Source organism: Pseudophryne corroboree, unplaced genomic scaffold (genome assembly GCF_028390025.1).
Source record: "Pseudophryne corroboree isolate aPseCor3 unplaced genomic scaffold, aPseCor3.hap2 scaffold_567, whole genome shotgun sequence".
Classification (NCBI taxonomy): Eukaryota; Metazoa; Chordata; class Amphibia; order Anura; family Myobatrachidae; genus Pseudophryne; species Pseudophryne corroboree.
In genome coordinates, this window is record NW_026970166.1 from 33520 (window position 1) to 286174 (window position 252655).

General features: G+C 44.0%; 157 non-coding genes and 22 pseudogenes across 157 annotated transcripts; 93 read left to right on the forward strand and 86 right to left on the reverse strand.

Annotated features, from left to right (window-relative positions):
• Window positions 1–18436: 18436 nt before the first annotated feature.
• On the reverse strand, window positions 18437–18552 carry LOC135033152 (U5 spliceosomal RNA). The gene has a single exon (XR_010228563.1). It is a non-coding gene; the product is annotated as a U5 spliceosomal RNA (small nuclear RNA).
• Window positions 18553–18827: 275 nt separating this feature from the next.
• LOC135033144 (U5 spliceosomal RNA) lies at window positions 18828–18943 on the reverse strand. The gene has a single exon (XR_010228555.1). It is a non-coding gene; the product is annotated as a U5 spliceosomal RNA (small nuclear RNA).
• Window positions 18944–19217: 274 nt separating this feature from the next.
• On the reverse strand, window positions 19218–19333 carry LOC135033149 (U5 spliceosomal RNA). The gene has a single exon (XR_010228560.1). It is a non-coding gene; the product is annotated as a U5 spliceosomal RNA (small nuclear RNA).
• Window positions 19334–19619: 286 nt separating this feature from the next.
• LOC135033139 (U5 spliceosomal RNA) lies at window positions 19620–19735 on the reverse strand. The gene has a single exon (XR_010228550.1). It is a non-coding gene; the product is annotated as a U5 spliceosomal RNA (small nuclear RNA).
• Window positions 19736–20005: 270 nt separating this feature from the next.
• Window positions 20006–20121, reverse strand: LOC135033140 (U5 spliceosomal RNA). The gene has a single exon (XR_010228551.1). It is a non-coding gene; the product is annotated as a U5 spliceosomal RNA (small nuclear RNA).
• Window positions 20122–20265: 144 nt separating this feature from the next.
• Window positions 20266–20428, forward strand: LOC135033074 (U1 spliceosomal RNA). The gene has a single exon (XR_010228513.1). It is a non-coding gene; the product is annotated as a U1 spliceosomal RNA (small nuclear RNA).
• A 671-nt stretch (window positions 20429–21099) lies between these two features.
• Window positions 21100–21263, forward strand: LOC135032982 (U1 spliceosomal RNA). The gene has a single exon (XR_010228428.1). It is a non-coding gene; the product is annotated as a U1 spliceosomal RNA (small nuclear RNA).
• A 152-nt stretch (window positions 21264–21415) lies between these two features.
• On the forward strand, window positions 21416–21578 carry LOC135033127 (U1 spliceosomal RNA). The gene has a single exon (XR_010228548.1). It is a non-coding gene; the product is annotated as a U1 spliceosomal RNA (small nuclear RNA).
• A 671-nt stretch (window positions 21579–22249) lies between these two features.
• LOC135032991 (U1 spliceosomal RNA) lies at window positions 22250–22413 on the forward strand. Its single transcript, XR_010228437.1, has one exon. It is a non-coding gene; the product is annotated as a U1 spliceosomal RNA (small nuclear RNA).
• A 15770-nt stretch (window positions 22414–38183) lies between these two features.
• Window positions 38184–38362, reverse strand: LOC135033136 (U1 spliceosomal RNA; annotated as a pseudogene).
• Window positions 38363–42135: 3773 nt separating this feature from the next.
• On the forward strand, window positions 42136–42299 carry LOC135032979 (U1 spliceosomal RNA). The gene has a single exon (XR_010228425.1). It is a non-coding gene; the product is annotated as a U1 spliceosomal RNA (small nuclear RNA).
• A 152-nt stretch (window positions 42300–42451) lies between these two features.
• On the forward strand, window positions 42452–42614 carry LOC135033078 (U1 spliceosomal RNA). The gene has a single exon (XR_010228517.1). It is a non-coding gene; the product is annotated as a U1 spliceosomal RNA (small nuclear RNA).
• A 671-nt stretch (window positions 42615–43285) lies between these two features.
• LOC135033020 (U1 spliceosomal RNA) lies at window positions 43286–43449 on the forward strand. The gene has a single exon (XR_010228464.1). It is a non-coding gene; the product is annotated as a U1 spliceosomal RNA (small nuclear RNA).
• A 152-nt stretch (window positions 43450–43601) lies between these two features.
• Window positions 43602–43765, forward strand: LOC135033086 (U1 spliceosomal RNA). Its single transcript, XR_010228522.1, has one exon. It is a non-coding gene; the product is annotated as a U1 spliceosomal RNA (small nuclear RNA).
• A 670-nt stretch (window positions 43766–44435) lies between these two features.
• Window positions 44436–44599, forward strand: LOC135032984 (U1 spliceosomal RNA). Its single transcript, XR_010228430.1, has one exon. It is a non-coding gene; the product is annotated as a U1 spliceosomal RNA (small nuclear RNA).
• Window positions 44600–44751: 152 nt separating this feature from the next.
• LOC135033121 (U1 spliceosomal RNA) lies at window positions 44752–44915 on the forward strand. The gene has a single exon (XR_010228541.1). It is a non-coding gene; the product is annotated as a U1 spliceosomal RNA (small nuclear RNA).
• A 2415-nt stretch (window positions 44916–47330) lies between these two features.
• LOC135033064 (U1 spliceosomal RNA) lies at window positions 47331–47494 on the forward strand. Its single transcript, XR_010228506.1, has one exon. It is a non-coding gene; the product is annotated as a U1 spliceosomal RNA (small nuclear RNA).
• A 152-nt stretch (window positions 47495–47646) lies between these two features.
• On the forward strand, window positions 47647–47809 carry LOC135033031 (U1 spliceosomal RNA). The gene has a single exon (XR_010228475.1). It is a non-coding gene; the product is annotated as a U1 spliceosomal RNA (small nuclear RNA).
• A 674-nt stretch (window positions 47810–48483) lies between these two features.
• On the forward strand, window positions 48484–48647 carry LOC135033182 (U1 spliceosomal RNA). The gene has a single exon (XR_010228592.1). It is a non-coding gene; the product is annotated as a U1 spliceosomal RNA (small nuclear RNA).
• A 152-nt stretch (window positions 48648–48799) lies between these two features.
• On the forward strand, window positions 48800–48962 carry LOC135033029 (U1 spliceosomal RNA). Its single transcript, XR_010228473.1, has one exon. It is a non-coding gene; the product is annotated as a U1 spliceosomal RNA (small nuclear RNA).
• A 674-nt stretch (window positions 48963–49636) lies between these two features.
• On the forward strand, window positions 49637–49800 carry LOC135033077 (U1 spliceosomal RNA). The gene has a single exon (XR_010228516.1). It is a non-coding gene; the product is annotated as a U1 spliceosomal RNA (small nuclear RNA).
• Window positions 49801–49952: 152 nt separating this feature from the next.
• LOC135033073 (U1 spliceosomal RNA) lies at window positions 49953–50115 on the forward strand. The gene has a single exon (XR_010228512.1). It is a non-coding gene; the product is annotated as a U1 spliceosomal RNA (small nuclear RNA).
• Window positions 50116–50789: 674 nt separating this feature from the next.
• Window positions 50790–50953, forward strand: LOC135033179 (U1 spliceosomal RNA). Its single transcript, XR_010228589.1, has one exon. It is a non-coding gene; the product is annotated as a U1 spliceosomal RNA (small nuclear RNA).
• A 152-nt stretch (window positions 50954–51105) lies between these two features.
• Window positions 51106–51268, forward strand: LOC135033044 (U1 spliceosomal RNA). The gene has a single exon (XR_010228488.1). It is a non-coding gene; the product is annotated as a U1 spliceosomal RNA (small nuclear RNA).
• A 674-nt stretch (window positions 51269–51942) lies between these two features.
• On the forward strand, window positions 51943–52106 carry LOC135033089 (U1 spliceosomal RNA). Its single transcript, XR_010228525.1, has one exon. It is a non-coding gene; the product is annotated as a U1 spliceosomal RNA (small nuclear RNA).
• Window positions 52107–52258: 152 nt separating this feature from the next.
• On the forward strand, window positions 52259–52394 carry LOC135033094 (U1 spliceosomal RNA; annotated as a pseudogene).
• An 835-nt stretch (window positions 52395–53229) lies between these two features.
• Window positions 53230–53393, forward strand: LOC135033087 (U1 spliceosomal RNA). The gene has a single exon (XR_010228523.1). It is a non-coding gene; the product is annotated as a U1 spliceosomal RNA (small nuclear RNA).
• Window positions 53394–54063: 670 nt separating this feature from the next.
• On the forward strand, window positions 54064–54227 carry LOC135032995 (U1 spliceosomal RNA). Its single transcript, XR_010228441.1, has one exon. It is a non-coding gene; the product is annotated as a U1 spliceosomal RNA (small nuclear RNA).
• A 152-nt stretch (window positions 54228–54379) lies between these two features.
• On the forward strand, window positions 54380–54543 carry LOC135033122 (U1 spliceosomal RNA). Its single transcript, XR_010228543.1, has one exon. It is a non-coding gene; the product is annotated as a U1 spliceosomal RNA (small nuclear RNA).
• Window positions 54544–56966: 2423 nt separating this feature from the next.
• Window positions 56967–57130, forward strand: LOC135033101 (U1 spliceosomal RNA). The gene has a single exon (XR_010228531.1). It is a non-coding gene; the product is annotated as a U1 spliceosomal RNA (small nuclear RNA).
• A 152-nt stretch (window positions 57131–57282) lies between these two features.
• On the forward strand, window positions 57283–57445 carry LOC135033032 (U1 spliceosomal RNA). Its single transcript, XR_010228476.1, has one exon. It is a non-coding gene; the product is annotated as a U1 spliceosomal RNA (small nuclear RNA).
• Window positions 57446–58119: 674 nt separating this feature from the next.
• LOC135033183 (U1 spliceosomal RNA) lies at window positions 58120–58283 on the forward strand. The gene has a single exon (XR_010228593.1). It is a non-coding gene; the product is annotated as a U1 spliceosomal RNA (small nuclear RNA).
• A 152-nt stretch (window positions 58284–58435) lies between these two features.
• On the forward strand, window positions 58436–58598 carry LOC135033045 (U1 spliceosomal RNA). The gene has a single exon (XR_010228489.1). It is a non-coding gene; the product is annotated as a U1 spliceosomal RNA (small nuclear RNA).
• Window positions 58599–59272: 674 nt separating this feature from the next.
• LOC135033112 (U1 spliceosomal RNA) lies at window positions 59273–59436 on the forward strand. The gene has a single exon (XR_010228536.1). It is a non-coding gene; the product is annotated as a U1 spliceosomal RNA (small nuclear RNA).
• Window positions 59437–59588: 152 nt separating this feature from the next.
• Window positions 59589–59724, forward strand: LOC135033096 (U1 spliceosomal RNA; annotated as a pseudogene).
• A 701-nt stretch (window positions 59725–60425) lies between these two features.
• On the forward strand, window positions 60426–60589 carry LOC135033001 (U1 spliceosomal RNA). Its single transcript, XR_010228446.1, has one exon. It is a non-coding gene; the product is annotated as a U1 spliceosomal RNA (small nuclear RNA).
• A 151-nt stretch (window positions 60590–60740) lies between these two features.
• Window positions 60741–60903, forward strand: LOC135033022 (U1 spliceosomal RNA). Its single transcript, XR_010228466.1, has one exon. It is a non-coding gene; the product is annotated as a U1 spliceosomal RNA (small nuclear RNA).
• A 674-nt stretch (window positions 60904–61577) lies between these two features.
• LOC135033184 (U1 spliceosomal RNA) lies at window positions 61578–61741 on the forward strand. Its single transcript, XR_010228594.1, has one exon. It is a non-coding gene; the product is annotated as a U1 spliceosomal RNA (small nuclear RNA).
• A 152-nt stretch (window positions 61742–61893) lies between these two features.
• LOC135033111 (U1 spliceosomal RNA) lies at window positions 61894–62056 on the forward strand. The gene has a single exon (XR_010228535.1). It is a non-coding gene; the product is annotated as a U1 spliceosomal RNA (small nuclear RNA).
• Window positions 62057–62730: 674 nt separating this feature from the next.
• Window positions 62731–62894, forward strand: LOC135033170 (U1 spliceosomal RNA). Its single transcript, XR_010228581.1, has one exon. It is a non-coding gene; the product is annotated as a U1 spliceosomal RNA (small nuclear RNA).
• A 152-nt stretch (window positions 62895–63046) lies between these two features.
• Window positions 63047–63182, forward strand: LOC135033080 (U1 spliceosomal RNA; annotated as a pseudogene).
• Window positions 63183–64037: 855 nt separating this feature from the next.
• On the reverse strand, window positions 64038–64200 carry LOC135033026 (U1 spliceosomal RNA). Its single transcript, XR_010228470.1, has one exon. It is a non-coding gene; the product is annotated as a U1 spliceosomal RNA (small nuclear RNA).
• Window positions 64201–64668: 468 nt separating this feature from the next.
• On the forward strand, window positions 64669–64831 carry LOC135033067 (U1 spliceosomal RNA). The gene has a single exon (XR_010228507.1). It is a non-coding gene; the product is annotated as a U1 spliceosomal RNA (small nuclear RNA).
• Window positions 64832–65652: 821 nt separating this feature from the next.
• Window positions 65653–65815, reverse strand: LOC135033054 (U1 spliceosomal RNA). The gene has a single exon (XR_010228497.1). It is a non-coding gene; the product is annotated as a U1 spliceosomal RNA (small nuclear RNA).
• A 152-nt stretch (window positions 65816–65967) lies between these two features.
• Window positions 65968–66131, reverse strand: LOC135033164 (U1 spliceosomal RNA). The gene has a single exon (XR_010228575.1). It is a non-coding gene; the product is annotated as a U1 spliceosomal RNA (small nuclear RNA).
• A 674-nt stretch (window positions 66132–66805) lies between these two features.
• Window positions 66806–66968, reverse strand: LOC135033033 (U1 spliceosomal RNA). Its single transcript, XR_010228477.1, has one exon. It is a non-coding gene; the product is annotated as a U1 spliceosomal RNA (small nuclear RNA).
• A 142-nt stretch (window positions 66969–67110) lies between these two features.
• Window positions 67111–67274, reverse strand: LOC135032996 (U1 spliceosomal RNA). The gene has a single exon (XR_010228442.1). It is a non-coding gene; the product is annotated as a U1 spliceosomal RNA (small nuclear RNA).
• A 674-nt stretch (window positions 67275–67948) lies between these two features.
• On the reverse strand, window positions 67949–68111 carry LOC135033107 (U1 spliceosomal RNA). The gene has a single exon (XR_010228533.1). It is a non-coding gene; the product is annotated as a U1 spliceosomal RNA (small nuclear RNA).
• Window positions 68112–68263: 152 nt separating this feature from the next.
• LOC135033009 (U1 spliceosomal RNA) lies at window positions 68264–68427 on the reverse strand. The gene has a single exon (XR_010228454.1). It is a non-coding gene; the product is annotated as a U1 spliceosomal RNA (small nuclear RNA).
• Window positions 68428–69101: 674 nt separating this feature from the next.
• LOC135033106 (U1 spliceosomal RNA) lies at window positions 69102–69264 on the reverse strand. Its single transcript, XR_010228532.1, has one exon. It is a non-coding gene; the product is annotated as a U1 spliceosomal RNA (small nuclear RNA).
• Window positions 69265–69416: 152 nt separating this feature from the next.
• Window positions 69417–69580, reverse strand: LOC135033171 (U1 spliceosomal RNA). Its single transcript, XR_010228582.1, has one exon. It is a non-coding gene; the product is annotated as a U1 spliceosomal RNA (small nuclear RNA).
• Window positions 69581–71358: 1778 nt separating this feature from the next.
• On the forward strand, window positions 71359–71522 carry LOC135032988 (U1 spliceosomal RNA). Its single transcript, XR_010228434.1, has one exon. It is a non-coding gene; the product is annotated as a U1 spliceosomal RNA (small nuclear RNA).
• Window positions 71523–71674: 152 nt separating this feature from the next.
• LOC135033097 (U1 spliceosomal RNA) lies at window positions 71675–71810 on the forward strand (annotated as a pseudogene).
• A 698-nt stretch (window positions 71811–72508) lies between these two features.
• Window positions 72509–72672, forward strand: LOC135032983 (U1 spliceosomal RNA). The gene has a single exon (XR_010228429.1). It is a non-coding gene; the product is annotated as a U1 spliceosomal RNA (small nuclear RNA).
• Window positions 72673–72824: 152 nt separating this feature from the next.
• On the forward strand, window positions 72825–72960 carry LOC135033066 (U1 spliceosomal RNA; annotated as a pseudogene).
• Window positions 72961–73661: 701 nt separating this feature from the next.
• LOC135033172 (U1 spliceosomal RNA) lies at window positions 73662–73825 on the forward strand. Its single transcript, XR_010228583.1, has one exon. It is a non-coding gene; the product is annotated as a U1 spliceosomal RNA (small nuclear RNA).
• Window positions 73826–73977: 152 nt separating this feature from the next.
• LOC135033110 (U1 spliceosomal RNA) lies at window positions 73978–74140 on the forward strand. The gene has a single exon (XR_010228534.1). It is a non-coding gene; the product is annotated as a U1 spliceosomal RNA (small nuclear RNA).
• Window positions 74141–74814: 674 nt separating this feature from the next.
• On the forward strand, window positions 74815–74978 carry LOC135033010 (U1 spliceosomal RNA). The gene has a single exon (XR_010228455.1). It is a non-coding gene; the product is annotated as a U1 spliceosomal RNA (small nuclear RNA).
• A 152-nt stretch (window positions 74979–75130) lies between these two features.
• LOC135033119 (U1 spliceosomal RNA) lies at window positions 75131–75266 on the forward strand (annotated as a pseudogene).
• Window positions 75267–75964: 698 nt separating this feature from the next.
• On the forward strand, window positions 75965–76128 carry LOC135033004 (U1 spliceosomal RNA). Its single transcript, XR_010228449.1, has one exon. It is a non-coding gene; the product is annotated as a U1 spliceosomal RNA (small nuclear RNA).
• Window positions 76129–76280: 152 nt separating this feature from the next.
• On the forward strand, window positions 76281–76443 carry LOC135033034 (U1 spliceosomal RNA). Its single transcript, XR_010228478.1, has one exon. It is a non-coding gene; the product is annotated as a U1 spliceosomal RNA (small nuclear RNA).
• A 674-nt stretch (window positions 76444–77117) lies between these two features.
• LOC135033011 (U1 spliceosomal RNA) lies at window positions 77118–77281 on the forward strand. Its single transcript, XR_010228456.1, has one exon. It is a non-coding gene; the product is annotated as a U1 spliceosomal RNA (small nuclear RNA).
• Window positions 77282–77433: 152 nt separating this feature from the next.
• LOC135033081 (U1 spliceosomal RNA) lies at window positions 77434–77569 on the forward strand (annotated as a pseudogene).
• Window positions 77570–78270: 701 nt separating this feature from the next.
• On the forward strand, window positions 78271–78434 carry LOC135032998 (U1 spliceosomal RNA). The gene has a single exon (XR_010228443.1). It is a non-coding gene; the product is annotated as a U1 spliceosomal RNA (small nuclear RNA).
• A 142-nt stretch (window positions 78435–78576) lies between these two features.
• LOC135033035 (U1 spliceosomal RNA) lies at window positions 78577–78739 on the forward strand. The gene has a single exon (XR_010228479.1). It is a non-coding gene; the product is annotated as a U1 spliceosomal RNA (small nuclear RNA).
• Window positions 78740–79413: 674 nt separating this feature from the next.
• Window positions 79414–79577, forward strand: LOC135033176 (U1 spliceosomal RNA). The gene has a single exon (XR_010228586.1). It is a non-coding gene; the product is annotated as a U1 spliceosomal RNA (small nuclear RNA).
• A 152-nt stretch (window positions 79578–79729) lies between these two features.
• LOC135033055 (U1 spliceosomal RNA) lies at window positions 79730–79892 on the forward strand. Its single transcript, XR_010228498.1, has one exon. It is a non-coding gene; the product is annotated as a U1 spliceosomal RNA (small nuclear RNA).
• An 821-nt stretch (window positions 79893–80713) lies between these two features.
• LOC135033068 (U1 spliceosomal RNA) lies at window positions 80714–80876 on the reverse strand. The gene has a single exon (XR_010228508.1). It is a non-coding gene; the product is annotated as a U1 spliceosomal RNA (small nuclear RNA).
• Window positions 80877–81344: 468 nt separating this feature from the next.
• LOC135033027 (U1 spliceosomal RNA) lies at window positions 81345–81507 on the forward strand. Its single transcript, XR_010228471.1, has one exon. It is a non-coding gene; the product is annotated as a U1 spliceosomal RNA (small nuclear RNA).
• An 855-nt stretch (window positions 81508–82362) lies between these two features.
• LOC135033108 (U1 spliceosomal RNA) lies at window positions 82363–82498 on the reverse strand (annotated as a pseudogene).
• Window positions 82499–82650: 152 nt separating this feature from the next.
• On the reverse strand, window positions 82651–82814 carry LOC135033174 (U1 spliceosomal RNA). The gene has a single exon (XR_010228584.1). It is a non-coding gene; the product is annotated as a U1 spliceosomal RNA (small nuclear RNA).
• Window positions 82815–83488: 674 nt separating this feature from the next.
• Window positions 83489–83651, reverse strand: LOC135033113 (U1 spliceosomal RNA). The gene has a single exon (XR_010228537.1). It is a non-coding gene; the product is annotated as a U1 spliceosomal RNA (small nuclear RNA).
• Window positions 83652–83803: 152 nt separating this feature from the next.
• On the reverse strand, window positions 83804–83967 carry LOC135033185 (U1 spliceosomal RNA). Its single transcript, XR_010228595.1, has one exon. It is a non-coding gene; the product is annotated as a U1 spliceosomal RNA (small nuclear RNA).
• Window positions 83968–84641: 674 nt separating this feature from the next.
• Window positions 84642–84804, reverse strand: LOC135033023 (U1 spliceosomal RNA). Its single transcript, XR_010228467.1, has one exon. It is a non-coding gene; the product is annotated as a U1 spliceosomal RNA (small nuclear RNA).
• A 151-nt stretch (window positions 84805–84955) lies between these two features.
• On the reverse strand, window positions 84956–85119 carry LOC135033002 (U1 spliceosomal RNA). Its single transcript, XR_010228447.1, has one exon. It is a non-coding gene; the product is annotated as a U1 spliceosomal RNA (small nuclear RNA).
• Window positions 85120–85793: 674 nt separating this feature from the next.
• On the reverse strand, window positions 85794–85956 carry LOC135033070 (U1 spliceosomal RNA). The gene has a single exon (XR_010228510.1). It is a non-coding gene; the product is annotated as a U1 spliceosomal RNA (small nuclear RNA).
• Window positions 85957–86108: 152 nt separating this feature from the next.
• LOC135033012 (U1 spliceosomal RNA) lies at window positions 86109–86272 on the reverse strand. The gene has a single exon (XR_010228457.1). It is a non-coding gene; the product is annotated as a U1 spliceosomal RNA (small nuclear RNA).
• Window positions 86273–86973: 701 nt separating this feature from the next.
• Window positions 86974–87109, reverse strand: LOC135033098 (U1 spliceosomal RNA; annotated as a pseudogene).
• A 152-nt stretch (window positions 87110–87261) lies between these two features.
• LOC135033123 (U1 spliceosomal RNA) lies at window positions 87262–87425 on the reverse strand. Its single transcript, XR_010228544.1, has one exon. It is a non-coding gene; the product is annotated as a U1 spliceosomal RNA (small nuclear RNA).
• Window positions 87426–88099: 674 nt separating this feature from the next.
• On the reverse strand, window positions 88100–88262 carry LOC135033046 (U1 spliceosomal RNA). Its single transcript, XR_010228490.1, has one exon. It is a non-coding gene; the product is annotated as a U1 spliceosomal RNA (small nuclear RNA).
• A 152-nt stretch (window positions 88263–88414) lies between these two features.
• LOC135033186 (U1 spliceosomal RNA) lies at window positions 88415–88578 on the reverse strand. Its single transcript, XR_010228596.1, has one exon. It is a non-coding gene; the product is annotated as a U1 spliceosomal RNA (small nuclear RNA).
• Window positions 88579–89252: 674 nt separating this feature from the next.
• Window positions 89253–89415, reverse strand: LOC135033047 (U1 spliceosomal RNA). The gene has a single exon (XR_010228491.1). It is a non-coding gene; the product is annotated as a U1 spliceosomal RNA (small nuclear RNA).
• A 152-nt stretch (window positions 89416–89567) lies between these two features.
• Window positions 89568–89731, reverse strand: LOC135033134 (U1 spliceosomal RNA). Its single transcript, XR_010228549.1, has one exon. It is a non-coding gene; the product is annotated as a U1 spliceosomal RNA (small nuclear RNA).
• Window positions 89732–90405: 674 nt separating this feature from the next.
• Window positions 90406–90568, reverse strand: LOC135033036 (U1 spliceosomal RNA). Its single transcript, XR_010228480.1, has one exon. It is a non-coding gene; the product is annotated as a U1 spliceosomal RNA (small nuclear RNA).
• A 152-nt stretch (window positions 90569–90720) lies between these two features.
• LOC135033145 (U1 spliceosomal RNA) lies at window positions 90721–90884 on the reverse strand. The gene has a single exon (XR_010228556.1). It is a non-coding gene; the product is annotated as a U1 spliceosomal RNA (small nuclear RNA).
• Window positions 90885–93308: 2424 nt separating this feature from the next.
• LOC135033124 (U1 spliceosomal RNA) lies at window positions 93309–93472 on the reverse strand. Its single transcript, XR_010228545.1, has one exon. It is a non-coding gene; the product is annotated as a U1 spliceosomal RNA (small nuclear RNA).
• A 152-nt stretch (window positions 93473–93624) lies between these two features.
• LOC135033007 (U1 spliceosomal RNA) lies at window positions 93625–93788 on the reverse strand. The gene has a single exon (XR_010228452.1). It is a non-coding gene; the product is annotated as a U1 spliceosomal RNA (small nuclear RNA).
• Window positions 93789–94458: 670 nt separating this feature from the next.
• LOC135033088 (U1 spliceosomal RNA) lies at window positions 94459–94622 on the reverse strand. The gene has a single exon (XR_010228524.1). It is a non-coding gene; the product is annotated as a U1 spliceosomal RNA (small nuclear RNA).
• Window positions 94623–95457: 835 nt separating this feature from the next.
• LOC135033099 (U1 spliceosomal RNA) lies at window positions 95458–95593 on the reverse strand (annotated as a pseudogene).
• Window positions 95594–95745: 152 nt separating this feature from the next.
• On the reverse strand, window positions 95746–95909 carry LOC135033156 (U1 spliceosomal RNA). Its single transcript, XR_010228567.1, has one exon. It is a non-coding gene; the product is annotated as a U1 spliceosomal RNA (small nuclear RNA).
• Window positions 95910–96583: 674 nt separating this feature from the next.
• On the reverse strand, window positions 96584–96746 carry LOC135033048 (U1 spliceosomal RNA). Its single transcript, XR_010228492.1, has one exon. It is a non-coding gene; the product is annotated as a U1 spliceosomal RNA (small nuclear RNA).
• A 152-nt stretch (window positions 96747–96898) lies between these two features.
• LOC135033188 (U1 spliceosomal RNA) lies at window positions 96899–97062 on the reverse strand. Its single transcript, XR_010228598.1, has one exon. It is a non-coding gene; the product is annotated as a U1 spliceosomal RNA (small nuclear RNA).
• A 674-nt stretch (window positions 97063–97736) lies between these two features.
• Window positions 97737–97899, reverse strand: LOC135033037 (U1 spliceosomal RNA). The gene has a single exon (XR_010228481.1). It is a non-coding gene; the product is annotated as a U1 spliceosomal RNA (small nuclear RNA).
• Window positions 97900–98051: 152 nt separating this feature from the next.
• On the reverse strand, window positions 98052–98215 carry LOC135033160 (U1 spliceosomal RNA). The gene has a single exon (XR_010228571.1). It is a non-coding gene; the product is annotated as a U1 spliceosomal RNA (small nuclear RNA).
• A 2424-nt stretch (window positions 98216–100639) lies between these two features.
• LOC135033125 (U1 spliceosomal RNA) lies at window positions 100640–100803 on the reverse strand. Its single transcript, XR_010228546.1, has one exon. It is a non-coding gene; the product is annotated as a U1 spliceosomal RNA (small nuclear RNA).
• A 152-nt stretch (window positions 100804–100955) lies between these two features.
• LOC135033019 (U1 spliceosomal RNA) lies at window positions 100956–101119 on the reverse strand. The gene has a single exon (XR_010228463.1). It is a non-coding gene; the product is annotated as a U1 spliceosomal RNA (small nuclear RNA).
• A 670-nt stretch (window positions 101120–101789) lies between these two features.
• On the reverse strand, window positions 101790–101953 carry LOC135033090 (U1 spliceosomal RNA). Its single transcript, XR_010228526.1, has one exon. It is a non-coding gene; the product is annotated as a U1 spliceosomal RNA (small nuclear RNA).
• Window positions 101954–102788: 835 nt separating this feature from the next.
• On the reverse strand, window positions 102789–102924 carry LOC135033100 (U1 spliceosomal RNA; annotated as a pseudogene).
• A 152-nt stretch (window positions 102925–103076) lies between these two features.
• LOC135033161 (U1 spliceosomal RNA) lies at window positions 103077–103240 on the reverse strand. Its single transcript, XR_010228572.1, has one exon. It is a non-coding gene; the product is annotated as a U1 spliceosomal RNA (small nuclear RNA).
• Window positions 103241–103914: 674 nt separating this feature from the next.
• On the reverse strand, window positions 103915–104077 carry LOC135033050 (U1 spliceosomal RNA). Its single transcript, XR_010228493.1, has one exon. It is a non-coding gene; the product is annotated as a U1 spliceosomal RNA (small nuclear RNA).
• Window positions 104078–104229: 152 nt separating this feature from the next.
• Window positions 104230–104393, reverse strand: LOC135033190 (U1 spliceosomal RNA). The gene has a single exon (XR_010228599.1). It is a non-coding gene; the product is annotated as a U1 spliceosomal RNA (small nuclear RNA).
• A 674-nt stretch (window positions 104394–105067) lies between these two features.
• Window positions 105068–105230, reverse strand: LOC135033051 (U1 spliceosomal RNA). The gene has a single exon (XR_010228494.1). It is a non-coding gene; the product is annotated as a U1 spliceosomal RNA (small nuclear RNA).
• Window positions 105231–105382: 152 nt separating this feature from the next.
• Window positions 105383–105546, reverse strand: LOC135033191 (U1 spliceosomal RNA). The gene has a single exon (XR_010228600.1). It is a non-coding gene; the product is annotated as a U1 spliceosomal RNA (small nuclear RNA).
• A 695-nt stretch (window positions 105547–106241) lies between these two features.
• On the reverse strand, window positions 106242–106383 carry LOC135033063 (U1 spliceosomal RNA; annotated as a pseudogene).
• A 152-nt stretch (window positions 106384–106535) lies between these two features.
• Window positions 106536–106699, reverse strand: LOC135033162 (U1 spliceosomal RNA). The gene has a single exon (XR_010228573.1). It is a non-coding gene; the product is annotated as a U1 spliceosomal RNA (small nuclear RNA).
• A 2425-nt stretch (window positions 106700–109124) lies between these two features.
• Window positions 109125–109288, reverse strand: LOC135033126 (U1 spliceosomal RNA). The gene has a single exon (XR_010228547.1). It is a non-coding gene; the product is annotated as a U1 spliceosomal RNA (small nuclear RNA).
• Window positions 109289–109440: 152 nt separating this feature from the next.
• Window positions 109441–109604, reverse strand: LOC135033030 (U1 spliceosomal RNA). The gene has a single exon (XR_010228474.1). It is a non-coding gene; the product is annotated as a U1 spliceosomal RNA (small nuclear RNA).
• A 670-nt stretch (window positions 109605–110274) lies between these two features.
• Window positions 110275–110438, reverse strand: LOC135033091 (U1 spliceosomal RNA). The gene has a single exon (XR_010228527.1). It is a non-coding gene; the product is annotated as a U1 spliceosomal RNA (small nuclear RNA).
• A 152-nt stretch (window positions 110439–110590) lies between these two features.
• LOC135033021 (U1 spliceosomal RNA) lies at window positions 110591–110754 on the reverse strand. Its single transcript, XR_010228465.1, has one exon. It is a non-coding gene; the product is annotated as a U1 spliceosomal RNA (small nuclear RNA).
• A 671-nt stretch (window positions 110755–111425) lies between these two features.
• On the reverse strand, window positions 111426–111588 carry LOC135033079 (U1 spliceosomal RNA). Its single transcript, XR_010228518.1, has one exon. It is a non-coding gene; the product is annotated as a U1 spliceosomal RNA (small nuclear RNA).
• A 152-nt stretch (window positions 111589–111740) lies between these two features.
• On the reverse strand, window positions 111741–111904 carry LOC135032980 (U1 spliceosomal RNA). The gene has a single exon (XR_010228426.1). It is a non-coding gene; the product is annotated as a U1 spliceosomal RNA (small nuclear RNA).
• A 3773-nt stretch (window positions 111905–115677) lies between these two features.
• Window positions 115678–115856, forward strand: LOC135033137 (U1 spliceosomal RNA; annotated as a pseudogene).
• Window positions 115857–125768: 9912 nt separating this feature from the next.
• LOC135032992 (U1 spliceosomal RNA) lies at window positions 125769–125932 on the reverse strand. The gene has a single exon (XR_010228438.1). It is a non-coding gene; the product is annotated as a U1 spliceosomal RNA (small nuclear RNA).
• Window positions 125933–126630: 698 nt separating this feature from the next.
• LOC135033128 (U1 spliceosomal RNA) lies at window positions 126631–126766 on the reverse strand (annotated as a pseudogene).
• A 152-nt stretch (window positions 126767–126918) lies between these two features.
• Window positions 126919–127082, reverse strand: LOC135032985 (U1 spliceosomal RNA). The gene has a single exon (XR_010228431.1). It is a non-coding gene; the product is annotated as a U1 spliceosomal RNA (small nuclear RNA).
• Window positions 127083–127226: 144 nt separating this feature from the next.
• On the forward strand, window positions 127227–127342 carry LOC135033141 (U5 spliceosomal RNA). Its single transcript, XR_010228552.1, has one exon. It is a non-coding gene; the product is annotated as a U5 spliceosomal RNA (small nuclear RNA).
• Window positions 127343–127612: 270 nt separating this feature from the next.
• Window positions 127613–127728, forward strand: LOC135033142 (U5 spliceosomal RNA). The gene has a single exon (XR_010228553.1). It is a non-coding gene; the product is annotated as a U5 spliceosomal RNA (small nuclear RNA).
• Window positions 127729–128014: 286 nt separating this feature from the next.
• On the forward strand, window positions 128015–128130 carry LOC135033150 (U5 spliceosomal RNA). The gene has a single exon (XR_010228561.1). It is a non-coding gene; the product is annotated as a U5 spliceosomal RNA (small nuclear RNA).
• Window positions 128131–128404: 274 nt separating this feature from the next.
• On the forward strand, window positions 128405–128520 carry LOC135033146 (U5 spliceosomal RNA). The gene has a single exon (XR_010228557.1). It is a non-coding gene; the product is annotated as a U5 spliceosomal RNA (small nuclear RNA).
• Window positions 128521–128795: 275 nt separating this feature from the next.
• On the forward strand, window positions 128796–128911 carry LOC135033153 (U5 spliceosomal RNA). Its single transcript, XR_010228564.1, has one exon. It is a non-coding gene; the product is annotated as a U5 spliceosomal RNA (small nuclear RNA).
• Window positions 128912–152528: 23617 nt separating this feature from the next.
• LOC135033129 (U1 spliceosomal RNA) lies at window positions 152529–152707 on the forward strand (annotated as a pseudogene).
• A 2084-nt stretch (window positions 152708–154791) lies between these two features.
• On the reverse strand, window positions 154792–154954 carry LOC135033056 (U1 spliceosomal RNA). The gene has a single exon (XR_010228499.1). It is a non-coding gene; the product is annotated as a U1 spliceosomal RNA (small nuclear RNA).
• Window positions 154955–155845: 891 nt separating this feature from the next.
• Window positions 155846–156009, forward strand: LOC135033178 (U1 spliceosomal RNA). The gene has a single exon (XR_010228588.1). It is a non-coding gene; the product is annotated as a U1 spliceosomal RNA (small nuclear RNA).
• Window positions 156010–156162: 153 nt separating this feature from the next.
• Window positions 156163–156325, forward strand: LOC135033118 (U1 spliceosomal RNA). The gene has a single exon (XR_010228539.1). It is a non-coding gene; the product is annotated as a U1 spliceosomal RNA (small nuclear RNA).
• Window positions 156326–156998: 673 nt separating this feature from the next.
• LOC135032978 (U1 spliceosomal RNA) lies at window positions 156999–157162 on the forward strand. Its single transcript, XR_010228424.1, has one exon. It is a non-coding gene; the product is annotated as a U1 spliceosomal RNA (small nuclear RNA).
• Window positions 157163–160402: 3240 nt separating this feature from the next.
• LOC135033163 (U1 spliceosomal RNA) lies at window positions 160403–160566 on the forward strand. Its single transcript, XR_010228574.1, has one exon. It is a non-coding gene; the product is annotated as a U1 spliceosomal RNA (small nuclear RNA).
• A 152-nt stretch (window positions 160567–160718) lies between these two features.
• Window positions 160719–160854, forward strand: LOC135033116 (U1 spliceosomal RNA; annotated as a pseudogene).
• A 698-nt stretch (window positions 160855–161552) lies between these two features.
• Window positions 161553–161716, forward strand: LOC135033006 (U1 spliceosomal RNA). Its single transcript, XR_010228451.1, has one exon. It is a non-coding gene; the product is annotated as a U1 spliceosomal RNA (small nuclear RNA).
• A 152-nt stretch (window positions 161717–161868) lies between these two features.
• On the forward strand, window positions 161869–162031 carry LOC135033061 (U1 spliceosomal RNA). The gene has a single exon (XR_010228504.1). It is a non-coding gene; the product is annotated as a U1 spliceosomal RNA (small nuclear RNA).
• Window positions 162032–162705: 674 nt separating this feature from the next.
• LOC135033180 (U1 spliceosomal RNA) lies at window positions 162706–162869 on the forward strand. Its single transcript, XR_010228590.1, has one exon. It is a non-coding gene; the product is annotated as a U1 spliceosomal RNA (small nuclear RNA).
• Window positions 162870–163021: 152 nt separating this feature from the next.
• LOC135033083 (U1 spliceosomal RNA) lies at window positions 163022–163184 on the forward strand. The gene has a single exon (XR_010228519.1). It is a non-coding gene; the product is annotated as a U1 spliceosomal RNA (small nuclear RNA).
• A 674-nt stretch (window positions 163185–163858) lies between these two features.
• LOC135033014 (U1 spliceosomal RNA) lies at window positions 163859–164022 on the forward strand. The gene has a single exon (XR_010228458.1). It is a non-coding gene; the product is annotated as a U1 spliceosomal RNA (small nuclear RNA).
• A 152-nt stretch (window positions 164023–164174) lies between these two features.
• Window positions 164175–164311, forward strand: LOC135033115 (U1 spliceosomal RNA; annotated as a pseudogene).
• A 698-nt stretch (window positions 164312–165009) lies between these two features.
• LOC135033018 (U1 spliceosomal RNA) lies at window positions 165010–165173 on the forward strand. Its single transcript, XR_010228462.1, has one exon. It is a non-coding gene; the product is annotated as a U1 spliceosomal RNA (small nuclear RNA).
• Window positions 165174–165325: 152 nt separating this feature from the next.
• Window positions 165326–165488, forward strand: LOC135033075 (U1 spliceosomal RNA). Its single transcript, XR_010228514.1, has one exon. It is a non-coding gene; the product is annotated as a U1 spliceosomal RNA (small nuclear RNA).
• Window positions 165489–166162: 674 nt separating this feature from the next.
• Window positions 166163–166326, forward strand: LOC135033015 (U1 spliceosomal RNA). The gene has a single exon (XR_010228459.1). It is a non-coding gene; the product is annotated as a U1 spliceosomal RNA (small nuclear RNA).
• Window positions 166327–166478: 152 nt separating this feature from the next.
• Window positions 166479–166641, forward strand: LOC135033076 (U1 spliceosomal RNA). Its single transcript, XR_010228515.1, has one exon. It is a non-coding gene; the product is annotated as a U1 spliceosomal RNA (small nuclear RNA).
• Window positions 166642–167315: 674 nt separating this feature from the next.
• LOC135032999 (U1 spliceosomal RNA) lies at window positions 167316–167479 on the forward strand. Its single transcript, XR_010228444.1, has one exon. It is a non-coding gene; the product is annotated as a U1 spliceosomal RNA (small nuclear RNA).
• Window positions 167480–167621: 142 nt separating this feature from the next.
• On the forward strand, window positions 167622–167784 carry LOC135033038 (U1 spliceosomal RNA). The gene has a single exon (XR_010228482.1). It is a non-coding gene; the product is annotated as a U1 spliceosomal RNA (small nuclear RNA).
• A 670-nt stretch (window positions 167785–168454) lies between these two features.
• LOC135033095 (U1 spliceosomal RNA) lies at window positions 168455–168618 on the forward strand. Its single transcript, XR_010228530.1, has one exon. It is a non-coding gene; the product is annotated as a U1 spliceosomal RNA (small nuclear RNA).
• A 3240-nt stretch (window positions 168619–171858) lies between these two features.
• Window positions 171859–172022, forward strand: LOC135032981 (U1 spliceosomal RNA). Its single transcript, XR_010228427.1, has one exon. It is a non-coding gene; the product is annotated as a U1 spliceosomal RNA (small nuclear RNA).
• Window positions 172023–172174: 152 nt separating this feature from the next.
• LOC135033102 (U1 spliceosomal RNA) lies at window positions 172175–172310 on the forward strand (annotated as a pseudogene).
• A 698-nt stretch (window positions 172311–173008) lies between these two features.
• Window positions 173009–173172, forward strand: LOC135032986 (U1 spliceosomal RNA). Its single transcript, XR_010228432.1, has one exon. It is a non-coding gene; the product is annotated as a U1 spliceosomal RNA (small nuclear RNA).
• A 152-nt stretch (window positions 173173–173324) lies between these two features.
• On the forward strand, window positions 173325–173487 carry LOC135033062 (U1 spliceosomal RNA). Its single transcript, XR_010228505.1, has one exon. It is a non-coding gene; the product is annotated as a U1 spliceosomal RNA (small nuclear RNA).
• Window positions 173488–174161: 674 nt separating this feature from the next.
• Window positions 174162–174325, forward strand: LOC135033175 (U1 spliceosomal RNA). The gene has a single exon (XR_010228585.1). It is a non-coding gene; the product is annotated as a U1 spliceosomal RNA (small nuclear RNA).
• Window positions 174326–174477: 152 nt separating this feature from the next.
• On the forward strand, window positions 174478–174640 carry LOC135033084 (U1 spliceosomal RNA). The gene has a single exon (XR_010228520.1). It is a non-coding gene; the product is annotated as a U1 spliceosomal RNA (small nuclear RNA).
• A 674-nt stretch (window positions 174641–175314) lies between these two features.
• On the forward strand, window positions 175315–175478 carry LOC135033005 (U1 spliceosomal RNA). The gene has a single exon (XR_010228450.1). It is a non-coding gene; the product is annotated as a U1 spliceosomal RNA (small nuclear RNA).
• Window positions 175479–175630: 152 nt separating this feature from the next.
• Window positions 175631–175793, forward strand: LOC135033039 (U1 spliceosomal RNA). The gene has a single exon (XR_010228483.1). It is a non-coding gene; the product is annotated as a U1 spliceosomal RNA (small nuclear RNA).
• Window positions 175794–176467: 674 nt separating this feature from the next.
• Window positions 176468–176631, forward strand: LOC135033016 (U1 spliceosomal RNA). The gene has a single exon (XR_010228460.1). It is a non-coding gene; the product is annotated as a U1 spliceosomal RNA (small nuclear RNA).
• Window positions 176632–176783: 152 nt separating this feature from the next.
• LOC135033072 (U1 spliceosomal RNA) lies at window positions 176784–176946 on the forward strand. Its single transcript, XR_010228511.1, has one exon. It is a non-coding gene; the product is annotated as a U1 spliceosomal RNA (small nuclear RNA).
• Window positions 176947–177620: 674 nt separating this feature from the next.
• Window positions 177621–177784, forward strand: LOC135033008 (U1 spliceosomal RNA). Its single transcript, XR_010228453.1, has one exon. It is a non-coding gene; the product is annotated as a U1 spliceosomal RNA (small nuclear RNA).
• A 142-nt stretch (window positions 177785–177926) lies between these two features.
• Window positions 177927–178089, forward strand: LOC135033040 (U1 spliceosomal RNA). The gene has a single exon (XR_010228484.1). It is a non-coding gene; the product is annotated as a U1 spliceosomal RNA (small nuclear RNA).
• Window positions 178090–178763: 674 nt separating this feature from the next.
• On the forward strand, window positions 178764–178927 carry LOC135033187 (U1 spliceosomal RNA). The gene has a single exon (XR_010228597.1). It is a non-coding gene; the product is annotated as a U1 spliceosomal RNA (small nuclear RNA).
• A 152-nt stretch (window positions 178928–179079) lies between these two features.
• Window positions 179080–179242, forward strand: LOC135033057 (U1 spliceosomal RNA). The gene has a single exon (XR_010228500.1). It is a non-coding gene; the product is annotated as a U1 spliceosomal RNA (small nuclear RNA).
• Window positions 179243–180070: 828 nt separating this feature from the next.
• Window positions 180071–180233, reverse strand: LOC135033069 (U1 spliceosomal RNA). Its single transcript, XR_010228509.1, has one exon. It is a non-coding gene; the product is annotated as a U1 spliceosomal RNA (small nuclear RNA).
• A 468-nt stretch (window positions 180234–180701) lies between these two features.
• Window positions 180702–180864, forward strand: LOC135033028 (U1 spliceosomal RNA). The gene has a single exon (XR_010228472.1). It is a non-coding gene; the product is annotated as a U1 spliceosomal RNA (small nuclear RNA).
• An 855-nt stretch (window positions 180865–181719) lies between these two features.
• Window positions 181720–181855, reverse strand: LOC135033109 (U1 spliceosomal RNA; annotated as a pseudogene).
• Window positions 181856–182007: 152 nt separating this feature from the next.
• LOC135033177 (U1 spliceosomal RNA) lies at window positions 182008–182171 on the reverse strand. Its single transcript, XR_010228587.1, has one exon. It is a non-coding gene; the product is annotated as a U1 spliceosomal RNA (small nuclear RNA).
• A 674-nt stretch (window positions 182172–182845) lies between these two features.
• Window positions 182846–183008, reverse strand: LOC135033114 (U1 spliceosomal RNA). The gene has a single exon (XR_010228538.1). It is a non-coding gene; the product is annotated as a U1 spliceosomal RNA (small nuclear RNA).
• A 152-nt stretch (window positions 183009–183160) lies between these two features.
• Window positions 183161–183324, reverse strand: LOC135033192 (U1 spliceosomal RNA). The gene has a single exon (XR_010228601.1). It is a non-coding gene; the product is annotated as a U1 spliceosomal RNA (small nuclear RNA).
• A 674-nt stretch (window positions 183325–183998) lies between these two features.
• Window positions 183999–184161, reverse strand: LOC135033024 (U1 spliceosomal RNA). Its single transcript, XR_010228468.1, has one exon. It is a non-coding gene; the product is annotated as a U1 spliceosomal RNA (small nuclear RNA).
• Window positions 184162–184312: 151 nt separating this feature from the next.
• LOC135033003 (U1 spliceosomal RNA) lies at window positions 184313–184476 on the reverse strand. Its single transcript, XR_010228448.1, has one exon. It is a non-coding gene; the product is annotated as a U1 spliceosomal RNA (small nuclear RNA).
• Window positions 184477–185150: 674 nt separating this feature from the next.
• LOC135033085 (U1 spliceosomal RNA) lies at window positions 185151–185313 on the reverse strand. Its single transcript, XR_010228521.1, has one exon. It is a non-coding gene; the product is annotated as a U1 spliceosomal RNA (small nuclear RNA).
• Window positions 185314–185465: 152 nt separating this feature from the next.
• On the reverse strand, window positions 185466–185629 carry LOC135033017 (U1 spliceosomal RNA). The gene has a single exon (XR_010228461.1). It is a non-coding gene; the product is annotated as a U1 spliceosomal RNA (small nuclear RNA).
• Window positions 185630–186330: 701 nt separating this feature from the next.
• Window positions 186331–186466, reverse strand: LOC135033117 (U1 spliceosomal RNA; annotated as a pseudogene).
• Window positions 186467–186618: 152 nt separating this feature from the next.
• LOC135033165 (U1 spliceosomal RNA) lies at window positions 186619–186782 on the reverse strand. Its single transcript, XR_010228576.1, has one exon. It is a non-coding gene; the product is annotated as a U1 spliceosomal RNA (small nuclear RNA).
• Window positions 186783–187456: 674 nt separating this feature from the next.
• On the reverse strand, window positions 187457–187619 carry LOC135033025 (U1 spliceosomal RNA). The gene has a single exon (XR_010228469.1). It is a non-coding gene; the product is annotated as a U1 spliceosomal RNA (small nuclear RNA).
• Window positions 187620–187771: 152 nt separating this feature from the next.
• Window positions 187772–187935, reverse strand: LOC135033193 (U1 spliceosomal RNA). Its single transcript, XR_010228602.1, has one exon. It is a non-coding gene; the product is annotated as a U1 spliceosomal RNA (small nuclear RNA).
• A 674-nt stretch (window positions 187936–188609) lies between these two features.
• On the reverse strand, window positions 188610–188772 carry LOC135033042 (U1 spliceosomal RNA). Its single transcript, XR_010228486.1, has one exon. It is a non-coding gene; the product is annotated as a U1 spliceosomal RNA (small nuclear RNA).
• A 152-nt stretch (window positions 188773–188924) lies between these two features.
• LOC135033166 (U1 spliceosomal RNA) lies at window positions 188925–189088 on the reverse strand. Its single transcript, XR_010228577.1, has one exon. It is a non-coding gene; the product is annotated as a U1 spliceosomal RNA (small nuclear RNA).
• Window positions 189089–191512: 2424 nt separating this feature from the next.
• Window positions 191513–191676, reverse strand: LOC135033120 (U1 spliceosomal RNA). Its single transcript, XR_010228540.1, has one exon. It is a non-coding gene; the product is annotated as a U1 spliceosomal RNA (small nuclear RNA).
• Window positions 191677–191828: 152 nt separating this feature from the next.
• Window positions 191829–191992, reverse strand: LOC135033041 (U1 spliceosomal RNA). The gene has a single exon (XR_010228485.1). It is a non-coding gene; the product is annotated as a U1 spliceosomal RNA (small nuclear RNA).
• Window positions 191993–192662: 670 nt separating this feature from the next.
• On the reverse strand, window positions 192663–192826 carry LOC135033092 (U1 spliceosomal RNA). The gene has a single exon (XR_010228528.1). It is a non-coding gene; the product is annotated as a U1 spliceosomal RNA (small nuclear RNA).
• Window positions 192827–193661: 835 nt separating this feature from the next.
• Window positions 193662–193797, reverse strand: LOC135033103 (U1 spliceosomal RNA; annotated as a pseudogene).
• Window positions 193798–193949: 152 nt separating this feature from the next.
• Window positions 193950–194113, reverse strand: LOC135033167 (U1 spliceosomal RNA). Its single transcript, XR_010228578.1, has one exon. It is a non-coding gene; the product is annotated as a U1 spliceosomal RNA (small nuclear RNA).
• A 674-nt stretch (window positions 194114–194787) lies between these two features.
• Window positions 194788–194950, reverse strand: LOC135033052 (U1 spliceosomal RNA). The gene has a single exon (XR_010228495.1). It is a non-coding gene; the product is annotated as a U1 spliceosomal RNA (small nuclear RNA).
• A 152-nt stretch (window positions 194951–195102) lies between these two features.
• LOC135032987 (U1 spliceosomal RNA) lies at window positions 195103–195266 on the reverse strand. The gene has a single exon (XR_010228433.1). It is a non-coding gene; the product is annotated as a U1 spliceosomal RNA (small nuclear RNA).
• Window positions 195267–195940: 674 nt separating this feature from the next.
• LOC135033043 (U1 spliceosomal RNA) lies at window positions 195941–196103 on the reverse strand. Its single transcript, XR_010228487.1, has one exon. It is a non-coding gene; the product is annotated as a U1 spliceosomal RNA (small nuclear RNA).
• Window positions 196104–196255: 152 nt separating this feature from the next.
• Window positions 196256–196419, reverse strand: LOC135033181 (U1 spliceosomal RNA). The gene has a single exon (XR_010228591.1). It is a non-coding gene; the product is annotated as a U1 spliceosomal RNA (small nuclear RNA).
• Window positions 196420–252655: the final 56236 nt, after the last annotated feature.

Below are 252655 nucleotides of genomic sequence, written 5' to 3' on the forward strand. Positions count from 1 at the left end.
GCTTCATCTACACGTTATAGCCCTGAATTTTCCAATGCCTATCTCTTTGCAAAAGAGAGATATCGGCAAGGAAAAGCTGCATTGTACTTTTGCATTTTTCTCCCAAACGAAAGACACTAGAATGAAAATTTTAAAGCCTCCTGTTAGTGCTTCATCTACACGTTATAGCCCTGAATTTTCCAATGCCTAGCTCTTTGCAAAAGAGAGATATTGGCAAGGAAAAGCTGTATTGTACCTTTGCATTTTTCTCCCAAACGAAAGACACTAGAATGAAAATTTAAAAGCCTCCTGTTAGTGCTTCATGTACGCGGTATAGCCCTGAATTTTCCAATGCCTAGCTCTTTGCAAAAGAGAGATATCGGCAAGGAAAAGCTGTATTGTACCTTTGCATTTTTCTCCCAAACGAAAGACACTAGAATGAAAATTTTAAAGCCTCCTGTTAGTGCTTCATCTACACGTTATAGCCCTGAATTTTCCAATGCCTATCTCTTTGCAAAAGAGAGATATCGGCAAGGAAATGCTGTATTGTACCTTTGCATTTTTCTCCCAAACGAAAGACACTAGAATGAAAATTTTAAAGCCTCCTGTTAGTGCTTCATCTACACGTTATAGCCCTGCATTTTCCAATGCCTATCTCTTTGCAAAAGAGAGATATCGGCAAGGAAAAGCTGCATTGTACTTTTGCATTTTTCTCCCAAACGAAAGACACTAGAATGAAAATTTTAAAGCCTCCTGTTAGTGCTTCATCTACACGTTATTGCCCTGAATTTTCCAATGCCTAGCTCTTTGCAAAAGAGAGATATTGGCAAGGAAAAGCTGTATTGTACCTTTGCATTTTTCTCCCAAACGAAAGACACTAGAATGAAAATTTTAAAGCCTCCTGTTAGTGCTTCATCTACACGTTATAGCCCTGAATTTTCCAATGCCTATCTCTTTGCAAAAGAGAGATATCGGCAAGGAAAAGTGTATTGTACTTTTGCATTTTTCTCCCAAACGAAAGACACTAGAATGAAAATTTTAAAGCCTCCTGTTAGTGCTTCATCTACACGTTATAGCCCTGCATTTTCCAATGCCTATCTCTTTGCAAAAGAGAGATATCGGCAAGGAAAAGCTGCATTGTACTTTTGCATTTTTCTCCCAAACGAAAGACACTAGAATGAAAATTTTAAAGCCTCCTGTTAGTGCTTCATCTACACGTTATAGCCCTGAATTTTCCAATGCCTATCTCTTTGCAAAAGAGAGATATCGGCAAGGAAAAGCTGTATTGTGCCTTTGCATTTTTCTCCCAAACGAAAGACACTAGAATGAAAATGTTAAAGCCTACTGTTAGTGCTTCATCTACACGTTATAGCCCTGAATTTTCCAATGCCTAGCTCTTTGCAAAAGAGAGATATCGGCAAGGAAAAGCTGTATTGTACCTTTGCATTTTTCTCCCAAACGAAAGACACTAGAATGAAAATTTTAAAGCCTCCTGTTAGTGCTTCATCTACACGTTATAGCCCTGAATTTTCCAATGCCTATCTCTTTGCAAAAGAGAGATATCGGCAAGGAAAAGCTGTATTGTACCTTTGCATTTTTCTCCCAAACGAAGGACACTAGAATGAAAATTTTAAAGCCTCCTATTAGTGCTTCATCTACACGTTATAGCCCTGAATTTTCCAATGCCTATCTCTTTGCAAAAGAGAGATATCGGCAAGGAAAAACTGTATTGTACCTTTGCATTTTTCTCCCAAACGAAAGACACTAGAATGAAAATTTTAAAGCCTCCTGTTAGTGCTTCATCTACCCGTTATAGCCCTGAATTTTCCAATGCCTATCTCTTTGCAAAAGAGAGATATCGGCAAGGAAAAGCTGTATTGTACCTTTGCATTTTTCTCCCAAACGAAAGACACTAGAATGAAAATTTTAAATCCTACTGTTAGTGCTTCATCTACACGTTATAGCCCTGAATTTTCCAATGCCTAGCTCTTTGCAAAAGAGAGATATCGACAAGGAAAAGCTGTATTGTACCTTTGCATTTTTCTCCCAAACGAAAGACACTAGAATGAAAATTTTAAAGCCTCCTGTTAGTGCTTCATCTACACGTTATAGCCCTGAATTTTCCAATGCCTATCTCTTTGCAAAAGAGAGATATCGGCAAGGAAAAGCTGTATTGTACCTTTGCATTTTTCTCCCAAACGAAGGACACTAGAATGAAAATTTTAAAGCCTCCTGTTAGTGCTTCATCTACACGTAATAGCCCTGAATTTTCCAATGCCTATCTCTTTGCAAAAGAGAGATATCGGCAAGGAAATGCTGTATTGTACCTTTGCATTTTTCTCCCAAACGAAGGACACTAGAATGAAAATTTTAAAGCCTCCTGTTAGTGCTTCATCTACACGTTATAGCCCTGAATTTTCCAATGCCTATCTCTTTGCAAAAGAGAGATATCGGCAAGGAAAAGCTGTATTGTGCCTTTGCATTTTTCTCCCAAACGAAAGACACTAGAATGAAAATGTTAAAGCCTACTGTTAGTGCTTCATCTACACGTTATAGCCCTGAATTTTCCAATGCCTAGCTCTTTGCAAAAGAGAGATATCGGCAAGGAAAAGCTGTATTGTACCTTTGCATTTTTCTCCCAAACGAAAGACACTAGAATGAAAATTTTAAAGCCTCCTGTTAGTGCTTCATCTACACGTTATAGCCCTGAATTTTCCAATGCCTATCTCTTTGCAAAAGAGAGATATCGGCAAGGAAAAGCTGTATTGTACCTTTGCATTTTTCTCCCAAACGAAGGACACTAGAATGAAAATTTTAAAGCCTCCTATTAGTGCTTCATCTACACGTTATAGCCCTGAATTTTCCAATGCCTATCTCTTTGCAAAAGAGAGATATCGGCAAGGAAAAACTGTATTGTACCTTTGCATTTTTCTCCCAAACGAAAGACACTAGAATGAAAATTTTAAAGCCTCCTGTTAGTGCTTCATCTACCCGTTATAGCCCTGAATTTTCCAATGCCTATCTCTTTGCAAAAGAGAGATATCGGCAAGGAAAAGCTGTATTGTACCTTTGCATTTTTCTCCCAAACGAAAGACACTAGAATGAAAATTTTAAATCCTACTGTTAGTGCTTCATCTACACGTTATAGCCCTGAATTTTCCAATGCCTAGCTCTTTGCAAAAGAGAGATATCGACAAGGAAAAGCTGTATTGTACCTTTGCATTTTTCTCCCAAACGAAAGACACTAGAATGAAAATTTTAAAGCCTCCTGTTAGTGCTTCATCTACACGTTATAGCCCTGAATTTTCCAATGCCTATCTCTTTGCAAAAGAGAGATATCGGCAAGGAAAAGCTGTATTGTACCTTTGCATTTTTCTCCCAAACGAAGGACACTAGAATGAAAATTTTAAAGCCTCCTGTTAGTGCTTCATCTACACGTAATAGCCCTGAATTTTCCAATGCCTATCTCTTTGCAAAAGAGAGATATCGGCAAGGAAATGCTGTATTGTACCTTTGCATTTTTCTCCCAAACGAAAGACACTAGAATGAAAATTTTAAAGCCTCCTGTTAGTGCTTCATCTACACGTTATAGCCCTGCATTTTCCAATGCCTATCTCTTTGCAAAAGAGAGATATCGGCAAGGAAAAGTTGCATTGTACTTTTGCATTTTTCTCCCAAACGAAAGACACTAGAATGAAAATTGTAAAGCCTCCTGTTAGTGCTTCATCTACACGTTATAGCCCTGCATTTTCCAATGCCTATCTCTTTGCAAAAGAGAGATATCGGCAAGGAAAAGCTGTATTGTACCTTTGCATTTTTCTCCCAAACGAAAGACACTAGAATGAAAATGTTAAAGCCTACTGTTAGTGCTTCATCTACACGTTATAGCCCTGAATTTTCCAATGCCTATCTCTTTGCAAAAGAGAGATATCGGCAAGGAAAAGCTGTATTGTACCTTTGCATTTTTCTCCCAAACGAAAGACACTAGAATGAAAATTTTAAAGCCTCCTGTTAGTGCTTCATCTACACGTTATAGCCCTGAATTTTCCAATGCCTAGCTCTTTGCAAAAGAGAGATATCGACAAGGAAAAGCTGTATTGTACCTTTGCATTTTTCTCCCAAACGAAAGACACTAGAATGAAAATTTTAAAGCCTCCTGTTAGTGCTTCATCTACACGTTATAGCCCTGAATTTTCCAATGCCTATCTCTTTGCAAAAGAGAGATATCGGCAAGGAAAAGCTGTATTGTACCTTTGCATTTTTCTCCCAAACGAAGGACACTAGAATGAAAATTTTAAAGCCTCCTGTTAGTGCTTCATCTACACGTAATAGCCCTGAATTTTCCAATGCCTATCTCTTTGCAAAAGAGAGATATCGGCAAGGAAATGCTGTATTGTACCTTTGCATTTTTCTCCCAAACGAAAGACACTAGAATGAAAATTTTAAAGCCTCCTGTTAGTGCTTCATCTACACGTTATAGCCCTGCATTTTCCAATGCCTATCTCTTTGCAAAAGAGAGATATCGGCAAGGAAAAGTTGCATTGTACTTTTGCATTTTTCTCCCAAACGAAAGACACTAGAATGAAAATTGTAAAGCCTCCTGTTAGTGCTTCATCTACACGTTATAGCCCTGCATTTTCCAATGCCTATCTCTTTGCAAAAGAGAGATATCGGCAAGGAAAAGCTGTATTGTACCTTTGCATTTTTCTCCCAAACGAAAGACACTAGAATGAAAATGTTAAAGCCTACTGTTAGTGCTTCATCTACACGTTATAGCCCTGAATTTTCCAATGCCTATCTCTTTGCAAAAGAGAGATATCGGCAAGGAAAAGCTGTATTGTACCTTTGCATTTTTCTCCCAAACGAAAGACACTAGTATGAAAATTTTAAAGCCTCCTGTTAGTGCTTCATCTACACGTTATAGCCCTGAATTTTCCAATGCCTAGCTCTTTGCAAAAGAGAGATATCGGCAAGGAAAAGCTGTATTGTACCTTTGCATTTTTCTCCCAAACGAAAGACACTAGAATGAAAATTTTAAAGCCTCCTGTTAGTGCTTCATCTACACGTTATAGCCCTGAATTTTCCAATGCCTATCTCTTTGCAAAAGAGAGATATCGGCAAGGAAAAGCTGTATTGTACCTTTGCATTTTTCTCCCAAACGAAGGACACTAGAATGAAAATTTTAAAGCCTCCTATTAGTGCTTCATCTACACGTTATAGCCCTGAATTTTCCAATGCCTATCTCTTTGCAAAAGAGAGATATCGGCAAGGAAAAGCTGTATTGTACCTTTGCATTTTTCTCCCAAACGAAGTACACTAGAATGAAAATTTTAAAGCCTCCTGTTAGTGCTTCATCTACACGTTATAGCCCTGAATTTTCCAATGCCTATCTCTTTGCAAAAGAGAGATATCGGCAAGGAAATGCTGTATTGTACCTTTGCATTTTTCTCCCAAACGAAAGACACTAGAATGAAAATTTTAAAGCCTCCTGTTAGTGCTTCATCTACACGTTATAGCCCTGCATTTTCCAATGCCTATCTCTTTGCAAAAGAGAGATATCGGCAAGGAAAAGCTGCATTGTACTTTTGCATTTTTCTCCCAAACGAAAGACACTAGAATGAAAATTTTAAAGCCTCCTGTTAGTGCTTCATCTACACGTTATAGCCCTGAATTTTCCAATGCCTAGCTCTTTGCAAAAGAGAGATATTGGCAAGGAAAAGCTGTATTGTACCTTTGCATTTTTCTCCCAAACGAAAGACACTAGAATGAAAATTTTAAAGCCTCCTGTTAGTGCTTCATCTACACGATATAGCCCTGAATTTTCCAATGCCTATCTCTTTGCAAAAGAGAGATATCGGCAAGGAAAAGCTGTATTGTACCTTTGCATTTTTCTCCCAAACGAAGGACACTAGAATGAAAATTTTAAAGCCTCCTGTTAGTGCTTCATCTACACGTTATAGCCCTGAATTTTCCAATGCCTATTTCTTTGCAAAAGAGAGATATCGGCAAGGAAAAGCTGTATTGTACCTTTGCATTTTTCTCCCAAACGAAAGACACTAGAACGAAAATTTTAAAGCCTACTGTTAGTGCTTCATCTACACGTTATAGCCCTGAATTTTCCAATGCCTAGCTCTTTGCAAAAGAGAGATATCGGCAAGGAAAAGCTGTATTGTACCTTTGCATTTTTCTCCCAAACGAAAGACACTAGAATGAAAATTTTAAAGCCTCCTGTTAGTGCTTCATCTACACGTTATAGCCCTGAATTTTCCAATGCCTATCTCTTTGCAAAAGAGAGATATCGGCAAGGAAAAGCTGTATTGTACCTTTGTTTTTTTCTCCCAAACGAAAGACACTAGAATGAAAATTTTAAAGCCTCCTATTAGTGCTTCATCTACACGTTATAGCCCTGAATTTTCCAATGCCTATCTCTTTGCAAAAGAGAGATATCGGCAAGGAAAAGCTGCATTGTACTTTTGCATTTTTCTCCCAAACGAAAGACACTAGAATGAAAATTTTAAAGCCTCCTGTTAGTGCTTCATCTACAAGTTATAGCCCTGAATTTTCCAATGCCTAGCTCTTTGCAAAAGAGAGATATTGGCAAGGAAAAGCTGTATTGTACCTTTGCATTTTTCTCCCAAACGAAAGACACTAGAATGAAAATTTAAAAGCCTCCTGTTAGTGCTTCATGTACGCGGTATAGCCCTGAATTTTCCAATGCCTAGCTCTTTGCAAAAGAGAGATATCGGCAAGGAAAAGCTGTATTGTACCTTTGCATTTTTCTCCCAAACGAAAGACACTAGAATGAAAATTTTAAAGCCTCCTGTTAGTGCTTCATCTACACGTTATAGCCCTGAATTTTCCAATGCCTATCTCTTTGCAAAAGAGAGATATCGGCAAGGAAATGCTGTATTGTACCTTTGCATTTTTCTCCCAAACGAAAGACACTAGAATGAAAATTTTAAAGCCTCCTGTTAGTGCTTCATCTACACGTTATAGCCCTGCATTTTCCAATGCCTATCTCTTTGCAAAAGAGAGATATCGGCAAGGAAAAGCTGCATTGTACTTTTGCATTTTTCTCCCAAACGAAAGACACTAGAATGAAAATTTTAAAGCCTCCTGTTAGTGCTTCATCTACACGTTATTGCCCTGAATTTTCCAATGCCTAGCTCTTTGCAAAAGAGAGATATTGGCAAGGAAAAGCTGTATTGTACCTTTGCATTTTTCTCCCAAACGAAAGACACTAGAATGAAAATTTTAAAGCCTCCTGTTAGTGCTTCATCTACACGTTATAGCCCTGAATTTTCCAATGCCTATCTCTTTGCAAAAGAGAGATATCGGCAAGGAAAAACTGTATTGTACCTTTGCATTTTTCTCCCAAACGAAAGACACTAGAATGAAAATTTTAAAGCCTCCTGTTAGTGCTTCATCTACACGTTATAGCCCTGAATTTTCCAATGCCTATCTCTTTGCAAAAGAGAGATATCGGCAAGGAAAAGCTGTATTGTACCTTTGCATTTTTCTCCCAAACGAAGGACACTAGAATGAAAATTTTAAAGCCTCCTATTAGTGCTTCATCTACACGTTATAGCCCTGAATTTTCCAATGCCTATCTCTTTGCAAAAGAGAGATATCGGCAAGGAAAAGCTGTATTGTACCTTTGCATTTTTCTCCCAAACGAAGTACACTAGAATGAAAATGTTAAAGCCTCCTGTTAGTGCTTCATCTACACGTTATAGCCCTGAATTTTCCAATGCCTATCTCTTTGCAAAAGAGAGATATCGGCAAGGAAAAGCTGTATTGTACCTTTGCATTTTTCTCCCAAACGAAAGACACTAGAATGAAAATTTTAAAGCCTCCTGTTAGTGCTTCATCTACACGTTATAGCCCTGAATTTTCCAATGCCTATCTCTTTGCAAAAGAGAGATATCGGCAAGGAAATGCTGTATTGTACCTTTGCATTTTTCTCCCAAACGAAAGACACTAGAATGAAAATTTTAAAGCCTCCTGTTAGTGCTTCATCTACACGTTATAGCCCTGCATTTTCCAATGCCTATCTCTTTGCAAAAGAGAGATATCGGCAAGGAAAAGCTGCATTGTACTTTTGCATTTTTCTCCCAAACGAAAGACACTAGAATGAAAATTTTAAAGCCTCCTGTTAGTGCTTCATCTACACGTTATAGCCCTGAATTTTCCAATGCCTAGCTCTTTGCAAAAGAGAGATATTGGCAAGGAAAAGCTGTATTGTACCTTTGCATTTTTCTCCCAAACGAAAGACACTAGAATGAAAATGTTAAAGCCTACTGTTAGTGCTTCATCTACACGTTATAGCCCTGAATTTTCCAATGCCTAGCTCTTTGCAAAAGAGAGATATCGGCAAGGAAAAGCTGTATTGTACCTTTGCATTTTTCTCCCAAACGAAAGACACTAGAATGAAAATTTTAAAGCCTCCTGTTAGTGCTTCATCTACACGTTATAGCCCTGAATTTTCCAATGCCTATCTCTTTGCAAAAGAGAGATATCGGCAAGGAAAAGCTGTATTGTACCTTTGCTTTTTTCTCCCAAACGAAAGACACTAGAATGAAAATTTTAAAGCCTCCTATTAGTGCTTCATCTACACGTTATAGCCCTGAATTTTCCAATGCCTATCTCTTTGCAAAAGAGAGATATCGGCAAGGAAAAGCTGCATTGTACTTTTGCATTTTTCTCCCAAACGAAAGACACTAGAATGAAAATTTTAAAGCCTCCTGTTAGTGCTTCATCTACACGTCATAGCCCTGAATTTTCCAATGCCTAGCTCTTTGCAAAAGAGAGATATCGGCAAGGAAAAGCTGTATTGTACCTTTGCATTTTTCTCCCAAACGAAAGACACTAGAATGAAAATTTTAAAGCCTCCTGTTAGTGCTTCATCTACACGTTATAGCCCTGAATTTTCCAATGCCTATCTCTTTGCAAAAGAGAGATATCGGCAAGGAAAAGCTGTATTGTACCTTTGCATTTTTCTCCCAAACGAAGGACACTAGAATGAAAATTTTAAAGCCTCCTATTAGTGCTTCATCTACACGTTATAGCCCTGAATTTTCCAATGCCTAGCTCTTTGCAAAAGAGAGATATTGGCAAGGAAAAGCTGTATTGTACCTTTGCATTTTTCTCCCAAACGAAAGACACTAGAATGAAAATTTTAAAGCCTCCTGTTAGTGCTTCATCTACACGATATAGCCCTGAATTTTCCAATGCCTATCTCTTTGCAAAAGAGAGATATCGGCAAGGAAAAGCTGTATTGTACCTTTGCATTTTTCTCCCAAACGAAGGACACTAGAATGAAAATTTTAAAGCCTCCTGTTAGTGCTTCATCTACACGTTATAGCCCTGAATTTTCCAATGCCTATTTCTTTGCAAAAGAGAGATATCGGCAAGGAAAAGCTGTATTGTACCTTTGCATTTTTCTCCCAAACGAAAGACACTAGAATGAAAATTTTAAAGCCTACTGTTAGTGCTTCATCTACACGTTATAGCCCTGAATTTTCCAATGCCTAGCTCTTTGCAAAAGAGAGATATCGGCAAGGAAAAGCTGTATTGTACCTTTGCATTTTTCTCCCAAACGAAAGACACTAGAATGAAAATTTTAAAGCCTCCTGTTAGTGCTTCATCTACACGTTATAGCCCTGAATTTTCCAATGCCTATCTCTTTGCAAAAGAGAGATATCGGCAAGGAAAAGCTGTATTGTACCTTTGTTTTTTTCTCCCAAACGAAAGACACTAGAATGAAAATTTTAAAGCCTCCTATTAGTGCTTCATCTACACGTTATAGCCCTGAATTTTCCAATGCCTATCTCTTTGCAAAAGAGAGATATCGGCAAGGAAAAGCTGCATTGTACTTTTGCATTTTTCTCCCAAACGAAAGACACTAGAATGAAAATTTTAAAGCCTCCTGTTAGTGCTTCATCTACACGTTATAGCCCTGAATTTTCCAATGCCTAGCTCTTTGCAAAAGAGAGATATTGGCAAGGAAAAGCTGTATTGTACCTTTGCATTTTTCTCCCAAACGAAAGACACTAGAATGAAAATTTAAAAGCCTCCTGTTAGTGCTTCATGTACGCGGTATAGCCCTGAATTTTCCAATGCCTAGCTCTTTGCAAAAGAGAGATATCGGCAAGGAAAAGCTGTATTGTACCTTTGCATTTTTCTCCCAAACGAAAGACACTAGAATGAAAATTTTAAAGCCTCCTGTTAGTGCTTCATCTACACGTTATAGCCCTGAATTTTCCAATGCCTATCTCTTTGCAAAAGAGGGATATCGGCAAGGAAATGCTGTATTGTACCTTTGCATTTTTCTCCCAAACGAAAGACACTAGAATGAAAATTTTAAAGCCTCCTGTTAGTGCTTCATCTACACGTTATAGCCCTGCATTTTCCAATGCCTATCTCTTTGCAAAAGAGAGATATCGGCAAGGAAAAGCTGCATTGTACTTTTGCATTTTTCTCCCAAACGAAAGACACTAGAATGAAAATTTTAAAGCCTCCTGTTAGTGCTTCATCTACACGTTATTGCCCTGAATTTTCCAATGCCTAGCTCTTTGCAAAAGAGAGATATTGGCAAGGAAAAGCTGTATTGTACCTTTGCATTTTTCTCCCAAACGAAAGACACTAGAATGAAAATTTTAAAGCCTCCTGTTAGTGCTTCATCTACACGTTATAGCCCTGAATTTTCCAATGCCTATCTCTTTGCAAAAGAGAGATATCGGCAAGGAAATGCTGTATTGTACCTTTGCATTTTTCTCCCAAACGAAAGACACTAGAATGAAAATTTTAAAGCCTCCTGTTAGTGCTTCATCTACACGTTATAGCCCTGCATTTTCCAATGCCTATCTCTTTGCAAAAGAGAGATATCGGCAAGGAAAAGCTGCATTGTACTTTTGCATTTTTCTCCCAAACGAAAGACACTAGAATGAAAATTTTAAAGCCTCCTGTTAGTGCTTCATCTACAAGTTATAGCCCTGAATTTTCCAATGCCTAGCTCTTTGCAAAAGAGAGATATTGGCAAGGAAAAGCTGTATTGTACCTTTGCATTTTTCTCCCAAACGAAAGACACTAGAATGAAAATGTTAAAGCCTACTGTTAGTGCTTCATCTACACGTTATAGCCCTGAATTTTCCAATGCCTAGCTCTTTGCAAAAGAGAGATATCGGCAAGGAAAAGCTGTATTGTACCTTTGCATTTTTCTCCCAAACGAAAGACACTAGAATGAAAATTTTAAAGCCTCCTGTTAGTGCTTCATCTACACGTTATAGCCCTGAATTTTCCAATGCCTATCTCTTTGCAAAAGAGAGATATCGGCAAGGAAAAGCTGTATTGTACCTTTGCTTTTTTCTCCCAAACGAAAGACACTAGAATGAAAATTTTAAAGCCTCCTATTAGTGCTTCATCTACACGTTATAGCCCTGAATTTTCCAATGCCTATCTCTTTGCAAAAGAGAGATATCGGCAAGGAAAAGCTGCATTGTACTTTTGCATTTTTCTCCCAAACGAAAGACACTAGAATGAAAATTTTAAAGCCTCCTGTTAGTGCTTCATCTACACGTTATAGCCCTGAATTTTCCAATGCCTAGCTCTTTGCAAAAGAGAGATATTGGCAAGGAAAAGCTGTATTGTACCTTTGCATTTTTCTCCCAAACGAAAGACACTAGAATGAAAATTTAAAAGCCTCCTGTTAGTGCTTCATCTACACGTTATAGCCCTGAATTTTCCAATGCCTATCTCTTTGCAAAAGAGAGATATCGGCAAGGAAATGCTGTATTGTACCTTTGCATTTTTCTCCCAAACGAAAGACACTAGAATGAACATTTTAAAGCCTCCTGTTAGTGCTTCATCTACACGTTATAGCCCTGCATTTTCCAATGCCTATCTCTTTGCAAAAGAGAGATATCGGCAAGGAAAAGCTGCATTGTACTTTTGCATTTTTCTCCCAAACGAAAGACACTAGAATGAAAATTTTAAAGCCTCCTGTTAGTGCTTCATCTACACGTTATTGCCCTGAATTTTCCAATGCCTAGCTCTTTGCAAAAGAGAGATATTGGCAAGGAAAAGCTGTATTGTACCTTTGCATTTTTCTCCCAAACGAAAGACACTAGAATGAAAATTTTAAAGCCTCCTGTTAGTGCTTCATCTACACGTTATAGCCCTGAATTTTCCAATGCCTATCTCTTTGCAAAAGAGAGATATCGGCAAGGAAAAACTGTATTGTACCTTTGCATTTTTCTCCCAAACGAAAGACACTAAAATGAAAATTTTAAAGCCTCCTGTTAGTGCTTCATCTACACGTTATAGCCCTGAATTTTCCAATGCCTATCTCTTTGCAAAAGAGAGATATCGGCAAGGAAAAGCTGTATTGTACCTTTGCATTTTTCTCCCAAACGAAGGACACTAGAATGAAAATTTAAAAGCCTCCTGTTAGTGCTTCATCTACACGGTATAGCCCTGAATTTTCCAATGCCTATCTCTTTGCAAAAGAGAGATATCGGCAAGGAAAAGCTGTATTGTACCTTTGCATTTTTCTCCCAAACGAAAGACACTAGAATGAAAATTTTAAAGCCTCCTGTTAGTGCTTCATCTACACGTTATAGCCCTGAATTTTCCAATGCCTAGCTCTTTGCAAAAGAGAGATATTGTGCTTCCTAGCTGTTTTTTATAAAATCACTTAATTAAATCTAACTCTGATTACGTCAGAGAAGGCCAGGTACCCTACACCATAAGAGGGGGTTTGAAATTTTGACTTGTCTACTTAAAGATCACCAAAATCTGATGACAAGGTCAATTACATCCCTGGGTGGGATTGAACCTCCAACCTTTTGGTTAATAGCCCATGTAAGTGCAAGAAATCCTGAAGCACTCACTCATCATGGGAAAGTACCAATGTGTATCTTGATTATTGACTTTTTAAAGTTTTTCTAGGAAACGTTCTAGATGAATGATTATTAGCCTTTGTCAGTATTGACTTTTGCAAGGTGTCTCTGTGGCGCAATCAGTTAGTGTGTAAGGCTATTAACCAAAAGGTTGGTGGTTCAATCCCACCCAGGGACTTAATTGACCTTGTTATCAGATTTTGGTGATCTTTAAGTAGACAAGTCAAAATTTCAAACCCACTGTTATGGTGTAGGGTACCTGGCCTTCTCTGATGTTTAGATTTGATTCAGTGATTTTATAAAAACAGCTAGGAAGCACAATTTAGCAGTGGGTTGCAGAGAAAAAGAAATATGCTGGCAGAAAAATCCAATTGAGTGATTAAACAGCTCTTCATTTTCTGGCTTTATTTTTATACTAACAAATTTGTTCTCTGAAAAGTGTCCACAAAGCCAAGTCTCTGATTAACACCTTTGTAGGGATGGTTTTTCACCTATTACTAAATTAAACTTGCTTCATTGGAAAGGCAGCAAGATGCATCCTCATTTCAATGTCTACTGAAATAATACAGGTTGACACCAGGAAACATTAACGCCACTGCATCCTTGCTGCTTTCGCATGTGGAAGTCTGTTTAATGTGAAAACAAGGTGATATCTAATTAGCACACAGGTAAGGAATTAAGAAAATCTTTATTTAAGGGTGAAGATGTTTCTCACAAAATCGTTGCCCCAATGCATCATTGAAATTCAAGCTGGAAAGATGATTTTAATATATCACTTGTACATTTTGCATTGCTCTTCTGGTGACAATGTAGTTTGTTTTGTCAATTACCATTTTAATAATCGGGTAAAGAAAATTAATTGGATTTTTGAAAGAAAACAATACTGTCAATATACTATTAAAACAAATTAAAATGGTAAAAGTTATTGTACTTTAAGTAAAAATAAAAGAGCAAAAATATCAATCCCAGTTTTTGATTACTTTAATTAACAAAAAAAAATGCACATAGCAGAGGATAGTTTCGACCAATCAACCTCTGGGTTATGGGCCCAGCATGCTTCCATTGCACTACTCTGCTGCTCATGGAAGTGTAAGAGATCCTGAAGACTAAATTGATTAAAGGCCTAAAAGTACTGGACTATAAGGAAAGACTTACTAGGCTGAATATTTATACACTAGAAAAGAGGTGCCTAAGAGGAGATATTATTAATATCTTCAAATATGTAAAGATACATAACAAAGAGTTATCAGAGGAATTATTTATTAAACGAACACGTGGTCACTCGCTGCGACTGGAGGAAAGTTCAGAACGCAATGGAGGAAAGGTTTCTTCACTGTTAGGGCAATCAGGATGTGGAATTCCCTGCCAGGGAAGGTGGTAATGGCGGACTCTGTAATTGGATTTAAAAAAGGAATGGATACATTTCTGAATGAAAAAGCTATCCAAGGTTATAATACTTAAAATATCAACATGGTTAATTCGGGGGTAACATGAGTTATAGTAGCTAACTAGTCATAAAACATTATTCAGCAAGTATGTAGAATCATCACAACTTAAAACAGGTTGAACACGATGGGCAATTTGCCTCTATTCAACCTCAAAAACTATGTTACTATATTACTATGTTATTGTAGTATACAGAACACCACAATGCAATGAGCAGTGATAGTGAGCACTGATGAGGATACTAGAACTGACACTGAGCAGCAAGATGCAGCACTGGACTATTAGTAATGTACTGTAGTATGCTGAGCACCACAATGCAGCACAAGACAATGAGCAGTGATACTGAGCACTGATGAGGATACTACTGAGAACTGACACTGAGCAGGAGAGACACACTACTAGTATTACTGAGCAGCAATAAGTAACCACTGATACTGAGCACTGATATTGAGATTTCCACTGAGAGAACATAGCCACGTCCTCTCCGCTCTCTCTTCAATGCACGAGTAAAAATGGCAGCAACGCGCAGCTCTTTATATGGAATCCGAATCTCGCGAGAATCCGACAGCGGGATGATGACATTTTCCCTTGTTCAGGTTTTCCGAGTCAGGCGGGAACAACCGAGCCTGCCTCGGACCAGTGTAAACAATGTGGAGTTCGTGGGGAATTCGGTTCTCGGAGAACCGAACCCGCTCCTCTCTACCTTATACCCATCAATTTTTTTATTTTCAATCTAAGCCCCTGCAGTTTTCTGTAAGCATCTGCTTCGCTATGATGATCAACAAGTCACAAGGGCAAACACTCAGGGTTTGAGGCGTAGATCTTAGGACCAGCTGCTACAAGCATGGCAGAGGTGTCACTATCACTGGTGACACCCAGAGAGGTGGCGAGGGAGATTGTAATGCAGTGCGCGCAGATAAGCAGCGCAATGGTAAAAAGGAGGCATGGTTTCATAGGTAGGGGCGTGGCCTGGTGGCCTGAATCTACATTTTGTTGCTCCGGGTGTCCCGGGGGTTGGGGGCTGCACCCGGGGACTAGTGTGTGAGCGGTGCTGGCTCCTGCACAGTGACAGGGCATGGCCACCCAGCATGACGCCTCCCTTCTTGACCATGCTGTAATTGCAGTCGCACTGCAGTTCAGCGTGATCATAAAAAATGGTGTAGGCTCCTGCTGGTGCAGACTGTATGTGCGCGCAGGAAGCCGCCACCATTTTTGTGATCACAGCGGCTGAATGTGATGTCATACAGCCGCTGTGACCACGCCCCCTGTGTCTCCTCCGTTGCAGACCCCATTTTGAAGCCTTGCCCCCGCACCGCTCCATCCCTGACTTGGAAATGGAGTGTTGCTGACCCACCTCTCCCCCCCTTCCCCGCCCCGATTGACAGGCAGAGGCGATCACATTCTCTGCGGGGTGCCGCAGAAAATGCAGGCACATGCGTATGCTCTTAGCAATTTTTGCAGTTGGATCGCTTATTGCGATTGCAATCCAACCTGAATCAGGCCCTATTACCTATCACAATGCGCTGCGGGCAGTACAAAATTGGGTTAATATAGGAGAAAAAACCCCAGACCTGTGCTCCTTAACTGTACCTGGTGGCTAGTGGAGCGGCTGCCCAGTAATCAGTGTCCACCGCAGTGTGCACACGGCCCACCCCCTACGGCCTCGCTCCCCTTCATCAGCGGCCTCGTGATCCGGAAGGGTGGTGTGTGTGTGACTGACCTTAGGATGAAACCGGAGCCTCCGCTGCAGTGACCCAGCAACCAGGGCACGGGAGTATACAGCGCCGCTGGGAGTGATGAAGCTGCAGTAAAGATGTCTATTAGACCTAGCCTGCTGCAGCCCTTGTAGATTCTCATAAAACAAGTTCTTCTTTTCTTGTCAAAATTAATAGCTAAGAATAGGCTGCCTGAGGCAGGCCCCTGTTAATTGGCCTGCTACTGAAGGCACCAACTACAAACTGAGCTCCCTGTTCATGGAAGCGGGGTTATAGAGGAGAATGCACTGAGCTTCTTGGGAACAGTCAAAAGCTTTGAGCCGGTTGGTGCCTCAGATCAAGATCCTACTCTACACCCCAATGTGAATCCTTGTGGAGTCCAGTGTACCCCACAGAAGAAATTAATGTGTCACACCCATTGGCAGCAACCTTAGAATAGCTGCTGACGGGCACAATTGAGAAAGGAAGGGGGGGGGGGGACATTTGAATCCAGCACATAGATGCAATTCAAATATGTAATTTGTACCTTCCTATTTTAAAATATAATGGATGAACCTCACCCTGTGAGAACAATCTTCATGATCAAGAGATCTAATATGTAAAATAAGTATGAGTTGGGATAGGGCTGGGGAGGGTGGCAGCTCGGGCAGCCCCTCCCCCGTCAAGTTAAGGAGATTCAACTGAGGAAGCACAAGGGAACTCTCGTCTGGGGACAACAACTGCAGGGAGACCACATCTTTTCAGATGAACATGGGAGGGCGGAAGGCTGCCTAATACTGAAGCACCATCAAATATCAAACCATATCCAACAACTAGTACAAGCATTCCTGGGGGAAGGTCTGCAGCAGACGGATTTGCATACGGTGATGTCATCCAAGCAGTGGGCCAAAGTTGGCTGGAACCCTCATCTGCATATAAAAAGAGAAAAGGGGCATGCAGGGCATGGCGGCCTTTTGCAGTGCTTGGATGACCCCTAGTTCGCATTAAACACCCCCACCATCCTTTGGTGTGGGGCTCATGTTGGCCATGCCCCATCCCCTGAAGCATTCATGCTGATTTCTTGCAGCAGCTGGGCACTGTAACAGCTCCAGAGCTGCTCTGTAAGGCAAGTAAAAGGGTGTGGGCCCTGCAGCACCACCTGTAGTTCGCATTGTGCGTTGGAAGGCACAAAGTAAGCAGACGGGAGGAGAAGTCAGGATAGTACACAAGGGCATCCTTTTCTCTTAGTCCGTAGAGGATGCTGGGGTCACATTAAGAACCATGGGGTATAGACGGGATCCGCAAGAGACATGGGCACTTTAAGACTTTCAAAGGGTGTGAACTGGCTCCTCCCTCTATGCCCCTCCTCCAGACTCCAGTTATAGGAACTGTGCCCAGGGAGACGGACATTTCGAGGAAAGGATTTATTGTTAAACTAAGGTGAGCATCTTACCAGCTCACACCTTAAGCATGCCGCAGAACGTGGCATTCAACAGAACACAAGCCAACGGCATGAACAATTGCAGCAAAAAGCTGACCAGAACCGTAACACAACATGTGTATAACCACAAGTAATAACTGCAGACACAGTATGGACTGGGACGGGTGCCCAGCATCCTCTACGTACTAAGAGAAAAGGATTTACCGGTAGGTATTAAAATCCTATTTTCTCATACGACCTAGAGGATGCTGGGGTCACATTAAGAACCATGGGGTTATACCAAAGCTCTTGAACGGGTGGGAGAGTGCGTACGACTCTGCAGCACCGAATGACCCAACTTGAGGTTATCATCAGCCAAGGTATCAAACTTGTAAAACTTAGCAAAAGTGTTTACTAAATAGCTGCTCGGCAAAGTTGCAATGCCGAGACTCCCCGACCAGCTGCCCAGGATGAACCCACCTTTCTAGTAGAATGGGTCTTCACCTAATTCAGTAACGGCAATCCTGCCGTGGAATGAGCATGCTGAATCTTACCACAGATCCAGCGCATAATGGTCTGCATGGAAGCAGGACACCCAATCATGTTGGGAGCATACAGGACAAACAGAGCCTCTGTTTTCCTAATCTGAACCGTTCTGGTGACATAAATTTTCAAAGTTCTGACCACAGCCAGAGACTTTGACTCAACGAAGGTGTCAGTGGCCAAAGGCACCATGTGGAAAGATGAACCACCTTCGGCAGAAATTGTTGACGTGTCCTCAATTCTGCTCTATCTTCATGAAAGATCAAATAAAGGCTCTTGTGATACTGCATGGTTTGTACTGTTTTCCATGTGCTCCCAGATCTTTCAAGCAAGTAGCATGGTCAAGAAAGTTCTGTTTGAAAAGAAACAAACATTTACTGTCATTGTTATGCAAATAAACTTACATTAAAGCTAACAAGAAAGCACACTCGTTCTGTCTTTAAACTGATAAAAGAAACCCCAATAATATGGGGCATGCAAAAATTGAGATAAAACTCAGTTTTGCTCCTCTCCACGGAAATCTTTAATAAAAGGCGAAATATTTGTTAGTTCTGAAGAGAAACCAGAGCATGACCAAGATTCCACCTGTCGCCTGAGTGCCATGCCAGCAGTTCTCATTCAGCTCAAAGTGAGCACCCAATTTGAATGAAAGAAAGCAGATTTCTCACCAGGCTTCCCCTTGCTATAAACATGGTTTGTACTCTTTTCCATGTGCTCCCAGATCTTTCAAACAATTAGTGTGGTCAAGAAAGTTCTGTTTGAAAAGAAACAAACATTTACTGTCATTTCTATGCAAATGAGCTTACATTAAAGCACACTCGTTCTATCTTTAAACCAATAAAATAAAACCCCAATAAGATGGGGCATGCAAAAATTGAGATAAAACTCAGTTTTGCTCCTCTCCACGGAAATCTTTAGTAAAAGGCGAAAGATTTGTTCGTTCTGAAGAGAAACCACAGCATGACCAAGATTCTACCTGTCGCCTGAGTGCCATGCCAGCAGTCCTCATTCAGCTCAAAGTGAGCACCCAATTTGAAAGAAAGAAAGCAGATTTCTCACCAGGCTTCCCCTTGCTATAAACATGGTTTGTACTCTTTTCCATGTGCTCCCAGATCTTTCAAGCAATTAGTATAGTCAAGAAAGTTCTGTTTGAAAAGAAACAAACATTTACTGTCATTTCTACGCAAATGAGCTTACATTAAAGCACACTCGTTCTATCTTTAAACTGATAAAAGAAACCCCAATAAGACGGGGCATGCAAAAATTGAGATAAAACTCAGTTTTGCTCCTCTCCATGGAAATCTTTAGTAAAAGGCGAAAGATTTGTTCGTTCTGAAGAGAAACCAGAGCATGACCAAGATTCCACCTGTCGCCTGAGTGCCGTGCCAGCAGTCCTCATTCAGCTCAAAGTGAGCACCCAATTTGAAAGAAAGAAAGCAGATTTCTCACCAGGCTTCCCCTTGCTATAAGCATGGTTTGTACTCTTTTCCATGTGCTCCCAGATCTTTCAAGCAATTAGTATGGTCAAGAAAGTTCTGCTTGAAAAGAAACAGACATTTATTGTCATTGTTATGCAAATAAACTTACATTAAAGCTAACAAGAAAGCACACTCGTTCTGTCTTTAATCCGATAAAAGAAACCCCAATAATATGGGGCATGCAAAAATTGAGATAAAACTCAGTTTTGCTCCTCTCCACGGAAATCTTTAGTAAAAGGCGAAAGATTTGTTCGTTCTGAAGAGAAACCAGAGCATGACCAAGATTCCACCTGTCGCCTGAGTGCCGTGCCAGCAGTCCTTATTCAGATCAAAGTGAGCGCCCAATTTGAAAGAAAGCAGATTTCTCACCTGTCTTCTCCTTGCTATAAGCATGGTTTGTACTGTATTCCATGTGCTCCCAGATCTTTCAAGCAAGTAGCATGGTCAAGAAAGTTCTGTTTGAAAAGAAACAAACATTTACTGTCATTTCTATGCAAATGAGCTTACATTAAAGCACACTCATTCTATCTTTAAACCGATAAAAGAAACCCCAAAAAGATGGGGCATGCAAAAATTGAGATAAAACTCGGTTTTGCTCCTCTCCACGGAAATCTTTAGTAAAAGGCGAAAGATTTGTTCGTTCTGAAGAGAAACCAGAGCATGACCAAGATTTTTATCTGAAAATATGTGTTCTCCCTGCAGTTGTTGTCCCCAGATGAGAGTTCCCTTGTGCTGCCTCAGTTGAATCTCCTTTACTTGACAGGGGGATGCTCGAGCAGCAACCCTCCCCAGCTCTAGCCCAACTCCTACTTACCTGCCAGGTGAGATACTATGATCATGAAGGTGCTTCTCCCAGGGCAAGGCTCACCCATTGCACTCTGGGTGTGCTGCTTCTGCGATTTCCCCAAATGTGGGAAACTTGACTGCATAATTTGTGTTTCCCCTGGTCGGCTCTCGTATAATTCAGATCTCTTTGTCTCAGGTCTCTCTCCAGCCTAGTTTGCTGTCTGTTTCTACTTCTCTTTTCTTGAGCCGCTCCCTTCTATGCCCTTGCGCACTATCCTGACTTCTCCCGTCTGCTTACTTCGTGCCTTCCAACGCACAATGCAAACTACAGGTAGTGCTGCAGGACCCACACCCTTTTACTTGCCTTACAGAGCGTCTCTGGAGCAGTTACAGTGCCCAGCTGCTGCAAGAAATCAGCTTGAATGCTTCAGGGGCTGGGGAATAGCCAACATGAGCCCCACACCGAAGGAGGGTGGAGGTGTGTAATGCGAACTAGGGGTCATCCAAGCGCCGCAAAAGGCCGCCATGCCCTGCACGCCCCTTGTCTCTTTTCATATGCAGACGAGGGTTGAAGCCAACTTTGACCCACTGTTTGGATGACATCACCATATGCAAATCCATCTGCTGCAGGCCTTCCCCCAGGAATGCTTGCACTAGTTGTTGCATTTGGTTTGTTGTTTGGGGGTGCTTCAGTATTAGGCAGCCTTCTGCCCTCCCATGTTCATCTGAAAATATGTGTTCTCCCTGCAGTTGTTGTCCCCAGATGAGAGTTCCCTTGTGCTGCCTCAGTTGAATCTCCTTTACTTGACAGAGATGTGCCTGAGCAGCGGCCCTCCCCAGCCCTATCCCAAATCATACTTATTTTGCATAGGCGATACCATGGTCATGAAGATTGTTCTCCCAGGGTGAGGTTCATTCATTGCATTCTGGGTATGCTGACCCCTGTGATTTCCCCAAATGTGGGAAACTCGACTGCATTATTTGTGGTAGTGGGGGACTGTGTTTGTGCTTTCCTCTGGTCAGCTCTGGTAAAAATCAGATTTCTTTATCTCAGATCTTCCTCTAGCCTTGTTCTTCTTTCGAGAGTTCCCTTGTGCTGCCTCAGTTGGATCTCTTTCACTTGACAGGGGGGTGCCCGAGCAGCGACCCTCCCCAGCTCTAGCCCAACTCCTACTTACCTGCCAGGTGAGATACTATGATCATGAAGGTGCTTCTCCCAGGGCAAGGCTCACCCATTGCACTCTAGTTGTGCTGCCCCTGTGATTTCCCCAAATGTGGGAAACTTGACTGCATAATTTGTGTTTCCCTTGGTCGGCTCTCGTATAATTCAGATCTCTTTGTCTCAGGTCTCTCTCCAGCCTAGTTTGCTGTCTGTTTCCACTTCTCTTTTCTTGAGCCGCTCCCTTCTATGCCCTTGCGCACTATCCTGACTTCTCCCGTCTGCTTACTTCGTGCCTTCCAACGCACAATGCAAACTACAGGTAGTGCTGCAGTGCCCAAACCCTTTTACTTGCCTTACAGAGCAGCTCTGGAGCAGTTACAGTGCCCAGCTGCTGCAAGAAATCAGCTTGAATGCTTCAGGGGCTGGGGCATAGCCAACATGAGCCCCACACCGAAGGAGGGTGGAGGTGTGTAATGCGAACTAGGGGTCATCCAAGCGCCGCAAAAGGCCGCCATGCCCTGCACGCCCCTTTTCTCTTTTCATATGCAGACGAGGGTTGAAGCCAACTTTGACCCACTGCTTGGATGGCATCACCATATGCAAATCCATCTGCTGCAGGCCTTCCCCCAGGAATGCTTGCACTAGTTGTTGCATTTGGTTTGTTGTTTGGGGGTGCTTCAGTATTAGGCAGCCTTCTGCCCTCCCATGTTCATCTGAAAATATGTGTTCTCCCTGCAGTTGTTGTCCCCAGATGAGAGTTCCCTTGTGCTGCCTCAGTTGAATCTCCTTTACTTGACAGAGATGTGCCTGAGCAGCGGCCCTCCCCAGCCCTATCCCAAATCATACTTATTTTGCATAGGAGAGACCATGGTCTTGAAGATTGTTCTCCCAGGGTGAGGTTCATTCATTGCATTCTGGGTATGCTGACCCATGTGATTTCCCCAAATGTGGGAAACTCAACTGCATTATTTGTGGTAGTGGGGGACTGTGTTTGTGCTTTCCTCTGGTCAGCTCTAGTAAAAGTCAGATTTCTTTGTTTCAGTTCTTCCTCTAGCCTTGTTCTTCTTTCGAGAGTTCCCTTGTGCTGCCTCAGTGTGTATGGTTATTAATCAAAAGGTTGGTGGTTCAATCCCACTAAGGGACGTAATTGACCTTGTTATCAGATTTTGGTGATATTTAAGTAGACAAGTCAAAATTTCAAACCCCCTGTTATGGTGTAGGGTACCTGGCCTTCTCTGATGTAATCAGAGTTAGATTTGATTCAGTGATTTTATAAAAACAGCTAGGAAGCACAATTTAGCAGTGGGTTGCAGAGAAAAAGAAATATGCTGGCAAAAAAATCCAATTGAGTGATTAAACAGCTCTTCATTTTCTGGCTTTATTTTTATGCTAACAAATTTGTTCTCTGAAAAGTGTCCACAAAGCCAAGTCTCTGATTAACACCTTTGTAGGGATGGTTTTTCACCTATTACTAAATTAAACTTGCTTCATTGGAAAGGCAGCAAGATGCATCCTCATTTCAATGTCTACTGAAATAATACAGGTTGACACCAGGAAACATTAACGCCACTGCATCCTTGCTGCTTTCGCATGTGGAAGTCTGTTTAATGTGAAAACAAGGTGATATCTAATTAGCACACAGGTAAGGAATTAAGAAAATCTTTATTTAAGGGTGAAGGTGTTTCTCACAAAATCGTTGCCCCAATGCATCATTGAAATTCAAGCTGGAAAGATGATTTTAATATATCACTTGTACATTTTGTATTGCTCTTCTGGTGACAATGTAGTTTGTTTTTGTCAATTACCATTTTAATAATAGGGTAAAGAAAATTAAGTGGATTTTTGAAAGAAAACAATACTGTCAATATACTATTAAAACAAATTAAAATGGTAAAAGTTAGTGTACTTTAAGTAAAAATAAAAGAGCAAAAATATCAATCCCAGTTTTGGATTACTTTAATTAACAAAAAAAATGCATATAGCAGAGGATAGTTTCAATCTGCCTACCTCTGGGTTATGGGCCCAGCATTTTTCCATTGCAGTACTCTGCTGCACATGTAAGTGCAAGAGATCCTGAAGCACTCACTCATCATGGGAAAGTACCAATGTGTTTCTTCGTTGGTTGATGGAAGAAACATCTTACAAAAACTCTCCAGATTATTGACTTTTTAAAGTTTTTCTAGGAAACGTTCTAGATGAATGCTTATTAGCCTTTGTCAGTACGTACGTTTGTAAAGTGTCTCTGTGGCGCAATCTGTTAGTGTGTTTGGTTATTAAGCAAAGGGTTGGTGGTTCAATCCCACCCAGGGATGTAATTGACCTTGTTATCAGATTTTGGTGATCTTTAAGTAGACAAGTCAAAATTTCAAACCCCCTTCTTATGGTGTAGGGTACCTGGCCTACTCTGATGTAATCAGAGTTAGATTTGAATCAGTGATTTTATAAAAAAAAACAGCTAGGAAGCACAATTTAGCAGTGGGTTGCAGAGAAAAAGAAATATGCTGGCAGAAAAATCCAATTGAGTGATTAAACAGCTCTTCATTTTCTGGCTTTATTTTTATGCTAACAAATTTGTTCTCTGAAAAGTGTCCACAAAGCTAAGTCTCTGATTAACACCTTTGTAGGGATGGTTTTTCACCTATTACTAAATTAAACTTGCTTCATTGGAAAGGCAGCAAGATGCATCCTCATTTCAATGTCTACTGAAATAATACAGGTTGACACCAGGAAACATTAACGCCACTGCATCCTTGCTGCTTTCGCATGTGGAAGTCTGTTTAATGTGAAAACAAGGTGATATCTAATTAGCACACAGGTAAGGAATTAAGAAAATCTTTATTTAAGGGTGAAGATGTTTCTCACAAAATCGTTGCCCCAATGCATCATTGAAATTCAAGCTGGAAAGATGATTTTAATATATCACTTGTACATTTTGTATTGCTCTTCTGGTGACAATGTAGTTTGTTTTTGTCAATTACCATTTTAATAATCGGGTAAAGAAAATTAATTGGATTTTTGAAAGAAAACAATACTGTCAATATACTATTAAAACAAATTAAAATGGTAAAAGTTATTGTACTTTAAGTAAAAATAAAAGAGCAAAAATATCAATCCCAGTTTTGGATTACTTTAATTAACAAAAAAAAAATGCATATAGCAGAGGATAGTTTCAATCTGCCTACCTCTGGGTTATGGACCCAGCATGCTTCCATTACAGTACTCTGCTGCACATGTAAGTGCAAGAGGTCCTGAAGCACTCACTTATCATGGGAAAGTACCAATGTGTTTCTTCATTGGTTGATGGAAGAAACATCTTACAAAAACTCTCCACATTATTGACTTTTTAAAATGTTTCTAGGAAACGTTCTAGATGAATGCTTATTAGCCTTTGTCAGTATGTACTTTTGCAAAGTGTCGCTGTGGCGCAATCAGTTAGTGTGTATGGTTATTAACCAAAAGGTTGGTGGTTCAATCCCACCCAGGGACGTAATTGACCTTGTTATCAGATTTTGGTGATCTTTAAGTAGACAAGTCAAAATTTCAAACCCCCTGTTATGGTGTAGGGTACCTGGCCTTCTCTGATGTAATCAGAGTTAGATTTGATTCAGTGATTTTATAAAAACAGCTAGGAAGCACAATTTAGCAGTGGGTTGCAGAGAAAAAGAAATATGCTGGCAAAAAAATCCAATTGAGTGATTAAACAGCTCTTCATTTTCTGGCTTTATTTTTATGCTAACAAATTTGTTCTCTGAAAAGTGTCCACAAAGCCAAGTCTCTGATTAACACCTTTGTAGGGATGGTTTTTCACCTATTACTAAATTAAACTTGCTTCATTGGAAAGGCAGCAAGATGCATCCTCATTTCAATGTCTACTGAAATAATACAGGTTGACACCAGGAAACATTAACGCCACTGCATCCTTGCTGCTTTCGCATGTGGAAGTCTGTTTAATGTGAAAACAAGGTGATATCTAATTAGCACACAGGTAAGGAATTAAGAAAATCTTTATTTAAGGGTGAAGGTGTTTCTCACAAAATCGTTGCCCCAATGCATCATTGAAATTCAAGCTGGAAAGATGATTTTAATATATCACTTGTACATTTTGTATTGCTCTTCTGGTGACAATGTAGTTTGTTTGTGTCAATTACCATTTTAATAATAGGGTAAAGAAAATTAAGTGGATTTTTGAAAGAAAACAATACTGTCAATATACTATTAAAACAAATTAAAATGGTAAAAGTTAGTGTACTTTAAGTAAAAATAAAAGAGCAAAAATATCAATCCCAGTTTTGGATTACTTTAATTAACAAAAAAAATGCATATAGCAGAGGATAGTTTCAATCTGCCTACCTCTGGGTTATGGGCCCAGCATTTTTCCATTGCAGTACTCTGCTGCACATGTAAGTGCAAGAGATCCTGAAGCACTCACTCATCATGGGAAAGTACCAATGTGTTTCTTCGTTGGTTGATGGAAGAAACATCTTACAAAAACTCTCCAGATTATTGACTTTTTAAAGTTTTTCTAGGAAACGTTCTAGATGAATGCTTATTAGCCTTTGTCAGTACGTACGTTTGTAAAGTGTCTCTGTGGCGCAATCTGTTAGTGTGTTTGGTTATTAATCAAAGGGTTGGTGGTTCAATCCCACCCAGGGATGTAATTGACCTTGTTATCAGATTTTGGTGATCTTTAAGTAGACAAGTCAAAATTTCAAACCCCCTTCTTATGGTGTAGGGTACCTGGCCTACTCTGATGTAATCAGAGTTAGATTTGAATCAGTGATTTTATAAAAAAAAACAGCTAGGAAGCACAATTTAGCAGTGGGTTGCAGAGAAAAAGAAATATGCTGGCAGAAAAATCCAATTGAGTGATTAAACAGCTCTTCATTTTCTGGCTTTATTTTTATGCTAACAAATTTGTTCTCTGAAAAGTGTCCACAAAGCTAAGTCTCTGATTAACACCTTTGTAGGGATGGTTTTTCACCTATTACTAAATTAAACTTGCTTCATTGGAAAGGCAGCAAGATGCATCCTCATTTCAATGTCTACTGAAATAATACAGGTTGACACCAGGAAACATTAACGCCACTGCATCCTTGCTGCTTTCGCATGTGGAAGTCTGTTTAATGTGAAAACAAGGTGATATCTAATTAGCACACAGGTAAGGAATTAAGAAAATCTTTATTTAAGGGTGAAGATGTTTCTCACAAAATCGTTGCCCCAATGCATCATTGAAATTCAAGCTGGAAAGATGATTTTAATATATCACTTGTACATTTTGTATTGCTCTTCTGGTGACAATGTAGTTTGTTTTTGTCAATTACCATTTTAATAATCGGGTAAAGAAAATTAATTGGATTTTTGAAAGAAAACAATACTGTCAATATACTATTAAAACAAATTAAAATGGTAAAAGTTATTGTACTTTAAGTAAAAATAAAAGAGCAAAAATATCAATCCCAGTTTTGGATTACTTTAATTAACAAAAAAAAAATGCATATAGCAGAGGATAGTTTCAATCTGCCTACCTCTGGGTTATGGACCCAGCATGCTTCCATTACAGTACTCTGCTGCACATGTAAGTGCAAGAGGTCCTGAAGCACTCACTTATCATGGGAAAGTACCAATGTGTTTCTTCATTGGTTGATGGAAGAAACATCTTACAAAAACTCTCCACATTATTGACTTTTTAAAATGTTTCTAGGAAACGTTCTAGATGAATGCTTATTAGCCTTTGTCAGTATGTACTTTTGCAAAGTGTCGCTGTGGCGCAATCAGTTAGTGTGTATGGTTATTAACCAAAAGGTTGGTGGTTCAATCCCACCCAGGGACGTAATTGACCTTGTTATCAGATTTTGGTGATCTTTAAGTAGACAAGTCAAAATTTCAAACCCCCTGTTATGGTGTAGGGTACCTGGCCTTCTCTGATGTAATCAGAGTTAGATTTGATTCAGTGATTTTATAAAAACAGCTAGGAAGCACAATTTAGCAGTGGGTTGCAGAGAAAAAGAAATATGCTGGCAAAAAAATCCAATTGAGTGATTAAACAGCTCTTCATTTTCTGGCTTTATTTTTATGCTAACAAATTTGTTCTCTGAAAAGTGTCCACAAAGCCAAGTCTCTGATTAACACCTTTGTAGGGATGGTTTTTCACCTATTACTAAATTAAACTTGCTTCATTGGAAAGGCAGCAAGATGCATCCTCATTTCAATGTCTACTGAAATAATACAGGTTGACACCAGGAAACATTAACGCCACTGCATCCTTGCTGCTTTCGCATGTGGAAGTCTGTTTAATGTGAAAACAAGGTGATATCTAATTAGCACACAGGTAAGGAATTAAGAAAATCTTTATTTAAGGGTGAAGGTGTTTCTCACAAAATCGTTGCCCCAATGCATCATTGAAATTCAAGCTGGAAAGATGATTTTAATATATCACTTGTACATTTTGTATTGCTCTTCTGGTGACAATGTAGTTTGTTTGTGTCAATTACCATTTTAATAATAGGGTAAAGAAAATTAAGTGGATTTTTGAAAGAAAACAATACTGTCAATATACTATTAAAACAAATTAAAATGGTAAAAGTTATTGTACTTTAAGTAAAAATAAAAGAGCAAAAATATCAATCCCAGTTTTGGATTACTTTAATTAACAAAAAAAAATGCATATAGCAGAGGATAGTTTCAATCTGCCTACCTCTGGGTTATGGGCCCAGCATTTTTCCATTGCAGTACTCTGCTGCACATGTAAGTGCAAGAGATCCTGAAGCACTCACTCATCATGGGAAAGTACCAATGTGTTTCTTCGTTGGTTGATGGAAGAAACATCTTACAAAAACTCTCCAGATTATTGACTTTTTAAAGTTTTTCTAGGAAACGTTCTAGATGAATGCTTATTAGCCTTTGTCAGTATGTACGTTTGTAAAGTGTCTCTGTGGCGCAATCTGTTAGTGTGTTTGGTTATTAATCAAAGGGTTGGTGGTTCAATCCCACCCAGGGATGTAATTGACCTTGTTATCAGATTTTGGTGATCTTTAAGTAGACAAGTCAAAATTTCAAACCCCCTTCTTATGGTGTAGGGTACCTGGCCTACTCTGATGTAATCAGAGTTAGATTTGAATCAGTGATTTTATAAAAAAAACAGCTAGGAAGCACAATTTAGCAGTGGGTTGCAGAGAAAAAGAAATATGCTGGCAGAAAAATCCAATTGAGTGATTAAACAGCTCTTCATTTTCTGGCTTTATTTTTATGCTAACGAATTTGTTCTCTGAAAAGTGTCCACAAAGCCAAGTATCTGATTAACATATTTGTAGGGATGGTTTTTCACCTATTACTAAATTAAACTTGCTTCATTGGAAAGGCAGCAAGATGCATCCTCATTTCAATATCTACTGAAATAATACAGGTTGACACCCGGAAACATTAACGCCACTGCATCCTTGCTGCTTTCTCATGTGGAAGTCTGTTTAATGTGAAAACAAGGTGATATCTAATTAGCACACAGGTAAGGAATTAAGAAAATCTTTATTTAAGGGTGAAGATGTTTCTCACAAAATCGTTGCCCCAATGCATCATTGAAATTCAAGCTGGAAAGATGATTTTAATATATCACTTGTACATTTTGTATTGCTCTTCTGGTGACACTGTAGTTTGTTTTTGTCAATTACCATTTTAATAATCGGGTAAAGAAAATTAATTGGATTTTTGAAAGAAAACAATACTGTCAATATACTATTAAAACAAATTAAAATGGTAAAAGTTATTGTACTTTAAGTAAAAAAAAAAGCTAAAATATCAATCCCAGTTTTGGATTATTTTAATGAACAAAAAAAAAATGCATATAGCAAAGGATAGTTTCAATCTGCCTACCTCTGGGTTATGGGCCCAGCATGCTTCCATTGCAGTACTCTGCTGCACATGTAAGTGCAAGAGATCCTGAAGCACTCACTCATCATGCGAAAGTAACAATGTGTTTCTTCATTGGTTGCTGGAAGAAACATCTTACAAAAACTCTCCAGATTATTGACTTTTTAAAGTTTTTCTAGGAAACGTTCTAGATAAATGCTTATTAGTCTTTGTCAGTATGTACTTTTCGCAAAGTGTCTCTGTGGCGCGATCGGTTAGTGTGTTCAGCTATTAATCAAAAGGTTGGTGGTTCAATCCCATCCAGGGACGTAATTGACCTTGTGATCAGATTTTGGTAATATTTAAGTAGACAAGTCAAAATTGCAAACCCCCTCTTATGGTGTAGGGTACCTGGCCTTCTCTGATGTAATCAGAGTTAGATTTGATTAAGTGATTTTATAAAAAAAACAGCTAGGAAGCACAATTTAGCAGTGGGTTGCAGAGAAAAAGAAAAATGCTGGCAGAAAAATCCAATTGAGTGATTAAACAGCTCTTCATTTTCTGGCTTTATTTTTATGATAACAAATTTGTTCTCTGAAAAGTGTCCACAAAGCCAAGTATCTGATTAACATCTTTGTAGGGATGGTTTTTCACCTATTACTAAATTAAACTTGCTTCATTGGAAAGGCAGCAAGATGCATCCTCATTTCAATATCTACGGAAATAATACAGGTTGACACCAGGAAACATTAACGCCACTGCATCTTTGCTGTTTTCTCATGTGGAAGTCTGTTTAATGTGAAAACAAGGTGATATCTAATTAGCACACAGGTAAGGAATTAAGAACATCTTTATTTAAGGGTGAAGATGTTTCTCACAAAATCGTTGCCCCAATGCATCATTGAAATTCAAGCTGGAAAGATGATTTTAATATATCACTTGTACATTTTGTATTGCTCTTCTGGTGACAATGTAGTTTGTTTTTGTCAATTACCATTTTAATAATCGGGTAAAGAAAATTAATAGGATTTTTGAAAGAAAACAATACTATTAAAACAAATTAAAATGGTAAAAGTTATTGTACTTTAAGTAAAAATAAAAGAGCAAAAATATCAATCCCAGTTTTGGATTACTTTAATTAACAAAAAAAATGCATATAGCAGAGGATAGTTTCAATCTGCCTACCTCTGGGTTATGGACCCAGCATGCTTCCATTACAGTACTCTGCTGCACATGTAAGTGCAAGAGATCCTGAAGCACTCACTCATCATGGGAAAGTACCAATGTGTTTCTTCATTGGTTGATGGAAGAAACATCTTACAAAAACTCTCCACATTATTGACTTTTTAAAATGTTTCTAGGAATCATTCTAGATGAATGCTTATTAGCCTTTGTCAGTAAGTACTTTTGCAAAGTGTCGCTGTGGCGCAATCAGTTAGTGTGTAAGGCTATTAACCAAAAGGTTGGTGGTTCAATCCCACCCAGGGACTTAATTGACCTTGTTATCAGATTTTGGTGATCTTTAAGTAGACAAGTCAAAATTTCAAACCCACTGTTATGGTGTAGGGTACCTGGCCTTCTCTGATGTTTAGATTTGATTCAGTGATTTTATAAAAACAGCTAGGAAGCACAATTTAGCAGTGGGTTGCAGAGAAAAAGAAATATGCTGGCAGAAAAATCCAATTGAGTGATTAAACAGCTCTTCATTTTCTGGCTTTATTTTTATACTAACAAATTTGTTCTCTGAAAAGTGTCCACAAAGCCAAGTCTCTGATTAACACCTTTGTAGGGATGGTTTTTCACCTATTACTAAATTAAACTTGCTTCATTGGAAAGGCAGCAAGATGCATCCTCATTTCAATGTCTACTGAAATAATACAGGTTGACACCAGGAAACATTAACGCCACTGCATCCTTGCTGCTTTCGCATGTGGAAGTCTGTTTAATGTGAAAACAAGGTGATATCTAATTAGCACACAGGTAAGGAATTAAGAAAATCTTTATTTAAGGGTGAAGATGTTTCTCACAAAATCGTTGCCCCAATGCATCATTGAAATTCAAGCTGGAAAGATGATTTTAATATATCACTTGTACATTTTGTATTGCTCTTCTGGTGACAATGTAGTTTGTTTTTGTCAATTACCATTTTAATAATCGGGTAAAGAAAATTAATTGGATTTTTGAAAGAAAACAATACTGTCAATATACTATTAAAACAAATTAAAATGGTAAAAGTTATTGTACTTTAAGTAAAAATAAAAGAGCAAAAATATCAATCCCAGTTTTGGATTACTTTAATTAACAAAAAAAAATGCATATAGCAGAGGATAGTTTCAATCTGCCTACCTCTGGGTTATGGACCCAGCATGCTTCCATTACAGTACTCTGTTGCACATGTAAGTGCAAGAGGTCCTGAAGCACTCACTTATCATGGGAAAGTACCAATGTGTTTCTTCATTGGTTGATGGAAGAAACATCTTACAAAAACTCTCCACATTATTGACTTTTTAAAATGTTTCTAGGAATCGTTCTAGATGAATGCTTATTAGCCTTTGTCAGTATGTTCTTTTGCAAAGTGTTGTTTTGGCGCAATCAGTTAGTGTGTAAGGCTATTAACCAAAAGGTTGGTGGTTCAATCCCACCCAGGGACTTAATTGACCTTGTTATCAGATTTTGGTGATCTTTAAGTAGACAAGTCAAAATTTCAAACCCCCTGTTATGGTGTAGGGTACCTGGCCTTCTCTAATGTAATCAGAGTTAGATTTGATTCAGTGATTTTATAAAAACAGCTAGGAAGAACAATTTAGCAGTGGGTTGCAGAGAAAAAGAAATATGCTGGCAGAAAAATCCAATTGAGTGATTAAACAGCTCTTCATTTTCTGGCTTTATTTTTATACTAACAAATTTGTTCTCTGAAAAGTGTCCACAAAGACAAGTCTCTGATTAACACCTTTGTAGGGATGGTTTTTCACCTATTACTAAATTAAACTTGCTTCATTGGAAAGGCAGCAAGATGCATCTTCATTTCAATGTCTACTGAAATAATACAGGTTGACACCAGGAAACATTAACGCCACTGCATCCTTGCTGCTTTCGCATGTGGAAGTCTGTTTAATGTGAAAACAAGGTGATATCTAATTAGCACACAGGTAAGGAATTAAGAAAATCTTTATTTAAGGGTGAAGATGTTTCTCACAAAATCGTTGCCCCAATGCATCATTGAAATTCAAGCTGGAAAGATGATTTTAATATATCACTTGTACATTTTGTATTGCTCTTCTGGTGACAATGTAGTTTGTTTTTGTCAATTACCATTTTAATAATCGGGTAAAGAAAATTAAGTGGATTTTTGAAAGAAAACAATACTGTCAATATACTATTAAAACAAATTAAAATGGTAAAAGTTATTGTACTTTAAGTAAAAATAAAAGAGCAAAAATATCAATCCCAGTTTTGGATTACTTTAATTAACAAAAAAAAATGCATATAGCAGAGGATAGTTTCAATTTGCCTACCTCTGGGTTATGGACCCAGCATGCTTCCATTACAGTACTCTGCTGCACATGTAAGTGCAAGAGGTCCTGAAGCACTCACTTATCATGGGAAAGTACCAATGTGTTTCTTCATTGGTTGATGGAAGAAACATCTTACAAAAACTCTCCACATTATTGACTTTTTAAAATGTTTCTAGGAATCGTTCTAGATGAATGCTTATTAGCCTTTGTCAGTATGTACTTTTGCTAAGTGTAGCTGTGGCGCAATCAGTTAGTGTGTAAGGCTATTAACCAAAAGGTTGGTTGTTCAATCCCACCCAGGGATTTAATTGACCTTGTTATCAGATTTTGGTGATCTTTAAGTAGACAAGTCAAAATTTCAAACCCCCTGTTATGGTGTAGGGTACCTGGCCTTCTCTGATGTAATCAGAGTTAGATTTGATTCAGTGATTTTATAAAAACAGCTAGGAAGCACAATTTGGCAGTGGGTTGCAGAGAAAAAGAAATATGCTGGCACAAAAATCCAATTGAGTGTTTAAACAGCTCTTCATTTTCTGGCTTTATTTTTATGCTAACTAATTTGTTCTCTGAAAAGTGTCCACAAAGCCAAGTATCTGATTAACATATTTGTAGGGATGGTTTTTCACCTATTACTAAATTAAACTTGCTTCATTGGAAAGGCAGCAAGATGTATCCTCATTTCAATATCTACTGAAATAATACAGGTTGACGCCAGGAAACATTAACGCCACTGCATCCTTGCTGCTTTCTCATGTGGAAGTCTGTTTAATGTGAAAACAAGGTGATATCTAATTAGCACACAGGTAAGGAATTAAGAAAATCTTTATTTAAGGGTGAAGATGTTTCTCACAAAATCGTTGCCCCAATGCATCATTGAAATTCAAGCTGGAAAGATGATTTTAATATATCACTTGTACATTTTGTATTGCTCTTATGGTGACAATGTAGTTTGTTTTTGTCAATTACCATTTTAATAATAGGGTAAAGAAAATTAAGTGGATTTTTGAAAGAAAACAATACTGTCAATATACTATTAAAACAAATTAAAATGGTAAAAGTTATTGTACTTTAAGTAAAAATAAAAGCGAAAATATCAATCCCAGTTTTGGATTACTTTAATGAACAAAAAAAAAAATTCATATAGCAAAGGATAGTTTCAATCTGCCTACCTCTGGGTTATGGGCCCAGCATGCTTCCATTGCAGTACTCTGCTGCACATGTAAGTGCAAGAGATCCTGAAGCACTCACTCATCATGCGAAAGTACTAATGTGTTTCTTCATTGGTTGCTGGAAGAAACATCTTACAAAAACTCTCCAGATTATTGACTTTTTAAAGTTTTTCTAGGAAACGTTCTAGATGAATGCTTATTAGTCTTTGTCAGTATGTGCTTTTTGCAAAGTGTCGCTGTGGCGCAATCAGTTAGTGTGTATGGTTATTAACCAAAAGGTTGGTGGTTCAATCCCACCCAGGGACGTAATTGACCTTGTTATCAGATTTTGGTGATCTTTAAGTAGACAAGTCAAAATTTCAAACCCCCTGTTATGGTGTAGGGTACCTGGCCTTCTCTGATGTAATCAGAGTTAGATTTGATTCAGTGATTTTATAAAAACAGCTAGGAAGCACAATTTAGCAGTGGGTTGCAGAGAAAAAGAAATATGCTGGCAAAAAAATCCAATTGAGTGATTAAACAGCTCTTCATTTTCTGGCTTTATTTTTATGCTAACAAATTTGTTCTCTGAAAAGTGTCCACAAAGCCAAGTCTCTGATTAACACCTTTGTAGGGATGGTTTTTCACCTATTACTAAATTAAACTTGCTTCATTGGAAAGGCAGCAAGATGCATCCTCATTTCAATGTCTACTGAAATAATACAGGTTGACACCAGGAAACATTAACGCCACTGCATCCTTGCTGCTTTCGCATGTGGAAGTCTGTTTAATGTGAAAACAAGGTGATATCTAATTAGCACACAGGTAAGGAATTAAGAAAATCTTTATTTAAGGGTGAAGGTGTTTCTCACAAAATCGTTGCCCCAATGCATCATTGAAATTCAAGCTGGAAAGATGATTTTAATATATCACTTGTACATTTTGTATTGCTCTTCTGGTGACAATGTAGTTTGTTTTTGTCAATTACCATTTTAATAATAGGGTAAAGAAAATTAAGTGGATTTTTGAAAGAAAACAATACTGTCAATATACTATTAAAACAAATTAAAATGGTAAAAGTTATTGTACTTTAAGTAAAAATAAAAGAGCAAAAATATCAATCCCAGTTTTGGATTACTTTAATTAACAAAAAAAATGCATATAGCAGAGGATAGTTTCAATCTGCCTACCTCTGGGTTATGGGCCCAGCATTTTTCCATTGCAGTACTCTGCTGCACATGTAAGTGCAAGAGATCCTGAAGCACTCACTCATCATGGGAAAGTACCAATGTGTTTCTTCGTTGGTTGATGGAAGAAACATCTTACAAAAACTCTCCAGATTATTGACTTTTTAAAGTTTTTCTAGGAAACGTTCTAGATGAATGCTTATTAGCCTTTGTCAGTATGTACGTTTGTAAAGTGTCTCTGTGGCGCAATCTGTTAGTGTGTTTGGTTATTAATCAAAGGGTTGGTGGTTCAATCCCACCCAGGGATGTAATTGACCTTGTTATCAGATTTTGGTGATCTTTAAGTAGACAAGTCAAAATTTCAAACCCCCTTCTTATGGTGTAGGGTACCTGGCCTACTCTGATGTAATCAGAGTTAGATTTGAATCAGTGATTTTATAAAAAAAACAGCTAGGAAGCACAATTTAGCAGTGGGTTGCAGAGAAAAAGAAATATGCTGGCAGAAAAATCCAATTGAGTGATTAAACAGCTCTTCATTTTCTGGCTTTATTTTTATGCTAACGAATTTGTTCTCTGAAAAGTGTCCACAAAGCCAAGTATCTGATTAACATATTTGTAGGGATGGTTTTTCACCTATTACTAAATTAAACTTGCTTCATTGGAAAGGCAGCAAGATGCATCCTCATTTCAATATCTACTGAAATAATACAGGTTGACACCAGGAAACATTAACGCCACTGCATCCTTGCTGCTTTCTCATGTGGAAGTCTGTTTAATGTGAAAACAAGGTGATATCTAATTAGCACACAGGTAAGGAATTAAGAAAATCTTTATTTAAGGGTGAAGATGTTTCTCACAAAATCGTTGCCCCAATGCATCATTGAAATTCAAGCTGGAAAGATGATTTTAATATATCACTTGTACATTTTGTATTGCTCTTCTGGTGACAATGTAGTTTGTTTTTGTCAATTACCATTTTAATAATCGGATAAAGAAAATTAATTGGATTTTTGAAAGAAAACAATACTGTCAATATACTATTAAAACAAATTAAAATGGTAAAAGTTATTGTACTTTAAGTAAAAATAAAAGCTAAAATATCAATCCCAGTTTTGGATTACTTTAATGAACAAAAAAAAAATGCATATAGCAAAGGATAGTTTCAATCTGCCTACCTCTGGGTTATGGGCCCAGCATGCTTCCATTGCAGTACTCTGCTGCACATGTAAGTGCAAGAGATCCTGAAGCACTCACTCATCATGCGAAAGTACTAATGTGTTTCTTCATTGGTTGCTGGTGAAACATCTTACAAAAACTCTCCAGATTATTGACTTTTTAAAGTTTTTCTAGGAAACGTTCTAGATGAATGCTTATTAGTCTTTGTCAGTATGTGCTTTTTGCAAAGTTTCTCTGTGGCGCAATCGGTTAGTGTGTTCAGCTATTTATCAAAAGGTTGGTGGTTCAATCCCACCCAGGGACGTAATTGACCTTGTGATCACATTTTGGTGATATTTAAGTAGACAAGTCAAAATTGCAAACCCCCTCTTATGGTATAGGGTACCTGGCCTTCTCTGATGTAATCAGAGTTAGATTTGATTAAGTGATTTTATAAAAAAACAGCTAGGAAGCACAATTTAGCAGTGGGTTGCAGAGAAAAAGAAAAATGCTGGCAGAAAAATCCAATTGAGTGATTAAACAGCTCTTCATTTTCTGGCTTTATTTTTATGATTACAAATTTGTTCTCTGAAAAGTGTCCACAAAGCCAAGTATCTGATTAACATCTTTGTAGGGATGGTTTTTCACCTATTACTAAATTAAACTTGCTTCATTGGAAAGGCAGCAAGATGCATCCTCATTTCAATATCTACGGAAATAATACAGGTTGACACCAGGAAACATTAACGCCACTGCATCTTTGCTGTTTTCTCATGTGGAAGTCTGTTTAATGTGAAAACAAGGTGATATCTAATTAGCACACAGGTAAGGAATTAAGAAAATCTTTATTTAAGGGTGAAGATGTTTCTCACAAAATCGTTGCCCCAATGCATCATTGAAATTCAAGCTGGAAAGATGATTTTAATATATCACTTGTACATTTTGTATTGCTCTTCTGGTGACAATGTAGTTTGTTTTTGTCAATTACCATTTTAATAATCGGGTAAAGAAAATTAATTGGATTTTTGAAAGAAAACAATACTGTCAATATACTATTAAAACAAATTAAAATGGTAAAAGTTATTGTACTTTAAGTAAAAATAAAAGAGCAAAAATATCAATCCCAGTTTTGGATTACTTTAATTAACAAAAAAAAATGCATATAGCAGAGGATAGTTTCAATATGCCTACCTCTGGGTTATGGACCCAGCATGCTTCCATTACAGTACTCTGCTGCACATGTAAGTGCAAAAGATCCTGAAGCACTCACTCATCATGGGAAAGTACCAATGTGTTTCTTCATTGGTTGATGGAAGAAACATCTTACAAAAACTCTCCACATTATTGACTTTTTAAAATGTTTCTAGGAATCGTTCTAGATGAATGCTTATTAGCCTTTGTCAGTATGTACTTTTGCAAAGTGTCGCTGTGGTGCAATCAGTTAGTGTGTAAGGCTATTAATCAAAAGGTTGGTGGTTCAATCCCACCCAGGGACTTAATTGACCTTGTTATCAGATTTTGGTGATCTTTAAGTAGACAAGTCAAAATTTCAAACCCCCTGTTATGGTGTAGGGTACCTGGCCTTCTCTGATGTAATCAGAGTTAGATTTGATTCAGTGATTTTATAAAAACAGCTAGGAAGCACAATTTAGCAGTGGGTTGCAGAGAAAAAGAAATATGCTGGCAGAAAAATCCAATTGAGTGATTAAACAGCTCTTCATTTTCTGGCTTTATTTTTATGCTAACAAATTTGTGCTCTGAAAAGTGTCCACAAAGCCAAGTATCTGATTAACACCTTTGTAGGGATGGTTTTTCACCTATTATTAAATTAAACTTGCTTCATTGGAAAGGCAGCAAGTGATGTCATCCAAGCATTGGGTCAAAGTTGGCTTCAAACCTCGTCTGCTTATGAAAAGAGAAAAGGGGTATGCAGGGCATGGCGGCCTTTTGCGGTGCTTGGATGACCCCTAGTTCGCATTAAATAATGCAGTCGAGTTTCCCACATTTGGGGAAATCACAGAGGTCAGCATACCCAGAATGCAATGAATGAACCGCACCCTGGGAGAACAGTCTTCATGACCATGGTATCTCCTATGCAAAATAAGTATGATTTGGGATAGGGCTGGGGAGGGCCGCTGCTCAGGCACATCTCTGTCAAGTAAAGGAGATTCAACTGAGGCAGCACAAGGGAACTCTCATCTGGGGACAACAACTGCAGGGAGAACACATATTTTCAGATGAACATGGGAGGGCAGAAGGCTGCCTAATACTGAAACACCCCCAAACAACAAACCAAATGCAACAACTAGTGCAAGCATTCCTGGGGGAAGGCCTGCAGCAGATGGATTTGCATATGGCGATGTCATCCAAGCAGTGGGTCAAAGTTGGCTTCAACCCTCGTCTGCATATGAAAAGAGAAAAGGGGTGTGCAGGGCATGGCGGCCTTTTGCGGCACTTGGATGACCCCTAGTTCGCATTAAACACCTCCACCCTCCGTCGGTGTGGGGCTCATGTTGGCTATGCCCCAGCCCCTGAAGGATTCAAGCTGATTTCTTGCCGCAGCTGGGCACTGTAACAGCTCCAGAGCTGCTCTGTAAGGCAAGTAAAAGGGTGTGGGCCCTGCAGCAATACCTGTAGTTCGCATTGTGCGAGACCCCTAGTTCGCATTAAACACCCCCACCCTCCTTCGGTGTGGGGCTCATGTTGGCCATGCCCCAGCCCCTGAAGCATTCACGCTGATTTCTTGCAGCAGCTGGGCACTGTAACAGCTCAAGAGCTGCTCTGTAAGGCAAGTAAAAGGGTGTGGGCCCTGCAGCACTACCTGTAGTTTGCATTGTGCATTGGAAGGCACAAAGTAAGCAGACGGGAGGAGAAGTCAGGATAGTGCACAAGGGTATAGACGGGAGGGGCTCAAGAAAAAAGAAGTGGAAACAGACAGCAAACTAGGCTTCCAATGCACAATGCAAACTACAGGTAGTGCTGCAGGGCCCACACCCTTTTACTTGCCTTACAGAGCAGCTCTGGAGCTGTTTAATCACTCAATTGGATTTTTCTGCCAGCATAATTTTTCTCTTACGTCCTAGAGGATGCTGGGGATTCCGTAAGGACCATGGGGGATAGACGGGCTCCGCAGGAGACATGGGCACTTTAAGAAAGACTTTAGATCTGGGTGTGCACTGGCTCCTCCCTCTATGCCCCTCCTCCAGACCTCAGTTTACTACTGTGCCCAGAGGAGACTGGGTGCTTTTCAGGGAGCTCTCCTGAGTTTCCTGACAGAAAGTATATTTGTTAGATTTTTTTATTTTCAGGGAGCCTGCTGGCAACAGACTCCCTGCATCGAGGGGCGGAGGGGAGAGATGCACACCTACTTCTGTGAGTTGATAGGCTCTGCTTCTTAGGCTACTGTACAGCATTAGCTCCAGAGGGATCGGTACGCAGGTCTCACCCTCGCCGTCCGTCCCAGAGCCGCGCCGCCGTCCCCCTCGCAGAGCCGGAAGATAGAAGCCGGGTGAGTATGAGAAGAAAAGAAGACTTCAGAGGCGGCGGAAGACTTCATGATCTTCACTGAGGTAACGCACAGCAGTAAAGCTGTGCTCCATTGCTCCAATACACCTCACACACGGCAGTCAGTGTAAGGGTGAAGGGCGCAGGGGGGACGCCCTGGGCAGCAATATAGACCTCTCTTTGGCAAAATAAATATATATGCAGCTAGGCACTGTATATATATATATAAGAGCCCCCGCCATTTTTTTACTATATTTGAGCGGGACAGAAGCCCGTCGCTGAGGGGGTGGGGCTTCTCCCTCAGCACTCACCAGCGCCATTTTCTCCACAGCACCGCTGAGGGGAAGCTCCACGGACTCTCCCCTGCTTATACCACGGTAGAAAGAGGGTCTTAAAGAAGAGGGGGGCACATAATTAGGCGCATATATATATGGAAATACAGCGCTACTGGGTAAACATAAAATTATTGTGTTTTTTTCCTGGGTCATATAGCGCTGGGGTGTGTGCTGGCATACTCTCTCTCTCTGTCTCTCCAAAGGGCCTTGTTGGGGAACTGTCCTCAGATAAGAGGATTCCCTGAGTGTATGGTGTGTCGGTACACGTGTGTCGACATGTCTGAGGTAGAAGGCTCTCCTAGAGAGGAGCAGGAGCAAATTAATGTGGTGTCTCCATCGACAACGCCGACACCTGACTGGATGGATATGTGGAATGTTTTAAGTGCTAATGTAAACTTATTACACAAGAGATTAGACAAAGCTGAAGCTAGGGAACAGTCAGGGAGTCAACCCATGCCTGTCCCTATGTCGCAGGGACCTTCGGGGTCTCAAAAGCGCCCACTATCCCAAATAGTTGACACAGATACCGACACAGATTCTGACTCCAGTGTCGACTACGATGATGCAAAGTTACAGCCAAAATTGGCTAAATGTATTCGATATATGATTATTGCAATAAAAGATGTTTTGCACATCACAGAGTCCCCTGTCCCTGACACGAGGGTACACATGTATAAGGGAAAGAAACCTGAGATAACCTTTCCCTCCTCACATGAGTTGAACGAATTATGTGAAAAAGCTTGGGAATCTCCAGACAAAAAGCTGCAGATTCCCAAAAGGATTCTTATGGCGTATCCTTTCCCGCCAATGGACAGGATACGGTGGGAATCCTCCCCTAGGGTGGATAAAGCATTGACACGCTTATCCAAAAAGGTAGCGCTGCCATCCCAGGATACGGCTACCATCAGGGACCCTGCTGACCGCAAGCAGGAGGTTACCCTAAAGTCCATTTACACACATTCTGGTACCTTACTCAGACCGGCAATTGCGTCGGCCGGGGTTGTAGCGCGGTGGCAGCATGGACAGATACCTTATCAGCAGAGATTGAGACCCTAGATAAGGATGCTATGTTATTGACCATAGGGCATATAAAAGATGCTGTCCTATATATGAGAGATGCTCAAAGTGACATTAGTCTACTGGGTTCTAGAATAAACGCTATGTCGATTTCTGCTAGACGAGTCCTATGGACCCGGCAATGGACAGGTGATGCCGACTCAAAAAGGCATATGGAGGTTTTACCTTACAGGGGTGAGGAATTGTTTGGGGAAGGTCTCTCGGACCTAGTCTCCACAGCTACAGCTGGTAAATCAAATTTTTTGCCTTATATTCCCTCACAGCCTAAGAAAGCACCACATTATCAAATACAGTCCTTTCGATCACAGAGAAACAAGAAAGTACGAGGTGCGTCCTTTCTTGCCAGAGGTAAGGGCAGAGGGAAGAAGCTGCACAACACAGCTAGTTCCCAGGAACAGAAGTCCTCCCCGGCCTCTACAAAATCCACCGCATGACGCTGGGGCTCCGCTAAAGGAGTCCGCCCAGTTGGGGGCACGTCTTCGAGTTTTCAGCCACATCTGGGTTCATTCGCAGGTGGATCCCTAGGCAATAGAAATTGTTTCTCAGGGTTACAAGCTGAAATTCGAAGAGGTGCCTCCTCGCCGGTTTTTCAAATCGGCCCTACCATCTTCTCCCCAGGAAAGGGAGATAGTGTTAAATGCAATTCACAAATTGTATCTTCAACATATGCAGATGAGGGTTCCAGCCAACTTTGGCCCACTGCTTGGATGACATCACCGTATGCAAATCCGTCTTCTGCAGACCTTCTCCCAGGAATGCTTGTACTAGTTGTTGCATTTGGTTTGTTGTTTGGGCGTGCTTCAGTATTAGGCAGCCTTCTGCCCTCCCATGTTCATCTGAAAATATGTGTTCTCCCGGCAGTTGTTGTCCCCAGATGAGAGTTCCCTTGTGCTGCCTCAGTTGAATCTCCTTTACTTGACAGAGATGTGCATGAGCAGCGGCCCTCCCCAGCCCTATCTCAAATCATACTTATTTTGCATAGGAGATACCATGGTCATAAAGATTGTTCTCCCAGGGTGAGGTTCATTCATTGCATTCTGGGTATGCTGACCCCTGTGATTTCCCCAAATGTGGGAAACTCAACTGCATTATTTGTGGTAGTGGGGGACTGTGTTTGTGTTTTCCTCTGGTCAGCTCTGGTAAAAGTCAGATTTCTTTGTCTCAGATCTTCCTCTAGCCTTGTTCTTCTTTCGAGAGTTCCATTGTGCTGCCTCAGTTTGACCTCCTTCACTTGACAGGGGGGTACCCGAGCAGCGACCCTCCCCAGCTCTAGCCCAACTCCTACATACCTGCCAGGTGAGATACTATGATCATGAAGGTGCTTCTCCCAGGGCAAGGCTCACCCATTGCACTCTGGGTGTGCTGCTCCTGCGATTTCCCCAAATGTGGGAAACTTGACTGCATAATTTGTGTTTCCCCTGGTCGGCTCTCGTATAATTCAGATCTCTTTGTCTCAGGTCTCTCTCCAGCCTAGTTTGCTGTCTGTTTCCACTTCTGTTTTCTTGAGCCGCTCCCTTCTATGCCCTTGCGCACTATCCTGACTTCTCCCGTCTGCTTACTTTGTGCCTTCCAACGCACAATGCGAACTACAGGTAGTGCTGCAGGGCCCACACCCTTTTACTTGCCGTACAGAGCAGCTCTGGAGCTGTTACAGTGCCCAGCTGCTGCAAGAAATCAGCTTGAATGCTTCAGGGGCTGGGGCATAGCCAACATGAGCCCCACACCGAAGGAGGGTGGAGGTATTTAATGCGAACTAGGGGTCATCCAAGCACCGCAAAAGGCCGCCATGCCCTGCATAACCCTTTTCTCTTTTCATATGCAGATGAGGGTTCCAGCCAACTTTGGCCCACTGCTTGGATGACATCACCGTATGCAAATCCGTCTTCTGCAGACCTTCTCCCAGGAATGCTTTTACTAGTTGTTACATTTGGTTTGTTGTTTGGGGGTGCTTCAGTATTAGGCAGCCTTCTGCCCTCCCATGTTCATCTGAAAATATGTGTTCTCCCTGCAGTTGTTGTCCCCAGATGAGAGTTCCCTTGTGCTGCCTCAGTTGAATCTCCTTTACTTGACAGAGATGTGCATGAGCAGCGGACCTCCCCAGCCCTATCCCAAATCATACTTATTTTGCATAGAAGTTTCCATGGTCATGAAGATTGTTCTCCCAGGGTGAGGTTCATTCATTGCATTCTGGGTATGCTGACCCCTGTGATTTCCCCAAATGTGGGAAACTCGACTGCATTAATTGTGGTAGTGGGGGACTGTGTTTGTGCTTTCCTCTGGTCAGCTCTGGTAAAAGACAGATTTCTTTGTCTCAGATCTTCCTCTAGCCTTGTTCTTTTTTCGAGAGTTTCCTTGTGCTGCCTCAGTTAGATCTCCTTCACTTGACAGGGGGGTGCCCGAGCAGCGACCCTCCCCATCTCTAGCCCAACTCCTACTTACCTGCCAGGTGAGATACTATGATCAGGAAGGTGCTTCTCCCAGGGCAAGGCTCACCCATTGCACTCTGGGTGTGCTGCTCCTACGATTTCCCCAAATGTGGGACACTTGACTGCATAATTTGTGTTTCCTCTAGTCGGCTACTCGTATAATTCAGATCTCTTTGTCTCAGGTCTCTCTCCAGCCTAGTTTGCTGTCTGTTTCCACTTCTCTTTTCTTGAGCCGCTGCCTTCTATGCCCTTGTGCACTCTCCTGACTTCTCCTGTCTGCTTACTTTGTGCCTTCCAACGCACAATGCAAACTACAGGTAGTGCTGCAGGGCCCACACCCTTTTACTTGCCTTTCAGAGCAGCTCTGGAGCTGTTACAGTGCCCAGCTGCTGCAAGAAATCAGCTTGAATGCTTCAGGGGCTGGGGCATAGCCAACATGAGCCCCACACCGACGGAGGGTGGAGGTGTTTAATGCGAACTAAGGGTCATCCAAGCGCCGCAAAAGGCCGCCATGCCCTGCATACCCCTTTTCTCTTTTCATATGCAGATGAGGGTTCCAGCCAACTTTGGCCCACTGCTTGGATGACATCACCGTATGCAAATCCGTCTTCTGCAGACCTTCCCCCAGGAATGCTTGTACTAGTTGTTGCATTTGGTTTGTTGTTTGGGGTGCTTCAGTATTAGGCAGCCTTCAGCTCTCCCATGTTCATCTGAAAATATGTGTTCTCCCTGCAGTTGTTGTCCCCAGATGAGAGTTCCCTTGTGCTGCCTCAGTTGAATCTCCTTTACTTGAAAGAGATGTGCCTGAGCAGCGGCCCTCCCCAGCCCTATCCCAAATCATACTTATTTTGCATAGGAGATACCATGGTCATGAAGATTGTTCTCCCAGGGTGAGGTTCATTCATTGCATTCTGGGTATGCTGACCCCTGTGATTTCCCCAAATGTGGGAAACTCGACTGCATTATTTGTGGTAGTGGGGGACTGTGTTTGTGCTTTCCTCTGGTCAGCTCTGGTAAAAGTCAGATTTCTTTGTCTCAGATCTTCCTCTAGCCTTGTTCTTTTTTTGAGAGTTTCCTTGTGCTGCCTCAGTTGGATCTCCTTCACTTGACAGGGGGGTGCCCGAGCAGCGACCCTCCCCAGCTCAAGCCCAACTCCTACTTACCTGCCAAGTGAGATACTATGATCAGGAAGGTGCTTCTACCAGGGCAAGGCTCACCCATTGCACTCTGGGTGTGCTGCTCCTACGATTTCCCCAAATGTGGGACACTTGACTGCATAATTTGTGTTTCCTCTGGTCGGCTACTCGTATAATTCAGATCTCTTTGTCTCAGGTCTCTCTCCAGCCTAGTTTGCTGTCTGTTTCCACTTCTCTTTTCTTGAGCCCCTGCCTTCTATGCCCTTGTGCACTCTCCTGACTTCTCCTGTCTGCTTACTTTGTGCCTTCCAACGCACAATGCAAACTACAGGTAGTGCTGCAGGGCCAACACCCTTTTACTTGCCTTACAGAGCAGCTCTGGAGCTGTTACAGTGCCCAGCTGCTGCAAGAAATCAGCTTGAATGCTTCAGGGGCTGGGGCATAGCCAACATGAGCAGCAAGATGCAGCACTGGACTATTAGTAATGTACTGTTGTATGCTGAGCACCACAATGCAGCACAAGACAATGAGCAGTGATACTGAGCACTGATGAGGATACTACTGAGAACTGACACTGAGCAGGAGAGACACACTACTAGTATTACTGAGCAGCAATAAGTAACCACTGATACTGGGCACTGATATTGAGATTTCCACTGAGAGAACATAGCCACGTCCTCTCCGCTCTCTCTTCAATGCACGAGTAAAAATGGCGGCAACGCGCAGCTCTTTATATGGAATCCGAATCTCGCGAGAATCTGACAGCGGGATGATGACATTTTCCCATGTTCAGGTTTTCATAGTCAGGCGGGAACAACCGAGCCTGCCACGGACCAGTGTAAACCACGTGGAGTTCGTCGGGAATTCGGTTCTCGGAGAACCGAACCCGCTCCTCTATATATACTATATTACTATGTTACTGTAGTATACAGAACACCACAATGCAATGAGCAGTGATAGTGAGCACTGATGAGGATACTAGAACTGACACTGAGCAGCAAGATGCAGCACTGGACTATTAGTAATGTACTGTAGTATGCTGAGCACCACAATGCAGCACAAGACAATGAGCAGTGATACTGAGCACTGATGAGGATACTACTGAGAACTGACACTGAGCAGGAGAGACACACTACTAGTATTACTGAGCAGCAATAAGTAACCACTGATACTGAGCACTGATATTGAGATTTCCACTGAGAGAACATAGCCACGTCCTCTCCGCTCTCTCTTCAATGCACGAGTAAAAATGGCAGCAACGCGCAGCTCTTTATATGGAATCCGAATCTCGCAAGAATCCGACAGCGGGATGATGACATTTTCCCTTGTTCAGGTTTTCCGAGTCAGGCGGGAACAACCGAGCCTGCCTCGGACCAGTGTAAACCACGTGGAGTTCGTGGGGAATTCGGTTCTCGGAGAACCGAACCCGCTCCTCTCTACCTTATACCCATCAATTTTTTTATTTTCAATCTAAGCCCCTGCAGTTTTCTGTAAGCATCTGCTTCGCTATGATGATCAACAAGTCACAAGGGCAAACACTCAGGGCTTGAGGCGTAGATCTTAGGACCAGCTGCTACAAGCATGGCAGAGGTGTCACTATCACTGGTGACACCCAGAAAGGTAGCGAGGGAGATTGTAATGCAGTGCGCGCAGATAAACAGCGCAATGGTAAAAAGGAGGCATGGTTTCATAGGTAGGGGCGTGGCCTGGTGGCCTGAATCTACATTTTGTTGCTCCGGGTGTCCCGGGGGTTGGGGGCTGCACCCGGGGACTAGTGTGTGAGCTGTGCTGGCTCCTGCACAGTGACAGGGCATGGCCACCCAGCATGACGCCTCCCTTCTTGACCATGCAGTCGCACTGCAGTTCAGCGTGATCATAAAAAATGGTGTAGGCTCCTGCTGGTGCAGGCTGTAGAGAAAAGCTGCTGTGACCACGCCCCCTGTGTCTCCTCCGTTGCAGACCCCATTTTGAAGCCTTGCCCCCGGACTAAGAGAAAAGTATGCCCTTGCGCACTATCCTGACTTCTCCTCCCGTCTGCTTAATTTGTGCCTTCCAACGCACAATGCGAACAACAGGTGGTGCTGCAGGGCCCACACCCTTTTACTTGCCTTACAGAACAGCTCTGGAGCTGTTACAGTGCCCAGCTGCTGCAAGAAATCAGCTTGAATGCTTCAGGGGATGGGGCATGGCCAACATGAGCCCCACACCAAAGGAGGGTGGGGGTGTTTAATGCGAACTAGGGGTCATCCAAGCACTGCAAAAGGCCGCCATGCCCTGCATGCCCCTTTTCTCTTTTCATATGCAGATGAGGGTTCCAGTCAACTTTGGCCCACTGCTTGGATAACATCACCGTATGCAAATCCGTCTGCTGCAGACCTTCCCCAAGGAGTGCTTGTACTAGTTGTTGCATATGGTTTGATATTTGATGGTGCTTCAGTATTAGGCAGCCTTCCGCCCTCCCATGTTCATCTGAAAAGATGTGGTCTCCCTGCAGTTGTTGTCCCCAGATGAGAGTTCCCTTGTGCTGCCTCAGTTGAATCTCCTTTACTTGACAGAGATGTGCCTGAGCAGCGGCCCTCACCAGCCCTATCCCAAATCATACTTATTTTGCATAGGAGATACCATGGTCATGAAGATTGTTCTCCCAGGGTGAGGTTCATTCATTGCATTCTGGGTATGCTGACCCCTGTGATTTTCCCAAATGTGGGAAACTCGACTGCATTATTTGTGGTAGTGGGGGACTGTGTTTGTGCTTTCCTCTGGTCAGCTCTGGTAAAAGTCAGATTTCTTTGTCTCAGATCTTCCTCTAGCCTTGTTCTTCTTTCGAGAGTTCCCTTGTGCTGCCTCAGTTGGATCTCTTTCACTTGACAGGGGGGTGCCCGAACAGCGACCCTCCCCAGCTCTAGCCCAACTCCTACTTACCTGCCAGGTGAGATACTATGATCATGAAGGTGCTTCTCCCAGGGCAAGGCTCACCCATTGCACTCTGGGTGTGCTGCCCCTGCGATTTCCCCAAATGTGGGAAACTTGACTGCATAATTTGTGTTTCCCCTGGTCGGCTCTCGTATAATTCAGATCTCTTTGTCTCAGGTCTCTCTCCAGCCTAGTTTGCTGTCTGTTTCCACTTCTCTTTTCTTCAACCGCTCCCTTCTATACCCTTGTGCACTATCCTGACTTCTCCTCCCGTCTGCTTACTTTGTGCCTTCCAATGCACAATGCAAACTACAGGTAGTGCTGCAGGGCCCACACCCTTTTACTTGCCTTACAGAGCAGCTCTGGAGCTGTTACAGTGCCCAGCTGCTGCAAGAAATCAGCTTGAATGCTTCAGGGGATGGGGCATGGCCAACATGAGCCCCACACCAAAGGAGGGTGGAGGTGTTTAATGCGAACTAGGGGTCATCCAAGCACCACAAAAGGCCGCCATGCCCTGCACGCCCCTTTTCTCTTTTCATATGCAGATGAGGGTTGAAGCCAACTTTGACCCACTGCTTGGATGACATCACCGTATGCAAATCCGTCTTCTGCAGAACTTCCCCCAGGAATGCTTGCACTAGTTGTTGCATTTGGTTTGTTGTTTGGGGGTGCTTCAGTATTAGGCAGCCTTCTGCCCTCCCATGTTCATCTGAAAATATGTGTTCTCCCTGCAGTTGTTGTCCCCAGATGAGAGTTCCCTTGTGCTGCCTCAGTTGAATCTCCTTTACTTGACAGAGATGTGCATGAGCAGCGGCCCTCCCCAGCCCTATTCCAAATCATACTTATTTTGCATAGGAGATACCATGGTCATGAAGATTGTTCTCCCAGGGTGAGGTTCATTCATTGCATTTTGGGTATGCTGACCCCTGTGATTTCCCCAAATGTGGGAAACTTGACTGCATTATTTGTGGTAGTGGGGGACTGTGTTTGTGCTTTCCTCTGGTCAGCTCTGGTAAAAGTCAGATTTCTTTGTCTCAGATTTTCCTCTAGCCTTGTTCTTCTTTCGAGAGTTCCATTGTGCTGCCTCAGTTGGATCTCCTTCACTTGACAGGGGGGTACCCGAGCAGCGACCCTCCCCAGCTCTAGCCCAACTCCTACTTACCTGCCAGGTGAGATACTATGATCATGAAGGTGCTTCTCCCAGGGCAAGGCTCACCCATTGCACTCTGGGTGTGCTGCCCCTGCGATTTCCCCAAATGTGGGAAACTTGACTGCATAATTTGTGTTTCCCCTGGTCGGCTCTCGTATTATTCAGATCTATTTGTCTCAGGTCTCTCTCCAGCCTAGTTTGCTGTCTGTTTCCACTTCTCTTTTCTTCAGCCGCTCCCTTCTATACCCTTGTGCACTATCCTGACTTCTCCTCCCGTCTGCTTACTTTGTGCCTTCCAATGCACAATGCAAACTACAGGTAGTGCTGCAGGGCCCACACCCTTTTACTTGCCTTACAGAGCAGCTCTGGAGCTGTTACAGTGCCCAGCTGCTGCAAGAAATCAGCTTGAATGCTTCAGGGGATGGGGCATGGCCAACATGAGCCCCACACCAAAGGAGGGGGGAGGTGTTTAATGCGAACTAGGGGTCATCCAAGCACTGCAAAAGGCCGCCATGCCCTGCATGCCCCTTTTCTCTTTTCATATGCAGATGAGGGTTCCAGTCAACTTTGGCCCACTGCTTGGATAACATCACCGTATGCAAATCCGTCTGCTGCAGACCTTCCCCCAGGAGTGCTTGTACTAGTTGTTGCATATGGTTTGATATTTGATGGTGCTTCAGTATTAGGCAGCCTTCCGCCCTCCCATGTTCATCTGAAAAGATGTGGTCTCCCTGCAGTTGTTGTCCCCAGATGAGAGTTCACTTGTGCTGCCTCAGTTGAATCTCCTTTACTTGACAGAGATGTGCCTGAGCAGCTGCCCTCACCAGCCCTATCCCAAATCATACTTATTTTGCATAGGAGATACCATGGTCATGAAGATTGTTCTCCCAGGGTGAGGTTCATTCATTGCATTCTGGGTATGCTGACCCCTGTGATTTTCCCAAATGTGGGAAACTCGACTGCATTATTTGTGGTAGTGGGGGACTGTGTTTGTGCTTTCCTCTGGTCAGCTCTGGTAAAAGTCAGATTTCTTTGTCTCAGATCTTCCTCTAGCCTTGTTCTTCTTTCGAGAGTTCCCTTGTGCTGCCTCAGTTGGATCTCTTTCACTTGACAGGGGGGTGCCCGAACAGCGACCCTCCCCAGCTCTAGCCCAACTCCTACTTACCTGCCAGGTGAGATACTATGATCATGAAGGTGCTTCTCCCAGGGCAAGGCTCACCCATTGCACTCTGGGAGTGCTGCCCCTGCGATTTCCCCAAATGTGGGAAACTTGACTGCATAATTTGTGTTTCCCCTGGTCGGCTCTCGTATAATTCAGATCTCTTTGTCTCAGGTCTCTCTCCAGCCTAGTTTGCTGTCTGTTTCCACTTCTCTTTTCTTCAACCGCTCCCTTCTATACCCTTGTGCACTATCCTGACTTCTCCTCCCGTCTGCTTACTTTGTGCCTTCCAATGCACAATGCAAACTACAGGTAGTGCTGCAGGGCCCACACCCTTTTACTTGCCTTACAGAGCAGCTCTGGAGCTGTTACAGTGCCCAGCTGCTGCAAGAAATCAGCTTGAATGCTTCAGGGGATGGGGCATGGCCAACATGAGCCCCACACCAAAGGAGGGTGGAGGTGTTTAATGCGAACTAGGGGTTATCCAAGCACCGCAAAAGGCCGCCATGCCCTGCACGCCCCTTTTCTCTTTTCAAATGCAGATGAGGGTTGAAGCCAACTTTGACCCACTGCTTGGATGACATCACCGTATGCAAATCCGTCTTCTGCAGAACTTCCCCCAGGAATGCTTGCACTAGTTGTTGCATTTGGTTTGTTGTTTGGGGGTGCTTCAGTATTAGGCAGCCTTCTGCCCTCCCATGTTCTTCTGAAAATATGTGTTCTCCCTGCAGTTGTTGTCCCCAGATGAGAGTTCCCTTGTGCTGCCTCAGTTGAATCTCCTTTACTTGACAGAGATGTGCATGAGCAGCGGCCCTCCCCAGCCCTATTCCAAATCATACTTATTTTGCATAGGAGATACCATGGTCATGAAGATTGTTCTCCCAGGGTGAGGTTCATTCATTGCATTTTGGGTATGCTGACCCCTGTGATTTCCCCAAATGTGGAAAACTTGACTGCATTATTTGTGGTAGTGGGGGACTGTGTTTGTGCTTTCCTCTGGTCAGCTCTGGTAAAAGTCAGATTTCTTTGTCTCAGATTTTCCTCTAGCCTTGTTCTTCTTTCGAGAGTTCCATTGTGCTGCCTCAGTTGGATCTCCTTCACTTGACAGGGGGGTACCCGAGCAGCGACCCTCCCCAGCTCTAGCCCAACTCCTACTTACCTGCCAGGTGAGATACTATGATCATGAAGGTGCTTCTCCCAGGGCAAGGCTCACCCATTGCACTCTGGGTGTGCTGCCCCTGCGATTTCCCCAAATGTGGGAAACTTGACTGCATAATTTGTGTTTCCCCTGGTCGGCTCTCGTATAATTCAGATCTATTTGTCTCAGGTCTCTCTCCAGCCTAGTTTGCTGTCTGTTTCCACTTCTCTTTTCTTCAGCCGCTCCCTTCTATACCCTTGTGCACTATCCTGACTTCTCCTCCCGTCTGCTTACTTTGTGCCTTCCAATGCACAATGCAAACTACAGGTAGTGCTGCAGGGCCCACACCCTTTTACTTGCCTTACAGAGCAGCTCTGGAGCTGTTACAGTGCCCAGCTGCTGCAAGAAATCAGTTTGAATGCTTCAGGGGATGGGGCATGGCCAACATGAGCCCCACACCAAAGGAGGGGGGAGGTGTTTAATGCGAACTAGGGGTCATCCAAGCACTGCAAAAGGCCGCCATGCCCTGCATGCCCCTTTTCTCTTTTCATATGCAGATGAGGGTTCCAGTCAACTTTGGCCCACTGCTTGGATAACATCACCGTATGCAAATCCGTCTGCTGCAGACCTTCCCCCAGGAGTGCTTGTACTAGTTGTTGCATATGGTTTGATATTTGATGGTGCTTCAGTATTAGGCAGCCTTCCGCCCTCCCATGTTCATCTGAAAAGATGTGGTCTCCCTGCAGTTGTTGTCCCCAGATGAGAGTTCACTTGTGCTGCCTCAGTTGAATCTCCTTTACTTGACAGAGATGTGCCTGAGCAGCTGCCCTCACCAGCCCTATCCCAAATCATACTTATTTTGCATAGGAGATACCATGGTCATGAAGATTGTTCTCCCAGGGTGAGGTTCATTCATTGCATTCTGGGTATGCTGACCCCTGTGATTTTCCCAAATGTGGGAAACTCGACTGCATTATTTGTGGTAGTGGGGGACTGTGTTTGTGCTTTCCTCTGGTCAGCTCTGGTAAAAGTCAGATTTCTTTGTCTCAGATCTTCCTCTAGCCTTGTTCTTCTTTCGAGAGTTCCCTGGTGCTGCCTCAGTTGGATCTCCTTCACTTCACAGGGGGGAACCCGAGCAGCGACCCTCCCCAGCTCTAGCCCAACTCCTACTTACCTGCCAGGTGAGATACTATGATCATGAAGGTGCTTCTCCCAGGGCAAGGCTCAACCATTGCACTCTGGGTGTGCTGCTCCTGCGATTTCCCCAAATGTGGGAAACTTGACTGCATAATTTGTGTTTCCCCTCGTCGGCTCTCGTATAATTCAGATCTCTTTGTCTCAGGTCTCTCTCCAGCCTAGTTTGCTGTCTGTTTCCACTTCTCTTTTCTTCAGCCGCTCCCTTCTATACCCTTGTGCACTATCCTGACTTCTCCTCCCGTCTGCTTACTTTGTGCCTTCCAATGCACAATGCAAACTACAGGTAGTGCTGCAGGGCCCACACCCTTTTACTTGCCTTACAGAGCAGCTCTGGAGCTGTTACAGTGCCCAGCTGCTGCAAGAAATCAGCTTGAATGCTTCAGGGGCTGGGGCATAGCCAACATGAGCCCCACACCAAAGGAGGGTGGAGGTGTTTAATGCAAACTAGGGGTCAGCCAAGCGCCGCAAAAGGCCACCATGCCCTGCACGCCCCTTTTCTCTTTTCATATGCAGACGAGGGTTGAAGCCAACTTTGACCCACTGCTTGGATGACATCACCATATGCAAATCCATCTGCGGCAGGCCTTCCCCCAGGAATGCTTGCACTAGTTGTTGCATTTGGTTTGTTGTTTGGGGGTGCTTCAGTATTAGGCAGCCTTCTGCCCTCCCATGTTCATCTTCAGGGGATGGGGCATGGCCAACATGAGCCCCACACCAAAGGAGGGTGGAGGTGTTTAATGCGAACTAGGGGTCATCCAAGCACCGCAAAAGGCCGCCATGCCCTGCACGCCCCTTTTCTCTTTTCATATGCAGATGAGGGTTGAAGCCAACTTTGACCCACTGCTTGGATGACATCACCGTATGCAAATCCGTCTTCTGCAGAACTTCACTTGACAGGGGGGTGCCCGAGCAGCGACCCTCCCCATCTCTAGCCCAACTCCTACTTACCTGCCAGGTGAGATACTATGATCAGGAAGGTGCTTCTCCCAGGGCAAGGCTCACCCATTGCACTCTGGGTGTGCTGCTCCTACGATTTCCCCAAATGTGGGACACTTGACTGCATAATTTGTGTTTCCTCTAGTCGGCTACTCGTATAATTCAGATCTCTTTGTCTCAGGTCTCTCTCCAGCCTAGTTTGCTGTCTGTTTCCACTTCTCTTTTCTTGAGCCGCTGCCTTCTATGCCCTTGTGCACTCTCCTGACTTCTCCTGTCTGCTTACTTTGTGCCTTCCAACGCACAATGCAAACTACAGGTAGTGCTGCAGGGCCCACACCCTTTTACTTGCCTTTCAGAGCAGCTCTGGAGCTGTTACAGTGCCCAGCTGCTGCAAGAAATCAGCTTGAATGCTTCAGGGGCTGGGGCATAGCCAACATGAGCCCCACACCGACGGAGGGTGGAGGTGTTTAATGCGAACTAAGGGTCATCCAAGCGCCGCAAAAGGCCGCCATGCCCTGCATACCCCTTTTCTCTTTTCATATGCAGATGAGGGTTCCAGCCAACTTTGGCCCACTGCTTGGATGACATCACCGTATGCAAATCCGTCTTCTGCAGACCTTCCCCCAAGAATGCTTGTACTAGTTGTTGCATTTGGTTTGTTGTTTGGGGTGCTTCAGTATTAGGCAGCCTTCAGCTCTCCCATGTTCATCTGAAAATATGTGTTCTCCCTGCAGTTGTTGTCCCCAGATGAGAGTACCCTTGTGCTGCCTCAGTTGAATCTCCTTTACTTGAAAGAGATGTGCCTGAGCAGCGGCCCTCCCCAGCCCTATCCCAAATCATACTTATTTTGCATAGGAGATACCATGGTCATGAAGATTGTTCTCCCAGGGTGAGGTTCATTCATTGCATTCTGGGTATGCTGACCCCTGTGATTTCCCCAAATGTGGGAAACTCGACTGCATTATTTGTGGTAGTGGGGGACTGTGTTTGTGCTTTCCTCTGGTCAGCTCTGGTAAAAGTCAGATTTCTTTGTCTCAGATCTTCCTCTAGCCTTGTTCTTTTTTTGAGAGTTTCCTTGTGCTGCCTCAGTTGGATCTCCTTCACTTGACAGGGGGGTGCCCGAGCAGCGACCCTCCCCAGCTCAAGCCCAACTCCTACTTACCTGCCAAGTGAGATACTATGATCAGGAAGGTGCTTCTACCAGGGCAAGGCTCACCCATTGCACTCTGGGTGTGCTGCTCCTACGATTTCCCCAAATGTGGGACACTTGACTGCATAATTTGTGTTTCCTCTGGTCGGCTACTCGTATAATTCAGATCTCTTTGTCTCAGGTCTCTCTCCAGCCTAGTTTGCTGTCTGTTTCCACTTCTCTTTTCTTGAGCCCCTGCCTTCTATGCCCTTGTGCACTCTCCTGACTTCTCCTGTCTGCTTACTTTGTGCCTTCCAACGCACAATGCAAACTACAGGTAGTGCTGCAGGGCCAACACCCTTTTACTTGCCTTACAGAGCAGCTCTGGAGCTGTTACAGTGCCCAGCTGCTGCAAGAAATCAGCTTGAATGCTTCAGGGGCTGGGGCATAGCCAACATGAGCAGCAAGATGCAGCACTGGACTATTAGTAATGTACTGTTGTATGCTGAGCACCACAATGCAGCACAAGACAATGAGCAGTGATACTGAGCACTGATGAGGATACTACTGAGAACTGACACTGAGCAGGAGAGACACACTACTAGTATTACTGAGCAGCAATAAGTAACCACTGATACTGGGCACTGATATTGAGATTTCCACTGAGAGAACATAGCCACGTCCTCTCCGCTCTCTCTTCAATGCACGAGTAAAAATGGCGGCAACGCGCAGCTCTTTATATGGAATCCGAATCTCGCGAGAATCCGACAGCGGGATGATGACATTTTCCCTTGTTCAGGTTTTCCGAGTCAGGCGGGAACAACCGAGCCTGCCACGGACCAGTGTAAACCACGTGGAGTTCGTCGGGAATTCGGTTCTCGGAGAACCGAACCCGCTCCTCTATATATACTATATTACTATGTTACTGTAGTATACAGAACACCACAATGCAATGAGCAGTGATAGTGAGCACTGATGAGGATACTAGAACTGACACTGAGCAGCAAGATGCAGCACTGGACTATTAGTAATGTACTGTAGTATGCTGAGCACCACAATGCAGCACAAGACAATGAGCAGTGATACTGAGCACTGATGAGGATACTACTGAGAACTGACACTGAGCAGGAGAGACACACTACTAGTATTACTGAGCAGCAATAAGTAACCACTGATACTGAGCACTGATATTGAGATTTCCACTGAGAGAACATAGCCACGTCCTCTCCGCTCTCTCTTCAATGCACGAGTAAAAATGGCAGCAACGCGCAGCTCTTTATATGGAATCCGAATCTCGCAAGAATCCGACAGCGGGATGATGACATTTCCCTTGTTCAGGTTTTCCGAGTCAGGCGGGAACAACCGAGCCTGCCTCGGACCAGTGTAAACCACGTGGAGTTCGTGGGGAATTCGGTTCTCGGAGAACCGAACCCGCTCCTCTCTACCTTATACCCATCAATTTTTTTATTTTCAATCTAAGCCCCTGCAGTTTTCTGTAAGCATCTGCTTCGCTATGATGATCAACAAGTCACAAGGGCAAACACTCAGGGCTTGAGGCGTAGATCTTAGGACCAGCTGCTACAAGCATGGCAGAGGTGTCACTATCACTGGTGACACCCAGAAAGGTGGCGAGGGAGATTGTAATGCAGTGCGCGCAGATAAACAGCGCAATGGTAAAAAGGAGGCATGGTTTCATAGGTAGGGGCGTGGCCTGGTGGCCTGAATCTACATTTTGTTGCTCCGGGTGTCCCGGGGGTTGGGGGCTGCACCCGGGGACTAGTGTGTGAGCTGTGCTGGCTCCTGCACAGTGACAGGGCATGGCCACCCAGCATGACGCCTCCCTTCTTGACCATGCTGTAATTGCAGTCGCACTGCAGTTCAGCGTGATCATAAAAAATGGTGTAGGCTCCTGCTGGTGCAGGCTGTAGAGAAAAGCTGCTGTGACCACGCCCCCTGTGTCTCCTCCGTTGCAGACCCCATTTTGAAGCCTTGCCCCCGGACTAAGAGAAAAGTATGCCCTTGCGCACTATCCTGACTTCTCCTCCCGTCTGCTTAATTTGTGCCTTCCAACGCACAATGCGAACAACAGGTGGTGCTGCAGGGCCCACACCCTTTTACTTGCCTTACAGAGCAGCTCTGGAGCTGTTACAGTGCCCAGCTGCTGCAAGAAATCAGCTTGAATGCTTCAGGGGATGGGGCATGGCCAACATGAGCCCCACACCAAAGGAGGGTGGGGGTGTTTAATGCGAACTAGGGGTCATCCAAGCACTGCAAAAGGCCGCCATGCCCTGCATGCCCCTTTTCTCTTTTCATATGCAGATGAGGGTTCCAGTCAACTTTGGCCCACTGCTTGGATAACATCACCGTATGCAAATCCGTCTGCTGCAGACCTTCCCCAAGGAGTGCTTGTACTAGTTGTTGCATATGGTTTGATATTTGATGGTGCTTCAGTATTAGGCAGCCTTCCGCCCTCCCATGTTCATCTGAAAAGATGTGGTCTCCCTGCAGTTGTTGTCCCCAGATGAGAGTTCCCTTGTGCTGCCTCAGTTGAATCTCCTTTACTTGACAGAGATGTGCCTGAGCAGCGGCCCTCACCAGCCCTATCCCAAATCATACTTATTTTGCATAGGAGATACCATGGTCATGAAGATTGTTCTCCCAGGGTGAGGTTCATTCATTGCATTCTGGGTATGCTGACCCCTGTGATTTTCCCAAATGTGGGAAACTCGACTGCATTATTTGTGGTAGTGGGGGACTGTGTTTGTGCTTTCCTCTGGTCAGCTCTGGTAAAAGTCAGATTTCTTTGTCTCAGATCTTCCTCTAGCCTTGTTCTTCTTTCGAGAGTTCCCTTGTGCTGCCTCAGTTGGATCTCTTTCACTTGACAGGGGGGTGCCCGAACAGCGACCCTCCCCAGCTCTAGCCCAACTCCTACTTACCTGCCAGGTGAGATACTATGATCATGAAGGTGCTTCTCCCAGGGCAAGGCTCACCCATTGCACTCTGGGTGTGCTGCCCCTGCGATTTCCCCAAATGTGGGAAACTTGACTGCATAATTTGTGTTTCCCCTGGTCGGCTCTCGTATAATTCAGATCTCTTTGTCTATGGTCTCTCTCCAGCCTAGTTTGCTGTCTGTTTCCACTTCTCTTTTCTTCAACCGCTCCCTTCTATACCCTTGTGCACTATCCTGACTTCTCCTCCCGTCTGCTTACTTTGTGCCTTCCAATGCACAATGCAAACTACAGGTAGTGCTGCAGGGCCCACACCCTTTTACTTGCCTTACAGAGCAGCTCTGGAGCTGTTACAGTGCCCAGCTGCTGCAAGAAATCAGCTTGAATGCTTCAGGGGATGGGGCATGGCCAACATGAGCCCCACACCAAAGGAGGGTGGAGGTGTTTAATGCGAACTAGGGGTCATCCAAGCACCGCAAAAGGCCGCCATGCCCTGCACGCCCCTTTTCTCTTTTCATATGCAGATGAGGGTTGAAGCCAACTTTGACCCACTGCTTGGATGACATCACCGTATGCAAATCCGTCTTCTGCAGAACTTCCCCCAGGAATGCTTGCACTAGTTGTTGCATTTGGTTTGTTGTTTGGGGGTGCTTCAGTATTAGGCAGCCTTCTGCCCTCCCATGTTCATCTGAAAATATGTGTTCTCCCTGCAGTTGTTGTCCCCAGATGAGAGTTCCCTTGTGCTGCCTCAGTTGAATCTCCTTTACTTGACAGAGATGTGCATGAGCAGCGGCCCTCCCCAGCCCTATTCCAAATCATACTTATTTTGCATAGGAGATACCATGGTCATGAAGATTGTTCTCCCAGGGTGAGGTTCATTCATTGCATTTTGGGTATGCTGACCCCTGTGATTTCCCCAAATGTGGGAAACTTGACTGCATTATTTGTGGTAGTGGGGGACTGTGTTTGTGCTTTCCTCTGGTCAGCTCTGGTAAAAGTCAGATTTCTTTGTCTCAGATTTTCCTCTAGCCTTGTTCTTCTTTCGAGAGTTCCATTGTGCTGCCTCAGTTGGATCTCCTTCACTTGACAGGGGGGTACCCGAGCAGCGACCCTCCCCAGCTCTAGCCCAACTCCTACTTACCTGCCAGGTGAGATACTATGATCATGAAGGTGCTTCTCCCAGGGCAAGGCTCACCCATTGCACTCTGGGTGTGCTGCCCCTGCGATTTCCCCAAATGTGGGAAACTTGACTGCATAATTTGTGTTTCCCCTGGTCGGCTCTCGTATAATTCAGATCTATTTGTCTCAGGTCTCTCTCCAGCCTAGTTTGCTGTCTGTTTCCACTTCTCTTTTCTTCAGCCGCTCCCTTCTATACCCTTGTGCACTATCCTGACTTCTCCTCCCGTCTGCTTACTTTGTGCCTTCCAATGCACAATGCAAACTACAGGTAGTGCTGCAGGGCCCACACCCTTTTACTTGCCTTACAGAGCAGCTCTGGAGCTGTTACAGTGCCCAGCTGCTGCAAGAAATCAGCTTGAATGCTTCAGGGGATGGGGCATGGCCAACATGAGCCCCACACCAAAGGAGGGGGGAGGTGTTTAATGCGAACTAGGGGTCATCCAAGCACTGCGAAAGGCCGCCATGCCCTGCATGCCCCTTTTCTCTTTTCATATGCAGATGAGGGTTCCAGTCAACTTTGGCCCACTGCTTGGATAACATCACCGTATGCAAATCCGTCTGCTGCAGACCTTCCCCCAGGAGTGCTTGTACTAGTTGTTGCATATGGTTTGATATTTGATGGTGCTTCAGTATTAGGCAGCCTTCCGCCCTCCCATGTTCATCTGAAAAGATGTGGTCTCCCTGCAGTTGTTGTCCCCAGATGAGAGTTCACTTGTGCTGCCTCAGTTGAATCTCCTTTACTTGACAGAGATGTGCCTGAGCAGCTGCCCTCACCAGCCCTATCCCAAATCATACTTATTTTGCATAGGAGATACCATGGTCATGAAGATTGTTCTCCCAGGGTGAGGTTCATTCATTGCATTCTGGGTATGCTGACCCCTGTGATTTTCCCAAATGTGGGAAACTCGACTGCATTATTTGTGGTAGTGGGGGACTGTGTTTGTGCTTTCCTCTGGTCAGCTCTGGTAAAAGTCAGATTTCTTTGTCTCAGATCTTCCTCTAGCCTTGTTCTTCTTTCGAGAGTTCCCTGGTGCTGCCTCAGTTGGATCTCCTTCACTTCACAGGGGGGAACCCGAGCAGCGACCCTCCCCAGCTCTAGCCCAACTCCTACTTACCTGCCAGGTGAGATACTATGATCATGAAGGTGCTTCTCCCAGGGCAAGGCTCAACCATTGCACTCTGGGTGTGCTGCTCCTGCGATTTCCCCAAATGTGGGAAACTTGACTGCATAATTTGTGTTTCCCCTCGTCGGCTCTCGTATAATTCAGATCTCTTTGTCTCAGGTCTCTCTCCAGCCTAGTTTGCTGTCTGTTTCCACTTCTCTTTTCTTCAGCCGCTCCCTTCTATACCCTTGTGCACTATCCTGACTTCTCCTCCCGTCTGCTTACTTTGTGCCTTCCAATGCACAATGCAAACTACAGGTAGTGCTGCAGGGCCCACACCCTTTTACTTGCCTTACAGAGCAGCTCTGGAGCTGTTACAGTGCCCAGCTGCTGCAAGAAATCAGCTTGAATGCTTCAGGGGCTGGGGCATAGCCAACATGAGCCCCACACCAAAGGAGGGTGGAGGTGTTTAATGCAAACTAGGGGTCAGCCAAGCGCCGCAAAAGGCCACCATGCCCTGCACGCCCCTTTTCTCTTTTCATATGCAGATGAGGGTTGAAGCCAACTTTGACCCACTGCTTGGATGACATCACCGTATGCAAATCCGTCTTCTGCAGAACTTCCCCCAGGAATGCTTGCACTAGTTGTTGCATTTGGTTTGTTGTTTGGGGGTGCTTCAGTATTAGGCAGCCTTCTGCCCTCCCATGTTCATCTGAAAATATGTGTTCTCCCTGCAGTTGTTGTCCCCAGATGAGAGTTCCCTTGTGCTGCCTCAGTTGAATCTCCTTTACTTGACAGAGATGTGCCTGAGCAGCGGCCCTCCCCAGCTCTATCCCAAATCATACTTATTTTGCATAGGAGATACCATGGTCATGAAGATTATTCTCCCAGGGTGAGGTTCATTCATTGCATTATGGGTATGCTGACCCCTGTGATTTCCCCAAATGTGGGAAACTCGACTGCTTTATTTGTGGTAGTGGGGGACTGTGTTTGTGTTTTCCTCTGGTCAGCTCTGGTAAAAGTCAGATTTCTTTGTTCAGATCTTCCTCTAGCCTTGTTCTTCTTTCGAGAGTTCCCTTGTGCTGCCTCAGTTGGATCTCCTTCACTTGACAGGGGGGTGCCCAAGCAGAGACCCTCCCCAGCTCTAGCCCAACTCCTACTTACCTGCCAGGTGAGATACTATGATCATGAAGGTGCTTCTCCCAGGGCAAGGCTCACCCATTGCACTCTGGGTGTGCTGCCCCTGCGATTTCCCCAAATGTGGGAAACTTGACTGCATAATTTGTGTTTCCCCTGGTCGGCTCTCGTGTAATTCAGATCTCTTTGTCTCAGGTCTCTCTCCAACCTAGTTTGCTGTCTGTTTCCACTTCTCTTTTCTTCAGCCGCTCCCTTCTATACCCTTGTGCACTATCCTGACTTCTCCTCCCGTCTGCTTACTTTGTGCCTTCCAATGCACAATGCAAACTACAGGTAGTGCTGCAGGGCCCACACCCTTTTACTTGCCTTACAGAGCAGCTCTGGAGATGTTACAGTGCCCAGCTGCTGCAAGAAATCAGCTTGAATGCTTCAGGGGATGGGGCATGGCCAACATGAGCCCCACACCAAAGGAGGGTGGAGGTGTTTAATGCGAACTAGGGGTCATCCAAGCACTGCAAAAGGCCGCCATGCCCTGCACGCTCCTTTTCTCTTTTCATATGCAGATGAGGGTTGAAGCCAACTTTGACCCACTGCTTGGATGACATCACCGTATGCAAATCCGTCTTCTGCAGAACTTCCCCCAGGAATGCTTGCACTAGTTGTTGCATTTAGTTTGTTGTTTGGGGGTGCTTCAGTATTAGGCAGCCTTCTGCCCTCCCATGTTCATCTGAAAATATGTGTTCTCCCTGCAGTTGTTGTCCCCAGATGAGAGTTCCCTTGTGCTGCCTCAGTTGAATCTCCTTTACTTGACAGAGATGTGCATGAGCAGCGGCCCTCCCCAGCCCTATTCCAAATCATACTTATTTTGCATAGGAGATACCATGGTCATGAAGATTGTTCTCCCAGGGTGAGGTTCATTCATTGCATTTTGGGTATGCTGACCCCTGTGATTTCCCCAAATGTGGGAAACTTGACTGCATTATTTGTGGTAGTGGGGGACTGTGTTTGTGCTTTCCTCTGGTCAGCTCTGGTAAAAGTCAGATTTCTTTGTCTCAGATTTTCCTCTAGCCTTGTTCTTCTTTCGAGAGTTCCCTTGTGCTGCCTCAGTTGGATCTCCTTCAGTTTACAGGGGGGTACCCGAGCAGCGATCCTCCCCAGCTCTAGCCCAACTCCTACTTACCTGCCAGGTGAGATACTATGATCATGAAGGTGCTTCTCCCAGGGCAAGGCTCACCCATTGCACTCTAGGTGTGCTGCTCCTGCGATTTCCCCAAATGTGGGAAACTTGACTGCATAATTTGTGTTTCCCCTGGTCGGCTCTCGTATAATTCAGATCTCTTTGTCTCAGGTCTCTCTCCAGCCTAGTTTGCTGTCTGTTTCCACTTCTCTTTTCTTGAGCCGCTCCCTTCTATGCCCTTGCGCACTATCCTGACTTCTCCTCCTGTCTGCTTACTTTGTGCCTTCCAACGCACAATGCGAACTACAGGTAGTGCTGCAGGGCCCACACCCTTTTACTTGCCTTACAGAGCAGCTCTGGAGCTGTTACAGTGCCCAGCTGCTGCAAGAAATCAGCTTGAATGCTTCAGGGGCTGGGGCATAGCCAACATGAGCCCCACACCAAAGGAGGGTGGAGGTGTTTAATGCAAACTAGGGGTCAGCCAAGTGCCGCAAAAGGCCACCATGCCCTGCACGCCCCTTTTCTCTTTTCATATGCAGACGAGGGTTGAAGCCAACTTTGACCCACTGCTTGGATGACATCACCATATGCAAATCCATCTGCGGCAGGCCTTCCCCCAGGAATGCTTGCACTAGTTGTTGCATTTGGTTTGTTGTTTGGGGGTGCTTCAGTATTAGGCAGCTTTCTGCCCTCCCATGTTCATCTGAAAATATATGTTCTCCCTGCAGTTGTTGTCCCCAGATGAGAGTTCCCTTGTGCTGCCTCAGTTGAATCTCCTTTACTTGACAGAGATGTGCATGAGCAGCGGCCCTCCCCAGCCCTATTCCAAATCATACTTATTTTGCATAGGAGATACCATGGTCATGAAGATTTTTCTCCCAGGGTGAGGTTCATTCATTGCATTTTGGGTATGCTGACCCCTGTGATTTCCCCAAATGTGGGAAACTCAACTGCATTATTTGTGGTAGTGGGGGACTGTGTTTGTGCTTTCCTCTGGTCAGCTCTAGTAAAAGTCAGATTTCTTTGTCTCACATTTTCCTCTAGCCTTGTTCTTCTTTCGAGAGTTCCCTTGTGCTGCCTTTGTTGGATCTCCTTCACTTTACAGGGGGGTACCCGAGCAGCGACCCTCCCCAGCTCTAGCCCAACTCCTACTTACCTGCCAGGTGAGATACTATGATCATGAAGGTGCTTCTCCCAGGGCAAGGCTCACCCATTGTACTCTGGGTGTGCTGCTCCTGCGATTTCCCCAAATGTGGGAAACTTGACTGCATAATTTGTGTTTCCCCTCGTCGGCTCTCGTATAATTCAGATCTCTTTGTCTCAGGTCTCTCTCCAGCCTAGTTTGCTGTCTGTTTCCACTTCTCTTTTCTTCAGCCGCTCCCTTCTATACCCTTGTGCACTATCCTGACTTCTCCTCCCGTCTGCTTACTTTGTGCCTTCCAATGCACAATGCAAACTACAGGTAGTGCTGCAGGGCCCACACCCTTTTACTTGCCTTACAGAGCAGCTCTGGAGCTGTTACAGTGCCCAGTTGCTGCAAGAAATCAGCTTGAATGCTTCAGGGGCTGGGGCATAGCCAACATCAGCCCCACACCGAAGGAGGGTGGAGGTGTTTAATGCAAACTAGGGGTCAGTCAAGCGCCGCAAAAGGCCACCATGCCCTGCACGCCCCTTTTCTGTTTTCATATGCAGATGAGGGTTGAAGCCAACTTTGACCCACTGCTTGGATGACATCACCATATGCAAATCCATCTGCGGCAGGCCTTCCCCCAGGAATGCTTGCACTAGTTGTTGCATTTGGTTTGTTGTTTGGGGGTGCTTCAGTATTAGGCAGCCTTCTGCTGCACCCTGCTTTGGTGTGGGGCTCATGTTGGCCATGCCCCATCCCCTGAAGCTTTCAAGCAGATTTCTTGCAGCAGCTGGGCACTGTAACAGCTCAAGAGCTGCTCTGTAAGGCAAGTAAAAGGGTGTGGGCCCTGCAGCACTACCTGTAGTTTGCATTGTGCATTGGAAGGCACAAAGTAAGCAGACGGGAGGAGAAGTCAGGATAGTGCACAAGGGTATAGAAGGGAGCGGCTGAAGAAAAGAGAAGTGGAAACAGACAGCAAACTAGGCTGGAGAGAGATCTGAGACAAAGAGATCTGAATTATACGATAGCCGACCAGGGGAAACACAAATTATGCAGTCAAGTTTCCCACATTTGGGGAAATCGCAGGGGCAGCACACCCAGAGTGCAATGGGTGAGCCTTGCCCTGGGAGAAGCACCTTCATGATCATAGTATCTCACCTGGCAGGTAAGTATGAGTTGGGCTAGAGCTGGGGAGGGTCGCTGCTCGGGCACCCCCCTGTTATGTGAAGGAGATCCAACTGAGGCAGCACAAGGGAACTCTCAAAAGAAGAACAAGGCTAGAGGAAGATCTGAAACAAAGAAATCTGACTTTTACCAGAGCTGACCAGAAGAAAACACAAACACAGTCCCCCACTACCACAAATAAAGCAGTCGAGGTGAGGTTCATTCATTGCATTTTGGGTATGCTGACCCCTGTGATTTCCCCAAATGTGGGAAACTCGACTGCTTTATTTGTGGTAGTGGGGGACTGTGTTTGTGTTTTCTTCTGGTCAGCTCTGGTAAAAGTCAGATTTCTTTGTTTCAGATCTTCCTCTAGCCTTGTTCTTCTTTTGAGAGTTCCCTTGTGCTGCCTCAGTTGGATCTCCTTCACTTAACAGGGGGGTGCCCGAGCAGCGACCCTCCCCAGCTCTAGCCCAACTCCTACTTACCTGCCAGGTGAGATACTATGATCATGAAGGTGCTTCTCCCAGGGCAAGGCTCACCCATTGCACTCTGGGTGTGCAGCCCCTGCGATTTCCCCAAATGTGGGAAACTTGACTGCATAATTTGTGTTTCCCCTGGTCGGCTCTCGTATAATTCAGATCTCTTTGTCTCAGATCTCTCTCCAGCCTAGTTTGCTGTCTGTTTCCACTTCTCTTTTCTTCAGCCGCTCCCTTCTATACCCTTGTGCACTATCCTGACTTCTCCTCCCGTCTGCTTACTTTGTGCCTTCCAATGCACAATGCAAACTACAGGTAGTGCTGCAGGGCCCACACCCTTTTACTTGCCTTACAGAGCAGCTCTGGAGCTGTTACAGTGCCCAGCTGCTGCAAGAAATCTGCTTGAATGCTTCAGGGGATGGGACATGGCCAACATGAGCCCCACACCAAAGGAGGGTGGAGCAGAAGGCTGACTAATACTGAAGCACCCCCAAACAACAAACCAAATGCAACAACTAGTGCAAGCATTCCTGGGGGAAGGCCTGCCGCAGATGGATTTGCATATGGTGATGTCATCCAAGCAGTGGGTCAAAGTTGGCTTCAACCCTCGTCTGCATATGAAAACAGAAAAGGGGCGTGCAGGGCATGGTGGCCTTTTGCGGCGCTTGACCGACCCCTAGTTTGCATTAAACACCTCCACCCTCCTTCGGTGTGGGGCTCATGTTGGCTATGCCCCAGCCCCTGAAGCATTCAAGCTGATTTCTTGCAGCAGCTGGGCACTGTAACAGCTCCAGAGCTGCTCTGTAAGGCAAGTAAAAGGGTGTGGGCCCTGCAGCACTACCTGTAGTTTGCATTGTGCATTGGAAGGCACAAAGTAAGCAGACGGGAGGAGAAGTCAGGATAGTGCACAAGGGTATAGAAGGGAGCGGCTGAAGAAAAGAGAAGTGGAAACAGACAGCAAACTAGGCTGGAGAGAGACAAAGAGATCTGAATTATACGAGAGCCGACCAGGGGAAACACAAATTATGCAGTCAAGTTTCCCACATTTGGGGAAATCGCAGGAGCAGCACACCCAGAGTGCAATGGGTGAGCCTTGCCCTGGGAGAAGCACCTTCATGATCATAGTATCTCACCTGGCAGGTAAGTAGGAGTTGGGCTAGAGCTGGGGAGGGTCGCTGCTCGGGTACCCCCCTGTCAAGTGAAGGAGATCCAACTGAGGCAGCACAAGGGAACTCTCGAAAGAAGAACAAGGCAAGAGGAAAATCTGAGACAAAGAAATCTGACTTTTACCAGAGCTGACCAGAGGAAAGCACAAACACAGTCCCCCACTACCACAAATAATGCAGTTGAGTTTCCCACATTTGGGGAAATCACAGGGGTCAGCATACCCAAAATGCAATGAATGAACCTCACCCTGGGAGAACAATCTTCATGACCATGGTATCTCCTATGCAAAATAAGTATGATTTGGAATAGGGCTGGGGAGGGCCGCTGCTCTGGCACATCTCTGTCAAGTAAAGGAGATTCAACTGAGGCAGCACAAGGGAACTCTCATCTGGGGACAACAACTGCAGGGAGAACACATATTTTCAGATGAACATGGGAGGGCAGAAGGCTGCCTAATACTGAAGCACCCCCAAACAACAAACCAAATGCAACAACTAGTGCAAGCATTCCTGGGGGAAGTTCTGCAGAAGACGGATTTGCATACGGTGATGTCATACAAGCAGTGGGTCAAAGTTGGCTTCAACCCTCATCTGCATATGAAAAGAGAAAAGGGGCGTGCAGGGCATGGCGGCCTTTTGCGGTGCTTGGATGACCCCTAGTTCGCATTAAACACCTCCACCCTCCTTTGGTGTGGGGCTCATGTTGGCCATGCCCCATCCCCTGAAGCATTAAAGCAGATTTCTTGCAGCAGCTGGGCACTGTAACAGCTCCAGAGCTGCTCTGTAAGGCAAGTAAAAGGGTGTGGGCCCTGCAGCACTACCTGTAGTTTGCATTGTGCATTGGAAGGCACAAAGTAAGCAGACGGGAGGAGAAGTCAGGATAGTGCACAAGGGTATAGAAGGGAGCGGCTGAAGAAAAGAGAAGTGGAAACAGACAGCAAACTAGGCTGGAGAGAGACCTGAGACAAAGAGATCTGAATTATACGAGAGCCGACCAGGGGAAACACAAATTATGCAGTCAAGTTTCCCACATTTGGGGAAATCGCAGGGGCAGCACACCCAGAGTGCAATGGGTGAGCCTTGCCCTGGGAGAAGCACCTTCATGATCATAGTATCTCACCTGGCAGGTAAGTAGGAGTTGGGCTAGAGCTGGGGAGGGTCTCTGCTCGGGCACCCCCCTGTCAAGTGAAGGAGATCCAACTGAGGCAGCACAAGGGAACTCTCAAAAGAAGAACAAGGCTCTGAAACAAAGAAATCTGACTTTTACCAGAGCTGACCAGAGGAAAACACAAACACAGTCCCCCACTACCACAAATAAAGCAGTCGAGTTTCCCACATTTGGGGAAATCACAGGGGTCAGCATACCCAGAATGCAATGAATGAACCTCACCCTGGGAGAATAATCTTCATGACCATGGTATCTCCTATGCAAAATAAGTATGATTTGGGATAGAGCTGGGGAGGGCCGCTGCTCAGGCACATCTCTGTCAAGTTAAGGAGATTCAACTGAGGCAGCACAAGGGAACTCTCATCTAGGGACAACAACTGCAGGGAGAACACATATTTTCAGATGAACATGGGAGGGCAGACGGCTGCCTAATACTGAAGCACCCCCAAACAACAAACCAAATGCAACAACTAGTGCAAGCATTCCTGGGGGAAGGCCTGCCGCAGATGGATTTGCATATGGTGATGTCATCCAAGCAGTGGGTCAAAGTTGGCTTCAACCCTCGTCTGCATATGAAAACAGAAAAGGGGCGTGCAGGGCATGGTGGCCTTTTGCTGCGCTTGTCTGACCCCTAGTTTGCATTAAACACCTCCACCCTTCTTCGGTGTGGGGCTCATGTTGGCTATGCCCCAGCCCCTGAAGCATTCAAGCTGATTTCTTGCAGCAGCTTTGCACTGCAACAGCTCCAGAGCTGCTCTGTAAGGCAAGTAAAAGGGTGTGGGCCCTGCAGCACTACCTGTAGTTTGCATTGTGCATTGGAAGGCACAAAGTAAGCAGACGGGAGGAGAAGTCAGGATAGTGCACAAGGGTATAGAAGGGAGCGGCTGAAGAAAAGAGAAGTGGAAACAGACAGCAAACTAGGCTGGAGAGAGACCTGAGACAAAGAGATCTGAATTATACGAGAGCCGACCAGGGGAAACACAAATTATGCAGTCAAGTTTCCCACATTTGGGGAAATCGCAGGAGCAGCACACCCAGAGTACAATGGTTGAGCCTTGCCCTGGGAGAAGCACCTTCATGATCATAGTATCTCACCTGGCAGGTAAGTAGGAGTTGGGCTAGAGCTGGGGAGGGTCGCTGCTCGGGTTCCCCCCTGTGAAGTGAAGGAGATCCAACTGAGGCAGCACCAGGGAACTCTCGAAAGAAGAACAAGGCTAGAGGAAGATCTGAGACAAAGAAATCTGACTTTTACCAGAGCTGACCAGAGGAAAGCACAAACACAGTCTCCCACTACCACAAATAATGCAGTCAAGTTTCCCACATTTGGGGAAATCACAGGGGTCAGCATACCCAAAATGCAATGAATGAACCTCACCCTGGGAGAAAAATCTTCATGACCATGGTATCTCCTATGCAAAATAAGTATGATTTGGAATAGGGCTGGGGAGGGCCGCTGCTCATGCACATCTCTGTCAAGTAAAGGAGATTCAACTGAGGCAGCACAAGGGAACTCTCATCTTGGGACAACAACTGCAGGGAGAACATATATTTTCAGATGAACATGGGAGGGCAGAGGACTGCCTAATACTGAAGCACCCCCAAACAACAAACCAAATGCAACAACTAGTGCAAGCATTCCTGGGGGAAGGCCTGCCGCAGATGGATTTGCATATGGTGATGTCATCCAAGCAGTGGGTCAAAGTTGGCTTCAACCCTCGTCTGCATATGAAAAGAGAAAAGGGGCGTGCAGGGCATGGTGGCCTTTTGCGGCGCTTGGCTGACCCCTAGTTTGCATTAAACACCTCCACCCTCCTTTGGTGTGGGGCTCATGTTGGCTATGCCCCAGCCCCTGAAGCATTCAAGCTGATTTCTTGCAGCAGCTGGGCACTGTAACAGCTCCAGAGCTGCTCTGTAAGGCAAGTAAAAGGGTGTGGGCCCTGCAGCACTACCTGTAGTTCGCATTGTGCGTTGGAAGGCACAAAGTAAGCAGACAGGAGGAGAAGTCAGGATAGTGCGCAAGGGCATAGAAGTAAGCGGCTCAAGAAAAGAGAAGTGGAAACAGACAGCAAACTAGGCTGGAGAGAGATCTGAGACAAAGAGATCTGAATTATACGAGAGCCGACCAGGGGAAACACAAATTATACAGTCAAGTTTCCCACATTTGGGGAAATCGCAGGAGCAGCACACCCAGAGTGCAATGGGTTTGCCTTGCCCTGGGAGAAGCACCTTCATGATCATAGTATCTCACCTGGCAGGTAAGTAGGAGTTGGGCTAGAGCTGGGGAGGGTCGCTGCTAGGGTACCCCCCTGTAAAGTGAAGGAGATCCAATTAAGGCAGCACAAGGGAACTCTCGAAAGAAGAACAAGGCTAGAGGAAAATCTGAGACAAAGAAATCTGACTTTTACCAGAGCTGACCAGAGGAAAGCACAAACACAGTCCCCCACTACCACAAATAATGCAGTTGAGTTTCCCACATTTGGGGAAATCACAGGGGTCAGCATACCCAAAATGCAATGAATGAACCTCACCCTGGGAGAAAAATCTTCATGACCATGGTATCTCCTATGCAAAATAAGTATGATTTGGAATAGGGCTGGGGAGGGCCGCTGCTCATGCACATCTCTGTCAAGTAAAGGAGATTTAACTGAGGCAGCACAAGGGAACTCTCATCTGGGGACAACAACTGCAGGGAGAACACATATTTTCAGATGAACATGGGAGGGCAGAAGGCTGCCTAATACTGAAGCACCCCCAAACAACAAACCAAATGAAACAACTAGTGCAAGCATTCCTGGGGGAAGTTCTGCAGAAGACGGATTTGCATACGGTGATGTCATCCAAGCAGTGGGTCAAAGTTGGCTTCAACCCTCATCTGCATATGAAAAGAGAAAAGGGGCGTGCAGGGCATGGCGGCCTTTTGCGGTGCTTGGATGACCCCTAGTTCGCATTAAACACCTCCACCCTCCTTTGGTGTGGGGCTCATGTTGGCCATGCCCCATCCCCTGGAGCATTCAAGCTGATTTCTTGCAGCAGCTGGGCACTGTAACAGCTCCAGAGCTGCTCTGTAAGGCAAGTAAAAGGGTGTGGGCCCTGCAGCACTACCTGTAGTTTGCATTGTGCATTGGAAGGCACAAAGTAAGCAGACGGGAGGAGAAGTCAGGATAGTGCACAAGGGTATAGAAGGGAGCGGCTGAAGAAAAGAGAAGTGGAAGCCTTGCCCCCGGACTAAGAGAAAAGAATGCCCTTGCACACTATCCTGACTTCTCCTCCCGTCTGCTTAATTTGTGCCTTCCAACGCACAATGCGAACAACAGGTGGTGCTGCAGGGCCCACACACTTTTACTTGCCTTACAGAACAGCTCTGGAGCTGTTACAGTGCCCAGCTGCTGCAAGAAATCAGCTTGAATGCATCAGGGGATGGGGCATGGCCAACATGAGCCCCACACCAAAGGAGGGTGGGGGTGTTTAATGCGAACTAGGGGTCATCCAAGCACTGCAAAAGGCCGCCATGCCCTGCATGCCCCTTTTCTCTTTTCATATGCAGATGAGGGTTCCAGTCAACTTTGGCCCACTGCTTGGATTTACATCACCGTATGCAAATCCGTCTGCTGCAGACCTTCCCCCAGGAGTGCTTGTACTAGTTGTTGCATATGGGCCCTCATTCCGAGTCGTTCGCTCTGTAAATTTCATCGCATCGCAGTGAAATTCTGCTTTGTACGCATGCGCAATATTCGCACTGCGACTGCGCCAAGTAATTTTACAATGAAGAAAGTATTTTTACTCACGGCTTTTTCTTCGCTCCGGCGATCGTAATGTGATTGACAGGAAATGGGTGTTACTGGGCGGAAACAGGCCGTTTTATGGGCGTGTGGGAAAAAACGCTACAGTTTCCGGAAAAAACGCAGGAGTGGCCGGAGAAACGGGGGAGTGTCTGGGCGAACTCTGGGAGTGTTTGTGACGTCAAACCAGGAACGACAAGCACTGAACTGATCGCAGATGCAGAGTAAGTCTGAAGCTACTCTGAAACTGCTAAGTAGTTTGTAATCGCAATATTGCGAATACATCGGTCGCAATTTTAAGAAGCTAAGATTCACTCCCAGTAGGCGGCGGCTTAGCGTGTGTAACTCTGCTAAAATCGCCTTGCGAGCGATCAACTCGGAATGAGGGCCATGGTTTGATATTTGATGGTGCTTCAGTATTAGGCAGCCTTCCGCCCTCCCATGTTCATCTGAAAAGATGTGGTCTCCCTGCAGTTGTTGTCCCCAGATGAGAGTTCCCTTGTGCTGCCTCAGTTGAATCTCCTTTACTTGACAGAGATGTGCCTGAGCAGCGGCCCTCACCAGCCCTATCCCAAATCATACTTATTTTGCATAGGAGATACCATGGTCATGAAGATTGTTCTCCCAGGGTTAGGTTCATTCATTGCATTCTGGGTATGCTGACCCCAGTGATTTTCCCAAATGTGGGAAACTCGACTGCATTATTTGTGGTAGTGGGGGACTGTGTTTGTGCTTTCCTCTGGTCAGCTCTGGTAAAAGTCAGATTTCTTTGTCTCAGATCTTCCTCTAGCCTTGTTCTTCTTTCGAGAGTTCCCTGGTGCTGCTTCAGTTGGATCTCCTTCACTTCACAGGGGGGAACCCGAGCAGCGACCCTCCCCAGCTCTAGCCCAACTCCTACTTACCTGCCAGGTGAGATACTATGATCATGAAGGTGCTTCTCCCAGGGCAAGGCTCAACCATTGCACTCTGGGTGTGCTGCTCCTGCGATTTCCCCAAATGTGGGAAACTTGACTGCATAATTTGTGTTTCCCCTCGTCGGCTCTCGTATAATTCAGATCTCTTTGTCTCAGGTCTCTCTCCAGCCTAGTTTGCTGTCTGTTTCCACTTCTCTTTTCTTGAGCCGCTCCCTTCTATGCCCTTGCGCACTATCCTGACTTCTCCCGTCTGCTTACTTCGTGCCTTCCAACGCACAATGCGAACTACAGGTAGTGCTGCAGGGCCCACACCCTTTTACTTGCCTTACAGAGTAGCTCTGGAGCAGTTACAGTGCCCAGCTGCTGCAAGAAATCAGCTTTAATGCTTCAGGGGCTGGGGCATAGCCAACATGAGCCCCACACAGAAGGAGGGAGGAGGTGTGTAATGCAAACTAGGGGTCATCCAAGCGCTGCAAAAGGCCGCCATGCCCTGCACGCCCCTTTTCTCTTTTCATATGCAGACGAGGGTTGAAGCCAACTTTGACCCACTGCTTGGATGACATCACCATATGCAAATCCATCTGCTGCAGGCCTTCCCCCAGGAATGCTTGCACTAGTTGTTGCATTTGGTTTGTTGTTTGGGGGTGCTTCAGTATTAGGCAGCCTTCTGCCCTCACATGTTCATCTGAAAATATGTGTTCTCCCTGCAGTTGTTGTCCCCAGATGAGAGTTCCCTTGTGCTGCCTCAGTTGAATCTCCTTTACTTGACAGAGATGTGCCTGAGCAGCGGCCCTCCCCAGCCCTATCCCAAATCATACTTATTTTGCATAGGCGATACCATGGTCATGAAGATTGTTCTCCCAGGGTGAGGTTCATTCATTGCATTCTGGGTATGCTGACCCCTGTGATTTCCCCAAATGTGGGAAACTCGACTGCATTATTTGTGGTAGTGGGGGACTGTGTTTGTGCTTTCCTCTGGCCAGCTCTGGAAAAAGTCAGATTTCTTTGTCTCAGATCTTCCTCTAGCCTTGTTCTTCTTTCGAGAGTTCCCTTGTGCTGCCTCAGTTGGATCTCTTTCACTTGACAGGGGGGTGCCCGAACAGCGACCCTCCCCAGCTCTAGCCCAACTCCTACTTACCTGCCAGGTGAGATACTATGATCATGAAGGTGCTTCTCCCAGGGCAAGGCTCACCCATTGCACTCTGGGTGTGCTGCCCCTGCGATTTCCCCAAATGTGGGAAACTTGACTGCATAATTTGTGTTTCCCTTAGTCGGCTCTCATATAATTCAGATCTCTTTGTCTCAGGTCTCTCTCCAGCCTAGTTTGCTGTCTGTTTCCACTTCTCTTTTCTTCAGCCGCTCCCTTCTATACCCTTGTGCACTATCCTGACTTCTCCTCCCGTCTGCTTACTTTGTGCCTTCCAATGCACAATGCAAACTACAGGTAGTGCTGCAGGGCCCACACCCTTTTACTTGCCTTACAGAGCAGCTCTGGAGCTGTTACAGTGCCCAGCTGCTGCAAGAAATCAGCTTGAATGCTCCAGGGGATGGGGCATGGCCAACATGAGCCCCACACCAAAGGAGGGTGGAGGTGTTTAATGCGAACTAGGGGTCATCCAAGCACCGCAAAAGGCCGCCATGCCCTGCACGCCCCTTTTCTCTTTTCATATGCAGATGAGGGTTGAAGCCAACTTTGACCCACTGCTTGGATGACATCACCGTATGCAAATCCGTCTTCTGCAGAACTTCCCCCAGGAATGCTTGCACTAGTTGTTGCATTTGGTTTGTTGTTTGGGGGTGCTTCAGTATTAGGCAGCCTTCTGCCCTCCCATGTTCATCTGAAAATATGTGTTCTCCCTGCAGTTGTTGTCCCCAGATGAGAGTTCCCTTGTGCTGCCTCAGTTAAATCTCCTTTACTTGACAGAGATGTGCATGAGCAGCGGCCCTCCCCAGCCCTATTCCAAATCATACTTATTTTGCATAGGAGATACCATGGTCATGAAGATTTTTCTCCCAGGGTGAGGTTCATTCATTGCATTTTGGGTATGCTGACCCCTGTGATTTCCCCAAATGTGGGAAACTCAACTGCATTATTTGTGGTAGTGGGGGACTGTGTTTGTGCTTTCCTCTGGTCAGCTCTGGTAAAAGTCAGATTTCTTTGTCTCAGATTTTCCTCTAGCCTTGTTCTTCTTTCGAGAGTTCCCTTGTGCTGCCTTAATTGGATCTCCTTCACTTTACAGGGGGGTACCCTAGCAGCGACCCTCCCCAGCTCTAGCCCAACTCCTACTTACCTGCCAGGTGAGATACTATGATCATGAAGGTGCTTCTCCCAGGGCAAGGCTAACCCATTGCACTCTGGGTGTGCTGCTCCTGCGATTTCCCCAAATGTGGGAAACTTGACTGTACAATTTGTGTTTCCCCTGGTCGGCTCTCGTATAATTCAGATCTCTTTGTCTCAGATCTCTCTCCAGCCTAGTTTGCTGTCTGTTTCCACTTCTCTTTTCTTGAGCCGCTTACTTCTATGCCCTTGCGCACTATCCTGACTTCTCCTCCTGTCTGCTTACTTTGTGCCTTCCAACGCACAATGCGAACTACAGGTAGTGCTGCAGGGCCCACACCCTTTTACTTGCCTTACAGAGCAGCTCTGGAGCTGTTACAGTGCCCAGCTGCTGCAAGAAATCAGCTTGAATGCTTCAGGGGCTGGGGCATAGCCAACATGAGCCCCACACCAAAGGAGGGTGGAGGTGTTTAATGCAAACTAGGGGTCAGCCAAGCGCCGCAAAAGGCCACCATGCCCTGCACGCCCCTTTTCTCTTTTCATATGCAGACGAGGGTTGAAGCCAACTTTGACCCACTGCTTGGATGACATCACCATATGCAAATCCATCTGCGGCAGGCCTTCCCCCAGGAATGCTTGCACTAGTTGTTGCATTTGGTTTGTTGTTTGGGGGTGCTTCAGTATTAGGCAGTCCTCTGCCCTCCCATGTTCATCTGAAAATATATGTTCTCCCTGCAGTTGTTGTCCCAAGATGAGAGTTCCCTTGTGCTGCCTCAGTTGAATCTCCTTTACTTGACAGAGATGTGCATGAGCAGCGGCCCTCCCCAGCCCTATTCCAAATCATACTTATTTTGCATAGGAGATACCATGGTCATGAAGATTTTTCTCCCAGGGTGAGGTTCATTCATTGCATTTTGGGTATGCTGACCCCTGTGATTTCCCCAAATGTGGGAAACTTGACTGCATTATTTGTGGTAGTGGGAGACTGTGTTTGTGCTTTCCTCTGGTCAGCTCTGGTAAAAGTCAGATTTCTTTGTCTCAGATCTTCCTCTAGCCTTGTTCTTCTTTCGAGAGTTCCCTGGTGCTGCCTCAGTTGGATCTCCTTCACTTCACAGGGGGGAACCCGAGCAGCGACCCTCCCCAGCTCTAGCCCAACTCCTACTTACCTGCCAGGTGAGATACTATGATCATGAAGGTGCTTCTCCCAGGGCAAGGCTCAACCATTGCACTCTGGGTGTGCTGCTCCTGCGATTTCCCCAAATGTGGGAAACGTGACTGCATAATTTGTGTTTCCCCTCGTCGGCTCTCGTATAATTCAGATCTCTTTGTCTCAGGTCTCTCTCCAGCCTAGTTTGCTGTCTGTTTCCACTTCTCTTTTCTTGAGCCGCTCCCTTCTATGCCCTTGCGCACTATCCTGACTTCTCCCGTCTGCTTACTTCGTGCCTTCCAACGCACAATGCGAACTACAGGTAGTGCTGCAGGGCCCACACCCTTTTACTTGCCTTACAGAGTAGCTCTGGAGCAGTTACAGTGCCCAGCTGCTGCAAGAAATCAGCTTGAATGCTTCAGGGGCTGGGGCATAGCCAACATGAGCCCCACACCGAAGGAGGGTGGAGGTGTGTAATGCGAACTAGGGGTCATCCAAGCGCTGCAAAAGGCCGCCATGCCCTGCACGCCCCTTTTCTCTTTTCATATGCAGACGAGGGTTGAAGCCAACTTTGACCCACTGCTTGGATGACATCACCATATGCAAATCCATCTGCTGCAGGCCTTCCCCCAGGAATGCTTGCACTAGTTGTTGCATTTGGTTTGTTGTTTGGGGGTGCTTCAGTATTAGGCAGCCTTCTGCCCTCACATGTTCATCTGAAAATATGTGTTCTCCCTGCAGTTGTTGTCCCCAGATGAGAGTTCCCTTGTGCTGCCTCAGTTGAATCTCCTTTACTTGACAGAGATGTGCCTGAGCAGCGGCCCTCCCCAGCCCTATCCCAAATCATACTTATTTTGCATAGGCGATACCATGGTCATGAAGATTGTTCTCCCAAGGTGAGGTTCATTCATTGCATTCTGGGTATGCTGACCCCTGTGATTTCCCCAAATGTGGGAAACTCGACTGCATTATTTGTGGTAGTGGGGGACTGTGTTTGTGCTTTCCTCTGGTCAGCTCTGGAAAAAGTCAGATTTCTTTGTCTCAGATCTTCCTCTAGCCTTGTTCTTCTTTCGAGAGTTCCCTTGTGCTGCCTCAGTTGGATCTCTTTCACTTGACAGGGGGGTGCCCGAACAGCGACCCTCCCCAGCTCTAGCCCAACTCCTACTTACCTGCCAGGTGAGATACTATGATCATGAAGGTGCTTCTCCCAGGGCAAGGCTCACCCATTGCACTCTGGGTGTGCTGCCCCTGCGATTTCCCCAAATGTGGGAAACTTGACTGCATAATTTGTGTTTCCCCTGGTCGGCTCTCGTATAATTCAGATCTCTTTGTCTCAGGTCTCTCTCCAGCCTAGTTTGCTGTCTGTTTCCTCTTCTCTTTTCTTGAGCCGCTCCCTTCTATGCCCTTGCGCACTATCCTGACTTCTCCTCCTGTCTGCTTACTTTGTGCCTTCCAACGCACAATGCGATCTACAGGTAGTGCTGCAGGGCCCAGACCCTTTTACTTGCCTTACAGAGCAGCTCTGGAGCTGTTACAGTGCCCAGCTGCTGCAAGAAATCAGCTTGAATGCTTCAGGGGCTGGGGCATAGCCAACATGAGCCCCACACCAAAGGAGGGTGGAGGTGTTTAATGCAAACTAGGGGTCAGCCAAGCGCCGCAAAAGGCCACCATGCCCTGCACGCCCCTTTTCTCTTTTCATATGCAGACGAGGGTTGAAGCCAACTTTGACCCACTGCTTGGATGACATCACCATATGCAAATCCATCTGCGGCAGGCCTTCCCCCAGGAATGCTTGCACTAGTTGTTGCATTTGGTTTGTTGTTTGGGGGTGCTTCAGTATTAGGCAGCCTTCTGCCCTCCCATGTTCATCTGAAAATATATGTTCTCCCTGCAGTTGTTGTCCCAAGATGAGAGTTCCCTTGTGCTGCCTCAGTTGAATCTCCTTTACCTGACAGAGATGTGCATGAGCAGCGGCCCTCCCCAGCCCTATTCCAAATCATACTTATTTTGCATAGGAGATACCATGGTCATGAAGATTTTTCTCCCAGGGTGAGGTTCATTCATTGCATTTTGGGTATGCTGACCCCTGTGATTTCCCCAAATGTGGGAAACTTGACTGCATTATTTGTGGTAGTGGGAGACTGTGTTTGTGCTTTCCTCTGGTCAGCTCTGGTAAAAGTCAGATTTCTTTGTCTCAGATTTTCCTTTAGCCTTGTTCTTCTTTCGAGAGTTCCCTTGTGCTGCCTCAGTTGGATCTCCTTCACTTTACAGGGGGGTACCCGAGCAGCGACCCTCCCCAGCTCTAGCCCAACTCCTACTTACCTGCCAGGTGAGATACTATGATCATGAAGGTGCTTCTCCCAGGGCAAGGCTCACCCATTGTACTCTGGGTGTGCTGCTCCTGCGATTTCCCCAAATGTGGGAAACTTGACTGCATAATTTGTGTTTCCCCTCGTCGGCTCTCGTATAATTCAGATCTCTTTGTCTCAGGTCTCTCTCCAGCCTAGTTTGCTGTCTGTTTCCACTTCTCTTTTCTTCAGCCGCTCCCTTCTATACCCTTGTGCACTATCCTGACTTCTCCTCCCGTCTGCTTACTTTGTGCCTTCCAATGCACAATGCAAACTACAGGTAGTGCTGCAGGGCCCACACCCTTTTACTTGCCTTACAGAGCAGCTCTGGAGCTGTTGCAGTGCCAAGCTGCTGCAAGAAATCAGCTTGAATGCTTCAGGGGCTGGGGCATAGCCAACATGAGCCCCACACCGAAGAAGGGTGGAGGTGTTTAATGCAAACTAGGGGTCAGACAAGCGCAGCAAAAGGCCACCATGCCCTGCACGCCCCTTTTCTGTTTTCATATGCAGACGAGGGTTGAAGCCAACTTTGACCCACTGCTTGGATGACATCACCATATGCAAATCCATCTGCGGCAGGCCTTCCCCCAGGAATGCTTGCACTAGTTGTTGCATTTGGTTTGTTGTTTGGGGGTGCTTCAGTATTAGGCAGCCGTCTGCCCTCCCATGTTCATCTGAAAATATGTGTTCTCCCTGCAGTTGTTGTCCCTAGATGAGAGTTCCCTTGTGCTGCCTCAGTTGAATCTCCTTAACTTGACAGAGATGTGCCTGAGCAGCGGCCCTCCCCAGCTCTATCCCAAATCATACTTATTTTGCATAGGAGATACCATGGTCATGAAGATTATTCTCCCAGGGTGAGGTTCATTCATTGCATTCTGGGTATGCTGACCCCTGTGATTTCCCCAAATGTGGGAAACTCGACTGCTTTATTTGTGGTAGTGGGGGACTGTGTTTGTGTTTTCCTCTGGTCAGCTCTGGTAAAAGTCAGATTTCTTTGTTTCAGAGCCTTGTTCTTCTTTTGAGAGTTCCCTTGTGCTGCCTCAGTTGGATCTCCTTCACTTGACAGGGGGGTGCCCGAGCAGAGACCCTCCCCAGCTCTAGCCCAACTCCTACTTACCTGCCAGGTGAGATACTATGATCATGAAGGTGCTTCTCCCAGGGCAAGGCTCACCCATTGCACTCTGGGTGTGCTGCCCCTGCGATTTCCCCAAATGTGGGAAACTTGACTGCATAATTTGTGTTTCCCCTGGTCGGCTCTCGTATAATTCAGATCTCTTTGTCTCAGGTCTCTCTCCAGCCTAGTTTGCTGTCTGTTTCCACTTCTCTTTTCTTCAGCCGCTCCCTTCTATACCCTTGTGCACTATCCTGACTTCTCCTCCCGTCTGCTTACTTTGTGCCTTCCAATGCACAATGCAAACTACAGGTAGTGCTGCAGGGCCCACACCCTTTTACTTGCCTTACAGAGCAGCTCTGGAGCTGTTACAGTGCCCAGCTGCTGCAAGAAATCTGCTTGAATGCTTCAGGGGATGGGGCATGGCCAACATGAGCCCCACACCAAAGGAGGGTGGAGGTGTTTAATGCGAACTAGGGGTCATCCAAGCACCGCAAAAGGCCGCCATGCCCTGCACGCCCCTTTTCTCTTTTCATATGCAGATGAGGGTTGAAGCCAACTTTGACCCACTGCTTGTATGACATCACCGTATGCAAATCCGTCTTCTGCAGAACTTCCCCCAGGAATGCTTGCACTAGTTGTTGCATTTGGTTTGTTGTTTGGGGGTGCTTCAGTATTAGGCAGCCTTCTGCCCTCCCATGTTCATCTGAAAATATGTGTTCTCCCTGCAGTTGTTGTCCCCAGATGAGAGTTCCCTTGTGCTGCCTCAGTTGAATCTCCTTTACTTGACAGAGATGTGCCAGAGCAGCGGCCCTCCCCAGCCCTATTCCAAATCATACTTATTTTGCATAGGAGATACCATGGTCATGAAGATTGTTCTCCCAGGGTGAGGTTCATTCATTGCATTTTGGGTATGCTGACCCCTGTGATTTCCCCAAATGTGGGAAACTCAACTGCATTATTTGTGGTAGTGGGGGACTGTGTTTGTGCTTTCCTCTGGTCAGCTCTGGTAAAAGTCAGATTTCTTTGTCTCAGATTTTCCTCTTGCCTTGTTCTTCTTTCGAGAGTTCCCTTGTGCTGCCTCAGTTGGATCTCCTTCACTTGACAGGGGGGTACCCGAGCAGCGACCCTCCCCAGCTCTAGCCCAACTCCTACTTACCTGCCAGGTGAGATACTATGATCATGAAGGTGCTTCTCCCAGGGCAAGGCTCACCCATTGCACTCTGGGTGTGCTGCTCCTGCGATTTCCCCAAATGTGGGAAACTTGACTGCATAATTTGTGTTTCCCCTGGTCGGCTCTCGTATAATTCAGATCTCTTTGTCTCTCTCCAGCCTAGTTTGCTGTCTGTTTCCACTTCTCTTTTCTTCAGCCGCTCCCTTCTATACCCTTGTGCACTATCCTGACTTCTCCTCCCGTCTGCTTACTTTGTGCCTTCCAATGCACAATGCAAACTACAGGTAGTGCTGCAGGGCCCACACCCTTTTACTTGCCTTACAGAGCAGCTCTGGAGCTGTTACAGTGCCCAGCTGCTGCAAGAAATCAGCTTGAATGCTTCAGGGGCTGGGGCATAGCCAACATGAGCCCCACACCGAAGGAGGGTGGAGGTGTTTAATGCAAACTAGGGGTCGGTCAAGCGCCGCAAAAGGCCACCATGCCCTGCACGCCCCTTTTCTGTTTTCATATGCAGACGAGGGTTGAAGCCAACTTTGACCCACTGCTTGGATGACATCACCATATGCAAATCCATCTGCGGCAGGCCTTCCCCCAGGAATGCTTGCACTAGTTGTTGCATTTGGTTTGTTGTTTGGGGGTGCTTCAGTATTAGTCAGCCTTCTGCTCCACCCTCCTTTGGTGTGGGGCTCATGTTGGCCATGTCCCATCCCCTGAAGCATTCAAGCAGATTTCTTGCAGCAGCTGGGCACTGTAACAGCTCCAGAGCTGCTCTGTAAGGCAAGTAAAAGGGTGTGGGCCCTGCAGCACTACCTGTAGTTTGCATTGTGCATTGGAAGGCACAAAGTAAGCAGACGGGAGGAGAAGTCAGGATAGTGCACAATGGTATAGAAGGGAGCGGCTGAAGAAAAGAGAAGTGGAAACAGACAGCAAACTAGGCTGGAGAGAGATCTGAGACAAAGAGATCTGAATTATACGAGAGCCGACCAGGGGAAACACAAATTATGCAGTCAAGTTTCCCACATTTGGGGAAATCGCAGGGGCTGCACACCCAGAGTGCAATGGGTGAGCCTTGCCCTGGGAGAAGCACCTTCATGATCATAGTATCTCACCTGGCAGGTAAGTAGGAGTTGGGCTAGAGCTGGGGAGGGTCGCTGCTCGGGCACCCCCCTGTTAAGTGAAGGAGATCCAACTGAGGCAGCACAAGGGAACTCTCAAAAGAAGAACAAGGCTAGAGGAAGATCTGAAACAAAGAAATCTGACTTTTACCAGAGCTGACCAGAAGAAAACACAAACACAGTCCCCCACTACCACAAATAAAGCAGTCGAGTTTCCCACATTTGGGGAAATCACAGGGGTCAGCATACCCAAAATGCAATGAATGAACCTCACCTCGACTGCTTTATTTGTGGTAGTGGGGGACTGTGTTTGTGTTTTCTTCTGGTCAGCTCTGGTAAAAGTCAGATTTCTTTGTTTCAGATCTTCCTCTAGCCTTGTTCTTCTTTTGAGAGTTCCCTTGTGCTGCCTCAGTTGGATCTCCTTCACTTAACAGGGGGGTGCCCGAGCAGCGACCCTCCCCAGCTCTAGCCCAACTCATACTTACCTGCCAGGTGAGATACTATGATCATGAAGGTGCTTCTCCCAGGGCAAGGCTCACCCATTGCACTCTGGGTGTGCTGCCCCTGCGATTTCCCCAAATGTGGGAAACTTGACTGCATAATTTGTGTTTCCCCTGGTCGGCTATCGTATAATTCAGATCTCTTTGTCTCAGATCTCTCTCCAGCCTAGTTTGCTGTCTGTTTCCACTTCTCTTTTCTTCAGCCGCTCCCTTCTATACCCTTGTGCACTATCCTGACTTCTCCTCCCGTCTGCTTACTTTGTGCCTTCCAATGCACAATGCAAACTACAGGTAGTGCTGCAGGGCCCACACCCTTTTACTTGCCTTACAGAGCAGCTCTTGAGCTGTTACAGTGCCCAGCTGCTGCAAGAAATCTGCTTGAAAGCTTCAGGGGATGGGGCATGGCCAACATGAGCCCCACACCAAAGCAGGGTGCAGCAGAAGGCTGCCTAATACTGAAGCACCCCCAAACAACAAACCAAATGCAACAACTAGTGCAAGCATTCCTGGGGGAAGGCCTGCCGCAGATGGATTTGCATATGGTGATGTCATCCAAGCAGTGGGTCAAAGTTGGCTTCAACCCTCATCTGCATATGAAAACAGAAAAGGGGCGTGCAGGGCATGGTGGCCTTTTGCGGCGCTTGACTGACCCCTAGTTTGCATTAAACACCTCCACCCTCCTTCGGTGTGGGGCTGATGTTGGCTATGCCCCAGCCCCTGAAGCATTCAAGCTGATTTCTTGCAGCAGCTGGGCACTGTAACAGCTCCAGAGCTGCTCTGTAAGGCAAGTAAAAGGGTGTGGGCCCTGCAGCACTACCTGTAGTTTGCATTGTGCATTGGAAGGCACAAAGTAAGCAGACGGGAGGAGAAGTCAGGATAGTGCACAAGGGTATAGAAGGGAGCGGCTGAAGAAAAGAGAAGTGGAAACAGACAGCAAACTAGGCTGGAGAGAGACCTGAGACAAAGAGATCTGAATTATACGAGAGCCGACGAGGGGAAACACAAATTATGCAGTCAAGTTTCCCACATTTGGGGAAATCGCAGGAGCAGCACACCCAGAGTACAATGGGTGAGCCTTGCCCTGGGAGAAGCACCTTAATGATCATAGTATCTCACCTGGCAGGTAAGTAGGAGTTGGGCTAGAGCTGGGGAGGGTCGCTGCTCGGGTACCCCCCTGTAAAGTGAAGGAGATCCAACAAAGGCAGCACAAGGGAACTCTCGAAAGAAGAACAAGGCTAGAGGAAAATGTGAGACAAAGAAATCTGACTTTTACTAGAGCTGACCAGAGGAAAGCACAAACACAGTCCCCCACTACCACAAATAATGCAGTTGAGTTTCCCACATTTGGGGAAATCACAGGGGTCAGCATACCCAAAATGCAATGAATGAACCTCACCCTGGGAGAAAAATCTTCATGACCATGGTATCTCCTATGCAAAATAAGTATGATTTGGAATAGGGCTGGGGAGGGCCGCTGCTCATGCACATCTCTGTCAAGTAAAGGAGATTCAACTGAGGCAGCACAAGGGAACTCTCATCTGGGGACAACAACTGCAGGGAGAACATATATTTTCAGATGAACATGGGAGGGCAGAAAGCTGCCTAATACTGAAGCACCCCCAAACAACAAACCAAATGCAACAACTAGTGCAAGCATTCCTGGGGGAAGGCCTGCCGCAGATGGATTTGCATATGGTGATGTCATCCAAGCAGTGGGTCAAAGTTGGCTTCAACCCTCGTCTGCATATGAAAAGAGAAAAGGGGCGTGCAGGGCATGGTGGCCTTTTGCGGCACTTGGCTGACCCCTAGTTTGCATTAAACACCTCCACCCTCCTTTGGTGTGGGGCTCATGTTGGCTATGCCCCAGCCCCTGAAGCATTCAAGCTGATTTCTTGCAGCAGCTGGGCACTGTAACAGCTCCAGAGCTGCTCTGTAAGGCAAGTAAAAGGGTGTGGGCCCTGCAGCACTACCTGTAGTTCGCATTGTGCGTTGGAAGGCACAAAGTAAGCAGACAGGAGGAGAAGTCAGGATAGTGCGCAAGGGCATAGAAGGGAGCGGCTCAAGAAAAGAGAAGTGGAAACAGACAGCAAACTAGGCTGGAGAGAGACCTGAGACAAAGAGATCTGAATTATACGAGAGCCGACCAGGGGAAACACAAATTATGCAGTCAAGTTTCCCACATTTGGGGAAATCGCAGGAGCAGCACACCTAGAGTGCAATGGGTGAGCCTTGCCCTGGGAGAAGCACCTTCATGATCATAGTATCTCACCTGGCAGGTAAGTAGGAGTTGGGCTAGAGCTGGGGAGGATCGCTGCTCGGGTACCCCCCTGTAAACTGAAGGAGATCCAACTGAGACAGCACAAGGGAACTCTCGAAAGAAGAACAAGGCTAGAGGAAAATCTGAGACAAAGAAATCTGACTTTTACCAGAGCTGACCAGAGGAAAGCACAAACACAGTCCCCCACTACCACAAATAATGCAGTCAAGTTTCCCACATTTGGGGAAATCACAGGGGTCAGCATACCCAAAATGCAATGAATGAACCTCACCCTGGGAGAACAATCTTCATGACCATGGTATCTCCTATGCAAAATAAGTATGATTTGGAATAGGGCTGGGGAGGGCCGCTGCTCATGCACATCTCTGTCAAGTAAAGGAGATTCAACTGAGGCAGCACAAGGGAACTCTCATCTGGGGACAACAACTGCAGGGAGAACACATATTTTCAGATGAACATGGGAGGGCAGAAGGCTGCATAATACTGAAGCACCCCCAAACAACAAACCAAATGCAACAACTAGTGCAAGCATTCCTGGGGGAAGTTCTGCAGAAGACGGATTTGCATACGGTGATGTCATCCAAGCAGTGGGTCAAAGTTGGCTTCAACCCTCATCTGCATATGAAAAGAGAAAAGGAGCGTGCAGGGCATGGCGGCCTTTTGCGGTGCTTGGATGACCCCTAGTTCGCATTAAACACCTCCACCCTCCTTTGGTGTGGGGCTCATGTTGGCCATGCCCCATCCTCTGAAGCATTCAAGCTGATTTCTTGCAGCAGCTGGGCACTGTAACATCTCCAGAGCTGCTCTGTAAGGCAAGTAAAAGGGTGTGGGCCCTGCAGCACTACCTGTAGTTTGCATTGTGCATTGGAAGGCACAAAGTAAGCAGACGGGAGGAGAAGTCAGGATAGTGCACAAGGGTATAGAAGGGAGCGGCTGAAGAAAAGAGAAGTGGAAACAGACAGCAAACTAGGTTGGAGAGAGACCTGAGACAAAGAGATCTGAATTACACGAGAGCCGACCAGGGGAAACACAAATTATGCAGTCAAGTTTCCCACATTTGGGGAAATCGCAGGGGCAGCACACCCAGAGTGCAATGGGTGAGCCTTGCCCTGGGAGAAGCACCTTCATGATCATAGTATCTCACCTGGCAGGTAAGTAGGAGTTGGGCTAGAGCTGGGGAGGGTCTCTGCTTGGGCACCCCCCTGTCAAGTGAAGGAGATCCAACTGAGGCAGCACAAGGGAACTCTCGAAAGAAGAACAAGGCTAGAGGAAGATCTGAACAAAGAAATCTGACTTTTACCAGAGCTGACCAGAGGAAAACACAAACACAGTCCCCCACTACCACAAATAAAGCAGTCGAGTTTCCCACATTTGGGGAAATCACAGGGGTCAGCATACCCATAATGCAATGAATGAACCTCACCCTGGGAGAATAATCTTCATGACCATGGTATCTCCTATGCAAAATAAGTATGATTTGGGATAGAGCTGGGGAGGGCCGCTGCTCAGGCACATCTCTGTCAAGTAAAGGAGATTCAACTGAGGCAGCACAAGGGAACTCTCATCTGGGGACAACAACTGCAGGGAGAACACATATTTTCAGATGAACATGGGAGGGCAGAAGGCTGCCTAATACTGAAGCACCCCCAAACAACAAACCAAATGCAACAACTAGTGCAAGCATTCCTGGGGGAAGTTCTGCAGAAGACGGATTTGCATACGGTGATGTCATCCAAGCAGTGGGTCAAAGTTGGCTTCAACCCTCATCTGCATATGAAAAGAGAAAAGGGGCGTGCAGGGCATGGCGGCCTTTTGCGGTGCTTGGATGACCCCTAGTTCGCATTAAACACCTCCACCCTCCTTTGGTGTGGGGCTCATGTTGGCCATGCCCCATCCCCTGAAGCATTCAAGCTGATTTCTTGCAGCAGCTGGGCAATGTAACAGCTCCAGAGCTGCTCTGTAAGGCAAGTAAAAGGGTGTGGGCCCTGCAGCACTACCTGTAGTTTGCATTGTGCATTGGAAGGCACAAAGTAAGCAGACGGGAGGAGAAGTCAGGATAGTGCACAAGGGTATAAAAGGGAGCGGCTGAAGAAAAGAGAAGTGGAAACAGACAGCAAACTAGGCTGGAGAGAGACCTGAGACAAAGAGATCTGAATTATACGAGAGCCGACCAGGGGAAACACAAATTATGCAGTCAAGTTTCCCACATTTGGGGAAATCGCAGGAGCAGCACACCCAGAGTACAATGGGTGAGCCTTGCCCTGGGAGAAGCACCTTCATGATCATAGTATCTCACCTGGCAGGTAAGTAGGAGTTAGGCTAGAGCTGGGGAGGGTCGCTGCTCGGGTACCCCCCTGTAAAGTGAAGGAGATCCAACTGAGGCAGCACAAGGGAACTCTCGAAAAAAGAACAAGGCTAAAGGAAAATCTGAGACAAAGAAATCTGACTTTTACCAGAGCTGACCAGAGGAAAGCACAAACACAGTCTCCCACTACCACAAATAATGCAGTCAAGTTTCCCACATTTGGGGAAATCACAGGGGTCAGCATACCCAAAATGCAATGAATGAACCTCACCCTGGGAGAAAAATCTTCATGACCATGGTATCTCCTATGCAAAATAAGTATGATTTGGAATAGGGCTGGGGAGGGCCGCTGCTCATGCACATCTCTGTCAAGTAAAGGAGATTCAACTGAGGCAGCACAAGGGAACTCTCATCTTGGGACAACAACTGCAGGGAGAACATATATTTTCAGATGAACATGGGAGGGCAGAAGGCTGCCTAATACTGAAGCACCCCCAAACAACAAACCAAATGCAACAACTAGTGCAAGCATTCCTGGGGGAAGGCCTGCCGCAGATGGATTTGCATATGGTGATGTCATCCAAGCAGTGGGTCAAAGTTGGCTTCAACCCTCGTCTGCATATGAAAAGAGAAAAGGGGCGTGCAGGGCATGGTGGCCTTTTGCGGCGCTTGGCTGACCCCTAGTTTGCATTAAACACCTCCACCCTCCTTTGGTGTGGGGCTCATGTTGGCTATGCCCCAGCCCCTGAAGCATTCAAGCTGATTTCTTGCAGCAGCTGGGCACTGTAACAGCTCCAGAGCTGCTCTGTAAGGCAAGTAAAAGGGTGTGGGCCCTGCAGCACTACCTGTAGTTTGCATTGTGCATTGGAAGGCACAAAGTAAGCAGACGGGAGGAGAAGTCAGGATAGTGCACAAGGGTATAGAAGGGAGCGGCTGAAGAAAAGAGAAGTGGAAACAGACAGCAAACTAGGCTGGAGAGAGACCTGAGACAAAGAGATCTGAATTATACGAGAGCCGACGAGGGGAAACACAAATTATGCAGTCAAGTTTCCCACATTTGGGGAAATCGCAGGAGCAGCACACCCAGAGTGCAATGGTTGAGCCTTGCCCTGGGAGAAGCACCTTCATGATCATAGTATCTCACCTGGCAGGTAAGTAGGAGTTGGGCTAGAGCTGGGGAGGGTCGCTGCTCGGGTTCCCCCCTGTGAAGTGAAGGAGATCCAACTGAGGCAGCACCAGGGAACTCTCGAAAGAAGAACAAGGCTAGAGGAAGATCTGAGACAAAGAAATCTGACTTTTACCAGAGCTGACCAGAGGAAAGCACAAACACAGTCCCCCACTACCACAAATAATGCAGTCGAGTTTCCCACATTTGGGAAAATCACAGGGGTCAGCATACCCAGAATGCAATGAATGAACCTCACCCTGGGAGAACAATCTTCATGACCATGGTATCTCCTATGCAAAATAAGTATGATTTGGGATAGGGCTGGTGAGGGCAGCTGCTCAGGCACATCTCTGTCAAGTAAAGGAGATTCAACTGAGGCAGCACAAGTGAACTCTCATCTGGGGACAACAACTGCAGGGAGACCACATCTTTTCAGATGAACATGGGAGGGCGGAAGGCTGCCTAATACTGAAGCACCATCAAATATCAAACCATATGCAACAACTAGTACAAGCACTCCTGGGGGAAGGTCTGCAGCAGACGGATTTGCATACGGTGATGTTATCCAAGCAGTGGGCCAAAGTTGACTGGAACCCTCATCTGCATATGAAAAGAGAAAAGGGGCATGCAGGGCATGGCGGCCTTTCGCAGTGCTTGGATGACCCCTAGTTCGCATTAAACACCTCCCCCCTCCTTTGGTGTGGGGCTCATGTTGGCCATGCCCCATCCCCTGAAGCATTCAAGCTGATTTCTTGCAGCAGCTGGGCACTGTAACAGCTCCAGAGCTGCTCTGTAAGGCAAGTAAAAGGGTGTGGGCCCTGCAGCACTACCTGTAGTTTGCATTGTGCATTGGAAGGCACAAAGTAAGCAGACGGGAGGAGAAGTCAGGATAGTGCACAAGGGTATAGAAGGGAGCGGCTGAAGAAAAGAGAAGTGGAAACAGACAGCAAACTAGGCTGGAGAGAGACCTGAGACAAATAGATCTGAATTATACGAGAGCCGACCAGGGGAAACACAAATTATGCAGTCAAGTTTCCCACATTTGGGGAAATCGCAGGGGCAGCACACCCAGAGTGCAATGGGTGAGCCTTGCCCTGGGAGAAGCACCTTCATGATCATAGTATCTCACCTGGCAGGTAAGTAGGAGTTGGGCTAGAGCTGGGGAGGGTCGCTGCTCGGGTACCCCCCTGTCAAGTGAAGGAGATCCAACTGAGGCAGCACAATGGAACTCTCGAAAGAAGAACAAGGCTAGAGGAAAATCTGAGACAAAGAAATCTGACTTTTACCAGAGCTGACCAGAGGAAAGCACAAACACAGTCCCCCACTACCACAAATAATGCAGTCAAGTTTCCCACATTTGGGGAAATCACAGGGGTCAGCATACCCAAAATGCAATGAATGAACCTCACCCTGGGAGAACAATCTTCATGACCATGGTATCTCCTATGCAAAATAAGTATGATTTGGAATAGGGCTGGGGAGGGCCGCTGCTCATGCACATCTCTGTCAAGTAAAGGAGATTCAACTGAGGCAGCACAAGGGAACTCTCATCTGGGGACAACAACTGCAGGGAGAACACATATTTTCAGATGAACATGGGAGGGCAGAAGGCTGCCTAATACTGAAGCACCCCCAAACAACAAACCAAATGCAACAACTAGTGCAAGCATTCCTGGGGGAAGTTCTGCAGAAGACGGATTTGCATACGGTGATGTCATCCAAGCAGTGGGTCAAAGTTGGCTTCAACCCTCATCTGCATATGAAAAGAGAAAAGGGGCGTGCAGGGCATGGCGGCCTTTTGCGGTGCTTGGATGACCCCTAGTTCGCATTAAACACCTCCACCCTCCTTTGGTGTGGGGCTCATGTTGGCCATGCCCCATCCCCTGAAGCATTCAAGCTGATTTCTTGCAGCAGCTGGGCACTGTAACAGCTCCAGAGCTGCTCTGTAAGGCAAGTAAAAGGGTGTGGGCCCTGCAGCACTACCTGTAGTTTGCATTGTGCATTGGAAGGCACAAAGTAAGCAGACGGGAGGAGAAGTCAGGATAGTGCACAAGGGTATAGAAGGGAGCGGTTGAAGAAAAGAGAAGTGGAAACAGACAGCAAACTAGGCTGGAGAGAGACCTGAGACAAATAGATCTGAATTATACGAGAGCCGACCAGGGGAAACACAAATTATGCAGTCAAGTTTCCCACATTTGGGGAAATCGCAGGGGCAGCACACCCAGAGTGCAATGGGTGAGCCTTGCCCTGGGAGAAGCACCTTCATGATCATAGTATCTCACCTGGCAGGTAAGTAGGAGTTGGGCTAGAGCTGGGGAGGGTCGCTGTTCGGGCACCCCCCTGTCAAGTGAAAGAGATCCAACTGAGGCAGCACAAGGGAACTCTCGAAAGAAGAACAAGGCTAGAGGAAGATCTGAGACAAAGAAATCTGACTTTTACCAGAGCTGACCAGAGGAAAGCACAAACACAGTCCCCCACTACCACAAATAATGCAGTCGAGTTTCCCACATTTGGGAAAATCACAGGGGTCAGCATACCCAGAATGCAATGAATGAACCTCACCCTGGGAGAACAATCTTCATGACCATGGTATCTCCTATGCAAAATAAGTATGATTTGGGATAGGGCTGGTGAGGGCCGCTGCTCAGGCACATCTCTGTCAAGTAAAGGAGATTCAACTGAGGCAGCACAAGGGAACTCTCATCTGGGGACAACAACTGCAGGGAGACCACATCTTTTCAGATGAACATGGGAGGGCGGAAGGCTGCCTAATACTGAAGCACCCCCAAACAACAAACCAAATGCAACAACTAGTGCAAGCATTCCTGGGGGAAGTTCTGCAGAAGACGGATTTGCATACGGTGATGTCATCCAAGCAGTGGGTCAAAGTTGACTGGAACCCTCATCTGCATATGAAAAGAGAAAAGGGGCATGCAGGGCATGGCGGCCTTTTGCAGTGCTTGGATGACCCCTAGTTCGCATTAAACACCCCCACCCTCCTTTGGTGTGGGGCTCATGTTGGCCATGCCCCATCCCCTGAAGCATTCAAGCTGATTTCTTGCAGCAGCTGGGCACTGTAACAGCTCCAGAGCTGTTCTGTAAGGCAAGTAAAAGGGTGTGGGCCCTGCAGCACCACCTGTTGTTCGCATTGTGCGTTGGAAGGCACAAAGTAAGCAGACGGGAGGAGAAGTCAGGATAGTGCACAAGGGTATAGAAGGGAGCGGTTGAAGAAAAGAGAAGTGGAAACAGACAGCAAACTAGGCTGGAGAGAGACCTGAGACAAAGAGATCTGAATTATACGAGAGCCGACCAGGGGAAACACAAATTATGCAGTCAAGTTTCCCACATTTGGGGAAATCGCAGGGGCAGCACACCCAGAGTGCAATGGGTGAGCCTTGCCCTGGGAGAAGCACCTTCATGATCATAGTATCTCACCTGGCAGGTAAGTAGGAGTTGGGCTAGAGCTGGGGAGGGTCGCTGTTCGGGCACCCCCCTGTCAAGTGAAAGAGATCCAACTGAGGCAGCACAAGGGAACTCTCGAAAGAAGAACAAGGCTAGAGGAAGATCTGAGACAAAGAAATCTGACTTTTACCAGAGCTGACCAGAGGAAAGCACAAACACAGTCCCCCACTACCACAAATAATGCAGTCGAGTTTCCCACATTTGGGAAAATCACAGGGGTCAGCATACCCAGAATGCAATGAATGAACCTCACCCTGGGAGAACAATCTTCATGACCATGGTATCTCCTATGCAAAATAAGTATGATTTGGGATAGGGCTGGTGAGGGCCGCTGCTCAGGCACATCTCTGTCAAGTAAAGGAGATTCAACTGAGGCAGCACAAGGGAACTCTCATCTGGGGACAACAACTGCAGGGAGACCACATCTTTTCAGATGAACATGGGAGGGCGGAAGGCTGCCTAATACTGAAGCACCATCAAATATCAAACCATATGCAACAACTAGTACAAGCACTCCTTGGGGAAGGTCTGCAGCAGACGGATTTGCATACGGTGATGTTATCCAAGCAGTGGGCCAAAGTTGACTGGAACCCTCATCTGCATATGAAAAGAGAAAAGGGGCATGCAGGGCATGGCGGCCTTTTGCAGTGCTTGGATGACCCCTAGTTCGCATTAAACACCCCCACCCTCCTTTGGTGTGGGGCTCATGTTGGCCATGCCCCATCCCCTGAAGCATTCAAGCTGATTTCTTGCAGCAGCTGGGCACTGTAACAGCTCCAGAGCTGTTCTGTAAGGCAAGTAAAAGGGTGTGGGCCCTGCAGCACCACCTGTTGTTCGCATTGTGCGTTGGAAGGCACAAATTAAGCAGACGGGAGGAGAAGTCAGGATAGTGCGCAAGGGCATACTTTTCTCTTAGTCCGGGGGCAAGGCTTCAAAATGGGGTCTGCAACGGAGGAGACACAGGGGGCGTGGTCACAGCAGCTTTTCTCTACAGCCTGCACCAGCAGGAGCCTACACCATTTTTTATGATCACGCTGAACTGCAGTGCGACTGCAATTACAGCATGGTCAAGAAGGGAGGCGTCATGCTGGGTGGCCATGCCCTGTCACTGTGCAGGAGCCAGCACAGCTCACACACTAGTCCCCGGGTGCAGCCCCCAACCCCCGGGACACCCGGAGCAACAAAATGTAGATTCAGGCCACCAGGCCACGCCCCTACCTATGAAACCATGCCTCCTTTTTACCATTGCGCTGTTTATCTGCGCGCACTGCATTACAATCTCCCTCGCCACCTTTCTGGGTGTCACCAGTGATAGTGACACCTCTGCCATGCTTGTAGCAGCTGGTCCTAAGATCTACGCCTCAAGCCCTGAGTGTTTGCCCTTGTGACTTGTTGATCATCATAGCGAAGCAGATGCTTACAGAAAACTGCAGGGGCTTAGATTGAAAATAAAAAAATTGATGGGTATAAGGTAGAGAGGAGCGGGTTCGGTTCTCCGAGAACCAAATTCCCCACGAACTCCACGTGGTTTACACTGGTCCGAGGCAGGCTCGGTTGTTCCCGCCTGACTCGGAAAACCTGAACAAGGGAAAATGTCATCATCCCGCTGTCGGATTCTTGCGAGATTCGGATTCCATATAAAGAGCTGCGCGTTGCTGCCATTTTTACTCGTGCATTGAAGAGAGAGCGGAGAGGACGTGGCTATGTTCTCTCAGTGGAAATCTCAATATCAGTGCTCAGTATCAGTGGTTACTTATTGCTGCTCAGTAATACTAGTAGTGTGTCTCTCCTGCTCAGTGTCAGTTCTCAGTAGTATCCTCATCAGTGCTCAGTATCACTGCTCATTGTCTTGTGCTGCATTGTGGTGCTCAGCATACTACAGTACATTACTAATAGTCCAGTGCTGCATCTTGCTGCTCAGTGTCAGTTCTAGTATCCTCATCAGTGCTCACTATCACTGCTCATTGCATTGTGGTGTTCTGTATACTACAGTAACATAGTAATATAGTATATATAGAGGAGCGGGTTCGGTTCTCCGAGAACCGAATTCCCGACGAACTCCACGTGGTTTACACTGGTCCGTGGCAGGCTCGGTTGTTCCCGCCTGACTCGGAAAACCTGAACAAGGGAAAATGTCATCATCCCGCTGTCGGATTCTCGCGAGATTCGGATTCCATATAAAGAGCTGCGCGTTGCCGCCATTTTTACTCGTGCATTGAAGAGAGAGCGGAGAGGACGTGGCTATGTTCTCTCAGTGGAAATCTCAATATCAGTGCCCAGTATCAGTGGTTACTTATTGCTGCTCAGTAATACTAGTAGTGTGTCTCTCCTGCTCAGTGTCAGTTCTCAGTAGTATCCTCATCAGTGCTCAGTATCACTGCTCATTGTCTTGTGCTGCATTGTGGTGCTCAGCATACAACAGTACATTACTAATAGTCCAGTGCTGCATCTTGCTGCTCATGTTGGCTATGCCCCAGCCCCTGAAGCATTCAAGCTGATTTCTTGCAGCAGCTGGGCACTGTAACAGCTCCAGAGCTGCTCTGTAAGGCAAGTAAAAGGGTGTTGGCCCTGCAGCACTACCTGTAGTTTGCATTGTGCGTTGGAAGGCACAAAGTAAGCAGACAGGAGAAGTCAGGAGAGTGCACAAGGGCATAGAAGGCAGGGGCTCAAGAAAAGAGAAGTGGAAACAGACAGCAAACTAGGCTGGAGAGAGACCTGAGACAAAGAGATCTGAATTATACGAGTAGCCGACCAGAGGAAACACAAATTATGCAGTCAAGTGTCCCACATTTGGGGAAATCGTAGGAGCAGCACACCCAGAGTGCAATGGGTGAGCCTTGCCCTGGTAGAAGCACCTTCCTGATCATAGTATCTCACTTGGCAGGTAAGTAGGAGTTGGGCTTGAGCTGGGGAGGGTCGCTGCTCGGGCACCCCCCTGTCAAGTGAAGGAGATCCAACTGAGGCAGCACAAGGAAACTCTCAAAAAAAGAACAAGGCTAGAGGAAGATCTGAGACAAAGAAATCTGACTTTTACCAGAGCTGACCAGAGGAAAGCACAAACACAGTCCCCCACTACCACAAATAATGCAGTCGAGTTTCCCACATTTGGGGAAATCACAGGGGTCAGCATACCCAGAATGCAATGAATGAACCTCACCCTGGGAGAACAATCTTCATGACCATGGTATCTCCTATGCAAAATAAGTATGATTTGGGATAGGGCTGGGGAGGGCCGCTGCTCAGGCACATCTCTTTCAAGTAAAGGAGATTCAACTGAGGCAGCACAAGGGTACTCTCATCTGGGGACAACAACTGCAGGGAGAACACATATTTTCAGATGAACATGGGAGAGCTGAAGGCTGCCTAATACTGAAGCACCCCAAACAACAAACCAAATGCAACAACTAGTACAAGCATTCCTGGGGGAAGGTCTGCAGAAGACGGATTTGCATACGGTGATGTCATCCAAGCAGTGGGCCAAAGTTGGCTGGAACCCTCATCTGCATATGAAAAGAGAAAAGGGGTATGCAGGGCATGGCGGCCTTTTGCGGCGCTTGGATGACCCTTAGTTCGCATTAAACACCTCCACCCTCCGTCGGTGTGGGGCTCATGTTGGCTATGCCCCAGCCCCTGAAGCATTCAAGCTGATTTCTTGCAGCAGCTGGGCACTGTAACAGCTCCAGAGCTGCTCTGAAAGGCAAGTAAAAGGGTGTGGGCCCTGCAGCACTACCTGTAGTTTGCATTGTGCGTTGGAAGGCACAAAGTAAGCAGACAGGAGAAGTCAGGAGAGTGCACAAGGGCATAGAAGGCAGCGGCTCAAGAAAAGAGAAGTGGAAACAGACAGCAAACTAGGCTGGAGAGAGACCTGAGACAAAGAGATCTGAATTATACGAGTAGCCGACTAGAGGAAACACAAATTATGCAGTCAAGTGTCCCACATTTGGGGAAATCGTAGGAGCAGCACACCCAGAGTGCAATGGGTGAGCCTTGCCCTGGGAGAAGCACCTTCCTGATCATAGTATCTCACCTGGCAGGTAAGTAGGAGTTGGGCTAGAGATGGGGAGGGTCGCTGCTCGGGCACCCCCCTGTCAAGTGAAGTTCTGCAGAAGACGGATTTGCATACGGTGATGTCATCCAAGCAGTGGGTCAAAGTTGGCTTCAACCCTCATCTGCATATGAAAAGAGAAAAGGGGCGTGCAGGGCATGGCGGCCTTTTGCGGTGCTTGGATGACCCCTAGTTCGCATTAAACACCTCCACCCTCCTTTGGTGTGGGGCTCATGTTGGCCATGCCCCATCCCCTGAAGATGAACATGGGAGGGCAGAAGGCTGCCTAATACTGAAGCACCCCCAAACAACAAACCAAATGCAACAACTAGTGCAAGCATTCCTGGGGGAAGGCCTGCCGCAGATGGATTTGCATATGGTGATGTCATCCAAGCAGTGGGTCAAAGTTGGCTTCAACCCTCGTCTGCATATGAAAAGAGAAAAGGGGCGTGCAGGGCATGGTGGCCTTTTGCGGCGCTTGGCTGACCCCTAGTTTGCATTAAACACCTCCACCCTCCTTTGGTGTGGGGCTCATGTTGGCTATGCCCCAGCCCCTGAAGCATTCAAGCTGATTTCTTGCAGCAGCTGGGCACTGTAACAGCTCCAGAGCTGCTCTGTAAGGCAAGTAAAAGGGTGTGGGCCCTGCAGCACTACCTGTAGTTTGCATTGTGCATTGGAAGGCACAAAGTAAGCAGACGGGAGGAGAAGTCAGGATAGTGCACAAGGGTATAGAAGGGAGCGGCTGAAGAAAAGAGAAGTGGAAACAGACAGCAAACTAGGCTGGAGAGAGACCTGAGACAAAGAGATCTGAATTATACGAGAGCCGACGAGGGGAAACACAAATTATGCAGTCAAGTTTCCCACATTTGGGGAAATCGCAGGAGCAGCACACCCAGAGTGCAATGGTTGAGCCTTGCCCTGGGAGAAGCACCTTCATGATCATAGTATCTCACCTGGCAGGTAAGTAGGAGTTGGGCTAGAGCTGGGGAGGGTCGCTGCTCGGGTTCCCCCCTGTGAAGTGAAGGAGATCCAACTGAGGCAGCACCAGGGAACTCTCGAAAGAAGAACAAGGCTAGAGGAAGATCTGAGACAAAGAAATCTGACTTTTACCAGAGCTGACCAGAGGAAAGCACAAACACAGTCCCCCACTACCACAAATAATGCAGTCGAGTTTCCCACATTTGGGAAAATCACAGGGGTCAGCATACCCAGAATGCAATGAATGAACCTCACCCTGGGAGAACAATCTTCATGACCATGGTATCTCCTATGCAAAATAAGTATGATTTGGGATAGGGCTGGTGAGGGCAGCTGCTCAGGCACATCTCTGTCAAGTAAAGGAGATTCAACTGAGGCAGCACAAGTGAACTCTCATCTGGGGACAACAACTGCAGGGAGACCACATCTTTTCAGATGAACATGGGAGGGCGGAAGGCTGCCTAATACTGAAGCACCATCAAATATCAAACCATATGCAACAACTAGTACAAGCACTCCTGGGGGAAGGTCTGCAGCAGACGGATTTGCATACGGTGATGTTATCCAAGCAGTGGGCCAAAGTTGACTGGAACCCTCATCTGCATATGAAAAGAGAAAAGGGGCATGCAGGGCATGGCGGCCTTTTGCAGTGCTTGGATGACCCCTAGTTCGCATTAAACACCTCCCCCCTCCTTTGGTGTGGGGCTCATGTTGGCCATGCCCCATCCCCTGAAGCATTCAAGCTGATTTCTTGCAGCAGCTGGGCACTGTAACAGCTCCAGAGCTGCTCTGTAAGGCAAGTAAAAGGGTGTGGGCCCTGCAGCACTACCTGTAGTTTGCATTGTGCATTGGAAGGCACAAAGTAAGCAGACGGGAGGAGAAGTCAGGATAGTGCACAAGGGTATAGAAGGGAGCGGCTGAAGAAAAGAGAAGTGGAAACAGACAGCAAACTAGGCTGGAGAGAGACCTGAGACAAATAGATCTGAATTATACGAGAGCCGACCAGGGGAAACACAAATTATGCAGTCAAGTTTCCCACATTTGGGGAAATCGCAGGGGCAGCACACCCAGAGTGCAATGGGTGAGCCTTGCCCTGGGAGAAGCACCTTCATGATCATAGTATCTCACCTGGCAGGTAAGTAGGAGTTGGGCTAGAGCTTAGGAGGGTCGCTGCTCGGGTACCCCCCTGTCAAGTGAAGGAGATCCAACTGAGGCAGCACAATGGAACTCTCGAAAGAAGAACAAGGCTAGAGGAAAATCTGAGACAAAGAAATCTGACTTTTACCAGAGCTGACCAGAGGAAAGCACAAACACAGTCCCCCACTACCACAAATAATGCAGTCAAGTTTCCCACATTTGGGGAAATCACAGGGGTCAGCATACCCAAAATGCAATGAATGAACCTCACCCTGGGAGAACAATCTTCATGACCATGGTATCTCCTATGCAAAATAAGTATGATTTGGAATAGGGCTGGGGAGGGCCGCTGCTCATGCACATCTCTGTCAAGTAAAGGAGATTCAACTGAGGCAGCACAAGGGAACTCTCATCTGGGGACAACAACTGCAGGGAGACCACATCTTTTCAGATGAACATGGGAGGGCGGAAGGCTGCCTAATACTGAAGCACCATCAAATATCAAACCATATGCAACAACTAGTACAAGCACTCCTGGGGGAAGGTCTGCAGCAGACGGATTTGCATACGGTGATGTTATCCAAGCAGTGGGCCAAAGTTGACTGGAACCCTCATCTGCATATGAAAAGAGAAAAGGGGCATGCAGGGCATGGCGGCCTTTTGCAGTGCTTGGATGACCCCTAGTTCGCATTAAACACCTCCCCCCTCCTTTGGTGTGGGGCTCATGTTGGCCATGCCCCATCCCCTGAAGCATTCAAGCTGATTTCTTGCAGCAGCTGGGCACTGTAACAGCTCCAGAGCTGCTCTGTAAGGCAAGTAAAAGGGTGTGGGCCCTGCAGCACTACCTGTAGTTTGCATTGTGCATTGGAAGGCACAAAGTAAGCAGACGGGAGGAGAAGTCAGGATAGTGCACAAGGGTATAGAAGGGAGCGGCTGAAGAAAAGAGAAGTGGAAACAGACAGCAAACTAGGCTGGAGAGAGACCTGAGACAAAGAGATCTGAATTATACGAGAGCCGACCAGGGGAAACACAAATTATGCAGTCAAGTTTCCCACATTTGGGGAAATCGCAGGGGCAGCACACCCAGAGTGCAATGGGTGAGCCTTGCCCTGGGAGAAGCACCTTCATGATCATAGTATCTCACCTGGCAGGTAAGTAGGAGTTGGGCTAGAGCTGGGGAGGGTCGCTGTTCGGGCACCCCCCTGTCAAGTGAAAGAGATCCAACTGAGGCAGCACAAGGGAACTCTCGAAAGAAGAACAAGGCTAGAGGAAGATCTGAGACAAAGAAATCTGACTTTTACCAGAGCTGACCAGAGGAAAGCACAAACACAGTCCCCCACTACCACAAATAATGCAGTCGAGTTTCCCACATTTGGGAAAATCACAGGGGTCAGCATACCCAGAATGCAATGAATGAACCTCACCCTGGGAGAACAATCTTCATGACCATGGTATCTCCTATGCAAAATAAGTATGATTTGGGATAGGGCTGGTGAGGGCCGCTGCTCAGGCACATCTCTGTCAAGTAAAGGAGATTCAACTGAGGCAGCACAAGGGAACTCTCATCTGGGGACAACAACTGCAGGGAGACCACATCTTTTCAGATGAACATGGGAGGGCGGAAGGCTGCCTAATACTGAAGCACCATCAAATATCAAACCATATGCAACAACTAGTACAAGCACTCCTTGGGGAAGGTCTGCAGCAGACGGATTTGCATACGGTGATGTTATCCAAGCAGTGGGCCAAAGTTGACTGGAACCCTCATCTGCATATGAAAAGAGAAAAGGGGCATGCAGGGCATGGCGGCCTTTTGCAGTGCTTGGATGACCCCTAGTTCGCATTAAACACCCCCACCCTCCTTTGGTGTGGGGCTCATGTTGGCCATGCCCCATCCCCTGAAGCATTCAAGCTGATTTCTTGCAGCAGCTGGGCACTGTAACAGCTCCAGAGCTGTTCTGTAAGGCAAGTAAAAGGGTGTGGGCCCTGCAGCACCACCTGTTGTTCGCATTGTGCGTTGGAAGGCACAAATTAAGCAGACGGGAGGAGAAGTCAGGATAGTGCGCAAGGGCATACTTTTCTCTTAGTCCGGGGGCAAGGCTTCAAAATGGGGTCTGCAACGGAGGAGACACAGGGGGCGTGGTCACAGCAGCTTTTCTCTACAGCCTGCACCAGCAGGAGCCTACACCATTTTTTATGATCACGCTGAACTGCAGTGCGACTGCAATTACAGCATGGTCAAGAAGGGAGGCGTCATGCTGGGTGGCCATGCCCTGTCACTGTGCAGGAGCCAGCACAGCTCACACACTAGTCCCCGGGTGCAGCCCCCAACCCCCGGGACACCCGGAGCAACAAAATGTAGATTCAGGCCACCAGGCCACGCCCCTACCTATGAAACCATGCCTCCTTTTTACCATTGCGCTGTTTATCTGCGCGCACTGCATTACAATCTCCCTCGCCACCTTTCTGGGTGTCACCAGTGATAGTGACACCTCTGCCATGCTTGTAGCAGCTGGTCCTAAGATCTACGCCTCAAGCCCTGAGTGTTTGCCCTTGTGACTTGTTGATCATCATAGCGAAGCAGATGCTTACAGAAAACTGCAGGGGCTTAGATTGAAAATAAAAACATTGATGGGTATAAGGTAGAGAGGAGCGGGTTCGGTTCTCCGAGAACCGAATTCCCCACGAACTCCACGTGGTTTACACTGGTCCGAGGCAGGCTCGGTTGTTCCCGCCTGACTCGGAAAACCTGAACAAGGGAAAATGTCATCATCCCGCTGTCGGATTCTTGCGAGATTCGGATTCCATATAAAGAGCTGCGCGTTGCTGCCATTTTTACTCGTGCATTGAAGAGAGAGCGGAGAGGACGTGGCTATGTTCTCTCAGTGGAAATCTCAATATCAGTGCTCAGTATCAGTGGTTACTTATTGCTGCTCAGTAATACTAGTAGTGTGTCTCTCCTGCTCAGTGTCAGTTCTCAGTAGTATCCTCATCAGTGCTCAGTATCACTGCTCATTGTCTTGTGCTGCATTGTGGTGCTCAGCATACTACAGTACATTACTAATAGTCCAGTGCTGCATCTTGCTGCTCAGTGTCAGTTCTAGTATCCTCATCAGTGCTCACTATCACTGCTCATTGCATTGTGGTGTTCTGTATACTACAGTAACATAGTAATATAGTATATATAGAGGAGCGGGTTCGGTTCTCCGAGAACCGAATTCCCGACGAACTCCACGTGGTTTACACTGGTCCGTGGCAGGCTCGGTTGTTCCCGCCTGACTCGGAAAACCTGAACAAGGGAAAATGTCATCATCCCGCTGTCGGATTCTCGCGAGATTCGGATTCCATATAAAGAGCTGCGCGTTGCCGCCATTTTTACTCGTGCATTGAAGAGAGAGCGGAGAGGACGTGGCTATGTTCTCTCAGTGGAAATCTCAATATCAGTGCCCAGTATCAGTGGTTACTTATTGCTGCTCAGTAATACTAGTAGTGTGTCTCTCCTGCTCAGTGTCAGTTCTCAGTAGTATCCTCATCAGTGCTCAGTATCACTGCTCATTGTCTTGTGCTGCATTGTGGTGCTCAGCATACAACAGTACATTACTAATAGTCCAGTGCTGCATCTTGCTGCTCATGTTGGCTATGCCCCAGCCCCTGAAGCATTCAAGCTGATTTCTTGCAGCAGCTGGGCACTGTAACAGCTCCAGAGCTGCTCTGTAAGGCAAGTAAAAGGGTGTTGGCCCTGCAGCACTACCTGTAGTTTGCATTGTGCGTTGGAAGGCACAAAGTAAGCAGACAGGAGAAGTCAGGAGAGTGCACAAGGGCATAGAAGGCAGGGGCTCAAGAAAAGAGAAGTGGAAACAGACAGCAAACTAGGCTGGAGAGAGACCTGAGACAAAGAGATCTGAATTATACGAGTAGCCGACCAGAGGAAACACAAATTATGCAGTCAAGTGTCCCACATTTGGGGAAATCGTAGGAGCAGCACACCCAGAGTGCAATGGGTGAGCCTTGCCCTGGTAGAAGCACCTTCCTGATCATAGTATCTCACTTGGCAGGTAAGTAGGAGTTGGGCTTGAGCTGGGGAGGGTCGCTGCTCGGGCACCCCCCTGTCAAGTGAAGGAGATCCAACTGAGGCAGCACAAGGAAACTCTCAAAAAAAGAACAAGGCTAGAGGAAGATCTGAGACAAAGAAATCTGACTTTTACCAGAGCTGACCAGAGGAAAGCACAAACACAGTCCCCCACTACCACAAATAATGCAGTCGAGTTTCCCACATTTGGGGAAATCACAGGGGTCAGCATACCCAGAATGCAATGAATGAACCTCACCCTGGGAGAACAATCTTCATGACCATGGTATCTCCTATGCAAAATAAGTATGATTTGGGATAGGGCTGGGGAGGGCCGCTGCTCAGGCACATCTCTTTCAAGTAAAGGAGATTCAACTGAGGCAGCACAAGGGTACTCTCATCTGGGGACAACAACTGCAGGGAGAACACATATTTTCAGATGAACATGGGAGAGCTGAAGGCTGCCTAATACTGAAGCACCCCAAACAACAAACCAAATGCAACAACTAGTACAAGCATTCCTGGGGGAAGGTCTGCAGAAGACGGATTTGCATACGGTGATGTCATCCAAGCAGTGGGCCAAAGTTGGCTGGAACCCTCATCTGCATATGAAAAGAGAAAAGGGGTATGCAGGGCATGGCGGCCTTTTGCGGCGCTTGGATGACCCTTAGTTCGCATTAAACACCTCCACCCTCCGTCGGTGTGGGGCTCATGTTGGCTATGCCCCAGCCCCTGAAGCATTCAAGCTGATTTCTTGCAGCAGCTGGGCACTGTAACAGCTCCAGAGCTGCTCTGAAAGGCAAGTAAAAGGGTGTGGGCCCTGCAGCACTACCTGTAGTTTGCATTGTGCGTTGGAAGGCACAAAGTAAGCAGACAGGAGAAGTCAGGAGAGTGCACAAGGGCATAGAAGGCAGCGGCTCAAGAAAAGAGAAGTGGAAACAGACAGCAAACTAGGCTGGAGAGAGACCTGAGACAAAGAGATCTGAATTATACGAGTAGCCGACTAGAGGAAACACAAATTATGCAGTCAAGTGTCCCACATTTGGGGAAATCGTAGGAGCAGCACACCCAGAGTGCAATGGGTGAGCCTTGCCCTGGGAGAAGCACCTTCCTGATCATAGTATCTCACCTGGCAGGTAAGTAGGAGTTGGGCTAGAGATGGGGAGGGTCGCTGCTCGGGCACCCCCCTGTCAAGTGAAGTTCTGCAGAAGACGGATTTGCATACGGTGATGTCATCCAAGCAGTGGGTCAAAGTTGGCTTCAACCCTCATCTGCATATGAAAAGAGAAAAGGGGCGTGCAGGGCATGGCGGCCTTTTGCGGTGCTTGGATGACCCCTAGTTCGCATTAAACACCTCCACCCTCCTTTGGTGTGGGGCTCATGTTGGCCATGCCCCATCCCCTGAAGATGAACATGGGAGGGCAGAAGGCTGCCTAATACTGAAGCACCCCCAAACAACAAACCAAATGCAACAACTAGTGCAAGCATTCCTGGGGGAAGGCCTGCCGCAGATGGATTTGCATATGGTGATGTCATCCAAGCAGTGGGTCAAAGTTGGCTTCAACCCTCGTCTGCATATGAAAAGAGAAAAGGGGCGTGCAGGGCATGGTGGCCTTTTGCGGCGCTTGGCTGACCCCTAGTTTGCATTAAACACCTCCACCCTCCTTTGGTGTGGGGCTCATGTTGGCTATGCCCCAGCCCCTGAAGCATTCAAGCTGATTTCTTGCAGCAGCTGGGCACTGTAACAGCTCCAGAGCTGCTCTGTAAGGCAAGTAAAAGGGTGTGGGCCCTGCAGCACTACCTGTAGTTTGCATTGTGCATTGGAAGGCACAAAGTAAGCAGACGGGAGGAGAAGTCAGGATAGTGCACAAGGGTATAGAAGGGAGCGGCTGAAGAAAAGAGAAGTGGAAACAGACAGCAAACTAGGCTGGAGAGAGACCTGAGACAAAGAGATCTGAATTATACGAGAGCCGACGAGGGGAAACACAAATTATGCAGTCAAGTTTCCCACATTTGGGGAAATCGCAGGAGCAGCACACCCAGAGTGCAATGGTTGAGCCTTGCCCTGGGAGAAGCACCTTCATGATCATAGTATCTCACCTGGCAGGTAAGTAGGAGTTGGGCTAGAGCTGGGGAGGGTCGCTGCTCGGGTTCCCCCCTGTGAAGTGAAGGAGATCCAACTGAGGCAGCACCAGGGAACTCTCGAAAGAAGAACAAGGCTAGAGGAAGATCTGAGACAAAGAAATCTGACTTTTACCAGAGCTGACCAGAGGAAAGCACAAACACAGTCCCCCACTACCACAAATAATGCAGTCGAGTTTCCCACATTTGGGAAAATCACAGGGGTCAGCATACCCAGAATGCAATGAATGAACCTCACCCTGGGAGAACAATCTTCATGACCATGGTATCTCCTATGCAAAATAAGTATGATTTGGGATAGGGCTGGTGAGGGCAGCTGCTCAGGCACATCTCTGTCAAGTAAAGGAGATTCAACTGAGGCAGCACAAGTGAACTCTCATCTGGGGACAACAACTGCAGGGAGACCACATCTTTTCAGATGAACATGGGAGGGCGGAAGGCTGCCTAATACTGAAGCACCATCAAATATCAAACCATATGCAACAACTAGTACAAGCACTCCTGGGGGAAGGTCTGCAGCAGACGGATTTGCATACGGTGATGTTATCCAAGCAGTGGGCCAAAGTTGACTGGAACCCTCATCTGCATATGAAAAGAGAAAAGGGGCATGCAGGGCATGGCGGCCTTTTGCAGTGCTTGGATGACCCCTAGTTCGCATTAAACACCTCCCCCCTCCTTTGGTGTGGGGCTCATGTTGGCCATGCCCCATCCCCTGAAGCATTCAAGCTGATTTCTTGCAGCAGCTGGGCACTGTAACAGCTCCAGAGCTGCTCTGTAAGGCAAGTAAAAGGGTGTGGGCCCTGCAGCACTACCTGTAGTTTGCATTGTGCATTGGAAGGCACAAAGTAAGCAGACGGGAGGAGAAGTCAGGATAGTGCACAAGGGTATAGAAGGGAGCGGCTGAAGAAAAGAGAAGTGGAAACAGACAGCAAACTAGGCTGGAGAGAGACCTGAGACAAATAGATCTGAATTATACGAGAGCCGACCAGGGGAAACACAAATTATGCAGTCAAGTTTCCCACATTTGGGGAAATCGCAGGGGCAGCACACCCAGAGTGCAATGGGTGAGCCTTGCCCTGGGAGAAGCACCTTCATGATCATAGTATCTCACCTGGCAGGTAAGTAGGAGTTGGGCTAGAGCTGGGGAGGGTCGCTGCTCGGGTACCCCCCTGTCAAGTGAAGGAGATCCAACTGAGGCAGCACAATGGAACTCTCGAAAGAAGAACAAGGCTTGAGGAAAATCTGAGACAAAGAAATCTGACTTTTACCAGAGCTGACCAGAGGAAAGCACAAACACAGTCCCCCACTACCACAAATAATGCAGTCAAGTTTCCCACATTTGGGGAAATCACAGGGGTCAGCATACCCAAAATGCAATGAATGAACCTCACCCTGGGAGAACAATCTTCATGACCATGGTATCTCCTATGCAAAATAAGTATGATTTGGAATAGGGCTGGGGAGGGCCGCTGCTCATGCACATCTCTGTCAAGTAAAGGAGATTCAACTGAGGCAGCACAAGGGAACTCTCATCTGGGGACAACAACTGCAGGGAGACCACATCTTTTCAGATGAACATGGGAGGGCGGAAGGCTGCCTAATACTGAAGCACCATCAAATATCAAACCATATGCAACAACTAGTACAAGCACTCCTGGGGGAAGGTCTGCAGCAGACGGATTTGCATACGGTGATGTTATCCAAGCAGTGGGCCAAAGTTGACTGGAACCCTCATCTGCATATGAAAAGAGAAAAGGGGCATGCAGGGCATGGCGGCCTTTTGCAGTGCTTGGATGACCCCTAGTTCGCATTAAACACCTCCCCCCTCCTTTGGTGTGGGGCTCATGTTGGCCATGCCCCATCCCCTGAAGCATTCAAGCTGATTTCTTGCAGCAGCTGGGCACTGTAACAGCTCCAGAGCTGCTCTGTAAGGCAAGTAAAAGGGTGTGGGCCCTGCAGCACTACCTGTAGTTTGCATTGTGCATTGGAAGGCACAAAGTAAGCAGACGGGAGGAGAAGTCAGGATAGTGCACAAGGGTATAGAAGGGAGCGGCTGAAGAAAAGAGAAGTGGAAACAGACAGCAAACTAGGCTGGAGAGAGACCTGAGACAAATAGATCTGAATTATACGAGAGCCGACCAGGGGAAACACAAATTATGCAGTCAAGTTTCCCACATTTGGGGAAATCGCAGGGGCAGCACACCCAGAGTGCAATGGGTGAGCCTTGCCCTGGGAGAAGCACCTTCATGATCATAGTATCTCACCTGGCAGGTAAGTAGGAGTTGGGCTAGAGCTGGGGAGGGTCGCTGCTCGGGCACCCCCCTGTCAAGTGAAGGAGATCCAACTGAGGCAGCACAATGGAACTCTCGAAAGAAGAACAAGGCTAGAGGAAAATCTGAGACAAAGAAATCTGACTTTTACCAGAGCTGACCAGAGGAAAGCACAAACACAGTCCCCCACTACCACAAATAATGCAGTCAAGTTTCCCACATTTGGGGAAATCACAGGGGTCAGCATACCCAAAATGCAATGAATGAACCTCACCCTGGGAGAACAATCTTCATGACCATGGTATCTCCTATGCAAAATAAGTATGATTTGGAATAGGGCTGGGGAGGGCCGCTGCTCATGCACATCTCTGTCAAGTAAAGGAGATTCAACTGAGGCAGCACAAGGGAACTCTCATCTGGGGACAACAACTGCAGGGAGAACACATATTTTCAGATGAACATGGGAGGGCAGAAGGCTGCCTAATACTGAAGCACCCCCAAACAACAAACCAAATGCAACAACTAGTGCAAGCATTCCTGGGGGAAGTTCTGCAGAAGACGGATTTGCATACGGTGATGTCATCCAAGCAGTGGGTCAAAGTTGGCTTCAACCCTCATCTGCATATGAAAAGAGAAAAGGGGCGTGCAGGGCATGGCGGCCTTTTGTGGTGCTTGGATGACCCCTAGTTCGCATTAAACACCTCCACCCTCCTTTGGTGTGGGGCTCATGTTGGCCATGCCCCATCCCCTGAAGCATTCAAGCTGATTTCTTGCAGCAGCTGGGCACTGTAACAGCTCCAGAGCTGCTCTGTAAGGCAAGTAAAAGGGTGTGGGCCCTGCAGCACTACCTGTAGTTTGCATTGTGCATTGGAAGGCACAAAGTAAGCAGACGGGAGGAGAAGTCAGGATAGTGCACAAGGGTATAGAAGGGAGCGGTTGAAGAAAAGAGAAGTGGAAACAGACAGCAAACTAGGCTGGAGAGAGACCTGAGACAAAGAGATCTAAATTATACGAGAGCCGACCAGGGGAAACACAAATTATGCAGTCAAGTTTCCCACATTTGGGGAAATCGCAGGGGCAGCACACCCAGAGTGCAATGGGTGAGCCTTGCCCTGGGAGAAGCACCTTCATGATCATAGTATCTCACCTGGCAGGTAAGTAGGAGTTGGGCTAGAGCTGGGGAGGGTCGCTGTTCGGGCACCCCCCTGTCAAGTGAAAGAGATCCAACTGAGGCAGCACAAGGGAACTCTCGAAAGAAGAACAAGGCTAGAGGAAGATCTGAGACAAAGAAATCTGACTTTTACCAGAGCTGACCAGAGGAAAGCACAAACACAGTCCCCCACTACCACAAATAATGCAGTCGAGTTTCCCACATTTGGGAAAATCACAGGGGTCAGCATACCCAGAATGCAATGAATGAACCTCACCCTGGGAGAACAATCTTCATGACCATGGTATCTCCTATGCAAAATAAGTATGATTTGGGATAGGGCTGGTGAGGGCCGCTGCTCAGGCACATCTCTGTCAAGTAAAGGAGATTCAACTGAGGCAGCACAAGGGAACTCTCATCTGGGGACAACAACTGCAGGGAGACCACATCTTTTCAGATGAACATGGGAGGGCGGAAGGCTGCCTAATACTGAAGCACCATCAAATATCAAACCATATGCAACAACTAGTACAAGCACTTCTTGGGGAAGGTCTGCAGCAGACGGATTTGCATACGGTGATGTTATCCAAGCAGTGGGCCAAAGTTGACTGGAACCCTCATCTGCATATGAAAAGAGAAAAGGGGCATGCAGGGCATGGCGGCCTTTTGCAGTGCTTGGATGACCCCTAGTTCGCATTAAACACCCCCACCCTCCTTTGGTGTGGGGCTCATGTTGGCCATGCCCCATCCCCTGAAGCATTCAAGCTGATTTCTTGCAGCAGCTGGGCACTGTAACAGCTCCAGAGCTGTTCTGTAAGGCAAGTAAAAGGGTGTGGGCCCTGCAGCACCACCTGTTGTTCGCATTGTGCGTTGGAAGGCACAAATTAAGCAGACGGGAGGAGAAGTCAGGATAGTGCGCAAGGGCATACTTTTCTCTTAGTCCGGGGGCAAGGCTTCAAAATGGGGTCTGCAACGGAGGAGACACAGGGGGCGTGGTCACAGCAGCTTTTCTCTACAGCCTGCACCAGCAGGAGCCTACACCATTTTTTATGATCACGCTGAACTGCAGTGCGACTGCAATTACAGCATGGTCAAGAAGGGAGGCGTCATGCTGGGTGGCCATGCCCTGTCACTGTGCAGGAGCCAGCACAGCTCACACACTAGTCCCCGGGTGCAGCCCCCAACCCCCGGGACACCCGGAGCAACAAAATGTAGATTCAGGCCACCAGGCCACGCCCCTACCTATGAAACCATGCCTCCTTTTTACCATTGCGCTGTTTATCTGCGCGCACTGCATTACAATCTCCCTCGCTACCTTTCTGGGTGTCACCAGTGATAGTGACACCTCTGCCATGCTTGTAGCAGCTGGTCCTAAGATCTACGCCTCAAGCCCTGAGTGTTTGCCCTTGTGACTTGTTGATCATCATAGCGAAGCAGATGCTTACAGAAAACTGCAGGGGCTTAGATTGAAAATAAAAACAATTGATGGGTATAAGGTAGAGAGGAGCGGGTTCGGTTCTCCGAGAACCGAATTCCCCACGAACTCCACGTGGTTTACACTGGTCCGAGGCAGGCTCGGTTGTTCCTGCCTGACTCGGAAAACCTGAACAAGGGAAAATGTCATCATCCCGCTGTCAGATTCTCGTGATATTCGGATTCCATATAAAGAGCTGCGCGTTGCTGCCATTTTTACTCGTGCATTGAAGAGAGAGCGGAGAGGACGTGGCTATGTTCTCTCAGTGGAAATCTCAATATCAGTGCTCAGTATCAGTGGTTACTTATTGCTGCTCAGTAATACTAGTAGTGTGTCTCTCCTGCTCAGTGTCAGTTCTCAGTAGTATCCTCATCAGTGCTCAGTATCACTGCTCATTGTCTTGTGCTGCATTGTGGTGCTCAGCATACTACAGTACATTACTAATAGTCCAGTGCTGCATCTTGCTGCTCAGTGTCAGTTCTAGTATCCTCATCAGTGCTCACTATCACTGCTCATTGCATTGTGGTGTTCTGTATACTACAGTAACATAGTAATATAGTATATATAGAGGAGCGGGTTCGGTTCTCCGAGAACCGAATTCCCGACGAACTCCACGTGGTTTACACTGGTCCGTGGCAGGCTCGGTTGTTCCCGCCTGACTATGAAAACCTGAACAAGGGAAAATGTCATCATCCCGCTGTCAGATTCTCGCGAGATTCGGATTCCATATAAAGAGCTGCGCGTTGCCGCCATTTTTACTCGTGCATTGAAGAGAGAGCGGAGAGGACGTGGCTATGTTCTCTCAGTGGAAATCTCAATATCAGTGCCCAGTATCAGTGGTTACTTATTGCTGCTCAGTAATACTAGTAGTGTGTCTCTCCTGCTCAGTGTCAGTTCTCAGTAGTATCCTCATCAGTGCTCAGTATCACTGCTCATTGTCTTGTGCTGCATTGTGGTGCTCAGCATACAACAGTACATTACTAATAGTCCAGTGCTGCATCTTGCTGCTCATGTTGGCTATGCCCCAGCCCCTGAAGCATTCAAGCTGATTTCTTGCAGCAGCTGGGCACTGTAACAGCTCCAGAGCTGCTCTGTAAGGCAAGTAAAAGGGTGTTGGCCCTGCAGCACTACCTGTAGTTTGCATTGTGCGTTGGAAGGCACAAAGTAAGCAGACAGGAGAAGTCAGGAGAGTGCACAAGGGCATAGAAGGCAGGGGCTCAAGAAAAGAGAAGTGGAAACAGACAGCAAACTAGGCTGGAGAGAGACCTGAGACAAAGAGATCTGAATTATACGAGTAGCCGACCAGAGGAAACACAAATTATGCAGTCAAGTGTCCCACATTTGGGGAAATCGTAGGAGCAGCACACCCAGAGTGCAATGGGTGAGCCTTGCCCTGGTAGAAGCACCTTCCTGATCATAGTATCTCACTTGGCAGGTAAGTAGGAGTTGGGCTTGAGCTGGGGAGGGTCGCTGCTCGGGCACCCCCCTGTCAAGTGAAGGAGATCCAACTGAGGCAGCACAAGGAAACTCTCAAAAAAAGAACAAGGCTAGAGGAAGATCTGAGACAAAGAAATCTGACTTTTACCAGAGCTGACCAGAGGAAAGCACAAACACAGTCCCCCACTACCACAAATAATGCAGTCGAGTTTCCCACATTTGGGGAAATCACAGGGGTCAGCATACCCAGAATGCAATGAATGAACCTCACCCTGGGAGAACAATCTTCATGACCATGGTATCTCCTATGCAAAATAAGTATGATTTGGGATAGGGCTGGGGAGGGCCGCTGCTCAGGCACATCTCTTTCAAGTAAAGGAGATTCAACTGAGGCAGCACAAGGGAACTCTCATCTGGGGACAACAACTGCAGGGAGAACACATATTTTCAGATGAACATGGGAGAGCTGAAGGCTGCCTAATACTGAAGCACCCCAAACAACAAACCAAATGCAACAACTAGTACAAGCATTCCTGGGGGAAGGTCTGCAGAAGACGGATTTGCATACGGTGATGTCATCCAAGCAGTGGGCCAAAGTTGGCTGGAACCCTCATCTGCATATGAAAAGAGAAAAGGGGTATGCAGGGCATGGCGGCCTTTTGCGGCGCTTGGATGACCCTTAGTTCGCATTAAACACCTCCACCCTCCGTCGGTGTGGGGCTCATGTTGGCTATGCCCCAGCCCCTGAAGCATTCAAGCTGATTTCTTGCAGCAGCTGGGCACTGTAACAGCTCCAGAGCTGCTCTGAAAGGCAAGTAAAAGGGTGTGGGCCCTGCAGCACTACCTGTAGTTTGCATTGTGCGTTGGAAGGCACAAAGTAAGCAGACAGGAGAAGTCAGGAGAGTGCACAAGGGCATAGAAGGCAGCGGCTCAAGAAAAGAGAAGTGGAAACAGACAGCAAACTAGGCTGGAGAGAGACCTGAGACAAAGAGATCTGAATTATACGAGTAGCCGACTAGAGGAAACACAAATTATGCAGTCAAGTGTCCCACATTTGGGGAAATCGTAGGAGCAGCACACCCAGAGTGCAATGGGTGAGCCTTGCCCTGGGAGAAGCACCTTCCTGATCATAGTATCTCACCTGGCAGGTAAGTAGGAGTTGGGCTAGAGATGGGGAGGGTCGCTGCTCGGGCACCCCCCTGTCAAGTGAAGGAGATCCAACTGAGGCAGCACAAGGAAACTCTCGAAAAAAGAACAAGGCTAGAGGAAGATCTGAGACAAAGAAATCTGTCTTTTTCCAGAGCTGACCAGAGGAAAGCACAAACACAGTCCCCCACTACCACAATTAATGCAGTCGAGTTTCCCACATTTGGGGAAATCACAGGGGTCAGCATACCCAGAATGCAATGAATGAACCTCACCCTGGGAGAACAATCTTCATGACCATGGAAACTTCTATGCAAAATAAGTATGATTTGGGATAGGGCTGGGGAGGGCCGCTGCTCAGGCACATCTCTGTCAAGTAAAGGAGATTCAACTGAGGCAGCACAAGGGAACTCTCATCTGGGGACAACAACTGCAGGGAGAACACATATTTTCAGATGAACATGGGAGGGCAGAAGGCTGCCTAATACTGAAGCACCCCCAAACAACAAACCAAATGTAACAACTAGTAAAAGCATTCCTGGGAGAAGGTCTGCAGAAGACGGATTTGCATACGGTGATGTCATCCAAGCAGTGGGCCAAAGTTGGCTGGAACCCTCATCTGCATATGAAAAGAGAAAAGGGTTATGCAGGGCATGGCGGCCTTTTGCGGTGCTTGGATGACCCCTAGTTCGCATTAAATACCTCCACCCTCCTTCGGTGTGGGGCTCATGTTGGCTATGCCCCAGCCCCTGAAGCATTCAAGCTGATTTCTTGCAGCAGCTGGGCACTGTAACAGCTCCAGAGCTGCTCTGTACGGCAAGTAAAAGGGTGTGGGCCCTGCAGCACTACCTGTAGTTCGCATTGTGCGTTGGAAGGCACAAAGTAAGCAGACGGGAGAAGTCAGGATAGTGCGCAAGGGCATAGAAGGGAGCGGCTCAAGAAAACAGAAGTGGAAACAGACAGCAAACTAGGCTGGAGAGAGACCTGAGACAAAGAGATCTGAATTATACGAGAGCCGACCAGGGGAAACACAAATTATGCAGTCAAGTTTCCCACATTTGGGGAAATCGCAGGAGCAGCACACCCAGAGTGCAATGGGTGAGCCTTGCCCTGGGAGAAGCACCTTCATGATCATAGTATCTCACCTGGCAGGTATGTAGGAGTTGGGCTAGAGCTGGGGAGGGTCGCTGCTCGGGTACCCCCCTGTCAAGTGAAGGAGGTCAAACTGAGGCAGCACAATGGAACTCTCGAAAGAAGAACAAGGCTAGAGGAAGATCTGAGACAAAGAAATCTGACTTTTACCAGAGCTGACCAGAGGAAAACACAAACACAGTCCCCCACTACCACAAATAATGCAGTTGAGTTTCCCACATTTGGGGAAATCACAGGGGTCAGCATACCCAGAATGCAATGAATGAACCTCACCCTGGGAGAACAATCTTTATGACCATGGTATCTCCTATGCAAAATAAGTATGATTTGAGATAGGGCTGGGGAGGGCCGCTGCTCATGCACATCTCTGTCAAGTAAAGGAGATTCAACTGAGGCAGCACAAGGGAACTCTCATCTGGGGACAACAACTGCCGGGAGAACACATATTTTCAGATGAACATGGGAGGGCAGAAGGCTGCCTAATACTGAAGCACGCCCAAACAACAAACCAAATGCAACAACTAGTACAAGCATTCCTGGGAGAAGGTCTGCAGAAGACGGATTTGCATACGGTGATGTCATCCAAGCAGTGGGCCAAAGTTGGCTGGAACCCTCATCTGCATATGTTGAAGATACAATTTGTGAATTGCATTTAACACTATCTCCCTTTCCTGGGGAGAAGATGGTAGGGCCGATTTGAAAAACCGGCGAGGAGGCACCTCTTCGAATTTCAGCTTGTAACCCTGAGAAACAATTTCTATTGCCTAGGGATCCACCTGCGAATGAACCCAGATGTGGCTGAAAACTCGAAGACGTGCCCCCAACTGGGCGGACTCCTTTAGCAGAGCCCCAGCGTCATGCGGTGGATTTTGTAGAGGCCGGGGAGGACTTCTGTTCCTGGGAACTAGCTGTGTTGTGCAGCTTCTTCCCTCTGCCCTTACCTCTGGCAAGAAAGGACGCACCTCGTACTTTCTTGTTTCTCTGTGATCGAAAGGACTGTATTTGATAATGTGGTGCTTTCTTAGGCTGTGAGGGAATATAAGGCAAAAAATTTGATTTACCAGCTGTAGCTGTGGAGACTAGGTCCGAGAGACCTTCCCCAAACAATTCCTCACCCCTGTAAGGTAAAACCTCCATATGCCTTTTTGAGTCGGCATCACCTGTCCATTGCCGGGTCCATAGGACTCGTCTAGCAGAAATCGACATAGCGTTTATTCTAGAACCCAGTAGACTAATGTCACTTTGAGCATCTCTCATATATAGGACAGCATCTTTTATATGCCCTATGGTCAATAACATAGCATCCTAATCTAGGGTCTCAATCTCTGCTGATAAGGTATCTGTCCATGCTGCCACCGCGCTACAACCCCGGCCGACGCAATTGCCGGTCTGAGTAAGGTACCAGAATGTGTGTAAATGGACTTTAGGGTAACCTCCTGCTTGCGGTCAGCAGGGTCCCTGATGGTAGCCGTATCCTGGGATGGCAGCGCTACCTTTTTGGATAAGCGTGTCAATGCTTTATCCACCCTAGGGGAGGATTCCCACCGTATCCTGTCCATTGGCGGGAAAGGATACGCCATAAGAATCCTTTTGGGAATCTGCAGCTTTTTGTCTGGAGATTCCCAAGCTTTTTCACATAATTCGTTCAACTCATGTGAGGAGGGAAAGGTTATCTCAGGTTTCTTTCCCTTATACATGTGTACCCTCGTTTCAGGGACAGGGGACTCTGTGATGTGCAAAACATCTTTTATTGCAATAATCATATATCGAATACATTTAGCCAATTTTGGCTGTAACTTTGCATCATCGTAGTCGACACTGGAGTCAGAATCTGTGTCGGTATCTGTGTCAACTATTTGGGATAGTGGGCGCTTTTGAGACCCCGAAGGTCCCTGCGACATAGGGACAGGCATGGGTTGACTCCCTGACTGTTCCCTAGCTTCAGCTTTGTCTAATCTCTTGTGTAATAAGTTTACATTAGCACTTAAAACATTCCACATATCCATCCAGTCAGGTGTCGGCGTTGTCGATGGAGACACCACATTAATTTGCTCCTGCTCCTCTCTAGGAGAGCCTTCTACCTCAGACATGTCGACACACGTGTACCGACACACCATACACTCAGGGAATCCTCTTATCTGAGGACAGTTCCCCAACAAGGCCCTTTGGAGAGACAGAGAGAGAGAGTATGCCAGCACACACCCCAGCGCTATATGACCCAGGAAAAAAACACAATAATTTTATGTTTACCCAGTAGCGCTGTATTTCCATATATATATGCGCCTAATTATGTGCCCCCCTCTTCTTTAAGACCCTCTTTCTACCGTGGTATAAGCAGGGGAGAGTCCGTGGAGCTTCCCCTCAGCGGTGCTGTGGAGAAAATGGCGCTGGTGAGTGCTGAGGGAGAAGCCCCACCCCCTCAGCGACGGGCTTCTGTCCCGCTCAAATATAGTAAAAAAATGGCGGGGGCTCTTATATATATATATACAGTGCCTAGCTGCATATATATTTATTTTGCCAAAGAGAGGTCTATATTGCTGCCCAGGGCGTCCCCCCTGCGCCCTTCACCCTTACACTGACTGCCGTGTGTGAGGTGTATTGGAGCAATGGAGCACAGCTTTACTGCTGTGCGTTACCTCAGTGAAGATCATGAAGTCTTCCGCCGCCTCTGAAGTCTTCTTTTCTTCTCATACTCACCCGGCTTCTATCTTCCGGCTCTGCGAGGGGGACGGCGGCGCGGCTCTGGGACGGATGGCGAGGGTGAGACCTGCGTACCGATCCCTCTGGAGCTAATGCTGTACAGTAGCCTAAGAAGCAGAGCCTATCAACTCACAGAAGTAGGTGTGCATCTCTCCCCTCCGCCCCTCGATGCAGGGAGTCTGTTGCCAGCAGGCTCCCTGAAAATAAAAAAATCTAACAAATATACTTTCTGTCAGGAAACTCAGGAGAGCTCCCTGAAAAGCACCCAGTCTCCTCTGGGCACAGTAGTAAACTGAGGTCTGGAGGAGGGGCATAGAGGGAGGAGCCAGTGCACACCCAGATCTAAAGTCTTTCTTAAAGTGCCCATGTCTCCTGCGGAGCCCGTCTATCCCCCATGGTCCTTACGGAATCCCCAGCATCCTCTAGGACGTAAGAGAAAAATTATGCTGGCAGAAAAATCCAATTGAGTGATTAAACAGCTCCAGAGCTGCTCTGTAAGGCAAGTAAAAGGGTGTGGGCCCTGCAGCACTACCTGTAGTTTGCATTGTGCATTGGAAGCCTAGTTTGCTGTCTGTTTCCACTTCTTTTTTCTTGAGCCCCTCCCGTCTATACCCTTGTGCACTATCCTGACTTCTTCTCCCGTCTGCTTACTTTGTGCCTTCCAATGCACAATGCAAACTACAGGTAGTGCTGCAGGGCCCACACCCTTTTACTTGCCTTACAGAGCAGCTCTTGAGCTGTTACAGTGCCCAGCTGCTGCAAGAAATCAGCGTGAATGCTTCAGGGGCTGGGGCATGGCCAACATGAGCCCCACACCGAAGGAGGGTGGGGGTGTTTAATGCGAACTAGGGGTCTCGCACAATGCGAACTACAGGTATTGCTGCAGGGCCCACACCCTTTTACTTGCCTTACAGAGCAGCTCTGGAGCTGTTACAGTGCCCAGCTGCTGCAAGAAATCAGCTTGAATCCTTCAGGGGCTGGGGCATAGCCAACATGAGCCCCACACCGACGGAGGGTGGAGGTGTTTAATGCGAACTAGGGGTCATCCAAGTGCCGCAAAAGGCCGCCATGCCCTGCACACCCCTTTTCTCTTTTCATATGCAGACGAGGGTTGAAGCCAACTTTGACCCACTGCTTGGATGACATCGCCATATGCAAATCCATCTGCTGCAGGCCTTCCCCCAGGAATGCTTGCACTAGTTGTTGCATTTGGTTTGTTGTTTGGGGGTGCTTCAGTATTAGGCAGCCTTCTGCCCTCCCATGTTCATCTGAAAATATGTGTTCTCCCTGCAGTTGTTGTCCCCAGATGAGAGTTCCCTTGTGCTGCCTCAGTTGAATCTCCTTTACTTGACAGAGATGTGCCTGAGCAGCGGCCCTCCCCAGCCCTATCCCAAATCATACTTATTTTGCATAGGAGATACCATGGTCATGAAGACTGTTCTCCCAGGGTGCGGTTCATTCATTGCATTCTGGGTATGCTGACCTCTGTGATTTCCCCAAATGTGGGAAACTCGACTGCATTATTTAATGCGAACTAGGGGTCATCCAAGCACCGCAAAAGGCCGCCATGCCCTGCATACCCCTTTTCTCTTTTCATAAGCAGACGAGGTTTGAAGCCAACTTTGACCCAATGCTTGGATGACATCACTTGCTGCCTTTCCAATGAAGCAAGTTTAATTTAATAATAGGTGAAAAACCATCCCTACAAAGGTGTTAATCAGATACTTGGCTTTGTGGACACTTTTCAGAGCACAAATTTGTTAGCATAAAAATAAAGCCAGAAAATGAAGAGCTGTTTAATCACTCAATTGGATTTTTCTGCCAGCATATTTCTTTTTCTCTGCAACCCACTGCTAAATTGTGCTTCCTAGCTGTTTTTATAAAATCACTGAATCAAATCTAACTCTGATTACATCAGAGAAGGCCAGGTACCCTACACCATAACAGGGGGTTTGAAATTTTGACTTGTCTACTTAAAGATCACCAAAATCTGATAACAAGGTCAATTAAGTCCCTGGGTGGGATTGAACCACCAACCTTTTGGTTAATAGCCTTACACACTAACTGATTGCGCCACAGCGACACTTTGCAAAAGTACATACTGACAAAGGCTAATAAGCATTCATCTAGAACGATTCCTAGAAACATTTTAAAAAGTCAATAATGTGGAGAGTTTTTGTAAGATGTTTCTTCCATCAACCAATGAAGAAACACATTGGTACTTTCCCATGATGAGTGAGTGCTTCAGGATCTTTTGCACTTACATGTGCAGCAGAGTACTGTAATGGAAGCATGCTGGGTCCATAACCCAGAGGTAGGCATATTGAAACTATCCTCTGCTATATGCATTTTTTTTTTGTTAATTAAAGTAATCCAAAACTGGGATTGATATTTTTGCTCTTTTATTTTTACTTAAAGTACAATAACTTTTACCATTTTAATTTGTTTTAATAGTATATTGACAGTATTGTTTTCTTTCAAAAATCCAATTAATTTTCTTTACCCGATTATTAAAATGGTAATTGACAAAAACAAACTACATTGTCACCAGAAGAGCAATACAAAATGTACAAGTGATATATTAAAATCATCTTTCCAGCTTGAATTTCAATGATGCATTGGGGCAACGATTTTGTGAGAAACATCTTCACCCTTAAATAAAGATTTTCTTAATTCCTTACCTGTGTGCTAATTAGATATCACCTTGTTTTCACATTAAACAGACTTCCACATGAGAAAACAGCAAAGATGCAGTGGCGTTAATGTTTCCTGGTGTCAACCTGTATTATTTCCGTAGATATTGAAATGAGGATGCATCTTGCTGCCTTTCCAATGAAGCAAGTTTAATTTAGTAATAGGTGAAAAACCATCCCTACAAAGATGTTAATCAGATACTTGGCTTTGTGGACACTTTTCAGAGAACAAATTTGTAATCATAAAAATAAAGCCAGAAAATGAAGAGCTGTTTAATCACTCAATTGGATTTTTCTGCCAGCATTTTTCTTTTTCTCTGCAACCCACTGCTAAATTGTGCTTCCTAGCTGTTTTTTTATAAAATCACTTAATCAAATCTAACTCTGATTACATCAGAGAAGGCCAGGTACCCTATACCATAAGAGGGGGTTTGCAATTTTGACTTGTCTACTTAAATATCACCAAAATGTGATCACAAGGTCAATTACGTCCCTGGGTGGGATTGAACCACCAACCTTTTGATAAATAGCTGAACACACTAACCGATTGCGCCACAGAGACACTTTGCAAAAAGCACATACTGACAAAGACTAATAAGCATTCATCTAGAACGTTTCCTAGAAAAACTTTAAAAAGTCAATAATCTGGAGAGTTTTTGTAAGATGTTTCACCAGCAACCAATAAAGAAACACATTAGTACTTTCGCATGATGAGTGAGTGCTTCAGGATCTCTTGCACTTACATGTGCAGCAGAGTACTGCAATGGAAGCATGCTGGGCCCATAACCCAGAGGTAGGCAGATTGAAACTATCCTTTGCTATATGCATTTTTTTTTTGTTCATTAAAGTAATCCAAAACTGGGATTGATATTTTAGCTTTTATTTTTACTTAAAGTACAATAACTTTTACCATTTTAATTTGTTTTAATAGTATATTGACAGTATTGTTTTCTTTCAAAAATCCAATTAATTTTCTTTATCCGATTATTAAAATGGTAATTGACAAAAACAAACTACATTGTCACCAGAAGAGCAATACAAAATGTACAAGTGATATATTAAAATCATCTTTCCAGCTTGAATTTCAATGATGCATTGGGGCAACGATTTTGTGAGAAACATCTTCACCCTTAAATAAAGATTTTCTTAATTCCTTACCTGTGTGCTAATTAGATATCACCTTGTTTTCACATTAAACAGACTTCCACATGAGAAAGCAGCAAGGATGCAGTGGCGTTAATGTTTCCTGGTGTCAACCTGTATTATTTCAGTAGATATTGAAATGAGGATGCATCTTGCTGCCTTTCCAATGAAGCAAGTTTAATTTAGTAATAGGTGAAAAACCATCCCTACAAATATGTTAATCAGATACTTGGCTTTGTGGACACTTTTCAGAGAACAAATTCGTTAGCATAAAAATAAAGCCAGAAAATGAAGAGCTGTTTAATCACTCAATTGGATTTTTCTGCCAGCATATTTCTTTTTCTCTGCAACCCACTGCTAAATTGTGCTTCCTAGCTGTTTTTTTTATAAAATCACTGATTCAAATCTAACTCTGATTACATCAGAGTAGGCCAGGTACCCTACACCATAAGAAGGGGGTTTGAAATTTTGACTTGTCTACTTAAAGATCACCAAAATCTGATAACAAGGTCAATTACATCCCTGGGTGGGATTGAACCACCAACCCTTTGATTAATAACCAAACACACTAACAGATTGCGCCACAGAGACACTTTACAAACGTACATACTGACAAAGGCTAATAAGCATTCATCTAGAACGTTTCCTAGAAAAACTTTAAAAAGTCAATAATCTGGAGAGTTTTTGTAAGATGTTTCTTCCATCAACCAACGAAGAAACACATTGGTACTTTCCCATGATGAGTGAGTGCTTCAGGATCTCTTGCACTTACATGTGCAGCAGAGTACTGCAATGGAAAAATGCTGGGCCCATAACCCAGAGGTAGGCAGATTGAAACTATCCTCTGCTATATGCATTTTTTTTGTTAATTAAAGTAATCCAAAACTGGGATTGATATTTTTGCTCTTTTATTTTTACTTAAAGTACAATAACTTTTACCATTTTAATTTGTTTTAATAGTATATTGACAGTATTGTTTTCTTTCAAAAATCCACTTAATTTTCTTTACCCTATTATTAAAATGGTAATTGACAAAAACAAACTACATTGTCACCAGAAGAGCAATACAAAATGTACAAGTGATATATTAAAATCATCTTTCCAGCTTGAATTTCAATGATGCATTGGGGCAACGATTTTGTGAGAAACACCTTCACCCTTAAATAAAGATTTTCTTAATTCCTTACCTGTGTGCTAATTAGATATCACCTTGTTTTCACATTAAACAGACTTCCACATGCGAAAGCAGCAAGGATGCAGTGGCGTTAATGTTTCCTGGTGTCAACCTGTATTATTTCAGTAGACATTGAAATGAGGATGCATCTTGCTGCCTTTCCAATGAAGCAAGTTTAATTTAGTAATAGGTGAAAAACCATCCCTACAAAGGTGTTAATCAGAGACTTGGCTTTGTGGACACTTTTCAGAGAACAAATTTGTTAGCATAAAAATAAAGCCAGAAAATGAAGAGCTGTTTAATCACTCAATTGGATTTTTTTGCCAGCATATTTCTTTTTCTCTGCAACCCACTGCTAAATTGTGCTTCCTAGCTGTTTTTATAAAATCACTGAATCAAATCTAACTCTGATTACATCAGAGAAGGCCAGGTACCCTACACCATAACAGGGGGTTTGAAATTTTGACTTGTCTACTTAAAGATCACCAAAATCTGATAACAAGGTCAATTACGTCCCAGGGTGGGATTGAACCACCAACCTTTTGGTTAATAACCATACACACTAACTGATTGCGCCACAGCGACACTTTGCAAAAAGCACATACTGACAAAGACTAATAAGCATTCATCTAGAACGTTTCCTAGAAAAACTTTAAAAAGTCAATAATCTGGAGAGTTTTTGTAAGATGTTTCTTCCAGCAACCAATGAAGAAACACATTAGTACTTTCGCATGATGAGTGAGTGCTTCAGGATCTCTTGCACTTACATGTGCAGCAGAGTACTGCAATGGAAGCATGCTGGGCCCATAACCCAGAGGTAGGCAGATTGAAACTATCCTTTGCTATATGAATTTTTTTTTTTGTTCATTAAAGTAATCCAAAACTGGGATTGATATTTTCGCTTTTATTTTTACTTAAAGTACAATAACTTTTACCATTTTAATTTGTTTTAATAGTATATTGACAGTATTGTTTTCTTTCAAAAATCCACTTAATTTTCTTTACCCTATTATTAAAATGGTAATTGACAAAAACAAACTACATTGTCACCATAAGAGCAATACAAAATGTACAAGTGATATATTAAAATCATCTTTCCAGCTTGAATTTCAATGATGCATTGGGGCAACGATTTTGTGAGAAACATCTTCACCCTTAAATAAAGATTTTCTTAATTCCTTACCTGTGTGCTAATTAGATATCACCTTGTTTTCACATTAAACAGACTTCCACATGAGAAAGCAGCAAGGATGCAGTGGCGTTAATGTTTCCTGGTGTCAACCTGTATTATTTCAGTAGATATTGAAATGAGGATACATCTTGCTGCCTTTCCAATGAAGCAAGTTTAATTTAGTAATAGGTGAAAAACCATCCCTACAAATATGTTAATCAGATACTTGGCTTTGTGGACACTTTTCAGAGAACAAATTAGTTAGCATAAAAATAAAGCCAGAAAATGAAGAGCTGTTTAAACACTCAATTGGATTTTTGTGCCAGCATATTTCTTTTTCTCTGCAACCCACTGCCAAATTGTGCTTCCTAGCTGTTTTTATAAAATCACTGAATCAAATCTAACTCTGATTACATCAGAGAAGGCCAGGTACCCTACACCATAACAGGGGGTTTGAAATTTTGACTTGTCTACTTAAAGATCACCAAAATCTGATAACAAGGTCAATTAAATCCCTGGGTGGGATTGAACAACCAACCTTTTGGTTAATAGCCTTACACACTAACTGATTGCGCCACAGCTACACTTAGCAAAAGTACATACTGACAAAGGCTAATAAGCATTCATCTAGAACGATTCCTAGAAACATTTTAAAAAGTCAATAATGTGGAGAGTTTTTGTAAGATGTTTCTTCCATCAACCAATGAAGAAACACATTGGTACTTTCCCATGATAAGTGAGTGCTTCAGGACCTCTTGCACTTACATGTGCAGCAGAGTACTGTAATGGAAGCATGCTGGGTCCATAACCCAGAGGTAGGCAAATTGAAACTATCCTCTGCTATATGCATTTTTTTTTGTTAATTAAAGTAATCCAAAACTGGGATTGATATTTTTGCTCTTTTATTTTTACTTAAAGTACAATAACTTTTACCATTTTAATTTGTTTTAATAGTATATTGACAGTATTGTTTTCTTTCAAAAATCCACTTAATTTTCTTTACCCGATTATTAAAATGGTAATTGACAAAAACAAACTACATTGTCACCAGAAGAGCAATACAAAATGTACAAGTGATATATTAAAATCATCTTTCCAGCTTGAATTTCAATGATGTATTGGGGCAACGATTTTGTGAGAAACATCTTCACCCTTAAATAAAGATTTTCTTAATTCCTTACCTGTGTGCTAATTAGATATCACCTTGTTTTCACATTAAACAGACTTCCACATGCGAAAGCAGCAAGGATGCAGTGGCGTTAATGTTTCCTGGTGTCAACCTGTATTATTTCAGTAGACATTGAAATGAAGATGCATCTTGCTGCCTTTCCAATGAAGCAAGTTTAATTTAGTAATAGGTGAAAAACCATCCCTACAAAGGTGTTAATCAGAGACTTGTCTTTGTGGACACTTTTCAGAGAACAAATTTGTTAGTATAAAAATAAAGCCAGAAAATGAAGAGCTGTTTAATCACTCAATTGGATTTTTCTGCCAGCATATTTCTTTTTCTCTGCAACCCACTGCTAAATTGTTCTTCCTAGCTGTTTTTATAAAATCACTGAATCAAATCTAACTCTGATTACATTAGAGAAGGCCAGGTACCCTACACCATAACAGGGGGTTTGAAATTTTGACTTGTCTACTTAAAGATCACCAAAATCTGATAACAAGGTCAATTAAGTCCCTGGGTGGGATTGAACCACCAACCTTTTGGTTAATAGCCTTACACACTAACTGATTGCGCCAAAACAACACTTTGCAAAAGAACATACTGACAAAGGCTAATAAGCATTCATCTAGAACGATTCCTAGAAACATTTTAAAAAGTCAATAATGTGGAGAGTTTTTGTAAGATGTTTCTTCCATCAACCAATGAAGAAACACATTGGTACTTTCCCATGATAAGTGAGTGCTTCAGGACCTCTTGCACTTACATGTGCAACAGAGTACTGTAATGGAAGCATGCTGGGTCCATAACCCAGAGGTAGGCAGATTGAAACTATCCTCTGCTATATGCATTTTTTTTTGTTAATTAAAGTAATCCAAAACTGGGATTGATATTTTTGCTCTTTTATTTTTACTTAAAGTACAATAACTTTTACCATTTTAATTTGTTTTAATAGTATATTGACAGTATTGTTTTCTTTCAAAAATCCAATTAATTTTCTTTACCCGATTATTAAAATGGTAATTGACAAAAACAAACTACATTGTCACCAGAAGAGCAATACAAAATGTACAAGTGATATATTAAAATCATCTTTCCAGCTTGAATTTCAATGATGCATTGGGGCAACGATTTTGTGAGAAACATCTTCACCCTTAAATAAAGATTTTCTTAATTCCTTACCTGTGTGCTAATTAGATATCACCTTGTTTTCACATTAAACAGACTTCCACATGCGAAAGCAGCAAGGATGCAGTGGCGTTAATGTTTCCTGGTGTCAACCGGTATTATTTCAGTAGACATTGAAATGAGGATGCATCTTGCTGCCTTTCCAATGAAGCAAGTTTAATTTAGTAATAGGTGAAAAACCATCCCTACAAAGGTGTTAATCAGAGACTTGGCTTTGTGGACACTTTTCAGAGAACAAATTTGTTAGTATAAAAATAAAGCCAGAAAATGAAGAGCTGTTTAATCACTCAATTGGATTTTTCTGCCAGCATATTTCTTTTTCTCTGCAACCCACTGCTAAATTGTGCTTCCTAGCTGTTTTTATAAAATCACTGAATCAAATCTAAACATCAGAGAAGGCCAGGTACCCTACACCATAACAGTGGGTTTGAAATTTTGACTTGTCTACTTAAAGATCACCAAAATCTGATAACAAGGTCAATTAAGTCCCTGGGTGGGATTGAACCACCAACCTTTTGGTTAATAGCCTTACACACTAACTGATTGCGCCACAGCGACACTTTGCAAAAGTACTTACTGACAAAGGCTAATAAGCATTCATCTAGAATGATTCCTAGAAACATTTTAAAAAGTCAATAATGTGGAGAGTTTTTGTAAGATGTTTCTTCCATCAACCAATGAAGAAACACATTGGTACTTTCCCATGATGAGTGAGTGCTTCAGGATCTCTTGCACTTACATGTGCAGCAGAGTACTGTAATGGAAGCATGCTGGGTCCATAACCCAGAGGTAGGCAGATTGAAACTATCCTCTGCTATATGCATTTTTTTTGTTAATTAAAGTAATCCAAAACTGGGATTGATATTTTTGCTCTTTTATTTTTACTTAAAGTACAATAACTTTTACCATTTTAATTTGTTTTAATAGTATTGTTTTCTTTCAAAAATCCTATTAATTTTCTTTACCCGATTATTAAAATGGTAATTGACAAAAACAAACTACATTGTCACCAGAAGAGCAATACAAAATGTACAAGTGATATATTAAAATCATCTTTCCAGCTTGAATTTCAATGATGCATTGGGGCAACGATTTTGTGAGAAACATCTTCACCCTTAAATAAAGATGTTCTTAATTCCTTACCTGTGTGCTAATTAGATATCACCTTGTTTTCACATTAAACAGACTTCCACATGAGAAAACAGCAAAGATGCAGTGGCGTTAATGTTTCCTGGTGTCAACCTGTATTATTTCCGTAGATATTGAAATGAGGATGCATCTTGCTGCCTTTCCAATGAAGCAAGTTTAATTTAGTAATAGGTGAAAAACCATCCCTACAAAGATGTTAATCAGATACTTGGCTTTGTGGACACTTTTCAGAGAACAAATTTGTAATCATAAAAATAAAGCCAGAAAATGAAGAGCTGTTTAATCACTCAATTGGATTTTTCTGCCAGCATTTTTCTTTTTCTCTGCAACCCACTGCTAAATTGTGCTTCCTAGCTGTTTTTTTTATAAAATCACTTAATCAAATCTAACTCTGATTACATCAGAGAAGGCCAGGTACCCTACACCATAAGAAGGGGGTTTGAAATTTTGACTTGTCTACTTAAAGATCACCAAAATCTGATAACAAGGTCAATTACATCCCTGGGTGGGATTGAACCACCAACCCTTTGATTAATAACCAAACACACTAACAGATTGCGCCACAGAGACACTTTACAAACGTACGTACTGACAAAGGCTAATAAGCATTCATCTAGAACGTTTCCTAGAAAAACTTTAAAAAGTCAATAATCTGGAGAGTTTTTGTAAGATGTTTCTTCCATCAACCAACGAAGAAACACATTGGTACTTTCCCATGATGAGTGAGTGCTTCAGGATCTCTTGCACTTACATGTGCAGCAGAGTACTGCAATGGAAAAATGCTGGGCCCATAACCCAGAGGTAGGCAGATTGAAACTATCCTCTGCTATATGCATTTTTTTTGTTAATTAAAGTAATCCAAAACTGGGATTGATATTTTTGCTCTTTTATTTTTACTTAAAGTACACTAACTTTTACCATTTTAATTTGTTTTAATAGTATATTGACAGTATTGTTTTCTTTCAAAAATCCACTTAATTTTCTTTACCCTATTATTAAAATGGTAATTGACAAAAACAAACTACATTGTCACCAGAAGAGCAATACAAAATGTACAAGTGATATATTAAAATCATCTTTCCAGCTTGAATTTCAATGATGCATTGGGGCAACGATTTTGTGAGAAACACCTTCACCCTTAAATAAAGATTTTCTTAATTCCTTACCTGTGTGCTAATTAGATATCACCTTGTTTTCACATTAAACAGACTTCCACATGCGAAAGCAGCAAGGATGCAGTGGCGTTAATGTTTCCTGGTGTCAACCTGTATTATTTCAGTAGACATTGAAATGAGGATGCATCTTGCTGCCTTTCCAATGAAGCAAGTTTAATTTAGTAATAGGTGAAAAACCATCCCTACAAAGGTGTTAATCAGAGACTTGGCTTTGTGGACACTTTTCAGAGAACAAATTTGTTAGCATAAAAATAAAGCCAGAAAATGAAGAGCTGTTTAATCACTCAATTGGATTTTTTTGCCAGCATATTTCTTTTTCTCTGCAACCCACTGCTAAATTGTGCTTCCTAGCTGTTTTTATAAAATCACTGAATCAAATCTAACTCTGATTACATCAGAGAAGGCCAGGTACCCTACACCATAACAGGGGGTTTGAAATTTTGACTTGTCTACTTAAATATCACCAAAATCTGATAACAAGGTCAATTACGTCCCTTAGTGGGATTGAACCACCAACCTTTTGATTAATAACCATACACACTGAGGCAGCACAAGGGAACTCTCGAAAGAAGAACAAGGCTAGAGGAAGAACTGAAACAAAGAAATCTGACTTTTACTAGAGCTGACCAGAGGAAAGCACAAACACAGTCCCCCACTACCACAAATAATGCAGTTGAGTTTCCCACATTTGGGGAAATCACATGGGTCAGCATACCCAGAATGCAATGAATGAACCTCACCCTGGGAGAACAATCTTCAAGACCATGGTCTCTCCTATGCAAAATAAGTATGATTTGGGATAGGGCTGGGGAGGGCCGCTGCTCAGGCACATCTCTGTCAAGTAAAGGAGATTCAACTGAGGCAGCACAAGGGAACTCTCATCTGGGGACAACAACTGCAGGGAGAACACATATTTTCAGATGAACATGGGAGGGCAGAAGGCTGCCTAATACTGAAGCACCCCCAAACAACAAACCAAATGCAACAACTAGTGCAAGCATTCCTGGGGGAAGGCCTGCAGCAGATGGATTTGCATATGGTGATGCCATCCAAGCAGTGGGTCAAAGTTGGCTTCAACCCTCGTCTGCATATGAAAAGAGAAAAGGGGCGTGCAGGGCATGGCGGCCTTTTGCGGCGCTTGGATGACCCCTAGTTCGCATTACACACCTCCACCCTCCTTCGGTGTGGGGCTCATGTTGGCTATGCCCCAGCCCCTGAAGCATTCAAGCTGATTTCTTGCAGCAGCTGGGCACTGTAACTGCTCCAGAGCTGCTCTGTAAGGCAAGTAAAAGGGTGTGGGCCCTGCAGCACTACCTGTAGTTTGCATTGTGCGTTGGAAGGCACGAAGTAAGCAGACGGGAGAAGTCAGGATAGTGCGCAAGGGCATAGAAGGGAGCGGCTCAAGAAAAGAGAAGTGGAAACAGACAGCAAACTAGGCTGGAGAGAGACCTGAGACAAAGAGATCTGAATTATACGAGAGCCGACGAAGGGAAACACAAATTATGCAGTCAAGTTTCCCACATTTGGGGAAATCACAGGGGCAGCACAACTAGAGTGCAATGGGTGAGCCTTGCCCTGGGAGAAGCACCTTCATGATCATAGTATCTCACCTGGCAGGTAAGTAGGAGTTGGGCTAGAGCTGGGGAGGGTCGCTGCTCGGGCACCCCCCTGTCAAGTGAAAGAGATCCAACTGAGGCAGCACAAGGGAACTCTCGAAAGAAGAACAAGGCTAGAGGAAGATCTGAGATAAAGAAATCTGATTTTTACCAGAGCTGACCAGAGGAAAGCACAAACACAGTCCCCCACTACCACAAATAATGCAGTCGAGTTTCCCACATTTGGGGAAATCACAGGGGTCAGCATACCCAGAATGCAATGAATGAACCTCACCCTGGGAGAACAATCTTCATGACCATGGTATCGCCTATGCAAAATAAGTATGATTTGGGATAGGGCTGGGGAGGGCCGCTGCTCAGGCACATCTCTGTCAAGTAAAGGAGATTCAACTGAGGCAGCACAAGGGAACTCTCATCTGGGGACAACAACTGCAGGGAGAACACATATTTTCAGATAAAAATCTTGGTCATGCTCTGGTTTCTCTTCAGAACGAACAAATCTTTCGCCTTTTACTAAAGATTTCCGTGGAGAGGAGCAAAACCGAGTTTTATCTCAATTTTTGCATGCCCCATCTTTTTGGGGTTTCTTTTATCGGTTTAAAGATAGAATGAGTGTGCTTTAATGTAAGCTCATTTGCATAGAAATGACAGTAAATGTTTGTTTCTTTTCAAACAGAACTTTCTTGACCATGCTACTTGCTTGAAAGATCTGGGAGCACATGGAATACAGTACAAACCATGCTTATAGCAAGGAGAAGACAGGTGAGAAATCTGCTTTCTTTCAAATTGGGCGCTCACTTTGATCTGAATAAGGACTGCTGGCACGGCACTCAGGCGACAGGTGGAATCTTGGTCATGCTCTGGTTTCTCTTCAGAACGAACAAATCTTTCGCCTTTTACTAAAGATTTCCGTGGAGAGGAGCAAAACTGAGTTTTATCTCAATTTTTGCATGCCCGATATTATTGGGGTTTCTTTTATCGGATTAAAGACAGAACGAGTTTGCTTTCTTGTTAGCTTTAATGTAAGTTTATTTGCATAACAATGACAATAAATGTCTGTTTCTTTTCAAGCAGAACTTTCTTGACCATACTAATTGCTTGAAAGATCTGGGAGCACATGGAAAAGAGTACAAACCATGCTTATAGCAAGGGGAAGCCTGGTGAGAAATCTGCTTTCTTTCTTTCAAATTGGGTGCTCACTTTGAGCTGAATGAGGACTGCTGGCACGGCACTCAGGCGACAGGTGGAATCTTGGTCATGCTCTGGTTTCTCTTCAGAACGAACAAATCTTTCGCCTTTTACTAAAGATTTCCATGGAGAGGAGCAAAACTGAGTTTTATCTCAATTTTTGCATGCCCCGTCTTATTGGGGTTTCTTTTATCAGTTTAAAGATAGAACGAGTGTGCTTTAATGTAAGCTCATTTGCGTAGAAATGACAGTAAATGTTTGTTTCTTTTCAAACAGAACTTTCTTGACTATACTAATTGCTTGAAAGATCTGGGAGCACATGGAAAAGAGTACAAACCATGTTTATAGCAAGGGGAAGCCTGGTGAGAAATCTGCTTTCTTTCTTTCAAATTGGGTGCTCACTTTGAGCTGAATGAGGACTGCTGGCATGGCACTCAGGCGACAGGTAGAATCTTGGTCATGCTGTGGTTTCTCTTCAGAACGAACAAATCTTTCGCCTTTTACTAAAGATTTCCGTGGAGAGGAGCAAAACTGAGTTTTATCTCAATTTTTGCATGCCCCATCTTATTGGGGTTTTATTTTATTGGTTTAAAGATAGAACGAGTGTGCTTTAATGTAAGCTCATTTGCATAGAAATGACAGTAAATGTTTGTTTCTTTTCAAACAGAACTTTCTTGACCACACTAATTGTTTGAAAGATCTGGGAGCACATGGAAAAGAGTACAAACCATGTTTATAGCAAGGGGAAGCCTGGTGAGAAATCTGCTTTCTTTCATTCAAATTGGGTGCTCACTTTGAGCTGAATGAGAACTGCTGGCATGGCACTCAGGCGACAGGTGGAATCTTGGTCATGCTCTGGTTTCTCTTCAGAACTAACAAATATTTCGCCTTTTATTAAAGATTTCCGTGGAGAGGAGCAAAACTGAGTTTTATCTCAATTTTTGCATGCCCCATATTATTGGGGTTTCTTTTATCAGTTTAAAGACAGAACGAGTGTGCTTTCTTGTTAGCTTTAATGTAAGTTTATTTGCATAACAATGACAGTAAATGTTTGTTTCTTTTCAAACAGAACTTTCTTGACCATGCTACTTGCTTGAAAGATCTGGGAGCACATGGAAAACAGTACAAACCATGCAGTATCACAAGAGCCTTTATTTGATCTTTCATGAAGATAGAGCAGAATTGAGGACACGTCAACAATTTCTGCCGAAGGTGGTTCATCTTTCCACATGGTGCCTTTGGCCACTGACACCTTCGTTGAGTCAAAGTCTCTGGCTGTGGTCAGAACTTTGAAAATTTATGTCACCAGAACGGTTCAGATTAGGAAAACAGAGGCTCTGTTTGTCCTGTATGCTCCCAACATGATTGAGTGTCCTGCTTCCATGCAGACCATTATGCGCTGGATCTGTGGTAAGATTCAGCATGCTCATTCCACGGCAGGATTGCCGTTACTGAATTAGGTGAAGACCCATTCTACTAGAAAGGTGGGTTCATCCTGGGCAGCTGGTCGGGGAGTCTCGGCATTGCAACTTTGCCGAGCAGCTATTTAGTAAACACTTTTGCTAAGTTTTACAAGTTTGATACCTTGGCTGATGATAACCTCAAGTTGGGTCATTCGGTGCTGCAGAGTCGTACGCACTCTCCCACCCGTTCAAGAGCTTTGGTATAACCCCATGGTTCTTAATGTGACCCCAGCATCCTCTAGGTCGTATGAGAAAATAGGATTTTAATACCTACCGGTAAATCCTTTTCTCTTAGTACGTAGAGGATGCTGGGCACCCGTCCCAGTCCATACTGTGTCTGCAGTTATTACTTGTGGTTATACACATGTTGTGTTACGGTTCTGGTCAGCTTTTTGCTGCAATTGTTCATGCCGTTGGCTTGTGTTCTGTTGAATGCCACGTTCTGCGGCATGCTTAAGGTGTGAGCTGGTAAGATGCTCACCTTAGTTTAACAATAAATCCTTTCCTCGAAATGTCCGTCTCCCTGGGCACAGTTCCTATAACTGGAGTCTGGAGGAGGGGCATAGAGGGAGGAGCCAGTTCACACCCTTTGAAAGTCTTAAAGTGCCCATGTCTCTTGCGGATCCCGTCTATACCCCATGGTTCTTAATGTGACCCCAGCATCCTCTACGGACTAAGAGAAAAGGATGCCCTTGTGTACTATCCTGACTTCTCCTCCCGTCTGCTTACTTTGTGCCTTCCAACGCACAATGCGAACTACAGGTGGTGCTGCAGGGCCCACACCCTTTTACTTGCCTTACAGAGCAGCTCTGGAGCTGTTACAGTGCCCAGCTGCTGCAAGAAATCAGCATGAATGCTTCAGGGGATGGGGCATGGCCAACATGAGCCCCACACCAAAGGAGGGTGGGGGTGTTTAATGCGAACTAGGGGTCATCCAAGCACTGCAAAAGGCCGCCATGCCCTGCATGCCCCTTTTCTCTTTTTATATGCAGATGAGGGTTCCAGCCAACTTTGGCCCACTGCTTGGATGACATCACCGTATGCAAATCCGTCTGCTGCAGACCTTCCCCCAGGAATGCTTGTACTAGTTGTTGGATATGGTTTGATATTTGATGGTGCTTCAGTATTAGGCAGCCTTCCGCCCTCCCATGTTCATCTGAAAAGATGTGGTCTCCCTGCAGTTGTTGTCCCCAGACGAGAGTTCCCTTGTGCTTCCTCAGTTGAATCTCCTTAACTTGACGGGGGAGGGGCTGCCCGAGCTGCCACCCTCCCCAGCCCTATCCCAACTCATACTTATTTTACATATTAGATCTCTTGATCATGAAGATTGTTCTCACAGGGTGAGGTTCATCCATTATATTTTAAAATAGGAAGGTACAAATTACATATTTGAATTGCATCTATGTGCTGGATTCAAATGTCCCCCCCCCCTTCCTTTCTCAATTGTGCCCGTCAGCAGCTATTCTAAGGTTGCTGCCAATGGGTGTGACACATTAATTTCTTCTGTGGGGTACACTGGACTCCACAAGGATTCACATTGGGGTGTAGAGTAGGATCTTGATCTGAGGCACCAACCGGCTCAAAGCTTTTGACTGTTCCCAAGAAGCTCAGTGCATTCTCCTCTATAACCCCGCTTCCATGAACAGGGAGCTCAGTTTGTAGTTGGTGCCTTCAGTAGCAGGCCAATTAACAGGGGCCTGCCTCAGGCAGCCTATTCTTAGCTATTAATTTTGACAAGAAAAGAAGAACTTGTTTTATGAGAATCTACAAGGGCTGCAGCAGGCTAGGTCTAATAGACATCTTTACTGCAGCTTCATCACTCCCAGCGGCGCTGTATACTCCCGTGCCCTGGTTGCTGGGTCACTGCAGCGGAGGCTCCGGTTTCATCCTAAGGTCAGTCACACACACACCACCCTTCCGGATCACGAGGCCGCTGATGAAGGGGAGCGAGGCCGTAGGGGGTGGGCCGTGTGCGCACTGCGGTGGACACTGATTACTGGGCAGCCGCTCCACTAGCCACCAGGTACAGTTAAGGAGCACAGGTCTGGGGGTTTTTCTCCTATATTAACCCAATTTTGTACTGCCCGCAGCGCATTGTGATAGGTAATAGGGCCTGATTCAGGTTGGATTGCAATCGCAATAAGCGATCCAACTGCAAAAATTGCTAAGAGCATACGCATGTGCCTGCATTTTCTGCGGCACCCCGCAGAGAATGTGATCGCCTCTGCCTGTCAATCGGGGCGGGGAAGGGGGGGAGAGGTGGGTCAGCAACACTCCATTTCCAAGTCAGGGATGGAGCGGTGCGGGGGCAAGGCTTCAAAATGGGGTCTGCAACGGAGGAGACACAGGGGGCGTGGTCACAGCGGCTGTATGACATCACATTCAGCCGCTGTGATCACAAAAATGGTGGCGGCTTCCTGCGCGCACATACAGTCTGCACCAGCAGGAGCCTACACCATTTTTTATGATCACGCTGAACTGCAGTGCGACTGCAATTACAGCATGGTCAAGAAGGGAGGCGTCATGCTGGGTGGCCATGCCCTGTCACTGTGCAGGAGCCAGCACCGCTCACACACTAGTCCCCGGGTGCAGCCCCCAACCCCCGGGACACCCGGAGCAACAAAATGTAGATTCAGGCCACCAGGCCACGCCCCTACCTATGAAACCATGCCTCCTTTTTACCATTGCGCTGCTTATCTGCGCGCACTGCATTACAATCTCCCTCGCCACCTCTCTGGGTGTCACCAGTGATAGTGACACCTCTGCCATGCTTGTAGCAGCTGGTCCTAAGATCTACGCCTCAAACCCTGAGTGTTTGCCCTTGTGACTTGTTGATCATCATAGCGAAGCAGATGCTTACAGAAAACTGCAGGGGCTTAGATTGAAAATAAAAAAATTGATGGGTATAAGGTAGAGAGGAGCGGGTTCGGTTCTCCGAGAACCGAATTCCCCACGAACTCCACGTTGTTTACACTGGTCCGAGGCAGGCTCGGTTGTTCCCGCCTGACTCGGAAAACCTGAACAAGGGAAAATGTCATCATCCCGCTGTCGGATTCTCGCGAGATTCGGATTCCATATAAAGAGCTGCGCGTTGCTGCCATTTTTACTCGTGCATTGAAGAGAAAGCGGAGAGGACGTGGCTATGTTCTCTCAGTGGAAATCTCAATATCAGTGCTCAGTATCAGTGGTTACTTATTGCTGCTCAGTAATACTAGTAGTGTGTCTCTCCTGCTCAGTGTCAGTTCTCAGTAGTATCCTCATCAGTGCTCAGTATCACTGCTCATTGTCTTGTGCTGCATTGTGGTACTCAGCATACTACAGTACATTACTAATAGTCCAGTGCTGCATCTTGCTGCTCAGTGTCAGTTCTAGTATCCTCATCAGTGCTCACTATCACTGCTCATTGCATTGTGGTGTTCTGTATACTACAATAACATAGTAATATAGTAACATAGTTTTTGAGGTTGAATAGAGGCAAATTGCCCATCGTGTTCAACCTGTTTTAAGTTGTGATGATTCTACATACTTGCTGAATAATGTTTTATGACTAGTTAGCTACTATAACTCATGTTACCCCCGGATTAACCATGTTGATATTTTAAGTATTATAACCTTGGATAGCTTTTTCATTCAGAAATGTATCCATTCCTTTTTTAAATCCAATTACAGAGTCCGCCATTACCACCTTCCCTGGCAGGGAATTCCACATCCTGATTGCCCTAACAGTGAAGAAACCTTTCCTCCATTGCGTTCTGAACTTTCCTCCAGTCGCAGCGAGTGACCACGTGTTCGTTTAATAAATAATTCCTCTGATAACTCTTTGTTATGTATCTTTACATATTTGAAGATATTAATAATATCTCCTCTTAGGCACCTCTTTTCTAGTGTATAAATATTCAGCCTAGTAAGTCTTTCCTTATAGTCCAGTACTTTTAGGCCTTTAATCAATTTAGTCTTCAGGATCTCTTACACTTCCATGAGCAGCAGAGTAGTGCAATGGAAGCATGCTGGGCCCATAACCCAGAGGTTGATTGATCGAAACTATCCTCTGCTATGTGCATTTTTTTTTGTTAATTAAAGTAATCAAAAACTGGGATTGATATTTTTGCTCTTTTATTTTTACTTAAAGTACAATAACTTTTACCATTTTAATTTGTTTTAATAGTATATTGACAGTATTGTTTTCTTTCAAAAATCCAATTAATTTTATTTACCCGATTATTAAAATGGTAATTGACAAAACAAACTACATTGTCACCAGAAGAGCAATGCAAAATGTACAAGTGATATATTAAAATCATCTTTCCAGCTTGAATTTCAATGATGCATTGGGGCAACGATTTTGTGAGAAACATCTTCACCCTTAAATAAAGATTTTCTTAATTCCTTACCTGTGTGCTAATTAGATATCACCTTGTTTTCACATTAAACAGACTTCCACATGCGAAAGCAGCAAGGATGCAGTGGCGTTAATGTTTCCTGGTGTCAACCTGTATTATTTCAGTAGACATTGAAATGAGGATGCATCTTGCTGCCTTTCCAATGAAGCAAGTTTAATTTAGTAATAGGTGAAAAACCATCCCTACAAAGGTGTTAATCAGAGACTTGGCTTTGTGGACACTTTTCAGAGAACAAATTTGTTAGTATAAAAATAAAGCCAGAAAATGAAGAGCTGTTTAATCACTCAATTGGATTTTTCTGCCAGCATATTTCTTTTTCTCTGCAACCCACTGCTAAATTGTGCTTCCTAGCTGTTTTTATAAAATCACTGAATCAAATCTAAACATCAGAGAAGGCCAGGTACCCTACACCATAACAGTGGGTTTGAAATTTTGACTTGTCTACTTAAAGATCACCAAAATCTGATAACAAGGTCAATTAAGTCCCTGGGTGGGATTGAACCACCAACCTTTTGGTTAATAGCCTTACACACTAACTGATTGCGCCACAGAGACACCTTGCAAAAGTCAATACTGACAAAGGCTAATAATCATTCATCTAGAACGTTTCCTAGAAAAACTTTAAAAAGTCAATAATCAAGATACACATTGGTACTTTCCCCATGATGAGTGAGTGCTTCAGGATTTCTTGCACTTACATGGGCTATTAACCAAAAGGTTGGAGGTTCAATCCCACCCAGGGATGTAATTGACCTTGTCATCAGATTTTGGTGATCTTTAAGTAGACAAGTCAAAATTTCAAACCCCCTCTTATGGTGTAGGGTACCTGGCCTTCTCTGACGTAATCAGAGTTAGATTTAATTAAGTGATTTTATAAAAAACAGCTAGGAAGCACAATATCTCTCTTTTGCAAAGAGCTAGGCATTGGAAAATTCAGGGCTATAACGTGTAGATGAAGCACTAACAGGAGGCTTTAAAATTTTCATTCTAGTGTCTTTCGTTTGGGAGAAAAATGCAAAGGTACAATACAGCTTTTCCTTGCCGATATCTCTCTTTTGCAAAGAGATAGGCATTGGAAAATTCAGGGCTATACCGTGTAGATGAAGCACTAACAGGAGGCTTTTAAATTTTCATTCTAGTGTCCTTCGTTTGGGAGAAAAATGCAAAGGTACAATACAGCTTTTCCTTGCCGATATCTCTCTTTTGCAAAGAGATAGGCATTGGAAAATTCAGGGCTATAACGTGTAGATGAAGCACTAACAGGAGGCTTTAAAATTTTCATTTTAGTGTCTTTCGTTTGGGAGAAAAATGCAAAGGTACAATACAGTTTTTCCTTGCCGATATCTCTCTTTTGCAAAGAGATAGGCATTGGAAAATTCAGGGCTATAACGTGTAGATGAAGCACTAACAGGAGGCTTTAAAATTTTCATTCTAGTGTCTTTCGTTTGGGAGAAAAATGCAAAGGTACAATACAGCTTTTCCTTGCCAATATCTCTCTTTTGCAAAGAGCTAGGCATTGGAAAATTCAGGGCAATAACGTGTAGATGAAGCACTAACAGGAGGCTTTAAAATTTTCATTCTAGTGTCTTTCGTTTGGGAGAAAAATGCAAAAGTACAATGCAGCTTTTCCTTGCCGATATCTCTCTTTTGCAAAGAGATAGGCATTGGAAAATGCAGGGCTATAACGTGTAGATGAAGCACTAACAGGAGGCTTTAAAATTTTCATTCTAGTGTCTTTCGTTTGGGAGAAAAATGCAAAGGTACAATACAGCATTTCCTTGCCGATATCTCTCTTTTGCAAAGAGATAGGCATTGGAAAATTCAGGGCTATAACGTGTAGATGAAGCACTAACAGGAGGCTTTAAAATTTTCATTCTAGTGTCTTTCGTTTGGGAGAAAAATGCAAAGGTACAATACAGCTTTTCCTTGCCGATATCTCTCTTTTGCAAAGAGCTAGGCATTGGAAAATTCAGGGCTATACCGTGTAGATGAAGCACTAACAGGAGGCTTTTAAATTTTCATTCTAGTGTCTTTCGTTTGGGAGAAAAATGCAAAGGTACAATACAGCTTTTCCTTGCCAATATCTCTCTTTTGCAAAGAGCTAGGCATTGGAAAATTCAGGGCTATAACGTGTAGATGAAGCACTAACAGGAGGCTTTAAAATTTTCATTCTAGTGTCTTTCGTTTGGGAGAAAAATGCAAAAGTACAATGCAGCTTTTCCTTGCCGATATCTCTCTTTTGCAAAGAGATAGGCATTGGAAAATTCAGGGCTATAACGTGTAGATGAAGCACTAATAGGAGGCTTTAAAATTTTCATTCTAGTGTCTTTCGTTTGGGAGAAAAAAGCAAAGGTACAATACAGCTTTTCCTTGCCGATATCTCTCTTTTGCAAAGAGATAGGCATTGGAAAATTCAGGGCTATAACGTGTAGATGAAGCACTAACAGGAGGCTTTAAAATTTTCATTCTAGTGTCTTTCGTTTGGGAGAAAAATGCAAAGGTACAATACAGCTTTTCCTTGCCGATATCTCTCTTTTGCAAAGAGCTAGGCATTGGAAAATTCAGGGCTATAACGTGTAGATGAAGCACTAACAGTAGGCTTTAAAATTTTCATTCTAGTGTCTTTCGTTTGGGAGAAAAATGCAAAGGTACAATACAGCTTTTCCTTGCCAATATCTCTCTTTTGCAAAGAGCTAGGCATTGGAAAATTCAGGGCTATAACGTGTAGATGAAGCACTAACAGGAGGCTTTAAAATTTTCATTCTAGTGTCTTTCGTTTGGGAGAAAAATGCAAAAGTACAATGCAGCTTTTCCTTGCCGATATCTCTCTTTTACAAAGAGATAGGCATTGGAAAATGCAGGGCTATAACGTGTAGATGAAGCACTAACAGGAGGCTTTAAAATTTTCATTCTAGTGTCTTTCGTTTGGGAGAAAAATGCAAAGGTACAATACAGCATTTCCTTGCCGATATCTCTCTTTTGCAAAGAGATAGGCATTGGAAAATTCAGGGCTATAACGTGTAGATGAAGCACTAACAGGAGGCTTTAAAATTTTCATTCTAGTGTCTTTCGTTTGGGAGAAAAATGCAAAGGTACAATACAGCTTTTCCTTGCCGATATCTCTCTTTTGCAAAGAGATAGGCATTGGAAAATTCAGGGCTATAACGTTTAGATGAAGCACTAACAGGAGGCTTTAACATTTTCATTCTAGTGTACTTCGTTTGGGAGAAAAATGCAAAGGTACAATACAGCTTTTCCTTGCCGATATCTCTCTTTTGCAAAGAGATAGGCATTGGAAAATTCAGGGCTATAACGTGTAGATGAAGCACTAATAGGAGGCTTTAAAATTTTCATTCTAGTGTCCTTCGTTTGGGAGAAAAATGCAAAGGTACAATACAGCTTTTCCTTGCCGATATCTCTCTTTTGCAAAGAGATAGGCATTGGAAAATTCAGGGCTATAACGTGTAGATGAAGCACTAACAGGAGGCTTTAAAATTTTCATTCTAGTGTCTTTCGTTTGGGAGAAAAATGCAAAGGTACAATACAGTTTTTCCTTGCCGATATCTCTCTTTTGCAAAGAGATAGGCATTGGAAAATTCAGGGCTATAACGTGTAGATGAAGCACTAACAGGAGGCTTTAAAATTTTCATTCTAGTGTCTTTCGTTTGGGAGAAAAATGCAAAGGTACAATACAGTTTTTCCTTGCCGATATCTCTCTTTTGCAAAGAGATAGGCATTGGAAAATTCAGGGCTATAACGTGTAGATGAAGCACTAACAGGAGGCTTTAAAATTTTCATTCTAGTGTCTTTCGTTTGGGAGAAAAATGCAAAAGTACAATGCAGCTTTTCCTTGCCGATATCTCTCTTTTGCAAAGAGATAGGCATTGGAAAATGCAGGGCTATAACGTGTAGATGAAGCACTAACAGGAGGCTTTAAAATTTTCATTCTAGTGTCTTTCGTTTGGGAGAAAAATGCAAAAGTACAATGCAGCTTTTCCTTGCCGATATCTCTCTTTTGCAAAGAGATAGGCATTGGAAAATTCAGGGCTATAACGTGTAGATGAAGCACTAATAGGAGGCTTTAAAATTTTCATTCTAGTGTCTTTCGTTTGGGAGAAAAAAACAAAGGTACAATACAGCTTTTCCTTGCCGATATCTCTCTTTTGCAAAGAGATAGGCATTGGAAAATTCAGGGCTATAACGTGTAGATGAAGCACTAACAGGAGGCTTTAAAATTTTCATTCTAGTGTCTTTCGTTTGGGAGAAAAATGCAAAGGTACAATACAGCTTTTCCTTGCCGATATCTCTCTTTTGCAAAGAGCTAGGCATTGGAAAATTCAGGGCTATAACGTGTAGATGAAGCACTAACAGTAGGCTTTAAAATTTTCATTCTAGTGTCTTTCGTTTGGGAGAAAAATGCAAAGGTACAATACAGCTTTTCCTTGCCGATATCTCTCTTTTGCAAAGAAATAGGCATTGGAAAATTCAGGGCTATAACGTGTAGATGAAGCACTAACAGGAGGCTTTAAAATTTTCATTCTAGTGTCCTTCGTTTGGGAGAAAAATGCAAAGGTACAATACAGCTTTTCCTTGCCGATATCTCTCTTTTGCAAAGAGATAGGCATTGGAAAATTCAGGGCTATATCGTGTAGATGAAGCACTAACAGGAGGCTTTAAAATTTTCATTCTAGTGTCTTTCGTTTGGGAGAAAAATGCAAAGGTACAATACAGCTTTTCCTTGCCAATATCTCTCTTTTGCAAAGAGCTAGGCATTGGAAAATTCAGGGCTATAACGTGTAGATGAAGCACTAACAGTAGACTTTAAAATTTTCATTCTAGTGTCTTTCGTTTGGGAGAAAAATGCAAAGGTACAATACAGCTTTTCCTTGCCAATATCTCTCTTTTGCAAAGAGCTAGGCATTGGAAAATTCAGGGCTATAACGTGTAGATGAAGCACTAACAGGAGGCTTTAAAATTTTCATTCTAGTGTCTTTCGTTTGGGAGAAAAATGCAAAGGTACAATACAGTTTTTCCTTGCCGATATCTCTCTTTTGCAAAGAGATAGGCATTGGAAAATTCAGGGCTATAACGTTTAGATGAAGCACTAACAGGAGGCTTTAAAATTTTCATTCTAGTGTCTTTCGTTTGGGAGAAAAATGCAAAGGTACAATACAGCTTTTCCTTGCCGATATCTCTCTTTTGCAAAGAGATAGGCATTTGAAAATTCAGGGCTATAACGTGTAGATGAAGCACTAACAGGAGGCTTTAAAATTTTCATTCTAGTGTCCTTCGTTTGGGAGAAAAATGCAAAGGTACATTACAGCTTTTCCTTGCCGATATCTCTCTTTTGCAAAGAGATAGGCATTGGAAAATTCAGGGCTATAACGTGTAGATGAAGCACTAACAGGAGGCTTTAAAATTTTCATTCTAGTGTCTTTCGTTTGGGAGAAAAATGCAAAGGTACAATACAGCTTTTCCTTGCCAATATCTCTCTTTTGCAAAGAGCTAGGCATTGGAAAATTCAGGGCTATAACGTGTAGATGAAGCACTAACAGGAGGCGAACATCCCCAAAGGGGAGTTCCTAAGATTAAAGAGGAACTGTTCGGATGAGGCAACCTACCGACACAAAAGTGAGGAGGTAGCGGCCCGTCTCAAGGAACGAGGCTACAGCAATAGATCCATTAAAAAGGCACGGAACTCCCTTTTGAAAACAACTAGGAATTCCCTCATCTTCCAAGAAAAGAAAGTGAAGGATCAAGATGACCTGAGATTTGTGGGAGACTTCTGTCAGGAGTGGAGACAACTTAAAGAAGGTATACAAAAACACTGGCATGTTCTGTTGTCTGACTCAGACCTAGCAACTAGCCTGGGAGACAAGGTCTCGATGAGCTGGAGAAGGTCACCCAACCTAAAGGACTATTGGGTACAAAGTCATTACCAACGACTCCCTTCCGTCTCTCCTTCAGTAAGAGGCACATACCCTTGTGGGACCTGCAGGGCCTGTGACTATATGAAGCCAACACAAGAAATCACAGACAAATTTGGTAACCAACACAGGATCTCCGATTACTTCAACTGCAAAACAACCAATGTGGTGTATTGCCTACAGTGCCTGTGTGGCAAAAGATATGTGGGAATAACCACACGGATGTTTAAACAACGGATTTTGGAACATGCAGGAACAATCCGAAACGTGGATAGGGATATGCAGAACTTCCGACAAATAACCACGGTGGCCAGACATTTTCATCTCCACCATAATGACAACACCCATCGAATGCAAGCTTTTGGCCTGGAAAAGGTCAAACTTGGAATCAGAGGGGGCGATGTAATGCAGGAACTACTCAAAAAGGAGAGCCAGTGGACCTACCTATTGGGAAGTTTAGCTCCATCAGGTCTCAACGAACACATAAACTATACGGTGTTCCTATGATGATTATTTACATGTGATATTGAGACACGCCATTTAGATCTCGATGGCGCCAATGTATGCGCTCTCTCTCTTTCTCTCTTTCCCCTTTCTTAACTCAACCTTTCCTTAGGCTCCAACAAATTCGTGCTACCCCGGCCTGCAAGACCTATTTTCATTACATGCTGTGTATCAGGCCACTTTTCATTAGATGTATCAACATAATAATTGCAATAGCAAATTAAATCACCAGTATATTTCAACAATATACAACTATTACCCCAATTTTTAACCTACTCCCCCCTTGGTGTCCTCCTTGACTCACCGTCCTTTCCCTTTCCTCCCCACTTTTCACCAGTTCTATTATTATCATTATTTTTATTTCTATAATTCTTACACATTCTGTACTCACTAGTATTCTTATTATTTGAATATACACACTCTTTAGACCGTTTTGAACAACAACTAGGTACACTTTTTGACATTACCTATCAAGGTAACATCTTTATCACCCACAAACATTTGTTTTGTGTTTTCTCACATGTGCACTTTTAATTTTGTGTTTAATGTCACTTTTTTCAATTTTGTCACTTTTATTCACATATTTTTCATCTCTGATACCACAACCATCAGGTCACAATTACATCTGCTCGATGATTTTTCGAGCAGACCTACACATAGAACCTAAATTAATCACCTGCAGTCAATTTCTACACAATCAGGTTTCATAACATTCACAATACAGAGCACCAACACTAATGATACACAACAACCAAACAAGCCTCCCCTGCACTGTAGTCACCCATTTCCCATTATTTAACCCTTTTTTTCCCCATTCTGTCATCCCTTCCCCCTCCCCTTCCAATTTTCCCTTCCCTCAATTACACCCCCCTTTTCTCCTCCCCCTTTTGTTTTCACTTCCCTCCCCCCCCCCTCCCCCTTTCCCCCCTCTTTTTCCCCCCTCCCCCCCCCCCTCCCTTTTCCTCCCCCCCCCTCCCCCGCTTTTTTCCCCCTGGTCCCTCCATACCCATTTCCCCCCCCCCCCCTCCCAAACCCCCGCCCCCCCACCCCCCTTTTATAAAAAAAAAAATTTTTATATTTATATTTATCTTTATAATCTCTAATCCTTAATTTTCATGTTTCATTTTTAATTTCTAATTTTATATTTATATTTATTCTTATTTTTACATTCTTTATATTTATTTTTATTTTACAGTTATATTTATTGTCTTATCTATACCTATCTCATACCCATTTACATTTATCATTATTATTACTATTATTTTCAAATTTATACTCATTTTTATTCTTATTTATTATTTTTTATTATTATCATTATTACTTTTATTTATTTTGCATTTTTCTCTCCTCCGTATTTCCCCAAATTTCAACTTCGTATTCATCAGTGCATAATTTTACTCTATACGGACTTTGGCGGGAAAGCCTAAACTTTAAGGTTATATTATCAAAGATGAATATTCGGCGAGGATAATGCACAATATTTCCATCTCCAGAACAAGATTTGTTCCTCTAAATAGAGTTTTATTTATTTATTATTTATCATAACCGTCTATTAATTAGTAAATTACAGTCACTTTTATCTTACTTACGACGATTGGGTCACCAACCTCTGTCACTGGCATATTTTGATTAACAGGTCGGTCATGTTTATATCTATTTTCATTATTTTTTATTATTATTTCCTATTATCCCTATTATGATTATTACTTTTATTTTGATATCACTATTATTATTAGTATTATCACAGGAGATATTTCCTCTTACTAATCAATTAATTTCTGCATTAAGAATGTCATAGCTTAAATCTCCTGAAACATATTGTCGATTCTAATTATGTTAAATGTATGTTTAGAAAACGCACATTGTCTTTAATCTTATTTTTCTGTTGGATTTTCAGCTTATATAACTGTGATTTGATTAACCATTATCCTCCATAAAAAAATTCTGTTTATTAATTAAACCGTTATTCGATATTTTTGATCTAACACACCATACGCTTTGAACATTACTTTAATTGATTCCATTGTGATCCACATATATTAACTTTCATTTATGGAGGTTTAATAGAATAAGCACTGCCTGGTGGATAGAATTGTTTAACAAAAATTATGCCATAATTAGTGGTCTACGTATATTAACTATTACTTATGGAGCTTCAATAGAATAAGCACAGCCAGGTGGATGGAAGCGCTGAACAAACCTATGCCATAATTAGGCAATTAAGAACTCAGGAAAGGGATTGGTTGATGATCCCCTTTTTAAATGCACCATCTGAACACCACCATAGGCTGCCAGGTGAGCAAGCCCAGGTGGTGAAACGTACGTCCAACTAACGGCCTCACGCACGGACTCCTCACTGCAGGAGGAGCCGTGACCAACAGCAGTCATTCAGAACGGCTGAGCGGCAATGATCCATCGAGTTCGGGGAGATCGCGAGTGGTAATGTACAATAACCTACGGGTCAGACTCACTCACCCGACACTCCCCACACACTCTCTCTCTTCCTGTCAACTTTCACTTTCACGGACAGACACCCGGTCTCCGGTGGCGCATCCGGACCCTGCAAGGCAAGTGGCAACAGGGTCCGCCTAACACCACATACGGCTTCTCAGGCTGCCGTCCGCTGCCTTTCTTTCCACGGCACAACCCACGATCCCACTCTCATCTGTCCTCCGCTCCAATGATGAGGTCAGACAGCAGATGGGATCAGTGAACTGGAGTGCCGACTATCCTTTGCCCTCAGAGTTACAGTCTCACACTTGACCAGTTACCTGCAGGTAATTTTGATAAAATAACAAGTACCAACGCATACAAAAACATGGCAATAAACAAGGCGCAATTATTGGGGATATAAACACCTGTGATTTTGTTTTAACTTGTGCCTATTAAGATAATATCAATTGTTACCTAGCAACAGCAATGTTTTTTATTAGGAGCAGGTCTGTTTTGTGCAATCTCATTGCACAATAAATGTTGCTAAATGATGCAGTGTTATTAACACAATTGTGATTTAGTCTATTACTGTGGGCCTTTTTATTTCATTTTCGGACTCTGGCTCAGACCCAAGTGGCGCATTTAGGACCCTGCAAGGCTCATAAGCATCAGGGCCCATCTAACACCACGTTGGGGTCTCTAGCCAGTGTGCCAGTTCTATCTTTTTTCTGTGACACAGTCGACGGTCCTACTCTCATCTTTCCTCCGCTCATGAATGAGGTTAGACAGCAGATGGGACTAGCAGACTAGAGTGTCACTATCTAATTTTCTACTATCCATGCCAGCATAATCTTGTTTTTTCTTTATTTGCATTTGTTACATACCTGACAAACAACACTAATGTGTCAGTTTTTCATTCAAGATACAAATGAATCATTTTGGAGACAGAATGTTGCAGTAAAACCCAATTGTAACTATGTATTCTCTAACAGACATGGATATTATTTTCTCTTTAACATGGAAGAGATGTTAAAACACAGATTTACTCTGTGAAATATGGGGAGAAGCTGATCTCACATACACAGCAGTATTTTTCTGCAAGGTGTAATTAATTATATCACCAATATCATCTCTGCTGCTCACAGGATATTTTTGATAGATTACTATCATTTTTTTGTCATTAATTTCTGTGATTACTGCTGTTCATTGGATAAGTTTGATAGATTACTATCATTTTTCTTATCATCCATTGTTGAGCAAAATATACAAATAATTTTAAGATGATGATATTTGCTCTTTTTTGAATTATTCATATTTTTACCACTGTTTAAAAGGGGAATAAGTAATTGATACGTCTAATATACCCCTGTTATTTTATTTTAGTTGAGTATTGGATAAATAAAAGCTAAGTTTTAATTATAGACAGTTTTCATCTTTTTCACATCATTAATCATCAAAAGAGTGCTCCAAATATAGGAATTTCTTCTATTTGGTAAGATGTGGGCTCTTCCACACCCACCAAATCATTCTGTATCTGGTACACTATTCCTGGGAGCACCTCCAACGTCAGAATAGTTGCCCACTTGGGCTTGATATATTTTTTCTGTTTAGTTGGTTGTTTGAGATTTAGTCATTCAATTATAACCAGTCTGGTGCAGGGTAAACCAAGTTTTGCCACAAAAGTCAATACTGACAAAGGCTAATAATCATTCATCTAGAACGTTTCCTAGAAAAACTTTAAAAAGTCAATAATCTGGAGAATTTTTGTAAGAAACACATTGGTACTTTCCCATGATGAGTGAGTGCTTCAGGATTTCTTGCACTTACATGGGCTATTAACCAAAAGGTTGGTGGTTCAATCCCACCCAGGGATGTAATTGACCTTGTCATCAGATTTTGGTGATCTTTAAGTAGACAAGTCAAAATTTCAAACCCCCTCTTATGGTGTAGGGTACCTGGCCTTCTCTGACGTAATCAGAGTTAGATTTAATTAAGTGATTTTATAAAAAACAGCTAGGAAGCACAATTTAGCAGTGGGTTGCAGAGAAAAAAATAACATTTTAAACCTATCGGTAATTTTTTTTTCTCGTAGTCCGTAGAGGATGATGGGGACTCCGTAAGGACCATGGGGGATAGACGGGCTCCGCAGCAGACATGGGCACTTTAAGAAAGACTTTAGATCTGGGTGTGCACTGGCTCCTCCCTCTATGCCCCTCCTCCATACCTCAGTTAGAGAAACTGTGCCCAGAGGAGACGGACAGTACGAGGAAAGGATTTTTGTTAATCCAAGGTCAAGATTCATACCAGCCACACCAATCACACCGTATAACTTGTGATATACTACCCAGTTAACAGTATGAATCAAATCTAACTCTGATTACATCAGAGAAGGCCAGGTACCCTACACCATAGCAGGGGTTTTCAAAATTTTGACTTGTCTACTTAAAGATCAACAAAATCTGATAATAAGTTCAATTACATCCCTGGGTGGGATTGAACCACCAACCTTTTGGTTAATAGCCGTATACACTAACTGATTGCGCCACAGCGAAACTTTGCAAAAGTACATACTGACAAAGGCTAATAAGCATTCATCTAGAACGTTTCCTATAAAAACTTTAAATAGTCAATAATCTGGAGAGTTTTTGTAAGATGTTTCTTCCATCAACCAATGAAGAAACACATTGGTACTTTCCCATGATGAGTGAGTGCTTCAGGATCTCTTGCACTTACATGTGCAGCAGAGTACTGTAATGGAAGCATGCTGGGTCCATAACCCAGAGGTAGGCAGATTGAAACTATCCTCTGCTATATGACTTGTCTACTTAAATATTACCAAAATTTGATCACAAGGTCAATTACGTCCCTGGATGGGATTGAACCACCAACCTTTTGATTAATAGCTGAACACACTAACCGATTGCGCCACAGAGACACTTTGCAAAAAGTACATACTGACAAAGACTAATAAGCATTCATCTAGAACGTTTCCTAGAAAAACTTTAAAAAGTCAATAACCTGGAGAGTTTTTGTAAGATGTTTCTTCCAGCAACCAATGAAGAAACACATTGGTACTTTCCCATGATGAGTGAGTGCTTCAGGATCTCTTGCACTTACATGTGCAGCAGAGTACTGCAATGGAAGCATGCTGGGCCCATAACCCAGAGGTAGGCAGATTGATACTATCCTTTGCTATATGCATTTTTTTTGTTCATTAAAGTAATCCAAAACTGGGATTGATATTTTAGCTTTTATTTTTACTTAAAGTACAATAACTTTTACCATTTTAATTTGTTTTAATAGTATATTGACAGTGTTGTTTTCTTTCAAAAATCCAATTAATTTTCTTTACCCGATTATTAAAATGGTAAGTGACAAAAACAAACTACATTGTCACCAGAAGAGCAATACAAAATGTACAAGTGATATATTAAAATCATCTTTCCAGCTTGAATTTCAATGATGCATTGGGGCAACGATTTTGTGAGAAACATCTTCACCCTTAAATAAAGATTTTCTTAATTCCTTACCTGTGTGCTAATTAGATATCACCTTGTTTTCACATTAAACAGACTTCCACATGAGAAAGCAGCAAGGATGCAGTGGCGTTAATGTTTCCTGGTGTCAACCTGTATTATTTCAGTAGATATTGAAATGAGGATGCATCTTGCTGCCTTTCCAATGAAGCAAGTTTAATTTAGTAATAGGTGAAAAACCATCCCTACAAATATGTTAATCAGATACTTGGCTTTGTGGACACTTTTCAGAGAACAAATTAGTTAGCATAAAAATAAAGCCAGAAAATGAAGAGCTGTTTAATCACTCAATTGGATTTTTCTGCCAGCATATTTCTTTTTCTCTGCAACCCACTGCTAAATTGTGCTTCCTAGCTGTTTTTTTTATAAAATCACTGATTCAAATCTAACTCTGATTACATCAGAGTAGGCCAGGTACCCTACACCATAAGAAGGGGGTTTGAAATTTTGACTTGTCTACTTAAAGATCACCAAAATCTGATAACAAGGTCAATTACATCGCTGGGTGGGATTGAACCACCAACCCTTTGATTAATAACCAAACACACTAACCGATTGCGCCACAGAGACACTTTACAAACATACATACTGACAAAGGCTAATAAGCATTCATCTAGAACGTTTCCTAGAAAAACTTTAAAAAGTCAATAATCTGGAGAGTTTTTGTAAGATGTTTCTTCCATCAACCAACGAAGAAACACATTGGTACTTTCCCATGATGAGTGAGTGCTTCAGGATCTCTTGCACTTACATGTGCAGCAGAGTACTGCAATGGAAACATGCTGGGCCCATAACCCAGAGGTAGGCAGATTGAAACTATCCTCTGCTATATGCATTTTTTTTTGTTAATTAAAGTAATCCAAAACTGGGATTGATATTTTTGCTCTTTTATTTTTACTTAAAGTACAATAACTTTTACCATTTTAATTTGTTTTAATAGTATATTGACAGTATTGTTTTCTTTCAAAAATCCACTTAATTTTCTTTACCCTATTATTAAAATGGTAATTGACAAAAACAAACTACATTGTCACCAGAAGAGCAATACAAAATGTACAAGTGATATATTAAAATCATCTTTCCAGCTTGAATTTCAATGATGCATTGGGGCAACGATTTTGTGAGAAACACCTTCACCCTTAAATAAAGATTTTCTTAATTCCTTACCTGTGTGCTAATTAGATATCACCTTGTTTTCACATTAAACAGACTTCCACATGCGAAAGCAGCAAGGATGCAGTGGCGTTAATGTTTCCTGGTGTCAACCTGTATTATTTCAGTAGACATTGAAATGAGGATGCATCTTGCTGCCTTTCCAATGAAGCAAGTTTAATTCAGTAATAGGTGAAAAACCATTCCTACAAAGGTGTTAATCAGAGACTTGGCTTTGTGGACACTTTTCAGAGAGCAAATTTGTTAGCATAAACATAAAATCAGAAAATGAAGAGCTGTTTAAACAGCTACTGCCTGAGGGTCTCTTGACCTGGTGCAATACCTCTGTAGCTTTTTGTTGAGGCGGGACGCCATCATGTCTATCTGGAACAGTCCCCACCGACTTGCAATCTGTGCGAAGACTTCCTGATGGAGTCCCCACTCTCCTGGATGTAGGTCGTGTCTGCTGAGGAAGTCTGCTTCCCAGTTGTCCACTCCCGGAATGAACACTGCTGACAGTGCGCTTACATGATTCTCCACCCAGCGAAGAATTCTGGTGGCTTCCGCCATCGCCACTCTGCTCCTTGTGCCGCCTTGGCGGTTTACATGAACTACTGCGGTGACGTTGTCTGACTGGATCAGAACTGGTTGGTCACGAAGTAAGGTCTCCGCTTGACATAGGGCGTTGTATATGGCCCTTAGCTCCAGGATGTTGATGTGAAGACAAGTCTCCTGACTTGACCAAAGACCTTGGAAATTTCTTCCCTGTGTGGCTGCTCCCCAACCTCGGAGGCTCGCGTTCGTGGTCACCAGGATCCAGTCCTGAATGCCGAACCTGCGGCCCTCTAGAAGGTGAGCACTCTGCAGCCACCACAGGAGAGATACCCTGGCCCTGGGGGACAGGGTGATCAACTGATGAATCTGTAGATGTGACCCGGACCACTTGTCCAGTAGGTCCCATTGCAAGATCCTCGCATGGAACCTGCCGAAGGGAATGGCCTCGTATGATGCCACCATCATTCCCAGGACTCGAGTGCAGTGATGCACTGACACCTGTTTTGGTTTCAATAGGTTCCTGACCAGAGTCATGAGTTCCTGGGCCTTTTCTATCGGAAGATAAACCCTTTTCTGGTCCGTATCCAGAATAATGCCCAAGCAAAGTCAGACGAGTCGTAGGAACCAACTGCGACTTCGGGATATTGAGAATCCAGCCGTTTTGCTGTAACACCTTCAATGAAAGTTATACGCTGTTCAGCAACTGCTCTCTTGATCTCGCTTTTATGAGGAGATCGTTCAAGTACGGGATAATTGTGACACCTTGCTTTCGCAGGAGCACCATAATTTCTGTCATTACCTTGGTGAAAATTCTCGGAGAAAATTCTGGAGAGACCAAACGGCAACGTCTGAAATTGGTAATGACAATACTGTACCGCAAATCTTAGGTACGCCTGATGAGGTGGATAAATGAGTACATGAAGGTATGCATCCTTTATGTCCAGAGATATCATAAAATCCCCCCCTTCTAGGCTGGCGATGACCGCTCTTAGCGATTCCATCTTGAACTTGAACCTTTTCAAGTATAGGTTCAGGGATTTTAAATTTAATATGGGTCTGACCAAACCGTCCGGTTTTGGGACTACAAACAGGGTCGAATAATTTCCCTTTCCTTGTTGAAGCAGGGGAACCTTGACCACCACCTGTTGAAGATACAATTTGTGAATTGCATTTAACACTATCTCCCTTTCCTGGGGAGAAGATGGTAGGGCCGATTTGAAAAACCGGCGAGGAGGCACCTCTTCGAATTTCAGCTTGTAACCCTGAGAAACAATTTCTATTGCCTAGGGATCCACCTGCGAATGAACCCAGATGTGGCTGAAAACTCGAAGACGTGCCCCCAACTGGGCGGACTCCTTTAGCGGAGCCCCAGCGTCATGCGGTGGATTTTGTAGAGGCCGGGGAGGACTTCTGTTCCTGGGAACTAGCTGTGTTGTGCAGCTTCTTCCCTCTGCCCTTACCTCTGGCAAGAAAGGACGCACCTCGTACTTTCTTGTTTCTCTGTGATCGAAAGGACTGCATTTGATAATGTGGTGCTTTCTTAGGCTGTGAGGGAATATAAGGCAAAAAATTTGATTTACCAGCTGTAGCTGTGGAGACAAGGTCCGAGAGACCTTCCCCAAACAATTCCTCACCCCTGTAAGGTAAAACCTCCATATGCCTTTTTGAGTCGGCATCACCTGTCCATTGCCGGGTCCATAGGACTCGTCTAGCAGAAATCGACATAGCGTTTATTCTAGAACCCAGTAGACTAATGTCACTTTGAGCATCTCTCATATATAGGACAGCATCTTTTATATGCCCTATGGTCAATAACATAGCATCCTTATCTAGGGTCTCAATCTCTGCTGATAAGGTATCTGTCCATGCTGCCACCGCGCTACAACCTCGGCCGACGCAATTGCCGGTCTGAGTAAGGTACCAGAATGTGTGTAAATGGACTTTAGGGTAACCTCCTGCTTGCGGTCAGCAGGGTCCCTGATGGTAGCCGTATCCTGGGATGGCAGCGCTACCTTTTTGGATAAGCGTGTCAATGCTTTATCCACCCTAGGGGAGGATTCCCACCGTATCCTGTCCATTGGCGGGAAAGGATACGCCATAAGAATCCTTTTGGGAATCTGCAGCTTTTTGTCTGGAGATTCCCAAGCTTTTTCACATAATTCGTTCAACTCATGTGAGGGGGGAAAGGTTATCTCAGGTTTCTTTCCCTTATACATGTGTACCCTCGTGTCAGGGACAGGGGACTCTGTGATGTGCAAAACATCTTTTATTGCAATAATCATATATCGAATACATTTAGCCAATTTTGGTTGTAACTTTGCATCATCGTAGTCGACACTGGAGTCAGAATCCGTGTCGGTATCTGTGTCAACTATTTGGGATAGTGGGCGCTTTTGAGACCCCGAAGGTCCCTGCGACATAGGGACAGGCATGGGTTGACTCCCTGACTGTTCCCTAGCTTCAGCTTTGTCTAATCTCTTGTGTAATAAGTTTACATTAGCACTTAAAACATTCCACATATCCATCCAGTCAGGTGTCGGCGTTGTCGATGGAGACACCACATTAATTTGCTCCTGCTCCTCTCTAGGAGAGCCTTCTACCTCAGACATGTCGACACACGTGTACCGACACACCATACACTCAGGGAATCCTCTTATCTGAGGACAGTTCCCCAACAAGGCCCTTTGGAGAGACAGAGAGAGAAAGTATGCCAGCACACACCCCAGCGCTATATGACCCAGGAAAAAAACACAATCATTTTATGTTTACCCAGTAGCGCTGTATTTCCATATATATATGCGCCTAATTATGTGCCCTCTCTTCTTTAAGACCCTCTTTCTACCGTGGTATAAGCAGGGGAGAGTCCATGGAGCTTCCCCTCAGCGGTGCTGTGGAGAAAATGGCGCTGGTGAGTGCTGAGGGAGAAGCCCCACCCCCTCAGCGACGGGCTTCTGTCCCGCTCAAATATAGTAAAAAAATGGCGGGGGCTCTTATATATATATACAGTGCCTAGCTGCATATATATTTATTTTGCCAAAGAGAGGTCTATATTGCTGCCCAGGGCGTCCCCCCTGCGCCCTTCACCCTTACACTGACTGCCGTGTGTGAGGTGTATGGGAGCAATGGAGCACAGCTTTACTGCTGTGCGTTACCTCAGTGAAGATCATGAAGTCTTCCGCCGCCTCTGAAGTCTTCTTTTCTTCTCATACTCACCCGGCTTCTATCTTCCGGCTCTGCGAGGGGGACGGCGGCGCGGCTCTGGGACGGACGGCGAGGGTGAGACCTGCGTACCGATCCCTCTGGAGCTAATGCTGTACAGTAGCCTAAGAAGCAGAGCCTATCAACTCACAGAAGTAGGTGTGCATCTCTCCCCTCCGCCCCTCGATGCAGGGAGTCTGTTGCCAGCAGGCTCCCTGAAAATAAAAAAATCTAACAAATATACTTTCTGTCAGGAAACTCAGGAGAGCTCCCTGAAAAGCACCCAGTCTCCTCTGGGCACAGTAGTAAACTGAGGTCTGGAGGAGGGGCATAGAGGGAGGAGCCAGTGCACACCCAGATCTAAAGTCTTTCTTAAAGTGCCCATGTCTCCTGCGGAGCCCGTCTATCCCCCATGGTCCTTACGGAGTCCCCAGCATCCTCTAGGACGTAAGAGAAAAATTATGCTGGCAGAAAAATCCAATTGAGTGATTAAACAGCTCCAGAGCTGCTCTGTAAGGCAAGTAAAAGGGTGTGGGCCCTGCAGCACTACCTGTAGTTTGCATTGTGCATTGGAAGCCTAGTTTGCTGTCTGTTTCCACTTCTTTTTTCTTGAGCCCCTCCCGTCTATACCCTTGTGCACTATCCTGACTTCTCCTCCCGTCTGCTTACTTTGTGCCTTCCAATGCACAATGCAAACTACAGGTAGTGCTGCAGGGCCCACACCCTTTTACTTGCCTTACAGAGCAGCTCTTGAGCTGTTACAGTGCCCAGCTGCTGCAAGAAATCAGCGTGAATGCTTCAGGGGCTGGGGCATGGCCAACATGAGCCCCACACCGAAGGAGGGTGGGGGTGTTTAATGCGAACTAGGGGTCTCGCACAATGCGAACTACAGGTAGTGCTGCAGGGCCCACACCCTTTTACTTGCATTACAGAGCAGCTCTGGAGCTGTTACAGTGCCCAGCTGCTGCAAGAAATCAGCTTGAATCCTTCAGGGGCTGGGGCATAGCCAACATGAGCCCCACACCGACGGAGGGTGGAGGTGTTTAATGCGAACTAGGGGTCATCCAAGTGCCGCAAAAGGCCGCCATGCCCTGCACGCCCCTTTTCTCTTTTCATATGCAGACGAGGGTTGAAGCCAACTTTGACCCACTGCTTGGATGACATCGCCATATGCAAATCCATCTGCTGCAGGCCTTCCCCCAGGAATGCTTGCACTAGTTGTTGCATTTGGTTTGTTGTTTGGGGGTGCTTCAGTATTAGGCAGCCTTCTGCCCTCCCATGTTCATCTGAAAATATGTGTTCTCCCTGCAGTTGTTGTCCCCAGATGAGAGTTCCCTTGTGCTGCCTCAGTTGAATCTCCTTTACTTGACAGAGATGTGCCTGAGCAGCGGCCCTCCCCAGCCCTATCCCAAATCATACTTATTTTGCATAGGAGATACCATGGTCATGAAGACTGTTCTCCCAGGGTGCGGTTCATTCATTGCATTCTGGGTATGCTGACCCCTGTGATTTCCCCAAATGTGGGAAACTCGACTGCATTATTTAATGCGAACTAGGGGTCATCCAAGCACCGCAAAAGGCCGCCATGCCCTGCATACCCCTTTTCTCTTTTCATAAGCAGACGAGGTTTGAAGCCAACCTTGACCCACTGCTTGGATGACATCACTTGCTGCCTTTCCAATGAAGCAAGTTTAATTTAATAATAGGTGAAAAACCATCCCTACAAAGGTGATAATCAGATACTTGGCTTTGTGGACACTTTTCAGAGCACAAATTTGTTAGCATAAAAATAAAGCCAGAAAATGAAGAGCTGTTTAATCACTCAATTGGATTTTTCTGCCAGCATATTTCTTTTTCTCTGCAACCCACTGCTAAATTGTGCTTTGTGGCTGTTTTTTTTTATAAAATCACTTAATCAAATCTAACTCTGATTACATCAGAGAAGGCCAGGTACCCTACACCATAAGAGGTGGTTTGAAATTTTTACTTGTCTACTTAAAGATCACCAAAATCTGATAACAAGGTCAATTACGTCCCTAGGTGGGATTGAACCACCAACCTTTTGGTTAACAACTGAACACGCTAACTGTTTGTGCCTCAGAGACACTTTGCGAAAGTACATACTGACAAAGGCTAATAAGCATTCATCTAGAACGTTTCCTAGAAAAACTTTAAAAAGTCAATAATCTGGAGAGTTTTTGTAAGATGTTTCTTCCATCAACCAATGAAGAAACACATTGGTACTTTCCCATGATGAGTGAGTGCTTCAGGATCTCTTGCACTTACATGTGCAGCAGAGTACTGTAATGGAAGCATGCTGGGTCCATAACCCAGAGGTAGGCAGATTGAAACTATCCTCTGCTATATGCATTGTTTTTTGTTAATTAAAGTAATCCAAAACTGGGATTGATATTTTTGCTCTTTTATTTTTACTTAAAGTACAATAACTTTTACCATTTTAATTTGTTTTAATAGTATATTGACAGTATTGTTTTCTTTCAAAAATCCACTTAATTTTCTTTACCCTATTATTAAAATGGTAATTGACAAAAACAAACTACATTGTCACCAGAAGAGCAGTACAAAATATACAAGTGATATATTAAAATCATCTTTCCAGCTTTAATTTCAATGATGCCTTGGTGCAACAATTTTGTGAGAAACATCTTCACCCATAAAGAAAGATTTTCTTAATTCCTTACCTGTGTGCTGATTAGATATCACCTTGTTTTCACATTAAACAGACTTCCCCTTGAGGAAGCAGCAAGGATGCAGTGACGTTTATGTTTCCTGGTGTCAACCTGTATTATTTCAGTAGACATTGAAATGAGGATGCATCTTGCTGCCTTTCCAATGAAGCAAGTTTAATTCAGTAATAGGTGAAAAACCATTCCTACTAAAGGTGTTAATCAGAGACTTGGCTTTGTGGACACTTTTCAGAGAGCAAATTTGTTAGCATAAACATAAAATCAGAAAATGAAGAGCTGTTTAATCACTCAATTGGACTTTTCTGCCAGCATAATTTTTTTTCTCTGCAACCCACTGCTAAATTGTGCTTCCTAGCTGTTTTTTATAAAATCACTTAATCAAATCTAACTCTGATTACATCAGAGAAGGCCGGGTACCCTACACCATAAGAGGGGGTTTGAAATTTTGACTTGTCTACTTAAAGATCACCAAAATCTGATAACAAGGTCAATTACGTCCCTGGTGGGATTGAATCACCAACCTTTAGGTTAATAGCCATACACACTAACTGATTGCGCCATAGCGACACTTTGCGAAAGTACATACTGACAAAGGCTAATAAGCATTCATCTAGAACGTTTCCTAGAAAAACTTTAAAAAGTCAATAATCTGGAGAATTTTTGTAAGAAACACATTGGTACTTTCCCATGATGAGTGAGTGCTTCAGGATCTCTTGCACTTACATGGGGCTATTAACCAAAAGGTTCCCACCCAGTGATGTAATTGACCTTGTGATCAGATTTTGGTGATCTTTAAGTAGACAAGTCAAAATTTCAAACCCCCTCTTATGGTGTAGGGTACCTGGCCTTCTCTGACGTAATCAGAGTTAGATTTAATTAAGGTGCGCAAGGGCATAGAAGGGAGCGGTTTAAGAAAAGAGAAGTGGAAACAGACAGCAAACTAGGCTGGAGAGAGACCTGAGACAAAGAGATCTGAATTATACGAGAGCCGACCAGGGGAAACACAAATTATGCAGTCAAGTTTCCCACATTTGGGGAAATCGCAGGAGCAGCACACCCAGAGTGCAATGGGTGAGCCTTGCCCTGGGAGAAGCACCTTCATGATCATAGTATCTCACCTGGCAGGTAAGTAGGAGTTGGGCTAGTGCTGGGGAGGGTCGCTGCTCGGGTACGCCCCTGTCAAGTGAAGGAGATCCAACTGAGGCAGCACAAGGGAACTCTCGAAAGAAGAACAAGGCTAGAGGAAGATCTGAGACAAAGAAATCTGACTTTTACCAGAGCTGACCAGAGGAAAGCACAAACACAGTCCCCCACTACCACCAGGAAACATTAACGCCACTGCATCCTTGCTGCTTTCTCATGTGGTAGTCTATTTAATGTGAAAACAAGGTGATATCTAATTAGCACACAGAAAAGAAAATTAAGTGAATTTTTGAAAGAAAACAATACTGTCAATATACTATTAAAACAAATTAAAATGGTAAAAGTTATTGTACTTTAAGTAAAAATAAAAGAGCAAAAATGTCAATCCCAGTTTTGGATTACTTTAATTAACAAAAAAAATGCATATAGCAGAGGATAGTTTCAATCTGCCTACCTCTGGGTTATGGACCCAGCATGCTTCCATTACAGTACTCTGCTGCACATGTATGTGCAAGAGATCCTGAAGCACTCACTCATCATGGGAAAGTACCAATGTGTTTCTTCATTGGTTGATGGAAGAAACATCTTACAAAAACTCTCCACATTATTGACTTTTTAAAATGTTTCTAGGAAACGTTCTAGATGAATGCTTATTAGCCTTTTTCAGTATATGCTTTTGCAAAGTTGTAGCATTTGGTTTGTTGTTTGGGGGTGCTTCAGTATTAGGCAGCCTTCTGCCCTCCCATGTTCATCTGAAAATATGTGTTCTCCCTGCAGTTGTTGTCCCCAGATGAGAGTTCCCTTGTGCTGCCTCAGTTGAATCTCCTTTACTTGACAGAGATGTGCCTGAGCAGCGGCCCTCCCCAGCCCTATCCCAAATCATACTTATTTTGCATAGGAGAGACCATGGTCTTGAAGATTGTTCTCCCAGGGTGAGGTTCATTCATTGCATTCTGGGTATGCTGACCCCTGTGATTTCCCCAAATGTGGGAAACTCAACTGCATTATTTGTGGTAGTGGGGGACTGTGTTTGTGCTTTCCTCTGGTCAGCTCTGGTAAAAGTCAGATTTCTTTGTTTCAGTTCTTCCTCTAGCCTTGTTCTTCTTTCGAGAGTTCCCTTGTGCTGCCTCAGTTGGATCTCCTTCACTTGACAGGGGGGTGCCCGAGCAGCGACCCTCCCCCAGCTCTAGCCCAACTTCTACTTACCTGCCAGGTGAGATACTATAATCATGAAGGTGCTTCTCCCAGGGCAAGGCTCACCCATTGCACTCTGGATTTGCTGCCCCTGCGATTTCCCCAAATGTGGGAAACTTGACTGCATAATTTGTGTTTCCCCTGGTCGGCTCTCGTATAATTCAGATCTCTTTGTCTCAGGTCTCTCTCCAGCCTAGTTTGCTGTCTGTTTCCACTTCTCTTTTCTTAAGCCGCTCCATTCTATGGCCTTGCGCACTATCCTTACTTCTCCCCGTCTGCTTACTTTGTGCCTTCCAATGCACAATGCAAACTACAGGTAGTGCTGCAGGGCCCACACCCTTTTACTTGCTTTACAGAGCAGCTCTGGAGCTGTTACAGTGCCCAGCTGCTGCAAGAAATCAGCTTGAATGCTTCAGGGGCTGGGGCATAGCCAACATGAGCCCCACACCGAAGGAGGGTGGAGGTGTTTAATGCGAACTAGGGGTCATCCAAGCGCCCGCAAAAGGCAGCCATGCCCTGCACACCCCTTTTTTATTTTCATATGCAGACGAGGGTTGAATCCAACTTTGACCCACTGCTTGGATGACATCACCATATGCAAATCCGTCTGCTGCAGGCCTTCCCCCAGGAATGCTTGCACTAGTAGTTGCATTTGGTTTGTTGTTTGGGGGTGCTTCAGTATTAGGCAGCCTTCTGCCCTCCCATGTTCATCTGAAAATATGTGTTCTCCCTGCAGTTGTTGTCCCCAGATGAGAGTTCCCTTGTGCTGCCTCAGTTGAATCTCCTTTACTTGACAGAGATGTGCCTGAGCAGCGGCCCTCCCCAGCCCTATCCCAAATCATACTTATTTTGCATAGGAGATACCATGGTCATGAAGATTGTTCTCCCAGGGTGAGGTTCATTCATTGCACTCTGGGTATGCTGACCCCTGTGATTTCCCCAAATGTGGGAAACTCGACTGCATTATTTGTGGTAGTGGGGGACTGTGTTTGTGCTTTCCTCTGGTCAGCTCTGGTAAAAGTCAGATTTCTTTGTCTCAGATCTTCCTCTAGCCTTGTTCTTCTTTCGAGAGTTCCCTTGTGCTGCCTCAGTTGGATCTCCTTCACTTGACAGGGGGTGCCCGAGCAGCAATCCTCCACAGCTCTAGCCCAACTCCTACTTACCTGCCAGGTGAGATACTATGATCTTCACTGTTAGGGCAATCAGGATGTGGAATTCCCTGCCAGGGAAGGTGGTAATGGCGGACTCTGTAATTGGATTTAAAAAAGGAATGGATACATTTCTGAATGAAAAAGCTATCCAAGGTTATAATACTTAAAATATCAACATGGTTAATCCGGGGGTAACATGAGTTATAGTAGCTAACTAGTCATAAAACATTATTCAGCAAGTATGTAGAATCATCACAACTTAAAACAGGTTGAACACGATGGGCAATTTGCCTCTATTCAACCTCAAAAACTATGTTACCATATGTTACTATATTACTATGTTACTGTAGTATACAGAACACCACAATGTAATGAGCAGTGATAGTGAGCACTGATGAGGATACTAGAACTGACACTGAGCAGCAAGATGCAGCACTGGACTATTAGTAATGTACTGTAGTATGCTGAGCACCACAATGCAGCACAAGACAATGAGCAGTGATACTGAGCACTGATGAGGATACTACTGAGAACTGACACTGAGCAGGAGAGACACACTACTAGTATTACTGAGCAGCAATAAGTAACCACTGATACTGAGCACTGATATTGAGATTTCCACTGAGAGAACATAGCCACGTCCTCTCCGCTCTCTCTTCAATGCACGAGTAAAAATGGCGGCAACGCGCAGCTCTTTATATGGAATCCGAATCTCGCGAGAATCCGACAGCGGGATGATGACATTTTCCCTTGTTCAGGTTTTCCGAGTCAGGCGGGAACAACCGAGCCTGCCTCGGACCAGTGTAAACCACGTGGAGTTCGTCGGGAATTCGGTTCTCGGAGAACCGAACCCGCTCCTCTATATATACTATATTACTATGTTACTGTAGTATACAGAACACCACAATGCAATGAGCAGTGATAGTGAGCACTGATGAGGATACTAGAACTGACACTGAGCAGCAAGATGCAGCACTGGACTATTAGTAATGTACTGTAGTATGCTGAGCACCACAATGCAGCACAAGACAATGAGCAGTGATACTGAGCACTGATGAGGATACTACTGAGAACTGACACTGAGCAGGAGAGACACACTACTAGTATTACTGAGCAGCAATAAGTAACCACTGATACTGAGCACTGATATTGAGATTTCCACTGAGAGAACATAGCCACGTCCTCTCCGCTCTCTCTTCAATGCACGAGTAAAAATGGCAGCAACGCGCAGCTCTTTATATGGAATCCGAATCTCACGAGAATCTGACAGCGGGATGATGACATTTTCCCTTGTTCAGGTTTTCCGAGTCAGGCAGGAACAACCGAGCCTGCCTCGGACCAATGTAAACCACGTGGAGTTCGTGGGGAATTCGGTTCTCGGAGAACCGAACCCGCTCCTCTCTACCTTATACCCATCAATTGTTTTTATTTTCAATCTAAGCCCCTGCAGTTTTCTGTAAGCATCTGCTTCGCTATGATGATCAACAAGTCACAAGGGCAAACACTCAGGGCTTGAGGCGTAGATCTTAGGACCAGCTGCTACAAGCATGGCAGAGGTGTCACTATCACTGGTGACACCCAGAGAGGTGGCGAGGGAGATTGTAATGCAGTGCGCGCAGATAAACAGCGCAATGGTAAAAAGGAGGCATGGTTTCATAGGTAGGGGCGTGGCCTGGTGGCCTGAATCTACATTTTGTTGCTCCGGGTGTCCCGGGGGTTGGGGGCTGCACCCGGGGACTAGTGTGTGAGCGGTGCTGGCTCCTGCACAGTGACAGGGCATGGCCACCCAGCATGACGCCTCCCTTCTTGACCATGCTGTAATTGCAGTCGCACTGCAGTTCAGCGTGATCATAAAAAATGGTGTAGGCTCCTGCTGGTGCAGACTGTAGAGAAAAGCTGCTGTGACCACGCCCCCTGTGTCTCCTCCGTTGCAGACCCCATTTTGAAGCCTTGCCCCCGGACTAAGAGAAAAGAATGCCCTTGCGCACTATCCTGACTTCTCCTCCCGTCTGCTTAATTTGTGCCTTCCAACGCACAATGCGAACAAGAGGTGGTGCTGCAGGGCCCACACCCTTTTACTTGCCTTACAGAACAGCTCTGGAGCTGTTACAGTGCCCAGCTGCTGCAAGAAATCAGCTTGAATGCATCAGGGGATGGGGCATGGCCAACATGAGCCCCACACCAAAGGAGGGTGGAGGTGTTTAATGCGAACTAGGGGTCATCCAAGCACTGCAAAAGGCCGCCATGCCCTGCATGCCCCTTTTCTCTTTTCATATGCAGATGAGGGTTCCAGTCAACTTTGGCCCACTGCTTGGATTTACATCACCGTATGCAAATCCGTCTGCTGCAGACCTTCCCCCAGGAGTGCTTGTACTAGTTGTTGCATATGGGCCCTCATTCCGAGTCGTTCGCTCTGTAAATTTCATCGCATCGCAGTGAAATTCTGCTTAGTACGCATGCGCAATATTCGCACTGCGACTGCGCCAAGTAATTTTACAATGAAGAAAGTATTTTTACTCACGGCTTTTTCTTCGCTCCGGCGATCGTAATGTGATTGACAGGAAATGGGTGTTACTGGGCGGAAACAGGCCGTTTTATGGGCGTGTGGGAAAAAACGCTACAGTTTCCGGAAAAAACGCAGGAGTGGCCGGAGAAACGGGGGAGTGTCTGGGCGAACTCTGGGAGTGTTTGTGACGTCAAACCAGGAACGACAAGCACTGAACTGATCGCAGATGCCGAGTAAGTCTGAAGCTACTCTGAAACTGCTAAGTAGTTTGTAATCGCAATATTGCGAATACATCGGTCGCAATTTTAAGAAGCTAAGATTCACTCCCAGTAGGCGGCGGCTTAGCGTGTGTAACTCTGCTAAAATCGCCTTGCGAGCGATCAACTCGGAATGAGGGCCATGGTTTGATATTTGATGGTGCTTCAGTATTAGGCTGCCTTCCGCCCTCCCATGTTCATCTGAAAAGATGTGGTCTCCCTGCAGTTGTTGTCCCAAGATGAGAGTTCCCTTGTGCTGCCTCAGTTGAATCTCCTTTACTTGACAGAGATGTGCCTGAGCAGCGGCCCTCACCAGCCCTATCCCAAATCATACTTATTTTGCATAGGAGATACCATGGTCATGAAGATTGTTCTCCCAGGGTGAGGTTCATTCATTGCATTCTGGGTATGCTGACCCCTGTGATTTTCCCAAATGTGGGAAACTCGACTGCATTATTTGTGGTAGTGGGGGACTGTGTTTGTGCTTTCCTCTGGTCAGCTCTGGTAAAAGTCAGATTTCTTTGTCTCAGATCTTCCTCTAGCCTTGTTCTTCTTTCGAGAGTTCCCTGGTGCTGCTTCAGTTGGATCTCCTTCACTTCACAGGGGGGAACCCGAGCAGCGACCCTCCCCAGCTCTAGCCCAACTCCTACTTACCTGCCAGGTGAGATACTATGATCATGAAGGTGCTTCTCCCAGGGCAAGGCTCAACCATTGCACTCTGGGTGTGCTGCTCTTGCGATTTCCCCAAATGTGGGAAACTTGACTGCATAATTTGTGTTTCCCCTCGTCGGCTCTCGTATAATTCAGATCTCTTTGTCTCAGGTCTCTCTCCAGCCTAGTTTGCTGTCTGTTTCCACTTCTCTTTTCTTGAGCCGCTCCCTTCTATGCCCTTGCGCACTATCCTGACTTCTCCCGTCTGCTTACTTCGTGCCTTCCAACGCACAATGCGAACTACAGGTAGTGCTGCAGGGCCCACACCCTTTTACTTGCCTTACAGAGTAGCTCTGGAGCAGTTACAGTGCCCAGCTGCTGCAAGAAATCAGCTTGAATGCTTCAGGGGCTGGGGCATAGCCAACATGAGCCCCACACCGAAGGAGGGAGGAGGTGTGTAATGCAAACTAGGGGTCATCCAAGCGCTGCAAAAGGCCGCCATGCCCTGCACGCCCCTTTTCTCTTTTCATATGCAGACGAGGGTTGAAGCCAACTTTGACCCACTGCTTGGATGACATCACCATATGCAAATCCATCTGCTGCAGGCCTTCCCCCAGGAATGCTTGCACTAGTTGTTGCATTTGGTTTGTTGTTTGGGGGTGCTTCAGTATTAGGCAGCCTTCTGCCCTCACATGTTCATCTGAAAATATGTGTTCTCCCTGCAGTTGTTGTCCCCAGATGAGAGTTCCCTTGTGCTGCCTCAGTTGAATCTCCTTTACTTGACAGAGATGTGCCTGAGAAGCGGCCCTCCCCAGCCCTATCCCAAATCATACTTATTTTGCATAGGCGATACCATGGTCATGAAGATTGTTCTCCCAGGGTGAGGTTCATTCATTGCATTCTGGGTATGCTGACCCCTGTAATTTCCCCAAATGTGGGAAACTCGACTGCATTATTTGTGGTAGTGGGGGACTGTGTTTGTGCTTTCCTCTGGCCAGCTCTGGAAAAAGTCAGATTTCTTTGTCTCAGATCTTCCTCTAGCCTTGTTCTTCTTTCGAGAGTTCCCTTGTGCTGCCTCAGTTGGATCTCTTTCACTTGACAGGGGGGTGCCCGAACAGCGACCCTCCCCAGCTCTAGCCCAACTCCTACTTACCTGCCAGGTGAGATACTATGATCATGAAGGTGCTTCTCCCAGGGCAAGGCTCACCCATTGCACTCTGGGTGTGCTGCCCCTGCGATTTCCCCAAATGTGGGAAACTTGACTGCATAATTTGTGTTTCCCTTGGTCGGCTCTCGTATAATTCAGATCTCTTTGTCTCAGGTCTCTCTCCAGCCTAGTTTGCTGTCTGTTTCCACTTCTCTTTTCTTCAGCCGCTCCCTTCTATACCCTTGTGCACTATCCTGACTTCTCCTCCCGTCTGCTTACTTTGTGCCTTCCAATGCACAATGCAAACTACAGGTAGTGCTGCAGGGCCCACACCCTTTTACTTGCCTTACAGAGCAGCTCTGGAGCTGTTACAGTGCCCAGCTGCTGCAAGAAATCAGCTTGAATGCTTCAGGGGATGGGGCATGGCCAACATGAGCCCCACACCAAAGGAGGGTGGAGGTGTTTAATGCGAACTAGGGGTCATCCAAGCACCGCAAAAGGCCGCCATGCCCTGCACGCCCCTTTTCTCTTTTCATATGCAGATGAGGGTTGAAGCCAACTTTGACCCACTGCTTGGATGACATCACCGTATGCAAATCCGTCTTCTGCAGAACTTCCCCCAGGAATGCTTGCACTAGTTGTTGCATTTGATTTGTTGTTTGGGGGTGCTTCAGTATTAGGCAGCCTTCTGCCCTCCCATGTTCATCTGAAAATATGTGTTCTCCCTGCAGTTGTTGTCCCCAGATGAGAGTTCCCTTGTGCTGCCTCAGTTAAATCTCCTTTACTTGACAGAGATGTGCATGAGCAGCGGCCCTCCCCAGCCCTATTCCAAATCATACTTATTTTGCATAGGAGATACCATGGTCATGAAGATTTTTCTCCCAGGGTGAGGTTCATTCATTGCATTTTGGGTATGCTGACCCCTGTGATTTCCCCAAATGTGGGAAACTCAGCTGCATTATTTGTGGTAGTGGGGGACTGTGTTTGTGCTTTCCTCTGGTCAGCTCTGGTAAAAGTCAGATTTCTTTGTCTCAGATTTTCCTCTAGCCTTGTTCTTCTTTCGAGAGTTCCCTTGTGCTGCCTTAGTTGGATCTCCTTCACTTTACAGGGGGGTACCCGAGCAGCGACCCTCCCCAGCTCTAGCCCAACTCCTACTTACCTGCCAGGTGAGATACTATGATCATGAAGGTGCTTCTCCCAGGGCAAGGCTAACCCATTGCACTCTGGGTGTGCTGCTCCTGCGATTTCCCCAAATGTGGGAAACTTGACTGTATAATTTGTGTTTCCCCTGGTCGGCTCTCGTATAATTCAGATCTCTTTGTCTCAGGTCTCTCTCCAGCCTAGTTTGCTGTCTGTTTCCACTTCTCTTTTCTTGAGCCGCTCCCTTCTATGCCCTTGCGCACTATCCTGACTTCTCCTCCTGTCTGCTTACTTTGTGCCTTCCAACGCACAATGCGAACTACAGGTAGTGCTGCAGGGCCCACACCCTTTTACTTGCCTTACAGAGCAGCTCTGGAGCTGTTACAGTGCCCAGCTGCTGCAAGAAATCAGCTTGAATGCTTCAGGGGCTGGGGCATAGCCAACATGAGCCCCACACCAAAGGAGGGTGGAGGTGTTTAATGCAAACTAGGGGTCAGCCAAGCGCCGCAAAAGGCCACCATGCCCTGCACGCCCCTTTTCTCTTTTCATATGCAGACGAGGGTTGAAGCCAACTTTGACCCACTGCTTGGATGACATCACCATATGCAAATCCATCTGCGGCAGGCCTTCCCCCAGGAATGCTTGCACTAGTTGTTGCATTTGGTTTGTTGTTTGGGGGTGCTTCAGTATTAGGCAGTCTTCTGCCCTCCCATGTTCATCTGAAAATATATGTTCTCCCTGCAGTTGTTGTCCCAAGATGAGAGTTCCCTTGTGCTGCCTCAGTTGAATCTCCTTTACTTGACAGAGATGTGCATGAGCAGCGGCCCTCCCCAGCCCTATTCCAAATCATACTTATTTTGCATAGGAGATACCATGGTCATGAAGATTTTTCTCCCAGGGTGAGGTTCATTCATTGCATTTTGGGTATGCTGACCCCTGTGATTTCCCCAAATGTGGGAAACTTGACTGCATTATTTGTGGTAGTGGGAGACTGTGTTTGTGCTTTCCTCTGGTCAGCTCTGGTAAAAGTCAGATTTCTTTGTCTCAGATCTTCCTCTAGCCTTGTTCTTCTTTCAAGAGTTCCCTGGTGCTGCCTCAGTTGGATCTCCTTCACTTCACAGGGGGGAACCCGAGCAGCGACCCTCCCCAGCTCTAGCCCAACTCCTACTTACCTGCCAGGTGAGATACTATGATCATGAAGGTGCTTCTCCCAGGGCAAGGCTCAACCATTGCACTCTGGGTGTGCTGCTCCTGCGATTTCCCCAAAATGTGGGAAACTTGACTGCATAATTTGTGTTTCCCCTCGTCGGCTCTCGTATAATTCAGATCTCTTTGTCTCAGGTCTCTCTCCAGCCTAGTTTGCTGTCTGTTTCCACTTCTCTTTTCTTGAGCCGCTCCCTTCTATGCCCTTGCGCACTATCCTGACTTCTCCCGTCTGCTTACTTCGTGCCTTCCAACGCACAATGCGAACTACAGGTAGTGCTGCAGGGTCCACACCCTTTTACTTGCCTTACAGAGTAGCTCTGGAGCAGTTACAGTGCCCAGCTGCTGCAAGAAATCAGCTTGAATGCTTCAGGGGCTGGGGCATAGCCAACATGAGCCCCACACCGAAGGAGGGTGGAGGTGTGTAATGCGAACTAGGGGTCATCCAAGGGCTGCAAAAGGCCGCCATGCCCTGCACGCCCCTTTTCTCTTTTCATATGCAGACGAGGGTTGAAGCCAACTTTGACCCACTGCTTGGATGACATCACCATATGCAAATCCATCTGCTGCAGGCCTTCCCCCAGGAATGCTTGCACTAGTTGTTGCATTTGGTTTGTTGTTTGGGGGTGCTTCAGTATTAGGCAGCCTTCTGCCCTCACATGTTCATCAGAAAATATGTGTTCTCCCTGCAGTTGTTGTCCCCAGATGAGAGTTCCCTTGTGCTGCCTCAGTTGAATCTCCTTTACTTGACAGAGATGTGCCTGAGCAGCGGCCCTCCCCAGCCCTATCCCAAATCATACTTATTTTGCATAGGCGATACCATGGTCATGAAGATTGTTCTCCCAAGGTGAGGTTCATTCATTGCATTCTGGGTATGCTGACCCCTGTGATTTCCCCAAATGTGGGAAACTCGACAGCATTATTTGTGGTAGTGGGGGACTGTGTTTGTGCTTTCCTCTGGTCAGCTCTGGAAAAAGTCAGATTTCTTTGTCTCAGATCTTCCTCTAGCCTTGTTCTTCTTTCGAGAGTTCCCTTGTGCTACCTCAGTTGGATCTCTTTCACTTGACAGGGGGGTGCCCGAACAGCGACCCTCCCCAGCTCTAGCCCAACTCCTACTTACCTGCCAGGTGAGATACTATGATTATGAAGGTGCTTCTCCCAGGGCAAGGCTCACCCATTGCACTCTGGGTGTGCTGCCCCTGCGATTTCCCCAAATGTGGGAAACTTGACTGCATAATTTGTGTTTCCCCTGGTCGGCTCTCGTATAATTCAGATCTCTTTGTCTCAGGTCTCTCTCCAGCCTAGTTTGCTGTCTGTTTCCACTTCTCTTTTCTTGAGCCGCTCCCTTCTATGCCCTTGCGCACTATCCTGACTTCTCCTCCTGTCTGCTTACTTTGTGCCTTCCAACGCACAATGCGATCTACAGGTAGTGCTGCAGGGCCCAGACCCTTTTACTTGCCTTACAGAGCAGCTCTGGAGCTGTTACAGTGCCCAGCTGCTGCAAGAAATCAGCTTGAATGCTTCAGGGGCTGGGGCATAGCCAACATGAGCCCCACACCAAAGGAGGGTGGAGGTGTTTAATGCAAACTAGGGGTCAGCCAAGCGCCGCAAAAGGCCACCATGCCCTGCACGCCCCTTTTCTCTTTTCATATGCAGACGAGGGTTGAAGCCAACTTTGACCCACTGCTTGGATGACATCACCATATGCAAATCCCTCTGCGGCAGGCCTTCCCCCAGGAATGCTTGCACTAGTTGTTGCATTTGGTTTGTTGTTTGGGGGTGCTTCAGTATTAGGCAGCCTTCTGCCATCCCATGTTCATCTGAAAATATATGTTCTCCCTGCAGTTGTTGTCCCAAGATGAGAGTTCCCTTGTGCTGCCTCAGTTGAATCTCCTTTACTTGACAGAGATGTGCATGAGCAGCGGCCCTCCCCAGCCCTATTCCAAATCATACTTATTTTGCATAGGAGATACCATGGTCATGAAGATTTTTCTCCCAGGGTGAGGTTCATTCATTGCATTTTGGGTATGCTGACCCCTGTGATTTCCCCAAATGTGGGAAACTTGACTGCATTATTTGTGGTAGTGGGAGACTGTGTTTGTGCTTTCCTCTGGTCAGCTCTGGTAAAAGTCAGATTTCTTTGTCTCAGATTTTCCTTTAGCCTTGTTCTTCTTTCGAGAGTTCCCTTGTGCTGCCTCAGTTGGATCTCCTTCACTTTACAGGGGGGTGCCCGAGCAGCGACCCTCCCCAGCTCTAGCCCAACTCCTACTTACCTGCCAGGTGAGATACTATGATTATGAAGGTGCTTCTCCCAGGGCAAGGCTCACCCATTGCACTCTGGGTGTGCTGCCCCTGCGATTTCCCCAAATGTGGGAAACTTGACTGCATAATTTGTGTTTCCCCTGGTCGGCTCTCGTATAATTCAGATCTCTTTGTCTCAGGTCTCTCTCCAGCCTAGTTTGCTGTCTGTTTCCACTTCTCTTTTCTTCAGCCGCTCCCTTCTATACCCTTGTGCACTATCCTGACTTCTCCTCCCGTCTGCTTACTTTGTGCCTTCCAATGCACAATGCAAACTACAGGTAGTGCTGCAGGGCCCACACCCTTTTACTTGCCTTACAGAGCAGCTCTGGAGCTGTTGCAGTGCCAAGCTGCTGCAAGAAATCAGCTTGAATGCTTCAGGGGCTGGGGCATAGCCAACATGAGCCCCACACCGAAGGAGGGTGGAGGTGTTTAATGCAAACTAGGGGTCAGACAAGCGCAGCAAAAGGCCACCATGCCCTGCACGCCCCTTTTCTGTTTTCATATGCAGACGAGGGTTGAAGCCAACTTTGACCCACTGCTTGGATGACATCACCATATGCAAATCCATCTGCGGCAGGCCTTCCCCCAGGAATGCTTGCACTAGTTGTTGCATTTGGTTTGTTGTTTGGGGGTGCTTCAGTATTAGGCAGCCTTCTGCCCTCCCATGTTCATCTGAAAATATGTGTTCTCCCTGCAGTTGTTGTCCCTAGATGAGAGTTCCCTTGTGCTGCCTCAGTTGAATCTCCTTAACTTGACAGAGATGTGCCTGAGCAGCGGCCCTCCCCAGCTCTATCCCAAATCATACTTATTTTGCATAGGAGATACCATGGTCATGAAGATTATTCTCCCAGGGTGAGGTTCATTCATTGCATTCTGGGTATGCTGACCCCTGTGATTTCCCCAAATGTGGGAAACTCGACTGCTTTATTTGTGGTAGTGGGGGACTGTGTTTGTGTTTTCCTCTGGTCAGCTCTGGTAAAAGTCAGATTTCTTTGTTTCAGAGCCTTGTTCTTCTTTTGAGAGTTCCCTTGTGCTGCCTCAGTTGGATCTCCTTCACTTGACAGGGGGGTGCCCGAGCAGAGACCCTCCCCAGCTCTAGCCCAACTCCTACTTACCTGCCAGGTGAGATACTATGATCATGAAGGTGCTTCTCCCAGGGCAAGGCTCACCCATTGCACTCTGGGTGTGCTGCCCCTGCGATTTCCCCAAATGTGGGAAACTTGACTGCATAATTTGTGTTTCCCCTGGTCGGCTCTCGTATAATTCAGATCTCTTTGTCTCAGGTCTCTCTCCAGCCTAGTTTGCTGTCTGTTTCCACTTCTCTTTTCTTCAGCCGCTCCCTTCTATGCCCTTGTGCACTATCCTGACTTCCCCGTCTGCTTACTTTGTGCCTTCCAACGCACAATGCAAACTACAGGTAGTGCTGCAGGGCCCACACCCTTTTACTTGCTTTACAGAGCAGCTCTGGAGCTGTTACAGTGCCCAGCTGCTGCAAGAAATCAGCTTGAATGCTTCAGGGGCTGGGGCATAGCCAACATGAGCCCCACACCGAAGGAGGGTGGAGGTGTTTAATGCGAACTAGGGGTCATCCAAGCGCCGCAAAAGGCAGCCATGCCCTGCACACCCCTTTTTTATTTTCATATGCAGACGAGGGTTGAAGCCAACTTTGACCCACTGCTTGGATGACATCACCATATGCAAATCCGTCTGCTGCAGGCCTTCCCCCAGGAATGCTTGCACTAGTAGTTGCATTTGGTTTGTTGTTTGGGGGTGCTTCAGTATTAGGCAGCCTTCTGCCCTCCCATGTTCATCTGAAAATATGTGTTCTCCCTGCAGTTGTTGTCCCCAGATGAGAGTTCCCTTGTGCTGCCTCAGTTGAATCTCCTTTACTTGACAGAGATGTGCCTGAGCAGCGGCCCTCCCCAGCCCTATCCCAAATCATACTTATTTTGCATAGGAGATACCATGGTCATGAAGATTGTTCTCCCAGGGTGAGGTTCATTCATTGCACTCTGGGTATGCTGACCCCTGTGATTTCCCCAAATGTGGGAAACTCGACTGCATTATTTGTGGTAGTGGGGGACTGTGTTTGTGCTTTCCTCTGGTCAGCTCTGGTAAAAGTCAGATTTCTTTGTCTCAGATCTTCCTCTAGCCTTGTTCTTCTTTCGAGAGTTCCCTTGTGCTGCCTCAGTTGGATCTCCTTCACTTGACAGGGGGTGCCCGAGCAGCAATCCTCCACAGCTCTAGCCCAACTCCTACTTACCTGCCAGGTGAGATACTATGATCTTCACTGTTAGGGCAATCAGGATGTGGAATTCCCTGCCAGGGAAGGTGGTAATGGCGGACTCTGTAATTGGATTTAAAAAAGGAATGGATACATTTCTGAATGAAAAAGCTATCCAAGGTTATAATACTTAAAATATCAACATGGTTAATCCGGGGGTAACATGAGTTATAGTAGCTAACTAGTCATAAAACATTATTCAGCAAGTATGTAGAATCATCACAACTTAAAACAGGTTGAACACGATGGGCAATTTGCCTCTATTCAACCTCAAAAACTATGTTACCATATGTTACTATATTACTATGTTACTGTAGTATACAGAACACCACAATGTAATGAGCAGTGATAGTGAGCACTGATGAGGATACTAGAACTGACACTGAGCAGCAAGATGCAGCACTGGACTATTAGTAATGTACTGTAGTATGCTGAGCACCACAATGCAGCACAAGACAATGAGCAGTGATACTGAGCACTGATGAGGATACTACTGAGAACTGACACTGAGCAGGAGAGACACACTACTAGTATTACTGAGCAGCAATAAGTAACCACTGATACTGAGCACTGATATTGAGATTTCCACTGAGAGAACATAGCCACGTCCTCTCCGCTCTCTCTTCAATGCACGAGTAAAAATGGCGGCAACGCGCAGCTCTTTATATGGAATCCGAATCTCGCGAGAATCCGACAGCGGGATGATGACATTTTCCCTTGTTCAGGTTTTCCGAGTCAGGCAGGAACAACCGAGCCTGCCTCGGACCAGTGTAAACCACGTGGAGTTCGTCGGGAATTCGGTTCTCGGAGAACCGAACCCGCTCCTCTATATATACTATATTACTATGTTACTGTAGTATACAGAACACCACAATGCAATGAGCAGTGATAGTGAGCACTGATGAGGATACTAGAACTGACACTGAGCAGCAAGATGCAGCACTGGACTATTAGTAATGTACTGTAGTATGCTGAGCACCACAATGCAGCACAAGACAATGAGCAGTGATACTGAGCACTGATGAGGATACTACTGAGAACTGACACTGAGCAGGAGAGACACACTACTAGTATTACTGAGCAGCAATAAGTAACCACTGATACTGAGCACTGATATTGAGATTTCCACTGAGAGAACATAGCCACGTCCTCTCCGCTCTCTCTTCAATGCACGAGTAAAAATGGCAGCAACGCGCAGCTCTTTATATGGAATCCGAATCTCACGAGAATCTGACAGCGGGATGATGACATTTTCCCTTGTTCAGGTTTTCCGAGTCAGGCAGGAACAACCGAGCCTGCCTCGGACCAATGTAAACCACGTGGAGTTCGTGGGGAATTCGGTTCTCGGAGAACCGAACCCGCTCCTCTCTACCTTATACCCATCAATTGTTTTTATTTTCAATCTAAGCCCCTGCAGTTTTCTGTAAGCATCTGCTTCGCTATGATGATCAACAAGTCACAAGGGCAAACACTCAGGGCTTGAGGCGTAGATCTTAGGACCAGCTGCTACAAGCATGGCAGAGGTGTCACTATCACTGGTGACACCCAGAGAGGTGGCGAGGGAGATTGTAATGCAGTGCGCGCAGATAAACAGCGCAATGGTAAAAAGGAGGCATGGTTTCATAGGTAGGGGCGTGGCCTGGTGGACTGAATCTACATTTTGTTGCTCCGGGTGTCCCGGGGGTTGGGGGCTGCACCCGGGGACTAGTGTGTGAGCGGTGCTGGCTCCTGCACAGTGACAGGGCATGGCCACCCAGCATGACGCCTCCCTTCTTGACCATGCTGTAATTGCAGTCGCACTGCAGTTCAGCGTGATCATAAAAAATGGTGTAGGCTCCTGCTGGTGCAGACTGTAGAGAAAAGCTGCTGTGACCACGCCCCCTGTGTCTCCTCCGTTGCAGACCCCATTTTGAAGCCTTGCCCCCGGACTAAGAGAAAAGAATGCCCTTGCGCACTATCCTGACTTCTCCTCCCGTCTGCTTAATTTGTGCCTTCCAACGCACAATGCGAACAACAGGTGGTGCTGCAGGGCCCACACACTTTTACTTGCCTTACAGAACAGCTCTGGAGCTGTTACAGTGCCCAGCTGCTGCAAGAAATCAGCTTGAATGCATCAGGGGATGGGGCATGGCCAACATGAGCCCCACACCAAAGGAGGGTGGGGGTGTTTAATGCGAACTAGGGGTCATCCAAGCACTGCAAAAGGCCGCCATGCCCTGCATGCCCCTTTTCTCTTTTCATATGCAGATGAGGGTTCCAGTCAACTTTGGCCCACTGCTTGGATTTACATCACCGTATGCAAATCCGTCTGCTGAAGACCTTCCCCCAGGAGTGCTTGTACTAGTTGTTGCATATGGGCCCTCATTCCGAGTCGTTCGCTCTGTAAATTTCATCGCATCGCAGTGAAATTCTGCTTAGTACGCATGCGCAATATTCGCACTGCGACTGCGCCAAGTAATTTTACAATGAAGAAAGTATTTTTACTCACGGATTTTTCTTCGCTCCGGCGATCGTAATGTGATTGACAGGAAATGGGTGTTACTGGGCGGAAACAGGCCGTTTTATGGGCGTGTGGGAAAAAACGCTACAGTTTCCGGAAAAAACGCAGGAGTGGCCGGAGAAACGGGGGAGTGTCTGGGCGAACTCTGGGAGTGTTTGTGACGTCAAACCAGGAACGACAAGCACTGAACTGATCGCAGATGCAGAGTAAGTCTGAAGCTACTCTGAAACTGCTAAGTAGTTTGTAATCGCAATATTGCGAATACATCGGTCGCAATTTTAAGAAGCTAAGATTCACTCCCAGTAGGCGGCGGCTTAGCGTGTGTAACTCTGCTAAAATCGCCTTGCGAGTTATCAACTCGGAATGAGGGCCATGGTTTGATATTTGATGGTGCTTCAGTATTAGGCAGCCTTCCGCCCTCCCATGTTCATCTGAAAAGATGTGGTCTCCCTGCAGTTGTTGTCCCCAGATGAGAGTTCCCTTGTGCTGCCTCAGTTGAATCTCCTTTACTTGACAGAGATGTGCCTGAGCAGCGGCCCTCACCAGCCCTATCCCAAATCATACTTATTTTGCATAGGAGATACCATGGTCATGAAGATTGTTCTCCCAGGGTTAGGTTCATTCATTGCATTCTGGGTATGCTGACCCCTGTGATTTTCCCAAATGTGGGAAACTCGACTGCATTATTTGTGGTAGTGGGGGACTGTGTTTGTGCTTTCCTCTGGTCAGCTCTGGTAAAAGTCAGATTTCTTTGTCTCAGATCTTCCTCTAGCCTTGTTCTTCTTTCGAGAGTTCCCTGGTGCTGCTTCAGTTGGATCTCCTTCACTTCACAGGGGGGAACCCGAGCAGCGACCCTCCCCAGCTCTAGCCCAACTCCTACTTACCTGCCAGGTGAGATACTATGATCATGAAGGTGCTTCTCCCAGGGCAAGGCTCAACCATTGCACTCTGGGTGTGCTGCTCCTGCGATTTCCCCAAATGTGGGAAACTTGACTGCATAATTTGTGTTTCCCCTCGTCGGCTCTCGTATAATTCAGATCTCTTTGTCTCAGGTCTCTCTCCAGCCTAGTTTGCTGTCTGTTTCCACTTCTCTTTTCTTGAGCCGCTCCCTTCTATGCCCTTGCGCACTATCCTGACTTCTCCCGTCTGCTTACTTCGTGCCTTCCAACGCACAATGCGAACTACAGGTAGTGCTGCAGGGCCCACACCCTTTTACTTGCCTTACAGAGTAGCTCTGGAGCAGTTACAGTGCCCAGCTGCTGCAAGAAATCAGCTTTAATGCTTCAGGGGCTGGGGCATAGCCAACATGAGCCCCACACCGAAGGAGGGAGGAGGTGTGTAATGCAAACTAGGGGTCATCCAAGCGCTGCAAAAGGCCGCCATGCCCTGCACGCCCCTTTTCTCTTTTCATATGCAGACGAGGGTTGAAGCCAACTTTGACCCACTGCTTGGATGACATCACCATATGCAAATCCATCTGCTGCAGGCCTTCCCCCAGGAATGCTTGCACTAGTTGTTGCATTTGGTTTGTTGTTTGGGGGTGCTTCAGTATTAGGCAGCCTTCTGCCCTCACATGTTCATCTGAAAATATGTGTTCTCCCTGCAGTTGTTGTCCCCAGATGAGAGTTCCCTTGTGCTGCCTCAGTTGAAACTCCTTTACTTGACAGAGATGTGCCTGAGCAGCGGCCCTCCCCAGCCCTATCCCAAATCATACTTATTTTGCATAGGCGATACCATGGTCATGAAGATTGTTCTCCCAGGGTGAGGTTCATTCATTGCATTCTGGGTATGCTGACCCCTGTGATTTCCCCAAATGTGGGAAACTCGACTGCATTATTTGTGGTAGTGGGGGACTGTGTTTGTGCTTTCCTCTGGCCAGCTCTGGAAAAAGTCAGATTTCTTTGTCTCAGATCTTCCTCTAGCCTTGTTCTTCTTTCGAGAGTTCCCTTGTGCTGCCTCAGTTGGATCTCTTTCACTTGACAGGGGGGTGCCCGAACAGCGACCCTCCCCAGCTCTAGCCCAACTCCTACTTACCTGCCAGGTGAGATACTATGATCATGAAGGTGCTTCTCCCAGGGCAAGGCTCACCCATTGCACTCTGGGTGTGCTGCCCCTGCGATTTCCCCAAATGTGGGAAACTTGACTGCATAATTTGTGTTTCCCTTGGTCGGCTCTCGTATAATTCAGATCTCTTTGTCTCAGGTCTCTCTCCAGCCTAGTTTGCTGTCTGTTTCCACTTCTCTTTTCTTCAGCCGCTCCCTTCTATACCCTTGTGCACTATCCTGACTTCTCCTCCCGTCTGCTTACTTTGTGCCTTCCAATGCACAATGCAAACTACAGGTAGTGCTGCAGGGCCCACACCCTTTTACTTGCCTTACAGAGCAGCTCTGGAGCTGTTACAGTGCCCAGCTGCTGCAAGAAATCAGCTTGAATGCTCCAGGGGATGGGGCATGGCCAACATGAGCCCCACACCAAAGGAGGGTGGAGGTGTTTAATGCGAACTAGGGGTCATCCAAGCACCGCAAAAGGCCGCCATGCCCTGCACGCCCCTTTTCTCTTTTCATATGCAGATGAGGGTTGAAGCCAACTTTGACCCACTGCTTGGATGACATCACCGTATGCAAATCCGTCTTCTGCAGAACTTCCCCCAGGAATGCTTGCACTAGTTGTTGCATTTGGTTTGTTGTTTGGGGGTGCTTCAGTATTAGGCAGCCTTCTGCCCTCCCATGTTCATCTGAAAATATGTGTTCTCCCTGCAGTTGTTGTCCCCAGATGAGAGTTCCCTTGTGCTGCCTCAGTTAAATCTCCTTTACTTGACAGAGATGTGCATGAGCAGCGGCCCTCCCCAGCCCTATTCCAAATCATACTTATTTTGCATAGGAGATACCATGGTCATGAAGATTTTTCTCCCAGGGTGAGGTTCATTCATTGCATTTTGGGTATGCTGACCCCTGTGATTTCCCCAAATGTGGGAAACTCAACTGCATTATTTGTGGTAGTGGGGGACTGTGTTTGTGCTTTCCTCTGGTCAGCTCTGGTAAAAGTCAGATTTCTTTGTCTCAGATTTTCCTCTAGCCTTGTTCTTCTTTCGAGAGTTCCCTTGTGCTGCCTTAATTGGATCTCCTTCACTTTACAGGGGGGTACCCTAGCAGCGACCCTCCCCAGCTCTAGCCCAACTCCTACTTACCTGCCAGGTGAGATACTATGATCATGAAGGTGCTTCTCCCAGGGCAAGGCTAACCCATTGCACTCTGGGTGTGCTGCTCCTGCGATTTCCCCAAATGTGGGAAACTTGACTGTATAATTTGTGTTTCCCCTGGTCGGCTCTCGTATAATTCAGATCTCTTTGTCTCAGGTCTCTCTCCAGCCTAGTTTGCTGTCTGTTTCCACTTCTCTTTTCTTGAGCCGCTTACTTCTATGCCCTTGCGCACTATCCTGACTTCTCCTCCTGTCTGCTTACTTTGTGCCTTCCAACGCACAATGCGAACTACAGGTAGTGCTGCAGGGCCCACACCCTTTTACTTGCCTTACAGAGCAGCTCTGGAGCTGTTACAGTGCCCAGCTGCTGCAAGAAATCAGCTTGAATGCTTCAGGGGCTGGGGCATAGCCAACATGAGCCCCACACCAAAGGAGGGTGGAGGTGTTTAATGCAAACTAGGGGTCAGCCAAGCGCCGCAAAAGGCCACCATGCCCTGCACGCCCCTTTTCTCTTTTCATATGCAGACGAGGGTTGAAGCCAACTTTGACCCACTGCTTGGATGACATCACCATATGCAAATCCATCTGCTGCAGGCCTTCCCCCAGGAATGCTTGCACTAGTTGTTGCATTTGGTTTGTTGTTTGGGGGTGCTTCAGTATTAGGCAGCCTTCTGCCCTCACATGTTCATCTGAAAATATGTGTTCTCCCTGCAGTTGTTGTCCCCAGATGAGAGTTCCCTTGTGCTGCCTCAGTTGAATCTCCTTTACTTGACAGAGATGTGCCTGAGCAGCGGCCCTCCCCAGCCCTATCCCAAATCATACTTATTTTGCATAGGCGATACCATGGTCATGAAGATTGTTCTCCCAAGGTGAGGTTCATTCATTGCATTCTGGGTATGCTGACCCCTGTGATTTCCCCAAATGTGGGAAACTCGACTGCATTATTTGTGGTAGTGGGGGACTGTGTTTGTGCTTTCCTCTGGTCAGCTCTGGAAAAAGTCAGATTTCTTTGTCTCAGATCTTCCTCTAGCCTTGTTCTTCTTTCGAGAGTTCCCTTGTGCTGCCTCAGTTGGATCTCTTTCACTTGACAGGGGGGTGCCCGAACAGCGACCCTCCCCAGCTCTAGCCCAACTCCTACTTACCTGCCAGGTGAGATACTATGATCATGAAGGTGCTTCTCCCAGGGCAAGGCTCACCCATTGCACTCTGGGTGTGCTGCCCCTGCGATTTCCCCAAATGTGGGAAACTTGACTGCATAATTTGTGTTTCCCCTGGTCGGCTCTCGTATAATTCAGATCTCTTTGTCTCAGGTCTCTCTCCAGCCTAGTTTGCTGTCTGTTTCCACTTCTCTTTTCTTGAGCCGCTCCCTTCTATGCCCTTGCGCACTATCCTGACTTCTCCTCCTGTCTGCTTACTTTGTGCCTTCCAACGCACAATGCGATCTACAGGTAGTGCTGCAGGGCCCAGACCCTTTTACTTGCCTTACAGAGCAGCTCTGGAGCTGTTACAGTGCCCAGCTGCTGCAAGAAATCAGCTTGAATGCTTCAGGGGCTGGGGCATAGCCAACATGAGCCCCACACCAAAGGAGGGTGGAGGTGTTTAATGCAAACTAGGGGTCAGCCAAGCGCCGCAAAAGGCCACCATGCCCTGCACGCCCCTTTTCTCTTTTCATATGCAGACGAGGGTTGAAGCCAACTTTGACCCACTGCTTGGATGACATCACCATATGCAAATCCATCTGCGGCAGGCCTTCCCCCAGGAATGCTTGCACTAGTTGTTGCATTTGGTTTGTTGTTTGGGGGTGCTTCAGTATTAGGCAGCCTTCTGCCCTCCCATGTTCATCTGAAAATATATGTTCTCCCTGCAGTTGTTGTCCCAAGATGAGAGTTCCCTTGTGCTGCCTCAGTTGAATCTCCTTTACTTGACAGAGATGTGCATGAGCAGCGGCCCTCCCCAGCCCTATTCCAAATCATACTTATTTTGCATAGGAGATACCATGGTCATGAAGATTTTTCTCCCAGGGTGAGGTTCATTCATTGCATTTTGGGTATGCTGACCCCTGTGATTTCCCCAAATGTGGGAAACTTGACTGCATTATTTGTGGTAGTGGGAGACTGTGTTTGTGCTTTCCTCTGGTCAGCTCTGGTAAAAGTCAGATTTCTTTGTCTCAGATTTTCCTTTAGCCTTGTTCTTCTTTCGAGAGTTCCCTTGTGCTGCCTCAGTTGGATCTCCTTCACTTTACAGGGGGGTACCCGAGCAGCGACCCTCCCCAGCTCTAGCCCAACTCCTACTTACCTGCCAGGTGAGATACTATGATCATGAAGGTGCTTCTCCCAGGGCAAGGCTCACCCATTGTACTCTGGGTGTGCTGCTCCTGCGATTTCCCCAAATGTGGGAAACTTGACTGCATAATTTGTGTTTCCCCTGGTCGGCTCTCGTATAATTCAGATCTCTTTGTCTCAGGTCTCTCTCCAGCCTAGTTTGCTGTCTGTTTCCACTTCTCTTTTCTTCAGCCGCTCCCTTCTATACCCTTGTGCACTATCCTGACTTCTCCTCCCGTCTGCTTACTTTGTGCCTTCCAATGCACAATGCAAACTACAGGTAGTGCTGCAGGGCCCACACCCTTTTACTTGCCTTACAGAGCAGCTCTGGAGCTGTTGCAGTGCCAAGCTGCTGCAAGAAATCAGCTTGAATGCTTCAGGGGCTGGGGCATAGCCAACATGAGCCCCACACCGAAGAAGGGTGGAGGTGTTTAATGCAAACTAGGGGTCAGACAAGCGCAGCAAAAGGCCACCATGCCCTGCACGCCCCTTTTCTGTTTTCATATGCAGACGAGGGTTGAAGCCAACTTTGACCCACTGCTTGGATGACATCACCATATGCAAATCCATCTGCGGCAGGCCTTCCCCCAGGAATGCTTGCACTAGTTGTTGCATTTGGTTTGTTGTTTGGGGGTGCTTCAGTATTAGGCAGCCGTCTGCCCTCCCATGTTCATCTGAAAATATGTGTTCTCCCTGCAGTTGTTGTCCCTAGATGAGAGTTCCCTTGTGCTGCCTCAGTTGAATCTCCTTAACTTGACAGAGATGTGCCTGAGCAGCGGCCCTCCCCAGCTCTATCCCAAATCATACTTAATTTGCATAGGAGATACCATGGTCATGAAGATTATTCTCCCAGGGTGAGGTTCATTCATTGCATTCTGGGTATGCTGACCCCTGTGATTTCCCCAAATGTGGGAAACTCGACTGCTTTATTTGTGGTAGTGGGGGACTGTGTTTGTGTTTTCCTCTGGTCAGCTCTGGTAAAAGTCAGATTTCTTTGTTTCAGAGCCTTGTTCTTCTTTTGAGAGTTCCCTTGTGCTGCCTCAGTTGGATCTCCTTCACTTGACAGGGGGGTGCCCGAGCAGAGACCCTCCCCAGCTCTAGCCCAACTCCTACTTACCTGCCAGGTGAGATACTATGATCATGAAGGTGCTTCTCCCAGGGCAAGGCTCACCCATTGCACTCTGGGTGTGCTGCCCCTGCGATTTCCCCAAATGTGGGAAACTTGACTGCATAATTTGTGTTTCCCCTGGTCGGCTCTCGTATAATTCAGATCTCTTTGTCTCATTTCTCTCTCCAGCCTAGTTTGCTGTCTGTTTCCACTTCTCTTTTCTTCAGCCGCTCCCTTCTATACCCTTGTGCACTATCCTGACTTCTCCTCCCGTCTGCTTACTTTGTGCCTTCCAATGCACAATGCAAACTACAGGTAGTGCTGCAGGGCCCACACCCTTTTACTTGCCTTACAGAGCAGCTCTGGAGCTGTTACAGTGCCCAGCTGCTGCAAGAAATCTGCTTGAATGCTTCAGGGGATGGGGCATGGCCAACATGAGCCCCACACCAAAGGAGGGTGGAGGTGTTTAATGCGAACTAGGGGTCATCCAAGCACCGCAAAAGGCCGCCATGCCCTGCACGCCCCTTTTCTCTTTTCATATGCAGATGAGGGTTGAAGCCAACTTTGACCCACTGCTTGTATGACATCACCGTATGCAAATACGTCTTCTGCAGAACTTCCCCCAGGAATGCTTGCACTAGTTGTTGCATTTGGTTTGTTGTTTGGGGGTGCTTCAGTATTAGGCAGCCTTCTGCCCTCCCATGTTCATCTGAAAATATGTGTTCTCCCTGCAGTTGTTGTCCCCAGATGAGAGTTCCCTTGTGCTGCCTCAGTTGAATCTGTTTTACTTGACAGAGATGTGCATGAGCAGCGGCCCTCCCCAGCCCTATTCCAAATCATACTTATTTTGCATAGGAGATACCATGGTCATGAAGATTGTTCTCCCAGGGTGAGGTTCATTCATTGCATTTTGGGTATGCTGACCCCTGTGATTTCCCCAAATGTGGGAAACTCAACTGCATTATTTGTGGTAGTGGGGGACTGTGTTTGTGCTTTCCTCTGGTCAGCTCTGGTAAAAGTCAGATTTCTTTGTCTCAGATTTTCCTCTTGCCTTGTTCTTCTTTCGAGAGTTCCCTTGTGCTGCCTCAGTTGGATCTCCTTCACTTGACAGGGGGGTACCCGAGCAGCGACCCTCCCCAGCTCTAGCCCAACTCCTACTTACCTGCCAGGTGAGATACTATGATCATGAAGGTGCTTCTCCCAGGGCAAGGCTCACCCATTGCACTCTGGGTGTGCTGCTCCTGCGATTTCCCCAAATGTGGGAAACTTGACTGCATAATTTGTGTTTCCCCTGGTCGGCTCTCGTATAATTCAGATCTCTTTGTCTCAGGTCTCTCTCCAGCCTAGTTTGCTGTCTGTTTCCACTTCTCTTTTCTTCAGCCGCTCCCTTCTATACCCTTGTGCACTATCCTGACTTCTCCTCCCGTCTGCTTACTTTGTGCCTTCCAATGCACAATGCAAACTACAGGTAGTGCTGCAGGGCCCACACCCTTTTACTTGCCTTACAGAGCAGCTCTGGAGCTGTTAAAGTGCCCAGCTGCTGCAAGAAATCAGCTTGAATGCTTCAGGGGCTGGGGCATAGCCAACATGAGCCCCACACCGAAGGAGGGTGGAGGTGTTTAATGCAAACTAGGGGTCGGTCAAGCGCCGCAAAAGGCCACCATGCCCTGCACGCCCCTTTTCTGTTTTCATATGCAGACGAGGGTTGAAGCCAACTTTGACCCACTGCTTGGATGACATCACCATATGCAAATCCATCTGCGGCAGGCCTTCCCCCAGGAATGCTTGCACTAGTTGTTGCATTTGGATTGTTGTTTGGGGGTGCTTCAGTATTAGTCAGCCTTCTGCTCCACCCTCCTTTGGTGTGGGGCTCATGTTGGCCATGTCCCATCCCCTGAAGCATTCAAGCAGATTTCTTGCAGCAGCTGGGCACTGTAACAGCTCCAGAGCTGCTCTGTAAGGCAAGTAAAAGGGTGTGGGCCCTGCAGCACTACCTGTAGTTTGCATTGTGCATTGGAAGGCACAAAGTAAGCAGACGGGAGGAGAAGTCAGGATAGTGCACAAGGGTATAGAAGGGAGCGGCTGAAGAAAAGAGAAGTGGAAACAGACAGCAAACTAGGCTGGAGAGAGATCTGAGACAAAGAGATCTGAATTATACGAGAGCCGACCAGGGGAAACACAAATTATGCAGTCAAGTTTCCCACATTTGGGGAAATCGCAGGGGCTGCACACCCAGAGTGCAATGGGTGAGCCTTGCCCTGGGAGAAGCACCTTCATGATCATAGTATCTCACCTGGCAGGTAAGTAGGAGTTGGGCTAGAGCTGGGGAGGGTCGCTGCTCGGGCACCCCCCTGTTAAGTGAAGGAGATCCAACTGAGGCAGCACAAGGGAACTCTCAAAAGAAGAACAAGGCTAGAGGAAGATCTGAAACAAAGAAATCTGACTTTTACCAGAGCTGACCAGAAGAAAACACAAACACAGTCCCCCACTACCACAAATAAAGCAGTCGAGTTTCCCACATTTGGGGAAATCACAGGGGTCAGCATACCCAAAATGCAATGAATGAACCTCACCTCGACTGCTTTATTTGTGGTAGTGGGGGACTGTGTTTGTGTTTTCTTCTGGTCAGCTCTGGTAAAAGTCAGATTTCTTTGTTTCAGATCTTCCTCTAGCCTTGTTCTTCTTTTGAGAGTTCCCTTGTGCTGCCTCAGTTGGATCTCCTTCACTTAACAGGGGGGTGCCCGAGCAGCGACCCTCCCCAGCTCTAGCCCAACTCATACTTACCTGCCAGGTGAGATACTATGATCATGAAGGTGCTTCTCCCAGGGCAAGGCTCACCCATTGCACTCTGGGTGTGCTGCCCCTGCGATTTCCCCAAATGTGGGAAACTTGACTGCATAATTTGTGTTTCCCCTGGTCGGCTATCGTATAATTCAGATCTCTTTGTCTCAGATCTCTCTCCAGCCTAGTTTGCTGTCTGTTTCCACTTCTCTTTTCTTCAGCCGCTCCCTTCTATACCCTTGTGCACTATCCTGACTTCTCCTCCCGTCTGCTTACTTTGTGCCTTCCAATGCACAATGCAAACTACAGGTAGTGCTGCAGGGCCCACACCCTTTTACTTGCCTTACAGAGCAGCTCTTGAGCTGTTACAGTGCCCAGCTGCTGCAAGAAATCTGCTTGAAAGCTTCAGGGGATGGGGCATGGCCAACATGAGCCCCACACCAAAGCAGGGTGCAGCAGAAGGCTGCCTAATACTGAAGCACCCCCAAACAACAAACCAAATGCAACAACTAGTGCAAGCATTCCTGGGGGAAGGCCTGCCGCAGATGGATTTGCATATGGTGATGTCATCCAAGCAGTGGGTCAAAGTTGGCTTCAACCCTCATCTGCATATGAAAACAGAAAAGGGGCGTGCAGGGCATGGTGGCCTTTTGCGGCGCTTGACTGACCCCTAGTTTGCATTAAACACCTCCACCCTCCTTCGGTGTGGGGCTGATGTTGGCTATGCCCCAGCCCCTGAAGCATTCAAGCTGATTTCTTGCAGCAGCTGGGCACTGTAACAGCTCCAGAGCTGCTCTGTAAGGCAAGTAAAAGGGTGTGGGCCCTGCAGCACTACCTGTAGTTTGCATTGTGCATTGGAAGGCACAAAGTAAGCAGACGGGAGGAGAAGTCAGGATAGTGCACAAGGGTATAGAAGGGAGCGGCTGAAGAAAAGAGAAGTGGAAACAGACAGCAAACTAGGCTGGAGAGAGACCTGAGACAAAGAGATCTGAATTATACGAGAGCCGACGAGGGGAAACACAAATTATGCAGTCAAGTTTCCCACATTTGGGGAAATCGCAGGAGCAGCACACCCAGAGTACAATGGGTGAGCCTTGCCCTGGGAGAAGCACCTTAATGATCATAGTATCTCACCTGGCAGGTAAGTAGGAGTTGGGCTAGAGCTGGGGAGGGTCGCTGCTCGGGTACCCCCCTGTAAAGTGAAGGAGATCCAACAAAGGCAGCACAAGGGAACTCTCGAAAGAAGAACAAGGCTAGAGGAAAATGTGAGACAAAGAAATCTGACTTTTACTAGAGCTGACCAGAGGAAAGCACAAACACAGTCCCCCACTACCACAAATAATGCAGTTGAGTTTCCCACATTTGGGGAAATCACAGGGGTCAGCATACCCAAAATGCAATGAATGAACCTCACCCTGGGAGAAAAATCTTCATGACCATGGTATCTCCTATGCAAAATAAGTATGATTTGGAATAGGGCTGGGGAGGGCCGCTGCTCATGCACATCTCTGTCAAGTAAAGGAGATTCAACTGAGGCAGCACAAGGGAACTCTCATCTGGGGACAACAACTGCAGGGAGAACATATATTTTCAGATGAACATGGGAGGGCAGAAAGCTGCCTAATACTGAAGCACCCCCAAACAACAAACCAAATGCAACAACTAGTGCAAGCATTCCTGGGGGAAGGCCTGCCGCAGATGGATTTGCATATGGTGATGTCATCCAAGCAGTGGGTCAAAGTTGGCTTCAACCCTCGTCTGCATATGAAAAGAGAAAAGGGGCGTGCAGGGCATGGTGGCCTTTTGCGGCACTTGGCTGACCCCTAGTTTGCATTAAACACCTCCACCCTCCTTTGGTGTGGGGCTCATGTTGGCTATGCCCCAGCCCCTGAAGCATTCAAGCTGATTTCTTGCAGCAGCTGGGCACTGTAACAGCTCCAGAGCTGCTCTGTAAGGCAAGTAAAAGGGTGTGGGCCCTGCAGCACTACCTGTAGTTCGCATTGTGCGTTGGAAGGCACAAAGTAAGCAGACAGGAGGAGAAGTCAGGATAGTGCGCAAGGGCATAGAAGGGAGCGGCTCAAGAAAAGAGAAGTGGAAACAGACAGCAAACTAGGCTGGAGAGAGACCTGAGACAAAGAGATCTGAATTATACGAGAGCCGACCAGGGGAAACACAAATTATGCAGTCAAGTTTCCCACATTTGGGGAAATCGCAGGAGCAGCACACCTAGAGTGCAATGGGTGAGCCTTGCCCTGGGAGAAGCACCTTCATGATCATAGTATCTCACCTGGCAGGTAAGTAGGAGTTGGGCTAGAGCTGGGGAGGATCGCTGCTCGGGTACCCCCCTGTAAACTGAAGGAGATCCAACTGAGGCAGCACAAGGGAACTCTCGAAAGAAGAACAAGGCTAGAGGAAAATCTGAGACAAAGAAATCTGACTTTTACCAGAGCTGACCAGAGGAAAGCACAAACACAGTCCCCCACTACCACAAATAATGCAGTCAAGTTTCCCACATTTGGGGAAATCACAGGGGTCAGCATACCCAAAATGCAATGAATGAACCTCACCCTGGGAGAACAATCTTCATGACCATGGTATCTCCTATGCAAAATAAGTATGATTTGGAATAGGGCTGGGGAGGGCCGCTGCTCATGCACATCTCTGTCAAGTAAAGGAGATTCAACTGAGGCAGCACAAGGGAACTCTCATCTGGGGACAACAACTGCAGGGAGAACACATATTTTCAGATGAACATGGGAGGGCAGAAGGCTGCCTAATACTGAAGCACCCCCAAACAACAAACCAAATGCAACAACTAGTGCAAGCATTCCTGGGGGAAGTTCTGCAGAAGACGGATTTGCATACGGTGATGTCATCCAAGCAGTGGGTCAAAGTTGGCTTCAACCCTCATCTGCATATGAAAAGAGAAAAGGAGCGTGCAGGGCATGGTGGCCTTTTGCGGTGCTTGGATGACCCCTAGTTCGCATTAAACACCTCCACCCTCCTTTGGTGTGGGGCTCATGTTGGCCATGCCCCATCCCCTGAAGCATTCAAGCTGATTTCTTGCAGCAGCTGGGCACTGTAACATCTCCAGAGCTGCTCTGTAAGGCAAGTAAAAGGGTGTGGGCCCTGCAGCACTACCTGTAGTTTGCATTGTGCATTGGAAGGCACAAAGTAAGCAGACGGGAGGAGAAGTCAGGATAGTGCACAAGGGTATAGAAGGGAGCGGCTGAAGAAAAGAGAAGTGGAAACAGACAGCAAACTAGGTTGGAGAGAGACCTGAGACAAAGAGATCTGAATTACACGAGAGCCGACCAGGGGAAACACAAATTATGCAGTCAAGTTTCCCACATTTGGGGAAATCGCAGGGGCAGCACACCCAGAGTGCAATGGGTGAGCCTTGCCCTGGGAGAAGCACCTTCATGATCATAGTATCTCACCTGGCAGGTAAGTAGGAGTTGGGCTAGAGCTGGGGAGGGTCTCTGCTTGGGCACCCCCCTGTCAAGTGAAGGAGATCCAACTGAGGCAGCACAAGGGAACTCTCAAAAGAAGAACAAGGCTAGAGGAAGATCTGAACAAAGAAATCTGACTTTTACCAGAGCTGACCAGAGGAAAACACAAACACAGTCCCCCACTACCACAAATAAAGCAGTCGAGTTTCCCACATTTGGGGAAATCACAGGGGTCAGCATACCCATAATGCAATGAATGAACCTCACCCTGGGAGAATAATCTTCATGACCATGGTATCTCCTATGCAAAATAAGTATGATTTGGGATAGAGCTGGGGAGGGCCGCTGCTCAGGCACATCTCTGTCAAGTAAAGGAGATTCAACTGAGGCAGCACAAGGGAACTCTCATCTGGGGACAACAACTGCAGGGAGAACACATATTTTCAGATGAACATGGGAGGGCAGAAGGCTGCCTAATACTGAAGCACCCCCAAACAACAAACCAAATGCAACAACTAGTGCAAGCATTCCTGGGGGAAGTTCTGCAGAAGACGGATTTGCATACGGTGATGTCATCCAAGCAGTGGGTCAAAGTTGGCTTCAACCCTCATCTGCATATGAAAAGAGAAAAGGGGCGTGCAGGGCATGGCGGCCTTTTGCGGTGCTTGGATGACCCCTAGTTCGCATTAAACACCTCCACCCTCCTTTGGTGTGGGGCTCATGTTGGCCATGCCCCATCCCCTGAAGCATTCAAGCTGATTTCTTGCAGCAGCTGGGCACTGTAACAGCTCCAGAGCTGCTCTGTAAGGCAAGTAAAAGGGTGTGGGCCCTGCAGCACTACCTGTAGTTTGCATTGTGCATTGGAAGGCACAAAGTAAGCAGACGGGAGGAGAAGTCAGGATAGTGCACAAGGGTATAGAAGGGAGCGGCTGAAGAAAAGAGAAGTGGAAACAGACAGCAAACTAGGCTGGAGAGAGACCTGAGACAAAGAGATCTGAATTATACGAGAGCCGACCAGGGGAAACACAAATTATGCAGTCAAGTTTCCCACATTTGGGGAAATCACAGGAGCAGCACACCCAGAGTACAATGGGTGAGCCTTGCCCTGGGAGAAGCACCTTCATGATCATAGTATCTCACCTGGCAGGTAAGTAGGAGTTGGGCTAGAGCTGGGGAGGGTCGCTGCTCGGGTACCCCCCTGTAAAGTGAAGGAGATCCAACTGAGGCAGCACAAGGGAACTCTCGAAAAAAGAACAAGGCTAAAGGAAAATCTGAGACATAGAAATCTGACTTTTACCAGAGCTGACCAGAGGAAAGCACAAACACAGTCTCCCACTACCACAAATAATGCAGTCAAGTTTCCCACATTTGGGGAAATCACAGGGGTCAGCATACCCAAAATGCAATGAATGAACCTCACCCTGGGAGAAAAATCTTCATGACCATGGTATCTCCTATGCAAAATAAGTATGATTTGGAATAGGGCTGGGGAGGGCCGCTGCTCATGCACATCTCTGTCAAGTTAAGGAGATTCAACTGAGGCAGCACAAGGGAACTCTCATCTTGGGACAACAACTGCAGGGAGAACATATATTTTCAGATGAACATGGGAGGGCAGAAGGCTGCCTAATACTGAAGCACCCCCAAACAACAAACCAAATGCAACAACTAGTGCAAGCATTCCTGGGGGAAGGCCTGCCGCAGATGGATTTGCATATGGTGATGTCATCCAAGCAGTGGGTCAAAGTTGGCTTCAACCCTCGTCTGCATATGAAAAGAGAAAAGGGGCGTGCAGGGCATGGTGGCCTTTTGCGGCGCTTGGCTGACCCCTAGTTTGCATTAAACACCTCCACCCTCCTTTGGTGTGGGGCTCATGTTGGCTATGCCCCAGCCCCTGAAGCATTCAAGCTGATTTCTTGCAGCAGCTGGGCACTGTAACAGCTCCAGAGCTGCTCTGTAAGGCAAGTAAAAGGGTGTGGGCCCTGCAGCACTACCTGTAGTTTGCATTGTGCATTGGAAGGCACAAAGTAAGCAGACGGGAGGAGAAGTCAGGATAGTGCACAAGGGTATAGAAGGGAGCGGCTGAAGAAAAGAGAAGTGGAAACAGACAGCAAACTAGGCTGGAGAGAGACCTGAGACAAAGAGATCTGAATTATACGAGAGCCGACGAGGGGAAACACAAATTATGCAGTCAAGTTTCCCACATTTGGGGAAATCGCAGGAGCAGCACACCCAGAGTGCAATGGTTGAGCCTTGCCCTGGGAGAAGCACCTTCATGATCATAGTATCTCAACTGGCAGGTAAGTAGGAGTTGGGCTAGAGCTGGGGAGGGTCGCTGCTCGGGTTCCCCCCTGTGAAGTGAAGGAGATCCAACTGAGGCAGCACCAGGGAACTCTCGAAAGAAGAACAAGGCTAGAGGAAGATCTGAGACAAAGAAATCTGACTTTTACCAGAGCTGACCAGAGGAAAGCACAAACACAGTCCCCCACTACCACAAATAATGCAGTCGAGTTTCCCACATTTGGGAAAATCACAGGGGTCAGCATACCCAGAATGCAATGAATGAACCTCACCCTGGGAGAACAATCTTCATGACCATGGTATCTCCTATGCAAAATAAGTATGATTTGGGATAGGGCTGGTGAGGGCAGCTGCTCAGGCACATCTCTGTCAAGTAAAGGAGATTCAACTGAGGCAGCACAAGTGAACTCTCATCTGGGGACAACAACTGCAGGGAGAACACATATTTTCAGATGAACATGGGAGGGCGGAAGGCTGCCTAATACTGAAGCACCCCCAAACAACAAACCAAATGCAACAACTAGTACAAGCACTCCTGGGGGAAGGTCTGCAGCAGACGGATTTGCATACGGTGATGTTATCCAAGCAGTGGGCCAAAGTTGACTGGAACCCTCATCTGCATATGAAAAGAGAAAAGGGGCATGCAGGGCATGGCGGCCTTTTGCAGTGCTTGGATGACCCCTAGTTCGCATTAAACACCTCCCCCCTCCTTTGGTGTGGGGCTCATGTTGGCCATGCCCCATCCCCTGAAGCATTCAAGCTGATTTCTTGCAGCAGCTGGGCACTGTAACAGCTCCAGAGCTGCTCTGTAAGGCAAGTAAAAGGGTGTGGGCCCTGCAGCACTACCTGTAGTTTGCATTGTGCATTGGAAGGCACAAAGTAAGCAGACGGGAGGAGAAGTCAGGATAGTGCACAAGGGTATAGAAGGGAGCGGCTGAAGAAAAGAGAAGTGGAAACAGACAGCAAACTAGGCTGGAGAGAGACCTGAGACAAATAGATCTGAATTATACGAGTGCCGACCAGGGGAAACACAAATTATGCAGTCAAGTTTCCCACATTTGGGGAAATCGCAGGGGCAGCACACCCAGAGTGCAATGGGTGAGCCTTGCCCTGGGAGAAGCACCTTCATGATCATAGTATCTCACCTGGCAGGTAAGTAGGAGTTGGGCTAGAGCTGGGGAGGGTCGCTGCTCGGGTACCCCCCTGTCAAGTGAAGGAGATCCAACTGAGGCAGCACAATGGAACTCTCGAAAGAAGAACAAGGCTAGAGGAAAATCTGAGACAAAGAAATCTGACTTTTACCAGAGCTGACCAGAGGAAAGCACAAACACAGTCCCCCACTACCACAAATAATGCAGTCAAGTTTCCCACATTTGGGGAAATCACAGGGGTCAGCATACCCAAAATGCAATGAATGAACCTCACCCTGGGAGAACAATCTTCATGACCATGGTATCTCCTATGCAAAATAAGTATGATTTGGAATAGGGCTGGGGAGGGCCGCTGCTCATGCACATCTCTGTCAAGTAAAGGAGATTCTACTGAGGCAGCACAAGGGAACTCTCATCTGGGGACAACAACTGCAGGGAGAACACATATTTTCAGATGAACATGGGAGGGCAGAAGGCTGCCTAATACTGAAGCACCCCCAAACAACAAACCAAATGCAACAACTAGTGCAAGCATTCCTGGGGGAAGTTCTGCAGAAGACGGATTTGCATACGGTGATGTCATCCAAGCAGTGGGTCAAAGTTGGCTTCAACCCTCATCTGCATATGAAAAGAGAAAAGGGGCGTGCAGGGCATGGCGGCCTTTTGCGGTGCTTGGATGACCCCTAGTTCGCATTAAACACCTCCACCCTCCTTTGGTGTGGGGCTCATGTTGGCCATGCCCCATCCCCTGAAGCATTCAAGCTGATTTCTTGCAGCAGCTGGGCACTGTAACAGCTCCAGAGCTGCTCTGTAAGGCAAGTAAAAGGGTGTGGGCCCTGCAGCACTACCTGTAGTTTGCATTGTGCATTGGAAGGCACAAAGTAAGCAGACGGGAGGAGAAGTCAGGATAGTGCACAAGGGTATAGAAGGGAGCGGTTGAAGAAAAGAGAAGTGGAAACAGACAGCAAACTAGGCTGGAGAGAGACCTGAGACAAAGAGATCTGAATTATACGAGAGCCGACCAGGGGAAACACAAATTATGCAGTCAAGTTTCCCACATTTGGGGAAATCGCAGGGGCAGCACACCCAGAGTGCAATGGGTGAGCCTTGCCCTGGGAGAAGCACCTTCATGATCATAGTATCTCACCTGGCAGGTAAGTAGGAGTTGGGCTAGAGCTGGGGAGGGTCGCTGTTCGGGCACCCCCCTGTCAAGTGAAAGAGATCCAACTGAGGCAGCACAAGGGAACTCTCGAAAGAAGAACAAGGCTAGAGGAAGATCTGAGACAAAGAAATCTGACTTTTACCAGAGCTGACCAGAGGAAAGCACAAACACAGTCCCCCACTACCACAAATAATGCAGTCGAGTTTCCCACATTTGGGAAAATCACAGGGGTCAGCATACCCAGAATGCAATGAATGAACCTCACCCTGGGAGAACAATCTTCATGACCATGGTATCTCCTATGCAAAATAAGTATGATTTGGGATAGGGCTGGTGAGGGCCGCTGCTCAGGCACATCTCTGTCAAGTAAAGGAGATTCAACTGAGGCAGCACAAGGGAACTCTCATCTGGGGACAACAACTGCAGGGAGACCACATCTTTTCAGATGAACATGGGAGGGCGGAAGGCTGCCTAATACTGAAGCACCATCAAATATCAAACCATATGCAACAACTAGTACAAGCACTCCTTGGGGAAGGTCTGCAGCAGACGGATTTGCATACGGTGATGTTATCCAAGCAGTGGGCCAAAGTTGACTGGAACCCTCATCTGCATATGAAAAGAGAAAAGGGGCATGCAGGGCATGGCGGCCTTTTGCAGTGCTTGGATGACCCCTAGTTCGCATTAAACACCCCCACCCTCCTTTGGTGTGGGGCTCATGTTGGCCATGCCCCATCCCCTGAAGCATTCAAGCTGATTTCTTGCAGCAGCTGGGCACTGTAACAGCTCCAGAGCTGTTCTGTAAGGCAAGTAAAAGGGTGTGGGCCCTGCAGCACCACCTGTTGTTCGCATTGTGCGTTGGAAGGCACAAATTAAGCAGACGGGAGGAGAAGTCAGGATAGTGCGCAAGGGCATACTTTTCTCTTAGTCCGGGGGCAAGGCTTCAAAATGGGGTCTGCAACGGAGGAGACACAGGGGGCGTGGTCACAGCAGCTTTTCTCTACAGCCTGCACCAGCAGGAGCCTACACCATTTTTTATGATCACGCTGAACTGCAGTGCGACTGCAATTACAGCATGGTCAAGAAGGGAGGCGTCATGCTGGGTGGCCATGCCCTGTCACTGTGCAGGAGCCAGCACAGCTCACACACTAGTCCCCGGGTGCAGCCCCCAACCCCCGGGACACCCGGAGCAACAAAATGTAGATTCAGGCCACCAGGCCACGCCCCTACCTATGAAACCATGCCTCCTTTTTACCATTGCGCTGTTTATCTGCGCGCACTGCATTACAATCTCCCTCGCCACCTTTCTGGGTGTCACCAGTGATAGTGACACCTCTGCCATGCTTGTAGCAGCTGGTCCTAAGATCTACGCCTCAAGCCCTGAGTGTTTGCCCTTGTGACTTGTTGATCATCATAGCGAAGCAGATGCTTACAGAAAACTGCAGGGGCTTAGATTGAAAATAAAAAAATTGATGGGTATAAGGTAGAGAGGAGCGGGTTCGGTTCTCCGAGAACCGAATTCCCCACGAACTCCACGTGGTTTACACTGGTCCGAGGCAGGCTCGGTTGTTCCCGCCTGACTCGGAAAACCTGAACAAGGGAAAATGTCATCATCCCGCTGTCGGATTCTTGCGAGATTCGGATTCCATATAAAGAGCTGCGCGTTGCCGCCATTTTTACTCGTGCATTGAAGAGAGAGCGGAGAGGACGTGGCTATGTTCTCTCAGTGGAAATCTCAATATCATTGCTCAGTATCAGTGGTTACTTATTGCTGCTCAGTAATACTAGTAGTGTGTCTCTCCTGCTCAGTGTCAGTTCTCAGTAGTATCCTCATCAGTGCTCAGTATCACTGCTCATTGTCTTGTGCTGCATTGTGGTGCTCAGCATACTACAGTACATTACTAATAGTCCAGTGCTGCATCTTGCTGCTCAGTGTCAGTTCTAGTATCCTCATCAGTGCTCACTATCACTGCTCATTGCATTGTGGTGTTCTGTATACTACAGTAACATAGTAATATAGTATATATAGAGGAGCGGGTTCGGTTCTCCGAGAACCGAATTCCCGACGAACTCCACGTGGTTTACACTGGTCCGTGGCAGGCTCGGTTGTTCCCGCCTGACTCGGAAAACCTGAACAAGGGAAAATGTCATCATCCCGCTGTCGGATTCTCGCGAGATTCGGATTCCATATAAAGAGCTGCGCGTTGCCGCCATTTTTACTCGTGCATTGAAGAGAGAGCGGAGAGGACGTGGCTATGTTCTCTCAGTGGAAATCTCAATATCAGTGCCCAGTATCAGTGGTTACTTATTGCTGCTCAGTAATACTAGTAGTGTGTCTCTCCTGCTCAGTGTCAGTTCTCAGTAGTATCCTCATCAGTGCTCAGTATCACTGCTCATTGTCTTGTGCTGCATTGTGGTGCTCAGCATACAACAGTACATTACTAATAGTCCAGTGCTGCATCTTGCTGCTCATGTTGGCTATGCCCCAGCCCCTGAAGCATTCAAGCTGATTTCTTGCAGCAGCTGGGCACTGTAACAGCTCCAGAGCTGCTCTGTAAGGCAAGTAAAAGGGTGTTGGCCCTGCAGCACTACCTGTAGTTTGCATTGTGCGTTGGAAGGCACAAAGTAAGCAGACAGGAGAAGTCAGGAGAGTGCACAAGGGCATAGAAGGCAGGGGCTCAAGAAAAGAGAAGTGGAAACAGACAGCAAACTAGGCTGGAGAGAGACCTGAGACAAAGAGATCTGAATTATACGAGTAGCCGACCAGAGGAAACACAAATTATGCAGTCAAGTGTCCCACATTTGGGGAAATCGTAGGAACAGCACACCCAGAGTGCAATGGGTGAGCCTTGCCCTGGTAGAAGCACCTTCCTGATCATAGTATCTCACTTGGCAGGTAAGTAGGAGTTGGGCTTGAGCTGGGGAGGGTCGCTGCTCGGGCACCCCCCTGTCAAGTGAAGGAGATCCAACTGAGGCAGCACAAGGAAACTCTCAAAAAAAGAACAAGGCTAGAGGAAGATCTGAGACAAAGAAATCTGACTTTTACCAGAGCTGACCAGAGGAAAGCACAAACACAGTCCCCCACTACCACAAATAATGCAGTCGAGTTTCCCACATTTGGGGAAATCACAGGGGTCAGCATACCCAGAATGCAATGAATGAACCTCACCCTGGGAGAACAATCTTCATGACCATGGTATCTCCTATGCAAAATAAGTATGATTTGGGATAGGGCTGGGGAGGGCCGCTGCTCAGGCACATCTCTTTCAAGTAAAGGAGATTCAACTGAGGCAGCACAAGGGAACTCTCATCTGGGGACAACAACTGCAGGGAGAACACATATTTTCAGATGAACATGGGAGAGCTGAAGGCTGCCTAATACTGAAGCACCCCAAACAACAAACCAAATGCAACAACTAGTACAAGCATTCCTGGGGGAAGGTCTGCAGAAGACGGATTTGCATACGGTGATGTCATCCAAGCAGTGGGCCAAAGTTGGCTGGAACCCTCATCTGCATATGAAAAGAGAAAAGGGGTATGCAGGGCATGGCGGCCTTTTGCGGCGCTTGGATGACCCTTAGTTCGCATTAAACACCTCCACCCTCCGTCGGTGTGGGGCTCATGTTGGCTATGCCCCAGCCCCTGAAGCATTCAAGCTGATTTCTTGCAGCAGCTGGGCACTGTAACAGCTCCAGAGCTGCTCTGAAAGGCAAGTAAAAGGGTGTGGGCCCTGCAGCACTACCTGTAGTTTGCATTGTGCGTTGGAAGGCACAAAGTAAGCAGACAGGAGAAGTCAGGAGAGTGCACAAGGGCATAGAAGGCAGCGGCTCAAGAAAAGAGAAGTGGAAACAGACAGCAAACTAGGCTGGAGAGAGACCTGAGACAAAGAGATCTGAATTATACGAGTAGCCGACTAGAGGAAACACAAATTATGCAGTCAAGTGTCCCACATTTGGGGAAATCGTAGGAGCAGCACACCCAGAGTGCAATGGGTGAGCCTTGCCCTGGGAGAAGCACCTTCCTGATCATAGTATCTCACCTGGCAGGTAAGTAGGAGTTGGGCTAGAGATGGGGAGGGTCGCTGCTCGGGCACCCCCCTGTCAAGTGAAGTTCTGCAGAAGACGGATTTGCATACGGTGATGTCATCCAAGCAGTGGGTCAAAGTTGGCTTCAACCCTCATCTGCATATGAAAAGAGAAAAGGGGCGTGCAGGGCATGGCGGCCTTTTGCGGTGCTTGGATGACCCCTAGTTCGCATTAAACACCTCCACCCTCCTTTGGTGTGGGGCTCATGTTGGCCATGCCCCATCCCCTGAAGATGAACATGGGAGGGCAGAAGGCTGCCTAATACTGAAGCACCCCCAAACAACAAACCAAATGCAACAACTAGTGCAAGCATTCCTGGGGGAAGGCCTGCCGCAGATGGATTTGCATATGGTGATGTCATCCAAGCAGTGGGTCAAAGTTGGCTTCAACCCTCGTCTGCATATGAAAAGAGAAAAGGGGCGTGCAGGGCATGGTGGCCTTTTGCGGCGCTTGGCTGACCCCTAGTTTGCATTAAACACCTCCACCCTCCTTTGGTGTGGGGCTCATGTTGGCTATGCCCCAGCCCCTGAAGCATTCAAGCTGATTTCTTGCAGCAGCTGGGCACTGTAACAGCTCCAGAGCTGCTCTGTAAGGCAAGTAAAAGGGTGTGGGCCCTGCAGCACTACCTGTAGTTTGCATTGTGCATTGGAAGGCACAAAGTAAGCAGACGGGAGGACAAGTCAGGATAGTGCACAAGGGTATAGAAGGGAGCGGCTGAAGAAAAGAGAAGTGGAAACAGACAGCAAACTAGGCTGGAGAGAGACCTGAGACAAAGAGATCTGAATTATACGAGAGCCGACGAGGGGAAACACAAATTATGCAGTCAAGTTTCCCACATTTGGGGAAATCGCAGGAGCAGCACACCCAGAGTGCAATGGTTGAGCCTTGCCCTGGGAGAAGCACCTTCATGATCATAGTATCTCACCTGGCAGGTAAGTAGGAGTTGGGCTAGAGCTGGGGAGGGTCGCTGCTCGGGTTCCCCCCTGTGAAGTGAAGGAGATCCAACTGAGGCAGCACCAGGGAACTCTCGAAAGAAGAACAAGGCTAGAGGAAGATCTGAGACAAAGAAATCTGACTTTTACCAGAGCTGACCAGAGGAAAGCACAAACACAGTCCCCCACTACCACAAATAATGCAGTCGAGTTTCCCACATTTGGGAAAATCACAGGGGTCAGCATACCCAGAATGCAATGAATGAACCTCACCCTGGGAGAACAATCTTCATGACCATGGTATCTCCTATGCAAAATAAGTATGATTTGGGATAGGGCTGGTGAGGGCAGCTGCTCAGGCACATCTCTGTCAAGTAAAGGAGATTCAACTGAGGCAGCACAAGTGAACTCTCATCTGGGGACAACAACTGCAGGGAGACCACATCTTTTCAGATGAACATGGGAGGGCGGAAGGCTGCCTAATACTGAAGCACCATCAAATATCAAACCATATGCAACAACTAGTACAAGCACTCCTGGGGGAAGGTCTGCAGCAGACGGATTTGCATACGGTGATGTTATCCAAGCAGTGGGCCAAAGTTGACTGGAACCCTCATCTGCATATGAAAAGAGAAAAGGGGCATGCAGGGCATGGCGGCCTTTTGCAGTGCTTGGATGACCCCTAGTTCGCATTAAACACCTCCCCCCTCCTTTGGTGTGGGGCTCATGTTGGCCATGCCCCATCCCCTGAAGCATTCAAGCTGATTTCTTGCAGCAGCTGGGCACTGTAACAGCTCCAGAGCTGCTCTGTAAGGCAAGTAAAAGGGTGTGGGCCCTGCAGCACTACCTGTAGTTTGCATTGTGCATTGGAAGGCACAAAGTAAGCAGACGGGAGGAGAAGTCAGGATAGTGCACAAGGGTATAGAAGGGAGCGGCTGAAGAAAAGAGAAGTGGAAACAGACAGCAAACTAGGCTGGAGAGAGACCTGAGACAAATAGATCTGAATTATACGAGAGCCGACCAGGGGAAACACAAATTATGCAGTCAAGTTTCCCACATTTGGGGAAATCGCAGGGGCAGCACACCCAGAGTGCAATGGGTGAGCCTTGCCCTGGGAGAAGCACCTTCATGATCATAGTATCTCACCTGGCAGGTAAGTAGGAGTTGGGCTAGAGCTGGGGAGGGTCGCTGCTCGGGTACCCCCCTGTCAAGTGAAGGAGATCCAACTGAGGCAGCACAATGGAACTCTCGAAAGAAGAACAAGGCTAGAGGAAAATCTGAGACAAAGAAATCTGACTTTTACCAGAGCTGACCAGAGGAAAGCACAAACACAGTCCCCCACTACCACAAATAATGCAGTCAAGTTTCCCACATTTGGGGAAATCACAGGGGTCAGCATACCCAAAATGCAATGAATGAACCTCACCCTTGGAGAACAATCTTCATGACCATGGTATCTCCTATGCAAAATAAGTATGATTTGGAATAGGGCTGGGGAGGGCCGCTGCTCATGCACATCTCTGTCAAGTAAAGGAGATTCAACTGAGGCAGCACAAGGGAACTCTCATCTGGGGACAACAACTGCAGGGAGAACACATATTTTCAGATGAACAAGGGAGGGCAGAAGGCTGCCTAATACTGAAGCACCCCCAAACAACAAACCAAATGCAACAACTAGTGCAAGCATTCCTGGGGGAAGTTCTGCAGAAGACGGATTTGCATACGGTGATGTCATCCAAGCAGTGGGTCAAAGTTGGCTTCAACCCTCATCTGCATATGAAAAGAGAAAAGGGGCGTGCAGGGCATGGCGGCCTTTTGCGGTGCTTGGATGACCCCTAGTTCGCATTAAACACCTCCACCCTCCTTTGGTGTGGGGCTCATGTTGGCCATGCCCCATCCCCTGAAGCATTCAAGCTGATTTCTTGCAGCAGCTGGGCACTGTAACAGCTCCAGAGCTGCTCTGTAAGGCAAGTAAAAGGGTGTGGGCCCTGCAGCACTACCTGTAGTTTGCATTGTGCATTGGAAGGCACAAAGTAAGCAGACGGGAGGAGAAGTCAGGATAGTGCACAAGGGTATAGAAGGGAGCGGTTGAAGAAAAGAGAAGTGGAAACAGACAGCAAACTAGGCTGGAGAGAGACCTGAGACAAAGAGATCTGAATTATACGAGAGCCGACCAGGGGAAACACAAATTATGCAGTCAAGTTTCCCACATTTGGGGAAATCGCAGGGGCAGCACACCCAGAGTGCAATGGGTGAGCCTTGCCCTGGGAGAAGCACCTTCATGATCATAGTATCTCACCTGGCAGGTAAGTAGGAGTTGGGCTAGAGCTGGGGAGGGTCGCTGTTCGGGCACCCCCCTGTCAAGTGAAAGAGATCCAACTGAGGCAGCACAAGGGAACTCTCGAAAGAAGAACAAGGCTAGAGGAAGATCTGAGACAAAGAAATCTGACTTTTACCAGAGCTGACCAGAGGAAAGCACAAACACAGTCCCCCACTACCACAAATAATGCAGTCGAGTTTCCCACATTTGGGAAAATCACAGGGGTCAGCATACCCAGAATGCAATGAATGAACCTCACCCTTGGAGAACAATCTTCATGACCATGGTATCTCCTATGCAAAATAAGTATGATTTGGGATAGGGCTGGTGAGGGCAGCTGCTCAGGCACATCTCTGTCAAGTAAAGGAGATTCAACTGAGGCAGCACAAGTGAACTCTCATCTGGGGACAACAACTGCAGGGAGACCACATCTTTTCAGATGAACATGGGAGGGCGGAAGGCTGCCTAATACTGAAGCACCATCAAATATCAAACCATATGCAACAACTAGTACAAGCACTCCTGGGGGAAGGTCTGCAGCAGACGGATTTGCATACGGTGATGTTATCCAAGCAGTGGGCCAAAGTTGACTGGAACCCTCATCTGCATATGAAAAGAGAAAAGGGGCATGCAGGGCATGGCGGCCTTTTGCAGTGCTTGGATGACCCCTAGTTCGCATTAAACACCTCCCCCCTCCTTTGGTGTGGGGCTCATGTTGGCCATGCCCCATCCCCTGAAGCATTCAAGCTGATTTCTTGCAGCAGCTGGGCACTGTAACAGCTCCAGAGCTGCTCTGTAAGGCAAGTAAAAGGGTGTGGGCCCTGCAGCACTACCTGTAGTTTGCATTCTAGTGTCTTTCGTTTGGGAGAAAAATGCAAAGGTACAATACAGCTTTTCCTTGCCGATATCTCTCTTTTGCAAAGAGCTAGGCATTGGAAAATTCAGGGCTATACCGTGTAGATGAAGCACTAACAGGAGGCTTTTAAATTTTCATTCTAGTGTCTTTCGTTTGGGAGAAAAATGCAAAGGTACAATACAGCTTTTCCTTGCCAATATCTCTCTTTTGCAAAGAGCTAGGCATTGGAAAATTCAGGGCTATAACGTGTAGATGAAGCACTAACAGGAGGCTTTAAAATTTTCATTCTAGTGTCTTTCGTTTGGGAGAAAAATGCAAAAGTACAATGCAGCTTTTCCTTGCCAATATCTCTCTTTTGCAAAGAGATAGGCATTGGAAAATTCAGGGCTATAACGTGTAGATGAAGCACTAATAGGAGGCTTTAAAATTTTCATTCTAGTGTCTTTCGTTTGGGAGAAAAAAGCAAAGGTACAATACAGCTTTTCCTTGCCGATATCTCTCTTTTGCAAAGAGATAGGCATTGGAAAATTCAGGGCTATAACGTGTAGATGAAGCACTAACAGGAGGCTTTAAAATTTTCATTCTAGTGTCTTTCGTTTGGGAGAAAAATGCAAAGGTACAATACAGCTTTTCCTTGCCGATATCTCTCTTTTGCAAAGAGCTAGGCATTGGAAAATTCAGGGCTATAACGTGTAGATGAAGCACTAACAGTAGGCTTTAAAATTTTCATTCTAGTGTCTTTCGTTTGGGAGAAAAATGCAAAGGAACAATACAGCTTTTCCTTGCCAATATCTCTCTTTTGCAAAGAGCTAGGCATTGGAAAATTCAGGGCTATAACGTGTAGATGAAGCACTAACAGGAGGCTTTAAAATTTTCATTCTAGTGTCTTTCGTTTGGGAGAAAAATGCAAAAGTACAATGCAGCTTTTCCTTGCCGATATCTCTCTTTTGCAAAGAGATAGGCATTGGAAAATGCAGGGCTATAACGTGTAGATGAAGCACTAACAGGAGGCTTTAAAATTTTCATTCTAGTGTCTTTCGTTTGGGAGAAAAATGCAAAGGTACAATACAGCTTTTCCTTGCCGATATCTCTCTTTTGCAAAGAGATAGGCATTGGAAAATTCAGGGCTATAACGTGTAGATGAAGCACTAACAGGAGGCTTTAACATTTTCATTCTAGTGTACTTCGTTTGGGAGAAAAATGCAAAGGTACAATACAGCTTTTCCTTGCCGATATCTCTCTTTTGCAAAGAGATAGGCATTGGAAAATTCAGGGCTATAACGTGTAGATGAAGCACTAATAGGAGGCTTTAAAATTTTCATTCTAGTGTCCTTCGTTTGGGAGAAAAATGCAAAGGTACAATACAGCTTTTCCTTGCCGATATCTCTCTTTTGCAAAGAGATAGGCATTGGAAAATTCAGGGCTATAACGTGTAGATGAAGCACTAACAGGAGGCTTTAAAATTTTCATTCTAGTGTCTTTCGTTTGGGAGAAAAATGCAAAGGTACAATACAGTTTTTCCTTGCCGATATCTCTCTTTTGCAAAGAGATAGGCATTGGAAAATTCAGGGCTATAACGTGTAGATGAAGCACTAACAGGAGGCTTTAAAATTTTCATTCTAGTGTCTTTCGTTTGGGAGAAAAATGCAAAGGTACAATACAGCTTTTCCTTGCCAATATCTCTCTTTTGCAAAGAGCTAGGCATTGGAAAATTCAGGGCAATAACGTGTAGATGAAGCACTAACAGGAGGCTTTAAAATTTTCATTCTAGTGTCTTTCGTTTGGGAGAAAAATGCAAAAGTACAATGCAGCTTTTCCTTGCCGATATCTCTCTTTTGCAAAGAGATAGGCATTGGAAAATGCAGGGCTATAACGTGTAGATGAAGCACTAACAGGAGGCTTTAAAATTTTCATTCTAGTGTCTTTCGTTTGGGAGAAAAATGCAAAGGTACAATACAGCATTTCCTTGCCGATATCGCTCTTTTGCAAAGAGATAGGCATTGGAAAATTCAGGGCTATAACGTGTAGATGAAGCACTAACAGGAGGCTTTAAAATTTTCATTCTAGTGTCTTTCGTTTGGGAGAAAAATGCAAAGGTACAATACAGCTTTTCCTTGCCGATATCTCTCTTTTGCAAAGAGCTAGGCATTGGAAAATTCAGGGCTATACCGCGTACATGAAGCACTAACAGGAGGCTTTTAAATTTTCATTCTAGTGTCTTTCGTTTGGGAGAAAAATGCAAAGGTACAATACAGCTTTTCCTTGCCAATATCTCTCTTTTGCAAAGAGCTAGGCATTGGAAAATTCAGGGCTATAACGTGTAGATGAAGCACTAACAGGAGGCTTTAAAATTTTCATTCTAGTGTCTTTCGTTTGGGAGAAAAATGCAAAAGTACAATGCAGCTTTTCCTTGCCGATATCTCTCTTTTGCAAAGAGATAGGCATTGGAAAATTCAAGGCTATAACGTGTAGATGAAGCACTAATAGGAGGCTTTAAAATTTTCATTCTAGTGTCTTTCGTTTGGGAGAAAAAAGCAAAGGTACAATACAGCTTTTCCTTGCCGATATCTCTCTTTTGCAAAGAGATAGGCATTGGAAAATTCAGGGCTATAACGTGTAGATGAAGCACTAACAGGAGGCTTTAAAATTTTCATTCTAGTGTCTTTCGTTTGGGAGAAAAATGCAAAGGTACAATACAGCTTTTCCTTGCCGATATCTCTCTTTTGCAAAGAGCTAGGCATTGGAAAATTCAGGGCTATAACGTGTAGATGAAGCACTAACAGTAGGCTTTAAAATTTTCATTCTAGTGTCTTTCGTTTGGGAGAAAAATGCAAAGGTACAATACAGCTTTTCCTTGCCGATATCTCTCTTTTGCAAAGAAATAGGCATTGGAAAATTCAGGGCTATAACGTGTAGATGAAGCACTAACAGGAGGCTTTAAAATTTTCATTCTAGTGTCCTTCGTTTGGGAGAAAAATGCAAAGGTACAATACAGCTTTTCCTTGCCGATATCTCTCTTTTGCAAAGAGATAGGCATTGGAAAATTCAGGGCTATATCGTGTAGATGAAGCACTAACAGGAGGCTTTAAAATTTTCATTCTAGTGTCTTTCGTTTGGGAGAAAAATGCAAAGGTACAATACAGCTTTTCCTTGCCAATATCTCTCTTTTGCAAAGAGCTAGGCATTGGAAAATTCAGGGCTATAACGTGTAGATGAAGCACTAACAGGAGGCTTTAAAATTTTCATTCTAGTGTCTTTCGTTTGGGAGAAAAATGCAAAAGTACAATGCAGCTTTTCCTTGCCGATATCTCTCTTTTGCAAAGAGATAGGCATTGGAAAATGCAGGGCTATAACGTGTAGATGAAGCACTAACAGGAGGCTTTAAAATTTTCATTCTAGTGTGTTTCGTTTGGGAGAAAAATGCAAAGGTACAATACAGCATTTCCTTGCCGATATCTCTCTTTTGCAAAGAGATAGGCATTGGAAAATTCAGGGCTATAACGTGTAGATGAAGCACTAACAGGAGGCTTTAAAATTTTCATTCTAGTGTCTTTCGTTTGGGAGAAAAATGCAAAGGTACAATACAGCTTTTCCTTGCCGATATCTCTCTTTTGCAAAGAGCTAGGCATTGGAAAATTCAGGGCTATAACGTGTAGATGAAGCACTAACAGGAGGCTTTAAAATTTTCATTCTAGTGTCTTTCGTTTGGGAGAAAAATGCAAAGGTACAATACAGCTTTTCCTTGCCGATATCTCTCTTTTGCAAAGAGATAGGCATTGGAAAATTCAGGGCTATAACGTGTAGATGAAGCACTAACAGTAGGCTTTAACATTTTCATTCTAGTGTCTTTCGTTTGGGAGAAAAATGCAAAGGTACAATACAGCTTTTCCTTGCCGATATCTCTCTTTTGCAAAGAGATAGGCATTGGAAAATGCAGGGCTATAACGTGTAGATGAAGCACTAACAGGAGGCTTTACAATTTTCATTCTAGTGTCTTTCGTTTGGGAGAAAAATGCAAAAGTACAATGCAACTTTTCCTTGCCGATATCTCTCTTTTGCAAAGAGATAGGCATTGGAAAATGCAGGGCTATAACGTGTAGATGAAGCACTAACAGGAGGCTTTAAAATTTTCATTCTAGTGTCTTTCGTTTGGGAGAAAAATGCAAAGGTACAATACAGCATTTCCTTGCCGATATCTCTCTTTTGCAAAGAGATAGGCATTGGAAAATTCAGGGCTATTACGTGTAGATGAAGCACTAACAGGAGGCTTTAAAATTTTCATTCTAGTGTCCTTCGTTTGGGAGAAAAATGCAAAGGTACAATACAGCTTTTCCTTGCCGATATCTCTCTTTTGCAAAGAGATAGGCATTGGAAAATTCAGGGCTATAACGTGTAGATGAAGCACTAACAGGAGGCTTTAAAATTTTCATTCTAGTGTCTTTCGTTTGGGAGAAAAATGCAAAGGTACAATACAGCTTTTCCTTGTCGATATCTCTCTTTTGCAAAGAGCTAGGCATTGGAAAATTCAGGGCTATAACGTGTAGATGAAGCACTAACAGTAGGATTTAAAATTTTCATTCTAGTGTCTTTCGTTTGGGAGAAAAATGCAAAGGTACAATACAGCTTTTCCTTGCCGATATCTCTCTTTTGCAAAGAGATAGGCATTGGAAAATTCAGGGCTATAACGTGTAGATGAAGCACTAATAGGAGGCTTTAAAATTTTCATTCTAGTGTCTTTCGTTTGGGAGAAAAAAGCAAAGGTACAATACAGCTTTTCCTTGCCGATATCTCTCTTTTGCAAAGAGATAGGCATTGGAAAATTCAGGGCTATAACGTGTAGATGAAGCACTAACAGGAGGCTTTAAAATTTTCATTCTAGTGTCTTTCGTTTGGGAGAAAAATGCAAAGGTACAATACAGCTTTTCCTTGCCGATATCTCTCTTTTGCAAAGAGCTAGGCATTGGAAAATTCAGGGCTATAACGTGTAGATGAAGCACTAACAGTAGGCTTTAAAATTTTCATTCTAGTGTCTTTCGTTTGGGAGAAAAATGCAAAGGTACAATACAGCATTTCCTTGCCGATATCTCTCTTTTGCAAAGAGATAGGCATTGGAAAATTCAGGGCTATAACGTGTAGATGAAGCACTAACAGGAGGCTTTAAAATTTTCATTCTAGTGTACTTCGTTTGGGAGAAAAATGCAAAGGTACAATACAGCTTTTCCTTGCCGATATCTCTCTTTTGCAAAGAGATAGGCATTGGAAAATTCAGGGCTATAACGTGTAGATGAAGCACTAATAGGAGGCTTTAAAATTTTCATTCTAGTGTCCTTCGTTTGGGAGAAAAATGCAAAGGTACAATACAGCTTTTCCTTGCCGATATCTCTCTTTTGCAAAGAGATAGGCATTGGAAAATTCAGGGCTATAACGTGTAGATGAAGCACTAACAGGAGGCTTTAAAATTTTCATTCTAGTGTCTTTCGTTTGGGAGAAAAATGCAAAGGTACAATACAGCTTTTCCTTGCCGATATCTCTCTTTTGCAAAGAGCTAGGCATTGGAAAATTCAGGGCTATAACGTGTAGATGAAGCACTAACAGGAGGCTTTAAAATTTTCATTCTAGTGTCTTTCGTTTGGGAGAAAAATGCAAAGGTACAATACAGCTTTTCCTTGCCGATATCTCTCTTTTGCAAAGAGATAGGCATTGGAAAATTCAGGGCTATAACGTGTAGATGAAGCACTAACAGTAGGCTTTAACATTTTCATTCTAGTGTCTTTCGTTTGGGAGAAAAATGCAAAGGTACAATACAGCTTTTCCTTGCCGATATCTCTCTTTTGCAAAGAGATAGGCATTGGAAAATGCAGGGCTATAACGTGTAGATGAAGCACTAACAGGAGGCTTTACAATTTTCATTCTAGTGTCTTTCGTTTGGGAGAAAAATGCAAAAGTACAATGCAACTTTTCCTTGCCGATATCTCTCTTTTGCAAAGAGATAGGAATTGGAAAATGCAGGGCTATAACGTGTAGATGAAGCACTAACAGGAGGCTTTAAAATTTTCATTCTAGTGTCTTTCGTTTGGGAGAAAAATGCAAAGGTACAATACAGCATTTCCTTGCCGATATCTCTCTTTTGCAAAGAGATAGGCATTGGAAAATTCAGGGCTATTACGTGTAGATGAAGCACTAACAGGAGGCTTTAAAATTTTCATTCTAGTGTCCTTCGTTTGGGAGAAAAATGCAAAGGTACAATACAGCTTTTCCTTGCCGATATCTCTCTTTTGCAAAGAGATAGGCATTGGAAAATTCAGGGCTATAACGTGTAGATGAAGCACTAACAGTAGGCTTTAAAATTTTCATTCTAGTGTCTTTCGTTTGGGAGAAAAATGCAAAGGTACAATACAGTTTTTCCTTGCCGATATCTCTCTTTTGCAAAGAGATAGGCATTGGAAAATTCAGGGCTATAACGTGTAGATGAAGCACTAACAGTAGGATTTAAAATTTTCATTCTAGTGTCTTTCGTTTGGGAGAAAAATGCAAAGGTACAATACAGCTTTTCCTTGCCGATATCTCTCTTTTGCAAAGAAATAGGCATTGGAAAATTCAGGGCTATAACGTGTAGATGAAGCACTAACAGGAGGCTTTAAAATTATCATTCTAGTGTCTTTCGTTTGGGAGAAAAATGCAAAAGTACAATACACTTTTCCTTGCCGATATCTCTCTTTTGCAAAGAGATAGGCATTGGAAAATTCAGGGCTATAACGTGTAGATGAAGCACTAATAGGAGGCTTTAACATTTTCATTCTAGTATCCTTCGTTTGGGAGAAAAATGCAAAGGTACAATACATCTTTTCCTTGCCGATATCTCTCTTTTGAAAAGAGATAGGCATTGGAAAATTCAGGGCTATAACGTGTAGATGAAGCACTAACAGGAGGCTTTAAAATTTTCATTCTAGTGTCTTTCGTTTGGGAGAAAAATGCAAAGGTACAATACAGTTTTTCCTTGCCGATATCTCTCTTTTGCAAAGAGATAGGCATTGGAAAATTCAGGGCTATAACGTGTAGATGAAGCACTAATAGGAGGCTTTAACATTTTCATTCTAGTGTCCTTCGTTTGGGAGAAAAATGCAAAGGTACAATACAGCTTTTCCTTGCCGATATCTCTCTTTTGCAAAGAGATAGGCATTGGAAAATTCTGGGCTATAACGTGTAGATGAAGCACTAACAGGAGGCTTTAAAATTTTCATTCTAGTGTCTTTCGTTTGGGAGAAAAATGCAAAGGTACAATACAGCTTTTCCTTGCCGATATCTCTCTTTTGCAAAGAGCTAGGCATTGGAAAATTCAGGGCTATAACGTGTAGATGAAGCACTAACAGTAGGCTTTAACATTTTCATTCTAGTGTCTTTCGTTTGGGAGAAAAATGCAAAGGCACAATACAGCTTTTCCTTGCCGATATCTCTCTTTTGCAAAGAGATAGGCATTGGAAAATTCAGGGCTATAACGTGTAGATGAAGCACTAACAGGAGGCTTTAAAATTTTCATTCTAGTGTCTTTCGTTTGGGAGAAAAATGCAAAAGTACAATGCAGCTTTTCCTTGCCGATATCTCTCTTTTGCAAAGAGATAGGCATTGGAAAATGCAGTGCTATAACGTGTAGATGAAGCACTAACAGGAGGCTTTAAAATTATCATTCTAGTGTCTTTCGTTTGGGAGAAAAATGCAAAAGTACAATACACTTTTCCTTGCCGATATCTCTCTTTTGCAAAGAGATAGGCATTGGAAAATTCAGGGCTATAACGTGTAGATGAAGCACTAATAGGAGGCTTTAACATTTTCATTCTAGTATCCTTCGTTTGGGAGAAAAATGCAAAGGTACAATACATCTTTTCCTTGCCGATATCTCTCTTTTGAAAAGAGATAGGCATTGGAAAATTCAGGGCTATAACGTGTAGATGAAGCACTAACAGGAGGCTTTAAAATTTTCATTCTAGTGTCTTTCGTTTGGGAGAAAAATGCAAAGGTACAATACAGCTTTTCCTTGCCGATATCTCTCTTTTGCAAAGAGCTAGGCATTGGAAAATTCAGGGCTATAACGTGTAGATGAAGCACTAACAGTAGGCTTTAAAATTTTCATTCTAGTGTCTTTCGTTTGGGAGAAAAATGCAAAGGTACAATACAGCTTTTCCTTGCCGATATCTCTCTTTTGCAAAGAGCTAGGCATTGGAAAATTCAGGGCTATAACGTGTAGATGAAGCACTAACAGTAGGATTTAAAATTTTCATTCTAGTGTCTTTCGTTTGGGAGAAAAATGCAAAGGTACAATACAGCTTTTCCTTGCCGATATCTCTCTTTTGCAAAGAAATAGGCATTGGAAAATTCAGGGCTATAACGTGTAGATGAAGCACTAACAGGAGGCTTTAAAATTTTCATTCTAGTGTCCTTCGTTTGGGAGAAAAATGCAAATGTACAATACAGCTTTTCCTTGCCGATATCTCTCTTTTGCAAAGAGATAGGCATTGGAAAATTCAGGGCTATATCGTGTAGATGAAGCACTAACAGGAGGCTTTAAAATTTTCATTCTAGTGTCTTTCGTTTGGGAGAAAAATGCAAAGGTACAATACAGCTTTTCCTTGCCAATATCTCTCTTTTGCAAAGAGCTAGGCATTGGAAAATTCAGGGCTATAACGTGTAGATGAAGCACTAACAGGAGGCTTTAAAATTTTCATTCTAGTGTCTTTCGTTTGGGAGAAAAATGCAAAAGTACAATGCAGCTTTTCCTTGCCGATATCTCTCTTTTGCAAAGAGATAGGCATTGGAAAATGCAGGGCTATAACGTGTAGATGAAGCACTAACAGGAGGCTTTAAAATTTTCATTCTAGTGTCTTTCGTTTGGGAGAAAAATGCAAAGGTACAATACAGCATTTCCTTGCCGATATCTCTCTTTTGCAAAGAGATAGGCATTGGAAAATTCAGGGCTATAACGTGTAGATGAAGCACTAACAGGAGGCTTTAAAATTTTCATTCTAGTGTACTTCGTTTGGGAGAAAAATGCAAAGGTACAATACAGCTTTTCCTTGCCGATATCTCTCTTTTGCAAAGAGATAGGCATTGGAAAATTCAGGGCTATAACGTGTAGATGAAGCACTAATAGGAGGCTTTAAAATTTTCATTCTAGTGTCCTTCGTTTGGGAGAAAAATGCAAAGGTACAATACAGCTTTTCCTTGCCGATATCTCTCTTTTGCAAAGAGATAGGCATTGGAAAATTCAGGGCTATAACGTGTAGATGAAGCACTAACAGGAGGCTTTAAAATTTTCATTCTAGTGTCTTTCGTTTGGGAGAAAAATGCAAAGGTACAATACAGCTTTTCCTTGCCGATATCTCTCTTTTGCAAAGAGCTAGGCATTGGAAAATTCAGGGCTATAACGTGTAGATGAAGCACTAACAGGAGGCTTTAAAATTTTCATTCTAGTGTCTTTCGTTTGGGAGAAAAATGCAAAGGTACAATACAGCTTTTCCTTGCCGATATCTCTCTTTTGCAAAGAGATAGGCATTGGAAAATTCAGGGCTATAACGTGTAGATGAAGCACTAACAGTAGGCTTTAACATTTTCATTCTAGTGTCTTTCGTTTGGGAGAAAAATGCAAAGGTACAATACAGCTTTTCCTTGCCGATATCTCTCTTTTGCAAAGAGATAGGCATTGGAAAATGCAGGGCTATAACGTGTAGATGAAGCACTAACAGGAGGCTTTACAATTTTCATTCTAGTGTCTTTCGTTTGGGAGAAAAATGCAAAAGTACAATGCAACTTTTCCTTGCCGATATCTCTCTTTTGCAAAGAGATAGGCATTGGAAAATGCAGGGCTATAACGTGTAGATGAAGCACTAACAGGAGGCTTTAAAATTTTCATTCTAGTGTCTTTCGTTTGGGAGAAAAATGCAAAGGTACAATACAGCATTTCCTTGCCGATATCTCTCTTTTGCAAAGAGATAGGCATTGGAAAATTCAGGGCTATTACGTGTAGATGAAGCACTAACAGGAGGCTTTAAAATTTTCATTCTAGTGTCCTTCGTTTGGGAGAAAAATGCAAAGGTACAATACAGCTTTTCCTTGCCGATATCTCTCTTTTGCAAAGAGATAGGCATTGGAAAATTCAGGGCTATAACGTGTAGATGAAGCACTAACAGGAGGCTTTAAAATTTTCATTCTAGTGTCTTTCGTTTGGGAGAAAAATGCAAAGGTACAATACAGCTTTTCCTTGTCGATATCTCTCTTTTGCAAAGAGCTAGGCATTGGAAAATTCAGGGCTATAACGTGTAGATGAAGCACTAACAGTAGGATTTAAAATTTTCATTCTAGTGTCTTTCGTTTGGGAGAAAAATGCAAAGGTACAATACAGCTTTTCCTTGCCGATATCTCTCTTTTGCAAAGAGATAGGCATTGGAAAATTCAGGGCTATAACGTGTAGATGAAGCACTAACAGGAGGCTTTAAAATTTTCATTCTAGTGTCTTTCGTTTGGGAGAAAAATGCAAAGGTACAATACAGTTTTTCCTTGCCGAAATCTCTCTTTTGCAAAGAGATAGGCATTGGAAAATTCAGGGCTATAACGTGTAGATGAAGCACTAATAGGAGGCTTTAACATTTTCATTCTAGTGTCCTTCGTTTGGGAGAAAAATGCAAAGGTACAATACAGCTTTTCCTTGCCGATATCTCTCTTTTGCAAAGAGATAGGCATTGGAAAATTCAGGGCTATAACGTGTAGATGAAGCACTAACAGGAGGCTTTAAAATTTTCATTCTAGTGTCTTTCGTTTGGGAGAAAAATGCAAAGGTACAATACAGCTTTTCCTTGCCGATATCTCTCTTTTGCAAAGAGCTAGGCATTGGAAAATTCAGGGCTATAACGTGTAGATGAAGCACTAACAGTAGGCTTTAACATTTTCATTCTAGTGTCTTTCGTTTGGGAGAAAAATGCAAAGGCACAATACAGCTTTTCCTTGCCGATATCTCTCTTTTGCAAAGAGATAGGCATTGGAAAATTCAGGGCTATAACGTGTAGATGAAGCACTAACAGGAGGCTTTAAAATTTTCATTCTAGTGTCTTTCGTTTGGGAGAAAAATGCAAAAGTACAATGCAGCTTTTCCTTGCCGATATCTCTCTTTTGCAAAGAGATAGGCATTGGAAAATGCAGTGCTATAACGTGTAGATGAAGCACTAACAGGAGGCTTTAAAATTATCATTCTAGTGTCTTTCGTTTGGGAGAAAAATGCAAAAGTACAATACACTTTTCCTTGCCGATATCTCTCTTTTGCAAAGAGATAGGCATTGGAAAATTCAGGGCTATAACGTGTAGATGAAGCACTAATAGGAGGCTTTAACATTTTCATTCTAGTATCCTTCGTTTGGGAGAAAAATGCAAAGGTACAATACATCTTTTCCTTGCCGATATCTCTCTTTTGAAAAGAGATAGGCATTGGAAAATTCAGGGCTATAACGTGTAGATGAAGCACTAACAGGAGGCTTTAAAATTTTCATTCTAGTGTCTTTCGTTTGGGAGAAAAATGCAAAGGTACAATACAGCTTTTCCTTGCCGATATCTCTCTTTTGCAAAGAGCTAGGCATTGGAAAATTCAGGGCTATAACGTGTAGATGAAGCACTAACAGTAGGCTTTAAAATTTTCATTCTAGTGTCTTTCGTTTGGGAGAAAAATGCAAAGGTACAATACAGCTTTTCCTTGCCGATATCTCTCTTTTGCAAAGAGCTAGGCATTGGAAAATTCAGGGCTATAACGTGCAGATGAAGCACTAACAGTAGGATTTAAAATTTTCATTCTAGTATCTTTCGTTTTGGGAGAAAAATGCAAAGGTACAATACAGCTTTTCCTTGCCGATATCTCTCTTTTGCAAAGAGATAGGCATTGGAAAATTCAGGGCTATAACGTGTAGATGAAGCACTAACAGGAGGCTTTAAAATTTTCATTTTAGTGTCTTTCGTTTGGGAGAAAAATGCAAAGGTACAATACAGTTTTTCCTTGCCGATATCTCTCTTTTGCAAAGAGATAGGCATTGGAAAATTCAGGGCTATAACGTGTAGATGAAGCACTAATAGGAGGCTTTAAAATTTTCATTCTAGTGTCCTTCGTTTGGGAGAAAAATGCAAAGGTACAATACAGCTTTTCCTTGCTGATATCTCTCTTTTGCAAAGAGATAGGCATTGGAAAATTCAGGGCTATAACGTGTAGATGAAGCACTAACAGGAGGCTTTAAAATTTTCATTCTAGTGTCTTTCGTTTGGGAGAAAAATGCAAAGGTACAATACAGCTTTTCCTTGCCGATATCTCTCTTTTGCAAAGAGCTAGGCATTGGAAAATTCAGGGCTATAACGTGTAGATGAAGCACTAACAGTAGGCTTTAACATTTTCATTCTAGTGTCTTTCGTTTGGGAGAAAAATGCAAAGGTACAATACAGCATTTCCTTGCCGACGATATCTCTCTTTTGCAAAGAGCTAGGCATTGGAAAATTCAGGGCTATAACGTGTAGATGAAGCACTAACAGTAGGCTTTAAAATTTTCATTCTAGTGTCTTTCGTTTGGGAGAAAAATGCAAAGGTACAATACAGCTTTTCCTTGCCGATATCTCTCTTTTGCAAAGAGATAGGCATTGGAAAATTCAGGGCTATAACGTGTAGATGAAGCACTAACAGGAGGCTTTAAATTTTTCATTCTAGTGTCCTTCGTTTGGGAGAAAAATGCAAAGGTACAATACAGCTTTTCCTTGCCGATATCTCTCTTTTGCAAAGAGATAGGCATTGGAAAATTCAGGGCTATAACGTATAGATGAAGCACTAACAGGAGGCTTTAAAATTTTCATTCTAGTGTCTTTCGTTTGGGAGAAAAATGCAAAAGTACAATGCAGCTTTTCCTTGCCGATATCTCTCTTTTGCAAAGAGATAGGCATTGGAAAATGCAGGGCTATAACGTGTAGATGAAGCACTAACAGGAGGCTTTAAAATTTTCATTCTAGTGTCTTTCGTTTGGGAGAAAAATGCAAAGGTACAATACAGCTTTTCCTTGCCGATATCTCTCTTTTGCAAAGAGATAGGCATTGGAAAATTCAGGGCTATAACGTGTAGATGAAGCACTAACAGGAGGCTTTAACATTTTCATTCTAGTGTACTTCGTTTGGGAGAAAAATGCAAAGGTACAATACAGCTTTTCCTTGCCGATATCTCTCTTTTGCAAAGAGATAGGCATTGGAAAATTCAGGGCTATAACGTGTAGATGAAGCACTAATAGGAGGTTTTAAAATTTTCATTCTAGTGTCCTTCGTTTGGGAGAAAAATGCAAAGGTACAATACAGCTTTTCCTTGCCGATATCTCTCTTTTGCAAAGAGATAGGCATTGGAAAATTCAGGGCTATAACGTGTAGATGAAGCACTAACAGGAGGCTTTAAAATTTTCATTCTAGTGTCTTTCGTTTGGGAGAAAAATGCAAAGGTACAATACAGCTTTTCCTTGCCGATATCTCTCTTTTGCAAAGAGCTAGGCATTGGAAAATTCAGGGCTATAACGTGTAGATGAAGCACTAACAGGAGGCTTTAAAATTTTCATTCTAGTGTCTTTCGTTTGGGAGAAAAATGCAAAGGTACAATACAGCTTTTCCTTGCCGATATCTCTCTTTTGCAAAGAGATAGGCATTGGAAAATTCAGGGCTATAACGTGTATATGAAGCACTAACAGGAGGCTTTAAAATTTTCATTCTAGTGTCTTTCGTTTGGGAGAAAAATGCAAAGGTACAATACAGCTTTTCCTTGCCGATATCTCTCTTTTGCAAAGAGATAGGCATTGGAAAATTCAGGGCTATAACGTGTAGATGAAGCACTAACAGTAGACTTTAAAATTTTCATTCTAGTGTCTTTCGTTTGGGAGAAAAATGCAAAGGTACAATACAGCTTTTCCTTGCCAATATCTCTCTTTTGCAAAGAGCTAGGCATTGGAAAATTCAGGGCTATAACGTGTAGATGAAGCACTAACAGGAGGCTTTAACATTTTCATTCTAGTGTCTTTCGTTCGGGAGAAAAATGCAAAGGTACAATACAGTTTTTCCTTGCCGATATCTCTCTTTTGCAAAGAGATAGGCATTGGAAAATTCAGGGCTATAACGTGTAGATGAAGCACTAACAGGAGGCTTTAAAATTTTCATTCTAGTGTCCTTCGTTTGGGAGAAAAATGCAAAGGTACAATACAGCTTTTCCTTGCCAATATCTCTCTTTTGCAAAGAGCTAGGCATTGGAAAATTCAGGGCTATAACGTGTAGATGAAGCACTAAAAGGAGGCTTTAAAATTTTCATTCTAGTGTCTTTCGTTTGGGAGAAAAATGTAAAAGTACAATGCAGCTTTTCCTTGCCGATATCTCTCTTTTGCAAAGAGATAGGCATTGGAAAATTCAGGGCTATAACGTGTAGATGAAGCACTAACAGGAGGCTTTAAAATTTTCATTCTAGTGTCTTTCGTTTGGGAGAAAAATGTAAAAGTACAATGCAGCTTTTCCTTGCCGATATCTCTCTTTTGCAAAGAGATAGGCATTGGAAAATTCAGGGCTATAACGTGTATATGAAGCACTAACAGGAGGCTTTAAAATTTTCATTCTAGTGTCTTTCGTTTGGGAGAAAAATGCAAAGGTACAATACAGCTTTTCCTTGCCGATATCTCTCTTTTGCTAAGAGATAGGCATTGGAAAATTCAGGGCTATAACGTGTAGATGAAGCACTAAAAGGAGGCTTTAAAATTTTCATTCTAGTGTCTTTCGTTTGGGAGAAAAATGCAAAGGTACAATACAGCTTTTCCTTGCCGATATCTCTCTTTTGCAAAGAGATAGGCATTGGAAAATTCAGGGCTATAACGTGTAGATGAAGCACTAATAGGAGGCTTTAAAATTTTCATTCTAGTGTCCTTCGTTTGGGAGAAAAATGCAAAGGTACAATACAGCTTTTCCTTGCCGATATCTCTCTTTTGCAAAGAGATAGGCATTGGAAAATTCAGGGCTATAACGTGTAGATGAAGCACTAACAGGAGGCTTTAAAATTTTCATTCTAGTGTCTTTCGTTTGGGAGAAAAATGCAAAGGTACAATACAGCTTTTCCTTGCCGATATCTCTCTTTTGCAAAGAGCTAGGCATTGGAAAATTCAGGGCTATAACGTGTAGATGAAGCACTAACAGTAGACTTTAAAATTTTCATTCTAGTGTCTTTCGTTTGGGAGAAAAATGCAAAGGTACAATACAGCTTTTCCTTGCCAATATCTCTCTTTTGCAAAGAGCTAGGCATTGGAAAATTCAGGGCTATAACGTGTAGATGAAGCACTAACAGGAGGCTTTAAAATTTTCATTCTAGTGTCTTTCGTTTGGGAGAAAAATGCAAAGGTACAATACAGTTTTTCCTTGCCGATATCTCTCTTTTGCAAAGAGATAGGCATTGGAAAATTCAGGGCTATAACGTGTAGATGAAGCACTAACAGGAGGCTTTAAAATTTTCATTCTAGTGTCTTTCGTTTGGGAGAAAAATGTAAAAGTACAATGCAGCTTTTCCTTGCCGATATCTCTCTTTTGCAAAGAGATAGGCATTGGAAAATTCAGGGCTATAACGTGTATATGAAGCACTAACAGGAGGCTTTAAAATTTTCATTCTAGTGTCTTTCGTTTGGGAGAAAAATGCAAAGGTACAATACAGCTTTTCCTTGCCGATATCTCTCTTTTGCTAAGAGATAGGCATTGGAAAATTCAGGGCTATAACGTGTAGATGAAGCACTAAAAGGAGGCTTTAAAATTTTCATTCTAGTGTCTTTCGTTTGGGAGAAAAATGCAAAGGTACAATACAGCTTTTCCTTGCCGATATCTCTCTTTTGCAAAGAGATAGGCATTGGAAAATTCAGGGCTATAACGTGTAGATGAAGCACTAATAGGAGGCTTTAAAATTTTCATTCTAGTTTCTTTCGTTTGGGAGAAAAATGCAAAGGTACAATACAGCTTTTCCTTGCCGATATCTCTCTTTTGCAAAGAGCTAGGCATTGGAAAATTCAGGGCTATAACGTGTAGATGAAGCACTAACAGTAGACTTTAAAATTTTCATTCTAGTGTCTTTCGTTTGGGAGAAAAATGCAAAGGTACAATACAGCTTTTCCTTGCCAATATCTCTCTTTTGCAAAGAGCTAGGCATTGGAAAATTCAGGGCTATAACGTGTAGATGAAGCACTAACAGGAGGCTTTAAAATTTTCATTCTAGTGTCTTTCGTTTGGGAGAAAAATGCAAAGGTACAATACAGTTTTTCCTTGCCGATATCTCTCTTTTGCAAAGAGATAGGCATTGGAAAATTCAGGGCTATAACGTGTAGATGAAGCACTAACAGGAGGCTTTAAAATTTTCATTCTAGTGTCTTTCGTTTGGGAGAAAAATGCAAAGGTACAATACAGCTTTTCCTTGCCGATATCTCTCTTTTGCAAAGAGATAGGCATTTGAAAATTCAGGGCTATAACGTGTAGATGAAGCACTAACAGGAGGCTTTAAAATTTTCATTCTAGTGTCCTTCGTTTGGGAGAAAAATGCAAAGGTACAATACAGCTTTTCCTTGCCGATATCTCTCTTTTGCAAAGAGATAGGCATTGGAAAATTCAGGGCTATAACGTGTAGATGAAGCACTAATAGGAGGCTTTAAAATTGTCATTCTAGTGTCCTTCGTTTGGGAGAAACATGCAAAGGTACAATACAGCTTTTCCTTGCCGATATCTCTCTTTTGCAAAGAGATAGGCATTGGAAAATTCAGGGCTATAACGTGTAGATGAAGCACTAACAGGAGGCTTTAAAATTTTCATTCTAGTGTCTTTCGTTTGGGAGAAAAATGCAAAGGTACAATACAGCTTTTCCTTGCCGATATCTCTCTTTTGCAAAGAGCTAGGCATTGGAAAATTCAGGGCTATAACGTGTAGATGAAGCACTAATAGGAGGCTTTAAAATTTTCATTCTAGTGTCTTTCGTTTGGGAGAAAAATGCAAAAGTACAATGCTGCTTTTCCTTGCCGATATCTCTCTTTTGCAAAGAGATAGGCATTGGAAAATTCAGGGCTATAACGTGTAGATGAAGCACTAACAGGAGGCTTTAAAATTTTCATTCTAGTGTCCTTCGTTTGGGAGAAAAATGCAAAGGTACATTACAGCTTTTCCTTGCCAATATCTCTCTTTTGCAAAGAGCTAGGCATTGGAAAATTCAGGGCTATAACGTGTAGATGAAGCACTAACAGGAGGCTTTAAAATTTTCATTCTAGTGTCCTTCGTTTGGGAGAAAAATGCAAAGGTACAATACAGCTTTTCCTTGCCGATATCTCTCTTTTGCAAAGAGATAGGCATTGGAAAATTCAGGGCTATAACGTGTAGATGAAGCACTAACAGGAGGCTTTAAAATTTTCATTCTAGTGTCTTTCGTTTGGGAGAAAAATGCAAAGGTACAATACAGCTTTTCCTTGCCGATATCTCTCTTTTGCAAAGAGCTAGGCATTGGAAAATTCAGGGCTATAACGTGTAGATGAAGCACTAACAGTAGACTTTAAAATTTTCATTCTAGTGTCTTTCGTTTGGGAGAAAAATGCAAAGGTACAATACAGCTTTTCCTTGCCAATATCTCTCTTTTGCAAAGAGCTAGGCATTGGAAAATTCAGGGCTATAACGTGTAGATGAAGCACTAACAGGAGGCTTTAAAATTTTCATTCTAGTGTCTTTCGTTTGGGAGAAAAATGCAAAGGTACAATACAGTTTTTCCTTGCCGATATCTCTCTTTTGCAAAGAGATAGGCATTGGAAAATTCAGGGCTATAACGTGTAGATGAAGCACTAACAGGAGGCTTTAAAATTTTCATTCTAGTGTCTTTCGTTTGGGAGAAAAATGCAAAGGTACAATACAGCTTTTCCTTGCCGATATCTCTCTTTTGCAAAGAGATAGGCATTTGAAAATTCAGGGCTATAACGTGTAGATGAAGCACTAACAGGAGGCTTTAAAATTTTCATTCTAGTGTCCTTCGTTTGGGAGAAAAATGCAAAGGTACAATACAGCTTTTCCTTGCCGATATCTCTCTTTTGCAAAGAGATAGGCATTGGAAAATTCAGGGCTATAACGTGTAGATGAAGCACTAATAGGAGGCTTTAAAATTTTCATTCTAGTGTCCTTCGTTTGGGAGAAACATGCAAAGGTACAATACAGCTTTTCCTTGCCGATATCTCTCTTTTGCAAAGAGATAGGCATTGGAAAATTCAGGGCTATAACGTGTAGATGAAGCACTAACAGGAGGCTTTAAAATTTTCATTCTAGTGTCTTTCGTTTGGGAGAAAAATGCAAAGGTACAATACAGCTTTTCCTTGCCGATATCTCTCTTTTGCAAAGAGCTAGGCATTGGAAAATTCAGGGCTATAACGTGTAGATGAAGCACTAACAGTAGACTTTAAAATTTTCATTCTAGTGTCTTTCGTTTGGGAGAAAAATGCAAAGGTACAATACAGCTTTTCCTTGCCAATATCTCTCTTTTGCAAAGAGCTAGGCATTGGAAAATTCAGGGCTATAACGTGTAGATGAAGCACTAACAGGAGGCTTTAAAATTTTCATTCTAGTGTCTTTCGTTTGGGAGAAAAATGCAAAGGTACAATACAGCTTTTCCTTGCCAATATCTCTCTTTTGCAAAGAGCTAGGCATTGGAAAATTCAGGGCTATAACGTGTAGATGAAGCACTAACAGGAGGCTTTAAAATTTTCATTCTAGTGTCTTTCGTTTGGGAGAAAAATGCAAAGGTACAATACAGTTTTTCCTTGCCGATATCTCTCTTTTGCAAAGAGATAGGCATTGGAAAATTCAGGGCTATAACGTGTAGATGAAGCACTAACAGGAGGCTTTAAAATTTTCATTCTAGTGTCTTTCGTTTGGGAGAAAAATGCAAAGGTACAATACAGCTTTTCCTTGCCGATATCTCTCTTTTGCAAAGAGATAGGCATTTGAAAATTCAGGGCTATAACGTGTAGATGAAGCACTAACAGGAGGCTTTAAAATTTTCATTCTAGTGTCCTTCGTTTGGGAGAAAAATGCAAAGGTACAATACAGCTTTTCCTTGCCGATATCTCTCTTTTGCAAAGAGATAGGCATTGGAAAATTCAGGGCTATAACGTGTAGATGAAGCACTAATAGGAGGCTTTAAAATTGTCATTCTAGTGTCCTTCGTTTGGGAGAAACATGCAAAGGTACAATACAGCTTTTCCTTGCCGATATCTCTCTTTTGCAAAGAGATAGGCATTGGAAAATTCAGGGCTATAACGTGTAGATGAAGCACTAACAGGAGGCTTTAAAATTTTCATTCTAGTGTCTTTCGTTTGGGAGAAAAATGCAAAGGTACAATACAGCTTTTCCTTGCCGATATCTCTCTTTTGCAAAGAGCTAGGCATTGGAAAATTCAGGGCTATAACGTGTAGATGAAGCACTAATAGGAGGCTTTAAAATTTTCATTCTAGTGTCTTTCGTTTGGGAGAAAAATGCAAAAGTACAATGCTGCTTTTCCTTGCCGATATCTCTCTTTTGCAAAGAGATAGGCATTGGAAAATTCAGGGCTATAACGTGTAGATGAAGCACTAACAGGAGGCTTTAAAATTTTCATTCTAGTGTCCTTCGTTTGGGAGAAAAATGCAAAGGTACATTACAGCTTTTCCTTGCCAATATCTCTCTTTTGCAAAGAGCTAGGCATTGGAAAATTCAGGGCTATAACGTGTAGATGAAGCACTAACAGGAGGCTTTAAAATTTTCATTCTAGTGTCCTTCGTTTGGGAGAAAAATGCAAAGGTACAATACAGCTTTTCCTTGCCGATATCTCTCTTTTGCAAAGAGATAGGCATTGGAAAATTCAGGGCTATAACGTGTAGATGAAGCACTAACAGGAGGCTTTAAAATTTTCATTCTAGTGTCTTTCGTTTGGGAGAAAAATGCAAAGGTACAATACAGCTTTTCCTTGCCGATATCTCTCTTTTGCAAAGAGCTAGGCATTGGAAAATTCAGGGCTATAACGTGTAGATGAAGCACTAACAGTAGACTTTAAAATTTTCATTCTAGTGTCTTTCGTTTGGGAGAAAAATGCAAAGGTACAATACAGCTTTTCCTTGCCAATATCTCTCTTTTGCAAAGAGCTAGGCATTGGAAAATTCAGGGCTATAACGTGTAGATGAAGCACTAACAGGAGGCTTTAAAATTTTCATTCTAGTGTCTTTCGTTTGGGAGAAAAATGCAAAGGTACAATACAGTTTTTCCTTGCCGATATCTCTCTTTTGCAAAGAGATAGGCATTGGAAAATTCAGGGCTATAACGTGTAGATGAAGCACTAACAGGAGGCTTTAAAATTTTCATTCTAGTGTCTTTCGTTTGGGAGAAAAATGCAAAGGTACAATACAGCTTTTCCTTGCCGATATCTCTCTTTTGCAAAGAGATAGGCATTTGAAAATTCAGGGCTATAACGTGTAGATGAAGCACTAACAGGAGGCTTTAAAATTTTCATTCTAGTGTCCTTCGTTTGGGAGAAAAATGCAAAGGTACAATACAGCTTTTCCTTGCCGATATCTCTCTTTTGCAAAGAGATAGGCATTGGAAAATTCAGGGCTATAACGTGTAGATGAAGCACTAATAGGAGGCTTTAAAATTTTCATTCTAGTGTCCTTCGTTTGGGAGAAACATGCAAAGGTACAATACAGCTTTTCCTTGCCGATATCTCTCTTTTGCAAAGAGATAGGCATTGGAAAATTCAGGGCTATAACGTGTAGATGAAGCACTAACAGGAGGCTTTAAAATTTTCATTCTAGTGTCTTTCGTTTGGGAGAAAAATGCAAAGGTACAATACAGCTTTTCCTTGCCGATATCTCTCTTTTGCAAAGAGCTAGGCATTGGAAAATTCAGGGCTATAACGTGTAGATGAAGCACTAACAGTAGACTTTAAAATTTTCATTCTAGTGTCTTTCGTTTGGGAGAAAAATGCAAAGGTACAATACAGCTTTTCCTTGCCAATATCTCTCTTTTGCAAAGAGCTAGGCATTGGAAAATTCAGGGCTATAACGTGTAGATGAAGCACTAACAGGAGGCTTTAAAATTTTCATTCTAGTGTCTTTCGTTTGGGAGAAAAATGCAAAGGTACAATACAGTTTTTCCTTGCCGATATCTCTCTTTTGCAAAGAGATAGGCATTGGAAAATTCAGGGCTATAACGTGTAGATGAAGCACTAACAGGAGGCTTTAAAATTTTCATTCTAGTGTCTTTCGTTTGGGAGAAAAATGCAAAGGTACAATACAGCTTTTCCTTGCCGATATCTCTCTTTTGCAAAGAGATAGGCATTTGAAAATTCAGGGCTATAACGTGTAGATGAAGCACTAACAGGAGGCTTTAAAATTTTCATTCTAGTGTCCTTCGTTTGGGAGAAAAATGCAAAGGTACAATACAGCTTTTCCTTGCCGATATCTCTCTTTTGCAAAGAGATAGGCATTGGAAAATTCAGGGCTATAACGTGTAGATGAAGCACTAATAGGAGGCTTTAAAATTTTCATTCTAGTGTCCTTCGTTTGGGAGAAACATGCAAAGGTACAATACAGCTTTTCCTTGCCGATATCTCTCTTTTGCAAAGAGATAGGCATTGGAAAATTCAGGGCTATAACGTGTAGATGAAGCACTAACAGGAGGCTTTAAAATTTTCATTCTAGTGTCTTTCGTTTGGGAGAAAAATGCAAAGGTACAATACAGCTTTTCCTTGCCGATATCTCTCTTTTGCAAAGAGCTAGGCATTGGAAAATTCAGGGCTATAACGTGTAGATGAAGCACTAACAGTAGACTTTAAAATTTTCATTCTAGTGTCTTTCGTTTGGGAGAAAAATGCAAAGGTACAATACAGCTTTTCCTTGCCAATATCTCTCTTTTGAAAAGAGCTAGGCATTGGAAAATTCAGGGCTATAACGTGTAGATGAAGCACTAACAGGAGGCTTTAAAATTTTCATTCTAGTGTCTTTCGTTTGGGAGAAAAATGCAAAGGTACAATACAGTTTTTCCTTGCCGATATCTCTCTTTTGCAAAGAGATAGGCATTGGAAAATTCAGGGCTATAACGTGTAGATGAAGCACTAACAGGAGGCTTTAAAATTTTCATTCTAGTGTCTTTCGTTTGGGAGAAAAATGCAAAGGTACAATACAGCTTTTCCTTGCCGATATCTCTCTTTTGCAAAGAGATAGGCATTTGAAAATTCAGGGCTATAACGTGTAGATGAAGCACTAACAGGAGGCTTTAAAATTTTCATTCTAGTGTCCTTCGTTTGGGAGAAACATGCAAAGGTAAAATACAGCTTTTCCTTGCCGATATCTCTCTTTTGCAAAGAGATAGGCATTGGAAAATTCAGGGCTATAACGTGTAGATGAAGCACTAACAGGAGGCTTTAAAATTTTCATTCTAGTGTCCTTCGTTTGGGAGAAACATGCAAAGGTAAAATACAGCTTTTCCTTGCCGATATCTCTCTTTTGCAAAGAGATAGGCATTGGAAAATTCAGGGCTATAACGTGTAGATGAAGCACTAACAGGAGGCTTTAAAATTTTCATTCTAGTGTCTTTCGTTTGGGAGAAAAATGCAAAGGTACAATACAGCTTTTCCTTGCCGATATCTCTCTTTTGCAAAGAGCTAGGCATTGGAAAATTCAGGGCTATAACGTGTAGATGAAGCACTAATAGGAGGCTTTAAAATTTTCATTCTAGTGTCTTTCGTTTGGGAGAAAAATGCAAAAGTACAATGCTGCTTTTCCTTGCCGATATCTCTCTTTTGCAAAGAGATAGGCATTGGAAAATTCAGGGCTATAACGTGTAGATGAAGCACTAACAGGAGGCTTTAAAATTTTCATTCTAGTGTCCTTCGTTTGGGAGAAAAATGCAAAGGTACATTACAGCTTTTCCTTGCCAATATCTCTCTTTTGCAAAGAGCTAGGCATTGGAAAATTCAGGGCTATAACGTGTAGATGAAGCACTAACAGGAGGCTTTAAAATTTTCATTCTAGTGTCCTTCGTTTGGGAGAAAAATGCAAAGGTACAATACAGCTTTTCCTTGCCGATATCTCTCTTTTGCAAAGAGATAGGCATTGGAAAATTCAGGGCTATAACGTGTAGATGAAGCACTAACAGGAGGCTTTAAAATTTTCATTCTAGTGTCTTTCGTTTGGGAGAAAAATGCAAAGGTACAATACAGCTTTTCCTTGCCGATATCTCTCTTTTGCAAAGAGCTAGGCATTGGAAAATTCAGGGCTATAACGTGTAGATGAAGCACTAACAGTAGACTTTAAAATTTTCATTCTAGTGTCTTTCGTTTGGGAGAAAAATGCAAAGGTACAATACAGCTTTTCCTTGCCAATATCTCTCTTTTGCAAAGAGCTAGGCATTGGAAAATTCAGGGCTATAACGTGTAGATGAAGCACTAACAGGAGGCTTTAAAATTTTCATTCTAGTGTCTTTCGTTTGGGAGAAAAATGCAAAGGTACAAAACAGTTTTTCCTTGCCGATATCTCTCTTTTGCAAAGAGATAGGCATTGGAAAATTCAGGGCTATAACGTGTAGATGAAGCACTAACAGGAGGCTTTAAAATTTTCATTCTAGTGTCTTTCGTTTGGGAGAAAAATGCAAAGGTACAATACAGCTTTTCCTTGCCGATATCTCTCTTTTGCAAAGAGATAGGCATTTGAAAATTCAGGGCTATAACGTGTAGATGAAGCACTAACAGGAGGCTTTAAAATAATTTTCATTCTAGTGTCCTTCGTTTGGGAGAAAAATGCAAAGGTACAATACAGCTTTTCCTTGCCGATATCTCTCTTTTGCAAAGAGATAGGCATTGGAAAATTCAGGGCTATAACGTGTAGATGAAGCACTAATAGGAGGCTTTAAAATTTTCATTCTAGTGTCCTTCGTTTGGGAGAAACAAGCAAAGGTACAATACAGCTTTTCCTTGCCGATATCTCTCTTTTGCAAAAAGATAGGCATTGGAAAATTCAGGGCTATAACGTGTAGATGAAGCACTAACAGGAGGCTTTAAAATTTTCATTCTAGTGTCTTTCGTTTGGGAGATAAATGCAAAGGTACAATACAGCTTTTCCTTGCCGATATCTCTCTTTTGCAAAGAGCTAGGCATTGGAAAATTCAGGGCTATAACGTGTAGATGAAGCACTAATAGGAGGCTTTAAAATTTTCATTCTAGTGTCTTTCGTTTGGGAGAAAAATGCAAAAGTACAATGCTGCTTTTCCTTGCCGATATCTCTCTTTTGCAAAGAGATAGGCATTGGAAAATTCAGGGCTATAACGTGTAGATGAAGCACTAACAGGAGGCTTTAAAATTTTCATTCTAGTGTCCTTCGTTTGGGAGAAAAATGCAAAGGTACATTACAGCTTTTCCTTGCCAATATCTCTCTTTTGCAAAGAGCTAGGCATTGGAAAATTCAGGGCTATAACGTGTAGATGAAGCACTAACAGGAGGCTTTAAAATTTTCATTCTAGTGTCTTTCGTTTGGGAGAAAAATGCAAAGGTACAATACAGCATTTCCTTGCCGATATCTCTCTTTTGCAAAGAGATAGGCATTGGAAAATTCAGGGCTATTACGTGTAGATGAAGCACTAACAGGAGGCTTTAAAATTTTCATTCTAGTGTCTTTCGTTTGGGAGAAAAATGCAAAGGTACAATACAGCTTTTCCTTGCCGATATCTCTCTTTTGCAAAGAGCTAGGCATTGGAAAATTCAGGGCTATAACGTGTAGATGAAGCACTAACAGTAGACTTTAAAATTTTCATTCTAGTGTCTTTCGTTTGGGAGAAAAATGCAAAGGTACAATACAGCTTTTCCTTGCCAATATCTCTCTTTTGCAAAGAGCTAGGCATTGGAAAATTCAGGGCTATAACGTGTAGATGAAGCACTAACAGGAGGCTTTAAAATTTTCATTCTAGTGTCTTTCGTTTGGGAGAAAAATGCAAAGGTACAATACAGTTTTTCCTTGCCGATATCTCTCTTTTGCAAAGAGATAGGCATTGGAAAATTCAGGGCTATAACGTGTAGATGAAGCACTAACAGGAGGCTTTAAAATTTTCATTCTAGTGTCTTTCGTTTGGGAGAAAAATGCAAAGGTACAATACAGCTTTTCCTTGCCGATATCTCTCTTTTGCAAAGAGCTAGGCATTGGAAAATTCAGGGCTATAACGTGTAGATGAAGCACTAACAGGAGGCTTTAAAATTTTCATTCTAGTGTCTTTCGTTTGGGAGAAAAATGCAAAGGTACAATACAGCTTTTCCTTGCCGATATCTCTCTTTTGCAAAGAGATAGGCATTGGAAAATTCAGGGCTATAACGTGTATATGAAGCACTAACAGGAGGCTTTAAAATTTTCATTCTAGTGTCTTTCGTTTGGGAGAAAAATGCAAAGGTACAATACAGCTTTTCCTTGCCGATATCTCTCTTTTGCAAAGAGATAGGCATTGGAAAATTCAGGGCTATAACGTGTAGATGAAGCACTAACAGTAGACTTTAAAATTTTCATTCTAGTGTCTTTCGTTTGGGAGAAAAATGCAAAGGTACAATACAGCTTTTCCTTGCCAATATCTCTCTTTTGCAAAGAGCTAGGCATTGGAAAATTCAGGGCTATAACGTGTAGATGAAGCACTAACAGGAGGCTTTAAAATTTTCATTCTAGTGTCTTTCGTTCGGGAGAAAAATGCAAAGGTACAATACAGTTTTTCCTTGCCGATATCTCTCTTTTGCAAAGAGATAGGCATTGGAAAATTCAGGGCTATAACGTGTAGATGAAGCACTAACAGGAGGCTTTAAAATTTTCATTCTAGTGTCCTTCGTTTGGGAGAAAAATGCAAAGGTACAATACAGCTTTTCCTTGCCAATATCTCTCTTTTGCAAAGAGCTAGGCATTGGAAAATTCAGGGCTATAACGTGTAGATGAAGCACTAAAAGGAGGCTTTAAAATTTTCATTCTAGTGTCTTTCGTTTGGGAGAAAAATGTAAAAGTACAATGCAGCTTTTCCTTGCCGATATCTCTCTTTTGCAAAGAGATAGGCATTGGAAAATTCAGGGCTATAACGTGTAGATGAAGCACTAACAGGAGGCTTTAAAATTTTCATTCTAGTGTCTTTCGTTTGGGAGAAAAATGTAAAAGTACAATGCAGCTTTTCCTTGCCGATATCTCTCTTTTGCAAAGAGATAGGCATTGGAAAATTCAGGGCTATAACGTGTATATGAAGCACTAACAGGAGGCTTTAAAATTTTCATTCTAGTGTCTTTCGTTTGGGAGAAAAATGCAAAGGTACAATACAGCTTTTCCTTGCCGATATCTCTCTTTTGCTAAGAGATAGGCATTGGAAAATTCAGGGCTATAACGTGTAGATGAAGCACTAAAAGGAGGCTTTAAAATTTTCATTCTAGTGTCTTTCGTTTGGGAGAAAAATGCAAAGGTACAATACAGCTTTTCCTTGCCGATATCTCTCTTTTGCAAAGAGATAGGCATTGGAAAATTCAGGGCTATAACGTGTAGATGAAGCACTAATAGGAGGCTTTAAAATTTTCATTCTAGTGTCCTTCGTTTGGGAGAAAAATGCAAAGGTACAATACAGCTTTTCCTTGCCGATATCTCTCTTTTGCAAAGAGATAGGCATTGGAAAATTCAGGGCTATAACGTGTAGATGAAGCACTAACAGGAGGCTTTAAAATTTTCATTCTAGTGTCTTTCGTTTGGGAGAAAAATGCAAAGGTACAATACAGCTTTTCCTTGCCGATATCTCTCTTTTGCAAAGAGCTAGGCATTGGAAAATTCAGGGCTATAACGTGTAGATGAAGCACTAACAGTAGACTTTAAAATTTTCATTCTAGTGTCTTTCGTTTGGGAGAAAAATGCAAAGGTACAATACAGCTTTTCCTTGCCAATATCTCTCTTTTGCAAAGAGCTAGGCATTGGAAAATTCAGGGCTATAACGTGTAGATGAAGCACTAACAGGAGGCTTTAAAATTTTCATTCTAGTGTCTTTCGTTTGGGAGAAAAATGCAAAGGTACAATACAGTTTTTCCTTGCCGATATCTCTCTTTTGCAAAGAGATAGGCATTGGAAAATTCAGGGCTATAACGTGTAGATGAAGCACTAACAGGAGGCTTTAAAATTTTCATTCTAGTGTCTTTCGTTTGGGAGAAAAATGCAAAGGTACAATACAGCTTTTCCTTGCCGATATCTCTCTTTTGCAAAGAGATAGGCATTTGAAAATTCAGGGCTATAACGTGTAGATGAAGCACTAACAGGAGGCTTTAAAATTTTCATTCTAGTGTCCTTTGTTTGGGAGAAAAATGCAAAGGTACAATACAGCTTTTCCTTGCCGATATCTCTCTTTTGCAAAGAGATAGGCATTGGAAAATTCAGGGCTATAACGTGTAGATGAAGCACTAATAGGAGGCTTTAAAATTGTCATTCTAGTGTCCTTCGTTTGGGAGAAACATGCAAAGGTACAATACAGCTTTTCCTTGCCGATATCTCTCTTTTGCAAAGAGATAGGCATTGGAAAATTCAGGGCTATAACGTGTAGATGAAGCACTAACAGGAGGCTTTAAAATTTTCATTCTAGTGTCTTTCGTTTGGGAGAAAAATGCAAAGGTACAATACAGCTTTTCCTTGCCGATATCTCTCTTTTGCAAAGAGCTAGGCATTGGAAAATTCAGGGCTATAACGTGTAGATGAAGCACTAATAGGAGGCTTTAAAATTTTCATTCTAGTGTCTTTCGTTTGGGAGAAAAATGCAAAAGTACAATGCTGCTTTTCCTTGCCGATATCTCTCTTTTGCAAAGAGATAGGCATTGGAAAATTCAGGGCTATAACGTGTAGATGAAGCACTAACAGGAGGCTTTAAAATTTTCATTCTAGTGTCCTTCGTTTGGGAGAAAAATGCAAAGGTACATTACAGCTTTTCCTTGCCAATATCTCTCTTTTGCAAAGAGCTAGGCATTGGAAAATTCAGGGCTATAACGTGTAGATGAAGCACTAACAGGAGGCTTTAAAATTTTCATTCTAGTGTCCTTCGTTTGGGAGAAAAATGCAAAGGTACAATACAGCTTTTCCTTGCCGATATCTCTCTTTTGCAAAGAGATAGGCATTGGAAAATTCAGGGCTATAACGTGTAGATGAAGCACTAACAGGAGGCTTTAAAATTTTCATTCTAGTGTCTTTCGTTTGGGAGAAAAATGCAAAGGTACAATACAGCTTTTCCTTGCCGATATCTCTCTTTTGCAAAGAGCTAGGCATTGGAAAATTCAGGGCTATAACGTGTAGATGAAGCACTAACAGTAGACTTTAAAATTTTAATTCTAGTGTCTTTCGTTTGGGAGAAAAATGCAAAGGTACAATACAGCTTTTCCTTGCCAATATCTCTCTTTTGCAAAGAGCTAGGCATTGGAAAATTCAGGGCTATAACGTGTAGATGAAGCACTAACAGGAGGCTTTAAAATTTTCATTCTAGTGTCTTTCGTTTGGGAGAAAAATGCAAAGGTACAATACAGTTTTTCCTTGCCGATATCTCTCTTTTGCAAAGAGATAGGCATTGGAAAATTCAGGGCTATAACGTGTAGATGAAGCACTAACAGGAGGCTTTAAAATTTTCATTCTAGTGTCTTTCGTTTGGGAGAAAAATGCAAAGGTACAATACAGCTTTTCCTTGCCGATATCTCTCTTTTGCAAAGAGATAGGCATTTGAAAATTCAGGGCTATAACGTGTAGATGAAGCACTAACAGGAGGCTTTAAAATTTTCATTCTAGTGTCCTTCGTTTGGGAGAAAAATGCAAAGGTACAATACAGCTTTTCCTTGCCGATATCTCTCTTTTGCAAAGAGATAGGCATTGGAAAATTCAGGGCTATAACGTGTAGATGAAGCACTAATAGGAGGCTTTAAAATTTTCATTCTAGTGTCCTTCGTTTGGGAGAAACATGCAAAGGTACAATACAGCTTTTCCTTGCCGATATCTCTCTTTTGCAAAGAGATAGGCATTGGAAAATTCAGGGCTATAACGTGTAGATGAAGCACTAACAGGAGGCTTTAAAATTTTCATTCTAGTGTCTTTCGTTTGGGAGAAAAATGCAAAGGTACAATACAGCTTTTCCTTGCCGATATCTCTCTTTTGCAAAGAGCTAGGCATTGGAAAATTCAGGGCTATAACGTGTAGATGAAGCACTAACAGTAGACTTTAAAATTTTCATTCTAGTGTCTTTCGTTTGGGAGAAAAATGCAAAGGTACAATACAGCTTTTCCTTGCCAATATCTCTCTTTTGCAAAGAGCTAGGCATTGGAAAATTCAGGGCTATAACGTGTAGATGAAGCACTAACAGCAGGCTTTAAAATTTTCATTCTAGTGTCTTTCGTTTGGGAGAAAAATGCAAAGGTACAATACAGTTTTTCCTTGCCGATATCTCTCTTTTGCAAAGAGATAGGCATTGGAAAATTCAGGGCTATAACGTGTAGATGAAGCACTAACAGGAGGCTTTAAAATTTTCATTCTAGTGTCTTTCGTTTGGGAGAAAAATGCAAAGGTACAATACAGCTTTTCCTTGCCGATATCTCTCTTTTGCAAAGAGATAGGCATTTGAAAATTCAGGGCTATAACGTGTAGATGAAGCACTAACAGGAGGTTTTAAAATTTTCATTCTAGTGTCCTTCGTTTGGGAGAAAAATGCAAAGGTACAATACAGCTTTTCCTTGCCGATATCTCTCTTTTGCAAAGAGATAGGCATTGGAAAATTCAGGGCTATAACGTGTAGATGAAGCACTAATAGGAGGCTTTAAAATTTTCATTCTAGTGTCCTTCGTTTGGGAGAAACATGCAAAGGTACAATACAGCTTTTCCTTGCCGATATCTCTCTTTTGCAAAGAGATAGGCATTGGAAAATTCAGGGCTATAACGTGTAGATGAAGCACTAACAGGAGGCTTTAAAATTTTCATTCTAGTGTCTTTCGTTTGGGAGAAAAATGCAAAGGTACAATACAGCTTTTCCTTGCCGATATCTCTCTTTTGCAAAGAGCTAGGCATTGGAAAATTCAGGGCTATAACGTGTAGATGAAGCACTAACAGTAGACTTTAAAATTTTCATTCTAGTGTCTTTCGTTTGGGAGAAAAATGCAAAGGTACAATACAGCTTTTCCTTGCCAATATCTCTCTTTTGCAAAGAGCTAGGCATTGGAAAATTCAGGGCTATAACGTGTAGATGAAGCACTAACAGGAGGCTTTAAAATTTTCATTCTAGTGTCTTTCGTTTGGGAGAAAAATGCAAAGGTACAATACAGTTTTTCCTTGCCGATATCTCTCTTTTGCAAAGAGATAGGCATTGGAAAATTCAGGGCTATAACGTGTAGATGAAGCACTAACAGGAGGCTTTAAAATTTTCATTCTAGTGTCTTTCGTTTGGGAGAAAAATGCAAAGGTACAATACAGCTTTTCCTTGCCGATATCTCTCTTTTGCAAAGAGATAGGCATTTGAAAATTCAGGGCTATAACGTGTAGATGAAGCACTAACAGGAGGCTTTAAAATTTTCATTCTAGTGTCCTTCGTTTGGGAGAAAAATGCAAAGGTACAATACAGCTTTTCCTTGCCGATATCTCTCTTTTGCAAAGAGATAGGCATTGGAAAATTCAGGGCTATAACGTGTAGATGAAGCACTAATAGGAGGCTTTAAAATTTTCATTCTAGTGTCCTTCGTTTGGGAGAAACATGCAAAGGTACAATACAGCTTTTCCTTGCCGATATCTCTCTTTTGCAAAGAGATAGGCATTGGAAAATTCAGGGCTATAACGTGTAGATGAAGCACTAACAGGAGGCTTTAAAATTTTCATTCTAGTGTCTTTCGTTTGGGAGAAAAATGCAAAGGTACAATACAGCTTTTCCTTGCCGATATCTCTCTTTTGCAAAGAGCTAGGCATTGGAAAATTCAGGGCTATAACGTGTAGATGAAGCACTAATAGGAGGCTTTAAAATTTTCATTCTAGTGTCTTTCGTTTGGGAGAAAAATGCAAAAGTACAATGCTGCTTTTCCTTGCCGATATCTCTCTTTTGCAAAGAGATAGGCATTGGAAAATTCAGGGCTATAACGTGTAGATGAAGCACTAACAGGAGGCTTTAAAATTTTCATTCTAGTGTCCTTCGTTTGGGAGAAAAATGCAAAGGTACATTACAGCTTTTCCTTGCCAATATCTCTCTTTTGCAAAGAGCTAGGCATTGGAAAATTCAGGGCTATAACGTGTAGATGAAGCACTAACAGGAGGCTTTAAAATTTTCATTCTAGTGTCCTTCGTTTGGGAGAAAAATGCAAAGGTACAATACAGCTTTTCCTTGCCGATATCTCTCTTTTGCAAAGAGATAGGCATTGGAAAATTCAGGGCTATAACGTGTAGATGAAGCACTAACAGGAGGCTTTAAAATTTTCATTCTAGTGTCTTTCGTTTGGGAGAAAAATGCAAAGGTACAATACAGCTTTTCCTTGCCGATATCTCTCTTTTGCAAAGAGCTAGGCATTGGAAAATTCAGGGCTATAACGTGTAGATGAAGCACTAACAGTAGACTTTAAAATTTTCATTCTAGTGTCTTTCGTTTGGGAGAAAAATGCAAAGGTACAATACAGCTTTTCCTTGCCAATATCTCTCTTTTGCAAAGAGCTAGGCATTGGAAAATTCAGGGCTATAACGTGTAGATGAAGCACTAACAGGAGGCTTTAAAATTTTCATTCTAGTGTCTTTCGTTTGGGAGAAAAATGCAAAGGTACAAAACAGTTTTTCCTTGCCGATATCTCTCTTTTGCAAAGAGATAGGCATTGGAAAATTCAGGGCTATAACGTGTAGATGAAGCACTAACAGGAGGCTTTAAAATTTTCATTCTAGTGTCTTTCGTTTGGGAGAAAAATGCAAAGGTACAATACAGCTTTTCCTTGCCGATATCTCTCTTTTGCAAAGAGATAGGCATTTGAAAATTCAGGGCTATAACGTGTAGATGAAGCACTAACAGGAGGCTTTAAAATTTTCATTCTAGTGTCCTTCGTTTGGGAGAAAAATGCAAAGGTACAATACAGCTTTTCCTTGCCGATATCTCTCTTTTGCAAAGAGATAGGCATTGGAAAATTCAGGGCTATAACGTGTAGATGAAGCACTAATAGGAGGCTTTAAAATTTTCATTCTAGTGTCCTTCGTTTGGGAGAAACATGCAAAGGTACAATACAGCTTTTCCTTGCCGATATCTCTCTTTTGCAAAGAGATAGGCATTGGAAAATTCAGGGCTATAACGTGTAGATGAAGCACTAACAGGAGGCTTTAAAATTTTCATTCTAGTGTCTTTCGTTTGGGAGAAAAATGCAAAGGTACAATACAGCTTTTCCTTGCCGATATCTCTCTTTTGCAAAGAGCTAGGCATTGGAAAATTCAGGGCTATAACGTGTAGATGAAGCACTAATAGGAGGCTTTAAAATTTTCATTCTAGTGTCTTTCGTTTGGGAGAAAAATGCAAAAGTACAATGCTGCTTTTCCTTGCCGATATCTCTCTTTTGCAAAGAGATAGGCATTGGAAAATTCAGGGCTATAACGTGTAGATGAAGCACTAACAGGAGGCTTTAAAATTTTCATTCTAGTGTCCTTCGTTTGGGAGAAAAATGCAAAGGTACATTACAGCTTTTCCTTGCCAATATCTCTCTTTTGCAAAGAGCTAGGCATTGGAAAATTCAGGGCTATAACGTGTAGATGAAGCACTAACAGGAGGCTTTAAAATTTTCATTCTAGTGTCTTTCGTTTGGGAGAAAAATGTAAAAGTACAATGCCGCTTTTCCTTGCCGATATCTCTCTTTTGCAAAGAGATAGGCATTGGAAAATTCAGGGCTATAACGTGTAGATGAAGCACTAACAGGAGGCTTTAACATTTTCATTCTAGTGTCTTTCGTTTGGGAGAAAAATGTAAAAGTACAATGCAGCTTTTCCTTGCCGATATCTCTCTTTTGCAAAGAGATAGGCATGAGAAAATTCAGGGCTATAAAGTGTATATGAAGCACTAACAGGAGGCTTTAAAATTTTCATTCTAGTGTCTTTCGTTTGGGAGAAAAATGCAAAGGTACAATACAGCTTTTCCTTGCTGATATCTCTCTTTTGCTAAGAGATAGGCATTGGAAAATTCAGGGCTATAACGTGTAGATGAAGCACTAACAGGAGGCTTTAAAATTTTCATTCTAGTGTCTTTCGTTTGGGAGAAAAATGCAAAGGTACAATACAGCTTTTCCTTGCCGATATCTCTCATTTGCAAAGAGCTAGGCATTGGAAAATTCAGGGCTATAACGTGTAGATGAAGCACTAACAGTAGACTTTAAAATTTTCATTCTAGTGTCTTTCGTTTGGGAGAAAAATGCAAAGGTACAATACAGCTTTTCCTTGCCAATATCTCTCTTTTGCAAAGAGCTAGGCATTGGAAAATTCAGGGCTATAACGTGTAGATGAAGCACTAACAGGAGGCTTTAAAATTTTCATTCTAGTGTCTTTCGTTTGGGAGAAAAATGCAAAGGTACAATACAGTTTTTCCTTGCCGATATCTCTCTTTTGCAAAGAGATAGGCATTGGAAAATTCAGGGCTATAACGTGTAGATGAAGCACTAACAGGAGGCTTTAAAATTTTCATTCTAGTGTCTTTCGTTTGGGAGAAAAATGCAAAGGTACAATACAGCTTTTCCTTGCCGATATCTCTCTTTTGCAAAGAGATAGGCATTTGAAAATTCAGGGCTATAACGTGTAGATGAAGCACTAACAGGAGGCTTTAAAATTTTCATTCTAGTGTCCTTCGTTTGGGAGAAAAATGCAAAGGTACAATACAGCTTTTCCTTGCCGATATCTCTCTTTTGCAAAGAGATAGGCATTGGAAAATTCAGGGCTATAACGTGTAGATGAAGCACTAATAGGAGGCTTTAAAATTTTCATTCTAGTGTCCTTCGTTTGGGAGAAACATGCAAAGGTACAATACAGCTTTTCCTTGCCGATATCTCTCTTTTGCAAAGAGATAGGCATTGGAAAATTCAGGGCTATAACGTGTAGATGAAGCACTAACAGGAGGCTTTAAAATTTTCATTCTAGTGTCTTTCGTTTGGGAGAAAAATGCAAAGGTACAATACAGCTTTTCCTTGCCGATATCTCTCTTTTGCAAAGAGCTAGGCATTGGAAAATTCAGGGCTATAACGTGTAGATGAAGCACTAATAGGAGGCTTTAAAATTTTCATTCTAGTGTCTTTCGTTTGGGAGAAAAATGCAAAAGTACAATGCTGCTTTTCCTTGCCGATATCTCTCTTTTGCAAAGAGATAGGCATTGGAAAATTCAGGGCTATAACGTGTAGATGAAGCACTAACAGGAGGCTTTAAAATTTTCATTCTAGTGTCCTTCGTTTGGGAGAAAAATGCAAAGGTACATTACAGCTTTTCCTTGCCAATATCTCTCTTTTGCAAAGAGCTAGGCATTGGAAAATTCAGGGCTATAACGTGTAGATGAAGCACTAACAGGAGGCTTTAAAATTTTCATTCTAGTGTCCTTCGTTTGGGAGAAAAATGCAAAGGTACAATACAGATTTTCCTTGCCGATATCTCTCTTTTGCAAAGAGATAGGCATTGGAAAATTCAGGGCTATAACGTGTAGATGAAGCACTAACAGGAGGCTTTAAAATTTTCATTCTAGTGTCTTTCGTTTGGGAGAAAAATGCAAAGGTACAATACAGCTTTTCCTTGCCGATATCTCTCTTTTGCAAAGAGCTAGGCATTGGAAAATTCAGGGCTATAACGTGTAGATGAAGCACTAACAGTAGACTTTAAAATTTTCATTCTAGTGTCTTTCGTTTGGGAGAAAAATGCAAAGGTACAATACAGCTTTTCCTTGCCAATATCTCTCTTTTGCAAAGAGCTAGGCATTGGAAAATTCAGGGCTATAACGTGTAGATGAAGCACTAACAGGAGGCTTTAAAATTTTCATTCTAGTGTCTTTCGTTTGGGAGAAAAATGCAAAGGTACAAAACAGTTTTTCCTTGCCGATATCTCTCTTTTGCAAAGAGATAGGCATTGGAAAATTCAGGGCTATAACGTGTAGATGAAGCACTAACAGGAGGCTTTAAAATTTTCATTCTAGTGTCTTTCGTTTGGGAGAAAAATGCAAAGGTACAATACAGCTTTTCCTTGCCGATATCTCTCTTTTGCAAAGAGATAGGCATTTGAAAATTCAGGGCTATAACGTGTAGATGAAGCACTAACAGGAGGCTTTAAAATTTTCATTCTAGTGTCCTTCGTTTGGGAGAAAAATGCAAAGGTACAATACAGCTTTTCCTTGCCGATATCTCTCTTTTGCAAAGAGATAGGCATTGGAAAATTCAGGGCTATAACGTGTAGATGAAGCACTAACAGGAGGCTTTAAAATTTTCATTCTAGTGTCCTTCGTTTGGGAGAAAAATGCAAAGGTACAATACAGCTTTTCCTTGCCGATATCTCTCTTTTGCAAAGAGATAGGCATTGGAAAATTCAGGGCTATAACGTGTAGATGAAGCACTAACAGGAGGCTTTAAAATTTTCATTCTAGTGTCTTTCGTTTGGGAGAAAAATGCAAAGGTACAATACAGCTTTTCCTTGCCGATATCTCTCTTTTGCAAAGAGATAGGCATTTGAAAATTCAGGGCTATAACGTGTAGATGAAGCACTAACAGGAGGCTTTAAAATTTTCATTCTAGTGTCTTTCGTTTGGGAGAAAAATGCAAAGGTACAATACAGCTTTTCCTTGCCGATATCTCTCTTTTGCAAAGAGATAGGCATTTGAAAATTCAGGGCTATAACGTGTAGATGAAGCACTAACAGTAGACTTTAAAATTTTCATTCTAGTGTCTTTCGTTTGGGAGAAAAATGCAAAGGTACAATACAGCTTTTCCTTGCCAATATCTCTCTTTTGCAAAGAGCTAGGCATTGGAAAATTCAGGGCTATAACGTGTAGATGAAGCACTAATAGGAGGCTTTAAAATTTTCATTCTAGTGTCCTTCGTTTGGGAGAAACATGCAAAGGTACAATACAGCTTTTCCTTGCCGATATCTCTCTTTTGCAAAGAGATAGGCATTGGAAAATTCAGGGCTATAACGTGTAGATGAAGCACTAACAGGAGGCTTTAAAATTTTCATTCTAGTGTCTTTCGTTTGGGAGAAAAATGCAAAGGTACAATACAGCTTTTCCTTGCCGATATCTCTCTTTTGCAAAGAGCTAGGCATTGGAAAATTCAGGGCTATAACGTGTAGATGAAGCACTAATAGGAGGCTTTAAAATTTTCATTCTAGTGTCTTTCGTTTGGGAGAAAAATGCAAAAGTACAATGCTGCTTTTCCTTGCCGATATCTCTCTTTTGCAAAGAGATAGGCATTGGAAAATTCAGGGCTATAACGTGTAGATGAAGCACTAACAGGAGGCTTTAAAATTTTCATTCTAGTGTCCTTCGTTTGGGAGAAAAATGCAAAGGTACATTACAGCTTTTCCTTGCCAATATCTCTCTTTTGCAAAGAGCTAGGCATTGGAAAATTCAGGGCTATAACGTGTAGATGAAGCACTAACAGGAGGCTTTAAAATTTTCATTCTAGTGTCTTTCGTTTGGGAGAAAAATGCAAAGGTACAATACAGCATTTCCTTGCCGATATCTCTCTTTTGCAGAGATAGGCATTGGAAAATTCAGGGCTATTACGTGTAGATGAAGCACTAAAAGGAGGCTTTAAAATTTTCATTCTAGTGTCTTTCGTTTTGGAGAAAAATGTAAAAGTACAATGCCGCTTTTCCTTGCCGATATCTCTCTTTTGCAAAGAGATAGGCATTGGAAAATTCAGGGCTATAACGTGTAGATGAAGCACTAACAGGAGGCTTTAACATTTTCATTCTAGTGTCTTTCGTTTGGGAGAAAAATGTAAAAGTACAATGCAGCTTTTCCTTGCCGATATCTCTCTTTTGCAAAGAGATAGGCATGAGAAAATTCAGGGCTATAACGTGTAGATGAAGCACTAACAGGAGGCTTTAAAATTTTCATTCTAGTGTCTTTCGTTTGGGAGAAAAATGCAAAGGTACAATACAGCTTTTCCTTGCTGATATCTCTCTTTTGCTAAGAGATAGGCATTGGAAAATTCAGGGCTATAACGTGTAGATGAAGCACTAACAGGAGGCTTTAAAATTTTCATTCTAGTGTCCTTCGTTTGGGAGAAAAATGCAAAGGTACAATACAGCTTTTCCTTGCCGATATCTCTCTTTTGCAAAGAGATAGGCATTGGAAAATTCAGGGCTATAACGTGTAGATGAAGCACTAATAGGAGGCTTTAAAATTTTCATTCTAGTGTCCTTCGTTTGGGAGAAAAATGCAAAGGTACAATACAGCTTTTCCTTGCCGATATCTCTCTTTTGCAAAGAGATAGGCATTGGAAAATTCAGGGCTATAACGTGTAGATGAAGCACTAACAGGAGGCTTTAAAATTTTCATTCTAGTGTCTTTCGTTTGGGAGAAAAATGCAAAGGTACAATACAGCTTTTCCTTGCCGATATCTCTCTTTTGCAAAGAGCTAGGCATTGGAAAATTCAGGGCTATAACGTGTAGATGAAGCACTAACAGGAGGCTTTAAAATTTTCATTCTAGTGTCTTTCGTTTGGGAGAAAAATGCAAAGGTACAATACAGTTTTTCCTTGCCGATATCTCTCTTTTGCAAAGAGATAGGCATTGGAAAATTCAGGGCTATAACGTGTAGATGAAGCACTAACAGGAGGCTTTAAAATTTTCATTCTAGTGTCCTTCGTTTGGGAGAAAAATGCAAAGGTACAATACAGCTTTTCCTTGCCAATATCTCTCTTTTGCAAAGAGCTAGGCATTGGAAAATTCAGGGCTATATCGTGTAGATGAAGCACTAACAGGAGGCTTTAAAATTTTCATTCTAGTGTCTTTCGTTTGGGAGAAAAATGCAAAGGTACAATACAGCATTTCCTTGCCGATATCTCTCTTTTGCAAAGAGATAGGCATTGGAAAATTCAGGGCTATAACGTGTAGATGAAGCACTAAAAGGAGGCTTTAAAATTTTCATTCTAGTGTCTTTCGTTTGGGAGAAAAATGTAAAAGTACAATGCAGCTTTTCCTTGCCGATATCTCTCTTTTGCAAAGAGATAGGCATTGGAAAATTCAGGGCTATAACGTGTAGATGAAGCACTAACAGGAGGCTTTAAAATTTTCATTCTAGTGTCTTTCGTTTGGGAGAAAAATGTAAAAGTACAATGCAGCTTTTCCTTGCCGATATCTCTCTTTTGCAAAGAGATAGGCATTGGAAAATTCAGGGCTATAACGTGTATATGAAGCACTAACAGGAGGCTTTAAAATTTTCATTCTAGTGTCTTTCGTTTGGGAGAAAAATGCAAAGGTACAATACAGCTTTTCCTTGCCGATATCTCTCTTTTGTTAAGAGATAGGCATTGGAAAATTCAGGGCTATAACGTGTAGATGAAGCACTAAAAGGAGGCTTTAAAATTTTCATTCTAGTGTCCTTCGTTTGGGAGAAAAATGCAAAGGTACAATACAGCTTTTCCTTGCCGATATCTCTCTTTTGCAAAGAGATAGGCATTGGAAAATTCAGGGCTATAACGTGTAGATGAAGCACTAACAGGAGGCTTTAAAATTTTCATTCTAGTGTCTTTCGTTTGGGAGAAAAATGCAAAGGTACAATACAGCATTTCCTTGCCGATATCTCTCTTTTGCAAAGAGATAGGCATTGGAAAATTCAGGGGTATTACGTGTAGATGAAGCACTAAAAGGAGGCTTTAAAATTTTCATTCTAGTGTCTTTCGTTTGGGAGAAAAATGTAAAAGTACAATGCAGCTTTTCCTTGCCGATATCTCTCTTTTGCAAAGAGATAGGCATTGGAAAATTCAGGGCTATAACGTGTAGATGAAGCACTAACAGGAGGCTTTAAAATTTTCATTCTAGTGTCTTTCGTTTGGGAGAAAAATGTAAAAGTACAATGCAGCTTTTCCTTGCCGATATCTCTCTTTTGCAAAGAGATAGGCATTGGAAAATTCAGGGCTATAACGTGTATATGAAGCACTAACAGGAGGCTTTAAAATTTTCATTCTAGTGTCTTTCGTTTGGGAGAAAAATGCAAAGGTACAATACAGCTTTTCCTTGCCGATATCTCTCTTTTGCAAAGAGATAGGCATTGGAAAATTCAGGGCTATAACGTGTAGATGAAGCACTAACAGGAGGCTTTAAAATTTTCATTCTAGTGTCTTTCGTTTGGGAGAAAAATGCAAAGGTACAATACAGCTTTTCCTTGCCGATATCTCTCTTTTGCAAAGAGCTAGGCATTTGAAAATTCAGGGCTATAACGTGTAGATGAAGCACTAACAGTAGACTTTAAAATTTTCATTCTAGTGTCTTTCGTTTGGGAGAAAAATGCAAAGGTACAATACAGCTTTTCCTTGCCGATATCTCTCTTTTGCTAAGAGATAGGCATTGGAAAATTCAGGGCTATAACGTGTAGATGAAGCACTAAAAGGAGGCTTTAAAATTTTCATTCTAGTGTCTTTCGTTTGGGAGAAAAATGTAAAAGTACAATGCAGCTTTTACTTGCCGATATCGCTCTTTTGCAAAGAGATAGGCATTGGAAAATTCAGGGCTATAACGTGTAGATGAAGCACTAACAGGAGGCTTTAAAATTTTCATTCTAGTGTCTTTCGTTTGGGAGAAAAATGTAAAAGTACAATGCAGCTTTTCCTTGCCGATATCTCTCTTTTGCAAAGAGATAGGCATTGGAAAATTCAGGGCTATAACGTGTATATGAAGCACTAACAGGAGGCTTTAAAATTTTCATTCTAGTGTCTTTCGTTTGGGAGAAAAATGCAAAGGTACAATACAGCTTTTCCTTGCCGATATCTCTCTTTTGCTAAGAGATAGGCATTGGAAAATTCAGGGCTATAACGTGTAGATGAAGCACTAAAAGGAGGCTTTAAAATTTTCATTCTAGTGTCCTTCGTTTGGGAGAAAAATGCAAAGGTACAATACAGCTTTTCCTTGCCGATATCTCTCTTTTGCAAAGAGATAGGCATTGGAAAATTCAGGGCTATAACGTGTAGATGAAGCACTAATAGGAGGCTTTAAAATTTTCATTCTAGTGTCCTTCGTTTGGGAGAAAAATGCAAAGGTACAATACAGCTTTTCCTTGCCGATATCTCTCTTTTGCAAAGAGATAGGCATTGGAAAATTCAGGGCTATAACGTGTAGATGAAGCACTAACAGGAGGCTTTAAAATTTTCATTCTAGTGTCTTTCGTTTGGGAGAAAAATGCAAAGGTACAATACAGCTTTTCCTTGCCGATATCTCTCTTTTGCAAAGAGCTAGGCATTGGAAAATTCAGGGCTATAACGTGTAGATGAAGCACTAACAGTAGACTTTAAAATTTTCATTCTAGTGTCTTTCGTTTGGGAGAAAAATGCAAAGGTACAATACAGCTTTTCCTTGCCAATATCTCTCTTTTGCAAAGAGCTAGGCATTGGAAAATTCAGGGCTATAACGTGTAGATGAAGCACTAACAGGAGGCTTTAAAATTTTCATTCTAGTGTCTTTCGTTTGGGAGAAAAATGCAAAGGTACAATACAGTTTTTCCTTGCCGATATCTCTCTTTTGCAAAGAGATAGGCATTGGAAAATTCAGGGCTATAACGTGTAGATGAAGCACTAACAGGAGGCTTTAAAATTTTCATTCTAGTGTCTTTCGTTTGGGAGAAAAATGCAAAGGTACAATACAGCTTTTCCTTGCCGATATCTCTCTTTTGCAAAGAGATAGGCATTTGAAAATTCAGGGCTATAACGTGTAGATGAAGCACTAACAGAAGGCTTTAAAATTTTCATTCTAGTGTCCTTCGTTTGGGAGAAAAATGCAAAGGTACAATACAGCTTTTCCTTGCCGATATCTCTCTTTTGCAAAGAGATAGGCATTGGAAAATTCAGGGCTATAACGTGTAGATGAAGCACTAATAGGAGGCTTTAAAATTTTCATTCTAGTGTCCTTCGTTTGGGAGAAACATGCAAAGGTACAATACAGCTTTTCCTTGCCGATATCTCTCTTTTGCAAAGAGATAGGCATTGGAAAATTCAGGGCTATAACGTGTAGATGAAGCACTAACAGGAGGCTTTAACATTTTCATTCTAGTGTCTTTCGTTTGGGAGAAAAATGCAAAGGTACAATACAGCTTTTCCTTGCCGATATCTCTCTTTTGCAAAGAGCTAGGCATTGGAAAATTCAGGGCTATAACGTGTAGATGAAGCACTAATAGGAGGCTTTAAAATTTTCATTCTAGTGTCCTTCGTTTGGGAGAAAAATGCAAAGGTACAATACAGCTTTTCCTTGCCAATATCTCTCTTTTGCAAAGAGCTAGGCATTGGAAAATTCAGGGCTATTACGTGTAGATGAAGCACTAACAGGAGGCTTTAAAATTTTCATTCTAGTGTCTTTCGTTTGGGAGAAAAATGCAAAGGTACAATACAGCATTTCCTTGCCGATATCTCTCTTTTGCAAAGAGATAGGCATTGGAAAATTCAGGGCTATTACGTGTAGATGAAGCACTAAAAGGAGGCTTTAAAATTTTCATTCTAGTGTCTTTCGTTTGGGAGAAAAATTTAAAAGTACAATGCAGCTTTTCCTTGCCGATATCTCTCTTTTGCAAAGAGATAGGCATTGGAAAATTCAGGGCTATAACGTGTAGATGAAGCACTAACAGGAGGCTTTAAAATTTTCATTCTAGTGTCTTTCGTTTGGGAGAAAAATGTAAAAGTACAATGCAGCTTTTCCTTGCCGATATCTCTCTTTTGCAAAGAGATAGGCATGAGAAAATTCAGGGCTATAACGTGTATATGAAGCACTAACAGGAGGCTTTAAAATTTTCATTCTAGTGTCTTTCGTTTGGGAGAAAAATGCAAAGGTACAATACAGCTTTTCCTTGCCGATATCTCTCTTTTGCTAAGAGATAGGCATTGGAAAATTCAGGGCTATAACGTGTAGATGAAGCACTAACAGGAGGCTTTAAAATTTTCATTCTAGTGTCCTTCGTTTGGGAGAAAAATGCAAAGGTACAATACAGCTTTTCCTTGCCGATATCTCTCTTTTGCAAAGAGATAGGCATTGGAAAATTCAGGGCTATAACGTGTAGATGAAGCACTAATAGGAGGCTTTAAAATTTTCATTCTAGTGTCCTTCGTTTGGGAGAAAAATGCAAAGGTACAATACAGCTTTTCCTTGCCGATATCTCTCTTTTGCAAAGAGATAGGCATTGGAAAATTCAGGGCTATAACGTGTAGATGAAGCACTAACAGGAGGCTTTAAAATTTTCATTCTAGTGTCTTTCGTTTGGGAGAAAAATGCAAAGGTACAATACAGCTTTTCCTTGCCGATATCTCTCTTTTGCAAAGAGCTAGGCATTGGAAAATTCAGGGCTATAACGTGTAGATGAAGCAATAACAGTAGACTTTAAAATTTTCATTCTAGTGTCTTTCGTTTGGGAGAAAAATGCAAAGGTACAATACAGCTTTTCCTTGCCAATATCTCTCTTTTGCAAAGAGCTAGGCATTGGAAAATTCAGGGCTATAACGTGTAGATGAAGCACTAACAGGAGGCTTTAAAATTTTCATTCTAGTGTCTTTCGTTTGGGAGAAAAATGCAAAGGTACAATACAGTTTTTCCTTGCCGATATCTCTCTTTTGCAAAGAGATAGGCATTGGAAAATTCAGGGCTATAACGTTTAGATGAAGCACTAACAGGATGCTTTAAAATTTTCATTCTAGTGTCTTTCGTTTGGGAGAAAAATGCAAAGGTACAATACAGCTTTTCCTTGCCGATATCTCTCTTTTGCAAAGAGATAGGCATTTGAAAATTCAGGGCTATAACGTGTAGATGAAGCACTAACAGGAGGCTTTAAAATTTTCATTCTAGTGTCCTTCGTTTGGGAGAAAAATGCAAAGGTACATTACAGCTTTTCCTTGCCGATATCTCTCTTTTGCAAAGAGATAGGCATTGGAAAATTCAGGGCTATAACGTGTAGATGAAGCACTAACAGGAGGCTTTAAAATTTTCATTCTAGTGTCTTTCGTTTGGGAGAAAAATGCAAAGGTACAATACAGCTTTTCCTTGCCAATATCTCTCTTTTGCAAAGAGCTAGGCATTGGAAAATTCAGGGCTATAACGTGTAGATGAAGCACTAACAGGAGGCTTTAAAATTTTCATTCTAGTGTCTTTCGTTTGGGAGAAAAATGCAAAGGTACAATACAGCATTTCCTTGCCGATATCTCTCTTTTGCAAAGAGATAGGCATTGGAAAATTCAGGGCTATTACGTGTAGATGAAGCACTAAAAGGAGGCTTTAAAATTTTCATTCTAGTGTCTTTCGTTTGGGAGAAAAATGTAAAAGTACAATGCAGCTTTTCCTTGCCGATATCTCTCTTTTGCAAAGAGATAGGCATTGGAAAATTCAGGGCTATAACGTGTAGATGAAGCACTAACAGGAGGCTTTAAAATTTTCATTCTAGTGTCTTTCGTTTGGGAGAAAAATGCAAAGGTACAATACAGTTTTTCCTTGCCGATATCTCTCTTTTGCAAAGAGATAGGCATTGGAAAATTCAGGGCTATAACGTGTAGATGAAGCACTAACAGGAGGCTTTAAAATTTTCATTCTAGTGTCTTTCGTTTGGGAGAAAAATGTAAAAGTACAATGCAGCTTTTCCTTGCCGATATCTCTCTTTTGCAAAGAGATAGGCATGAGAAAATTCAGGGCTATAACGTGTATATGAAGCACTAACAGGAGGCTTTAAAATTTTCATTCTAGTGTCTTTCGTTTGGGAGAAAAATGCAAAGGTACAATACAGCTTTTCCTTGCCGATATCTCTCTTTTGCTAAGAGATAGGCATTGGAAAATTCAGGGCTATAACGTGTAGATGAAGCACTAACAGGAGGCTTTAAAATTTTCATTCTAGTGTCCTTCGTTTGGGAGAAAAATGCAAAGGTACAATACAGCTTTTCCTTGCCGATATCTCTCTTTTGCAAAGAGATAGGCATTGGAAAATTCAGGGCTATAACGTGTAGATGAAGCACTAATAGGAGGCTTTAAAATTTTCATTCTAGTGTCCTTCGTTTGGGAGAAAAATGCAAAGGTACAATACAGCTTTTCCTTGCCGATATCTCTCTTTTGCAAAGAGATAGGCATTGGAAAATTCAGGGCTATAACGTGTAGATGAAGCACTAACAGGAGGCTTTAAAATTTTCATTCTAGTGTCTTTCGTTTGGGAGAAAAATGCAAAGGTACAATACAGCTTTTCCTTGCCGATATCTCTCTTTTGCAAAGAGCTAGGCATTGGAAAATTCAGGGCTATAACGTGTAGATGAAGCAATAACAGTAGACTTTAAAATTTTCATTCTAGTGTCTTTCGTTTGGGAGAAAAATGCAAAGGTACAATACAGCTTTTCCTTGCCAATATCTCTCTTTTGCAAAGAGCTAGGCATTGGAAAATTCAGGGCTATAACGTGTAGATGAAGCACTAACAGGAGGCTTTAAAATTTTCATTCTAGTGTCTTTCGTTTGGGAGAAAAATGCAAAGGTACAATACAGTTTTTCCTTGCCGATATCTCTCTTTTGCAAAGAGATAGGCATTGGAAAATTCAGGGCTATAACGTTTAGATGAAGCACTAACAGGATGCTTTAAAATTTTCATTCTAGTGTCTTTCGTTTGGGAGAAAAATGCAAAGGTACAATACAGCTTTTCCTTGCCGATATCTCTCTTTTGCAAAGAGATAGGCATTTGAAAATTCAGGGCTATAACGTGTAGATGAAGCACTAACAGGAGGCTTTAAAATTTTCATTCTAGTGTCCTTCGTTTGGGAGAAAAATGCAAAGGTACATTACAGCTTTTCCTTGCCGATATCTCTCTTTTGCAAAGAGATAGGCATTGGAAAATTCAGGGCTATAACGTGTAGATGAAGCACTAACAGGAGGCTTTAAAATTTTCATTCTAGTGTCTTTCGTTTGGGAGAAAAATGCAAAGGTACAATACAGCTTTTCCTTGCCAATATCTCTCTTTTGCAAAGAGCTAGGCATTGGAAAATTCAGGGCTATAACGTGTAGATGAAGCACTAACAGGAGGCTTTAAAATTTTCATTCTAGTGTCTTTCGTTTGGGAGAAAAATGCAAAGGTACAATACAGCATTTCCTTGCCGATATCTCTCTTTTGCAAAGAGATAGGCATTGGAAAATTCAGGGCTATTACGTGTAGATGAAGCACTAAAAGGAGGCTTTAAAATTTTCATTCTAGTGTCTTTCGTTTGGGAGAAAAATGTAAAAGTACAATGCAGCTTTTCCTTGCCGATATCTCTCTTTTGCAAAGAGATAGGCATTGGAAAATTCAGGGCTATAACGTGTAGATGAAGCACTAACAGGAGGCTTTAAAATTTTCATTCTAGTGTCTTTCGTTTGGGAGAAAAATGCAAAGGTACAATACAGTTTTTCCTTGCCGATATCTCTCTTTTGCAAAGAGATAGGCATTGGAAAATTCAGGGCTATAACGTGTAGATGAAGCACTAACAGGAGGCTTTAAAATTTTCATTCTAGTGTCTTTCGTTTGGGAGAAAAATGTAAAAGTACAATGCAGCTTTTCCTTGCCGATATCTCTCTTTTGCAAAGAGATAGGCATGAGAAAATTCAGGGCTATAACGTGTATATGAAGCACTAACAGGAGGCTTTAAAATTTTCATTCTAGTGTCTTTCGTTTGGGAGAAAAATGCAAAGGTACAATACAGCTTTTCCTTGCCGATATCTCTCTTTTGCTAAGAGATAGGCATTGGAAAATTCAGGGCTATAACGTGTAGATGAAGCACTAACAGGAGGCTTTAAAATTTTCATTCTAGTGTCCTTCGTTTGGGAGAAAAATGCAAAGGTACAATACAGCTTTTCCTTGCCGATATCTCTCTTTTGCAAAGAGATAGGCATTGGAAAATTCAGGGCTATAACGTGTAGATGAAGCACTAATAGGAGGCTTTAAAATTTTCATTCTAGTGTCCTTCGTTTGGGAGAAAAATGCAAAGGTACAATACAGCTTTTCCTTGCCGATATCTCTCTTTTGCAAAGAGATAGGCATTGGAAAATTCAGGGCTATAACGTGTAGATGAAGCACTAACAGGAGGCTTTAAAATTTTCATTCTAGTGTCTTTCGTTTGGGAGAAAAATGCAAAGGTACAATACAGCTTTTCCTTGCCGATATCTCTCTTTTGCAAAGAGCTAGGCATTGGAAAATTCAGGGCTATAACGTGTAGATGAAGCAATAACAGTAGACTTTAAAATTTTCATTCTAGTGTCTTTCGTTTGGGAGAAAAATGCAAAGGTACAATACAGCTTTTCCTTGCCAATATCTCTCTTTTGCAAAGAGCTAGGCATTGGAAAATTCAGGGCTATAACGTTTAGATGAAGCACTAACAGGATGCTTTAAAATTTTCATTCTAGTGTCTTTCGTTTGGGAGAAAAATGCAAAGGTACAATACAGCTTTTCCTTGCCGATATCTCTCTTTTGCAAAGAGATAGGCATTTGAAAATTCAGGGCTATAACGTGTAGATGAAGCACTAACAGGAGGCTTTAAAATTTTCATTCTAGTGTCCTTCGTTTGGGAGAAAAATGCAAAGGTACATTACAGCTTTTCCTTGCCGATATCTCTCTTTTGCAAAGAGATAGGCATTGGAAAATTCAGGGCTATAACGTGTAGATGAAGCACTAACAGGAGGCTTTAAAATTTTCATTCTAGTGTCTTTCGTTTGGGAGAAAAATGCAAAGGTACAATACAGCTTTTCCTTGCCAATATCTCTCTTTTGCAAAGAGCTAGGCATTGGAAAATTCAGGGCTATAACGTGTAGATGAAGCACTAACAGGAGGCTTTAAAATTTTCATTCTAGTGTCTTTCGTTTGGGAGAAAAATGCAAAGGTACAATACAGCATTTCCTTGCCGATATCTCTCTTTTGCAAAGAGATAGGCATTGGAAAATTCAGGGCTATTACGTGTAGATGAAGCACTAAAAGGAGGCTTTAAAATTTTCATTCTAGTGTCTTTCGTTTGGGAGAAAAATGTAAAAGTACAATGCAGCTTTTCCTTGCCGATATCTCTCTTTTGCAAAGAGATAGGCATTGGAAAATTCAGGGCTATAACGTGTAGATGAAGCACTAACAGGAGGCTTTAAAATTTTCATTCTAGTGTCTTTCGTTTGGGAGAAAAATGCAAAGGTACAATACAGTTTTTCCTTGCCGATATCTCTCTTTTGCAAAGAGATAGGCATTGGAAAATTCAGGGCTATAACGTGTAGATGAAGCACTAACAGGAGGCTTTAAAATTTTCATTCTAGTGTCTTTCGTTTGGGAGAAAAATGTAAAAGTACAATGCAGCTTTTCCTTGCCGATATCTCTCTTTTGCAAAGAGATAGGCATGAGAAAATTCAGGGCTATAACGTGTATATGAAGCACTAACAGGAGGCTTTAAAATTTTCATTCTAGTGTCTTTCGTTTGGGAGAAAAATGCAAAGGTACAATACAGCTTTTCCTTGCCGATATCTCTCTTTTGCTAAGAGATAGGCATTGGAAAATTCAGGGCAATAACGTGTAGATGAAGCACTAACAGGAGGCTTTAAAATTTTCATTCTAGTGTCCTTCGTTTGGGAGAAAAATGCAAAGGTACAATACAGCTTTTCCTTGCCGATATCTCTCTTTTGCAAAGAGATAGGCATTGGAAAATTCAGGGCTATAACGTGTAGATGAAGCACTAATAGGAGGCTTTAAAATTTTCATTCTAGTGTCCTTCGTTTGGGAGAAAAATGCAAAGGTACAATACAGCTTTTCCTTGCCGATATCTCTCTTTTGCAAAGAGATAGGCATTGGAAAATTCAGGGCTATAACGTGTAGATGAAGCACTAACAGGAGGCTTTAAAATTTTCATTCTAGTGTCTTTCGTTTGGGAGAAAAATGCAAAGGTACAATACAGCTTTTCCTTGCCGATATCTCTCTTTTGCAAAGAGCTAGGCATTGGAAAATTCAGGGCTATAACGTGTAGATGAAGCACTAACAGTAGACTTTAAAATTTTCATTCTAGTGTCTTTCGTTTGGGAGAAAAATGCAAAGGTACAATACAGCTTTTCCTTGCCAATATCTCTCTTTTGCAAAGAGCTAGGCATTGGAAAATTCAGGGCTATAACGTGTAGATGAAGCACTAACAGGAGGCTTTAAAATTTTCATTCTAGTGTCTTTCGTTTGGGAGAAAAATGCAAAGGTACAATACAGTTTTTCCTTGCCGATATCTCTCTTTTGCAAAGAGATAGGCATTGGAAAATTCAGGGCTATAACGTATAGATGAAGCACTAACAGGAGGCTTTAAAATTTTCATTCTAGTGTCTTTCGTTTGGGAGAAAAATGCAAAGGTACAATACAGCTTTTCCTTGCCGATATCTCTCTTTTGCAAAGAGATAGGCATTTGAAAATTCAGGGCTATAACGTGTAGATGAAGCACTAATAGGAGGCTTTAAAATTTTCATTCTAGTGTCCTTCGTTTGGGAGAAAAATGCAAAGGTACATTACAGCTTTTCCTTGCCGATATCTCTCTTTTGCAAAGAGATAGGCATTGGAAAATTCAGGGCTATAACGTGTAGATGAAGCACTAACAGGAGGCTTTAAAATTTTCATTCTAGTGTCTTTCGTTTGGGAGAAAAATGCAAAGGTACAATACAGCTTTTCCTTGCCAATATCTCTCTTTTGCAAAGAGCTAGGCATTGGAAAATTCAGGGCTATAACGTGTAGATGAAGCACTAACAGGAGGCTTTAAAATTTTCATTCTAGTGTCTTTCGTTTGGGAGAAAAATGCAAAGGTACAATACAGCATTTCCTTGCCGATATCTCTCTTTTGCAAAGAGATAGGCATTGGAAAATTCAGGGCTATTACGTGTAGATGAAGCAGTAAAAGGAGGCTTTAAAATTTTCATTCTAGTGTCTTTCGTTTGGGAGAAAAATGTAAAAGTACAATGCAGCTTTTCCTTGCCGATATCTCTCTTTTGCAAAGAGATAGGCATTGGAAAATTCAGGGCTATAACGTGTAGATGAAGCACTAACAGGAGGCTTTAAAATTTTCATTCTAGTGTCTTTCGTTTGGGAGAAAAATGCAAAGGTACAATACAGTTTTTCCTTGCCGATATCTCTCTTTTGCAAAGAGATAGGCATTGGAAAATTCAGGGCTATAACGTGTAGATGAAGCACTAATAGGAGGCTTTAAAATTTTCATTCTAGTGTCCTTCGTTTGGGAGAAAAATGCAAAGGTACAATACAGCTTTTCCTTGCCGATATCTCTCTTTTGCAAAAAGATAGGCATTGGAAAATTCAGGGCTATAACGTGTAGATGAAGCACTAACAGGAGGCTTTAAAATTTTCATTCTAGTGTCTTTCGTTTGGGAGAAAAATGCAAAGGTACAATACAGCTTTTCCTTGCCGATATCTCTCTTTTGCAAAGAGATAGGCATTGGAAAATTCAGGGCTATAACGTGTAGATGAAGCACTAACAGGAGGCTTTAAAATTTTCATTCTAGTGTCTTTCGTTTGGGAGAAAAATGCAAAGGTACAATACAGCATTTCCTTGCCGATATCTCTCTTTTGCAAAGAGATAGGCATTGGAAAATTCAGGGCTATTACGTGTAGATGAAGCACTAAAAGGAGGCTTTAAAATTTTCATTCTAGTGTCTTTCGTTTGGGAGAAAAATGTAAAAGTACAATGCAGCTTTTCCTTGCCGATATCTCTCTTTTGCAAAGAGATAGGCATTGGAAAATTCAGGGCTATAACGTGTAGATGAAGCACTAATAGGAGGCTTTAAAATTTTCATTCTAGTGTCCTTCGTTTGGGAGAAAAATGCAAAGGTACAATACAGCTTTTCCTTGCCGATATCTCTCTTTTGCAAAAAGATAGGCATTGGAAAATTCAGGGCTATAACGTGTAGATGAAGCACTAACAGGAGGCTTTAAAATTTTCATTCTAGTGTCTTTCGTTTGGGAGAAAAATGCAAAGGTACAATACAGCTTTTCCTTGCCGATATCTCTCTTTTGCAAAGAGATAGGCATTGGAAAATTCAGGGCTATAACGTGTAGATGAAGCACTAACAGGAGGCTTTAAAATTTTCATTCTAGTGTCTTTCGTTTGGGAGAAAAATGCAAAGGTACAATACAGCTTTTCCTTGCCGATATCTCTCTTTTGCAAAGAGATAGGCATGAGAAAATTCAGGGCTATAACGTGTATATGAAGCACTAACAGGAGGCTTTAAAATTTTCATTCTAGTGTCTTTCGTTTGGGAGAAAAATGCAAAGGTACAATACAGCTTTTCCTTGCCGATATCTCTCTTTTGCTAAGAGAGGCATTGGAAAATTCAGGGCTATAACGTGTAGATGAAGCACTAACAGGAGGCTTTAAAATTTTCATTCTAGTGTCCTTCGTTTGGGAGAAAAATGCAAAGGTACAATACAGCTTTTCCTTGCCGATATCTCTCTTTTGCAAAGAGATAGGCATTGGAAAATTCAGGGCTATAACGTGTAGATGAAGCACTAATAGGAGGCTTTAAAATTTTCATTCTAGTGTCCTTCGTTTGGGAGAAAAATGCAAAGGTACAATACAGCTTTTCCTTGCCGATATCTCTCTTTTGCAAAAAGATAGGCATTGGAAAATTCAGGGCTATAACGTGTAGATGAAGCACTAACAGGAGGCTTTAAAATTTTCATTCTAGTGTCTTTCGTTTGGGAGAAAAATGCAAAGGTACAATACAGTTTTTCCTTGCCGATATCTCTCTTTTGCAAAGAGATAGGCATTGGAAAATTCAGGGCTATAACGTGTAGATGAAGCACTAATAGGAGGCTTTAAAATTTTCATTCTAGTGTCCTTCGTTTGGGAGAAAAATGCAAAGGTACAATACAGCTTTTCCTTGCCGATATCTCTCTTTTGCAAAAAGATAGGCATTGGAAAATTCAGGGCTATAACGTGTAGATGAAGCACTAACAGGAGGCTTTAAAATTTTCATTCTAGTGTCTTTCGTTTGGGAGAAAAATGCAAAGGTACAATACAGCTTTTCCTTGCCGATATCTCTCTTTTGCAAAGAGATAGGCATTGGAAAATTCAGGGCTATAACGTGTAGATGAAGCACTAACAGGAGGCTTTAAAATTTTCATTCTAGTGTCTTTCGTTTGGGAGAAAAATGCAAAGGTACAATACAGCATTTCCTTGCCGATATCTCTCTTTTGCAAAGAGATAGGCATTGGAAAATTCAGGGCTATTACGTGTAGATGAAGCACTAAAAGGAGGCTTTAAAATTTTCATTCTAGTGTCTTTCGTTTGGGAGAAAAATGTAAAAGTACAATGCAGCTTTTCCTTGCCGATATCTCTCTTTTGCAAAGAGATAGGCATTGGAAAATTCAGGGCTATAACGTGTAGATGAAGCACTAATAGGAGGCTTTAAAATTTTCATTCTAGTGTCCTTCGTTTGGGAGAAAAATGCAAAGGTACAATACAGCTTTTCCTTGCCGATATCTCTCTTTTGCAAAAAGATAGGCATTGGAAAATTCAGGGCTATAACGTGTAGATGAAGCACTAACAGGAGGCTTTAAAATTTTCATTCTAGTGTCTTTCGTTTGGGAGAAAAATGCAAAGGTACAATACAGCTTTTCCTTGCCGATATCTCTCTTTTGCAAAGAGATAGGCATTGGAAAATTCAGGGCTATAACGTGTAGATGAAGCACTAACAGGAGGCTTTAAAATTTTCATTCTAGTGTCTTTCGTTTGGGAGAAAAATGCAAAGGTACAATACAGCTTTTCCTTGCCGATATCTCTCTTTTGCAAAGAGATAGGCATGAGAAAATTCAGGGCTATAACGTGTATATGAAGCACTAACAGGAGGCTTTAAAATTTTCATTCTAGTGTCTTTCGTTTGGGAGAAAAATGCAAAGGTACAATACAGCTTTTCCTTGCCGATATCTCTCTTTTGCTAAGAGAGGCATTGGAAAATTCAGGGCTATAACGTGTAGATGAAGCACTAACAGGAGGCTTTAAAATTTTCATTCTAGTGTCCTTCGTTTGGGAGAAAAATGCAAAGGTACAATACAGCTTTTCCTTGCCGATATCTCTCTTTTGCAAAGAGATAGGCATTGGAAAATTCAGGGCTATAACGTGTAGATGAAGCACTAATAGGAGGCTTTAAAATTTTCATTCTAGTGTCCTTCGTTTGGGAGAAAAATGCAAAGGTACAATACAGCTTTTCCTTGCCGATATCTCTCTTTTGCAAAGAGATAGGCATTGGAAAATTCAGGGCTATAACGTGTAGATGAAGCACTAACAGGAGGCTTTAAAATTTTCATTCTAGTGTCTTTCGTTTGGGAGAAAAATGCAAAGGTACAATACAGCTTTTCCTTGCCGATATCTCTCTTTTGCAAAGAGCTAGGCATTGGAAAATTCAGGGCTATAACGTGTAGATGAAGCACTAACAGTAGACTTTAAAATTTTCATTCTAGTGTCTTTCGTTTGGGAGAAAAATGCAAAGGTACAATACAGCTTTTCCTTGCCAATATCTCTCTTTTGCAAAGAGCTAGGCATTGGAAAATTCAGGGCTATAACGTGTAGATGAAGCACTAACAGGAGGCTTTAAAATTTTCATTCTAGTGTCTTTCGTTTGGGAGAAAAATGCAAAGGTACAATACAGTTTTTCCTTGCCGATATCTCTCTTTTGCAAAGAGATAGGCATTGGAAAATTCAGGGCTATAACGTTTAGATGAAGCACTAACAGGAGGCTTTAAAATTTTCATTCTAGTGTCTTTCGTTTGGGAGAAAAATGCAAAGGTACAATACAGCTTTTCCTTGCCGATATCTCTCTTTTGCAAAGAGATAGGCATTTGAAAATTCAGGGCTATAACGTGTAGATGAAGCACTAACAGGAGGCTTTAAAATTTTCATTCTAGTGTCCTTCGTTTGGGAGAAAAATGCAAAGGTACATTACAGTTTTCCTTGCCGATATCTCTCTTTTGCAAAGAGATAGGCATTGGAAAATTCAGGGCTATAACGTGTAGATGAAGCACTAACAGGAGGCTTTAAAATTTTCATTCTAGTGTCTTTCGTTTGGGAGAAAAATGCAAAGGTACAATACAGCTTTTCCTTGCCAATATCTCTCTTTTGCAAAGAGCTAGGCATTGGAAAATTCAGGGCTATAACGTGTAGATGAAGCACTAACAGGAGGCTTTAAAATTTTCATTCTAGTGTCTTTCGTTTGGGAGAAAAATGCAAAGGTACAACACAGCATTTCCTTGCCGATATCTCTCTTTTGCAAAGAGATAGGCATTGGAAAATTCAGGGCTATTACGTGTAGATGAAGCACTAAAAGGAGGCTTTAAAATTTTCATTCTAGTGTCTTTCGTTTGGGAGAAAAATGTAAAAGTACAATGCAGCTTTTCCTTGCCGATATCTCTCTTTTGCAAAGAGATAGGCATTGGAAAATTCAGGGCTATAACGTGTAGATGAAGCACTAACAGGAGGCTTTAAAATTTTCATTCTAGTGTCTTTCGTTTGGGAGAAAAATGTAAAAGTACAATGCAGCTTTTCCTTCCGATATCTCTCTTTTGCAAAGAGATAGGCATTGGAAAATTCAGGGCTATAACGTGTAGATGAAGCACTAACAGGAGGCTTTAAAATTTTCATTCTAGTGTCTTTCGTTTGGGAGAAAAATGCAAAGGTACAATACAGCTTTTCCTTGCCGATATCTCTCTTTTGCAAAGAGATAGGCATTGGAAAATTCAGGGCTATAACGTGTAGATGAAGCACTAACAGGAGGCTTTAAAATTTTCATTCTAGTGTCTTTCGTTTGGGAGAAAAATGCAAAGGTACAATACAGCTTTTCCTTGCCGATATCTCTCTTTTGCAAAGAGCTAGGCATTTGAAAATTCAGGGCTATAACGTGTAGATGAAGCACTAACAGTAGACTATAAAATTTTCATTCTAGTGTCTTTCGTTTGGGAGAAAAATGCAAAGGTACAATACAGCTTTTCCTTGCCGATATCTCTCTTTTGCTAAGAGATAGGCATTGGAAAATTCAGGGCTATAACGTGTAGATGAAGCACTAAAAGGAGGCTTTAAAATTTTCATTCTAGTGTCCTTCGTTTGGGAGAAAAATGCAAAGGTACAATACAGCTTTTCCTTGCCGATATCTCTCTTTTGCAAAGAGATAGGCATTGGAAAATTCAGGGCTATAACGTGTAGATGAAGCACTAACAGGAGGCTTTAAAATTTTCATTCTAGTGTCCTTCGTTTGGGAGAAAAATGCAAAGGTACAATACAGCTTTTCCTTGCCAATATCTCTCTGTTGCAAAGAGCTAGGCATTGGAAAATTCAGGGCTATAACGTGTAGATGAAGCACTAACAGGAGGCTTTAAAATTTTCATTCTAGTGTCTTTCGTTTGGGAGAAAAATGCAAAGGTACAATACAGCATTTCCTTGCCGATATCTCTCTTTTGCAAAGAGATAGGCATTGGAAAATTCAGGGCTATTACGTGTAGATGAAGCACTAAAAGGAGGCTTTAAAATTTTCATTCTAGTGTCTTTCGTTTGGGAGAAAAATGTAAAAGTACAATGCAGCTTTTCCTTGCCGATATCTCTCTTTTGCAAAGAGATAGGCATTGGAAAATTCAGGGCTATAACGTGTAGATGAAGCACTAACAGGAGGCTTTAAAATTTTCATTCTAGTGTCTTTCGTTTGGGAGAAAAATGTAAAAGTACAATGCAGCTTTTCCTTGCCGATATCTCTCTTTTGCAAAGAGATAGGCATTGGAAAATTCAGGGCTATAACGTGTATATGAAGCACTAACAGGAGGCTTTAAAATTTTCATTCTAGTGTCTTTCGTTTGGGAGAAAAATGCAAAGGTACAATACAGCTTTTCCTTGCCGATATCTCTCTTTTGCTAAGAGATAGGCATTGGAAAATTCAGGGCTATAACGTGTAGATGAAGCACTAAAAGGAGGCTTTAAAATTTTCATTCTAGTGTCCTTCGTTTGGGAGAAAAATGCAAAGCTACAATACAGCTTTTCCTTGCCGATATCTCTCTTTTGCAAAGAGATAGGCATTGGAAAATTCAGGGCTATAACGTGTAGATGAAGCACTAATAGGAGGCTTTAAAATTTTCATTCTAGTGTCCTTCGTTTGGGAGAAAAATGCAAAGGTACAATACAGCTTTTCCTTGCCGATATCTCTCTTTTGCAAAGAGATAGGCATTGGAAAATTCAGGGCTATAACGTGTAGATGAAGCACTAACAGGAGGCTTTAAAATTTTCATTCTAGTGTCTTTCGTTTGGGAGAAAAATGCAAAGGTACAATACAGCTTTTCCTTGCCGATATCTCTCTTTTGCAAAGAGCTAGGCATTGGAAAATTCAGGGCTATAACGTGTAGATGAAGCACTAACAGGAGGCTTTAAAATTTTCATTCTAGTGTCTTTCGTTTGGGAGAAAAATGCAAAGGTACAATACAGCTTTTCCTTGC